The 288,358-nt window shown below is 38.5% G+C and overlaps 6 protein-coding genes and 1 pseudogene across 7 annotated transcripts; 4 read left to right on the top strand and 3 right to left on the bottom strand.

The window, feature by feature from the left end:
- Positions 1 to 20,712: 20,712 nt before the first annotated feature.
- Positions 20,713 to 21,942, bottom strand: LOC149145279 (uncharacterized). The gene has a single exon (XM_089452394.1). The coding sequence runs from the start codon at positions 21,940 to 21,942 to the stop codon at positions 20,713 to 20,715; it is 1,230 nt and encodes a 409-aa protein (XP_089308520.1).
- A 1,395-nt stretch (positions 21,943 to 23,337) lies between these two features.
- Positions 23,338 to 25,194, top strand: LOC149145278 (histone H2AX). Its single transcript, XM_089447207.1, has 2 exons — positions 23,338 to 23,682; positions 24,715 to 25,194. Exons 1-2 carry the CDS (start codon positions 23,488 to 23,490, stop codon positions 24,934 to 24,936), a joined length of 417 nt encoding a protein of 138 aa, XP_089303333.1. The 5' UTR covers positions 23,338 to 23,487; the 3' UTR covers positions 24,937 to 25,194.
- A 46,090-nt stretch (positions 25,195 to 71,284) lies between these two features.
- Positions 71,285 to 72,076, bottom strand: LOC149145277 (ubiquitin-conjugating enzyme E2 35-like; annotated as a pseudogene). The gene is made up of 2 exons (XR_016264058.1): positions 71,576 to 72,076; positions 71,285 to 71,349 (listed from the first exon to the last, which is right to left on the bottom strand). The product of XR_016264058.1 is annotated as a ubiquitin-conjugating enzyme E2 35-like (transcript).
- A 424-nt stretch (positions 72,077 to 72,500) lies between these two features.
- LOC149145276 (histone H2B.1-like) lies at positions 72,501 to 72,848 on the top strand. The gene has a single exon (XM_089452393.1). It carries the CDS (start codon positions 72,501 to 72,503, stop codon positions 72,846 to 72,848), a length of 348 nt encoding a protein of 115 aa, XP_089308519.1.
- A 158-nt stretch (positions 72,849 to 73,006) lies between these two features.
- On the bottom strand, positions 73,007 to 93,577 carry LOC149145275 (uncharacterized). Its single transcript, XM_089452392.1, has 2 exons — positions 93,160 to 93,577; positions 73,007 to 74,244 (listed from the first exon to the last, which is right to left on the bottom strand). The coding sequence occupies exons 1-2, from the start codon at positions 93,575 to 93,577 to the stop codon at positions 73,007 to 73,009; spliced, it is 1,656 nt and encodes a 551-aa protein (XP_089308518.1).
- A 6,328-nt stretch (positions 93,578 to 99,905) lies between these two features.
- Positions 99,906 to 278,612, top strand: LOC149145273 (kinesin-like protein KIN-7N). Its single transcript, XM_089447508.1, has 20 exons — positions 99,906 to 100,406; positions 100,509 to 100,598; positions 134,157 to 134,275; positions 134,442 to 134,555; positions 134,660 to 134,741; positions 134,880 to 134,947; positions 135,070 to 135,147; positions 135,289 to 135,434; positions 135,557 to 135,659; positions 135,746 to 135,826; positions 166,209 to 166,277; positions 166,362 to 166,421; positions 166,521 to 166,673; positions 166,837 to 166,893; positions 167,356 to 167,649; positions 189,113 to 189,202; positions 224,439 to 224,597; positions 276,394 to 276,690; positions 276,813 to 277,481; positions 277,657 to 278,612. The coding sequence occupies exons 1-20, from the start codon at positions 100,262 to 100,264 to the stop codon at positions 278,089 to 278,091; spliced, it is 3,309 nt and encodes a 1,102-aa protein (XP_089303634.1). The 5' UTR covers positions 99,906 to 100,261; the 3' UTR covers positions 278,092 to 278,612.
- Positions 116,671 to 117,315, top strand: LOC149145274 (2-alkenal reductase (NADP(+)-dependent)-like). Its single transcript, XM_089448650.1, has one exon. The coding sequence runs from the start codon at positions 116,671 to 116,673 to the stop codon at positions 117,313 to 117,315; it is 645 nt and encodes a 214-aa protein (XP_089304776.1).
- Positions 278,613 to 288,358: the final 9,746 nt, after the last annotated feature.

Here is a 288,358-nt window from a genome sequence, read left to right as displayed (position 1 = left end):
AGGCATTCAGGTTGGTAAGAAAAATGGAAAGCAAAATTATGGCAACCAGGAAGCCTACCACTCACAACTATAAAGATGGAAGTGTTGTTGCCCCTAGCCTTCCACAACCTACAAGGTTTACACCACAACAATTGGAAGAATAAAGAGCAAAAGGGATTTGTTATAGTTGTGATAGCAAATACAGTAAAGGTCATAAGTGTGTTGAGAAGAAATTATTTTACGTAGATTGTGAAGAGGAGGAAGAAAAGAAACAAGAAATGTCAAAAGAAGAGGATATACACCATGAACAAACCCTAGAGAAATAATAAATGAATTCGCCCATATCTTGTAATGCATTGGTTGGAATTACCAATGTTTTCCATTCCAATGGGTGGTGTTGATGTTGTACTAGGAGTCTAATGGCTACAATCCTTGGGTACAATAGCTTTTAATTTTCAAGAACTTTTCATGAAATTTTGTTCGGAAGGAAAAGAAGTTGAATTAAGGGGTATCACAAGGAAACTGGGAAAGATAATTAGCTCTAATGGAATGATAAAGCTTCTAAAGAGAGAAAAACGAGGCATAATTGCACAATTATGTTTGCTAGACATTCCCACATCAAAATCATCTATTTCTCTAGATCTCCAAAAAGTCTTGGACAATCATTACAATGTATTTGACACTCCCAAAGACCTCCCACCTATTTGTGATCATGATCATGCTATTCATTTGGTTCCAGGAAGTGTTCCTCCAAACATCATGCCTTACAGATATCCCTATGCCCAAAGGAGTGAAATTGAACGTATGGTTGCATAAATGCCAGAGGCTGGTATAATTCAACCTAGTTAAAGTTCTTTCTCTGCTCCAGTAGTATTGGTGCACAAGAAGGATGGATCATGGCGCATGTGTTCGGATTATAGGGAGTTCAACAAGCTCACTTTTAAAGATAAATTTCCCATTCCTATCATTGATGAATTATTGGATGAATTGCATGGATCAATTTACTTCACCAAGTTGGATCTTCGTTCAGGATATCATCAAATCAGAATGAAGACTAAATACATTCCGAAAACAACATTTAGAACTCGTGAGGGTCATTATGAATTTTTGGTCATGCCTTTTGGCCTTACCAATGCACCTTCTACATTTCAAGGTTTGATGAATTCCATTTTCAAACCCTTCCTTAGAAAATTCGTGTTAGTTTTTTTTGATGATATACTAATCTACAACAAGTCTTGGAAGGATCATGTTCAACATGTTGACAAGGTGTTCAAACTATTGGAGGAGAAACAGTTATATGCAAAAAGCTCCAAATGTTTCTTTGGAGTACAAGAGGTGGAATATCTGGGTCATATTGTATCTCATGAAGGTGTTAAGGTAGACCCTAACAAAATTAAAACCATTAAGGAATGGAAAACCTTCACATCCATAAATAATCTGCCAGGGTTTCTCAGGTTGACAGGGTGTTATCGCAAGTTTGTTAAGAATTACGGGAGAATAGCAGCACCTCTAACAACATTATTGAATAAAGATGCATTTTTATGGACTCCAGAAGCAACAAAGGCCTTTGAACATATTAAAGAGGCAATGTGCCAAGCACCGGTCTTAGCTACGCCGAACTTCACAAAAACCTTTATTGTGGAATGTGATACCTCAGGAAATGGAATTGGTGTTGTTTTAATGCAAGAAGAAAGACCCATTGCTTTCGAAAGTCGTCCAATCAAAGGAAAGTATTTACACAAAGCTGTTTATGAGAAGGAAATGTTGGCAATATTACATGCACTTAAAAAATGGCGACCCTACCAAATGGGAAGACACTTCAAGGTAAAAATGGATCATGATAGTCTTAAATACTTTTTAGAACAAAGATTGTCTTCAGAAGAGCAGTAGAAATGGGCCACAAAGATGTTGGGTTATGACTTTGAAATCATCTACAAAAAAGGGAAGCAAAATGTTGTGGCAGATGCACTCTCAAGAAAGGATGAGGATGTGGAAGCATTACTTTGCACCATTTCTATTATCCAACCAGATTGGATAAATGAGGCAAGGGATTAATGGAAGAATGACGGAGAAGTGTGGGCACTCATTCAAAAGTTACAACAAGATCCCAGTACATCTGATACATTTAGCTGGAAAAATTATTCATTATGGTACAAAGATCACTTATACCTATGTAAGAATTCCCAACTCAATCAAAAGATTCTTATGGAATTGCACACTTCTCCCTTAGGAGGGCACTCAAGATTTTTAAAAACTCACCATAGGGTTAAGAAGGAATTTTTTGGGATGGCCTTAAATCAAATATTCAAAAGTTTGTGGCGGAATGTTTGGTTTTCCAACAAAATAAAGTTGAAACAATTAAGACCCCATGTTTATTACAACCTTTATCCATTCCAAGCGAACGTTGGGAGGAGGTTTCAATGGATTTTATCACAGGTTTACTCAAGTCTGAAGGAAAGAATGTCATCATGGTGGTAGTTGACAGACTTACCAAGTATGCACACTTTTGTGCATTATCTCATCGATTTAAAGACAATACAATTTCTACTGCATTTATGGAAACAATTCAAAAGCTACACAGAAACCCAAAGATTATTGTAAGCGATAGAGATCCCATTTTCAGTGGAAATTTTTGGACAAAATTATTTTCTTGTCTCGGTACCCAGTTAGCTCATAGCTCATCTTATCATCCTCAATCTAATGGGAAAATTGAGATAATAAACAAATGTTTGGAAGCATATCTTCGTTGTTTTGTCTTTGATAAACAAACACAATGGGTCAAATGGTTGCCTCTGGCTGAATGGTGCTATAACACTCCCTTCCATATTGCAGCAAAAATGACCCCATTTATGGCACTTTATGGATATCATCCACCATCCATCACATCATATTTAAGAGAAAATTCTAAGGTTTAAGAAGTGGAAGATCATATCGAGCATCAACAATAAGTTCTCCAACTCTTAAAGGATAAACTCACTTTGGCACAAAATAGAATGAAACAATAGGCGGATCAACATCGCATCGAAAGAATTTTTGATGTAGGTGACTGGGTATTCCTATGGCTACAACCATATAAACAAATTTCCCTCAAGCAAGCTAGGAAGGATAATAAATTATCACCAAAATATTATGGTCCATACAAGGTGTTGCAAAAGATTGGTACTATGGCATACAAATTGGAGCTTCCTGCAACTTCCCGAGTGCACCCAGTTTTCCATGTTTCATGATTAAAGAAGGTTATAAGTGACAAGCTCCTAATTCAAACAATATTGGTAGAACTTAACGAGCAAGGAAAATTCATTTTGGAACCTGAAGCAGTCACAGAAACAAGAACTCAACAGCTATGAAATCGATCAATTTCGGAGTATCTTATCAAGTGGAAGAACTTACCCGCTGAAGATTCCACATGGGGGAATGAGAATTTTATACAGAAGCATCCATAACTACTCAAACGTTGAGGACAACACTTTTTTGAAGGAGAGGGGCATGTTAGGTCCCTATAATACTAGTGATTCCCCCATTAGTATTGTCATTGTAGCCCTTATTGTTATTATTGTGCCCCTATTGTCCCCGTATTGTTATTAGTGTGCCCCATAGAAGCCAACTATTATTATTGTTGTGCCCTTATATTATTATTTTTATGTCGGCTTTGATTATATTGTGACCCCTTAGACTCCTATATATAGAAAGGAGGTTTAGTCATTTGTATCATCCAAGAATTATTCATTTGTGTAATGTAAAGGAGGTTGCCCCCTCAAAGAGGTTGATTTTGAAGTCGTTGATATATCTTTTCTTCTATTATGTGAGTTGGTTACATAATAGTAAAATGCAGACAGAACATAAACAATGATAGTAAAAGATAGGCCAAGACAAAAGGACACAAAATATGGCACAAGTCAAGGACAAACCCCAATGTGGGGAAACTCTTGATCAATTCTTCTTATCATTCTTCAAAAGTTCAACGGAGAAAGAGAGTACAATATACAATTTCACTTGCCCAATCAAAGTGAAATCTTACTAGTCAAACAGGAGTAACAAAAAGCCCTAATTAGAAAGTCAATACTAGTCAAAAGGGAATATTTTGACCTCCAAAACAGCTTGGTCAAAACTCGGTCAACTCGGCCTCCAACAACTAGTAAAATCAACCCAAAAACAGTTTGAAAAAAAGTCCAATCAAATCTGGTCAACAAAGGTCAACGTTGCAACAAACCCTTCTACAGTCAACACTGGTTAAACAATGGTCAAAGAACCTTGGTATTTGTGCCCAGGAATGCAACCTACCCAAACATAGATCTCCCACACAAAACTGCAGTCAAAACAGGTCAACACAAGTCATAACAGCCCCGTGCAATTTTAGTTAATGACTGGAACATAAAACCCTTCTCTTCTTCGCACGTGTGGAGAGATGCCTCTAAAATTCATACCCAAATAATGAAAGAGAGAGAAATATGTGAGTGAGTGAAGTGTCTAAATGAGGAGGAGGCACCTTGTATTTATATGTAAACATTGAGGATGAATAGACGTGAATGTTGGGCTTCCGATGCTACATTAGTTTGCTGGCCGACCTTCACAATTTGTCCATAATCAAAATAAATTCATAATTCCAATTGTAGATGTTAGAATGGGATGATATTTAGATCAGTCCTACACCTCTTGGAGAGAGGAATTCAATAAAAATATTAGTTGCCTCATATGAGTTGTCCAATGTGAATTTTGGCCCTAGTTTCCAAATTTAACACATAAGAGCTATCATAGAATGGGCAACTCCTATGAATGTGGATTAGATGAGATCATTCATGGGGCTGGTCGACTACTACAGGAGGTTCATTAGGAAATTCTCATGGATTTTATATCCAATCACATCATTGCAGAGAAAAGGGAAGAAATTTTGTTAAACACACATGGGCAACAACATAATCTGAAGGATAAAACATGAGAATATATTTTTATTAACAAGTGATATACATTTATAGTACATGGTTTGACATTTGAGTTTCACATCCCAATGTCTCTTGAACTTCCTTGTGTCTTTTCGGCTTCCACACTAACCCTTTGAGGATTAGGTGTCCAACATTACCCCCCTTATTCTGAAGAGTTATGTATGAGTCCAAGAAGAGAGCTGTAATACAAAATGTGAAAAAATGCATGGCAGCACTAGGCTGAATGTGCTCTCTGAAATGTTGGTATAAATGGCGGTGGTTTAAGGATGACCACCAACACTGGAATGCTTAGTGCAATTCCCGGAACTCTTCCAAAACTGGCAAGAAGCTGAAGTCTTCTGCTAGAGGAAGTGCTCCTATTGTTTTGAAGAGGGAAACCTTCAACCAATAAAGGGAGATCTCACCCCACATAAAAGGGAGAACTTCAACCTGAAAAGGTAAGTCTCAACCTGTGATGGTTTAAGGATGACCAACAACTATGGAATGCTTAATGCAATTCGTGGAACTCTTCCAAACTGGCAAGAAGGTGAAGTCTTTTGCTAGAGGAAGTGTTCTCAACTCTATTCCTGGAATTCTTTCGAAACTGGCAAGAAGCTGAAGTCTTCTGCTAGAGGAAGTGTCCCAGATTACCAACTGAAGGCATGCTTAGGGGCATCTTTGTTTCTGGCTACAACTCTGAAACTGGTGTGGCAGGTTGTGGCTCAAGCTCGCTTGATGTGGCTTTGAAGCTTGTAGATGACCATCATTCCCCCCCCTATCAAATACAAGGTGAGATGATGGAGAAAACTCAACTGCAAGACTATTCAATACTCTAGAACAAGTTCTGACATGTGATTGGAATATATTCTTGGCTGTTGATGCCCATTGCCAAGAAGTGATCCATTCAAGATGAATCTTTGTTCTTGCAGGACGTTTGTTTCTAAAGCATCTGTGTGAAGAATCGGTGGCTTTATGACAATGCTTACATGGATGAAGATCAAAACAATGATCTTTCAAATGGCCAACTCGGTCACAGTGTTGACATTTCACAATCTGCTATGGTTGTTGTTGTTGTGGAAGAGGGGCAAAATCTAGAACAACTAGAGGTGAACTGTCATGAGGAGCAGGTGAACTGTCATGAATGAATCCAACACTTTGAAATTGGATTGGTTTGGAGTAGTCTGGAATATGAAAGGACAATTCCTTGTCATATCCAAGACCAGTTATGTGCTTGTTATGGGCAAGCTGTTCCCAAGGTTTGATGATGGGCTTGGGAAGTGCAGAATGAGTTTTTGCATCTGCATGTACAACTGCTGCTTTATTGGGCACTGGATCTGAATGAACTTCAACATTATTGTCTTGTTGTTTATGGGAGTCTGTTTCATTGTTCTGAACAGAAACAGGTTCAAATGATGACTCCTCTGTTTTAATTCTTCTTGTTGTAGCTGAGTTTCGCGCTGCAAAAATTCTATCTTCTCTTGTGCATTTTGCAGACAAATTCTAATGTCAGCCAGAGAGGATTTGTTGATTTTTATTGTGTCATTAGTAGTAGACTGTATCAGAATTTTCAAAAACTCTAATACTTCATAAGCTTTCCCCATTTTCTCTAGTTCAAGAGTGCCAAGAAAAATGCAGAATAATGACAACAATTTTAAGCACTTGAATTCTCTAGAAAGAAATATGTAGACACTTGCAGCAGGGTCGATATAAAACAATCTTGTCCCCTTTGAAATAATTCCCTTCCTCCTTAATTTAATGGCTTCATATTTCGAGTATTTGAAGGAAATTGAAAGCACTTCAAGTTAGCACATGCTGGAATTTATACATGTGTTTGTCCTTTACTATATTGCAATGCTGAAAACAACAAGCAAAATGCTCATAAATCTGAATTGTTGTTGCAAACAAATAGCAAACAATCTGGTGCATATAATGCTGATATCACCCCAACAATTAAAGCAACCTTCTCATTAGAATCTGTTGAGAAAAACAAATTTGTTTGTTGCACATAAATTTATGCCCAAACTGCACAACAGGAACAAGTAAATTGAACAAGCAGCAACTTTAAATTGAATTGGAGCAACTTCGTTAATATGCCAATAGCTCACTGTCCCAACTTCCCTCAAACAAATGAAGTCCTTGTTCTTTCAGATTATCTTCTGTGTCAGATCACCGAAGCATATCGCATGTCTCAAATTATTTGCACAATGGTCATGGGTTCAACGCATCAATAGTTCAATACAACACCATTCCAACACGCAGTGACTGAAATGAACTGCTTGAAGGAGACATCATACGGAGACTGAAATGAATTGCTAATACATTGGATGTTAAAAATAAGACTTGACAACGTTAAAGTATAGAATATATATGGCAGGCAGCGTAAATATATATACACAGTTACTCATAAGGCAATAGAATATATATGGCAGCCTAAATATACCAGCCTAAATATATTCTTGGAGCAGCTTAAATATATGTCAACATAAATACACAAAAACTGTACAGCGCTTTCAACAGAGGTATATATCAGAGGTATATAGCGTGAGACCATAGCGTTCACAATACTAGACCTCTGAGACCATAACGTTCCTCCATACAGAACCAGATCTCATGATTCACTCCATACAGATCCGAGGAAGGCATAGAAGGCTCCGAGGAAGGCACTAATGTCACCCTGCGTGAGAGGTTAAAGCATCATAAGGGTACCCAACTCCTGAAAGAAATCACCCGTGACTTCAAGAAGAGCAACGTTCGATTCCGACTCTCTGCGCTGGCGGCGCTACGAGAAGTGGTGGAGGCATCTATGGCATCCAACCAGTGTCATTGCATCATATGGTCGGTGCTCATTCAATGGGACTAAACTCAATACAGATGCCTGTTGCCAATGCATCTGCAATTATGGAAGCCTTTGGAGGTGTCCTACCACGAGGAGTAATGGGTAATAATGATAGATGCATTGTTCTGGTTGCCAACTTAAACCCCGAGAAAATAGATGAAGATAAGCTTTTCAATTTGTTCTCCATCTACGGAAATATATTACGCATTAAGTTACTCCGGAACAAGCCTGATCATGCCCTGATCTAGATGGCAGATGGTTTACAAGCAGAATTGGCTGTCAACCTTTTTTTTTTGAAGGGAGCTTTGCTATTCGGAAAACGATTGGAAGTTAACTTTTCAAAACATCCACAGATACACCCATCTTCAGACTCTATTGACTACTCAGGTTCTAAATTGAACCGTTTTAACCGATGCATAAACAAGGGCTTGAACGCACTGCAACTGGTCTTGAACTGAGTATATAAGTGTGATATAACTATGACAATATTCCTGCATGTAGGCACATGTATTCGGCTACGTTATTGGTGAAGTTGTAGCCCAAAAGATGAGAATATCTCTCTATCTCTTGGCCGTTACCATATTTGAGCACTAAGTCAATGCCTGTAATGTCAGGATTGCCTCTGAAGGCTCCATCGAAATGCAGTCCACAAATTTCACATTAAAACACACACACAACAACTATCGTTACTTTTTATCATCAGGAACAAACGTATGTGAGCATCGATAACGCAGGAATTGTGGAGGCCTTTTGGCCTGAGTGATTGTACTAACACCAAAAAAATAACGTATGCAGATTTTTTTTTGCAGAGAAATATTTCAGTTACTCCTAAAGGGACAGACACAGAGGTCAGATATGTCAGGCTGCAGAAATGCAGAATATGGGCAAAAAATCGCGACTACAATATAGCTGTCAGGATTCACTGTGAGGCAAATGTAACATTTCTGCAGGAAGGACAATGCAAAAGGCAAAGAGGACAACTAAAATAGTGCACAATGGCAGAGCACCCAGTTGAAGAAGACCACCCAACTAATGGTGGGAGAAGGCCACACATCATGGCCTTGATACCATGTTAAACACACATGGACAGCAACATAATCTGAAGGATAAAACATGAGAAAATATTTTTATTAACAAGTGATATACATTTATAGTACATGGTTTGACCGTTGGGTTTCACATCCCAAGGTCTCTTGGACTTCATTTTGTCTATTTGACTTCCACACTAACCCATTGAGGATTAGGTGTCCAACAAATTTGAATGGAAAGAGTAATGTGCAGCAAGTTTGAGAAATTGAAATAGTTGTTGACAAATGCTCCAATTCTAAAGATTGCAGATCTAGATAAATAGTTCGTGGTGTGTACATATGCTTGTAAAATAGGACTTGGTGGAGTCTTGATGTGAGAGGGATAAATGTTATGTTACGAATCAAAGAAATTGAATGAGCACGAGAAGAACTATGAGACACATGACCTTGAGTTGGCAATGATAATCCATGCTTTGAAGATGTGGAGACACTATCTTCTTGTCAAGTGGTTCATCTTGATGAGTGACCATAGTGGATTGAGATACTTATTTGATCAATCGAATTTGAATTCCAGGCAAGCTAGATGCTTGGCGACGATCAGTGAGTTTGGCTTTGATATCAGGTACATTAAGGGAAAGGAAAACAAGGTTGCAAATGCTCTTAGCAGAAGAGTGTAGGTGAATCATATAGCAGTTATGAGTTCATATGGGACAAATTTACAGGATTGAATCTTACAGGTAGGACAACAAGATGATAGATATAGGGAGCTTAGGCACAGGTTACAACAACAAGATATCGGTGATTAGAGTGTGGAATATTGTCTTACAACATATGGTTTGATCAGGTTTAAGAACATGATCTATGTGTTGGACAATAGTGAGCTCAAGAATATTATCTTGAGGGAATTTCATGTTAAATTGTATTCAAGTCATCCAGGATATCAGAAGACATTGACAATGGTGAAGAAGCTCTACTATTGGCCAAATCTGAAAAAAGAAGTGGCAGAGTTTGTGGCTAGATGTTTGGATTGTCAATAGGTAAAAGCAGAGTGTGAGAATCCAGGTGGTTTACTACAGCCGATTCTGATTCCAGAGTGGAAATGGGAGGTCATTTCCATGGATTTGATCATAGGTTTGTCAAGCACAACTAGAAAACATGATTCCATTATGGTTGTGGTTGACAGGTTGACAAAGGTAACACACTTCATTCTAGTGAAATCAACGAATTCAACTAGTGAGGCAACACATGTCTTCATTAGAGATATAGTGAGATTGCATAGTGTTCCAAAGAATATTGTGGCAGACAGGGATGCTAAATTCACTTCTAGGTTATGGAAAGAATTATTTGTAGGATTGGGTACAGGTTTGGCCTTTAGTAGAACTTACCATCCACAAACATATGGACAGACAGAGAGGGTCAATAGAATTTTAGAGGACATGTTGAGAATGTATGTTATGCATCAACAACAGAAGTGGGAAGAGTATCTTCCATTGGATGAGTTTGCTTACAACAACGGGTATCAGGAGTCACTGAGGATGAGTCCGTTGAGGCACTTTATGGATGAAGTTGCAATACTCACATCGGTTGGAGTGATCTAGTGAACATGGTACTTGTTACAGATCCATTTGGGCACATCACTCCCATCATCCAGATCAGTGTTTTAGGGCTCATCAAACCCTAATTTTAGTTGCTACATGCCCTAAACAAGTCACCCTTTTGAATGCCTCCTTCCCAGATAGTTTCATGACTTGAAGACATCCTGAAATGACCTCTAGAGGGACCAGCGCAGGTAGGCCCATGTAAGGGTGCACTGCAGAGCAGTTGAGTCCATGCCAGGGTGCTCTACAGAGCACTTAGGCCCTCTTTCACCTGCATTGGGCAAGATTGAGCAAAATTCACATAGGATTTGGGGAATATTCTTATCTCTTGGAGTCATCTAGAAGTTTCCCTCACTTATCAACTCCTATGAGCTCGAAAATGGATGAGGAATGAGTTAAGATGCATCCTATCCTCTCATCCCTTCCTCCATGGAACTAATTCTAAGTATGGAAGGCCATTCAATACCCCCATTTATGACATAACCTCCTTCATCCTCCTATAAATTGAACACTCATCTAAGTGATCAGGGGCTGGACTATGTTGAATTGTAAGGAGATAATGTTGATATGAGAATTGACTTTGAGACAAGTATTTTTACGCTACAAGTTTGTCATGCTTATGATGTGATGTGGATGGAACCAAAGCTGGAGGAGTGACTTCAAATCAGGCTTCATGGTTGTAATTCTTCCTTCTACTCAATAAAGTATTTTCACCTTTTTCCATAAGCTTATCTTGATATGTGATGCTCATATGTGCGAATGTATCTGATTCCATTTACTTGTATTCAATAGATCTTTTGCTTTGATTGGTTCTTTGTCTTCTGTTGATGTTTACAAGTAATTTTCAAGCGTGTTAAGTACGGGAAGGAGTGACAGGATTGATACAAAGGAGACAAGAGGAAAGCGGAACTACAAGTAGGTCTTATCATCTTCTTTGTCTTATATGTTGCTTATAGGAAAAGGCTAAAGTGCTTTAAATTGTTGTTATAGATATGGCTACTTATCTAGGGAATTAGTATTTATCCATAGATACCAAATTCTCCAAAAAAATACTTATAAGATTGGACATGTTGGTAGAGATGGAACATGAAATGCAGGTTATCAAGCAGAATCTAAAGGAAACACATGATAGACAAAAGAGCTATACAAATCAAGTCAAGGCATTTAAGGAGTTTCAAGTTGGGGAGCATGTGTACTTGCGAATCAAGCCCACGAAGAGCTCCTTGAGGATTGGGTCATGTGAAAAGTTGGAACCACGGTATTGTTGGCCTTTTGAGATCCTTGAGAGGATTGGACTAGTGACCTACGTACTTGCACTGCCTTTGACAATGAAATTCCATGATGTTTTCCATGTTTCATTACTTAAAAGATATGTAAAGGATGTTAATCATGTTATTGATTGGTTTATATTGCAGGTGGAGCTAGAAGGAGAATTCCAGTCGTAACTTCAATGAATTTTGCAGAGAAAGATGCTCATGCTCCGGAATCGAGCAATCGAGCAAGTTAAAGTGTAGTGGAAACACTTAGGGCCCATTAAAACTACATGGGAGATGGCTAATCAAATGCAGGCTATGTATCCTTCATTATTAGCTAGTTGAGGCAAAACAATTTTGGTATATATATATATATATATATATATATATATATATATATATATATATATATATATATATATATATATATATATATATATATATATATATATATATATATATATATATATATATATATATATATATATATATATAGATATATGTGTGTGTGTGTGTGTGTGTATGTTTGTCATGTTGGTATTTCTTTTCAACAGGTTGTTCATTGTAAATATTGCATCGAGCTAAGTTATAAAGCTCTATGAGCAGTATGTTTTGGTTTTCAGAGGTTTTGTTGGTTGTAGGTGTCATTTTTCACCGAGGACGGTGTTCCCCTAAGGGGGAGTAGTTTGTAATAGCTTTGAGTTAAAAATCCATGTAATAAAGTTAATAAAGGCAAAATGAGACCAAGGTCATGGGACACGTATTCCAAGCTTAATATTGGGCAAAACATCCTAATGGGTGTTCATTTGTTTTATTATGGCTAAGGGAAAATTGGCGAAGGCAATGACAAAGACTTTGGAAAGGCAAGAGGCATTAATTGGACTTTTATTTATGAAAATAATGGAAATTATGAGAAAAGGAATGTGAAAGGTCAAAGGTTGCATGTGAGGAGGAAAATGAAGGAAAAATAATGTAAATTGAAGAAAATAGTGGTCTCATTAATAAAAGGCTTATGAGGATCATTTCACAACCTTTTGTAAGTTTTAGCTTGGAGCTCTCTCTATTCTCTCTACTCTCTCATACTCTTGCACATTTAGAGAATTATTGGAGAGCTCTAACATTAGATAAAGGAAAGTAAAGGAAGGACATGAAGGCAAATGAAAGCAAAGATCAAGAAAGGAAGAGCTGGATCAAGCAGTTACAACGGGATTACTTGCAGGTATCAAGTTGCATGTATGATTTCCTTACTAGTTTTGGCATGCATGGGACATGTATGTGTGTATACATGCATGTGTGTATTTGATGTTACTGGCATGACTTTTTCTAGGTGTGACAGTGGTTTTAGCCTTGCCTTGGCATTTCCAGATAGCCATCGTGTGATGGGGTTCTCTTACTTGGTTGAGCTGGATTGTCGAATGGTTTCGAAACTGAGTGGGGTGGTCTCAGGAAAATCACAAGGTATAGGAATCCTTGGACCGGTAAAGGTGGGATTGCAGTAAAGGCTGGTTGTGTATACCCTCGTTGGGCCTAGGAATCCTTGACTGGTAAATGGCGGTACGGTAAAGCTTGGAGGGTGGATACAAATAAATTCATTGCGATTTAGGTGGAGAGCTCCAGAGGCATCCATGCTTGTATAGGCATAGTGATCCCTAGACCAGTATGTGGTGGGATTGAAATAAAGTTTGGTAGTGTATGTTTCTTGTTTGGACCTAGGAATCCCTGGGCGGGGTATATGGTAAAGCCTCGTTGCATAGATGAGGGTTTAGGCCTAGGAATCCTTAACCGATATATGGTGGAATTGTGGTAAAGCCTGAGGAAGCCTTGATCAGTTTGTTTTGAGCCCCACATTCATGCTTGGAATATGGCACAGGGGTGATTAGATGAAAGAAAAATTTGGTTAAGCCCAATCTATGGTCGGGTGGTACGTGGAAGTCCTTGACTTGGTTGACTTTTGCATATGTCAATAAGAGTTATTTTCCTCTTGTGTATTATGTGTAAGTTCATTTGTTATTATGTGGCTTTAATGGTTGTTCTATCATTGATATTTCTTTGGTTATATGCTAGATATAAGCATGGTTTATGACATGCTTGAGTTCTCGATCTCATCATGTTTTGATTAGTAGATGAATGGATAATGAATGAATTACCTAATAGATGATAATACAACTATTGTGAGAGGGCATCAGACCTGCTTGACGAATCTCAAATAAGTATGAGGTCCCTATGTTCAGATGTGTTTTTATGACTTATACATTACATGTTCACAATGTGTTTGACAAAATGCCTATCATGGTTAGGATGAGTCAGGTTAGGTCCTTATTCAAGTTTTACATTAGAGGCCTTTTCTTCTTGTTATTTATCATTTCTAAGAATTTCATCAAGTTTTAAGCAGAGGCCTGAGTCCTATCCCTGAGAAAGTGGCTCAGATTTCAGGGTCGCTGGCACATAATTGCCTTAAAAAGATTGCAGTCGCATGGAGGCCTTGTCATGGGAGCGACTAGAGGGTTTGAGTTGCATGGAGGGCTTGTCATGGGAGCGACTAGGGGTCTAGTTCAGTGAAAAAAGCAAGTTAACTCAAGGGTTGGGTACTTCGAGTGGTTGGTTAGCCCCTGGGGATCCTGTAGCTCTTTATGAAGGTCAACTTGATTTTTGGTGTGTTGATTCCACTTCCTTAACTGTACATGGGGAGTTGAATCATATCATAGTAATTGTTCATCACATGTTTATCCCGGTGGACCAGTTAGCTTGGGTAAATGTGGGAGAAGGGTGTTACAAACTTGAACTTGAAGGAGAGGACTAGGATGCAAGAGTTGTAGGAGAGTCATTACCACCTCCTTCTTTGTACGTTGACTCGGGTCTTCTCCATTCTTCTTTCATTGCTTATATAGTTATTACACCATGGTTTTCATCTCTAAAAAGGCTTGTTGAACATTGCTTCATATTTGAAGGGGTTTCTTCCCTTGGAGATTACATTGCTTGTCTTTGGAATCAAGTGAACCTTTTCCATGTTTGATATAGATTTGGTTGACATTTAACACCAACACTTATGCAAATTCACACCAACATATGAGGTAATCCTTGACCAAGAACTTTGATACCAAACTTGTTATGATTTAATGCTTCATTCCACTAATTTGGATTCTTGCAACAAAATTTTAAATTTCTTGCAATTTTCATTAAAATATGCTCAATTAATTAAGAAATATTATTTGAATATTGAAATTTAAAAACCATAATTGAAATAACATAAGTAATACTCGAGAAATTGATAATGGAGTTCACCTATATAAGCCACACCTCTGGTGCATTTTAAATGACGAATTGATCCATTCAAAAGGATGTAAAGTACATCGTTACACTTCTTTACATCAAACAATAACCTTTAATCTGCAAAAGAAAATAGTCTTTGAATTCCTATAGGAAGAAAACAACCTAGATTCCTAACATTCAATGGCTTCTTCTTGTAAATAAATGAACACAAGTTGCCCATTCTCCCAATAAAGGAGTTTTTGTTTTTTTTGTTTTTGATCTAATTCTATCTCCTAGTTCTATTGCCCCATGTTGTTTCCCAAGTGCGTGGTGCATGAATAAGATTCTATAGTTTTGTCACTAAGTCTAGGATTCCAATTCCACCCCAATCTCCCTGTTAATTGCAACCTCATGATCCCTCAAATGTTGATACTCCTTCTTAATCAATTTCTACGTCAAAGACATGATGATCAAATCCCTAGCTTGAAAGCCCATGGGATCAACATTCTCTATATTTTTTCCTTGAGGATGAGATAATACATGATGTCTATATTCATAATGATTGATTTTGTGTACAAATAGATCTCTTAAGTGGTTACTTAATGCAAACAAATTTTGATGCATGCAATATACCCCAACATTAATGCTATCCCACATTGTCTGGGATTTGGACGCTTCCAAAGACTAGAGAATGGGAAAACCCATTTGTTATGGATTTTTTTTGATTGGATTGGTTGTGGGGATCTTCCTGGATCATTAATGTCCCCCCTTGCTAATTATTAACAATTCAATTAAATGAAATCAAAATTGTAAAAGAGGAATTTTGTAGATATTGGATGGAAGGTAATAATTATAGGTGAGCATAAAAACTTAGTAGGATACGAAACCCTTTGGTTATTATTACTCATTGGATGCTTGTGAGCCAAGTGTTATGCTTGTAGGGTATTCCCATAAGACATTTAATAGATTGGACTATTTCTACCTATACTGAGGATAATTCAAAGTGAAGGATATCTCTAAGGCATTGTTGAGCAAATAAAGGGAAAATAATTATTGTGTTGTGTAAAGCAATGGAGAAAAGGTCCATCTTTGTTTGATAATTGGAAGAGATGTCTTGAGTGCTTTGTAATGAGCAAATTGGCCAAGGCTAACTTAGAAGCCTATAGCTTGGTTACTTTGCCTTGATGGCCTCGTAGTTTTATATTTACATTGGATGCCTATAATTAGGTAGAAGATTGCTCATATGCAACTAATGTCTTTTGAACATCTCTTATAAAAAGACAAATGCTCTATTTTTATTGCGCCGAGAGGCGCTCTACAACCCAGCATAGGGGAGATGTGCAGGTGTTAGGTATAATGTAAGAAATATAGCATCTCAACATTTTTTACATGGCGACACAATATGTTGAATTTATGTTTATTTACATGTTATCTCTATACATTTTTTATGTAAAGTCTTGGTTAAATTATGGTGGGATGTAACTAGTGTAAAATGTGTTATTTACATGAATATGAACTATTTTCAAGGATTTTATCTTTTGATTAAAAAATCACTACACAAATATCTAAAAATCATGCATGAATATTGGAACCATATCCATACATTATGGCATAAAATATGTGCTGCGGTTATTGATATGACATTATATTATGCAAAGGTTACAATAAGACCTTCAAGTTATGGTCCAATCAAATGTTTGAAAAATAGTTTTTTAAATGATATTGAAAAATAAATATTTATTTTTCAAAGTTAAACATTGTAAGTTGCATTGGTCAATGCTAAACTAATAATGGTCAATAGACAAATCTGCCTTGGCAAGGACTAATAATGACTTTGTAACAAGTTAATTAATAAGAACATAAAAACTTAATATAGACTTTGTTATAATACCATGGGTCAATGCCATGGCTTATACCACATTTCAAAGAACAATAACTCATTACACAATCAAAATATTTTATTTTAAATTTATTTTATAACATTTTTTTAGTTAACTCTAAAATGAAAAAATGTTATACTTTTGAGATATATCTAAACCCTCTAATGTCATTATTACTAAAAGTATTATGGGAATATTCCATAAAAATTAAACCAAAGTTTTAATAAAATGAAAAATGGGAATACTTTTATATATAGAGATGTGAAATACTTTTATACATAGAGATGTGAAATGTATATAATACTACCCTAGATCCATCTTACTCCACATCTACTAAGCGTCAAGAGGGATACAATCTCTTTTCACTCCAAAAGAAGTTTGCACCTCAAGAGATTTGATCTCTCTCGAAGCTTGATAGATCCAGAATTAAGACGGATCTATGTAATTTAATGTTATTATTATGGAAATATATATAAGGGTCAAAGAAATAAATATAAGATAACTGTGACTTATTTGGTTTTATCACGTAGTTCATAGCTATCTTGAAATCTAACTATAAGATTTGATTGCCACAAATTCCCATTATTTCATGTATGTATATTCTACTGCATATTATACATATATTCAATCATGTTATTTATGGATACTTTCTCAAATTATACCGAAATGGTTTCTTAAGAGACAAAAATTTAATCACTTTTTTAGTGATTACTTGTTCTATGACTAGGAAAACATTCCCAACTTGCAATTAGAGGATCAGTGCCCCTAGGCTTAATAGATTGCATCTGATACTAGTATGGGTGGTTAAGAGTATGGTTTGTTCTCCCCCGACATGCGTTCAATTCCCGCAAAGGGACATGTTGGCCCATTGTAATAAAGTTGGAAAGGTAAACAACCCCTCAGAGAGGTTCTCACCCTTAGCATGTTTTAGGATGCCTCGACACTTTTTTTTTCAGGAAGAAAAAAGCATGATTATATTATATTGATCTTGTATATACAGTACCAGCTAGTACATATCATGTAAATTACATATATCATGATCCAGGGGAGAAGCTTCTGTGCAGATACTACAAAAACTCAAATAAGAAAAATAAGACTTGTGCAAAGACATCTCTAGCATCCCGCTGGGAGCATGTAACAGAGATAGATACTACCATAAAAGACCACCATATTCATGAGAAAACAAAAGGGATACAAAAAGGAAAATACCATAGTCGAATCATATGAACACATTGAAAAGTGTCAGAAACCCGGAATACAGAAGTCCTGTATGATATAAGACTCCCCATTTGCTGAAACCTCCAGAGACCAGGTACCTGAGCCGAGGAGAAGACCTTGCTTAGACAGACAATCCCCAACCTGATTCCGAGCCCTGTAGATGTGCTGTATGGAGCTGCCAACCATGAGGTCCCAAAAAAACATAATTCTATCCAACCAGCCAGTAAGATGCGGGCATCTGATGAGGAATTTACCATTTACATGATCTACCATGGATTTGGAGTCCCCGGAGTTAGAGATGGAATGTATGTCAAAATAGATACAAAAGCGAGCAGACCCGCAAGGGCCATCGCCTCTGCCATGCTGTTTGTCCCATTACCAGCATTCCAAGCCAGTCTATAATGAAGATGCTCGCTTATGATTATGAAAACCCCACAGCCACAAGAATTTCGTTGGGCAGCGCCATCAAAAAAGGCCATCAGGGGCCTAAGGAGAGGATCAGGCAGCCCATTCCTGTTGGACTTTTTCATTTTTGGACTCTTTTTGGGGACAGAGTCGAGAAAGAGAGAAATGTTTTGTGTAATATCCATGAGAGGCACCTTTGCATTGTTAAAAATTTTATTGTTTTGCCAACTCCAGGCACACCATAAAGCAGTCACAAAGATCGGCCTCCATGATTCTCGCTGCCTACCCCACCAAATGAAAGCAGCTTGAGTAGAGGCATGTGAAACGAGAGGAAATCCATATAGAAAAGCCAGATCTTGCCATATTCGCAGAATGGAGTTGCATTGAAAGAACATATGAAAATTTGATTCCTCTGCCAATTCACACATTTGGCATCTGCTCGGCCCATGCCAATTTCTTTTCCGTAAGTTCTCCCAGGATAGGTTTTTATTATAAAAAACCAACCATGAGAAGTAAATGAATTTGGGAGCGCACCTTGATTTCCAAAAAGCTATAGGAAACAGTGGATAAGAGAGCGCGTACTTAGAAGCCATCATATCAGCATATATATCCTTGACACACACTTTTTTGTTTGCACCTGGCAAAAACCAGACTAAAAAATCCTATAGATTGGACCGGAGAAACCCACAGTTCCTCAGGGCATTCTTAAGCGGATTCCATAGATATAACAGAGACACCGACAGGCCAATATCAGCAGCCTATTTCCATATGGGGATGGGACCCTGCCAGTCTGCAATCAACTTGTCCCAAGTGAAGAATCCTTTGCCATGTAGAAAAGAAAGAATCCTATCAGGTATAGAAATGCCCAGGTGCCCACTCATAATGGGGTCGATTCCGATGAAGATTCTTTTACCTGTTTGGAGGCTCCATTTAAGATTGCTCAAGAAGAAAAGTTCAATTTTGCGGAAGCTAAGCCAGATAGCAGAGCCGCCCTTTACACCAATCCTTTTCAAACGGTACCAGTGTTCCATACCTTTTCCTCTCATGTATTTGATTTTTATGGTATTACTCCAAGGACCATTCCCATAGATACCTCTCCACAAGGACTTGCACAGAAGAGATTTTCCAAAGGTCCTCAAATCTAATAAGCCCCAACCACCAGAAGACTTCGGCCTAGAGATCTTCTCCAGAGAAGTGAGATGATATTTTCCTTGAACTGAATTGCCGCCCCAAATGAAATTTGCAGTGATCTTGTTCATTTTTTGAATGATGCTTGCAGGGAGGTAGAAAATGTGGGCCCAATACACAGCAAGTTGTAAAAGAACAGCACATGTTAGGACTATTCTTCTAGCCAGAGATAGGCACTTATATTCCCAAGAGAAAACCTTTTTGTAATATTTGTCTATGAGCCATTTCTAGTCCTCTTTTGAATATCCCTTTGCCTTTAGATGAAATCCCAAATATTTGACACCCTCCCTGATTGACCTTGTGTCGACACCAAACATATCAACAACCACTCCACCATCTCCATATTGGCATCGTTGTGATATAGGATGGATTTTGATTTATTTATTTGTAAACCTGTGGCCCTTTGAAACCTATATAGAATGTCATAGAGGCATCTCCATGTAACCCTGCATAGCATCGCAAAAATAAGAACATCATCAACAAATAAATTGTGGGATATATAGTTGTTCCTGCATATCTTCACGGGTTTACAAAGGTTTTCTTATATTGCCTTATTGATATGAAGACTGAGGGAGTTCATCGCCAGGATGAACATCAGCGGCGCTAAAGGGAAACCCTGGCGCAAACCCCTTTCTGCGGAGAAAAAAGGAGAAGGAAAGCCGTTTATGATGACATCATAATTAACGTTCTCAATACATGCCATAATCGAATTAATGACATTTGATTTTAGACCAGTCTTTGCTAATAAACATCTGATGAAACCCCAATCGAAACAGTCATAAGCTCTTTGCAAGTCAATCTTCAATATAGCCGCCTCAGATATGTTGGAGAGCATGGAGAACAAGCTTTCCTGAGTGATTGCGACAATGTCAATTATATTTCTGCCCTTTAAGAAGGCATGCTGATCTTTTGACAATGACTCGGCCAAAGATGCTTTGATCCGTTCTGCAATGATTTTAGAGATAATTTTGAAGGAAATATTGCATAAAGAGATCGGCTGGAAGTCTTTGAAGGAGTCTGCATCCAATTTCTTTGGTATCAGGGCTATCTGCGTAGAAGAGGTGATGTGATGGATGCTGCCCGAGATTCTTGTGGCTTCGACCATTCTCAGAAGATCTGTTTTCATAATGTCAAAAAAATGTATGAAGAATTCTATAGTCTAGCCGTCCGGCCCTGGGCACTTGTCCTTTTTAAAAGCCTTCATAACTCCTAAGAGTTCCTTCTCAGATATGGGACAAAACAGCGCATCATTTTTTGCATCGTCAAACATTTGGGGGACCAGGTCAATACCCCAAAGAATATCTTGAAAACTGCTGTTTTCTCTTCTTTTGTACCGATCTTTGAAATATCTCACTGTCTCATTTGAAATTTCGTGTTGAGAATAGAGAAAACCCCCCTGACCATCGCGTATTTTCCAGATAGTGTTCCTCTGTCTCCTAGCATTTGCAAACCTGTGAAAAAACTTGGTGTTCTTGTCACCTTCCATGAGCCATGTCGCCCTACTCTTCAGCCTCCATGAGGCCTCCTCCTCCTTTAGAATTTTCTGTTTTCTCCTTTCGAGTTCATTAATACGGCATTTCAAATTGAATGGGAGAGAATTGGCATTCAAATGAATAGAAATATGAGACAACTCCTTTTGAATTTCTTTGAGAGCCATTCTGTCCGCCTGACGTTTTTTGAGTTGCCATGCCTTAACCACTTTTCTCATAGAGGTCATTTTGTCCCTAAAATTCAAAAAAGGATGACCCAAATTGTTTGAGGATAGATCCCTCCACGCATTTGTTACTTCTATATTGAAAGCAGGGTCTTCTAAGAAAGTTCTGTTGAACTTGAAGGGGTACCCCTGCCTGAAGCCTTTTTCCCTCCAGCCGAGACAAATTGGCCTGTGGTCAGAGATGAAAGCATTTTCGATAGCCAAAAAAGGCATACCCATTTTATCTATAATGCTGGCATGAACAATAAAACGGTCAATTCTTTTAACAATGTAGGCTTCTTCAATTCGTCCGTTGTTCCACGTAGGCATCATATTGGATGGGACGACATCGACAAGGTTCTTATGAAGGAATTCATATTTGATTTTGTCCGAGAGCGGATCTCTCTTCCTACATCTCCCCCAGCATTCTTTCGAGCTTAGAGTAATATTAAGATCACCTGCAATCACTAATGAATCAATGTCAAAAATTCCTAAGTCAAAAAACTTTCCCCAGAAGAGAGACATGTTTTTATAAGGTGCATAGATATTCAAAATATTGATGGGGTTGGAAAATCCTCTGATATCTGCCGATATGAGAATTTCAGCGAAGCATTTATAGGCTTTTGCATTGATCCATGAAGGATCCCACATTACTGCCAAACCTCCTAAAAGACCCTCAGCTTCCGAGGCCGCCATGTGCCACAGAGGAAATTTTTTCCTGAAATAGGAGATGGCAGCTTGTTTACTGTGCATTGTTTCTTGAATAAGAATGATTTTCGGCCTTATAGAGAGAAAAAGATCTTTAAGCGCCAAAAATTTGAGATCTACACCTAGACCTCGGATATTCAGAGATAAGATGAAATTCTTTTTTTTTTGGGGGTGGGGGGGGGGGGGTCAACTGCGCTTGCTCTAAGAGGCTGATTCTCCGACACTTCAAGGATGGGAATGTCCACCAGGGATAGGGTCCTAATATCTCTGTCTACGTCATAAGTCCGTCCGCGGAAGTGTCTGCTTCCTCCATTATTCTTCTTCCTGACAGTAATATTTTTAGCGGAATTTGGACTTATAAAAGGGGAAGACGGATTCGGTGGCTTGTGAATGGTTAAGGGCTCCATTTCGAGGGATTTCTTGCTCAGGAAAAAGTCTAAATCACTATCATATAAGTTTGCAGGAGATGAGGATGGAGAATTTTGAGGCGTAGCAGAGACCATAGGTTCTTTACCCTTGACGGAGGGGAGGAGGCTTTTTTCAGGAGTAGGCAAAGATGAAGAGATAACAATGGTCTGTGTCCCCACCTTGAAATTTTTTGGTTTGGATATCGGGAGGGGGGAGGGGGGATTGCATTATCTTCGAGAGGAACCTGGGGAGGGGGACAATAAAGGATTGCAACTCTTTCCCGGCGCTAAAGTCTTCAAAAGATAAAGAATCCGACTTTAAAGGTCCCGACCTGGAATCAAGGCATAAAGAGCGGGCTTGAGAGAAGAGTTGGGGAGATGAAATAGATCCATATACTATTCTTACCATCCTGTGCAATCTCCAGATCCTCGACCCTTACTAAGTCATAAATTTCTTACTAAGTGTTGGCTTTTAAACTATAAACACTAACTTAAAATTTATAATAACAATTAATTAATTTTAGACTTAAACTCGTTGAAAAAATCCCAACAAATTACTAATTCCTTTAATTCTTAAAAAAAAAAAAAAAATACACTTTCATTATTTAAAATTTTGGCTTTTTCTATTAAAAATGTTTTGGAACATCAAGAGAAGCAATATATTAACAATATATTATTGAAAGGGATCACAATTAGCCCGAAGAAGTGTATCATAAATCCTTTTTAGATTTATTGGGTTGCACGGCCTAACTAAACCCCCGCTCCGGGTCACATGTCCCGCCGCGTGACCTAAGGCGACTCACGGGCCATTTACAAGGCTGTATAATAAAAACACACCAATCAGAGCACACTATTTCATAACTAAAATCAATCGATGGTCAAGCCACGTCAGCGATCCGCGGCAAGCCGTCCGAGCCAATCAGACAAGAGCGGGATCTCAAAAGGCCATTAAGTCTCTTTCCTTGCCCTCTAAATAGGCGGGCCGCGCCTGCAATTTTCATTCGTATTTTCAAGAGTCAGGAGGGTTTCAGGTGCAATCGAGGGTTTGAATTCTATCTGTTGCAATACGCTTGTGAGATCTCAGCATTTTGCGAGGTTTCGTTTCCGAGTCTAAATCTTTGCAAACATGAGTTCTTCTGGTGCAAAAGGAGGCCGTGGGAAGGCCAAGTCTACAAAGTCCGTGTCCAGGTCGCAGAAGGCTGGCTTGCAGTTCCCGGTAGGAAGAATCGCCAGGTTCCTTAAGGCTGGAAAGTATGCAGAACGTGTGGGGGCTGGAGCTCCGGTGTACCTTGCCGCTGTTCTTGAATATCTGGCTGCTGAGGTACTTTGATTTTCTATACACATGATGGCGCATTTAGGGCTCTTTGCAGAATAGATTATTGATTTTGGAGAGCTTATTACGTTTTAGTTGTGCCTATGTGATTTAGGGGTTTTCAATTTGTGTGCGCGCGCTTTTTTGGTTTAAATTTTTTCCCCTGTTTCTATTTGCATTCGGTTCGGAAGGCTTTGAAAGCCTCTCTCTTTGCATGCAGGCTGCAGGCTGTTCTGCTCGGATTTAGTACTGATTTTATAATGGTTTTTTTGTTTGAAATTGGCATATTGATATATGTTTGTCTACTACTTGCTAAATAGCTTTTGGAGGTTTCTGATACGCGATCGTATCGTTTATTCTATTTCCCCTTTTTATTTTATTTTATTTTTTTATTTTATTAAGTTTGTTTAAAGCTGCAAATGTATTGTTCTGTACTATAAAATGGTCGTTTGGTTTTTTCTTCTGTATTTCAAAAATGTTCTTTTGTACTTTCCTATGGTGTTTTTTCGTTTCGATTCATCTTTATTGTAGAAGGGTGTTTTATTGCTATATTTTTCTTGCTGGATTTCTTGCTATGATTTTCATAGGCTTTAAAAGCCATGTCGAGTTTTTAGGGCGTTCTTTACGTTTGCAGATTTGGAGATGCATTTTTGTTTTATTATTTTGTTTCTTTTGGCAAATCTGAGTGAAATTATGTTTTCCCCCCTTTTTTGTTTTATTTCTTTTGGTTTGATTGTTTGTTTCAGGATTGTAAAATCTATTCTTCTATTTGCGTGGCGTTTGCTTTTTCAGGTGCTGCTTCTATTTTTGTAAAGTCGCATATAAAATTGGGTAATCATAGGCTCTTCTTCCCTCTTGAATGTTTGGTTGCTTTATGAACTGCTGGAGTGGTATCGATTTTCTGGTTTCATTGCTGTTTATAGTGTCCATTTTCCCATTTTTCTTTACGGTTGTCGTGGGGCTTAGCTCTCGTTCATGGATTCATGCTTGTTTGATGATGACTTTTTAGATGATCAGTATTTCTTGGTTTGCTTTGATTAGGTTTTGGAACTTGCTGGTAATGCTGCCCGGGATAACAAGAAGAATCGTATAGTTCCAAGACATATTCAGCTTGCCGTCCGCAACGATGAGGAGCTGAGCAAGTTGCTGGGTGCTGTAACCATTGCCAATGGAGGAGTTCTGCCTAACATTCACCAGGTTCTTTTGCCTAAGAAATCTGGAAAAGACAAGGGGGAGATTGGATCTGCTTCGCAGGAGTTCTGATCCCGTGGCGTGTTGTTGAGCGATTTAGAATAGTATTTTTGATCTATTTGTAAATGATTGGTCGGTTGGTCCTTCCGAGTAAGCATTTGATGCTCCCCTTTTCCTAAAGCGGATGGATTTATTTGTTGAATGTGGACAGCATTGACAGTTTCTGTTGAACTTATATACAGGCTTCGTGCCATCTTGGCACCCTGGTCAAAATTTTGTTATACTTTTCTCGATGTCAATTATGATATGTAGCTTCGGTTTTTATTTGGATGGAAGGCTGTGCATTTGCCCTATTGATGAGATCTTACATTGTGAATGAAAGTCATGTGAAAGTTAACAGTGCATGTGATAGGCTAGGGCAATGACTACTTTGCATTGTATTGTGTAAACAATGGTTGTATTAAAGAAAAACGCAATATCTTAACGCCTTACCCAGGTCCATTAGCAGTGTTAATAACTTTTAAAATCAACTGGAATATTTTTCGGTTGATTCTCGCCTTCGAGGTTCCTATTTTTCCGTTGGAATTTTGTAATTCTACCAACATCAAAATTTCTTTTGGGGTGGGGCAAAAAAAGATTGGCCTGTTCCTATTTCAGAATCCTGGGAACAACTTAATGGTGATTTGTTCTGTGCTTGTTTCTAAAATAAAGGCTGCTCCTTGTTTTTGTTTACCGCTTCTTTTCTCTCAAGTGCTTCAGGTTTAATTTTAACCCTCGAGCGAGTTAATTTGGCCTTGATAACATAGTTTATGGAATTTTCATACTTGGCTTACATTACGAGTAAATATGATATAATACAAATCGGAGTTTGAATGTGATGAAAAGAGAGTCGCATGGTGTTTTGAACTTGTTTCTGGTTGGTTATCTAATGCGTGTCATGATGGGTTTCTGTTTCTTATAGAACACTCATGTTGTATTTCTGTTTTACCACGTTTCTGGTTGCTATTTCTTTCAAGACTGACGTTCTCTACCACTGGTTTTTCATGGTTTCTTGGAATTATGTTCTCATGATGAGTTTCTGTTTCTTGTAGAATACTTGCGTTGTATTTCTGTTTTACTACGTTTCTGATTGCTCTTCTTTGAAGATTGAGGTTCTCTAGCACTGGTTTTTCATGGTTTCTTGGAATAATTATTATTATTATTATTATCATTACTACTTTTTTTTGGTTGGGTTTTTAATAGTTCTTAAAGAACTTGTCCATCGCAATTCCCAATCTGCATTAAGGTCTGTAGAATCGAGGTACATAACTAACTTGTTTTTGATAGTCCATGACAATTCCCAATTAGCATTAAGGTCTGTATAATTCAAATCAAGGCACGGAACCAGCATTTTAATGCATATGCGAGAATTTTAATGGCTGGAGCTAGAATGTACCATGAATTTGTGTGCCTTGAGTTTTTGAGATTGTGTTAGTTCAGCCAAAGTTGCTCTTAAACAAGGACTGTGTTGCCTCGGGTTGAACAAAACATCGATTATATTGAAATGTACAAAAGAAGAGGAATTGTGAAAACGGTTGGTGGATTCATGTGCCTTGTTAACGAGATTATGTGCCCAACCAGTGTTGCTCTTAACACAAGGACTCGGTTGCGGCAGGTTGATCAAAACATCGATTATATTGAAATGCACCAAAGAAGAGGAATTGAGAAAACGGTTGGTGGATTTGTGCCTTGAATTGATGAGTTTGTGTTCGCTCAGCTAAATTTGCTCTTAAAGAACTGTGTTGCGTCAGGTTGAACAAAGTATCGCTTTTATTGACATGCACTAAAGAGAGGAATTGAGAAAACGGTTGGATACCAAACCTGTTGGGATCTCAAACCCAAAGCAAAACACATTCCATACGCAGTTTTTGTATTTCGGAAGAGAACAGAGGAAGCCCTACCTATTACTTGCAATATCCAATTTATTTAGCAATTCGCTAGAATGTATTGCCAATCTTGAACCCTCGAGTAATATCCAATTTATTTAGCAATTCGCTAGAATGTTTTGCGAATCTTGAACCCTCGGTTCTGCGAGATTGCCAACAATGCCCCTTTGCGAGACCAGGACCAGGTCATGTGAAATACGGAACTTGGTATCATCTAGAATGTATTGCCATTCTGAACCCTAGGTTATGCGAGATTGCGAACCATAGGCCTACGTGGGACCAGGAGTCAGAGCATGTGTAACAGGACCTTGGTATGCGATCTCATTTGATCTCATTATTAAGCGCACTGTATGGTATTATGGAAGGGTAAGTTTATAAGATCATCATTGAGATTACGGACTCTATTTGGGATGTTTTGTTTATGAAATCATTTATTGATATGGGTATGATGTAAGTTGATGGTAGTGGGGGTTTAGAGGATGTTTTGCTTGTGAAATCATTTATCGATACGAGTATGACGTAATTTGATGGTAGTGGATTTAGGGTTCATGATACGAGTATGATGTAATTTGATGGTAGCGCATTTAGGGTTCATGATGTTTTGTTTGAAATCATTTGCGAATATTGTTATTGGAATATTACCCAAATGATAATGAATTTTATTTATGGGGATGCCATTTTTTTTCTTTCCTATGATTAAAAGTGCAAGATTTGTATTTTTTTCGTTCTTTAATTATTATTTAATTTTCTATTTTCTTTTTATGTAGTTGGAATTTTTGTTGGAACTAGGTCTCGAGTTAAAATGCCCGAGACCTAGCATGTTTTGTTTTATGAAATCATTTTTTTAATACGAGTAAATATGATTTGATGGTTGTGGATTTAGAATTCATATTGTTATTGGAGTATTATGAGAATGATGGGAGTTATTTGAGAGGGTGGTATTTTATTATTATTATTTTTGTTTTTTTAAGTGCAACATTTGATTAAAAGTTTACACTAATGGGTAAATGTAATTTGATGGTATTGGATTTAGAATTCATGTTGTTGTTATTGGAGTGTTATGAGAATGATGAGAGTTATTTGAGGGGATGATATTAATTTTTTTGTAAGTGCAAAATTTGATTAAAAGTTTACAATGTGAGTTTTGGTTGGATAGGTTTAGTTTTAAAATAATGCTTTTAAGTTTTTTTTTTTGCAAGATTATCATTTTGATTGGATTTGTTGCCATATATTTTTTGTTCTGTTTTGTTTTGTTTATATATTAGTCTTTTGGTTTTTTTTTTTTTTTTTGTTTTTTTTTTTTGTTTTTTGTTTTTTATTTATTATCTTGTTTTGTCACATCTCTAAAGATTCATAGAAATTAACATAAACTAGTCAAAAGAGAAATTTTTTGATGAGATTATTAGAGCTAGATTTTTGGGCCTAATGTTTGGGGGAGTAGGGAGTTTAAATTTTCATTGAATATGTTTTTCCATATGGGTTATATGAACTTCTAGCTTATTGAGGTTATTCCTCATACTTATTTGATTTTTGCTGGAGGTCATTGAGGAATGCATTTCTCATTTATATCATGGAGGAATTTCATAAAGATTGATTATAGCTTGAGTGTTTGGTGAGGTCATTGCATGGTAAACATTAGTAGCCTCTTGACCAAAATTTTTAGTGTGAGATTTGGTTACTTGGACCCATCTCCAACACCATGTTGAAAGTGCATATTGATCCAATTGTTTTGTAGAAGTTAATAGTGCCCACAAATAAAAGCCACAACTTCCTAATGCCAATTTTGAACAACTTCCTTTGGCAAGGTGGTTTGATAAATCCAATAGATAAAACATATGAGAAGTCCTTGCACATATGGTCCATGGGGGTGGGGGTTTGGGGCATGCCACCCCCTTTCTTCATGATTTTAGGGTTGGTGGGGTGGTGGGTTCCCACTCAAGCTCCATAAACATTTACTTCTCCATTCCCATTGGGTTATAAATTTGAATATTTTATTAAAATTATTGTAAAAATATTTTATTATTAGGAAGATTTGTTGAAATTCACACTTTAGTCTTAGTGAACTTGTTTTCCACATTTTTTCCTTAGCTATTGTTTTTATTTTGCTTTGTTTTATTTTTATTTTCTAATTGTGTTAAATAATAAAAATATAGGTTGTTGATTTGTCTCAATGTTATGTCTATAAATGTTTTATTAAATGATAAAGAGTTGTGAAGTGTAAAGATTGAGTTGAATGTCATTAAGTATATATTTATGTTTAAATTTGGTTTGGAATTTGTAAATTAATTAACTCTATAAAATTTTGTTAATGTGTAAATTATTATTATTATTGTATTTTAAAATCTTTGAATGAAAAAGTCATGGCAAAAATTAAGGATGCTTATCCACATCCATCCATTAATGTTCATAACTTATTGATGTAGATTAGTGTACTTCACCCAAGGGGATTTGATTAGAAATTTGCTAACATTGAAGTAGTCGAATCCTTAACATTGATTATTGGTTGAGCTAACCCCTTAGCTAATATGGATTACATTCAAGTGTTGACTAGTGGAAGATTGTTTGAATCTTGGTTTGACATTTGCTTAGTCATTTGAATTGTTGCTTCAAACACATGCACTCTTTTTGTAGGGCACCCTTAAATTTGTAGTGTAGAAACAACTTGTTTAGATTGTCATTATACATCAAAATAGCCTCAATCAAGTTTATAGTGTCTTCTAAGGTTGTTGGAAGTTTTGTGCGCTGAAAATGCATTTTGTTGTTGAGTTTGAACATCCAAGTAGTACCATTACTATTGCTAGAGGGGAATTTGGAGGCAACAACTATTTATTTCATCACTTTGTTATCCAAAATAGCAAGGCCACATCACTCCATTGTGGTGGTGGTGGACATGTTGAACAATTATGTTCACTTTATTACAATTAAGTCAACCCACAAAGCAACATAGTGAAAATTTACATTGAATATCTAAGGCATTTGTTTGTGATAGAAATCCCAAGTTTATTTCAAAAATTTGGAATGGATTAGTCATAGTTTTCAACACAAATTTGAATTTCAAAGCATACCATCCATAGGTAATGGAAAAAATGAGTAAATCAAATAGGAAGATATGTTGCAAATGTATGTGATTTACAACTATGTAGGTGGTATGATTACTTATATTTATTGCAATGTGAATACAATAATGAATATGACACCTCACTAATTCCCATTTAAAAAAATAAGTCACATACATTATATGAAAGATGATAACAAGGGTTGTGTGGAAGTGGAGGAGCGAAGTTAGGGTTTATAGTAGGGAGCAACATGAGTGAGTTGGGAACAATGGAGGGGCAATGAGGGAGTTCCAGACTCCCTCCTATAGTAACGTAGTATCAAGCAGAAGCAAGGAGGTGAGTTTGAATGGATTCAAGAAACCCACAGAGGCGGAAAAAAAGGCAAACACAAAAATGCCAGAACATAGCAAATTTGATGAACAAGAAGACTCATGGGGCAGTCAGGAGGGACTAGAGACCAGGAGACAGTAGTCAGAGAAAGTACAAATCTGCAACGGGACCCTGTAAACCCAAGTCAACCATTAAACCTCGAGTGGTCTTGAATGATTTTGTACTACAAGTGCACATAAATCACATGGCGAATTATGTAGTGATATGCAAGTTTATGGGTATATGGCCTACAGAGAAGAATCTATACACATGGATAAGAAACAATTGGTAACCAAAGGGAGAGATAAATCTACATTTAGGGTTTAAGGGTTTCTTCACAGTGGTTTTCATTAGTCTAGAAGACAAAGACAGAGTGTTCGAAGGAGGACCTTATTTTTATGCTGTTGCACGCCTATACATGCGACCTTGGGTGATGAACTTTGTCCCAAAAAGAGAAACGTTCACATTGGTCTCTGTATGGATAAAACTATACTCGTTATCTTTAGATGATTGGTTGTCGAAATCCTTAAAAGCTATAGGTAATAAATTAGGTCATTTTCTAAAAATATCAAAGGCAATTTTGCGAGGTAAATATACCTCTTTTGCTCGCATATGTGTGAAATGGATCTATCGGGAGCACTTTTGGATGAAGTTCTAGAAGCATATGATGAGGAATGGGTATAGGCGGTGGCCTATGAACATGTCCCATTCAGATGCTGTAAATGTCATGAACATGGGCATCTTTTTAGAGATTCCCACAAAACAAAATGGAGGATAATCCCAAAACCAACACAGGCAAAGATCCTGAAGGATTCACCAAGATGGGAGGCAGAGGGAAAAGAGGGGGAAAAAGTACCAAAAGAAACCTAGTGAGAACAAGCTACCAAGTCGTAATAGTTTCGAGATTTTAGGAGGAGGGAACAATGGAAAGGACAATGCACTAGAGATCAATCCCACAGAGAAGGAAAAAGAGGACAACATGGAAATCATACACGATAACAACGAACAAAAGGAGAATCTACCAAACAATATGGAACTTGGTAGGGACCATGAGATGACCCCAAGTGAAGTTGGAATAGAGGACCACGAACTACACGAGATTCTTGAGAGGGAGAATCTTGATCTAGAAAAGTTCTTAGACCAGGGAACCAACAAGGGGATTGACTCTCTATCACAAGGGGAGTTTGACAGAGTACAACCAACTCTTCCTATGGAGATCTCAAACAAAGGGTATTGGAGTCAAAAGGAGCCATGATAGCCAAGGGAATAGAGGGGTCAAATCAATGGAGGAAGCATCAGGATAGTTTATCAAGAACCTAGACAAGAAAAGAGGAAGGAAGAGATAGAATGAGCTGTTGATAGAGTGTGGAAAACTCATGATCAACTCAGGCAAAATGAGAGATCTTACCAGTTACTCATTTACAAACCCATCATTATGAAGCTCACAACCTGGAATATTAGGGGTCTAGGAAGTTAAGGAAAACAAAGAAATCTCAGCAATAGAATAAAAGAAGAAAACCTAGATATGGTGTTTATACATGAAACAAAATGTTCAATAGACAAAATCGGGGAGATACATAGCAAATGGCTTATTAAATATAAGCACCTAGAAGTCAAAGCTAATAATACAGCGGGTGGGATTTTCACTCGTTGGAATCCTCAGAAATTTGGAATTCTGCATGCTGAAGCATCTAGGAACTACCTTTCAATGGTTATCCAACCCTTGGGTGACAAGGAAATCTATATGATCACAAATGTATATGGTCCTCAAAAACCTGAAGAAAAGTTTAGGCTTCTCACTTCACTGGAGGCACTGAGAGAAAGACACTCGGTAATGCCTTAGAATCTGGGAGGAGACTTCAACATAATCTGATCTCTCACAGAAAAAAAAGGAGGGACTAGAACACTAGGCAGAGACTCCATTGCATTCCAAAACTTCCTAATCAACATGGGGCTAGTGGACACGGAAATAATAAATGGTACCTTCACATGGAACAATAAGAGGGAAGGATCTTCCCAAGTTGCCTTAAAACTAGATAGATTCATCATCTCGGAGTACCTCTTTCTCTGCCTTAACTTGAATGTTTTCATCCTTCCTTTTGGAGGATCGGACCACTAACCTGTTCCGCTAAAAGCTTCATTTATTAGCACTCCAAGGAACAAACCTTTCAGGTTTGAGAATGTTTGGCTTACTCACCCTGACTTCATCACCAATATTGGTAAATGGTGGATGGAAGACTTGCCCATTCAAGGCACGAAAATGTTCCTTCTGCAACAGAGACTCAAACACATCAAGCTCAAACTTAAAGAATGGAACAAAAATGAGTTTGGCAATATTTTTAAAGCCAAAAGAGAAGTGGAACAAAAACTACGGAAAATTAGCCAAATTCTCATCAAGGAAGGCTTCATTGAGGATAGGAAAATGCACGCTGACTCTCTCCAACAGGAATGGGACAACAGAGGTTAGCGGGAAGAAATCTTCTGGAGACAGAAATCAAGAGTGCAATGGTTTAAAGGAGAAAGAAATACAAGGTTTTTTCACAAATCTACCATGGAACACATGGCCCATAATCATATTACAAAACTCATAGATCCTCAAGGGAAAGAGCTGAGCACACACAAAGATATGGAATCCATTATGGTACAACATTTTCAAAACATTGCAGAGGAGCCTATCTTAGACAGATCTCTATTTATTAAAAGCTTCACTCAGCACATTCCAAAACTGGTGACCAGGGAAGACAATTATAATCTCAACAGGCCAGTGACGGAAGAGGAGGTCAATGAAGTAATCAAAGAGATGCACAATGGGAAAGCTCCAGGCCCGGATGGTTTCAATGTAGACTTCTTCAAGGCAGGCTGGGAAATAGTCAAACATGACATCCTTGAGGTGGTGGAGGATTCGAGAAATTCAAAAACAATTCTAAAAGTGCTAAATGCCTCCTTCATAGCCCTAATTCCTAAGCAGGAAAAAGCTATGACACCAGATCGATTCAGGCCCATAGCTTTATGCAATGTAGTATACAAAATCATCTCTAAAGTAATTGCAAACAGACTCAAGCCCCTTCTTCTAACTCTCGTGTCTGAGGAGCAAACTGGATATGTGGAAGGAAGGCAAATTCTCAATAACATCATTCAAGCTCACGAAGTGGTGCACTTTTTCAAGAATAGTAAGCAAGCATGTATGATCATACAACATGACCTAGTGAAAGCTTATGATAAGCTACGCTGGTCATACATTATAGAAGCACTAAAAGCGTATGGCTTCGACCATAATTGGATAAGATGGGTTATGGCTTTGGTTACCTTTGCTAGCTTTTCAATCCTTCTCAATGGCTCTCCATCCAGATCCTTTTGGCCTTCGAGAGGTCTCAGGCAAGGAGATCCACTCTCCCCCTTTCTCTTTATTCTTATGATGGAAGGATTAGGCAAAGCGATCAATTTAGCCAAGGTGGAAGGAAGAATCCAGGGTCTCAAGCTAACCCAGGATGGAGACTCATTGACTCATCAACAATTTGTAGATGACACCATGTTGCAGGGCACACCCACGGTCAAAGAAGCCAAAGCTTTCAAACAAATTTTGCATGATTTTGCTATGGCTATTGGCACAAAGGTAAGCCTTACAAAATCAAAAGTTTTCTTTTTCAACACTAATATTACTATTCAAAGAAATCTCTCCAGAATTCTCGGCGTTCAGTGAGATCATCGTCCCTCCAAATATCTGGGAATACCTCTCATTGACAAACCTCTGAGCAAGGAAGTTTGGGAGCCAATGACTAATAAACTGAAGGACATAGTGAGTAAATGGACAAGTAGATCTTTGAATTTAGCAGGCATGATAGTTCTCACCAAGGCGGTCCTACAAACCATTCCAATCTACATGTTTCGGCTCTTCCTGTCCTAAAAGGAGTTTTACAACAAATCAAGAATATTCAAAGAGATTTTATTTGGGGCAAAGGGGAAGAAAAAAAGAAATGGGCTTTGGTAGCTTGGGACAAGCTATGCAAACTCAAAACTCATGGCTAAAGGAAATGAGAAACCCATGGGCCAAGCTCTGAAAATAGAAATATGCAAAGGATTGGCAAGAAAGGGACCATATTCGAATGACAGGACACATCAGGGGCTCCCATATTTGGAACAATGCTTGGGAGAACAGAGCCTTAGTTCAGAAACATAGTTTCTGGGAGATCAGAAATGGGAACCTAGCCTGGTTTTGGGAGGATAACTGGCAGCAGGAACCCAACCTATGCAGAGAAGGACTGGACATTCTCAAAGATGATACTGTCAACAAAGGGCTACAAAAGGTTAGTGACTATTGGGATCAGACAAGGAACAATGGTAAATGGAGAACATGGAAGGTACCAGTTTACAGTGAAGAGACCCCTTTGAAGGCCCAGGTTGAAGCTCTTGCAACGATCCTGGAAAAGAGAAAAATTTTGATCTCAACTTCCACAGACCAACTAAGATGGGGAAGAAACAGTGAGGGCAACTTCAACCTCAAAGAAGCCAAAGGAATTGCCACTGGACATAACCTTCCAAACCCTGATAAAATATGGAAGGACCTATGGCAAAACCCTCATTGGTTGAAAATCAAACTATTTGTGTGGATGGTATAACACCAAAAGATTCTGACTTGGGAAAATCTTAGAAAGAAAGGTTTTGCTGGACCATCTAGATGCCAGTTCTGTGGTCATCATGCAAAAACGATGAATCACCTTCTCAACCTCTGCACATTTACCTCAAGCTTATGGCACTGGGTTGCCTCAATCTTTAGGCAAACTAACAGGGATGAAAATGGCATCTTTAAAACTTTAAAGAATTGGAGGAAAAACCTATTTGAAAATGAGACATTTAGCATAGCCTGGACTCTGATTCCAGGCTTTTTGATCTGGAATGTCTGGAAAGAACGCAACAACAAAATTTTCAATGATAAATCTGGCTCAACCCAAAGCATCATAGCTCAGCTCTTAAGACAACTCAAAGAAACTGTAAATACCCTTTAGAAACAACCTCCCGAGAATCCTCCTTCTCACCAGGAGGCTCGCATTCTTTTTCTTTTAGGCCTCCAGAAGCTAGTCCCCCAGGTCACAAACATGATAGCAATACACTCGCAACCACCCCCCCTGGCTTTTTGAAATTCAATATAGATGGAGCCTCAAAAGGAAACCCGGGGGCTGCGGGTTACGGTGGAGCTATAAGAGATGACAAGGGAAATATAAAAGTCATCTTTCATAGTCATTTAGGGAATGCTACCAACAATATGGTGGAACTAATGGCCATACAACATTGCTTTGAGATACTGATGGATCTCAATATGCATAACACAATCATAGAGGTAGATTTTGAATTAACAATTAATTCTATTAAAAAAATAGTTAATGGCTCAACACCGGAAAAAGTCTCAAACCATTGGAGACTTTTGCAGGTCTATCATTGTATTCAATCACATCTTAGAATCTTGAGAACCCTAAGTTTTGTTCATGTATGCAGAAATGCCAATAGATTAGTGGATCGGTTGGCGAATGAGGGGGTGCTCTGTAAAAAAGATAACAATAAATGCAGGTGGGAGTTTGCACCCGCAGGGAAACTGCATGAGGACTGCCACATTCTGGCAAGCGCAGATAGGGAACATTATCACAGTATGAAGGAGAAGCAGCAATTTGGAAATTAAGTTGATGGAGGATAAGGGTTCAACAAGTAGAAGACCTCAGAATCGACATGATTGGGTCTTCCAGATGGACGGAAGGAAGCGGAGAAAGGGTGGTATGCTTTTTCGAGGAAAACAGAGTTTTAGCGGTTTAGTGGTTTTCGGGCGTCCCCAATCCCCTAAGCGGTATTTTAAGGTTTGCCCCTGATGCCACTCATCAATCAACATGTGGTGACGGGTGGAGAGAGAAAACCGCCTTTATCGGGCGGGTTTTCCTTGTGCTTCTTCTCCGCTCGATATTCTCCTCAACCATCAAATCCAGCTTGTGAAGATCTACGGCCACGGTTCATCGAGCTAGTTGGCGGTGTTATCCTCCGTGCTATTTGTGATCTTGGGTTTCGGGCAGTAAAATTGCTCGGGAGTTATATCCCTGGGCAGACCCGATTGGACTCTTGAGATGGTTTTGAAACCTTTTCAGGTCCGTTGTGTTTGTTAAAAGGTGTGCTAGTTGAGATCCTGATTTTGCCCCTCTACCGTGTGATCTTTAGATTCAGATCCTACGGTCGTCGGTGGTTGCATAGTTTTGTGGGCCCTAGGCCCAGTTTTCGAAGCTTGGAGGGGCCTGGTTGTTCCTGTAGGCCTCAGTGCCGTGGTTTGTAACATATATTTGTAACTTTTTAGTTAATGAATGAGAAGAAAACACTCTTGCTTTAGCAAAAAAAGAATATGATGCCTCACTAAAGCTAAATCCATTTAAATCTTTGTATGGTAGAAAATGCATGATATTGATTAAAAAAATTAACCTAATTGATAGAGTTTATCCATGAAGTGTAGACCAATTAGTTTGTGTGGGGTTTAGCCCCCACTAAGTCAAAAATTCAAATCTCATGGGGAGGAATTGAGAATGGGAACCACTTTTGGGGGAATTAAATTATTCCAAGGAATGATCAAGCTTGATTGATCTTTACACATTGGGACCGACTTCACCCTAGGTTCAACCTTGTTTAAAAAAACTATTTAATAGAGTGGTGCATAGGCTTAAATTGCTAAAAAAATTAGAATAACATGTAACTAACTTGGGTTGAAATTATATGGGGCAAAAGAGTGTGTAGATAAAGGCATAAGGCTAAAGGAATTTAAAGTTGGGGAGCATGTGTTCCTAAAATTAAACCAAATAAAAGTTATTTAAAGTCAAGTTGTTGTACAAAGTTGACAACTAGATATTGTAGACATTTGAAATCCTAAATAAGATAAGATATGTTGCACATATGCTTGCATTGTTTGCGAGCATAAAGGTTCATATTTCATGTATATTTTTTTAAATATGTACATGATCTTAACAATGTTATTGATTTGGCTTTGATTCAAGTGGAACTTCAAGGGGGTTTCTGGATACAATTAGTTTGCATATTATATAGGAAGGCTACTTTTCTTTGGACCAAGGCTATCAAGTTGGTGGAAGTCTAATTGATCCATCACAACTCTATCGAGGCAACATAAGAGCTAGAGGAAGCCACACATGAAGTGTAATTGCATTTGTTTTGAAGTTTTGGTATTGTACATAGTTGTAGGTTAAGGGGGATGAGTATTTAATACCCCAATTTTAACCCTTAAATTATGAATGCGTATATAATGTTGAAATTACTATAAGCCAAAAGCCAAACATATGTGGTACAAGTAAAGAATGACCATGCACTACATAAATTTGTAAATTGAAACATAATATAAACTTTGTAGAGTGTGCAAACATAGTACGAAAAATAAAAGTGGGTAGTTGATGAAGGGAAGAAATTGGGGTTAGGGGCCAAGGGGAAGAATGATATCATTTTATTTCTTATCCTAAGTCCTTTGACCTTAAATATAATTATTAAATTGTTAACCTAGATTGAGATGAGTTGGTTAAAAAAGAGATACATGGACTTCTCATGAAGGCATGTCATCTGTTTTTGCCATGCAGATATTATCCAAGGTTTTAAGCATGCAAGTGGGTTCTTTCTCATTATTCCTTTGGGTTTTCTTCTTTGTGTTGAAGGTTATCATATTTTTCTAACCATCAAACTTTGTGGAAAACATGACTAAGTTTATGTCTCTTTGTTGAGATAAAGAGAGAGAAGTAATAGTTGGAATTCCCTTGTTCCCAGTAATAGAGATTCCCTGACCAACTTGTGCTAGGGAACCAAAGACTATTTAGCCAAAAATGGGATGCTATTATTTGTATTATGTAGGCTAGTGGGGAGAGGCTACTTGAATGGGAAGGTTCTAGTGTGAAATCTTCTTAAGAAGGAATTGGGTTGAGTGAGATAAATTAGAGCTAGATCATATAATTTCACCCTTATGTATACATATCCCTGCCTTGAGGGTGGCCTTTATGACAAAGCGAATGTGTGAGAAAAAGCCTATTATTGGGTAGGCTATTCTTTGTTGATAACTAGTTGATGGTTTTTTCTTAAAATTTCTTAGCTATTATTGTTGTGATTTGTTCGTTATTTTATCATTATTTTCGCTTAAATGAGTTTTTAATTTATTTCATGTGAGATGAATTGCATCAAACAACTCACTCTTTGGATCACACTTTTATTCAAAAGAACAAAATTACATTTTGCAGATGCTAAAAAGCATTCGATGATCAAACCAACCCACTGGCATCCAAAAAAAAAAAAAAAAAAAGGAGAAAAAAGAAAAAACATTATTCATTTCTACCCTTCTTTTTCTCCACTTTTTGCCAACGACTAGAGTTGGGAGTGGAAGATGCAATAGCCATTTGATTTTCTGTTACATTTACAAAAGTTTCTTTGTTAGATTCTAAATTCTCTAATGCATGAATTCTTTTGGCACCACTTGCCTCTCTTTTAGATATAATATTTTTTTGCAATTTGCTATTGGTGAGTTGAATCCATTGTTACTTTTGATAATTGAACCATTGTACCTACTTGCTCAACCCCCTCTTCTCCATGATTTGTTGGGAATTTTGTTCAACAATATTTGTAGCATTCATTAGGGTTTCTTCGTCCTTTGCTTTGGCATCACGAGAATATGAGAAATGGCATCCCTTTGGCTTTTGGGTCTTTTTTTCTTTTTCTTTTGGGACATCAAACAATTCACTCAAATATGCATGTTCAAGATTTAATTATTTCCTTGTGATTATATTAACTATGCATTAACATGCATGTTGCAAATAGAGTGCTTTTGGATTACCTTGTCACCTTAATTAGTGTGCAGAGGCTCCATAAAATCATCACCAACCCTCTCGAGACCCCGTGACAACAATTATAAGGGTGGGGAAAAGCCCCCTTGTTAAGAATTGAGGTCCAAACATGACTATACATGCAAATAATATAACACATACCCAACATGTTGGAAATACTTAGGGGGAGGGTGAATCAATATTTTGTTACTATTTTTCAATTTTCAGTTATTAAAACATTTGATGCACATAAATCATGAAACACAAATATTTATATAAAAATCACTTTTACAATTTATTTTTGTAAATATTTAGTAAATTTTCTTGTACAAAGTAAGCACCAACTTATAACATTTCTAGGCATTAACTTTAAGGAGATTTTGGTTCCCTAATTGAGCACCAACTCAACAAATTTGCAGGCAACAACCTACATGAGACTGCAATCTCCCTATCTGAGCACCAACTCAACAATTTATAGGCATAAAAATCTTCAATTTGTTCCTTAGACTCGTCAACACCAATTCTTGTTTTCACCTTTTTTAATAGGGTTGTTTCCCTACCATGCCATCTTTAGGTTCATACCTTCAAGTACGACCAAAAATTCTCCTTCTTTATCCTACTTATTTGTCACCTTGTTGTTTTGCCTTAGTCACCTTGAATTCATCACCTCATCCACTTCTACCTTCTCAATATGTTTGCTCAACAACAATTTGTCTACACTATAACAAAACATGACATTGGTGTCAGAAATAGTGTTGAAAATCATGTATTGGAGCATGCGATTAAGGTTCAGTTAGTGACGCAAAACTTGGCACTACAATGCATTTTCACTTGAACGCTAGAAATAGAATCGAAAATAATGTAGAGTTTAGCGCTAAGAACTATTTTTTCCATCCTTGCTTCCATTGTTGCATCCATTTGTACTTCTAGTTTTGCTCCCAATTGTGTTTCTGCAATGGCATCAACTTTTTTTTTGGCTTTTTAATTTACGCCAAGTGATGCTTCCATTATAATGTCGTTTGTTACATCTAGCTTTGCTTCCATTATGACAGCGTCTTTAGCTTTTAATATGAATTCCATTATTACTTCTTGGTTTTTTACTTGAATGAATTATTTGTTTACTTCTTAGGGAACGTCAAGTTTGACTTCTAATATTGTTTCCATTATTACTTTTTTGTTTGCTACTTGAATTGCCTCTGTTTTTGCTTCTTAGGTAACACCAAGTTTCACTGTTAGTATTGCTTCCATTTTTACTTCTTTGTTTGCTATTTAAATTGCTTATTTTTTGCTTCTCAGGTAACACCAAATTTTGCTTCCAAGATTGCTTCTGGTGTGTTTCTAGTTTGACTTCCATTATTGCTTCCTTGTTAGCCTCATGGTTTGCTTCCTTTTAGTTACAAGGTTTGATTCATGTTTAATGCTCGGGTTTGCTTCTTTTTTAGGTCCAGGGTTTGCTTTCTTATAGTGTTGGGATTTGCTTTTCAATTAACTTCCAATTTTGCTTATTGTTAAGCAACCAATTTAGTTTCCTATTAGAGCTGGTGATAGCTCCAAGTATGACTTCCAATTTAATGTCGAATTTTACTTCCATTTTAGAGCTACCCCCGTGTCTATTTAATGACTTATGTTGCTTCCTTTATAATTTCCATTTATTAATTTAATATTTTTTATTCAATTAAATTAGTTAGGTATATCATGCCTCTTAAATAAATAATATGATTATAGAGTAAGTCATGTTGAATTTGAAATAATTTATAGCATACCATTTATAAAGAATTTTTAGGGAAATGGACATTCATACAAATTAAGAACATCAATATACTTATTAAATCTCCATCAATATAAAATCTACAACATCCATTTTTTGTTTGAAGTTCGTCATTGAATTATTAGAATAGAATATTACAAAAAGTAATAGGCTTTGATACCAATTTTCTATTGGGAAACCGACCCAATAACAAAGGTTTAATGTCTTGAGATTACTAAAGTTCTATCTACTAACTAAAAACTTCTAGCATAATAGACAATAGACAACAGTGGCCTAATGGTCAAAGTGTTGAAAATGGCAACAAGAAATGCTAAAAATAGCATTGATATAAATAGCAGTTCGGGTACCAGTGTTGGACATAGCAACAAAGAATGAAAAATGGAAGTGCTAAAAATAGCATTGCTATAAATAGCATTTCGGGTTACATTCTAATTTTAGTTAGTCCCTGAACTAAAATTGAGAATTAAAATTCGATTTTGATCTTAGCAGTTGTTTGAAAAAAATTAATTAATTCATCTTGAGTTAATTAGTTGTAGAAAATCAAACATGAAGTCTATGTGAGGACATGCAACAGTTTCTCCATTAATTGAGGAATTTATCCCTTAGTTAAAGAGACAAGGATGAGTTGTAATTAGTTAGCTCAGTTAACTGAGTTAAGTCTAGTTAGATTAGTTCCAACAGTTTGTGGAATTAATTGTGAGTTCAGTTAGTTAATGCTTGCATGCATGTAACTGCGGCACTTTAGATAATTGAATATTCTCTCATAAATAACTCATGCATGTCAGTTCAGACAGAGACCCAGTTGAGATCATATAATGGGACAATGTACTATCAATTGGAGTATTTTTCCTATATAGGAAACTCATCCATGCAGAAGGAATTATCTCTTTCAGGATTATGCAGTTACTACTGAGCCAGGTGAGCAGTTTGAGGTGGGAATTCACACGTGGAAGCACTAAACCCCAGGAAAAACTGCGCAAGGAAATAGGAGGCTTGGAGGGCAGAGAAGAAGGTTTGTGAGAAGCCTTTGACTGTTTATGAGCAGCAGAGGGATTGTACTGAGAGCTGGATATCTTGTGAGCTAAAGCTTTGTGTAATCCGGACATATTTCCACTTGTATGATAATACAGAGATTGAGGTTTTTAGCTGAGGATTTCTTGAGAGTATTTTTCTATGTTTCATGTGTATGATTTCTTCTTCTCTGTTATATGTGTTCTGATTGATTTTGTTCAAATTGATTAAGCTTCCGTAAAGTTTGATTGTAGAAGTAGATCTAATATTTTGCTTTAGTATATTGCATTATCAGGTGATCTACAGTGGGAATTTCTACATGGTATCAAAGCTAGCTGATCTATAGAGAAATTTCTACATGGTATCGGAGCTAGCTGATCTATAGAGAAATTTCTACATGGTATCGGAGCAAGGTGATCAAAGCGAAGAACAATATACAAAGAAGGGAGAAGTTCAAAGTTTGAAGTTCTTGATTATAGAAATCGAGTTCTTATCACATCTCAATTTCACCAATGGCGTTCAACGATTTAAGACTTGAGTATGCCCTTGATGGCAGCTCGAATTATATAGTCGGGAAGGATCGCATGGAAGCAATATTAGAGGATAACGGTCTAAAGGACTTCATTGATCCAGAAGTCCCCAAGCCGGCAGCGGCTACTGCTACAGAGTTGGCGGAATGGAAGAAATGTGTGGCTAGAGCAAGGAGAATCCTTCTGGAGGGAGTTCGAGACCACATAGTCTCGAGTTTCCATGGGAAGAAGACACCGTTTTTGATCTGGAAAACATTGAAATATCTATATCAGAACAACAACGATTAGAGGAAGCTGGCGCTGAAAGACAAGCTTTAGAAAATCAAGTGTGAAAAGGGCAACACGATCTCTACATATCTGAACAAGCTCACCACCTGCAGGGATGAGCTTGAAAGTGTAGGGATCACGACAGCCGATGATGACATGGTGAGTCTAGCTCTCCTCAGTCTTCCTAAGAACTGGCATAGCTACCACGACTCGGTAAACGAAAAAGAGAAATTGCCAAATTGAGAACGACTTTGGTGGGATTTGATGCTGGATGAGATACAGAGAAGCACCAGAGACGGATCTTCTTCATCCAAGGAGGATGAAAAAAATTACGCCTTAGCGAGTAAGACAAAGAAAGGGAAGGAGAAGGATTCTCATCCCAAATCCAATTCTTCCCATGGTGGGGAAGAAGTTTGACAAATCAAAAGTGCGATGCTTTCATTGTCATGAGGTGGGCCATTTTGCTACAAATTGTCCACTGAAAAAATCCAAGAACGGATCCTTGGAAGGATCAGAAGGTGAGGCATTGGCCTCACAGTTCGAGTTGGATTTCACACTCTTTTCATGCATGGTTTCATTCATGGTGGGATGTGGTTGGTTTTTTGACAATGGAGCTTCTTTCCACATGACTGGTGACAAGATTTTGTTCAATACCTTGGATGAGAAAGATCTCAAAATAATCATAGTGATGGGTAATGATGAAAAGTATAGTGCCTCAGGTGTAGGCATGGTTGTTTTTCAAGGGAGCATGGAGCTCGCATTACCTTGACCGATGTCAAGTATGTACTAACACTGAGGAAAAATTTGGTGTCGATCGCAATGCTGGAAGACAAACCCCTATGATGAAGTCTTCAGTAAGGGAAAACCTCAGTAAGGAAAAGGTTTTCCTTCGACACATTACCACTAGACAGGTGAAGCAGATCGGTTCACGAGTCAAGAACCTGTATGCTCTTGAGGTTAAAGATGCATGCAAAGCCTTGAGGAGCAAGGCAATTGATGGAGACTTGATGGTTGAGAGGGAGAGTACATTACCTCTCAACATGTAGCGCCAGAAGAAGTCTCAGACAATTGTGGAGGAGCCATAATTGGTGAAGCAGCTTCAGGAGGTTGTGGAGGAGCCACAACTGGAGAAGTTGAGAGGAGATTGAGTGGAGGAATCCACTTATGCAGAGACCTCCAGTGGAGGGAAATTTCTAGCCAAGTGGGCATAGGGATCACATGCATCCATACTTTCAGGTAGGAGGTGGGACAATGTGGAGTGACAGTCCCAAGATGGTTGGAATAGGGGCAGGATCACTGAGGTACACAACCTCTTTGATTAGACCTTGCTACGGGAGCCTTGATGAGGAGTAGTAGGACTGGCTGAGTGGGTAGAGACAGATGCGGATGGAGCAGCAGAGAGAGCTACAGTGCAGGAGTCCCAAGACTGTGCAGAGCTAACAAACTACAACAATGTGAGAGGCACAAGAGTGTTGCAGTAGCTTAGAGGTCAGAGAGGGAGCACTTGTCAGCGGCAGTTGGAGCTTCAGCATCAAAGGATGTTTCTAGTCCAACAAGGAGGTCAGTTGGAAGTTTTTTTGTTTTTAGAGTTGCTGGAGCAATAACACTTGGGAGAAGTGTTGCATGCAGAACATTCCAAAGGTTCAAGGTCGAGTTCGAGTTGAATGCCTTGGTGAGAGAGAGTGTTGAAAATGGAAACAAGAAATGATAAAAATAGAAATGTTAAAAATAGCATTACTATAAATAGCAGTTTGGGTACCAGTGTTGGACATAGCAACAAGGAATGAAAAATGGAAGTGTTAAAAATAGCGTTGCTATAAATAGCATTTTGGGATACATTTCAATTTTAGTTAGTCCCTGAACTAAAATTGAGAATTAAAATTCGATTTTGATCTTAGTAGTTGTTTGAAAAATAATTAATTAATTCATCTTGAGTTAATTAGTTGTAAAAAATCAAACATGAAGTTTGTGTGAGGACATGCAACAATTTCTCCATTAATTGAGGAATTTATCCCTTAGTTAAATAGATAAGGATGAATTGTAATTTGAGTTGTAATTAGTTAGTTTAGTTAACTGTGTTAAGTCCAATTAGATTAGTTCCAACAGTTTGTGGAATTAATTGTGAGTTTAGTTAGTTAATGCTTGTATGCATGTAACTGTTGCACTTCAGATAACTGAATATTCTCTCATAAATAACTCATGCATGTCAGTTCAGACAGAGACCCAGTTGAGATCAGATGATGGGACAATGTACCCTCAGTTGGAGGATTTTTCCTATATAGGAAACTCATCCATGCAGAAGGAATTATCTCCTTCAGGATTGTGCAGTTACTACTGAGCCAAGTGAGCAATGTGAGGTGGGAATTCACACATGTGGAAGCACAGGACCCCACGAAAAAATGTGCAAAGAAATAGGAGGCTTGGAGGGCAGAGGAGAAGGTTTGTGAGAATCCTTTGACTGTCTATGAGCAACAGAGGGATTGTACTGAGCGCTGGATAGCTTGTGAGCTAAAGCTTTGTAGGAATTTACAGGGTAAGTTCTTCAGACAGAACACCAAAGGACACCGCTCACAAACAGATCACAGATCAATACACTAGTATTTTTGACATGGTTAAAACCCTCAAAGAGGGAAACAGTCCACGACCTGAGCCAACGCGGCCACTTCAGGCAATTTATTAATAAAAGAATGAAAATTTACATAAGCTTCTCTCATGGACGGTTACCCTACAAATTACCCTCCATGCTCTTTAAATAGAGATCATGGACCCATTGAGTGTTAAGACGCGGATCAAGTGTCGGTAATACCGAGGAGAGAATGAATCGTCAGATCACTACATATCGTGACCGTCGGATTGTAAGTTACAAAATGTACATAGTAAAGAAACACACTTAACCTAACTCTATACTAGACCAAGTTATACTTAACTATTTCCTATGTGTCGGAATATCTTAACATCCCCCCTTAAGAACAACTTGGGATAGGATTGAAGGATTTACAAATATGACACAATAGGAGAAGGAAGGAGGCACTAGAGCCTATTTCCCCTTAGTGACAACTTCCTGAACTCCAACCATAAATCGAAGTTTAGTAAACTTCGCCTCTGTGAGAGCCTTTGTAAAGATGTCTGCAACTTGATCATCTGTTGAACATAATTGCACTTCAAGAACATGGTCGTGAATGAGCTTTCTGATTAAGTGCATGTGCATTTCAATGTGTTTGCTGCGCTGATGTTGGACTGGATCTTTGCATAGTTGAATGGCACTTTGATTATCACACCAAAGTGTAGTCAGATGTTGTTGCTGAAAGCCAAACTCTGACAAGATCTGATGAAGCCACAAGGCTTCCTTACTAGCTTCTACGGCACCACGATACTCTGCTTCAGCTGAAGAAAGAGAAATGGCACCTTGTTTCTTGCAAGCCCATGTAATAGGTCCTGAACCAAAAGTGAACACATAACTTGCAGTAGACTTCCGATCATCAAGGTCACCAGCCCAATTGGAATCAGTGAAACCAACCAATAGAGGAGATGCTTCGGCACTGTAATGAATCCCAAACTGAACTGTACCTCGAACATAACGAAGTATTCTTTTAGTTGATTTCCAATGACTTTCATGTGGGTTTTGCATAAACCGAGCAACAAGGCCAACAACAAAGGAAAGGTCAGGACGAGTATAGGTTAGATACAAAAGTTTTCGTACAAGTTGACAGTATAAGGTAGCATCAACTTCAGGGGAAGTTCAAGTGACTGAAAGTTTGACTCCAGACTGAAAGGGAGAAGGGGCTAGCTTACAGTCTTCCATGTGAAAATGGCGTAGAAGATCACAGGCATACTTGAACTAGGAAAGGGAAATACCTTCCTTGGATTGCAAGACTTTAAGACCAAGAAAATAATGTAAGTGTCCTAAGTCTGTCATTTCAAACTTCTTTTTAAGGCTGGACTTCACATGGTTGGTAAGGTTGGTATCACTACCAGTGAGGATAAGATCATCAACATAAAAAACAAGAATAATAAGAGACTTGCCCACTTTCTTGGTGTAGACAGTATTGTCAGAATGACACCTAGAAAAGCCAGATTCTAAAGGAAAGCTATCCATTTTGGCATACCAAGCCCGAGGAGCTTGCTTGAGACCATAAAGGGATTTCTTAAGCTGACATACAAGGCTGGAGTCTATTTGTATAAAGCCAATAGGTTGTTCCATATAGATTTCTTCATGCAAGTCCCCATGCAAGAAGACATATTTAACATCCATCTGATGGACTTCCCATTTGAAAGAGGCAGCAAGGGAAAGAACAAGGCAGATAGAGTTCATTTTGGCAATAGGGGAGAAGGTTTCAGTGTAGTCAATGCCTTCAACTTGTGAAAAACCCTTAGCAACAAGACGAGCTTTATGTTTATCAACTTTCCCATCTGGTCCATACTTGGTTCTGTAAACCCATTTGCATCTAACAAGTTTTTGTCCCTTTGGTAGAGGAATAAGATCCCATGTATCATTTGCCAATAATGAATGATATTCTTCATTCATAGCTACTTCCCAATCTGGATGGCCTAAAGCTTCTTCATTGCTGCTTCCAAGGCTTCCATCTTCTTAAAGCATTTGGATGCTAAGTGGCCATCTCGATTACAAAAATTGCAATGTCTATTAGTCTTCTTCCCTTTGTTTTTATTTGTCTTATCATTTTGTTGAAATGATTTTTCATTTTGAGGCTGAAATTGCTTAGGACCCTTGTTTGGTTTAGGACCATTCCTTTTAGGATACAACTTCTCAGGATTCTTTGAATGTGGTTACTGCTGGGCAGCTAACGCTTTCTTAGAAAAGTTTCCAAGATTAAGAAGACCAAGGTATAAGAGTTTTTCTTGTTCTCTTATTAAAGAATCACAAAAGGAATCAAAGGAAGGGGACTTGTAGGCTTGTCCTTGAGAAATGAAGGCTTCTCTTGTAGAATGGAAGGTGGAAACAAACACAGAATAGGTTGGTCCCAACTTAGTAAGAATGGAATAGATAAGGTTACTATCTTCTTTCTTAACCTTAACACATTCCAAGAGAAGTATAAGGGTCTTGAACTTGGACAAAAAATCTTCAATGCAAGAAAAATTATTGGAGTCCAATGTAAGCAACTCATTTTCAAATTGATGGGCTTTAAGTTCATTTTTAATTCCAAAAAATTTAGTGATCTGTTTCATTGCTTCCTCAGGAGTATCAAGTTCTGCAATATGGAATCTAAGATCTGGATAAATAGACATCCCTATCAATCCACGTGCTTAATCTTGCATATTTTCCCATTTAGATGCATTATCTTCATCTTTCGGTTTGGTTTTTTGGCCTGAGGTTATTCTGTAGAGACCTTTACTTATAAGTAAATCCACAATGTAGGACCACCATTGGAAGTAGTTGGTGCTGTCAAGAATAACTTGGCATGGACTTTCCATTTTAACAAAAACTGAAGCTATAGATGCTGAAACTAAGTGTTCCAATGGAAAGATCTCAAAAAATTAGGCTGGTTCAAAAAAACGGCACTGAAAACGACTTCTAGATGAAGAAGTTATGGCTTTTTGAAGAAAATTTGATGAAGATGCCGACGAAGTGCGGGAATGTGCGGAAATGAATGATAATGTTAGAAAAAATCCACCCCCTTTCCAAACTTAATCTAATTAGCTCAAAAAAAAGAAGACTTGAACTCAAGACCTCTACTCTCATTAGTGATGAGAAGAATCCTACAAATCATCCCATTTATGCAGTGGACACTGATTTTGAAGCATGTATTCTCCAAATAGAAGAATCTTAAAAGGCCTCAATGCAGCTCGGGAAACCAACAGTTCAGGCTGAAGAAGAGCAAGGAAGTCAGGTTTGGGAGATATTCTTTGATGGAGCATGTTCCAGGGAGACTACAGGAGCAGGGGTGGTGCTAGTATCTCCTCAACAAGAAAGCATTCAGCTGTCTTTTACGCTGGTTTTCCAAGTCACAAACAACATAGCAGAATATGAAGATCTGCTATTAGGCTTAATGCAACAAAACACAGAGGAATCAAGAGTATAAAGGTATTTGGATATGCTGATCTAATTATCCAGCAAGTAAATAAAACATTTCAAGCAAAGCACCCAAGGCTGAAAGCATATAGAGATGAGGTATGAAGAATCAGAGATTCTTTTGATTATTTCTGTATTTCATATATTCCTAGAGCCCAAGATCAGCTTGCTGATTCCCTTGCTGTGTCTGCTAGTCTATTTATCCCTCCAATGCCTCCCAAACTAGTGTGTGAAGTCCAAGTGAAGTATAGACCATCCTTACCTGATAATGTCCAGCATTGGAAAGTTTTTGATGATGATGATGAGATAAATAGGTTCCTTCAGGTCATTGATGAGTTATTTGAAATGCAAATTGACCAAGAAAATGAGGCCTTGGAAGAAAGTCCCCAGTCCTAGCTTAGAAATAAAATTGGTAAAAACAGCATTGTTCAGCTTCCCAGCAACCATATTCCTAAGGGTCTAATTCCTCTTGAAAGATTGTTTGACCAAAATGATGTGCCTTGCAAGGCTGCCCAAAAAGAAGACCAATCTGCAGTCTGTAAGCATGATATAAGAAGTCCAGTCCAGCCTAGATATGTAAATTTGTCCACTCATTTGTCAGTTGATAAAAGTGTTGAATACTGCAATTTAATGAGGCAATTTGCTGATGTGTTTGCCTGCGAGTATAGTGACCTGAAAAAATATGATAAGAATATAATTCAGCATAAAATCCCTCTGGAGAAAGACACTATTATTTTCAAATAGACGCTGAGACCAATAAATCCTATGCTTCTTCCACTGATTGAAAAAGAAATTAAAAAGTTGTTGGCTGCCAAAATCATAGTTCCTCTCAGATATTCTAAATGGGTAGCCAATCTAGTGGTGGTGAGGAAGAAGAGCGGAGAAATCAGACTGTGTGTTGATTTCAGAAACTTGAACAAATGCTCGAAGAAAGACAACTATCCTCTACCATAGATGGAGCATTTGCTGCAAAAGGTCTCAAGAGCCAAAGTAATGTCTTTCTTGGATGGTCTTTCAGGGTTTAATCAGATTGCTATGCATCCAGATGATCAAGAAAAGATTGCATTCACCACTCCTTGGGGCACTTTTATGTATGTCAAAATGCCATTTGGATTGATGAATGTTGGAGCCACCTTTCAGAGAGCTATAGATATAGCATTTGTGGGAGAGAAGGCCAAATTTGTGCTTATCTACCTTGATGATATAATAGTTTACTCCAGTAGCCATCAAAATCGTTTGCAACATTTGAAAAAAGTGTTTCTGAAGTGCAGGAGGTTTGGAATTTCAGTCATTCCCAAAAAATATCAATTTGCTTTAAATGAAGGCAAGTTGTTAGGACATATTTTGTATGCTGCAGGTGTTCAGATTGACCCAGAAAGAGTCAAAGCAATACAGACTTTGTCTATCCCTAGATCAAAGAAGGATATCCAATCCTTTTTGGGCAAAATAAATTTTGTAAGGAGGTTTATTCCAAATTTTGCAGAATTAGTGAAACATATTACCTCCATGTTGAAGAAAAGAGCAGAGGTTAAATGGACTGATGCAGCAAGAAAATCATTTGAGTCTATTAAAAAGGCTATTATGGAAGCTCCCACATTAATAAGTCCAGATTACAGCAAGGAGTTCCATATATTTTCATTTGCCTCTGAAGATACCATTGCAACAATTTTATTGCAAGCAGATGAAGAAGTTCAGAACATCCAGTAGCATTTTTTAGCAAGACTTTGAGGGATGCTGAACTGAGGTATGATATTATTGAGAAACAGGCATATGCTCTCATCAAATCCTTGAAGGCTTTTAGAGTTTATATCTTGCATTCAAAGATAATTGCATATGTACCCTCTGCTGCAATAAAAGATGTCTTGACACAACCTGATGCTGATGGAAGAAGGGAAAAATGGATTGCAAAAATGATAGAATTTAATATAGAGTTGAAGCCCACCAAGCTGGTCAGAGGTCAGGGTCTTGCCAAGTTATTGGCTGAAGAAAATTGCAGTCTTTAGATATTGATTTCTTATGCACAATTGTAGAAAATGGTCATGCATAAAAAGAGGACGCAACTGAATCAGACAGAAAGCAGTCAGTGGCCGAGAATCTAGCTTCTGGTAATTGGTATTCTACAATAATTAATTTTTTGCTGAATCTAGAAATCCCTTCAAGCTTAAGCACAAGTCAAGCTAGAACTTTAAAACTTAGAACAACTAAATATTGCATTAATCAAAATTTGCTCTACTGGAGGGATCCATCTGGAGTGCTTTTAAGGTGTCTGGACAAAGAACAGTCAAAAGAAGTCATGTAGTAGTTTCATTCCAGCATGTGTGGAGGGCATCATTATTGGAAGACTACAGCGCATAAAATTATCAAAGTTGGGTACTATTGGCCCACTTTATTTTCTGATTTGTTTTCTTTTGTTAAATCTTGTGATAGGTGCCAAAGATTTGAAGGAAAGCAGCAGTTGAAGTCCCTGCCCTTAAAACCAATTCATGTAAAAGGACCTTTTCAGCAGTGGGGTTTGGATTTCATTGGAGAAATCAATCCACATTCCAGTGGCTAGCATAGATGGATATTAGTAGCCACTGACTATTTTACCAAGTGGATTGAGGCAGTCCCTACCAGGAAGGCTGATCATAATGTGGTCATGAAGTTTTTGACAGAGAATATCTTCAGCAGATTTGGTTGTCCACATAAATTAATAACAGATAATGCAGCAGCCTTCAGGGCAAAAGAATTGGTGGAAATGTGTGATTCTATGGGTATTAAACTTGTTCATTCCACCTCATATTATCCACAAGGAAATGGTCTGGCAGAATCCTCTAATAAAAGTCTAATCAGGATAATTAAAAAAATGTTAGAGGACAATAAAAAGAATTGGGATTCAAAGCTCAAGTATGCATTGTGGGCTGACAGAGTGACCATTAAAAAATCCACAAGGAATTCTCCTTTCAAGCTGGTATATGGCACTGAGGCTGTATTTCCAATTCAGCTAACTCTCCCTGTGGCAAAATTCCTTAAAGAAGAGCAGGATGAGGAAGAATATATGGCAAAGAGGATCACTGATTTAGCATAGTTACATCAGATTAGATAACAACTAGTTGAAAAAGTTGCAGCACATCAGAGAAAGGTCAAGGAAGCCTTTGACAAAAAGGCAAAAATAGATGATTTTCAGGTTGGAGACCTGGTTTTGAAGTGGGATGCATTGAAGGAAAAGAAAGGTAATAATGGAAAGTTTGATGCTTTCTGGACAGGCCCTTTCATCATTTTACATGTTCAAGGGAACAACACTTTCATACTGAAAAGTATGGAAGGAAAAGCAGTTTTTGATGGCCAAGTTAATGGGCGGTTTTTAAAAGTTTATGTGATTTAAGGTCTTTGGCCTTAAAGGTTGTAATTATTGTGCTTTTATCAGTTTTAGTATAAATGCAGTAGACTCCATGCCCAATGGAACACTAGGAATTTTGGCTAATTTGTTTTCAGCTGGAAAGGCATTGATCTGCAGGTTCTTGAGACCTCACAGGGAGGATCTCATCCCCAGAAGGAGCCAGTGTTAGCTCTGCTATGTTCTTCGACATTTGATGGATTAAAATAGGTGTTGAGCAGTGTTGGTTTGGTTGTATAAGGCTGGCAACAATTTTTCATGCTTTCTCCTTCATTTTCCCTTTTTTCTCCTTATAACTCCCGCTACCCTGTTTTACACCCACTTGGGGCATAAAACCCTTGTTTACTTAGCTCCTGGGCATTTTTGTTTATAAACCTTATAAACCCCGATAGCCCGTTTAAACCTCGTATAAACCCATTCTTCGTTTAATCCCCCGGCACTAACGTCTTAATCCATTATAGCCGCGCCCATACAAAGAAATTTAATATCGGCGGGCCCTCACCTGTCACATCACCCCCCGTTAACCCTTTACCTTTTTCTGCCGTCAGATCGTCCGTCGCCGCAATCCAACGCCATACGCTGCTCCCGCCCCGCGAACTTGCACATCCGTTAGTCAGCGGGGAAGGCGGTTTCCCGCCGGACCTATCTGCCACGCGACGCTCTATTACTGCATCGCGCCCCGCGGTACGAAAACCACCACAGCTCCCGAAGCGGTGCGGGGAAACCGCTTACCACCCTTCCCGTACGACCCCCCGCTCGTTAACCGTCGCACTGCTTCCGCTTCCGATAGCCATCCGATCATCCCCGCCCATGATCCGACGGTCCTCGTTCTTCCCGCGCATATGCCTCCCGATAACCCACATACGCCGATCTCTGTCGTTCAATTCGCCAGATCTAACGGCTAATATTCCATCGCGCTTCTGTTTCCTCCCGACGCTGCCCTCCAAGAGATCTAGGCCGTCCGTCTGAGCTATCCAACGGTTAATGTTCATGCCCAGTCCATCGTCCATTTTCAATGCATTTTTCAGTGTTTTTGGCCTGTCCCGTGCACGCGAAGAAGGAAGAGATGATCCGGTACTCAGCGCATTGAATCCTCAGCTACCTCATTCAAAGAGCAGCACGACCAAGGACGAGAAGGACGATCCTCGAACAGTTCAATGACTGCAGCAGTTATTGAAATTCATTCAAATAATACTTCACATGTTCAGGAAGGACATCAAAGTACCAAAAAGGCCGATTTTGTTCATTTAAACACTCAGCTTGCAGCAGAAACCCATATCTAATTGTAAATGTGGTTGGTGGTCAGTTATGACCCCTCCACGCATAGGTTAGCAGAGATTTTTGTATTCAACCTCCATATATACCCAGAAACAGAATGTAAGAGGGTTGATGAATGTTATTTTGGTGTAAACTTCAACTTCTGGAGACTGTAACTACTGTGACACCTGCAGCTTCTGGTCTTCATTTTCAGCTAATGCAATCTTATTTTGCTGTTAATTGCTCACTTTCCACTTCTTCTTCTTTGTTCCAGGCTATGCCTGTTATGCATTTATTCATATGTTGTTGATGTTTAGCATTAGAGGGGCTGTCATCCCACTTCTGTGTTAGAATTTCGCTGTATCATTGAATTTGTATGCAAGTTTTTGTTGTTTTAATGCCAGAGAGCCGTCATCATGTCTGTGCGTTAGGAAATAGATTTACAGACCTTTTAACTGGTTGTAGCTGGCCATCACAGGGTTCTGTGCATCTACTGGTGTGATCAATTTTTCCAGTCTCACATTTTCCTTAAACTGTGAGTAATTGGTGGTCTAAAGCCTTGTAGTCTGGGGGTGTTCACCCATGTCTGGTGTTAAGCATAGTAGAAGTGGTTATCTGGCTTGAATATGCAACATTTTTTTCATTCATCCACCATTTTCCAACATTTTTGTTGAGTTTGTAATATTCCCGAACATCTCTAATATATAACCTAAGAGAGTTTCTTGGAGTGATAACAGCTAATATAGTCCAAAATAATGCGAAATTCATATTAAGATTTAAGAGAAAACCACCTCACGACAAAAACCTTTAATTAAAAACCAAATGTAAATTATTAAACATTTCATAATAAAACTTTAAAGCTACCAAACATATTTTTTTAAGAGAATATTATTTTTAAACTTTTATTACATTATGACCCAACCAAACCATTTAACCAAATCCAATTTATTTAATAATAGAAAATAATTTCTAAAATGTAATTTTAAATAGTGAAGTCAAAATTGAATTAATAAACTTGCTTTATTTATAAAGCTTGTCAGGTTGGTCATCAGGCTCAAGTTTCACGAAAAAATATATATATATATACATATATTAATAAAAGCATTTCAAGAGCTTACACGCTTTCGTAAAATGTTGTTGAAAATGGGAATCTATAATGATTACTAAATTGAGTTTGGTGGTATAAGATGTCAAGGACTTTTGAGTTGAGTTGGATGGTACTACATCGCATGTTTTATATAAAGGTTGGGATAAACATTTTATATAAATAAGCTTGTTATGTTGGGCATCTATGTTGAGTTTTAAAAAAATAGAAGCTTTTTAAGAATTTGTAAATTTTTATAATGTTTTAGAAAGTATTTAGTGTTTTTTAGTTTAATTATTGAACTTCGATTACATTTGAACAAAGATTATATTGTAGATACTATTTCTTAGTGCAAGTATAGTTAAACTAGAGTAAAAAACAATGAAGATATACATGAACGGATGAACAAAGTGTTTTTCAGTAGCCATATAGTACTGCTAATGACCTCGTACTTATAGTAGAACTTTGACCACATTTGAACAAGGGCTACATTGTAAATACTATTGCTTAGTGTAAGTATAGTTAAATTAGAGTAAAAACCAATGAAGACATACATGAATGGATGAACAAAGTGTTTTTCAGTAGCCATATAGTTGTGCTAATGACCTCGTACTTATAGTATCTGAACGACCTAAAACTTATAGTATCTTCTTTGGACAAAAAATATATGAACGACCTAATACTTATAGTATCTTCTTTGGACAAAAAATATATGTTGTACGCAAGTGAAATGAACCCTCAAGAAGATATTTTTATCAAGCACAATAAACCAACAAATAAATTAAGAAAATGTTGACGCTGTAATGCTTTTTGTAATAAAGGCACAATTATATTATTAATTTTAGGTGATATAATTTTTAATAAAATTATGATTTTTTTATTTGAAGATGTTAATTTTTATTTGATTTTAGGCAAAATTGAATAGTACAATTTCACCATCACTTACATAACTAGATTCCAATGTATTGTAAAAAGAGATATAAAAAATTTACATTTCCATTAATTACCTTATGACCTTTCAAAATGAATAGAGTATTTGACAACACTGATATTAAAAATATCATTTAAACAATATAAAATAATAATTTAACTAACCATTATCTCACTAACTTTGAAAAAATATTGTTAAAATCTAGATTAAAAATTATGTAATCTAAGCAATGTAAAATAATAATTTCGCTAACTATTACATTATTTAATTATTTCCATATTTTTCAAAGTGGAACATTTCATTCACTAAGACAATTTAGTGAAATTATTTAAAATATAATTTAAATCATACTTCCATATATTTCAAAATGGAACATTGCATTTAATAGGAAAATTTGGGAATTTTTAAAAAAATGTAATTTAAATAATGTATAATAGTAATTTTGTGCACCATTACATCACAATATTGCATGACAATTAGGTATATTTAAAAGATTTGTTTTCCATATATAACTTTTGTTTTCCACAAGTATGTTGACTAAAATTGTCATTGTTTTAATTAGAGATAGCGTTGAGGTTGGTCTATGATCTCAAGCATTTAATAATAAAAATTCTCTCATGAAAAAGATAAATGAGTATAATTGAAAGTGACATTTTGCAATCAAAATTAAAATGTGATTAATAATAAATTAGTATAAATATATTAGGAAATGTGGTTAGTAAATGTAGTTAATATATATTAATTGATATTATTTTTTATATGATGTAATTTATTATTTTATATGATGTAATATGCTATGGTAATTTTATAATTGTATTACTTTAAAATTTGAAATTGAATATAAGTTTAAAAATGCAAAATAGTTAAATAAAAATTCAAAGATACAGAATAATTAAATATAACAAAATATAAAACATTTTAAATTTTTGAATTAAAAAATAATTTCCAAAACATTCATCATAAATTTGGCCCGACACTTAATCACTTTGCACCTGTACCTTCTTATTTTTACTTGTAGTTGAAAACATGTGGTTAACCATGGAAATAATTCACCATTTAAAGAGACCTGTATTGCTTGCTTGAAAAACTTTTGAAACTATTTGTGGCATCGCCAGTGCACACTTTTACTGATTTTAATGTGTTTTGGGTTTAGATTTAATTGGCTGAAATATGAAGCATTGTCCATAAAGGTACAACTAATTAGCTAAGATACAACTACTAAAACACGTTACAAAACATTTTAACGTTATTTCTCGATTACAAAACATTTTAACGTTATTTCTCGATCTGCTCAGATTAATGGTATTTATTAAAACGCTCGATCATAGTGGCATAGTAAGCACTGCAATTAAATTTTACTTCCCTACTTTCAATTAAAAAACCTATTAAATAAACATGGTATTCAATAATCGTGGTATTGTTCATAAATGTTGGAGTCTAAAACTTTTTTTATCGTACTTTCTGACATTCAATTGAGGTGATGGGTCATTTAATATTCTTTTTAATAGAAAATGGTTGTTGTTAGACCTTTCACCCAAACCATTATGATAATGATACGAGTAATATGATAAAGAAAAGGACTACATCTCTCCCAACAATGCAATTATGCATCATTTGAATGGATCAGGGATTAATATGACATAAGATAGCGGAGTCCAAGCATGCAAGCGTTATGAATGCTCAACATTACGTGGGCAGAGTATAAGCATATAATCATGGTTTAATAAGAAGAGCATTGAGATCACCAATCACAGTTTAATAAAATAAAATAGATTTAAAATTATTAAAAAAAAAATAATTATTTTTTAATTATAAAATTAACATTATACATGTTATTTTATTTTTTTTTGGGTTAAACTAAAAAATTATGGTCAACCTATTTATGAATGTGTTATATTTTGTAGTTGCAAGAATAATAAATGTGTTATATTTTGTAGTTGCAAGAATAATAAGAGAATATATCATGGTTATTAAATTGAGTTTAGTAGTATAAGTTGTTATTGTGTAGCGGCAAGAATAATAAGAGAATATATCATGGTTATTAAATTGAGTTTGGTAGTATAAGTTGTTATTGTGTTGCGAGGTGTTCTTAATTTAGTATGGAAGAGATGTTGTAATGTTTTATCTCATCTTGTCATGTAAACATTTTAACTTGATCAAATTATATAAAAGTAAAAAATAAAAATAATAAAACATTTATACTTGGCCAAAATAAAATAAAATTAATAAAATAAGATAGCGTTAAAATAAAAATAACTTCATGGTACTCATGTGGAATATAGTCTATTTAAAGGGGAAAATTAAACCACCGTAGATTCATGTTACCTCTCGATGGAGAGATTAAATCTCTTGAGATGCAAACCTCTTTTAAACTGAAAAGATATTTTATACCTCTCAAATGCAAACCTCTTTTAAACTGAAAAGATATTTGATCCCTCTCAAATGCAAACCTCTTAAGTGAAAATAGATTTGATCCCTCTCAACACTTGGTAGATCTGGAGTTCAGATGGATCTAGGCTGGTAAGTTTTGAGTTCAATTGGATGATATTGCATCTCAATTTTTTTTTATAAATGTTGGGACAAACATTTTGTTGACACCTAATCCTTGTGATTGGGTAAATATATGTAAATAAATAAATGAGAAATATGAACAGTGATCGGGAGATGAACTGAACAATCTCTCCCTCATGCATATAATAGACCTACCTGATGGAATAAAATACACGAATCAATTTTTTCTTTGTGGAGTTACTGCCTGGCCTGACATGGTATCAGAGCCAACTCCTTTTTTTTCTTATGTTCCTTGTAACTCCCTTGTCTGCTCTCTATATAGCTGAGCTGCTCCTCCATATAATTAGCTACTCTTGACCCTGTCTGCGCCCTCTGTCTGCCATATTCCTTTACCTGCGCTCTCTGTCCATAAACGTTTCATAAAAGTGCTGCCCTTTACTGTCGATCTGTTAGGAATCAGGATTCGGGTTGGAATGTGTCTCTGGAAGCAGCACAGGTGTTGACAGTTATGCCAATAAACTTTCCTATTTTGAGCACCACTCGTCATATGTGTCCATTAAATTGACACTCCCCCTGCCAACACTAGATAAAACGGGTTCAGTAACCCAGGGTCGGGTCCCCCTCCGACAATTTCCCTTTGGGACAAGAGGAAAAAGTGCAGATTTGGGAGTTTGCTGGGAAGAAAAATCACATTCTGCTTTGAGTACTTTTTCTCCACATCTCTCCCATGACTGTTCAAAACTGCGCACGAGGTCTTGTGTTCAAACCGTCGGCCTCCTAACGTGGTATCGTTGAAGAAGAACCTCGGCTCATTCATCTCGCCTGTTCATGTTCGATTCTCACCCCTACTCTTCTCTCCGATTTTTCTACCACAGATTCATTGCTTTGGTCCTGTTTTCATCATGGCAAAGTTGCTTCTATTTCAATCAATAAGAACGGCCTGAGAACGGCCTCCCTCCACGTTGGTACAACAATGCTCAGCCTTACCGTTGCAGCAAGTCTCGGAACTTAGGCGGCGTGAGATCAGCAGGCTTCTTCAACAACTAGCTGGAGATCTTTAGCCGGGGAGCGGGGTTAATGTAAGGAATTACTTTCTGTCTTGTCATCAAACAAAACCAGCAGTTCTCATTTGCTTCGCCCATTCTCACCATCAACTCGTCCATCCACTACCTTCCCTCGCTCACAATACGCATTTGTGTCGCCCCCATTTCATAGTTTTTGTCATTTTCACATAATTTTTTTGTGACATTCATTTGTAAATCATAGAACGGCCGCCGAGATTGCCACCGATGTCGCAAAGGATGTAGCAAAAGATATCGCATACAACGTTGTGCTTTATGTAGATTTATGTATTTGACATATAAATGAACAGGGCGAGTATGAGTTTTTGTGTATGCGTTATTTCCTCTATTCATATGATCCGTTCCTTCGTGGGTTGTCATCTTATTCCATCGATAAGCCTTTCTTGGTGCTCACTTTTCCAAATTCAATTATATTCTATCCAGATGAATGTAAATTGACATTTGAGTTTGCTGTCCAGTCACATCAGAAGTATATTTTTTTAAGAGTAAAATTTTGCAGCAAAAGTCTTTTGTTACAATATGCATTCAAGAGGAAGAGGAAGATATTTCAGAGGCGGGGGGCAGACATTCTCAAGGAGAAAAGGCAGATTTGCACTGCATTCGCTGCAAAAGAAATGGATCACATGATGCCTCTACATGCAAGCTACCATGGGACAAAATTGAGCAGAAAAGAAACCAACAGAAAGGTAAAACTGATGATACAGACAAAGGTAAAGCACCTGAATCCGCTCACTATGTTGTGACACAATGTAACATTGGAATAAATGAAGATTTATTTAATGCTTCACTTGCTTCTTGGAAAAATGATTGGTTGCTTGATTCAGGAGCAACCTGCCACATGACTCATAGCAAAGATTGTTTTGAAGATTTCACTGACAATGTTGATGGAGTAGTATACTTTGCAGATCAATCAAAAATCAAGCCATCGGGGCTTGGCATAATCAGGCTTAAACTGCCTGGTCTTCCAGACTTTCTTCTGGATCATGTTCTATATCTCCCACGGCTCAAGAGAAACTTGTTGTCCTTGGTCCACATCCGCTAGCAAGGTCACTCCATTCATATGTTTGATGGCAAGCTTGAGGTAAGAAAAGCATCTAACCACTCACTTGTCATGAGGGGAATAGAAGAAGAAAGGCTTCTCAATTGCAAGGAACCTCTGCTCATGCACAACATTTCTCATATAATTCTCATCATGAAGAAGGTACACTTCCATCAAGTTTATTATGGCATGCTAGATTTGGACATTTGAACTATGACAGTCTCCGCTTGTTGAAGAAAAATGGTGTTGCTGGTTTGCTTACAATTCCTAGGAAACTTAAGCAATGTGATGCTTGCATTCTAGGAAAGCATAGCAAACAGTCCTTTCATGATTCACATTCAAGAGCGCATAGAAAACTTGAACTCATTCATTCAGATTTATGTGGTCCAATGCCTGTTCCTTCTGCAAATGAAAATAAATATATCATGACATTTATTGATGACTACACCAGAATGTGTTGGGTTTATTTTTTGAATAACAAATCTGATGCTTTTCAAACATTCAAGAATTTTCATAAATGGATTGAAAATGATGCACAATCTCATATTGGGTCTATTCGCACTGATAATGGAAAAGAATACACATCAAATGAATTTGAAAACTATCTTCGCCAACATGGGATCAAACATCAAACAATTGTGCCTTATAATCCCCAACAGAATGGTGTAGCTGAAAGAATGAATAAGACAATCTTAAATATGGTACGATCCATGCTCTTTTTCAAGAATGTAAAGATAATGTTTTGGGCTGATGCTGCTCTATGTGCTGCATATATAAAGAATATATGTCCATCTAATGCTATAAGAAACAAGACTCCATATGAAATGTGATATGGACATGTTCCATCGGTAAAGCATCTCAAGGTCTTTGGTTCCACCTGTTATGCCTTGATACCAAAGGTACATAGAAACAAACTTGGTGCTAGAAGTCGTAAGTGTATCTTCCTGGGGTATTCAAACACCTCCAAAGCATACCGCCTCTATGATGAAGTAAATAAGAAATTTGTTGTATCTAGAGATGTAATTTTCCTTGAATCATCCAAAACTGACAATGATGTTGAGCGGCAACTTGATCACTTGGATAGATTCGCAAAAGCAAAATCATTTCAAGAATTTGATAATCAGATTCCACATCTTGAAGGGCGGATTCCTATACTATATCAACATGTGGAATCTTCCTATGAAGAACACTCTCCCTCGCATGAAAATCCAACAACGGATGATGCTTTAAGTGATGTATGTTGGGTTGTGTTATATTCTTTCCACGTAGTTAATAGGGGGTTTGAAGGGCACCCGTAACCCCACTTTATGGGGTCCGGGGCAGCGCCCCGGAAAATTTTGGTTTTGGACCATATGTTAGGTTGGGCGGACCCACCTATGGTTTTGTGCATGATTTTCGCACATGTTTTTTGGACGCGATGGTTTTCGGTCCATGGTATTGGATGCGATGGTTTTCGGTCCATGGTATTGGATGCTTCGGCATGTATAAATATGTGTTGTAACATTGAAAGGAAAATAATGAAAAATCAAGCTGGTAGTCCCAGTTTTGGGATCCAGGGAAAAATCTCTGTGCATATGTGTTTTATGGGTTATGCTCTCGCATTGTTTATTTTCTTTGTTTAAGAATTCGTATGCAGGTAATTTCTATACAGAGTTAAAACCTACATTTGGTATCAGAGTTGTTTTGGCTTCAAGGGGACGCCTTTGTTGCTGAGGGGTTTCGCTCGGGCCTGTGGTAGACCCTGTTCAGTGGGAGATCTGCGAGATCGATTCTGGTGGTGAAAGAAGATGGCGAGCAGTGGAAAGATAGAGATTGAGAAGTTCAATGGTCAGAATTTTGAGTTGTGGAAACTCAAGATGGAGGATCTGTTGGTGGATAAATATCAGTGGATCGCGGTAGATCCGGGTACTAAACCATCGAGAGTGACCGATGAAGAATGGAAGAAGTTGGATCGGAAGGCAAAGAGCACAATACGATTGTGTATCAGGGGAAGCTACGGCAAAGGCTTTGTGGGTCAAGTTAGGGACTTTGTACCAATCTAAGTCTCTAGTGAATAAATTGTTCCTGCGGAAAAAGCTGTATAACCTGAGGATGAAAGATGGAGACTCGGTGACAGAGCATCTGAATGCGTTTAATACTGTGGTAAGTCAGTTATTATCTGTTGATATTAAAATTTTAGATGAAGATAAGTGCATCAGTCTGTTGTGTTCTCTACCAGATTCGTGGGATAGTCTGGTTATTGCAATAGGTAGCAATGCAACTGCTTTGCAGTTTGATGAAATAGTCTCAGCCTTGCTGACGGAGGAGATGAGACGAAAAAATATGGACAACCAGAATGGTGATGCCTTGTCTGTACGAGGACAGTCCCAGAACAGAAACAAAAATAAGTCATCGAGTGGGAGATCTAAATATAGAGGGAGATCTAAATCTCCAGGAAAACCTACAAAGGTGGTGTGCTGGAAATGCGGAAAGGAAGGGCACTTCAGAAGGGATTGTAAATATAAAGCTCCTGATAAAGGAAAGGGATCTGATGATGCTCCTTCTGCAGAGGCAAAAACCACCTCAGATGAAGGTGGGGATGTGTACTTGGCTTCTTCAAGTACACATGTAGATCATGAGGCATGGTTGATTGACTCAGGTGCATCCTTTCACTTCACTCCCCATAGAGAGTGGTTCTGCGAGTATGAGAAATACGATGGTGGTGATGTCTTCTTAGGAGATGATAGGAAGGCTAGAATCATTGGTCGGGGAAAAGTAAAGTTGAAGTTGCAAGGTGGAAGGGTTAGAACACTTCCGGGTGTTCTACATATTCCTGCATTGGCCAAAAATCTGATTTTTGTAAGCAAGTTGGATGATGCAGGTGTAAAGACGGTGTTCGAGAAAGATACCTGCAAGATGGTTCGAGGAGCACTGATATTAATGTGGGGAGTTCGGATTGGAACTCTGTACAAGCTGCAAGGTAGCATTGTTGTTGATGGGTGCAATAGTTCTATGGTTCCTGAAAATGGAGTAGAGAATCTAGTGGTCTCTAGAGAGAAGACCATGTTGTGGCACCAAAGGCTTGGACATATTGGAGAGAAGGGCCTTCGAATACTTCATGGTAAAGGTATGGTAGAAGGTATGAATAATAGCTCTCTGGATTTTGATTTCTGTGAAAATTGTGTATATGGGAAGCAGAATCGGGTGAGTTTCCCCTCTGGTGGTAAGAGGACGAAACAAATATTAGAGCTTGTGCACAGTGATGTGTTTGGACCTGTGAAGGTTCCATCACTGGGTAAGTCTGTGTACTATGTATCATTCATAGATGACTTCGCAAGGAATACATGGATATATTTTCTTAAGAAGAAATCTGAAGTCTTTGACAGGTTTAAAGAATTTAAGGCTCTGGTGGAAAATCAGACAGAGAAGAAGATAAAGGTGCTGAGGACAGATAATGGTGGAGAATTTTGCAGCAAGGAATTTGAAGAATTTTGTAAGAAGTGTGGTATAGCACGACAGAAGACTACTCCATATACACCTCAGCAAAATGGAGTCGCAGAAAGAATGAACAAGACGTTGATGGAAAGGACAAGAAGCATGCTCAGTGGTGCCAGGTTAGGACAGGAATTCTGGGCAGAGGCGGTGGATACTGCATGTTACCTGATCAACAGATCACCTTCATCAACGTTGGAGGATAAGACTCCACAAGAAGTATGGACTGGTAAGAAGCCCTCTCTTTCACATCTAAGGGTATTTGGATGTGATGCATATGTACATGTTCCAAAGGAGAAACGAACCAAGTTGGATAGTAAATCTGAAAAGTGCATCTTTATTGGGTATAAGGATGGTTTAAAGGGTTATAAGCTTTGGAACCCAGTCACACGGAAGGTTGTGTACAGCCGAGATGTGTTGTTCAGAGAGGTAAAAGATGTTATTCAACATGAAGTCCAACCAAAGGAACCTGAGAAGATAGAGTTTGAGCCAAAGGAGGAAGAATCAGACTCTGCAGCAGAGGAGGAATTAGAAGATGAAGAGCCACAAACTCCGGCTGTGAGAAGATCAGTTCGAGAAAGAAGGCAGCCAGAAAGGTATAGTCCATCTGCTTTCAGTTCAAATTTTGCTTTGTCTGTTACTGATAATGATCCCAGAACTGTGAAGGAAGCAGTGGATTCAGAGGATGGAAAACTCTGGAAAGAAGCCATGGTCGATGAAATGGCGTCTTTGCACAAAAATGAGGCTTGGGATCTGGTGGAGTTTCCGGCTGGAAGGAAACCCATTGGCAGCAAATGGGTGTTCAAGAAGAAGACAAATGAAGAAGGAAAGGTGGAGAAATACAAAGCTCGGTTGGTAGCAAAAGGTTATTCCCAGGTGCCGGGAATTGATTTTGGTGATATTTTTTCTCCTGTTGCCAAGGTAACTTCTATTAGATTACTTTTATCTGTTGCTGTTGCTTTTGATTTTGAGGTAGAACAGATGGATGTGAAGACAACATTTCTTCACGGGGATTTGGAAGAGGAAATCTACATGAAGCAACCTGAAGGCTTTGCGGTGAAGGGTAAGAAAGAACTGGTATGCAAGTTAAAGAAGTCTCTGTATGGGTTAAAACAGTCCCCAAGGATGTGGTATCAGAAATTTGATACATTTATACGGGGACTTGGCTTCACCAGAAGCAAAGCAGATCATTGTGTGTATTTTAAATTAATTGGTGACCGTATTATTTATCTGGTCTTGTATGTGGATGATATGTTGTTGGTTGGAAATGACAAAGAAATTATCCAGTATTTGAAGACCCAATTGTCCTCCAAATTCGACATGAAAGATCTTGGTGCTGCAAACTATATTTTGGGCATGGAAATTAGAAGAGATCGGTCAAAGAGGAAGCTCTGGTTAAACCACAGGAAGTATGTCGAGACAATACTCCAGAGGTTTAATGTGAGGACCATACCCAGACTGTATACATTTTTTTTTTTAAAGAAACGCATTGAGATTCAAATTTATTTAGCACACACATTCCTACCACTCATTTCAGGAACATACCATAACATTTTCATACCTTTAACTAAGATCAATAGTAATGAAATACATATGTATCGTTCACCAGAAGGCGAGACTCCGCTTGCTCTGTTGTTGCTAGTATTCCCTTGTAGCTGGTCACCTCCGCGAGTGAATGATGACGCACTTGATCCGAATGCGAAGACTCACTGGTTAACCTCCCAGCCTACTCCTTGGGTACTCTTCTTCCCCGCGGACCCCCGAGCTGCAATGGGGTTGTACAATGGAGACAAGCACTAGCTAGTAGAGGAGAGCACACCTTGGCTCAAGAGTCCCCTCTCTGAATCCTCTACCTCACCAAACTCACTATAGCTTCGTAATCACTGCTCTCACAACATCTCATCCATCCAACAATAGGGTTCCCCCCAAAAGTCCCTTCTCCCATGGCTTGCCCCTTCTTTTATAGGAGTCCTCATAGGTGACACTTGTCATGTCATGCATAATTAATTATTTTTTTTATAATTCAATAGCTTGATTATTCACCCACCCATGTGTCATTCTCACATCAAGGTTCTCCCAAAACTATTTACTTAAATTTTTTATTTAAACTAATATTTTCCTCACCTCAACAAGATTCCTATTTCTTCTCCTAGTTGTCTCTTTATTCCCCTTTTATTCCTTAATTTGTGTTCATTACTTGAAGTCAATTAATGAGTCAAGATTTTATCCCCAATCTACTCCCTAATTTAACTCAGGTTATCTCCTAGATGGATATTCTTATGTTGGTTGTTGACACATGGAGCTTCTCTACATTTCTCTAAATTTAATTTATTATTCTCATTTTAATTCACCTTCCTCTTTTCTTAATTAGTTTAGGATTAACCATTATGTTTGTCTTTCCCCTTTTTCCTAATTAAACCACATAATCTTCCTAGTATTTTCCAAAATGGGAAGGGTAGAGTTTTTAAGGTACTCTATTTTAAATTCTTCCTATGATCCTCCTTATTCCAAGTTTTATTTTTGATTTAATTACATTGGTTTCTAATCATCATTTACCCTTGATGTAAATTTACCTAGTTTTCATTCCTTGCTTATATTTATTTCTTATTATTTATTTTTAATGATTCCAAGGATGCAAAGTTTGGTTGTGCCCTTCAAGAACTTCCCTAGAAGTTCCAAGGGTGCCACACCTAATAGCTTATTTGTGATGTCAAGGGTGCCAGTTTGGTTGTGCCCTTCAAGAACTTCCCTAGAAGCTCCAAGGGTGCCACACCTAATAGTTTATCTGTGATGTCAAGGGTGCCAGTTTGGTTGTGCCCTTCAAGAACTTCCCTAGAAGTTCCAAGGGTGCCACACCTAATAGTTTATTTGTGATGCCAAGGGTGCCAAGTTGGTCGTGCCCTTCAAGAAATTCCCTTGAAGTTCCAAGGGTGCCACACCACTTGCCCTTCAAGCATCCAGTGATTACAAGGGGAAAGTATAATGCAATGTCATAGACCACTATCATCTCTTATGTTGCCTGCTATAGTGAGACTAATGGTGTCGGGGATCAAGGAATCTGCCTTGATGCGCGCCCCCCAGTAAAGTCCTCATGAGTGACCCAACTTTGGGACCTGCCCTCATGGCATCGTGATCTTCAAGGCGAAGGTGTCTCAACCCTTCCAGCCCAAGTCACGGTGGGAGTGCTAGTGGGTGAGATCAGGGACTCTGTCCCACCCCTCCCATGTAGTTCCATCCACTTGTACAACCCATTACCCATATGTGAGTCATTCGGTCAAGCAACTAATCTGTGCCTGCAACCATTAATATATCATCAGAATATAGTTAAACATATATGGCAGATTCCAAGATCGACTTAGACTTTCAAAGATAAAGTAATATAAATTTTCATCAAACCAGGTGTCATATGTCATATGCGAGTGCCTCTGATGGTTTCCTGCCATACTCAATAATCATCAGTAACACGGTTTCTCAATGTTAGTCAATTATCATAATAGCATCGTTAACAATTCCTGGTCATTCACATCATTGTCCATTGTAAGTCTGAACTAAAGGAAGTGGGTAACATAGGGGACACATCCCTCATGGCTATTATCAATAATCATCAATGGAAACATACATATTCATTAAGCTATCACATCGTAACATCGTAGAAATATACCTATCTATAAAATTTATCCTCATTATGCTTTTAGTAGAGAGCATACATATTCTTTACTACCCTCATCATAATTTCAAATAGAGACCAACTTAACTATTAATATTGCAATCATCAGAATACTGATATATAAGATACATAACCATTCATGCTACCATAATATCAATGGAAAGCATTCATAAACATCACAACCATGAATATCTCAATCGCTAATAATAGTGTCATGGGTCCATATCCTCAATCTGAGGTCCTCGAAGAATAGAGTGTCTAAGATAATGTCGTATCCGGGTCAGGAAACTAGAGTGGGCACTACATACACCCCCTCTTAACAATGGACTTCGTCCCGAATTCCTTAGAACATAAAGGAGAAACGGTGACACATAATCTTAGGAACCCTTCCCGAAACTCTTGCCAACCTTCTGGTGGGCAGGTTAAAATTTTCCCAAGGTATCTATAACACGAATTCTGTTATAACTGAAGGACTATATCTGGGGAACATTGCGACCCACTTTTTGTATAAATGTACAAAAATACATTATAGATATTATTAAAATTAATAGTTAAAGGAAACGTCATACATAAACTTTTCCAACAAAATCATGATAATCAAAATCACAACTAATTAAAGCAACAATTAATAACACCCACCTCCTTCAATTTACAAATTGACTAATTTAGGAGAAATCTCTCTAGTTTTATTCATTCAATCATGCAATTAAGATAGCAATAATTGTGCATTAACTCAAATTCATAGGGGATGCCTATGCCTTTTTCATAGGAGGAACTACCCACCTTAAGCTTGGACTTCAATATTTGTAATGGTCAATAATAATTGTGTTAATTATTGCTTGATATTTCACCTATGACGTAATCCACCTTTGTTTACATGTTCTAAATCTTCAATTTTGTTGGGAACTACAAACAGTACTTTGAAAATAAACATATGCCACTGCTTGCTAGGGGGACCTAACAATGCCTACTACACCTTCTTAGAGACTTGATTTACCTTCATGATCCATGTTCTGAAAGTTCAATGTTGTACAACTACCATTTGCACTTTAAAATAAATGCATACCACTCCCTTCTAGTGGATACCTAATGGTACACACTATCTAGAGATAAAAATTATGTTAACTACATAGAACGTAATCATCACTTGCAATGAATGAGTAGTCCAAACCTTCATCCCTTCAAACCCAGTTACTCCACTTCCTTTCGCTAGGGTAAGCGAGTGAGGCTATCTGGGGCCTATCTTCATTTAATCCTACTGAATCTAATGATATGTAATACAAGGCTTGCCCCAATCATTTAAAAAAAAAATCAGAATTCATCCATAATTGAATCCTCAAAGATAAAAGAGATATCTAGACCAATGTGCATCTCAATAGAAGTTTAAATTTTGAGACAGCATGCCAGAAGAAGAGAGCAGACTAGAATAAAGTTGCATTCCTTACCCAATATATATAAGATATTTCTAATCAGAAATTGAATATATTAGGAATGTAACCTACTTAACAGAACTTCAGATAGAATGGGTGGTCAGAGAATTCAGTCAGATCAGTAAGTTTACCTGGCATAAATGCAGGGCTGTGTCATCAGGAGCTTCTATTGTTAAACGAAGATCCCTTGAACAACCAAATCTGCAGTATTTCCTTTTGTTCATGGTGTATTTATTCCACATTTGGAACCTTGAACCATAACCATGTATCACTTTATTTATCCTCATTCAATAAAGTTAAACATACTACTCAGTACATACCAACAAAATATTTCATAAACATAACTTTTGCGTAGCCTTTCCATGTAACATCACTTCTTGTGTTTGATTAGTCACTGAAAGCAGATCAAAAATATTGATCATCGTTTTTTGTTCACCTCTAAGTGGAATTTTTTTTTTTTTTTTTTTGCATGGGAGTCTTTGTAATTTTCCAAAAGCTAGTTCCAAGGCTCATTATCATCAGGAAAACTGATATATATTTATTATTACTTCAAAAACAGCACCCATCACACAAAAGAAAATATGTACTAGAAGATGAATATTATAGGGCAACAACTGCTCATAGAAGATTTAAAATCTGTCCAGCAAGTTTAAAATTCAATCTGCAACATTCCACCTGATTTACAGGGCCATTGCATCCGACATTCAGCCTAGATATAACTCAGGTATCACCACATATTAATGACTCTGTAAAATTTAAATACAAAGCTAAAAGCCATTAACGAAATTACCTCTAAACACTATTTAATGAGGCACCAATATTCCCGTTTGGGAGTATAACATCCCCTCTAAGACTCCCATTGATGTTCCATCCAAAATCTTCTCCAAACATTACTCAATATTTATCGAGAAGACTATTTTTAAATGGCAGCTAAAACATGTTCTGATTGATTAATCCAGGCTATCTGTCAATAGGTTCTCTATTTATCAATATCTAGCATTTTAATAAAATTTGGAAAGAGAAGATAGTTCTCACATACCAAAGCTAAAGAAACTACAAGAGTAATACCTTCAATCAAAAGAAACTTTACAGTTTATTGTATCATATTGGAGGGAAAGGCTAAAGAGAATACTTGGAGATTTTGTCAACACAGACCACAGACATCAACACTGAAATAAGAACAGAAGCAATACTTAGATAAAATCATCAATATACATCAAATATAAAAATGCCTTACAAACTCTGGTTCTCACAATTCCTGCAAAGGGATAAAAGCTAAAGAAAACACACAGACAATAATGAGGCCATCTAGCTTCCTCTTGCAGCAGAATATCTGAAATGAAATGACAAGTCTTGATCTCTACATACAGTCTTCCTAAAAGCAAAATGAAGTTTTAATCTCTACATACAGTCTTCCAAAAAGCAAGACAAGTGTTGTATCTCCTCCCCATATAATGTGAGAAAAATAAGTGTCAAAAACCTTGCACAAAAACGAGCTGTGATTTTCAGTAAAAGAGAGAAGATGAGATAATTGAAATTCTATTAGTGTTCACGAGAAACCAAAATAGTGCAATGAGAATAGTCTTTTAAAAAGCAAGACAAGTGCTATATCTTCTCCCCTTATAATGTGAGAAAAGTAAAAGTCAAAAAAAAGCTTGCACAAAAACTACCTCTGATTTTCAGTAAAAGAGAGAAGATGAGATAAAGTGACCAAAAGAGATCAATGGGACTAAAAAGTACAAACAATTCACAATCATAATGTAGCAGTACCAAGGCAACTCCTAAGTGCCAAAAATAAACAAATGCAAATGAAAATGAAGTAGAAAGTAGGAAGGTGTAAAGCAAGAGAATAAACCATAGCAAAGAGAAAAGAACCACTCAGCACTAGAGGTAGAAATAAGACGTAGAGATGGAAGAACAGCTATTGATGTCATCATCGATAGTTGTGAATGCCCCAATGCACAAAAGCTCTCCTCGCATCCGAGATCAAAGAGAAAGATGTAATATCGGAAGCTTGATCTGGACTAGAAAGCACTCTCACACTGGAATAAACTGGAATAAGTACTTCTCTGTGGCTTCATGTAAGTGGGTCATCTGCAAGATGGCCCACTCATTTAAGGCCTGTTAATTCGCACAAATGCCCTGAAGTGAGCAATGATTAAAATGGTTACTGTATAGCGTTGACAAGTATTTAACATATAAAATATGCCCATTAAGCAATAAGCTAATAAACTCTCATCAACGTGTCCCTTTCCCCATAAGAAAAGAATAACTTGAAAGTTGAAAGGTTTTAGCTTGGCCAATTCAGTTTTTGAAAGAAGGAAAAAAAAAATAGGTCCAGCAGTGTAAAAACTCGTGACATATTTTCATGGGACACAACATCGACAGAAAACAAGCATTCCAAGGAAAACAGGAAAAGGACAAGAGGGAAATACCACTGGAAACAAACATTTTAACTAACATGAGAAACAAAATCCAATCATCCAAAGTACTACCTCTTCTTCAAAATTGGAACAGTACCCATTGGTAAACTTATTCCAGATTTTGTATTTTAAATACCACTCTATAGCGATAACAGATATTCTGCTCTTGTATTCCCTTCCCTCATATCATGTTATAAATATTTGAGCTTCTGCAATGTCAACACTGTGGTTCGCTATGATTTTTTTAATGAAGTAAACAAGCATACAAAACAGCACGGAATTCAAAACCCTTACATGTCTATAGATTGAGCTTGCTAGGTTAGACAGAAAATTTGAATCACTTGTAACTTACACATTAGAACAGTACTATTGAATGAATCGATGTAGAATGTCAGGCCCCACTTGCATACAGCCTTGTCCATTCTTTTGCTGTAGAAGAAAAGGATTACTCAACGTGATTTAGAAATATTATTAATTAATCTATCAATTATTATACACATTAGTGAGAAAACTTTCCAGAGTATTAAAAGCCAATTTATGAACAAGCATAATCCTATTCAAGTATGCAGAAATTTGAGAGTAATGAGAACTTGATATCATAGACGAATTATTCATCGAAAATGTGTAATTTGTAACCAAAAGTGCACACTATCACCTGTTTCCACAGCCTCAATTTCATTTGTCTTCCAGTGTTTTGCAATGTTTTCAGAAAGAGGGTCATCTGGATTTGGTGCACTTAACAGTGCTTGTATACTCAGTAAAACTGTTCGAATTTGCAATGCTGGACTCCACTTGTCCTTGAGAATATCAAGGCATATGCGTCCAAGCTTATCAATATTTGGGTGGTAAATATTTGTCAAAAACGAACCTTTGGTGCTGCCATTGGATACTCCTCAGGCAGAAATAACTCCAACTTGAAAACACCCCCTTCATATGGAGACTGAGATGGACCAAGAATCATCACATTAAAATACCGTAAATTGTCCTCAGATGGAGAAGCACTTATACCAGGTGCTGGTTCAGTAAGCAAGCGTTGAGTTTCCTTTATGATTCTGCGAGGCAAATTACTGTTCGACATAGCTGCAGGGTAGAAGAAAGAAAGCCCTTCAAAAGAGAATCGATCTGAACCTTATCGTTTGTTTGAAGCTTGATGGACCAAACCTCAAGCTCTATTTATGAAGAAACCCTCATTCTGTCACAGCAAGAGTGAAACCCAACGATAATAATTAAATGCATAAAATAATGGTAAAATGGTCCAGGAATTCCATATATCTAGATGAAGTGCAGATCTCGGGTTCTCATGAAGTTTCGAACGACTGTCACAGGAAAGGATCTCGGATACCACAGTGATGAATTTTTGGAAGTCTGTCCATGGTGCAGTATGTGGATACCTCTGTAATTTAAGTGGATGATCACAATATTTCGGATCTTTGAGATCTTAGTGATCTAGGACATCAGAAGATCTCAGATCACCCATGTTTCGATAAAGACTACAATCAAAGGTTACAAGATCACAATTCCTTGGAGAAGGGAAATTGGATCCGTCTTGAATGTAGATAACTGATCAGTAAAGCATCTCTATGATTCAATGCGAGAAAAAGCTGCCTAAGGAAAGCGGAGACAAGAAGGGAAAGAAGAGGCATAAGAAGAACATTGAGACCTACAAGATCTATATTTTTAGGGTCTTGAAGCAGGTTCATCCTGATATCGGAATTTCCAGCAAGGCCATGGGAATCATGAACTCCTTCATTAATGATATTTTTGAGAAATTGTCGAGCGAGGTATCGAAGCTCGTCCGCTACAACAAGAAGCCTACTATTACCTCTCGGGAGATTCAGACCGCCGTAAGGCTTGCTCTTCCAGGGGAGCTCGCGAAGCACGCTGTTTCAAAGGGTACAAAGGCTGTTACCAAGTTTACCAGCGCTTAAATTTGGTATTTTTCTGTGAATTGAATTTATTGGTGTCTTTTGACGCCACCTATTGTATCGAATTTCAAACAAGCTATTGACTCTCAGAGTTTGATGGAGACATTTGGTGTTGCAGAAATCATATATGACAAGATTTGATAATTGTCTTTTTTCTAATGTCATTCACAGATCCAAGCACGGATTATCCTTAAACGACTGATGTAAACTGATTGAAAATTGATTATTGTAGGACTCACCAAAGCACAAGTAGTATTAGGCATAAATACAACCAGCCAAGGAAGAAACCCAAGTGATGTGTACCTGATAGAATTCCTGATACTTCGAGGTGGAGATGAGTCAGCCTTGCAAAAGTACCACTGTGAAATAGTACCACTAATAATGTACACCTGAGCTTCTATCATCGTTGTCAGAGACCATAACATTGTGATGATAGCTAATGCATAGTACGCCGGAACCCATCCGTCCTCTTTCCATAAGCAACACTCCACACCAGTGCTTCCTCCACACGCATACCCAGATTCTTCAACTTTGGGATTAGGTATGATCCTGCCATTTAGGCGTGCAAACACCAAAAAGACTATGATGGGTATATAGTAGACAAAGAGACCAACTATTAAGCTAGGCAAAACCAGCATCAGTCTCATGTTTCTCGCAAGGCCTTCCGAAGCTGTGCCTATGATTCTGATTGTGAGTTCTATACGGTGCCAGTTTATAATAATGATCCAGACAATTATCCCGCATAGTACAAAAATAAAAAGAAGAATGAAAATCCTCAGTGCCAGGCTTATTTCATCCCTGCAATCCTTACTCATAGTGCAAGCCACGAACCAGAAGACATTGATGAAAACAGGAATGAGAACAAAGAAGGGGAGACAGGAATACACTATCTGTTTTGTGTAATGCCTAAGGAGCCAGAGAAGACCAAATAAGAAGGGGATACTCAGAATCAGTGTTATTACAAGTGTCCAAACCATGTCCTTCAAAAGATGCTTGCTGCTCCCAGGCACTACAAGATTTGGGTAATATTCCAATTGTATTACACGAATTGGGTGATAACCCAAATGTTCATATGCTCCATCAAAACCTAATCCTTGATCCCTTATGTTAACACTGAGTGAAGATTTTGTACAAGTGCTGGAATTTGTATCATAGACATAAGAGGAAACATTTCTGTAATTTCTGTTGCGGTGGACAATTGAAAATATTCCAAACGCAAAGGTCGCCAATACCAAAATGACAAATACGATTAGAAAGGGTATGTTCCGGAAATACCTGCGGCCGCTGTTATATCTGATTGGATGGTAGTCTTCCTGCTGAGAAGAAGATATTTCCGTCTCTGTCAAGCCAGATTTATTCAGCAGAGGCTCTGAAGATTCAATATAAGAATCCAATGAACCTCATCCTTTGCATGTCTATGCGCTGTGCGTTTTTGTCTAAATGCCTGTATGTATATTTTGTGTATGCTGTTTTATGTGTTTTGAAAAGAAACCGCAAGAAGAAATTAAAGAGCAATCGTAGCTGCCGTGAAGCAACGCGCGAGGGCAATTTTAAAAATTTCAAAACAGGGTTGTTCGAAAGGGTCTTTTAAAGCGAAGCCGATACATGCATGGGTCCATAGGTCTCAAGGGTTCAACATGGCTCTGATACCAAGTGTGAGGACCATACCCAGACTGTATACATTTTTATTTTTTTTAAAGAAACGCATTGAGATCCAAATTTATTTAGCACACACATTCCTACCACTCATTTTAGGAACATACCATAACATTTTCATACCTTTAACTAAGATCAATAGTAATGAAATACATATGTACCGTTCACCAGAAGGCGAGACTCCGCTTGCTCTGTTGTTGCTGGTATTCCCTTGTAGCTGGTCACCTCCGCGAGTGAATGATGACGCACTTGATCCGAATGCGAAGACTCACCGGTTAACCTCCCAGCCTACTCCTTGGGTACTCTTCTTCCCCGCGGACCCCCGAGCTGCAATGGGGTTGTACAATGGAGACAAGCACTAGCTGGTAGAGGAGAGCACACCTTGGCTCAAGAGTCCCCTCTCTAAATCCTCTACCTCACCAAACTCACTATAGCTTCGTAATCACTGCTCTCACAACATCTCATCCATCCAACAATAGGGTTCCCCCCAAAAAGTCCCTTCTCCCATGGCTTGCCCCTTCTTTTATAGGAGTCCTCATAGGTGACACTTGTCATGTCATGCATAATTAATTATTTTTTTTATAATTCAATAGCTTGATTATTCACCCACCCATGTGTCATTCTCACATCAAGGTTCTCCCAAAATTATTTACTTAAATTTTTTATTTAAACTAATATTTTCCTCACCTCAACAAGATTCCTATTTCTTCTCCTAGTTGTCTCTTTATTCCCCCCTTTTATTCCTTAACTTGTGTTCATTACTTGAAGTCAATTAATGAGTCAAGATTTTATCCCCAATCTACTCCCTAATTTAACTCAGGTTATCTCCTAGATGGATATTCTTATGTTGGTTGTTGACACATGGAGCTTCTCTACATTTCTCTAAATTTAATTTATTATTCTCATTTTAATTCACCTTCCTCTTTTCTTAATTAGTTTAGGATTAACCATTATGTTTGTCTTTCCCCTTTTTCCTAATTAAACCACATAATCTTCCTAGTATTTTCCAAAATGGGAAGGGTAGAGTTTTTAAGGTACTCTATTTTAAATTCTTCCTATGATCCTCCTTATTCCAAGTTTTATTTTTGATTCAATTACATTGGTTTCTAATCATCATTTACCCTTGATGTAAATTTACCTAGTTTTCATTCCTTGCTTATATTTATTTCTTATTATTTATTTTTAATGATTCCAAGGATGCCAAGTTTGGTTGTGCCCTTCAAGAACTTCCCTAGAAGTTCCAAGGGTGCCACACCTAATAGCTTATTTGTGATGTCAAGGGTGCCAGTTTGGTTGTGCCCTTCAAGAACTTCCCTAGAAGCTCCAAGGGTGCCACACCTAATAGTTTATCTGTGATGTCAAGGGTGCCAGTTTGGTTGTGCCCTTCAAGAACTTCCCTAGAAGTTCCAAGGGTGCCACACCTAATAGTTTATTTGTGATGCCAAGGGTGCCAAGTTGGTCGTGCCCTTCAATAAATTCCCCTGAAGTTCCAAGGGTGCCACACCACTTGCCCTTCAAGCATCCAGTGATTACGAGGGGAAAGTATAATGCAACGTCATAGACCACTATCATCTCTTATGTTGCCTGCTATAGTGAGACTAATGATGTCGGGGATCAAGGAATCCGCCTTGATGCGCGCCCCCCGGTAAAGTCCTCATGAGCGACCCAACTTTGGGACCTGCCCTCATGGCATCGTGATCTTCAAGGCGAAGGTGTCTCAACCCTTCCAGCCCAAGTCACGACGGGAGTGCTAGTGGGTGAGATCAGGGACTCTGTCCCACCCCTCCCATGTAGTTCCATCCACTTGTACAACCCCATCACCCATATGTGAGTCATTCGGTCAAGCAACTAATCTGTGCCTGCAACCATTAATATATCATTAGAATATAGTTAAACATATATGGCAGATTCCAAGATCGACTTAGACTTTCAAAGATAAAGTAATATAAATTTTCATCAAACCAGGTGTCATCGACATGTCATATGCGAGTGCCTCTGATGGTTTCCTGCCATACTCAATAATCATCAGTAACATGGTTTCTTAATGTTAGTCAATTATCATAATAGCATCATTAACAATTCCTGGTCATTCACATCATTGTCCATTGTAAGTCTGAACTAAAGGAAGTGGGTAGCATAGGGGACACATCCCTCATGGCTATTATCAATAATCATCAATGGAAACATACATATTCATTAAGCTATCACATCGTAACATCGTAGAAATATACCTATCTATAAAATCTATCCTCATTATGCTTTAAGTAGAGCGCATACATATTCTTTATTACCCTCATCATAATTTCAAATAGAGACCAACTTAACTATTAATATTGCAATCATCAGAATACTGATATATAAGGTACATAACCATTCATGCTACCATAATATCAATGGAAAGCATTCATAAACATCACAACCATGAATATCTCAATCGCTAATAATAGTGTCATGGGTCCAGATCCTCAATCTGAGGTCCTCGAAGAATAGAGTTTCTAAGATAATGTCGTATCCGGGTCAGGAAACTAAAGTGGGCACTACATTTAATATGCAGGATAGTAAACCGGTGAAGGTTCCTATTCCTGTAGGTGTGAGGTTATCTGCTGAACAGTGTCCCAAGACACAAGAAGAGGAAGAGGACATGTCCCGTGTTCCATATGCAAGTGCAGTGGGTAGCCTGTTGTATGCAATGGTCTGTACTAGACCAGACATTGCACATGCAGTGGGATTATTGAGCAGGCTTATGTCAAAACCTGGGAAGGAGCACTGGACAGCAGTGAAGCGGGTTTTCAGGTATTTGCGTGGCACTAGTGATTATGGTTTGTGCTACCAAGGAAGACCAGGATTGGACAGAGTGTTGGATATTCATGGCTTTGTTGATGCAGACTGGGCTGGAGATCTGGATCAGAGAAGATCTACAAGTGGGTATGTGTTTAACCTATTTGGAGGTGCAGTCAGTTGGATGAGTAAGAAACAATCTGTAGTAGCACTATCAACTACAGAGGCAGAATACATGGCAGCCACTCATGCAAGCAAGGAAGCAGTTTGGTTGCAGAGATGGTGTTCAAGTATGGGGTTAGTACAGGGAGCTATAAGAATAGACTGTGACAGCCAAAGTGCAATTTTCTTGGCAAAGAACCCTGCTTATCATTCAAAGACAAAGCACATTGATGTTCAGTATCACTTTGTGAGGGATATGATAGAAGACAGAAAGGTGTTGCTGGTAAAGGTGGACACTTTGAAGAATACTGCAGATGCATTGACAAAATCTGTGAGCTCTAAGAAGTTCTCTTGGTGTAAAGAAGCAATGGGAATCTCAGGGTTGAAAAAATGACTAAGCTCTCCTGTGGCCCCCTGTGGAAAGAAAACAAGTGGGAGATTGTTGGGTTGTGTTATATTCTTTCCACGTAGTTAATAGGGGGTTTGAAGGGCACCCGTAACCCCACTTTAGGTTGGGCGGACCCACCTATGGTTTTGTGCGTGATTTTCGCACATGTTTTTTGGACGCGATGGTTTTCGGTCCATGGTATTGGATGCTTCGGCATGTATAAATATGTATTGTAACGTTGAAAGGAAAATAATGAAAAATCAAGCTGGTAGTCCCGGTTTTGGGATCCAGGGAAAAATCTCTGTGCATATGTGTTTTATGGGTTATGCTCTCGCATTGTTTATTTTCTTTGTTTAAGAATTTGTATGCAGGTAATTTATGTACAGGGTTAAAACCTACAATGTAATTGATAGAATTGGGAGACTCAATCTTGATTCAGTCCCAACTCAATCAACGGAGCAACCTGGACCATCTAAAAAAGGTCCCCCAAAGTGGGTGACAAAGACACTTGAAAGTGTTCATCCTGATGAAATTGGAAAGACAGGAACCAGAAAGTCAAACCGACAAAATGGAGGTGATGTAGATGACTCTAATTCACCTATTGATATGGATGTTTCTTATGATTGTGAATTAAAATTGTCTACATATTTTGAACCAACTTCCTTCAAAGAAGCTACTTCTCATGATGAATGGAAAGAAGCGATGCAAAAGGAGTATGATGCCCTCATAAAGAACGACACTTGGAAGCTGGTTGATCCTCCATTAGGAACCAAACCAATTGGCTGCAAGTGGGTCTACAAGAACAAGTATAAAGCTGATGGCTCACTTGACAAGCACAAAGCTAGGCTTGTGGCAAAAGGTTTTACACAGAAGGAAGGGGTCAATTATGAGGAGACTTTTGTCCCCACAACAAAATGGGCTACCATCCAGACACTCTTTGCACTAGCAGCTCAGAACGGTTGGAAAGTCCATCAAATGGATGTAAAAACTGCTTTCTTGAATGGAGATCTAAAAGAGAATGTTTTTATGTCCCAGCCTGAAGGATTTGTTGTGAAAGGACATGAACATAAAGTATGCAAACTTGTGAATTCCTTGTATGGCCTCAAACAAGCACCGCGAGCTTGGTATGAAAAACTGACTGAGCATCTTCTGAAACTCAATTTCAAACATTTTGATCTTGATGATGCAACTTTATTTGTCAAGAAAGTTGTCAAAATAGTTGTATATCTTGTGGTATATGTAGATGATCTTTTAATGACAGGGAACAATGAAAGCTACATTGCATCCATAAAGAAGGAATTGGGGAAAAGTTTTGAAATGACTGATTTAGGCTATGTTCATTACTATCTTGGCATTGAAGTAACCCAACATCCAAAGTCCATATTTCTTTCTCAAAAGAAATACATTGGAGATCTATTGAACAGGTTTGGCATGATAGAGTGCAATCCTCTTACTACTCCAATGGAACAAAACCTGAAGCTCACATCTATTGAAGGAAAAGAATTTGAGGATGCAACAAAGTATAGACAACTTGTAGGAAGTCTCAACTACCTAACTACTACCAGACCAAACATTTCATTTGTTGTTGGAATCTTCTTCGGGTTTATGCAAATGCCTTGTGAGTGACATTGGTCTGCTGCAAAAAGAGTTCTAAGGTACTTGAAGGGAACTCAAGACCTTGGAATCAAGTATACACAGGTGGACGACCTCAGCTTGATTGGATACTCTGATTCAGACTTCGATGGAGACAAAGAAAATGGGGTATCTGCTACATGATATGCTATGAGTCTTGGATCAGGAGTTGTCTCCTGGAGATCACGCAAACAATTAATTCCAGCAGATTCCACAACAGAAGCAGAATACGTGGCAGCAGTTGAAGCAACAAAAGAAATTGTGTGGCTCAGGAAAATTCTTGAAGATTTGCAGGTAAAGCAAGTACAATCAACTCCACTCATGATTAACAATACCTCTGCAATAAAGTTGGCCAAGAACCCAAAGTTCCATGATCGAACGAAGTACATCAATACTAAATATCATCTGATTCGACATCATGTTGAGGCCAAAACAATCCATCTCCGTCATTGTTCCACAAATGAGAAAATTGCAGACATCTTCACCAAAGCGCTTGGAAGAGAAAAGCTTGAACGATTCAGAATGATGCTTGGACTCACCAACATCCCTTCAGATTAAGGGGGGGAATGTTGACACCTAATCCTTGTGATTGGGTAAATATATGTAAATAAATAAATGAGAAATATGAACAGTCATCGGGAGATGAATTGAACAGTCTCTCCCTCATGTATATAATAGACCTACCTGATGGAATAAAATACACGAATCAATTTTTGCTTTGTGGAGTTACTGCCTGGCCTGACACATTTTATATAAATAATAGTTATATGGGGTAGTTTAATTAATAGATGAAATTATTTTTTGTATTTAATAATACAATTTGGAGCAAGATTATGATTTCTTATTATTTAAAATACATTCAAATTTCTTATGATTTAAAATGTACTTTTGAAGACATAAATGGATTCAAAACCCAAAAAAAAAACTCGAACTTTGTAAATTAAATAACCTAAACTTATGATTCTTAAAAATCTCTACTGGATTTTTTGTAAAATTGACATTTTTTTTAAACCGCCATTTCATTTATTAATTAGGCTATAAGTAATAATATTAATTATAAGTTTTGTAATAATAGGAAAAATAATTACATTATTATAATATATTATATTTTAAAATTAATTTTTAATATATAAAGGGGATAAAATTGGTTGTAATTTAGTTATTAATTGATAATAAATACATTTATTATTTAGTATTACATGTGAATGTGTAGTAATTTACCATTGTATTATTTTTCAAAGAAAAACATATTAAATGATTAATTGGTGGTTTTTAAAAGGGTGATTTTTTTTGTTAGCTTGGGAGGATCTTTCTATTCATTATCTTTAAAAAAAGGGCAAGTTACAACCAGAAACTAAATGGTTAGGTGGCCTCAACCTACCCAGAGGGAAACTAGGTTTGTTGACCACCTAACTGCATGTTAAGCCATCTAAAAGCAAAATATTATAAGTTTGTCAAGCCAAGCTAAAAAAGTCTGAGTGCCCTCGTGTTTTGTTGTTTCCTCGAAGGTTGGGTAGAGGTCGCATCTAAAGGGCCTAAGGATCCCTCGTCTCGCTAGTTTGTTGATTGTTAAGATATTCCCCTATGTTATTGTCCAACAAAAAAAAAGTTCATCTTTGGAGGAGCATTGTTGGCCTGATTTTTTTTCCAAATCACATCACTCATTGGAATGTTATGTTGCTCTAGTTATCAAACATAGTCTTCTTTAACATGCGCTCTTATTCCCCAATGTCTCTTGTTTGATTTATGAACTGCTTTAAGTGCACATCTTGAAAGAGTGGATTCAAGGATAGGTATTAAGGAGGCCATCTATATTGGGAAATGTCCTAAGTTCCACCCTTTCCATAAACCATCCATACCCAAAATAGAAATGTCTTTAAGAGTCTTTCTATCAATATTGTCCAACCATTACTTTAGAGGAGATGAGGAAAGATTCTCTGATAGTGGACAATGACCTTTAATGCTATCAACCCACAAATTAACATGTTTTCCATTTCCCATAATCCATGATAATTAGGCTTTAATGATGGGAAGGGCTATGTACAATGCTTTACAAATAGGCAATCCTACTTTACTTGCATAGGTGAATCAATACATATTTTCTTGGGTCCTATTAAATAAAAAAATCAAGAACTTTTTTGCACCATTATGATTTTTCAATGGTTAGTCTCCATGTGATTTTGACTCCCATTGATAAATTGTCTAGGTTGGATCCTTGATTCCCAATCCACCAGAGGAGAAGGGTACACTGATTCTATCCCAATTAACCAAATGGAATTTTTTAGAGGAAATTTTTCACCCTTCCTATAGAAATTTTCGAATTTGTCTTAGAAGTTGAAGGTTAACACTTGAAGGAGCTAAGTGGGAGAAAAATCGATATAAAGGAATGGTCGATAAGACAATTTTCAAAAGGATTACGTAGCCTACCAGGTTTAGCCCTTGAGACCCCCAAGCATTTATTTTTCTTTTAATTTTAGAGATCACTTTTTACTAGTGAATGGAATAGAGGGAGTGAATACTAATGGGATTCCCCAGACAAGTAAAAGAGTCCCATTCACCTAAAGATGGGAAAGATAGGATTTTTACTATAACATTTAGAGTTTGCTTGTTGATGTTCCATCCATAAACTCGAGATTTCTAATTGTTTATCTTCCCTCCTAAGACACTTAAAAAAGTTTCAAGGATAACTTTAAACATGGAGGTCATGATTACAAAAGCTCAACTAAGAAGGATGGTGTCCTTTGTAGATTGAGAGTGATTGGCTCCCTTGACTTAAGATAGTATCTTGATCCCTAGGATTTAGCCTAACATTCTTTCATTTTCCAATTTTCCCGCTTCAAGAGATTACCATTAAGTTACATAAAAGGGGAGAGAGGGAGAAATCTTGTCTTATGCCTCTTATAATTAAAAAGAAGGAAGACCTGTTGTTAATAAGAAGACAAATCTTCAAGGTTCCAATATAGGCAGAGATGGGGTTTATTAAGGATCGGATAAAACCAAACTTACCAATAAATTGGAAGAGGAAGGAGTGGTTTACTTGGTCAAACACATTGGCCATGTCTAATTTGATGGGCATGCTTCTATGGCCCCTCGTCTTGCTTGAATGAATAGTTTTGTTAACTATGATTATATTGTCTAAGACTTGTCTATGAGAAAGAAACCCCTCTTGATTCTTAAATATGAACTTTGGAAGCAAAGGTTTTAAATGATTAGTAATAATTTTGGTTAATGTCTTATATGAGGCATTGCATAAAGAGATGGGGCGAAAATGAGCAAAGGATGAAGGGCTTGATTCCTTTGATATTAGAGCTTAGAAGGCAACACTATTTGATCCTTCGATTTTTCAAGATTTCTAAAAGTACCTAATCATTCTCACCATATAGAACATAATTAGATGCCAACAAGATATGTAGAAGCTTATATTGAATCCATTTGGACTAGGGGATTTGACTAGGTTGAGAGACCAAATTGTAGCCTGAACTTCTTTCTCCTTGATTTCCACTATGAGAATGGTGTTGGGACGTGGAATTGACACCCTTTTGTATCTATTTTGCCTACCTTTTCACCATTTTGACCTTAGCCCTATGACCAATACACGTTTATTTTCTATGTCACCTTACTTTATTAGCTTTTCATGTATTTTAATGTGAGGTTGATTGTTTTAGGCAATTTTATTAACAAAAATGACAAGGGATTGTTTTAGGGGAAAGATTGGCTCGTTAAAGGTGTTGTTGCAAGGATGTTATGTTCCATTTTTTGTCCTACCAATTCCATAATCTAAGACATGCTAATATTATTGTTGTTGCACCGATACTTTGTCTCTCAAATCCTTTGTTTTTCCAACAATGATGGCAACAATCAACATGGATTGTCACTTGGTTAAGTCAACATCAACCAATGCACCAACAAAGCAATTTATTTATTGATAATATAACCAAAATTGGCCGAAACAATTTTGACTTACAATTGTTGGTCTTTTTGTATTTTGGAAAGGTTGTTACAATGTTTTATATTCATAGCAAATTGTTGTAATATGTTTCTTGATTTGGGTAATCAAAGAATTGAGATATTTTCATGATTGATTATGTTTTAAAGATAGATGTATTGTAATCTATAAAGGAGGAGATCCTCTGCTTCACTGGGGACGGCATCAACATTGTGATTTTCTAGAAAACTATGTAATTGTAATCATTCCTAATATCAATGCAACTCTTATGATTTATGGCATATTACTTCTTTATTGATTAGCTCGTGAGTTGTGTGTACCAACTCCCTACTAAGGAGGAAGGGCCCTCCTCTTTGGCAGGGATTGTTGAGTTAATAAGGTACTATAGATGTATGTTTAGTTTCTCTCAGTTTTGATGTGTAACTATTTCACTGTTACTGTTATTGATCTTCCAATGCATTGTATTTACTGACTGATTGGGTTGAAGAATAGTGGTTTCAATTAATTATGTAACAACTTAAGTTCCAGGCCGACCCACTTGTGATCATGTGTGCTCTATGTTAATTCATTGTTACAGTTTAGAGAATCTTATTGATGCATTGTTCTGAGACTACTACTCATTACTTTTCAATTTGACCATATGTGTTCTTTTATTAAATTAAGGTTTGAGTGGATGAGTGTTGTTTTTCTCCTATAAGGAGTCATTGAGTGATCGAGTGATTTGTGGGAGTGTGACAATGATGATTTCTGAGTGTTAAGAGTGATGATTGCAACAACATTTTAAGGATTGATGTCACTAGAGCTAGTTATACATTGTTCCTGCATATACTTTACACAATAGACTTGAAATAAAAAGGCTTACCCTCATTGACAATTTATGTGTGAGCATGGTTAATTGATACTTACTTAAAAGACAATTAATATGACCAACAAATGGCATTGTCGATGTTAAGACTAACAAGGGGGTGTGTTCCAACATGTGATCAACGTTGCCATCTAACTGCGCTAGAGGGGCTAAATATAAAGCCTCAAAATAATGAAATTCTTCCACTCTAATATATTCAAAGGTAGACAAAGTTTGACTATCCACAGATTTGATGGAGTTGATTGAATTTTTCCATTGTTTGATTCTTTTTTTCTTATGGAAGAAGGCAAATTTTTAATCTCTAGTTGATAGCCATATGCATCTTTATTTGATTCTCAACTCTGATTCTTGATTATGTATTTCTTTTTGGTATGCAAAGTGTGACTCTCTTTCTTGTTGGAGCATGTGGGGAGTGACTTGATTACTATCAAAATGTCTCTGAATAGATTTTAAGGATTCCTTGCACAACATAGCTCTTTCTCTAAAGGGGGATGGTAAATTTTTGCCCATAATTTAAGAGCATTTTTTGTTAGTTTAATTTTTTGCTTCCATACATAAGCGGGGGATCCTTTCATCCAGGTGGACCAAGCATAATTTATCACATGCAATACTTCTTCATTATGAAGCCAAAGTGGGTTAAAGTGGAAGGGGGTTGGCCCATGATTTGCTTATGTGAAATTTCCAAGATAATGGGTTGGTGGTTAGAATATGACTAGGGAATGATGCTAAAGGATATGAGAAGTGGATCGAGGAGGAAGAATTGATGGAGAAGAAAATGATTTATCTTGGCTATAGTATGTTCCAATCCAAGCCTTTTAATGGACCACACCTATTTCCCAACACAAGTCTTAATTTCAAGAAGGTCTTGGTTGGATATGAAGTCTTACATATGTTCTCTAAAGGGATATTGGATTCTATAGTCCCCTCTTTTTTCTGATTCATCTAATATCGCGTCGAAGTCACTTATGATTATTTTCCTCCCCAAAGGAGAGTGTTTGAAAGAGGAATTTACAGAATTACAACACATATGTTTTTCCTTAAAGATGTCTGACATATAAATGTTATAAATATTTAGAAACACGCCTAGTTGAAGATGCCTCAAAGATGTCATGACCTAGTGTCGCCTCTTAATTTCATTTTATAGTGAGAAAAGGGTTGAGTTCCATAAGGTGCATATATCTCGATGCACATCTAGAGGTGATTGATGTTCCTGAGATGCTTCTCCAAATCCTAGTGCTAAGGTCAAGAACATCCTAAACACTTAATTTTGCCTCATGAATGGGTAAGATCATGGGATTCTCCACTCATATGAGATTTTTTAAACATTTATTTTTAACTTTTGATCCTAGTCCCCTATAATTCCAAGAAATTATGTTCATTAATTCTTTCGGATGGATTGAGATTCGAGTTGAGAGGAGGTCCCAATACATTGAGTCTTTGGTCTGGTTCCATGTTCAAAGGTGTCTAAAGTGCTTTGTTCACTTAAACTTTTCTCCTTTTTTGTTGAATGTTCCCCGGTGACTTTGGATGAAGGATGACCTCTTCACTTAGATAAAGTAGGAGAATTAATCTCAAAATTAGAAGAAGAGTGTGAGATGTTAAGATTTGCTTCTTTATAGGAAAGGAAGAGATTGAGCTTTTAGGAGAGGGAGGGGGTTGAGAAGCAACTTCTACATAAGTTCCACGATCTTCATGTTTGGTCTCTAGATAGGGATGATTTGGGTGATGTGGGGGGTGTCTTGGAAGGAGGGGAGAGGAAGAATATCCTCCATATTTAACAAAACAATGAACCTATTGTTGGGTTGGGGAATGGAGAGCTCAGGAGGACCATTATTTCCTTTGGAGGCTCAGTTCCAACTAATTTGTGATCTCCATTATTTTATTGATTGTATAGGTTCAAGGAGGAGGGGTTTTTATCTTCCTGAGTTGTTTTAGCTGGGTTGGAGACAACAACATTTGACAAAGGTTTTTTCTCCTAAGATCTTGGACCTTGCATTGCACTCATGTGCTTGGTGTTTCCCCTTCTTAGCTTAACTACTTGTTTGATCTAGCTTTTGGGGAGGATCCTTCTCTTGGGGAATGAGATTACGACATGATTTGAAAAAATGTTTGTTTTCATGGCAGTGCTTGCATTCGAATGGAAGTTGTTCAAACTCGACCTTTTAAATCCACTTCCAATCCCCCGGGTTTAGTTGGATGGCTCATGGGAGGCGTTTCTCTAGAGCCACTTCTACACATATGCATGTGCATGAGAATGTATACTCTTTTGGGATAACATAGTGAATATATTTTCCTAGGGCATTCCCAAATGTTTTCAAGGTTTGCTCATTCTAATAATGGAGAGGAAGGTTGGGAAGAGAGATTAAAATTGAAACTATAAAAGGAAGGTCATTTTTAGGGTTAAAATTTAGGGTATAGTGATCTAGATACATACCTTGGGTGGCATGAAAACAATGTCCACTTTGAAATATCAAGTCTCCTCGTGAAGTTGAAATAGGAAGGAGAAATATCCACGACTACAAAACTAAAATGGGATTTTACCTTGGACGAGTGAGTCCTAGTTCTTTTGGAACCAAACGAACATGGCTTTTAATGAGGGCCATAGTTTGGTGAATTGTCTGATTAGGCCCTCCTTTACCAGAGTCATGGCCATTTCACATGATCTCAATGGTAAGGGAATGTCAGGAAGCTCATCAATCTTCTTGACGAAGTGGGTCAAGGTTTGTTCTGCAGTGTTGTCCAAACTAGCTATAGCCCAAAATGATGCTAGATTCATATAAGGGTTTAAGAGAGGACCACCTCCCTTTATAGAAGCATAAACCTTTACTTAAGAGCCAAATATAAATTATTAAACCTTTGGTAATAAAACTTTAAAACTACAAAACATTTTTTTTAAGAGTATTATATCTAAACTTTTATTATGTTATGAACAAACCAAACCATTTAACCAAATCTAATTTATTTAATTAAAAAAATAATTTATAAAAATCCATTTTATTTAATAAAAAAAATAATTTATAAAATGTAATTTTAAATAGTGAAGTCAAAATTGAATTAATAAACTTACTTTATTATACGTGCCGCATGGTATTAAAACGGTCTATTAGTTTGCCTTTGACCAAAAATTTATGTCGTTTATCCATAGTTTAACATTGAGAATTCAATTTTTATTGTTTTTTTTTATTATTTAAATTTATTTATCTGTATGGTGATTGGTTGAGGTCTTATTATGGGTTGTTTAGTAACTTCCATTTATATTAGTTACTATTTTTTTGTTTTATTTCCTTTTTATTTAATTTTCGATTTTTATTTTTATTTTCCTTTTTTCTATTATTTCCATTTTCATGACTTTTAGTTTTTTCAATATGTTTTCAATTTAAGATGATTTATTATTATATTAAAAACATATTTTAATAATTTTAACAATAAAAAATTATGCATATTAATAAAAAAATAAAACACACACATATATATTAAAGTGCATATATGTTAATATAAATAATATTAGTTAATCATATTTCTTAATTTTTGGGGATGGCTTTCAACCATACAATATTTTATTAGTTAGCTTTTTGTGATGAAATTTTATGTCTTTATTATTATTTTTTTATTTAATTAAACATTATTTAAGCTAGGCGACAAGTACTACCTACTATGTAGCCCTTGTTTATTTATAAAGCTTGTCAATTGGTCATCATGTTGAAGTTTCACGAGAAAAAAGAGGAAATTATAAGCATTTCACAAACTTACACGCTTTCGTAAAATGTTGTTGAATATGAGAATATATAATGATTACTAAATTGAGTTTGGTGGTATAAGATGTCAAGGTCTTTTGAGTTGAGTTGGATGGTATTACATCACATTTTTTATATAAAGGTTGGGATAAACATTTTTATATAAATAATAATTACATTAGTACAAATCTTGTTACGTTGGTCATCGATGTTGAGTTTAAAAAAATGGAAGCATTTTAAGAACTTGTACACTTTCATAAAATGTTTTTGAACATGGCCGCATAGTTGGCAATCCCTGCCGCTTAGTTTAAATATAGATAAATTAAAGTAAAAAACAATAAATATATAATGGGATAAAGTCGTTAACTATTGTATGCAAAATTGACTGATTTTACCCATAGAATCTGTCATGTAGTTGATTGTATCATTGAATTTATTGAGTATGAGTGGACAAGGTGAAATTGACCCATCTTGCCAAGTGAATGAAGAGAAGTTTGTCCTATGGAAAAACATGATTGGCATTCATACTTATTCTAAATAATTATGAAGTGGGAGAATCTTGTGAAAACATAGAATTGCTTTTAATATTGTAACATCAATTTCTATTTATAAAATGAAATGTATAAACAATTGCCAAGTCTAATCCTTGTTTTTAGGCACAAAAAACAGAAGTTACTAGTAACATGGTCTTGAATAGGCATTACTTAGGAAAAACCTATTAATACAAAAGCAATCAAATGTTGCATTTTTAGCACACATTTTTTGTTTCTCGGTAAATTATTAATTTCTTAAGAAACCTTTTTCTTTCTGTGAAATTTGAGTGTTTCTTAAAGAAACCATTTCATCACTAACTTCATTTTCAACAAAACCATTTAAGTTTGGTGTGAAGTTGTGGATGTTGAAGTAGTTGTGTGGACATAATAATTGGTTGAGAAAAACCAACTAAAATTGCATTGAGATTCATCTAAACATATAAGAAGGGCATACATATCACAATGTCTTTGAATCATGTAAATAACACGTGTGAATGGTTTTGAAAGTAGATTAAATAGAAAGGTATTTTTCTTTGGAGTATTCAAAAATATTTTCCTCTATTTTTTGTGGTGATCTATAGACATTGAACCAAATAGATACAAGGAATTTAAAAGCCTTAAAAGAAAAAAATGTGAAATAAGCACATAAACATCTCACTAAACAAACCTTTTGAATTATAAAATGCATACAATTTAGTTGCAAAACATTATAAATATGATATACTTTTATTATGAGTCCATTCATTCAAGTTGTCTTTTGATTTCAAATCTTGACTACTCTAGGAGTTTTGGCATTCCTATGTTGGCTCATGGATACATTGCTAGTCATTTGTTCATGGAGTTGGTTATGAACTCTTGCTTTCAACATTTTTTATTGGTTTCAAATCCAAACTACTTTCGACTCTAGAGTTCTTATGCTTTCATGATTTCATGTATACACAATATTTTTTGCTTTCAACATTTGTCTTGGTTTTAAATCCCAATTCTAAAGATAACAAAACCTATCATCGTAAAGTTTCAACCCATAGTAAAGACAACCAAACCGTAACTAATAACTAATTAATTTGATTAACCATTCTTAAAAAAAAAAAACACCATCTAAAATGACCCAATAGTAAAAAGTAGATTTTCACCTGATGTGAAACCATTCAACTTTACCATTTTTCCTTAAATTCAAAAAAGAAAAATCTCTATAAAATTAAGAAAAAGACCACATATATTAAGCAAAGAATTAATAGCTATGAGTGTCACTACTCCAAAGGATATCTCATTATGGTTAATATTTGTCTTATTCATAACCAAGGAGTAAAGCTTAAGGCACCTCTAAATTTATGCATCTAAGGTTAAGGCAATGCTATATATGGCAGCGTTCACATGCACATTTATAAATTGATTTGGTTGCAATTACAGTTCAAATTTCACATTGAACAATGAAACTCCATTACCATAAATCCTAGATTGGCATTAATGAATAACCTTTGGAAAAGGCAAAGGAGTCTGTAACTATTTCTATTGATTTTTTTCCTCCAGTTAAATGCTTCCAGGTTACCTATATGATAACTCCCAAACGTCAATTCCCAATTTTGGTATTGAATATTGCTCATTAATATCACACATTATATTAAAGTACAGACCCGAAAAAATACAAACTGGAAATGCAATATTGTTTCCCATTAAATGCACTAACAGCTAATGTGTTAACGACTGACTGCATAGTGCCAAATACAATAATGCATAGTCTAACGAGGCGAAGGAGTTGCCCGGAAAGTTATGGAAATTCCGGTCATATTTAGAGAAAATCCGGCTAGGATTTTTGTAAATCCAAATTATAGTTGTTAAACTTCAAAATTTTAGGTGTCCTAGACGTTTTTGATGGTGTTGAATCCATTTCCATCATCAAAAACACGATTCAAGCACTCCCTCTACCACATTTTTTGAAATTTTTTTACTCGGATTCTGGCCACTTTTAGCCGTCGGAGCAATTCCTCCCCTTCGTTAGACGACTCCAATACATTTGAATAAATATATAAATTAAATTAATAAAATTAACCATAAATAAAAATAAACTCAAATGTTATAATGTGAAATCACCTTTAATTTAATTGAAGGTCAACGCAAAAACAAATGCGTTATGCTACGGCAGGGTAATGAGAATGTAATCATATTTTACCCATTTGGAATGTGATGGAATTTGAAAATAACCAGTCGACATAATGAGCCAGTACACAAGGACAATGAGAAAATTTCAAAACCATAAGAAAAGATAAAGACCAAAATTTATAGTGGATATATATTAAAGTGAAAGAAAAACTTGAAAACTTGTTATAGTGTATGAATTTATGATGTACAACGATGAGGTGTCATATCCATTTCTTGGTGTTCAATAAAACATTATGGTTTGAATAGGGTTCAACAAAGGGTAGTCTAATTCGAAGTTCTAAGAAAATTAAAATTTAGTATGTTTACTCATTTAAAAAAATCAACGTACTTTTTATAAAAGTTTATTGAAGTACAACAGACCCAAAAAGTATAAACGACAAATACGATAACGTTTCCCATTAAATGCAGTGATAGGTGTTGATTGCCAAGGAAAATTTTAAGGATGGAAAATTTTCTTGAAGTTTAAAACTTTGGTGAATCTCACTAATCCCTAATATGCAAATTATAAATGTTTATTGATATATTTGTAAAATTAATCAAATTTATAATTAATATATATATATTCTCTATATAATGTTGGCGATTTTTAAGGTAAAATAATTTTATATTCTAAAATTTGGGCGAATCGTCTTTTATAAAATTGGAAATTGGCGAATCTTTTTTGTGGAAAAATCATGGAAAATTAGCCCACTGGGCGAACATTAGCCCCTAAAATTTTCCATGTTGATTGCTGACTGCATAGTGTCAAGTACAAAAAATTACACAATAACGTTATATTTAAATAAATAAATTAAATTAATAATAAATAAAAATAAAAATAAATTCTACGCCTTAGATATTTAAATTAAATTAATAATAAATAAAAATAAATGTGAATTTTGTGAAATTGCTTTTAATTTTTGGTCTGAAGAGCTAATTGAATGTTAAGTTAAAAAGTTTCAATGTAAAAATTACATAAGAGAATATATCATGGTTATTAAATTGATTTTGGTAGTATAAATTGTTGTTGTGGTCTGAAGAGTTAATTGAATGTTAAGTTAAAAAGTTTCAATGTAAAAATTACATAAGAGAATATATCATGGTTATTAAATTGATTTTGGTAGTATAAATTGTTGTTGTGTTCGGAAGTATTCTTAATTTAGTAGATGTTGTAATGTCTTATCTCATCTTGTCGTGTACACATTTTAATTTAGTCAAATTATATAAAAATAAAAATAAAATTACTAAAACATTTATACTTGGTCAAAATAAAATAAAATAGCCTTCAAATAAAATAATTTCGTGGTATTCACCTATAGAATTGATGTGGAATATAGCCTATTTAAAGGGGGAAATTAAACTACCCTAGATTCATGTTACTTCTCGATAGATAGATCAAATCTCTTGAGATGCAAACCTCTTTTAAATGAAAAGAGATTTGATCCCTCTCGATCTCTTGAAATGCAAACCTCTTAAGTGAAAATAGATTCGATCCCTCTCAACACTTGGTAGATATGGATTTCAGATGGATCTAGGCTAGTAGGTTTTCGAGTTCAATTGGATGATATTTCATCTCAATTTTATTTTATAAAAGTCAGGACAAACATTTTATATAAATAATAATTATATGGGGTAGTTTAATTAATAGATGAAATTATTATGTTTATTTAACAATACAATTTGGAGCAAGATTGTGATTTCTTATTATTTAAAATACATTCAAATTTCTTATGACTTAAAATGCACTTTTAAAGACATAAATGGATTCAACACCCTAAAAAAATCCGAACGTTAAAAATTAAATAACCTAAACTTATGATTCTTAAAAATCTCTACTCGATTTTTTTGTAAAATTAAAAATTTAAGAAGAAAAAAAAACACCATTTAATTTTTTAATTAAGCTATAAGTAATTATATTAATTATATGTTTTGTAATAATAGGAAAACTAATTACATTATTATAATATATTATATTTTAAAATTAATTTTTAATATATAAAGTGGATAAAATTTGTTGTAATTTAGTTATTAATTGATAATAAATACAATTATTATTTATTATTACATGTGAATGTGTAGTAATTTATCATTGTATTATGTTTAAAGAAAAACATATTAAATGATTTATTGGTGGTTTTTAAAAAGGTGATTTTTTTTGTAACCTTGGTAGGACTTTTCTATTCATTGTCTTTAAAAAAAAACAAGTTACAACCAGAAACTAAATGGTTAGGTGGCCCCAACCTGCTGAGGAACCAGGTTTGTTGGCCACCTAACGGCATGATAAGCCATCCAAAATCAAAATATTATGAGTCTGTCAAGCCAAGCTAAAAAAGTCTGAGTCCCATTATATTACGATATTCTAGATAACTATAAACCCATTGAAAAGTTTGTAACTTTTGCATACAAAAAAAGTCAAAACAAGGAGTAAAACATCAAACTACTCATCATCAATTGAATCAACAAGAGCAGGATCCTTCGCACTTGAGCCTGGAAGCTCAGTTTGCGGGATGCATGGGATATGCTGCTCAATACGACTGAGGCGACCATTTTGCATTTGGAGTTGAAATTGAATCTGTTGGAAATCCTTACTGTAATCTGGGAACCTCTGGGAAGATGAAGGCGAGCCAAAAGGGATATGCTCCAAAGATTTAACTAGGAGGTTCTTCATCATCCAATACAAATGGACAGTTTGTTTATACTGAGAGGATTGTCCCTGAGAGTGTCTGGGGTCAAGCAACAAAGTTTTCCAGTCATCCAGGTCAATATCCATTATACCAACTTTCTTGTTAACCTCGACTTCCCATTCTGCAATAAGTTGTCTGACCTGGGTAGAGATGCCCTCAAGATAAGCAATGGAAGCTTCATTAATTGTTTGAGAGGCTGATTTACGACCACACATTTTACCAACTTGAGCGTTGGGCTAACAAACCTCTGAATAATCATTTGGTTGCTTATCATGACCGCGAGAACCCCAGATGGAATTGCCCTTTCCAGAGGCAGCATGGGCCATGGTTCAAGAGTAACTAAGAGAACTGATAAAAAATTACTTGGACCCTATTAACCGACCCGAGGAGAGCCTATATCCAAGAGCAATATGCTTCCAAGGGCCGCACCGGACTAGGGGACCTGCCAAATTAACCACATATGAGGGCCACGACCTATACATAAACCATTGCTTTCCCTAGTTGCAGATTGCAAACCAAAAATAAAAATAATCCTAGAGCCAAGAAACATGAGTCCAACCCTGCCATGAATGGCTGAGGGCATAAGTTTGAACCAGGTCGTACACATACCAGAACCCTGAAGACTCAGGGCCTAAACCACAAACATTCAGAGGAGAACCAAATCCATTGCGTCAGGGGAAAAAACAAGAAGAAGACCAGAAACGACACATTGGCTTTGCCCAACAAATCACGAGGGCTTCACTAAATGAACCTCTCACATATCACGTGATTTCGTGGCATACTAAACAATACCCCTAATTTGACTACATATCAGAAAATACCTCTAAAATCACATTATTTAATCCCCTACCAATACGAACCGAATACACCTTTCCAATTTAAAAAACCCCTAATTTCACTAGATATTGTAGGTATTCATTTTTTCATTAACATTTTTTATACCTGCCAATATAAAAACCCTTTACCCCCTATTATATGCTCAATATATTATGCCATTTTTCCTCAATATATATCCCCCAATATGAATGCACGTGGTATGGTATTGCCCCCGGTGAAGGCCCCGTGCAACAAATGTCCATACGCGACAACAAAATTCCATAATACACAAACACAGGAGTACAAAAAATAAAGGAGCCCTCATACAATGCTGCAATTGTTGTATAAGATTCCCGATAGTGCTCCTTCCAAACCATCAAATTCAAGAAATAACCATTCTTCCCGGATACCAGGAGAAATAAATAACTAGCCATGGGAGCAGGGAAACAAGGTTTGAGATTGAAAACATACCTGCAAAAGGTGGCCTGAACTGACTGTAAGTAGACTGACGCCCGGTGAAGGACCACGAAGGACGCCTCCCCCAAGCCGGAGTGTTACTCAGACCAGATAGAATTCAAAGAAGTTTTGCAAGCAGGAAACTTACCAACCTTACTAGCAAAAAGGCAAAAAACCTTCACCCCTCTTATCATGTTGCCACCTTCTGGATTGACATTAATTGGAGATATGCACGAGGCCATCGCTCTATGTGCCTCGGGCATGTGGAGGGTGGTGGATTACCTTATCAAGACCTTCCTAACAAAAGACGAGAAATGGTGGGACCATATCTATCCAGTTGACACCCTGATCGGGGAAAAAAGGTGAACTTTCATTATGGTAAAACTTTTAAATTTTATTTTGTTTCTAAATGTATTTTTAAATTTATAATTATATATATGCCTTATTATTGGTGGCTGAACCTAATGGCAAGCATGTCTGATTGAATCTTATTCATTAGGGCAATACATCTTTTGTGTGTGTGTGGGCTGCAGGAGTGGAAGGGGTGATATACTGCCCTAATGAACAAGATGCAATCAGATACTCCTGGGATTAGGTTCAACCACCAATAATAAAGCAAAATTTACAGCACTGTGGAAAGGTTTGGATATTGCCCAAAATCATGGCATCAAGGAAATTATTGTTCTTGGGGATTCTATGCTAGTGATCACAATGTTCTCAAATTCCAATCATGTAACAAATCTCTTGAGCTCTGCAGTGGTGTAAAGGATTAATCTCCAATTAAAAAAATGAATTCTTTTCCCTATTTCATGCACTACGCTAACTAAACTACGAGGCTGACGAACTAGAAAACCGGGGAACATAATTAGGGGTAGGCAACCTTGAATTAAATAGAAGAGACAAGGGATTTGCTCCCATTCCATCGTAAAATGAATACAAATATGGAGATCTGGGCCATCAATGATGGCTTTGACAGCCAGGTGAGTAGAGGGATGTATTAAGCATCCACTTGGACAAAGACTGGGAACACATGTACCTTGACAAGATCTTCATCACCTCCCAAATTCCTTGCAGACAAACTTTAGACAATTGGGTAAATTCTATCCCCAGAATGACAACATTTCATTCACCAGTATTAATGATGAATAGATGGATGCAATTTTCAACTTGCGCCATAGCAAATTGGCTGAAAGGATTGTTAATGTGACACCCTAGGCAAGACAAATTCTCAATTGGCATGAGGAATGATGAATTGTAGGCATTAATGGTGGCAAAGGAGAGGAATCGACGGTGTTGGGAAGTTGATGACCTATTTTTGTCGGCTCCGCCACATATAGGGGCATCTCTATTCCTCCCTTCATAATGTTTTTCCTATAATTGTATCTTATTGAAAGGTCTGGTGATGGCGTCGACGAGATGGCGGTGATTGGAGGCTGAGCTAGAATGGTGGAAGAAGGCTACAAAATTTTTGTTCAAATTATTCATGGGGAGGATGTAACTCCTCACATGTAGAGTTGAGATGTTGGAGCGGGACAAGGCATCCAATGCGGAGCACATTGATGCCAGGTTAGAAAGTATGGAGGCAGGGGTAGATTGGTAGATAATTAAGTTGGAGGTTGACCTCCTCTCTAGTAATTCTAAGCTTGTTTGCGGCAACCTATTTGCAAAAGTCTACGAGATTATAGTTGGAATGTCATACCCTGATCCTAGTGAGAAACAAAGGACCTTTGCTGATGGCGCAACTGGTGCAAGGATGAGTAAAGGGAAAGAAGTCATCAGCGAGGAAGTTGGTCCATCAAAGCCTGATTAACTATGTTCTTTTATGTATTGCAAATATATATTTCTTTTGGGACAATTTTGTAGGTCATAAGGGAAATATCAAAGTGAAATTTTAGCTCACAGGGCCCGTCGAGGCAAGAAAGTCTCACTGTGGTTGTATTGGAATATAGAAGCGACTGATAATACTGAAGCAAGTTTTGCCAATTCTTATGTAAATGATTGTGGCACTGCAATTCGTGTTTTATAATCTAAAGTAACCATTTTTGTGTGTGTGTGTATATATATATTTTATTTATTTATTTTAATTTAAGATTTTCATCCATGTAAAAATATTACATTGTTGTCCATTGTTTTCTAAAATTTTAGTAGCCTTACTTTTACTAGATTTGTTGGCTAGTAAAAAATTTCAAAAAATGATAACACCATGTCAAATGGAGTTTGCAGTCCATAATCATAGGGGAACGCAAAACTAAAAACCCAGCAAAATCAAGACATAACAAAGAGCCATTAGGATTTTGATGAAGTTAACGTAGCAAGATTCTCCGAGCATGAACCAAGGGCGATAGAGGTTGGAATTCACAATGTACATGCTTTTCCATATGGGCCAATCAGCCATCTAAATGTTCTAGGATTTTTTGCATACACCATTAGTTCCGTTAAAGGTGAGCCAAGTTGTCGTACATATGCCACTGATTCCTTTGAAGGTCATTAATGAAAGAGATAATTGCATTTCAGTCATCATGCCTATCCTGGAGGAGCTACTCCATAAGCGTTTTGGGGTGTTTGTGCTGGCAACAAGTGTTCTCCAAGCCGCAGGTGTTCTCTTGAAGGCTAGGAGAATTTGTTAGGTGGAAGGCCACCGCCTCTACCTAGCCCAAAGCTTCCATGCGAGGTTGGATTGATTGTCCCCTCTCACTAACCCCCTAAAAAGCTCGAGCACATTAACATGGCATGGCATAGCAATTCAGGGACCAAGTAGACCAAAGCTTCAGGAGCGCACACATAGGCCACAAGGGGAAGAGCCTCCCGCGCCACCATAGAAGAAAACCTCTGCAGGAAAATATGGACACCTATATAACCTCTAGATTGCGACTTACTGTGGTCCCGGGGAAACAAAGAATGATGAAAACCCCTTATCCACAGTTACGATTGACACAATACAGACTATGTCGCTCCAACAAGGCTAAAGCCAGGTCATTGAAGGAGGAATAGATTAAATGGATAGAAAGAAACCTATGCCTTATCTTTTAGACCACACAAACATAACTGCGATCAATAAAGAGTACACAAAGCTAGATATAATAAACTAGACATACCATCAAAGCTATAACACAGAATAGAGCTAGTGAAGAGCCAAGACCCAAAATTAAGCCAAAAAAACTCTATAATAGGAATAGAAAACTAGGCTTGCCAAAGACTTCAAGTTACCTCATAGACTAGCTGAGTGAAAGGAGGTGGGTTCGATTATAGGTCCGCTGCATAGATATGAACCATCTACCACATTCCTTCTATGCTCAACTGTTGTCGGGAATTCATAATTTCCCAAATACTAGGGTCCCAAATTTCACTATCATATGCTTGCTAGCCACTAAGATGCCTAAGGGAACAAGCAAAGGTAAGAGCCTGCCTTCATAGCAATTGAGAACCATGTGTATAGGGCCACCTTGAAGCCTACCTAACCACCTCTTGAAACACCTGCATCAATGACCAATAACAAGGAAGAATCATGAACCTTCGCACACACATATGATGTGCGGGAGGGGGGGGGGGCATACCATACTACCCCCCTCTTTATGAGCTTTGGGAGTCGGTGGGGTGGTTGGTGCCCGCCCCCCCGCCCCTCCGACACCACCATTTCTCCATTCATCAACCCCGATCATTTTTTTTAATTTTTTCAATTTTGATTTAAAAATATATATATATTTAATTTAGGTAGAGATTTGTATTGCTTTTATTAGATTTATAAAATATTTACCTTATAATTATTGGTTTGTCATTAAAAAACCAAACACACATGTATGTTGCCTTAGGTCATATGAGTAATTTAAAATTAATAACACAATTATACAATATAAAAAGTTTGAGATTACCATTCATCCAAAAAGAAACAAAAGCTAGCATTCTAAATATTTAAATTGTGGGAGAGTCCACCTATATGGGGTTAGGACTAGCAATATCCTCCTAAAAATCAAAGAAGTTTAGATTAGCAAGTTTCTTTGCCATGAGAACAAAGTTAGTGTTCAATTTCTAAACTTGGAGTTGTAGTTCATTAATACGAGACAAAATTCTTACCAAGCTTCAACTCTTTCACCTAACACCTTACCCATGGTTGCTTTGATCCGCCATAACAAATATATCGTTTAGAAGTTTTTGGTTTCCCTGATAGGAGTGTTCCCTGTGTCGGGGACCTAATGCCCCACATCTTCTTCCACATTTGCATCATACATAAATTTGATGTTGCACCTAAACCTTTTACTTTACATTGTTAATTTCCTTGTGATCCTTGTGAGCGGATGTAGGATTGTTATCCCAATAAGCAGTGGCAAACATCTTGGCTCGCAATTAAGCTCTTGAACAACATTGTTTACTTTTATCATGATGGTCTTGGTGACCAAAGGAGGAGCCTAATCTCGACATGAACATAAATGGGGGAGAGACTAAGAGAAAAGAGGGAGGAGGAAAAGAAACAAGAACTGAAAGGGCGAGGGAGAATAAGTTTAGCCACTCATGGAGAAGAGGCAACACGTTTAGATGAAAGAGTCGATATAGAGAGCTTGTATAAAGGTAGAGAGAGAACCAAAGTGCTGAGAAGAGCCAAGATAACATACGAAAGAGACATAGAAAAAGGTCCTTCTCCAACTTCTCCTCTAGAGGAGCCCCACGTAAAGAAGGAAGGAGATAAAAAAAAAGAAAAAAAAAAGAAAAAGAAAAAGAAAAGAAAAGAAAAGAAAAGAAAAGAGTTGTGATTTATAACACTATCAAACTCAAAGCTGGTAGCTACCCACATTGTAGTGGCATTGCCCAAAAGGAACCAAAGTGCAAATATGCTTTGGAGTAGGAGGAAACAACCATAACTTAGGCATGGACCAACATTAGTGTGGAGAGAACTATGAGGATATGCATGTACTAGGACATCATCAAAATGCCGGGTGTGAAGACCACAACGAAGGGATGGAGGCCATATGTAATTAACAAGTTATCAAAATCCGGAGTGTGAAGACCACAACGAAGGGATGGAAGCCATATGTAATTAACAAGAACATGTAGATTGTGAGATAAAGACACCCATCATGAACTTATCCAAAAAAATATTGTCTTTTTCCTAATTTTAAGGTGATAATTAAACTAGACACCAAATCGCTATCAAACTTCACAAATGATTACATCCAAAATTTAAAATAAAAATAATAAAAATAAAGTGCAATAGGTGGGACTCATTTTCATTATTATAAAAAAAATCAATTAACGGTGGGACACGACACGCTGTTAAAGTTAGAGTTTGAATGCGGCGAACACAGAGTCTGATGTAAAGTTTGAATAGTGGGAGTGGAAATTGAGGCGGGCTTTTGTATGGTTGGCTTACGATTTCAAAATCGAAGCCATTCTCTTCATCTTCCTCCTTCTGCTACTGCCCCTTCCATGCTCGCTTACGACAGACATTAAGCCCTCGGTTAGGGTTACAGGACGTACAACGCAGCTCAGTTTTCTTACGGCATTTCATAACAAATAAATCGATCCCATCTGATCCGATCCTGTTCTGGAACTCTGCATTCATTTTGGTTCAAAAGTTCGATATTTCACTGATCTAGGTTATATTATAAAATCTGCTGAGATATATTCAGTGTGGAATGGAAAGGATTTACGTCGCGGTCCGGGTTCGACCGCTGATAAACCAGGAAGTTGTGAAAGGGAACTACTGGAGAGTAGAGGACAACCGCATTTCGCTTCACAATGCTCTTGGAACGCCCATCTCCGGATATTCTTATACCTTTGGTAAATATCATGGTTAAACCCCACTTGGAGGATATGTTGAATTTGTTTTAAGCTTATCTTGACACACAGTTTAAAGAATTTATGGGTTATGATGTTTTCCAGATCATGTTTTTGGATACAACTCAAAGAATGCGGACATTTACGAAGTCCATACCAAGGATGTTATCGAGGCAGCCGTTAACGGCTTTAATGGTTCGTTTACCTTTACTGTTTTTTACTTTTTTGAAAATTTAAAGCTTTCATGGAGCAATATTTGCGTCTTTAGGGGTTTAGATTTGCGGGGTTTGTGAAAATATGGCAGCAATCGGGCTAGTTTTGCTTTAAAACATAAGAACTTAGACTTGTCTTCCGGGGCATTGTAAATAAACACATTTTATTGAAGAAGGAAAGCCACTGGCACTTGAGTTACAAGCTAGTGTTCAAAGGGCCATTATGTCAGAATTGTAAAAAGCTATTGAATTGCCCTGCTACAGGGATCCTCGGAGCTGATTATGAAATCCACTACTGCACATTAGGACGAAATTTCGTAACTATTAAGGATAACGTGACGGGTGAAACCAATAAAATTGGATTATATTTTTGGTAAAAGCTTTATGGTATTTGTATTATGCTCTGTTATGCCAAAATTTTCCACATACTTCTGGAGACCTTTTGGCCTTTCCTTCGACACCATGACTTTCTCCAGCATTTCATCCTCCACCGATTCCGCAGTCACTGCCATTGCCTCTTTTTACTAGCTACCCACGTGAGGAGAGTGAAGCCAATTCAACACTTGTAGAAAAATAGAAAATGTCAGAGATGCGCGCACACACACACTTCCGCTTTTCTTGCGCCCAAGCAAAGGATTGATGAAATCCTTCTTCTCCTGTGGCTTCCAATTTCCAAAGTACAGTCTTCTATTCCTTCAAAACTGCAGAAAACACTGCTTTCCTTGCTGCTGTGCGCTCTCAAAGCTTGCTGTTGCAAACTCCAAATTAAAAAATGCGACGTGCTAAGGGTTGCGAGGCGTTTGCTATGAATTTTAGGAGAAAAAAGGAAAAGGGAGGGTTCATGGGCCCCTCATGTCCCCATTCTGTGCTAATTTTTCCTGGGAGTCATCCTAATTGGAGGCATTTACTTCGCTTGGAAACGTCTCCATATCAGTTGAGGAATTTTCCATCTGCTGAGAAACAAAACCATTAGTTGTTTTTCAGACCGGCTGTGTTTAAACTAAAAAGATATTAAAAGCATAGTTGCCATATACAGCCATATTTTCAGTTGAAATATGAATATACGACCTGTACATATACAACTCTATTTTGTCATATATACAAAATAATGGTCAACGTATATCGAACATATTTTGGCCATACCTCGGTCATATTTCAATCTTATCTTCGTTGTATTTAGGTCATATTTTAACCTTATCTCAGTTGTATTTCGGTCATACTTGTTGATTTTGGCTGTGTGGGTCCTATTTGGTAACATTTTAGATTTAAACTCTCATGTTTAGGTTGTACTTGGTTTTCTTAAATATGTAATTTTTTTATGTATCGTATTGTATTTGTATATGTATTTGAACATGCACAAGGTTAACTTGTTGAAAACACATTTGGTTTGAAAAATACCCATTCATGTAAGTTTTGGAGCTGGATCCTCACACCTCGACCGGAATTCTTGTCTTCAAGTGGAGGCCTCCATCCTAGTGAAGAAGAAGGCACTAGAAGTTGAGTCAATTTTGGATCTGTTTTAGGGCTATTTACTATCACACGTGTGAAGTTGAGAGACAAAATCTGCTGCAGGATAAGCTAAGAATATTGCAGTCATCTCAGGTAACTGAATTAGGGGAGAAGACAAGTCAAGAAGGAAACTGAGTTGAAGAAAATGGAGTCTACATCTAAAGCGAAGGAAACAAGGGCACAAACTAGGAAGTGACACTTCCCACGTGCTGCAACTAGGGCTTCTGAAAGAGGCCAAGAATTGCAGGAGGCTGAAATTTGAAGAGTGGCCAAGAAGGAAAGGAAAGTTAGTTGTTTGACCATCATTGATTCAAGGAAGGAAAGGTCAAGATAAGAAGCCTTGTGACTTAGTCTTTGAGAGGTGAATAGGTCAAGGGTCTTGTTCTTGGTACTCGTCAATTGAAGTCTCTATAAGAAGAAGAATTCGTTTGGGTTTTCTTCTCAAGTTGAGAGGTTTTGGCCTTGGTTGATCGCCTACATTCCGTGTCTCTTGTCTCTTTATTATTTATGCATTGGTAGCTGTTTGATGAAGAAGAACATAATAATAATCAAGTAAAGAGAAGATCCTAATCTAAAGAAGTAAAAAACATTCACAAACGATTAACATTATAGAGAAATCGCCTAATCTTGATGCCCTAGATTTCTCAACATGGTTTTAGAGCTAAGGTGACTAAGTCAAAGAAGGGCATCTCATCAAGAGACACACAAGCAATCAAGGATCAAATCTCGAAGGATATCAAAGTGAAGTCAGGAAGTGTCAAAGCCCTAGATCGAAGAAGAAGTCTACAATGAAAGGAGTCTTGGGATCCTCAAAAGACCACAAAGACCCTACTCAAGTTGAAGGGACTTATAAATCAAGTTTCTTGAAGACTATTCATCCTAGAGAAGCAAGATCAAGGATGTTGTCATCATCTTCAAAAGTTCTAAGGAAATTTCCTCTCGTTGAAGCAAGGTCCTTACCATTGAAGAAGATCATCCAAGAAGCGTCAAGACATCATCAAGAAGTCATTATTGATCATCATCAACAAGGACATCACCATCAAAGGATATAAAGTGATCTCCTTCTTTGTGGGGACAAGGATCATTCTTGAAGAGAACTATCTTCATCAAGGAGAAGCTCTCTATTAACTATATCATCATCAAAATTCAAGGAGGCATCAAGTGGAAGAAGCATCTTCTCAAGTAAGTATATTTATGTTTGAATCTGTCAAAATGTCTTTTTGCAAGGAAAGCAACAAATTGGTTGGGGCTTCAAACTATCTTGCATGGAAGAAGAGGACAAACTTGAATCTCATTGAAAATGAGGTTATGGATAATGTCAAAGGATCTATCACCATACCAATGAAAGAAGATGCACAAGCACTTGCAAAGTTTATGAAAGGGGAAGTGAGGGCTCAAAGGACTTTCATTGAATCCATCAAGCATCCCCTCATTCCATACGTATCTAAACTCGAAACCTCAAAAGAAATATATGTCAAATCGGCAAAGTTGTTTTCTGTAAGCACTGCAGGAGAAGTTATCTCTCTAAGGCAAGAACTCTACAAGCTAAGGATATCAAAAGAAGAAGGAATAGCCTCATACTTTATGAGGATATCTGAGATAAGGGATCAACTTCAAAATCTAGGAGAAATAATGTCTGACAAGGAGATGACCGTTGTAGTACTAAATGCGCTACCAGAGGAGTGGGGTAACTTTACTTCAAGTATTTATGGGAAGAAAGAAGCTACTCCATTCCCATGATCTATGGTCACTATGCAAGATTGAAGAAACCAGACTGAAGGCAAAAACTGATGTAGGATTCAGTGAGCAAAATCAAGCATATGCTACTATAACAAAGAGGAGGAAAGTCTAGAAAATTTAGTTCTCAGAAAAAGAAGAAGAACCTGGCTAAGGTTCAATGTTATGGATGTCAAGAATATGGGCATTACAAAAGAGATTGTCCTAAGCTCAAGAAGGACAATAACAAAAGAGGTAGAGAAGAAGCCCATATCACCGAAGAAGTGGAGGAAGTTGAAAAGATGTCCAAGAAAGAGGACGCAAGAGATCTCTACTATGATTGAGATAGTCTTTTCCTCACCTAGTTCTTTTCAAGTTCATGTTTTCGAGTTTTTTGTTGTAAGTATGGCTATCATGAATCACCAAGGAAAATGATAGGATGCATCATGGCATCATGGAAGCATTAAAAGCAAGAGCTCGTGATCATAGAGAAAAATAGCTGAAAAATAAGTCTATGGCAGTCACCTATGGAAGGATATAGCTCTTGGTAACCTCATTAGAAGCATAAGTGGCACTTATGGGAAAAAGGAGAAAAAGTCATCTAACACAAAGGTCATCATACATCAATATAAAAGGGAACATTTGCTGGATGAGGATACTCAAGATCCTCTATTGAAATCTTCATTGGAAGGTTCACCAATCAAAAGGAAGCAAGGGTTTCATCAAGAATTCCATCTGATGGGAATTCATGGGATGATGATATGATGACAAAAGAAGTGGATCAGATCAAGGGATTGAAGTTCTTTCAATCAAGGAAGTTGTTGAAGGAAGTCTAGATGACCTAAAGGAAAATGAGGTATGTATTCTTGTATTCGATATTGTAGAGTCATGTCATATGGTTGCAGGTAACATAGATAAATGCTCTATCTCGAGAGCATGATCAAAAGAAAGGATTTCCTCCCTTGAAAAGATGCAGGAAAGCATGGGTCACACATTGTTTAGATGAAATCAACATAATATGTCCTCATATGAAATATGAGGCGGTTGACAATAATTGGAGGAACTTTGTTTGAAAGTTCCTGGGAAGGAAATGTGTGAAGAAAGAAAGGAAGAGATCATGAAATATGCAGCTATGGAAAAAGACATCCTAGGACTAAGAGATTTGACTATGATATCTCCATGAAAGATATGAAGACTTTGATGAAGTTTGAAAAAGAAAGAGACCCTTGACAATATATATCTTTTGGAGATGTGTCAATGTGTATGCAGGATGTTGATGCAAACTAGAAGATGACATGATGAAAGACCATCGCAAAGGTAATTTTGATTTAATGTTCATTCCTTATTTTTGAATGATATATGGATGGGCTTATGCAGGGTTGCCAAGGGAAAAGCTATGGATATCTTCCACCATTGATGTCCATGTAGTAGGATGAAAGATCCTTAAGGAAACATGGCATGAAGGAAGGCCAAATAGGAACTGATGAATCACTTTTCGATGAAAGGAATAATGACATGACTGACTCATGGATAAAAGTGATGGATGGTCTGTGCCCTATGAAGAAGTCCCAAAACATGAAGACTCCTGAATAAAGAAAATAAGTACATGACATTGTGAGGAGGAGTTCTTCAAGTAGTTGGTTATCCCATCGTCTCCTCCTAAAGAGCTGCTGTAGGTCCCTACTTAAGAGGGAGCTTGGAAACAAGTTTCTAACTTGGTAGAAACTTGGAGGCAAATTCCTAAGCCAAGAGGGACCTTAGGTACATTCCTTCATTAGAATAGATATAGACTCCCTAATTAAGAGGGAGAGATAGACACATCATTCTTGTCTTCACTTGGGAAGACAGAATGGAGGATTGGGTAAACATCTGACATTTGATGCTCTTTGAGGATGAGTTAGGGCATCCAAGATAAGAGTAGTTGTAGAGGACCGATATTCTTTAAGGACTGAGAATCCAAGATAAGAATAGCCATGGTGGAACATACTCTTCTAGTCTCAAGAAGTTCAAATTCCCTTGTAGATCAACCATCGTTGTAAGCAGTGTTTTCTCACTCCAGGAGGTTGTGCGAATAGCCTAGCGGCAGCCGAGCAGAAGGGAAGATGAAATTTTCGACATTATCTGAGATGGTCATTGTCGGACTATGAGATCAGGGCAGGTTGGATAGTGCTTCCAACTATGTCATCTGGAAGGCAAGGATGTCCTTCCTTCTAGATGAATATGGCTTGACACCATTCATAGATTCAGTGGTAGCTATCCCCACGGATGCAGATAAGCTAAAAAAATATAGAAAGGAAATGGAGAGGGCGAAGAGATTGATCCTTGATGGTGTTTGGGATCATGTTGTATCACACATAGCGGCAAAGGGAACGACCAAAGAGATGTGGAATACACTTTCCATGTTGTACCAGGGCACTTCCGAGCAACAAAAGATGTACTTAGAAGAGGAGTTGAAATGCACCAGGATGCAGAAAGGGGAACCATAGATCCTTTCCTCACCAGGATTCTAGAGATCTGGGACTAGATGTCAACTTTTGGGGCAACACCTCAACCTATAGAGCTAGTGTGATTGGGAGTAAATAATATCTCAGAGGAGTGGCAGGAATTCATCCAAAGCATTTTGGGCAGAGAAACCTGGCCAAGGTGGGACATGATGTGGGCCGATTTGCAATAGGAGGAGTTTAGACAAGACCTAGTGAAGAACTCCATCAGTGGCAGCAGCAACAGATCGAAGCTGGCGAAGGAGGAGGAGAATGTGGCTCTTGCATCAAAGGGTCCCAGTCAGGGTCAGGGGGAGCAACGAAAGAAGAAGAAGGACCTGTCAAAGGTGAAGTGTTTCAGATGTGGCGAGCTTGGTCACTATAACACCTAATATCCTCTCAAGAAGAAGGAAAAGGAGGAGAAGCAGGACCAACATGCAACATCAACAAAGATCGATAGGCTGTCCTCCAGGTTGGAGGAAGACTTCCCTGTGTTCGCTGACATACCCCAAGGAGTCAAGTAGGGTGACTTGGTGTTGTAGCCCCAGAGCGCTACAGATGGACAAGATTCTTGAGGAGGTCCACCTCTTGGATCAGTACCTTCCTATAGCGGCCCACAAATTTCAGTAGCAGGATGGATCACTAATAGTAGATGCAGTCAGATGCCAAAGTGACAGATGCAGAAGTCTAGTTGCAGTTAGATGCTGAGGTGTGTAGTGTAGAGTTGGCAATATTGTGGAGTCAGCAGCAACGCAGATGCTTCAATGACAACGCAGATACTAGCAGAAGTTAGAGACTCGGGTGACAAATGCATTATATTGATCACAATTGATTCAGTGTTTAGGATGCTTCTTAGTTACAATTGTTGCAGTTGTAGTAACAACAGATGGAGAGGGAGTTGCAGTGCAGATGCATTGTTGGCAGCAATTTAGCGAGGGAAACAACAACACAGATGCAACAGATATCAAAGTTGCGCAGTAGTTTGCGGGTAGCAGTAGCCAAACATTAGTAGCGTAACATGAGATGATGCAGAGGCAACGCTAGACCACATTCCTCGCTAAGAGGGAGTGCTAGTTTTTGTAGCATTGGATGTGTTCTAGCCTTGAAATTTTGTGGAGAGGGTAGAATGCATAAGATCTCCAAAACCTAGAAATCGTTTCTAGAAATTCTGCCTAGGAATGACTTAAATAGATTATTAGTCAGTTTTTAAATATTTCCTAAGTCTAAACTTAAGGAATATGACTAATTGATCAGAATTAATTAAGTTATGAAGATAAATATCAAACAAAAACATTGTCACATAAGTATGAAGATAAAACTACTATATAAAATGTATAAGATGTCAAGTGATTCATCAAACATCGATATTGAAATATGATATTTTATCTAATTCTATCAAGTCACAAATCTTAATAAGATAAAATAAAATCACATCAAAACAAAAAGGTGTATCTCATGAGTTTATCATCATGAGGCATCTTGATATTATAAGCCTACAAGACTAATCATGATGCGCTAAAAGGTCATCAGTGTCATTCATCCTTCATGAGGCATCTTGATATTATCCCTCCATCGCTTTTACGGGCAAAGGTCATCAGTGTCATTCATCCTCTAGAAGCAGCAAGTGGATATGCTGATCCTGAGCTTGAAGTGGAAGCTGAAACTCTTGGGGGAAAATGTGGAAGATGAAGTGTGATATCTTTTGCCTCTTCCCGTAGTTGGCAGTCTATGTGGAGGTGGTCGTGGTAGCATTGGCTTTGGCATGCTCTTATTATCATCCCCATGCTCCAAATTTGTCTCTCCTGCAAGTGGAGCATCCTTCTCCTCCTCCTCCTCCTCATCCTCTTGCTCCAACCACTTAGGTGCCTCTTACATGATAGCCTTCTTGATCACCCTCAACAGACTCTTGGTGTAAAGTGCTTCCAATGAAATGGCATTTGTATTAGGTACTTTGTTTATTTGCTTGACCCATAGCCTGAGATTGTAGTAGACATATACCATGTCATTGAGGCGATGGACATCTAACCTGCATGAGGGGCATTTTGTTATTAATCATTAAAAGAATCAAGATGATGTCCCACGAGCATATGCCATAAATTAAATTAATGAACTTATAAACAAAACTTAAATTTAAATTTGAAAATTTCGAATTTCGTGCGCTTCTTGGAGTGTATCTTTTCAAAGACGCTCCAATTGCACTCACATCCTAAAGCGCTGCAAGTTTGACTTAGCACTTGAATGGAAAGTGTATGCAACTCTGGGACTCTTCTACCACAATTTTCCCACCAAACATCTAGAACAAATAAATGGAAAGGATTCAAATTTCCACGGAAAGACAATGACTTATATTTCAATTTTCCATTAAGTAACAAATATCAAAATTTCAAATACAATCATAGATAGTTATAGAAAGGAAATACATTGAAATCTGAAAGTTTAAAAATTGACATGAATTTTACTTTTGGCTTACCTAGCATCCTAGCGGTCCTGTCTTGGATAGGCATATCATACACAAATGTCGTAGAATTCAACTTATATACCTCAAGTCGTTTGGAAAACTTATTGCATTCAACGGAAGTCGACACTGTAAATCTGAAAACTAGAATCCTATTGCAACAACTAATATTATTTTTCCTAATTGTCAATTAATTAACAATTTATCTGCTACGACAAATATCAAAATAAATACACTACAACCTTCACAAATAAAATTTTGCGGAAAAATAAAACGTTGGAACCTAAGAAATGCTAGCGCACACACATAAAAATAACACCATTATTTTTGGACAGAAGTCCTTGGAAAAACTGGTGCAGTAGTTGAGGGTTTTATTATTATGCAGTTGTGAGAAATTTTGAGTCCAACTGGATGCCGTAATCTGGCAATCCTACATACAAAAATACTGGCAAAAATCTAGTAAGGAATTTTCCTCACTCCACAGGCAATCTCCCAGCACAACTTGTCTTCAGAAACTCGACCCTCTGACCCTCTACGCTAGCCTCTGCGCTGCTCTGCATAGCCTGCTAGATGTCTAGCCTCTGACTGTTCTATGATGAAGCCGTTTTGCCTTCTATTGAATGGAAAGATGCTTCTCCAACACTCTAAGACTCCTTCCCGACATATGGAACTAAAGACATCTCTTCCCCTAAGCAAATCGAACTTGCCTCTAGAAGCTGCTGCGCTGCCCCAACGTTAGCCTCTTTGTGGCTCTTCTGCCTCTTTGCAAATGAACTCGCTGGATCTGGAATGCCTCCTCCATTCTCACTGTCTCTGTCCCTCACTCACTGCTTTGATCTCTTGCTCTCTCCGACAACTGATTGCTGCTACTCTGGAAACCAATCTGCCAAGAAATCGAACTGCTCAAGTGTCTCCAGTGATTTCTCCATCACCACACTGACCTCCTTTTATAATCCTCTGTTGGAGCACCAACGACCAAGATTAAAACATAATCGATGGTTAGGATCATCTCCGGATCAATTTGTGTGAGTTTGTAGATGTTTCTCGCCTTGACTTAATTAATTAACCATATTCCCTAAGTTTAGACTTAGGGAATATTTAAAAACTGGTTAATAATCTAATTAAGTCATTTCTAGGTTTAATTTCCAGAAACAATGTCTGGGTTTTGGAGGTCTCATGTATTCTAGCCCCTTCACAAAATTTCGTGGCTAGAACACATCCGATGCTACAAAAACTAACAAACACCATCCACTGAATACATTTCTAAAATCCATCCATAACCTCTATATCAAACCTAAATCCACATGCATAAGAAAATGCAAGGTTGAGGTGGAGACTTGCTGCATGAATCAAACGATGGAGTCTTATTGCATTGCTCATCAATCACGCCCCATATGTCATCTCATCTAGTGAATCCCTCTTTCCCCATGGTGTCATAGTATTGATGGATAATTTCCTTGGCCCTTTTCATGGCCTCATATAAGTAGCCCATTGTTGGCTTCTCACCATCAACCAAGCCAAAAACCTTTGCTAAAGGTTCACAGGTAGCGCACAACTCCTCCACTTCCATCCAAAATCTCTCATTATGTCTCACAAGTTGGGCTATGTCTTGCCCATCCACTTTGGTGTTATAGACATAAGCGTTCCACTCATCTGAGAGAAACATCCTCTGCAACTCCAATATTGAATTGCAGAGAGATTGAAGATAAATGAAGCTAGTTGCAAAATGTATGATAATAGGACGGTTCAATTCCTTGCTCCTTGTGGACTGCCTTATGAGTGTTAGAACAAATGTATGCTTTGATACCTCTCCATGGGTAACTTGCAAGCAACAACACAATATCTCTTGGATGAAGTTATCCAATAACTCACATAATAACTGTGCATCTTTAACATATGCATATGCATCCATAGATTTCATAAACATTGTCCCCTTGTAACTATTAATCAATAAATTCAGCATCGACCCACCTTTCCCATCTGTCCAACAATCTAACATAATAGTACATCTCGTGATCTCCCATGATTCTTTAATTCAACCAATTTGCTTGTGCAATTAGCTTTTCCCCTTGAAGGAGATGCCCTCTCAAGCCATTATAAGAAGGGCCCTTGTGGTCAAGACGAACAATGGCAGGAACTTCAAACATGGAATGGTAGAATGGGTTGTTCTTGGCAATGTTGAATGATATGTCACTTCATAGAAAGCATTTTGCCACATTTTTGTCATCCTCTTCCTTCTCCTTCAATTACACCATTGATCAAATAGAAGGTTGCTCCCTTGGCATGGATGTTGGCACAAAGAAAGGTGAGGATGCTAATGGGCCAGGCATTGCAAAATGTGAGCCCAAGGATTGGATTTCCCTCCCTCCTAAGAAGATTGTGGATCTATATGCAAGCTCTAGCCTTGCTTCTTCCTTTTGATCTCTCTTCTTATGCATTTGAAAAATGGATAGGTTTGCGATATGGATAACATCTAGGGTGGATGCTCGGAAAAGGTCCACTTTATTCCTTGGTATTCTGGCAAGCTGGTATTCCAAACAATTGATTTCATCAAACATTCCATACACTTAACTTGCAATTCAACCTTATTCTATTATGACCCTCATAGGGTAGACCATACTCCCACGTTTGATCCAACGGCTTTGGCATTTTGATTCATGAAATGTGTAGATTCCAGAGTCTAGAGCACTGATTCAATTTGTAAACCTATGGGACCAAAAAGGAGGGGAACTTAGAAGTTTTGAAATAGAATACAAATCCACAAAATTGAAAAAATGTGAAAAATGCTCCAAAAAAATATTCTAGCTACATAAGTATTAAATTCTCCTTTCAAAGAGGGAAAAAAGAGGTATATATGAAAATTTCTGAATCTACACATGAGAAATCCTACCACAATCACTGGTTTATCATCTCCTACTTGTTCTTTACCTTCTACAAGTTATTTAATTACTTAAACATCGATGAAAACACTATTGCAGCCTACACATATATACAGATCATGAACTGAAATATATTGGGACAATCATACAAGGGACACCGTTATTTTTGGACAATCGTCCCCTGAAAAACCCAATTTGGGAAAACCGATGCAGCATATAGATGGTTTGTATTATTAAGCAAATTTCTGAATACAATTAGGGTGCCAAATTCGGCTCACCCAACAGAGAATAAACCTAGCAGAAGTACCTCTATCCAGAGACAATTGTTTTGACAATTCGAACAACTTTATGATCAAACCCCACAGATGACAATTGCTATTCCCAGTGCTGGACAATGATGGCTGCTCCAAGCTCTGCGCTAGAATTGCGTCACCCCCTCTAGGAGCTGCGTCACGCTCCCAGTGAGCCTTCCTTGCTCAGAAGTCGATATGCTGAACTGCTGCTCTCTCTGCCCCACAGAAACCCCAGCGTTGCCTCTAAATGACTGCGTCAGCCCCTCTGGCTTACACGTCACCCTCTCTGGAGCTACGCTGTCTCTCTGCTGCTGCTCTGCCTCTCTGCTATGTATCCTTGGCCTTGGACTCAGGTCCCTTTGCCGAACTGCCCCTGTCACTGCAACTCAGATCACGTAGCTCTTGCGCCAGAAAAATTGAACTCTTTGATCTCTTGGTGTATCTCCAACTGACCCTCAAGCCTCCTCTTATACTTTTCCTGTTGATGAATCAACGACCGAGATTAAGTCCCTAATCAACAACTAAGATTAAAATAGACTTGATCCTCATCACCTATAAGTTTCTCACCCATATTTTTATTAATATACATTAATATTTTTATTTTCCTAGGTTTAGACTTAGGAACCCATTAAAAATGTTAATTATTTTAATAACTCCTCAACCGTGTGGAATTTCTTCAAACGATTTCCAGGTTTTGGAGATCTCATGTATTCTATCCCCTCCACAAAATTTCGGAGCTAGAGCACATCCGATGCTACCCAAAATCAACAGTGTATCTAATGAACATTGGATATCTTATACCAGATCTTGAAAAACAAAGAAAATGAAGGTGATTTTTTTTACATACTTGGAAACATGGAAATGGTATATTGGAGTAGATATCCACTGTGAAATTTCTATGATTGCAATAACTATAATTTAATATTCTATCTACTAGAGATTATTTGTCTTTTGAATTTTTAATTTGGCAAATAACAATTAAATGAATATAGCAATTTAAAAAAATAAAAAATTGCTATGGAAGATAAATCACTGAAAGTGAGAAAATATGCACACACACAATTTTGACAAATGTCCCTTGAAAAACGCTGAAGGGAAAACCAATGCAGCAAATGTGGGTTTTATTATTATTCAACAATTTAAGAAATTAGAACTAGTTGGATTTCATTTGAAAACCTTTGACAACTGGTAATTTCCATTGACAAAAAATGACTCGAGACTCTCTGTCTCCCTCTACAATTGATCTGGCCTTTTCCAACCAATTCACACTCCTTCCAGACACTCGCACTCCTGCCCAGAAATGCACACCACTAGCTCTGGAAATTTGCTCAGCCACTGAGATCACTTCCCAACAAGTTGTATTGCCTCCCACTACCTCCCAAACCCACTTGCTCTGCCTTCGAGACATAGATCTGGCCACTGGCAACTGAAAAGTGGTCTCTTTGATAACTCGAACTGGGAAAAATTGGTTACTCGCAGTAGCTGATGTGACCTCCTTCTTTGTAGATAAATTGATCTTCTTCCTGCCTCTCGAAACTGGAAATTGTTGAAAAGTGTAACTAGGTTCGGTCTTCATAATGACATGTGTAATTGTGAATTTATGTAATTGATGTAAAGAAGAAAATAAAATTATTTTTGTAGTACTTGAACCATGGGTTTCATGATCAAGGAATTTTATTTTAGTTAAGGTTCCCATTGTGAACCTTTAGGTTTTGTCATCAAGTCATAAAAGTCAAAATGAGTCAATGTCATGTATGAAGGACCGTTCTTAGGCATGTGACATTTTTGTATGAGTAATTAAATGAATAAGAAAGCCCTCCAAGACCAAGCAAAAGTATCTCCTTCAAGTCGACTTCAAGAAGGACAATGAAATCTCTCCAATGGACATGTCAGCACAGATCCCTATCAAGTTGGCTTATATGCATGGGCAAATCACTCTTTATAGGCAACTCGACTCTCATTTGGAGACAAGCAATTTGGTCAAGAACAAGTCTTCAACAAGAAGTGCGAAGATCACTTGGGAAGGAGCCTCATCATCAGCGAAGAGGGAAAAAGAGAGAGTGAAGTCTCTAGCGTCATTTTCGGATCTGTTTTGGGTCACTTTGATATCACACGTGGAAAGAAGAGGAGGATCATTTATTGCAGAAGAAGCCAAGAAGAATTGTAGTCCTCTTGGGTAACCAAGCTTGGAGAAGGGCAAGTCAAAAGAGAAGCAGAGTTAAGTTAGAAGGAGACTCTATCCTCAATGAAGGAATCAAGGGCATTTTTTAGAAGGTGACACTTTCCAAGAACCTGCAACTAGGGTTTCTGAATTAGGGTTGAAGATTGCAGACCTAAATCAAATCAAGGGGCCACATTTCTGAAAGGTAGCCGAGAAGAAGGATGGAAATAAGAAGGTTGACTATTGTTGACTCGAAGGAACTTGTTAAGGAAGTTTTGTGTCTCGATCTTGGAGAGGCAATTAGGTCAAGCGTCTTGGTATTCGTCAATTGAAGTCTCTATAAGAAGAATAATTCATTTGGGTTTTCCTCCCAAGTGGGAAAGGTTTTGGCCTTGGCTGATAGCTCATATTGTGTCTCTTGCCTCTTTATTGTTTATGGTTTGGTAGCTGTTTGATGAAGAAGAACATGATAATAATTTAACTAAAAGAAGATCCTAATCTATTGAAGTGTAATGACCCTTCCAAACTTTATATTAAAAACTGATTTGATAAATTTCATATTAAACATAAATATGAATTAAACTTTGTTATAAATATAAAATTTAAAACTTATAAATATATATATAATATTAAACTTCATAAAATCAAAGTTTCTAATAAAAAAAAGATATAAAATATCAAACTTTATGTAAAAAGGTAACGCAAGGGCCAAACATGAAATATAAGTAAAGTACAGAAGATCAGAGAGAAAAGTATCTGAGAGTGAAATGCATGCGGAGGCGTGTCGGGAGGAGGAAGAGCGGTGGCCGTAGGCAGGATGGCAGCCACTGCCAAGCTTGCAATTATAAAAACCACTGATCTGAGCCGATCACGGGGGAGCAAGGCAGAGGAGAAAATCAGCAGAGAAGGGAGGACAAACCAGAGAAAGACAATTGACTAAGGGAAGAGCTTTAGGTATCTGAGGTTCGGGGCACGGGGGACAGTGAGCTTCTGCGAGAAGCTTACTGGATTGAGCAGCCAGGCTCTGCTCAGTCTAGGCTGGGTGGAATTGGTTTCCCGGTAATTGGTATCAGAAGCAACCACAACGCCATCAACTACACCAGAGCAGGCAGCAGTTCAGGTAGGTGTCCAAATTCTCTTATTGTATTTCAGTTCAGTTTTGGTTCTTACTGTATTTTAGTTCTGGTTATTACCGAATTTCAGTTTATGGTCTTTACATATGGTATCAGAGCGTTTGTTCAAACCCTTTCGACCTTACCGGCCCTACGCATTATGTAACTCTCTGCTGAATTTTATCTGTTAAATTTTCTGTTGGAATGTCGCCAGAGGCAAGAAATTATTTTTCCTTGACTCTGTGTACGTAAGATTATCCCCATATTTTAATTGTCTCTCAGCTTCTGCTATTAATTTACATTCATTTCGGTCATATCATAGAGGCAGAACTGAGTATTGAACTGCAACCCTCTGATCTGGAGTCAGATGCGCTACCATTGCGCCTCAGATCTCTGGCTTACCTGCTATTATTAAAACCTCTTCCTTGTCTTTGGAAGTTCAAATTTGCATAGAAGGGTTATGTTAGTCAGAGTAGAAGAAGAAATTACGGAGAAACCACGACCAGTGCAAGTGTTGTACTGTGCAGTCTGCAGTTGCCAACCAAATACTGTGAATTCGGCCCCCAAATTTTAAAAGAAAATGTAAACCTTGGATAAATCCAAAATGCCCTTATTCGTATCCGGATCTCGTTAAAGAGATAGCTGACAAGGCAACCGAGCCTGGACAGTATTTAAAAACTCTGTATCAATTGACGGCCATTATCGAAACGGAATTTGTCAGCAGGCCAGGTTGTGCGTGCAGTGTTCGATTCCAGTGCAAAATCCTTGGGGGAAATTAGATTGTAGGGTTCTGTGTATAAATTAAAGAATGACATAGGAACTCGGTACAGAATCAGAACCGCCTCGGCAGTAGCCACATCATTGAATCCTCCAGTCTTATTAGCTTTACAATACTTGCTGAAAATCGAATTACTCTCATCATTTATCATTGAGTCAAGCGTCTGGTCACAAAATGTTGATAGTCGACTGCTGCTGCCAACACGCTGCCTCTTTTAGAGAAGACTGGAGAGAAGTGTGGTCGTATTCTTGATAAAAGAAACCTAGTCACTGTATCGACTAAGCGGTGGAGATTTGTCTTTTTTTTTTGATACCTCACTGCCGTAGAGAAGCGGGATGTGAATTGCGTGTTCTGCGCAATTCGACCTAGCTCGGGTTTGGTCCTTGCCGTGAAAATTTGACTGTTCGTCCAGCAATACAGTCCATGGTCGGGAAATCTCGTGCGAGGAGTCTGGTTTTGGTTGCAGCGTGAAATATATAAAAAAAAATAATAAAAAAAATGCTTTTTATTTACCGAAACAGCATTCGAAATTAAGCCGCTTTTACCGTGCGTTGGATTTTCCTCTAATTTTGTGCGCGTTGGAGGATTTCGATTTCAATGGGGAGAAATTCGTGTAGTTTTCATGGAATATCTGTGGAATTAAGTGAATTTTATCCTCTGAAGGATTTCATCATGGAGCAGAGAGTTCCCAACAGAGAGCTAATATTAGTCGCATATACCAACGAAGGGCCCGTTACAGATTCACATTTGAATATCAGAGAAACCCAAGTGGATCTTGGAAGCGTGGGCAAAGATGGATCATCTGGAGATGTCGCTGTGCAGAATCTGTGGATATCTGTAGATCCATATCTTCGGCAGCTTATGAAGGAATCCGATGATGGTCTCTATTTACCAAGTTTTCCGTTGAATCAGGCAATCCGATCTATTTTAGTGGGGAAGGTAGTGGCATCTGCTAATCCGGCCTTCGAAGTGGGTGATATCGTTTCTGGTTTCTATCAAGTTGCCGAGTACGCTATTGTTCCAGGAGGCGACCTCAGAAAAATCGACACCAGTGTTGTTAAACCGTCTGATTATTTGGGATTTCTGGGGATGCTCGCCTTGACTGCATGGGCTGGATTCACAATCGTCGAAGAACCTAAACCCGGGGATGAAGTTTTTGTTTCGGCAGTAGCGGGCTCAGTGGGAATGCTGGTTGGGCAGCTCGCCAAAATCAAAGGCTGCCGCGTTGTTGGCAGCGCAGGTAGTGACCAGAAGGTGAAGCTGCTGAAAGAATTTGGTTTTGATGATGCCTTCAATTACAAATCTGAAATTCGGTAATAACCAGAACCAGTGTTGCGGGGGAGCGCCCCCCCCCCCCCCCCTTCGAACCCGCTCCCGAAGCGCGCTCCGGGCGGGAGCGGCTCGGGAGCGGGTCGGGAGCGATTTTCGGGAGCGCGCTCCCTTAAAAAAATTTACGCTCCCTGCTCTGATAGGGAGCGTTTCAGGGAGCGATCGCTCCCGAGCTCCCGGAGCGTTTTTTAATGCCCGGGAGCGATCGCTCCCCGATCGCTCCCTAATCGCTCCCGGGCATTAAAAAACGCTCCGGGAGCGATTTTTAACCGGCCGGGAGCGGTTCGGCGGAAAAAAATTCCGCCGGACCCGAAAAATTAAAAAAATTTAGCTAATTTTTTTTGTTTTATAAGCCCAATGGGCCAAAAACTTGTCATTACAACTTTGTTGAGCAAGTGATTGAGAGCTTGAGCAAGAGATTGAGAGCTGGAGCAAGAGCTGAGGAGCAAGGAGCCAGAGCTGAGGAGCGAGGAGCAAGTGCCAAGGAGCGAGGAGCAAGCTTGCAGAGGTATGTAACTTAATCATTTAGTTAGTTTAGCTGGTTAGGTAGTTAATTTGGTTAGTTTCATTTACCTGTTTGAGTTTAAAGATCATTAATTTAAATTAAATTAATAAATTAAATGAATTAATCCCAATAAACTAAATTAATTTGCAGATTCAAGACTCAAACCCTACAAACATCAAACACGATGGACCTGAGCATTTTTATTGGCATTTTCCTCTTCCTGGTCCCCTTTCTGGTTATTATGGTGGTGGAGAGTAGGAAACGGAGGGGGCCTGACCCTGAAGAGGTGGATGAAGAAGCCGGAGGAAGTCAAATAGATGAAAACCCCAGTGAGGAGGATGTGGAGGGTGAACATGAGGGTGAAAAAACTAAACAAGACCAAACTCCATTGTGGAAATATGTTCAGAGGCCTGAAACAGGGAGAGGGGGTGGAACCACTAAATTTCATTGCCCCCATTGCAACACTGATTTCACAGGCTCATACACCCGTTTGAGAAGACACCTTTGCGGGAAAAGGGCATGGGATGGAGAGAAACAAATAGGAATCAGAACTTGCAACGGGGTGTCAACAGTTGATAGAGCCAAATACATAAAGGAAGAGGAGGACGCCCAATACAAAACAAAAAGATCAAGGGGTTTCTTTGAACCAAGCTCACAAAGAACTCCTTCAGCATCCTCCCAAGGCAGTGGATATGGACATGGAGGCTCAGGGTCATCATCTTTACGCCGTAGAAGCATATCAGATTTCCTTGATGAGGGGTGTAGGAATGATGTGGATTCAAAAATTTACAGGTTCCTCTATGCAAATGGGATACCATTCAATGTTCTACGCTCACCTTATTGGCACGAAATGGTTTCTGCCATAAATGATGCCCCTAAAGGATACAAGAGCCCTGGGTATGACAAGGCAAGAACAGTTGGCCTTGATCATGAAAAAGCAAAAATATCACATTCTTTGAATAAAATGACAAGTTCTTGGACTGACAATGGGGTGTCCATTGTATCTGATGGATGGACAAATGTAAAAGGCAAGCCATTGATAAGTGTTCTTGCTGTGTCCCGAAGTGGTCCCATTTTTCTAGCTGCACATGATTACTCAGACAAGTTCAAGACCGCTATCAACATTGCAGAAGCATTGCTTGAAACAATTGAGCGTATTGGCCCATACAATGTCATCCAAGTCATCACTGATAATGCTCCTAATTGTAAGGCAGCAGGAGCAATTATTGAGGATAGATACCCGAACATATTTTGGTCTGGATGTTTGGTTCACACATTGAACCTTCTGTTGCATGATATTGTCAAAAACAAAAATGAACAATACCAATGGATTGGGGATTTGTACAAGAGAGGAAAAAAAATGATAAAATTTATTACAAATCATAGCAATACCCATGGCCTTTTCCGCAGTCACTCGAGATTGGAGTTGCTGAAGATTGCGAGGACTAGATTTGGTAGCTATTACCTCACCTTCAGGCGCCTTTTGAAGGTAAGAGAGGGTTTAGCTAGCATGGTATCAAGTCCAAATTGGCAGGTGTTAAAGGAAAGGGCTACAAATGTAGCTGACATTGCAGGTTTTGATACGGTGGAGGAGGCCGCTCTTGATGGGCAGTTTTGGACAGCTGTGAGACAGGTATTGGATTTCACCAAGCCAATTTATAACATGATTCGGTTTGCAGATACAGACAAACCGGTGATTGGCGAGGTGTATGAGCAAATGGATACCATGTTGGGGGAAATAAAAGACATTGTTAATAACAGAGATCCCGACTTGTACAATCTGATTCACGATTGTGTGTGTGAACGGTGGAAAAAGCTTAACCTTCCACTACATTGCTTGGCGTATATCCTTACGCCAAAATACTACTCAGATTCTTGGTTGGGCAAACCTGCAGCAGGGGGTGGTGTTAGGACCAAACCCCATTTAGATCGAGAGGTAACTAAAGGATATCTGGATGCATTAGAAAAGTTGGTGCCTGACAGGGAGGAATGTGCAGCTGTGCGCCTTGAAATAGGCAGATACTTCACTGGCAGTGGTTTGTATGGTAACTTCCATGCAATGGACGACAAAGATAAATTTGATTCTCTCACATGGTGGGAAACATATGGCGGCGACGGACTTTTGCGAAAATTGGCATTGAAAGTTCTTGCACAGGTTGTAAATTCTTCTTCTGCAGAGAGGTGTTGGAGCACCTACAGTTATATACATAATGTGAAAAGAAACAGGCTCAACGAAAACCGAGCAGAAAGCTTGGTTTATGTGCACTACAATTTGAGGTTGTTGAGCCATTACTGTGATCGGGCCAATGAAGATCCCACATATAAAATTTGGGACAGTCACCCTGAGGACGACAATTTAGAGGATGGCATTGTACATATGGAAGAACTAGAAGATGAGCTTGTACGGGATGAAGCTGAAGCAGCTGCAGCAGCTGCAGCAGCCATGCCACCTCCACCATCCAGTAGCAGTTCTCGGGGCCCGAGTCTTGTTCCATTGCTGTCGCCACCTCCATCGACACCCTCGCGTGGAGGCTCGAGTTCTGGTCGTCGGTCTGGGAGGGAGACTCCTAGAAGACCGCCAAGACCTACTTATACTCCTGGAGACTCTCGTGGCAAGGGCCACTTGTAGATTTACAGTTTACTTGTCTTTTTTAGTTTCTATTAGACTTGTCACTTTAGTTTTCATAACTGTTCAGTGTTGAGTTTTGAGTCCTTGACTCTTGACTCTTGACTCTTTCATATCATTATGACATTATGATATTTTTTGTAAACATTATATCACTGTGACAATGAAAATTTGAAGTTTGAAGTTGGGCCTTGGCAATTATAACTCATTGGTAATGATTGTGAATTATGAATATGATGCTTTGTGAAAGACTAAAGTTGTTTCATTTCATCTCATTATTCATGTTTCATTTTATAAATTTTTAACATTTCATATCATGTTAACAGTTAGAAGTTAGGACTTAGAAATATCTTCGATATTACTTCTTGTAATGGTTAAACTTGGCTTACAAGTACAACTTGTTACTTTGGTGATCAATGATGATAAATGTTATTGAATTGAATGTTATTTTAATTTATTATTTTACTAAGGTTGATGACGATTATAATTTCTAGATGATTGATGTGATATGGTTCAATGATCAATTTATGTTTTTTTATGTTTTTTATGTCTATTTCATCATTCTACATGTTTTTGTTGACATATATGTATCAAAAATTAAAAAATATAAAAAATATATATATTTTTAAAAAATCGCTCCGGGATTCGCTCCCAAACCGGGAGCTTCTGAAAATGGTCGCTCCCGCTCCCGCTTCCGCTCCCGCTCCCCGCTCCCGCTCCCGCTCCCAAGTAACACTGACCAGAACTAAAATACAGTAAGAACCAAAACTGAACTGAAATACAATAAGAGAATTTGGACACCTACCTGAAGTGCTGCCTGCTCTGGTGTAGTTGATGGCGTTGTGGTTGCTTCTGATACCAATTACGGGGAAACCAATTCCACCCAGCTTAGACTGAGCAGAGCCTGGCTGCTCAATCCAGTAAGCTTCTCGCAGAAGCTCACTGTCCCCCGTGCCCCGAACCTCAGATACCTAAAGCTCTTCCCTTAGTCAATTGTCTTTCTCTGGTTTGTCCTCCCTTCTCTGCTGATTTTCTCCTCTGCCTTGCTCCCCCGTGATCGGCTCAGATCAGTGGTTTTTATAATTGCAGGCTTGGCGGTGGCCGCCCTCCTGCCTACGGCCACCGCTCTTCCTCCTCCCGACACGCCTCCGCATGCATTTCACTCTCATATACTTTTCTCTCTGATCTTCTGTACTTTACTTGGGACAGGTTAGAAGATCGAGTGATAATAGGACCAGAATTAATCCATGAAATGGAAGCACAGGTAAGACAAATTAGACAATGATTAAAGGAAGCACAGGATAGACAAAAGAGTTATGCGGATGCTCACCGAATTGATAGGAGGTATGAAGTAGGGGATCAGGTCTTCATCCGCATCAAACCAAATAAAAGTACTTTTCGATTCGGAAAAGGGACAAAGTTGTCACCCTGATTTATTGGACCATTTAAAGTCATGGAAAGAGTTGGACCTGTTGCCTATCGTCTTGCCTTGCCACCTCACCTGCATAGAATTCATAATGTATTTCATGTTTCTGTATTAAGGCATTATATAGCTGATCTATCTCATAACCTTCAATGGAAGGAATTGCAGGTATCGGACGAGGGAGTCGTAACGGTTGAACCATTACGTATATTGGAACGTAGGGTTCGACAGCTGAGGAACCGCCTGGTGGACCAAGTTAAGGTCCAATGGGACAAGTATAGTCTTGGATCAGCAACTTGGGAAGATACAGAGGACATATGCCAAAGATACCCTAATCTATGTCAATTTTGAAGAACTTTAAACTATGTTTAGTATATATTTACTTCACTGCAATCAGAGACTCAGAAACATTTTTGAATGATTATAAATATACGTGAGATTTTGTGACATTATATATATGTTTAAATTCTGCTGGTACATGGATACCAAAACGATATATGCGGTTCATTTTTATAATTGTCAAGGTAAAGTTAAAGACCATAAATGATATTACTTCTGATAGAAATTAAGATATTATAAATTGTTTTATTTATGCATGTCAACATGAACAATGGAATAAAAGGCAGGAAGTGAATACATTCTAGATGAAGGTCAAATGACATGCATGGAATATGGCAAAATATGTTATACTGTAATGTCATATGTGAATAATACATGAAGTTATTTTGAATATGCTAATGCACATTTTACAAATGTATGGGTAAGTGTATGATTGCAGGTAATGAACAGTTACTGGGATAACCACATGATGACCGAACCTCAGAACCGTTAAAGCTCAAAGTGATTCTATGATAAAGTATTAGCCCTAATTCTATTGGTAGGGGTGGAGGTGTTACCCATCGTTTATCCTCCGAACCCTGGAGTCATGGGAGGACTGTGTGAATCACGCTCCCCTAGACGTGTGATGATGACTGCCGGATGCCTACTGGGAATCAGGTCGGTATAACCGACGCTGTCACCTTAGAGTTATGAATGGTTAGGTCAGTAAAACTGACGCCATGGCATACTCCAGTAGAGGACGGATAGGATGGGAGCGGAAGAGATTAGGAAGGATAGGATGATTTTAGAATAGCTTGGGAACCTGGGTAGGGTAAGAATTATCCATTTAAAATCATAAACCTAAAACTCTAATTTTATAGTCTCTTAACATTAAAACAAAAATTTTGAAATCTAACTTCGGGACGAAGTTTTTGAAGGGGGAGTGTATGTAATGACCCTTCCAAACTTTATATTAAAAACTGATTTGATAAATTTCATATTAAACATAAATATGAATTAAACTTTGTTATAAATATAAAATTTAAAACTTATCAATATATATATATATATATATATATATATATAATATTAAACTTCATAAAATTAAAGTTTATAATAAAAAAAGATATAAAATATCAAACTTTATGTAAAAAGGTAACGCAAGGGCCAAACATGAAATATAAGTAAAGTACAGAAGATCAGAGAGAAAAGTATCTGAGAGTGAAATGCATGTGGAGGCGTGTCGGGAGGAGGAAGAGCGGTGGCCGTAGGCAGGAGGGCGGCCACCGCCAAGCCTGCAATTATAAAACCACTGATCTGAGCCGATCACGGGGGAGCAAGGCAGAGGAGAAAATCAGCAGAGAAGGGAGGACAAACGAGAGAAAGACAATTGACTAAGGGAAGAGCTTTAGGTATCTGAGGTTCGGGGCACGGGGACAGTGAGCTTCTGCGAGAAGCTTACTGGATTGAGTAGCCAAGCTCTGCTCAGTCTAGGCTGGGTGGAATTGGTTTCCCGGTAATTGGTATCAGAAGCAACCACAATGCCATCAACTACACCAGACAGGCAGCAGTTCAGGTAGGTGTCCAAATTCTCTTATTGTATTTCAGTTTAGTTTTGGTTCTTACTGTATTTTAGTTCTGGTTATTACCGAATTTCAGTTTATGGTCTTTACATGAAGTAAAAAGAACTTGCAAGTAGTTATCATTAATCGAGAAATCACTTAATCTTGATTCCCTAGATTTCTCAATAGAAATCACTTTGGAAATTTTCTCTGGAAAATTTCCTCCCAAATCCCTGTTGAGTACCTCAATGTTGGTGTCTGCCTAGCTTCAATTGCGCCCTTGCTGAATCACTTCAACTGTGTAGTCGAACTACTCTTTGATTAAATGTGTCTTCTCTAACCCTATTTACCTAGCTCTTATAATCTTCTATTGGGAAACCAACGACCCTGATCACATCTCAATCGTTGACTATGATCATCTTGACTCTGTCAATTAACTTTTCTGGAAGTTTCTAGAGCAAAACCAACCTTCCTTAATTAATTTGATTTAATTAACCACATTTCCTAAGTTAGACTTGGGAAATATTTAATTCTAGGCTAATTAATCTAATTGAGGTGTTTCTAAGGTTTTTCACTCGAAAGTTTTTCTGGGTTTTGGAGATTGTGTTCCTTAGCTTGTTAGACACCATAGATACTAGAATACCTATCCTTTACTACCTCAAAAATTAACATCCACTCCACAAATACTCAACTAATGATAAATAAAACTATGGAATTCCCCTTGTTTGTGTTGAGAAATCTAGGGGTAGCTAGAGTATATGATTTTTCTTACTTTGTTAACTGCTTTTGATGTATTTTTACTTAATTTGATCAATGTTCTTCTTTATACCATGTTGATAAATCTAGGGGTAGCTAGAGTAAATGATTTCTCTTACTTTGCTAATTGCTTGTGATGTATTTTTACTGAACGTGATTAGCTTTCTTCTTTCACTTGATTATTATTAGTATTCCCTTCATCAAACAACTACCAAACTATGAATAACAATAAGACAAAGGACACAAGATATAGGTGATCAACCAGGGCCAAAACCTCTCCAACTGAGAGGAAAACCCAGAAGAATTCTTCTCTTCTTATAGAACTTCAATTGATGAATTCCATGTCCTATGACCCTTGACCAAGACCCTCCAAGACCAAGTCAAACTTTTCCTACTTTCCAACAACTTCTGCAATTTCAATCCCCAATCAATTCCTTAGCAACTTTGACCTGTGCAACAAATTTTGCTGCAGAAACCCTAGTTCCAGCACGAGAGGAGATTATGGTAGATTTTTCTTCCTTTCTTCTTCGCTCGAGATGATTCTCTCTCTTAGAGAACTTAGCTTGCAAAGTATACCTCTTTGGTGCCCTAACTTGACCTCTACAACTTGGTCTTTTCAGCTGCAATAGATGACCCAGTTCCTTCGCTTAGAAACAATCCAATGATCTCGTCCTTTTCTTCTACCTTCGTCCTTTTCCTCACACCTTTTTCTCTCTTGTGATCGAACTTGTATGAGTGAAGTGAGTGCTCAAAGTGAAGTCGAAGTCTCCCTTATATATAGGTCTTTCATTAGGTAAAATTTCTCTTTTAGGTCGACTTGTCCATGTGTGTAGGCCGACTTGTCCATGTTTGTACGCTGACTTGTCCATGTTTGTAGGCCGACTTGATCTTTGCATTATGACGAAGTCATGGAGGGCCTTTTGACTCAAATAAAATTTTCTTTACAATATGTAACATGCCCAAATGGGTCTTCAATACATCACAATGACTCAATTGACTTGTAGACTAAATAACAAGCCCTAGAAGCACTCAATGAGTGCTTGACCTAAAAATAAATTTTTCATGAGCATGAAATCCATGCCTCAAGAACAACAATAATAAATTTATTATTCTCATTACATTAAATACAGAAAATCAAAATTACATGTCATTATGAAGACCGAACCTAGTTACATATTTCAACACTCACTCTTAACTAGGGAGGTATTGATAATCCATACAAGGTACTTGGACATTCTCAATTTGAAGAATTCTCATAAGAAGAATTAGATTGGTAACCCATCTGTTTAGCATCATTTCAACCAACATTGTTACATAGCAAGGCCTTGGCTAACAACTCTATCTCTCCACAAGATTAGAGCACAATGTTGGCGAGACCAATGACTTATAAACACCATCATCATTGTCTCTCATGATACATACCCCACCCGAGTAGTCTCAGAGTATGTCCTTCTAGGACTATTCTTGTATTGGGTTCCCAGTCCTCAAAGAATATCAGTCCTCTTCGACTACTCTTATCTTGGATGCCCTACCTCATCCTCAAAGAGTATCAGATGCCAGATGCTTACCCAATCCTCCATTCTTTGTTCGCAAAGTTAAAATAGAATGATGTGTCTATCTCTCCTTCTCAACTAGGGAGGATATACCGATTCTTATGAAGGAATGTACCCAAGCTCCCTCTTATTCAGGTGCTTGTCCTAGCTCCCTCTTATTTAGGGACTTGTCCAAGCTCCCTCTTAATCAGGGACTTCCTTCCAATAAATTTTTGCCCTATGTGGAGATCACAGGACTATCAACTGCTTGTGGGGCTCCTCCTTTCGATGTCATGAAGTTCATCTTCAACATTATGGAGCCTTCGTCTTTTGTAGGGCATCAACAATCCGTCACTTTCCTTCACGAGCCACATCAGTCATGCCATCCTTCTTTTTGTTGGAAAGTGATCCTCTAGTCCACACCTAACTTTTCTTCATACTGCTACCTTTTCCAAGTATGATTTCTTTAGGATCTTTCATCCAACCACATGAGTGCTAGTTGTAGATGACATCTACAACCCTCTTTTGGTAGCCTTGTATCAACCCATCCAGATGTTGTTCAAAAATAAAAAATGAACATCAAATCAAAGTTACATTTTGTGATGGCCTTTCATCATGGCATCTTGCTTGCTTGCAACATCAACATCCTACATAAATATAAACACATCTCCGAGACTTCAATGCCAAGGGTCTTCTTTTCTTTTGAGACTTCATCAAGGCCTTCGTACCTTTTCCATGGAGATGTCACATCAGGTCCTTCTAGTCTTACGATGTTGATTCCTTATCTTAATCATAGTTGCAACTTTAAAGATTTTTTTTCTTTTCTTCCCACACATATTGCTTTCCCAAGAACTTTTATAGATAGTTCTTTTATCTTTGTCAACCACTTCATATTCCATATGAGGACATATTATGTTGATTTCATCTTGTCAATATGTGAACCATGTTTTCATGCGTTTTTCAAAGGAAGAGATATCCTTTCTTTTGATCATGCTCATTGGATAAAGCATTTTCTCATGCTACCTTCAACTATATGATGACATGACTTAATCTATTAAATATATACATACCTCTTTCCTTTTTCGGTCCTTTAGACTTGCTTCGACAACTTCCTTTCCTTGATTTAGAGTACTTCAATCAACTTGTCCAACTGCACTCCTTTGTCACCATACCATTATCCTTCTAAACAATGTATCCCACACAAGGTGGAATGATCAACGAGACACTTGCTTCTTCTAAGTAGAGATGAACCTTCTAATGAAGATTCCAGCAAAGGATCTAGATTATCCTCATCTGGCAGAACCTCCTTTCTCATGATGATGATGGATGATGAATTCCTTCTATCATGCTAGATGACTTTCTTTCAACTATATGCACTATACATGCTTTCAATGAGGTTACCACGAGCTACTTCCTTTATGTGATGATTGCTACATCCGTGTAGACTTCTACTTCAGCTATCCTTTTCAAGCTTCTATAATGAGCTCTTGCTTCAATCGTATGCTTCTCCCATGATACTATTTCCTAATATGATGCATCCTATCATACTTGTTGAAGTTTCTAAGTTTTCTTAGTTTAGAAACCCTTCATGCACTTTTTCTGATTTATTCCTACCTGCATGTTATTTTTCTTTAACAAATTATTTACAAAGTAAATACTGAAAATAAACACCAGTGCATGCTCAACATATTACAGATCAGTGACTAAAAGAAACAAGAACAAACACACCACATGACACCATTATTTTTGGACCAATGTCCTCGGAAAAACCCAATGCGGGAAAATCGATGCAATTATCTGAGGGTTTTCTTATTAAGCAATATCAGAGTACAATCTGGGTGTTGAAACTTGCCTACCCAACAGAGAATTTCCTTAGCAGCTATACCCATAGTTTTAAAAACCGGCCTAGCTAATCGGTTACTGGTCTAACCGGTCGGTTGGAATTGGAGCAAAAACCCGGTTTAGGAGGCTGGATGGCGATAAATGGGCCCTAACCGGTGCTAACGGCCGGTTTAGGACGAAACCGACCAGTTTAGGACGAAATCGGCCGGTTTAGGACAAAACCGGCCGGTTTGTGGTCAAATCGGCCGGTTTCGCCCTAAACCGGTTGGTTCCCTGCCATGCTCGCGGAGGACCCACACAACAACTTATCCAAGGTGGTTTAGGGTTTTTGGAGGGAAAGTAAGGGTCCTTTCCCTCCAAAAACACCCTCTCCAAGCCTTTAAGAGGCCCTTCTCCCTCTCATTTGTCTCACACATCTCATTTGGAGTGTTTGTGAGTTTGCTTGGGAGCTTGGAGAGTGTTGAGTTTTTGCTGGAGTAGTGGAACAATAGAGTTTAAGCTAAGTAGTAGTCATCATGCCTCCAAAAGCCAGAGATACTGCATGGGCTCATTGTGATATGATTGATGGCAAAATGATCTGCAAATATTGCCAAAAATCCATTGAAGGAGGGGGTATTAATAGGTTCAAGCAACACTTGGCTGGGATAGGAGGCCATGTAAAACCATGTGGAGCACCAAATGAAATAATAGGGCAGAATACCTTCAGAAGTTTGAGACTCAAGTCACTGAACCAATAGAGAAGTTTGTGACTGCAAAGTTTGGGAGTCGAGACTCAACCAACTGAGTTTGATCATGATGACTCATGAGAAGTTTCAAGTGATAATGTTGATCACTATTATCATATATGTAGACTTGAGTCTTGTAGTAGGCCACTGGCCCCATAGTTTGTAGGCTTTGTTTTTGCACTTTAGAGGCCATTTTGATCCTCATTGCTTATGTATTTTGTCAATGATATGTATTGCACTCGGTGCCATTTTGATATATTCACCTTTATATGGTATATAAATGAGTAATCTTTGCATATTTTGTCTCTATTGGCTTGGAATCATGGTTTTAAATCTTAAAAATAGTTTTTTCATTAAAAATTAATTATTTAATGTATTTTTCTAAAACCGGTTCGTTTAGACCTAACTAGTCTCGGTTCGACCGGTTCCGGTCGGTAACCTGGTTCATTAGGTGGACCGGTCTGGTCATCGGTTCCGGTTTTTAAAACATTGGCTATACCTCATAGTTTGAGAGAAGTATCCTGGTTGAAACTCCGGAAAACCCTTCCGGCAGTTCCTCAGCACAAAACTGCTCTGCAACCCCAGCGTCTGCCCAATCTGGATTGCGTCAGCCACTCCTAGCTTAGTGCTGGCCCTGCGTCAGCCACGCTGGCCCTTCTGGTGCTCTGAGCAACACTTGGCTGCCTCTGCGTGGCCCTTGCTAGCTCTGCATCACTCTCCTTGGCTGCTGCGCTTCTCTCCCGGCACAATCTCTGCCTTCTCTATTTCTCTATACTCAATGCCCCTCAGCTGCTCTCCCGATCACTGATTCTATCTCTCTTAGCAAACCCCGCTCTAGAGAATTAATGACTGATCACTCAGGTGTCTTCTCCAAGTGACCCTCAAGCCTCCTCTTATACTTTTCCTATTGACATATCAACGGCCAAGATTAAGTCCCTAATCAACCGCTAAGATTAGATTTGGATTTATCCATGTCTTTTGGACCATTCTAACACAGATTCATATTAATACACATTAATATTTTATTTTCCCTAAGTTTAGACTTAGGGCATCCATCAAAAATATTGATTATTTTAATATCTCCTGATCTGTTTAGAATCTGCCCAAACCCTTTCTGGGTATTGAAGATCTCATGTGCCACAACCTCTCCACCAAATTTCGTGGCTAGAGCACATCCGATGCCACCCCAAATCAACAATAGTTACAATGCTTCCTACCATGATAGCTATTATTTACAAAAGTGAAAAGAACTTAGTGAAGGAGATTATCTCAGTCATAGTAGAGATCTCTCACTAACTCCTTTGATTTCTTCTTTTCAAGTTCTTCCAATTCTTCTGCGATATGGGCTTCTTCCTTCCTCTTTTGTTTTTGTCCTTCTTGAGTTTAGGACAATTTCTCTTGTAGTGCCCATATTCATGACAGACATAGCATTGGATCTTCGACATATCCTTCTTATTGTTTTTCTGAGGACCAATCCTTCCAAACTTTCCTTTCTTCCTAGCCATGGCAAAAAATACTTGGATTTGTTCGTTTGATCCGACATCGCTTTTTGCCTTCAATTTTACACAATGACCAAAGTTCACTGAATGGGGTGGCTTCCTTTTTTCCAAAGATGCTAGATATGAAGTTGCCCCATTCCTCTGGAAGTGAACTGAGCATTATGGTGGTCATTTCTTTATCGGACATTATTTCTCCCAACTCTTGTAATTGGTCTCTTATTTTTGATACCTTGATAAAATATGGGGCTATTCCATCTTCCTTTGAGATCTTCATTTTGTACAACTCGTTCCTCGAAGATATCACTTCTCCTGCAGTACTTATGGAGAACAATTCTATTGACTTGTCATATATTTCTTTTTGATGTCTCCAACTGATACATAAGGTATGAGGGGATCCTTGATGGATTCAATGAAAATCCTTTGAGCCCTTACTTCCCCTTTCATATACTTTGCTAGAGCTTGAACTTCTTCCTTTGGAGGCTTAGTGATTGATCCCTTAACATGTTCAACGACTTCATTTTCTATGAGGATCAAATCTGTCCTCTTCTTCCATGCAAGAAAGTTTGATGACCCAACCAATTTGTTGCTTTCCTTGCAAAATGAAGTCATTTTGATAGCAGATTTAGTCATAAATATAAAGGTACTTACTTGTCAAGTGAAGATGCTTCTTGATGATAATATCTTCAACTTGATGCCTTCTTGATTTTGATGATGATGTTGATAATAGAAGATGTGTCCCTTCAAAAGTGGTCCCTCTTGATGATGATGTGAACAACTCTTCTTGCTTCCCTTGGATGTAGAGACTTCAAGATACTTCAATGAGTAGTCCTTCTTTAAGTGGAGGTAGGGTCCTATAGATCTTTTCTTTGTGATGATGATGTGAGCTTCTCAAGAATTCTTGAAGTGTATAACCCTTCTTTGGATGAGTTAGGGTTTTGAGGTCTTCTTTCTTTGAGATGTGATGATCCTTGAGATGAATGGTCCTTCTTGATGATTGATACTCTTGATGATATTCTTGTGCTTCGGCCCTTGAGTGTCCTTCTTTAAGCTGCCTTTCCTTGTCTTGTCACCTTAGCTTTGATACCATCTTGAGAAATCTAGGGGCAACTAGAGTAGATGATTTCTCTTACTTTAATAACTGTTTGTGATGTATTTTTACTTAACTTGATTAGTTTTCTTCTTTATACCATGTTGAGAAATATACGGGCAACTAGAGTAGATGATTTTTCTTACTTTGATAACTGCTTGTGATGTATTTTTACTTAAACATAATTAACTTTCTTCTTTCACTTGATTATTATTAGTATTCTCTTAATCAAACAACTACCAAATCATAAAGAACAATAAGACAAATGACACTAGATATAGATGATCAACCAAGGCCAAAACCTCTCCAACTAAGAGGAAAACCCACAAGAATTCTTCTCTTCTTATAGAACTTCAATTGACAAATTCTAGGACCTATGACCCTTGACGAAGACCTTCCAAGACCAAGTCAAACTTTTCATGCTTTTCGACATCTTTTGCAATTTCGATCCCTAGTTAATTCTTCAACAACTTCGACTTGCCAACCAAATTCTTCTGCAACTTCGAGCTGCCCAACAAATTCTTTTGTAGAAACCCTAGATCATGAACGAGAGGAGATTATGGTAGATTTTTCATGCTTTCTTCTTTGCTTGAGATGATTCTCTCTCCTAGAGAACTCGGCCTGTAAAGTATACCTCTTTGGTTCCCTAACTCGACCTCTGCAACTTGGTCTTTTTTGCTACAATAGATGACCCAGTTCCTTTGCATGCGTGGAGAGAATTGGCCCATAAACAATCCAAATATCTTGTCCTTTTCTTCTCCCTTCGTCCTTCTTTTCCTTGCACCATTTTCTCTCTTGTGATCGAACTTGTGTGAGTGAAGTGAGTGCTCCCGTCGAAGTCTCCCTTATATATAGGTCTTTCAGTTACATTTATATATAGTTCTTTCATTGGATCGAATTGCTCCTTTTAGGCTGACTTGTCCATGTTTGTAGGCCGACTTAATCTTTGCATTATGACGAGATCTTGGAAGGCCTTTTGACTCAAATAATTTTTTCTTTACAATATGTAACATGCCTAAATGGGTCTTCAATACATGAAAACAACTCAATTGACTTGTAGAATAAATAACAAGCCCTAGAAGCACTCAATGGGTCCTTGACCTAAAAACAAATTTCTCATGAGCATGAAACCCATGCCTAAAGAAAAACAATAATAAATTTATTTTTCTCATTACATTAGATACATAAAATCATGATTACATGTCTTTATGAAGACCGAACCTAGTTACATATTTCAACAATTTGTTGGTTGAAAAATAGTCACAAGGTGGATTTTCCCCTCAGAGCTCAATCTCAACAACATAAAAACTCAAAATGACCAAAAATAACCCGACTTGGATGCTTTAAATCGCAAAAACAAGCAGTAGGGAGATAATTGTGATTGACTTGTGATAATTTCAAACAGTGAAAAGATTGTGATAAATTCCGGTGATAATATTGGCAAGGGGCAATTTGGCGATTATATTGCATTAATTCTGATATTAACGTGATATGAGCAACACTGCTATTGACTTTTTAACCACTTTGCATTGGGAAGTGTGAATTGCCTTGGGAAAGTGTATAAATGTCATTGACTATGAAACTGCCATATCTGAGTAAAATCTGAGGGATACAACATCAAAGTGAGGGCCATGTATAGACTTGTTAGACTCAGGAAAGACATAGGTGAACTTGACATGGGTTGGACTAGCTTCTACACTAGCGATCACCTTCACAAAAGGAAGGCATCCTGAGTCCAGATATAAGCTCACGTAAGGACCTCCAATCCTATCCATGATGAAAGTAACCTGAAATGAAAAGGGGACTGGCCATGGTTTGACCATAACAAGACTAACTCAATATGATTTTGGCTTAGACGATTACAAAGGCCAAGTACTTATATGAACAGAACAAAGGCAAGGAGAATTTTCAGAAATCTTGGAGGGATAAGGAGGAAAATTCAGATTATAGAAAGAAGGGTTTCAAACCACCTTTCAAGAGAACTAGTCTGGAAAGATATGAAAAAAATCGTCATGCTCACATTAAAAAATAATATTTAGTCAGTGGTTGTCCTCATGTCAATTTGTTGCGGTTATTCAGCTTGTTCACATGCACACGTGCTACCATTTACTGGTCCATTAATTCACTTGGTGAATATGTTGAAGAGGTGGTTGAGCTTGAACATCCTTGTTTTTACCTTGATGAAGGTATTTGACTTCGAACTTGAGCATCCTTGCTATTTTGGGGAGAATCTCCACATATTATTACATTTGCATGCTGTAGGGATCACATGGCTACTGTAATTTTAATCCATAGATTTGGTCTCTTACTAATTTGAGAGTGGCACACTCTCCTTGTTAGATCATCCACAATTTGTAGATGGATTATGTCTGACAGGGTTATTACTTCTCCTGGAGGGCAGATTTTCTGAGCTCAAGGATTGTTATTTTTGGGAGGCAGTTGCAAGAACTTAGCACCACTCCCTAGGGCACACTTCTCTCTCTCATTTTATTTAATTATTTGATGGATATCTCTCCTAGGCATGCACCCTATGGTTTTTAACTCTGTCTAGGGTTCGAGATTAAAACTGTCGCGATGATAATTAGGCTATTTGAAGGAGAGATTGCTGTCAATATCGGAAATTTTTGTTGGAATGAAATTGATAAGGAAGCAAGATCCAAAATTTGCAATTATTCTGATGAAGACTGTACACTTTCTGAATTTGACACTATATGTTGCAGTGAAGCTCCTACTTTATTGCATTTACATAAGAATGTTTTAGACTAATAGCCCTAAAATGCTATGACTGTAATGAGGTCCCAGTGATCTGTTGGTTCTCATAGGCAATGATAGAATCAGCTTTTTATTTATTTTATTTAGTTTTTCTTTAGGTTTGGTGGATACTTGCTTTAAGCTTTTTTATTTAACAGCACCATTACTACGTTTTCATTTTGACATGGAATGGGTTGAAATAGGTACTGTATTTGCATATGGGCAAACCAGCAGTGGAAAGACATACACCATGCAGGGTTCGCAGGAAGACCTTGGTATCATTCGTTTGTCTGTCTACAATGTTTTTAAAAATATCCAGTCGGTAAGAGAATCTGTTACTGATATTCAGTTGATCACTATTATTTTAATTTGTTGGTCTGAGGCAAGTGCCAAGTGATTGATACCTGATTTCTTCAAATATATCTTTATCAATTTTAAACAGATATCTAGATGATAATTTTTGGATAACTTTTATTCATTATTAACAGATATCTGATCGAGAATTCTTAATTCGAGTTTCCTATCTGGAAATTTATAATGAAGAGATCAATGACCTCCTTGCTCCAGAGAACAAGAAACTCCAAGTCCATGAAAACTTAGAGGTAGGATTTATAGTAAATTGGCATTACCTTTTTGAGAAAGGTAGCTTTAATATAATTTAAAAGTTGTTTTTCAGAGTACAATGCTTACAATGGGGTGCCTCCAGCGTGGCATATTTGTTGCAGGTCTAAGAGAGGAAATTGTGAACACCCCAGATCAAGTTTTTGATCTCATTGGCCTAGGAGAAGGTAAGCTCAAATGATGTTTACCGGTCTTTGGAGGTGATAATTGTTTATATCCTTTTTTTCTCCTTCAGTTATATGTATGTATTGAAGAGTTTAATGCTTCCTTCAAATTTACTAAATGTGACTACTGTTTTTTCTTAGCACACCGACATGTTGGAGAGACAAACATGAATGTACGTAGTAGCAGGTCTCATACGATTTTTCGGATGGTGAGTTTGATTTGTTAACAATCAATGCCCTTTCTGTCTAATCTAGTGTTTCCTTGTTACTTTCTATGGTTTTATTTCATGTGTAATAGAATATTCCTGTAATTAGTATGAATGAACTTCAGGTTATTGAAAGCAGAGACAAGGATGCAGAGTTAGATGGAAGTTCATATAACAAGGATACTGTGAGAGTTTCTGTTCTGGTGAGGACACCAGTTGATTGTTTCCCATCTTAATTTCCATGAAATTGCCATGCATGTTTATAGTGAATGCTGATCTCTGTCATTGTATCTGGATTCTTTCCAAGTCTTTTTGTTTTTAAAATAGTGCTTGGTCTATTTTAGAATTTGGTTGATTTAGCTGGTTCTGAGCGAGTTGCAAAGACTGGAGCTGGTGGCGTCCGTCTTAAGGAAGGAACACACATTAACAAGAGTTTGATGAGTCTTGGTACTGTAATCAATAAACTGAGTGATGGTGGTGGAAAACAGAGGTACGATGATCAGTCATTAGTGATGGCTGTTCATTCTTCTCATTATTTAGCACATGAGTGCTTTGTATTTTGTTGTATGTTTAAGTTGATATACTCAAGCAAATGCTTTTTTGTTGGAGTAGAGGACATATTCCTTATCGTGATAGTAAGCTGACCCGCATCCTACAACCAGCTCTAGGTGGCAATGCCAAGACTGCTATCATCTGTACTATTGCACCTGAAGAGGTAAAAGTATCTTTGAACATGTTATAGGTATGAATTGCCATTATGACTGTATTCGCATCTCATACTTATGCTAATGTCTTATGTAGGTTCATGCAGATGAAACACGCGGGACCCTTCAATTTGCAAGCAGAGCTAAACGAGTCACAAATTGTGCTCAAGTGAATGAAGTAAAATTCCAATCCATATTGTTGTAAATTTAGAGGTGATCGCTTTGTATTAAAATAATTATTATATGATTTGATCTATAGTACTGGAAGTTACAAAAATTTGAAAAAAAAGTAGCTCTCTTTATGTTATGAAAGATATTACTATCCTGGCCGATTCATAACTATCACATGAGTCCTACATATGTGCAGCATCTACATTGTTAGAGGTTTTCTTTTCCACACCTAAAACAAATAACAAACAATAGGAAAATTCCTATTTAATCGACTACAGGGAATGTGATTATAAATGTAAAAAATTATTTCGATGACAGATTTTTTCACTATGGGTAAAGTTCTACAACTAGCTCACAAATCTTCACATGTGAATATTGTGCTTTTGTAACTGTCTAGTAGACATTGAAAGATAGTTCTCATGATTCCAAACATCACTATATAACTTCTGATACAATATGTCTCTCCTTACTGTCTCAAAAGCTATATTCTTTTTATAGGAACATCTGGGCTTAGTGCATGCGATGCAATTGGGCTTAGTACATGCAAATAGAGATGTTTCATGGATCATAATGACTTGAATTTATGTGAGGATTGAAGCCTCTTCACATTTGGGCTTATCACACATGTAATGTCCCCTATGTATTGATTGCTTATGGTGTTAGATTTTGTAGCTTAGACAGGTGTTCTAGTCTCAGGAGGTGTAATTGAGGCTAAGAACACAAGAGGATAACATATCTCTAAGCCCAACATATTTTTGTAAAGGAAAATGGCTTAATTAGATTATCAACCAGTTTTTAATTATTTTCCAAATTCTAACTTAGGAAAACAGGTTAATTAATCAGTATTAATTGAGACTAGTGGATTTCTATCTAGTGACTTTTAGAAAAGGTGATTGACAGAGTCAAAATGATCTTAGCCATTGATCGGGATTAGATCATGGCTGTTGAATTCTTAATGAGATATTATAAGAGGGAGTCGATGGGCATCTTGGAGACACATAATGATTGAGCAAGGGCGCAGTGATAGCATGGGAGTTGATACTAGCAAGGGTTTCAACAGTAATTGATCGAGAACAAATTTTCCGGAGCATATTCTTCATCTGAGAGTCTTCCAGCTTGTGAGATTCAAAGTGAGATTCTGCAATGGCGGAATTAATTTCCAGAGGGTCAATTTTTTTTAACTGTGTGAATTACCAGAGGAAGGATGATTTGCGAGAGAGGGGATGAATTTTCTAGAGAGGTTGATTTGCAGGAAGGCCTAATTTGTAAGAGGAGGCCGATTTTCCAGGAAGAAGACTGAGATTTTCCAGTTGTGTGAGTTTCCAGTGGAGGCCAAGTTTCTTTAGGCCACAAGTATGGGCCGAGTTAGTGCTGTACATGAGGGCCGAATTTATTCTAGAGGGTCGAATTGCTTCCCGAGGGCTGAATTGATTCTAGAGGGCTGAATTGCTTCCAGAGGGCTGATTTGATCTGCAGAAGTGAAGATTGATTTTTCCAGAGCTTTGCCATTTTACAACAAGCAATTTGTGTAATATTTCAATTATATATTTGCTGAAGAATAATCAAATACTCATCTGATGAACTGGCATTCTCAGTTCCTGTAAATTTTAATTGGTGAACATTGCAGTAGTGTTTTTATTCAGTATTTGCAGTAAATAATTCGTTGAGAGAAATAATCGTTAAAAGACAGGAGAATAATTACCAGTTATCTGCAATAAGTCTAGATCAGAGTTAGATCTGTAAATTTCACATGGTATTAGAGCATATATAAGGCACAAAAGCTTATTTGAGAAGCTCAGCGCAAGGTACAGGAGATAAATTGAGGGTTTATAAATCCTAGATCGAGTTGTTCTAAATGTACTTTGGGTTTGCTTAATTTTCAGATAAATGGCTTTGGTTGGTTTACGAGATTAGGATAGATTAGCGGGAGCATCTAAATTTGTCATATGGAAATCTAGAATCCTAGTAGTCTTGGAGCAAAATGGTCCAAAGGAATATGTGATCAGTATTGTAGCCAACTGACAGATGCAACATAGCTCCTCACTTACAAGAAGGAAGATTGCAAAAACAGCTGCATTATTTTGGATGGTGTCAAGGACCACATCGCGTGTCATATAATAGAAGAAGATAGAAGGAAGATGATGTGGCATGCATTTTGTAATCTCTATCAAGATTCTAGCGTGAACATGAAGTATATCTTGAGGGAGAAACTTCGAAGCACAAAACAAAGCAAGGGTGAGATTGTTGTATCTTACCTTACTAGTGTGAAATGTATCAAGGAAGAATTAGCAGGTGTTGGTGAGAAGATTGAGGATGATGAGTTCGCCAGCACAATCCTCAATGGGTTTTCTAAGCAATGGGATGTCTTTGTACAAGTTATTACAGGAAGACAAGATATCCCATCTTGGGAATGACTGTGGTTAGATTTTATCCAAGAAGAGCTTAGGAGTCTCGTTAGTGGCACCAGCAGCAGTAGCCAGAATGTTGAGGGAGAACAGGAAAACATAGCACCAGCAGCAGTAGCCAGAAGGTTGAGGGAGAACACGAAAACATAGCTCTTGTAGGGAAGAACAAAGCAAAGAAGGGATCCAACAAAGGGTCCAACTCTAAGGGGGGTAAGAAGAAGGACCTTTCAAAGGTCAAGTGTTATGGTTGTCACGAATTTGGCCACTATGTCAACAATTGCCCGCAAAGGAAGAAAGGTGACAAGAAGGGAAAGAAGTAGGCAACAGCTTCAACCAATGCATACGAGATTTCCAGCGAGATGGAACAAGAGTTTGCACTCATAGCTTGCTTGACTAGCTCAGCCTCACAGAGTGTGTGGTACATAGATAATGGGGCATCATTCCATATGACAGGAGTTATAGAGTACTTCTCCAACTACAAGGAGGAGAAAAGAAGATTCCAGATTGAGATGGGTAATATGTCCTAATGTTCTTCACTTGGGAGGGGTACAATTTGTTGAGAAATCTAGGGCATCAAGTATTAGGTGACTTCTCTTCAATTAATAACTGCTTGTGAGTGATTTTTATTTTTTTTTAGATTAAGATCTTCTTTGCTTGGGTTATTAGTGTTCTTCTTCATCAAACAACTACCAATGCATGGACATAAATATACAAGAGACAGAAAATGTAGGCTATCATCCAGGGCCAAAACCTCTCACTCTTTGAGAGGAAAACCCGCACAAATTCTTCTTATAGAGATTCCAATTGACGAATACCAAGACCAAGACCCTTGACCTATTTACCACTCCAAGACCAAGACACTAGTTCTCTTGACTGTCAACCTTATGCTCTTTTCCTCGTCTTCTCTTCCACTTCGACTTTCTTAGCACCGAGACATAGTTACAGTGGTAGCATCAAAACAAACTGTGGTTACACTGAGATTATCTCCTATCCGAGCACACTGAGATGGTCACTAAAACTGTGATAGCAACGAATTGTGGTTACACTGAGATGGCACCAAAACTGTAGTTACTGTAGTCATTATAACAACATTCGAATTATTCATTGTAATAGCATCTCACTACAATCTAAACTGTTTACTGAATATAACCTGTTTTATATATATATATATATCTGAATTGTTTGCTGTTATATATCCGAACTGTTCACTGTGATATATCCGAACTGTTCACTGTAATTAACCCGAGTTCCTGTACCCTTATCTGAGTTCCTTCACTGAATCTTGTCTCTGCAATTAGCCACCGAAATTTCAGAGATGATCCAAACTTTTTTTTTCTGTGGAATAGGCCGAGCTGCCTATTTATATTAGTCTGTCCATGTATATTAGCCGACATGACCATGTGAAGAGTTTTGTCTCCAATTTATGTGAGCCGACATGAGTTTTATATTTCATTTTCAAGTCAACTTGAAGAAGGATAACTTGTGCTTGTCTTGGTGGGCTACTTGACAATCCTATTGACTTATATATATTTGTAACATGCCCAAGAAGGGTTCTTCATACATGACATTGACTCTCTTTGACTTTTATGACTAGATGACAAATCTTAAAGGCTCATGATGGGAGCCATCTAAAAATAAAATTCCTTGCTCATGAAACCCATGAGACAAGCATTACAATAATAATTTTATTTTTCATCATTTACATAAAAACACAATTACACATGATTATGAAGACCGAACCTAGTTACTTTCCAACACTCCCTCTTAACTAGGGAGGTATTCATAATGGTACTTGGTCATTCTCAATCTAAAGAATTTCTCATAAGAAGAATCAAATTGGTAACCCATCTGTATAACATCATATCAACGAACATTGTCACATAGCAAGGCCTTGACTAACAACTCTATCTCTCCACGAGATCTGAGCACAATGCTGGTGAGACCAATGATTTATAGACACCCTCATCATTGTCTCTCCTAGAACATACCCCACTCGGGTTCTCAGGGTGTGTTCTACTAGGATTATTCTTATCTTGGATTCCTAGTCCTCAAAGAATTTTGGTCCTTAACGACTACTCTTATGTTGGATGCCCTAATACATCCTCAAAGAGCATTGGATGCCAGATGCTTACCCAATCTTCCATTTTGTCTTCCCAAGTGAAGACAAGATTGATGTGCCTATTTCTCCCTTTTAATTAGGGAGGACATATCTATTCCAATAAAGGAATGTACTCATTCCTACAGAAGGAATGTACCTAAGCTCCCTCTTGGCCTAGGATTTTTCCAAGTTTCTTCCAAGTAAGAAACTTGTTTTCAAGCTCCTTCCTAATTAGGGACCTATAGTAGCTCCTCAGGTGGAGATAATGTTAGAATTTCTAAGTCTGACTGTTAGAAACCCGTCATGTACTTTACTGATTTATTCCTACCTACTTGTTTTGTTAATTAACAAGTTATTTACCATGTAAATACTGGAAATAAATACAAGTACATGCTCAACACATTACAAATCATCAACTGAAGGAAACAAAACAAGCACACAAGTGACACCGTTGTTTTTGGACCAATGTCCCCGGAAAAACCCAATGCTGGAAAACCGGTGTAGCTATTTGAGGGTTTTATTATTATGCAGTTTCTGAATACAATCTGGGTGCCAAAACCGGCTCACCCAACAGAGAATAATCTCGGCAGTAGTACCTCTTAGTCGGAGACAAATGTTCCAGCTGAAACCCTGGATAATCACTTCGGTAGCTTCACAACTCCAATCTGCCCCACGAAACCCCAACGTCAGCCTCTAGGGACAACGTCAACCCTTTCTAGCCCAACGTCACTCTGGCTTGGCCTGCGTCAGCCTCTGGAGGCATTGCGTGAGCCCTCTGGCCCTCTACGTCACCCACGCTGGCCCTCTGAGGCACTACGCAACTCCTGGCTGTCTCTGCGTGAGCCCTGGCTGGCTCTGCGTGAACCCCTGGCTGGTTCTGTGTCCCTCACTCTCGGCTACTGCGCTGATCCTCTTGGTGCTATCTCTACCTCTCTAGTTCTGTATCCACTGCCCCTTAGCTGCAACTCTGATCACTCTCTCGACTTCTTCACCAAACCCAGCCCCAGAAAGTCGAAATATTGATCCATTCGGTGTGTTCTCCAAGTGATACTCAACCCTCCTCTTATACTTTTCTTGTTCACAAATCAACGGTTGAGATTAAGTCCCTATTCAACGGTTAAGATTATATCTGGCTTGATCCAAGACTTTTGGACCATTTTAACATAGTTTTATATTAATTCACATTAATATTTTATTTTCGCTCAGTTTAGACTTAGGGACTCCATTAAAATTATTAATTATTTTAATATCTCCCAAACTGTTTAGAATCTGCCCAAACCCTTTCTGGGTATTGGAGATCTCATGTGCCTTAGCCTCTCCACCAATTTTCGTGGCTAGAGCACATCCGATGCTACCCCAATTCAACAGATAATTGGACAACCAACTGCTTGAAGAACTCCTCCTCACGATGTCATGATATTCTTTTAGTTATTTAGGAGTCTTCATGTTTGGGACTTCTACATAGGACACTGATCATCCATCACTTTCATCCATGACTCAACCATGTTATCATCATAAAGTGATCCATGAGTCCATATCTGGCCTTCCTAAATGATATGCTGCTTTCTTCATGCCATGTTTACTTAAGGATCTTTCATCCTACTACATGAGCATTGGTGGTCGAAGACACCCATAGATCTTCCCTTGGTAGCCTTGCATAAACCCATCCAAATATTTGTTCAAAAATCAAGGGATGAACATTAAAAATACCATGACCTTTGTGATGGTCTTTCATCATGACATCTTCTAGTTTGCATCAGCATCGACACATCTCCCAAAGATGTATTTTGTCAAGGGTCTCTTTCCTTTTCGGACTCCATTAGAGTCTTCATATCTTCCATGGAGATATCCTAGTCAAATTTGCTTAGTATTTTGGATGTTGATTGTCTTTATCATGGTTGCATATTCCATGATCTCTTCCTTCCTTTCTTCACACACTTCATTCCCAGGAGCTTTCAGAGTTACTCAATTGTAGTCAACCACCTCATACTTCACACGAAAACATATTATGTTGATTTCATCTAGTGAATGTGTGACCCATGCATTCCTGCATCCCTCTGAGGGAGGAGATCCTTCCTTTTGATCATGCTCTTAAGATAAAGCATTGGCTCATGATATTTGCAACCATAGGACATGATTTCCACAATATCAAATGTAAGCATACATACCTCATTTTTCCTTTGGGTCATCCAAACTTCTTGCAGTAGCTTCCTTGATTGAAAGAGCTTCAATTCCTTGCTCTGCTTCACTTTTATGTCATCATACCATCATTCCATGAATTCCACAAGTTTTGAATTCTTGATGAAACACTTGCTTCCCCTCATGATTGGCGAACCTTTCAATGAAGATTCCATCAGAGAATCTTGAGGATCTAAAGTATCCACATTAGATGTATGATGAACCTTGTACTAGACGACCTTGCCACTTATGTTCCCAAAGAGTTTCCGAAGAGCTATATCCTTGACTTCCATAGATTCTAACCATCTTTCATGCTCTTCTATGATGATGTCTCGAGCTCTTTCTTTCAATGCTTCTATGATGCCTTGATGCATCCCTTTTAGTGAAATATGATGGCCATATCTTACAACAGAAGACTTAGGAGCTTGAAAAGAACTTGCGTGAGGAAGACTATCTCAATAGTGGAGATCTATTACTTCCTCCTTCTTGAATTTCTTCTTTTCAACTTCCTCCACTTCCTTAGTAATGTGAGCTTCTTCTCTTCTTCTTTTTGTTATTGTCCTTCTTGTTCTTAGGACAATCTCCTTTTTAGTGTCCATATTCTTGACACCCATAACATTGGATTTTAACCATGTTCTTTTTCTTTTCCTGAGGACCAAAATTTCCAAATTACCCTTTCTTCTTGTCATTGCAGCATAAGCTTGATTTTGCTCGCTTGCTCCCACATCAGATTTGGCCTTTAGTCTAGATTCTTCAATCTTGCAGAGTGACGATAGATCTTGGAATGGAATAGCTTCTTTCTTCCCATAGACACTTTAAGTGAAGTTACCCCACTCCTTTGGTAGTGCATTTAATACAACTATAGTCATCTCACTATCAGGCATGAATTCTTCGAGACCTTGTAGTTGATCCCGGACATTAGATATCCTCATAAAGTATGAGGCTATTCTATTTTCCCTAGACATCTTCAGCTTGTAGAGTTCTTGCCTTAATGAGATGACTTCAATAACAGTGCTTATGGAATACAACTCTACTAGTTTGTTATAGATTTCTTTTGAAGTTTCGAGTTTAGATACATATTGGATGAGGGGATCCTTGATGGATTCTATGAGAATCTTTTGAGCCCTAACTTCGCCTTTCATATACTTGGCAAGACCTTGAGCATCTCCCTCTCCTGGTTTTGTGATAGATCCTTTGATATGATCCATGACCTCATTCTCAATGAGATTTAGATATGTCCTTTTCTTCCATGCAAGATAGTTTGAAGCCCCAACCAATTTGTTGCTTCCTTGAAAAAAGACATTTTGACAGATTAAGATAAGGTCATTTACTTACTTGATAGGATGCTCCTTTCTCCTTGCTACTTCTTTGATGTTGATGATGATATAGAGGATAGAAAACTTCTCCTTGATGAAGGTAGTTTTCTTCAAGAATGATCCTTGATCCCACAAGGAGTGAGATGACACCGCCTTTTGATCTAGCTTCTCTAGGAAGGAACTTGATGTATAAGTTCTTCAACTTGAGTAGGGTCTTTGTGGTCTCTTGAGATGTCTTGAGGGTTCCACCAACTTCTTTGTAGGCTTCTTCTTTGGTTATGATGCTTCCTTTGTAGATCTTGACTTCACGATGATCTTTGCTTTGATGCCTTCCTTGAAACTTGATCCTTATGTGTCTCTTGATTAGATGTCCTTTCTTGACTTTGTTACCTTAGCTCTGATACCGTGTTGAGAAATCTACGACATCAAGTATTAGGTGATTTCTCTTCAATTAGTAACTGCTTGTGAGTGATTTTTACTTCTTTAGATTAATATCTTCTTTACTTAGGTTATTAGTGTTCTTCTTCATCAAACATCTACCAATGCATGAACATAAATAAACAAGAGACACAAAATGTAGGATATCATCCACGGCAAAAATCTCTCACTCTTTGAGAGGAAACTTCATACAAATTCTTCTTATAGATATTTCAATTGACAAATACCAAGACCAAGACCCTTGACTTATTTGCCACTCCACTCCAAGACCAAGACACTAGTTCTCTTGACTGTCAACCTTTTGCTCTTTTCCTCTTCTTGACTTCTCTTACACTTTGACCTTCTTAGCACTGAGACATATTTGCAGTGGTAGCATCAAAACGAATTGTGGTTACAGTGAGATTATCTCCTATCCCAGCACACTGAGATGGTCACCAAAACTATGATAGCAACAAATTGTGGTTACACTGAGATGGCATCGAAATTGCGATTACTGTAGTCAGTATCACAACATTCGAATTATTCACTGTAATAGCATCTCCTTGCAATTCGAACTGTTTACTGAATATAACGTGTTTTATATATATATATATATATCTAAATTGTTCACTTTAATTAACCCGAGTTCCTGTAACCTTATCCAAGTTTCTTCACCGAATCTTGTTTGTGCAATTAGCCACCGAAATTTCAGAGATGATTCGATTTTTTGTTGTTGTTGTTGTGTGGAATAGGCTGAGCTGCCTATTTATAGTAGTCTGTCCATGTATATTAGCCGACATGACCATGTGAAGAGTTTTGTCTCCAATTTAGGTGAGCCGACACGAGTTTTATATTTCATCTTGAAGCGGACTTGAAGAAGGATAACTTGTGCTTGTCTTGGAGGGCTACTTGACAATCCTATTGACTTATATACATTTGTAACATGCCCAAGAAGGGTTCTTCATACATGACATTGACTCTCTTTGACTTTTATGATTAGATGACAAATCCCAAAGGCTCACAATGGGAGCCATCTAAAAGTAAAATTCCTTGCTCATGAAACCCATGAGACAAGCATTACAATAATACTTTTATTTTCATCATTTACATAAAATCACAATTACACATGTCATTATGAAGATAGAAACTAGTTACTTTCCAATACAATCTTATTTCAGAGGGACTCTGACAAGCCTAATCCAATCCATGATGTGTTGCATGTGCCAGGAATGGGAATGAACATGATTTTCGTTTCTATACTTAAGGATCAATAATGTGCAGTGTTCAGAGATAGAAAGGTAGTGCATTGATCGTGTTGTATAGTGGTCAGTTGGAACAACGATGTGTAGTGATCAATTAGAGCAGTATTGTGCAAGATACTCATATTCAACAATACAACATTACCTTCTATCCAACATTCTTATATTCATTTAGAGCATAGGGGGGTGCAGTCTGAAAAATTGTGAAACGTGGTCCACCTGTTGATTAGGGTGGCAGGGTGGTGCAAGGCAGGTGGTTGGAGTCACCTTCAGGTTGTGGCCTGAAAACACTTCTTGGTGACAAGATGGTGCTAGCGCAGGTCGTAGCCTGCACAGGACGTTGTGGTGTCCTTTTAGTTGGATCTCATAAATTATAGGGCAATGAAGCATCCTTTCGACAACATTTGGTAAATAGGGTGTTGGGGCACTAGTTAGGTTGTGGCATGACTTACAGGGTGTTGGGGCATCCTTTTGGTTGCAGTAAGTTATTGGGTGTATGAGTATCTTATAGGTTGTAGCGTGTGAATTAGGGGGTTGACGCCTCTCTCAGTTGTAGCTGGAAATCTTGATGTAATCACTTTTCTTTAAAAGGAGAAGAAGACAATTACTAAGAAGCGTTTAATGGTTTTTGACCTGGAGGGGGTTTTCCACCTAAAATTTTTTGTTTCCACTGTTTTATCTTCTACATTGTTGTATGGTCTTGTATACTATTGTTATATGTTTATGATTATCTGAAAATAATAACTGAAGATTAACTAACGCTCTGAAAAAGCTTAAAAGTGGTAATTGCTAAGAAATAATGATTCACCCCCCCTCAATATTTCCAACGTCCAAACCATTTATACACATCAACAAAAGTTCTCATTTATATAGCATGTAAGGGTGCACATAACCAAAATAACATTGTGTCCAATCCATCCCTGAACCGAAAATACATCAACAAATCGGCTCTAGATGCACTCCATGTTAATTTTAGGTAACATGTTCTTTACTTAGGACAATTACTTACAATAATCCATATTAGCCCATTCATTAATCCATTAGCAATCACAATAATCATTATCATATTCATAGTAACTGATGAAAGAACATATACAACAAATGCAGGGGACAAGCCAAGACAAGAGGACACAATAAGATGGCTCAAGCCAGGGAAAAACCCCAATATGGGGAAAACCCTTGATTAATTCTTCTTATTATTAGTATCAAATGTTCAATAGAGGGAGAGTACAATACTTGCCAACGAGGAGATCCAATGTCATTTCCCTAGGCAAGTAGATGGCCTAATCAAAGGCTGTAATTATGGCATTTTGCCATAATGATCAGATAGTACCTTGCAAAAGCGAGGTCTCGTTAGGGCTTCTTGTAAATCACCACTGTCCCACTCAATTGTTCCAAAAGCCCTCATCTCAATTGCAACTTTTCTTCGCAAACGTGATGGTGCTCTTTGTTGGTTGGACAAAACCCTTGATAGGTTTCTTGGCCTCTTAATTTGTGATGGTGAATGCCCGCGACCCTTTCTAAAGCAACAGATATGTAGTGCAACCTTACTAGGAGGGAGTTTTTGCCTCTCATTGTCCACAAGCCAACCCACAAATTCGGCCTACATTTCTGCTCTTGAAATGAGACCTGCAATAATGAATTTTCCCATACAAAGAGACCAGAATTCTCGTCAAGACCAACGACTGACCTATTTGAAGCATCTTGGCCTAGTTGCAGACGTAGTACCCGAAAACAAGATCCCTTCGTCCTCCTAGAGCACGACTACCTTAGACATGCATTGGAACCCTTGGATATGTCAAAATGAGGTGGTAGGACACCTCTATATATACAAATTGGTGAGGGTCAAGGGAGATGACATTTAGGCATTATGAGCCTACATGGAGGTGAAGCCAACCTTGATAGTTTAGATATGAGTGGGCATAAATTCAAAAACCCATATGTCCTTATCCAAATTTGATGATCTTTAGGTCGATTTTGGTCCTCTCGAAAAGAGGAATTCAATGCCATAATTATCTTCTTCAAAAGACCTTCCTAAAGTGGAATTTGGCCCTAGTTGCCAATTTTAACACTCCAACATCCAAAAAAGATCATGCTACAACAAATACCTATATATCATCAAAATCATTGCCTATATTGGGATCTTCGTCATCAATATAACCCTCTAAATATTAAAATATGATAGAAAAACATAGCACGTCGAGTCAAGATTTTGTTTGAGTGATGAGTACATTTTTCGTAGAGTCATGATAGAGGAGTTCAACAACCAATGCCACTAACACCAAAGTACATAGAGAGATTGGTGCTCTTTATTAAATACTAGTTCCTTACCCTCGTACATGACAAAATCCAATGGAAATTTTGCAATCTCGACAATACTGAAATCCAGAAAAAATTTGAAGTGCTAGATTTTGAATGAAATCTCAAATTCTACTTTCTTTGTATGAAATCCAACGAGGTTGGAACCTCTCTAAAATATTTTGAGTCATTCCTTGGTATTGTTAAAAATTTAAGTAAAGGGTTGGAAATGAAGAATTAAGGAGAATGTCACTTTTCCTTTAGGAATCTAACATTACCTTGAATTGCATAGCAATAATATTACCATAGGCTTGAATATTAGGCTGGCCTAGGGGAGAATTAGAAGTGGGCCAACCATTTGAAGTTTTATTTATTTTATTATTATTATTATTCTTTTACGTTGACACAGGAAGGTAGAAACTGCACGAAATTGGTTTCGAACCAGACGGTTCGCTGGTTTTGAGGCCTTGTTCGGACCAATTTTTGGCAAAAAATGGCCAGACCGACCAATTCCACTGGTTATGGGCCGATTTAATAACATTGGCAAAGGCATGCATTACTGCGGTGTGTATTCAAAACAGGGTCCCACATAAGGTGTTGGGAAAAATGGCACCAAAGGAAGCGTTTACAGGGAAGAAGCCATATGTTAGCCACCTCAAAATATTTGGCTGCATGGATTATTGTCACATTCCGAGGGAAAGCCATTCCAAGGTGGATACAACTGCAGAGAAGGGTTACCTTGTTGGGTACTGTGAGACTTCAAATGCATACCAGATATTTATTCCAGGCACCAGGAGGATATTATGAAGAGAAATATTCCGTTCATGGAGGACAAGGCATATCAGAGGTCTATACGTTTGCTAACATCAGTTTATCATAATGAGCAACAGACAAAAGCTCCAAGGGTAAAAGAACATAATCAGGGACATGATGGTATGAGTACTATTACTAGTACGAGCACAGGCTCAAGTACAAGTGTTCTAGAGATTTCGTAGAACATGGAGTAGCAGATTCAACAGATTCGAGAGACGCATCAGGAGCATGCGGAAGTTCAAATTCCACATTGTACAGTTGGCAGGAGGAAGCGAGAGGTTCAACAGACACTCAGGTATGCTTAGGAAAATGTGTGGCCTCCTCAGACGGGCATAAGAGAGCGGAGACAACCATACAGGTACACTGGCTACATGTTAATTTTAGGTATGTTCTATGCTGAGATTTCTAGCCAAGAAATTCGATTTTCCTAGTTGTAGAGTAGTAGTAGGAACTAGTAGATCTGCACATTCCAGGAGGGAGTGCATGTTAATTTTAGGTATGTTCTATGCTTATAGCAATTTATTTCAATTTTCACAGTTAGCTCAATATCTTTTCCAGATTAGCAATCACATCAGCATTAAAATAAACTGCAGATAGAACATAAACATAAATCGTAGAAAACAAGCCAAGACAAGAGGACACAAGATGTGGCACTAGCCAGGAACAAACCCCAATGTGGGTAAACCCTTGATCAATTCTTCTTATGTTTTTTAACAGTTCAACAGAGAGAGAGATAGTACATATACATCAAAAGTCAACTTTTTGACTTATCAAAATAAGAGCAAAGATCTTCTCTATGAAGATAACAGATGAGGTGGCTGATCTGAACTCAGGTGAAGGCATACTGGATTCTCCAAAGTGATTCCATCACCATGCTGCACCTATCACTGTGTTGCACCTCATCATCATGTTGTACCCGACACTGTGCTGCACCCAATCACTATGTTGCATCCTTCATGTTGCACTGTCGTGCCCTTCGTTGCACTATGCATACTGCAATACATCATCATCATGCTGTTGCAATATATTCTCGCTGCTGCACTGCTCACATCATGTTGCTGCACCCATCATCTTCAAGCTGTTGCAATGCATCATGCTGCATCCATTTTGCTGCACCATACTGCACCATGCTGCCCTCATCATGCTGTCACCTATCACATCATGTCCATCATCACTACACTGCAATACTATGTCCAGTTACTAGCCTTAGCTGTTTGCTATGGCTTGTAGCCTAGCAAAGCGGCTAGGCTATAGTTACACTCTTCATGACACAATGTTACTTAAGGACAGCGTTCAAGGTGCTCTCCTATGACAACGTTTAGGCAGCGTAGAGTTCCTTTATGACAATGTGAAAGGCTATTACAAGCAGCACGTAAGAACTCCTTGGTGTTGCGTCCTTGACTATTTCTAAATAGCCAATTATAACACCTTTGATGACTGCGTTTGGGGCAGCATAGAGTCCTTCTCTTGTTGTGGAATAAGGCCAACCTTTAGGATGCATCTGGAGAGAGACTAGGGCACACACAAAACTGTGGCTAGGTCTCTTTAGAACAGTGTATAGACCTGTCCCTAGGACAACGGATTGAGGACCCTTTGAGCAGCGTATGAGAGCCAACATTATGATTGCGGTTAGGGCTTGAACTGATTGTAGTTAGGGCACATAAAATTGCGGCTGTGTCTCTTCAAAGATTGCGGATAGAAAACTGTGTTTAGGGCCAGGACTGTGGCCAAAACTAGAAGTCTTTACTAAGACTCACTTCCTTGTTGTGATTTCACCTTCCCTGACTGCGTTAGGGCTTCCTGCCTTCATGAGTGCGTGTTAGTTAGGGCATCATTAGGCCAGCGGTTAGGGCTTCTCCATACTAGCGTTAAGCTTCTGTATAGCGTAGAGCATCCTCTATGGCAGCGTTTAAGCTTCTCCATGACAACGTAGAGCTAGGGCATCTTCTTCTTAGGGCAATGTATACTCTTAGGATCTCTCCTCCCACCAAAACCCAAAGACAAGTGGAGAGGAAGAGATCACAAGAGGTGTGTCTAAAATGACTTGGAAGGCACCTCTATTTATACTAAAACGTGGAGGACAAGTGGGGGTAATTTGGTTGCTGGCCGACCTTGACGAATTGTCACATAACACAAATAAATTCATATCTCCATGAATACTTGCCGGAATCAGATGATTTTTAGATCAATCCTACACCTCTTGACGAGAGGAATCCAAGAAAAATATCAACTGCCATGAATAAGAAGACCCACATGGAGTTTGGCCCTACTTGCCAATTTTAACACTACACGACATTAATTAATCAGTTAGTGGATAGGGGGCCTTCCAGGTATTAAGAGGATGTACAACAATAGGTGTGGTAGGATGCAATGGTTGAGTTTACCTCGATCATGCAAACGATGTTTGGGAGGTGGTGCGTAGACCAAAAGACATGACAGTGGTTGGATCACACTAGATCTATAAGGTCAAGCACAATGTAGATGGTAACATTGGGAAATACACGGCAAAGTTTGTGGCCAAGGGGTTCTCTCAGAAGGAGGGAATATATTGTGAGGAGATATTTGCAACAATGGCGAGTTATAATTCTATTAGGGCTGTGATCTTACTAGCAACACAGATGGGATGGAAGATCCATCAGATAGATGTTAAGACGACATTCCTCAGTGGCGAGTTGAAGGAGGAAGTTTACATTGAACAACCAGAATGCTTTGTAGCACATAATAGTGAGAGCCATGTGTGCAGACTGAAGAGAGTTTTGTATGGCTCAAGCAGGCTCCTAGGGGGTGGTATGGGTGCATAGACAGGTACCTGCAGGGGATGGGCAATGTGAAGAGTGAGACAGATGTGAACCTCTACTATTTGATGGTTGGGGGTGAGGTACTCATTCTCGTCCTATATGTGGATGACTTTTTCTTAATGGGATAATTGGGGCTCATAGAAGAATGCAAGAGGGACCTTTTAGTGGAGCTCAAGATTAAAGACTCGAGATTAATGCACTACTTTTTAGGCATGGAGGTATGGCAAATAGATGGGGAAATTTTCCTTGGACAAGGGAAATATTGCATCGAGATCTTGAGGAGATTCGGGATGGAAGATTGCAGAGACATTTCTACACCCATAATAACCAATTAGAGGAAGTTAGATACATCTAAGGAGTTGAATGCAGGCCCCATATTATACAAATGGTTGGCTTTCTTATGTATTGTAATGTCCCCAAATTTTGGATTACTAGGCGAGGTGGTTAGGAGTGTTTTCCAGAGCTTGTGTCAGCCTAGTCATAGGAGCAGGATTACTCCATTTGTGGGCCCACAAGGTTTTAGAGGAGTTTTATGGGTCCGACTAGGATCGCTTACCATATTCCATCATCGAGATCAATTTTGCACGGTGTGCTCTTGGTTACGATGTGTTCTAATGATTTCCGTAAAATGGCGGTAATAACCGACATATTTTAATTATTTATGCTTAAGGTGTTGTTTCAGGTTGATTACTTGGAGAAACACCTTAGTGTAACAACTCGTTGGAATCAGGGTGAAAAGATCTACATGGCAGAATGATAAAAAAAAAAGGCCTTGTGTGGCCAGTGTGACCACATAGGCGAATTAAACATTTTCCAGCATTAAAGGCGACTTTAATTAGTTTATAAAAGTCACTTTATTAAATAAAGAAAGGAAAAGTGCTTTTAAATATTTAATTGGAGGGAGAAAGTAAGAGAGTTATAAAGAAAAACAAAAAGAAAAAAGAAAAAAGAAAAAAGGGGAAAGTGAAGGTGAAAAGAAAACCCTAAACTCATTAAATAAGGAAAATGAGGAGACTCTTCTCATTTGTGCATTGTGTGTGAGTTTGGAGAAAGAGCTCTTGGAGAAGGAGAAGCTGAGGGTTTAGAACCCTAGCCGCCATAGTAGACTTCGGTGTTGCAACGAGAGAGCCTAGTTTGGATTTGAGAGTGAAATCACTTAGATTTCACCGTTGAGCTAGAATGGAGTGCAAGATTTGCTAAAGATTATGAGCTGGAGGAGGTATTATCCGTTGCATCTACTCATTTTATTTCATTTACCTTTCAGGTTGAAGACAGTCGAGAGTCGATTTTTCCAGTCATATCAAAAGCCAAGGCACTGGCAATAAAAATAGGAACGATTCTCCCTCGCTCTGCTGGTCGAAATCTCAAGCAGAAGTTGGGTTGAAGAAGCAAACGCTGTAATGAATACAAACCACCATTAGTACGTGTTACATGGAGAATAGAAGAGAGGAGTTTCTTATTGTCACTGGACGAGTTCTGCTTTACAGTGGGGTCGAGCTACTACAGTAGGAGGTCAAAACACTCGTTAATAAATTGCTGGCAGCTTGTAATGGTCAATGTATTCTTCCAATTGCGAAGAGGCAAGCATTTACACCATTCCAAAACCATGGTCATTGCCTTTTATAGCTGAATGAGCCACTAATATAATCTGGGCCGAGTTGCTGTAGTTAACTGTGCGTTGGGGGTGCCTGTCATCACAAAGAGTCTCGATTTGAAGTCTATTGTTAATAGCATAAAGTTTGGAGTTGTTGCTGGTAATGTTGGAAGAGCTATGAACCTTATTTGAGTTCCCTTCAGCTGATTGCGCCCTCTATTAATTGCCGCTTGAACGAGCTCTTACAATCTGGAAGTCTGGACTCAGATTTTGTGCTTGGGAAGTATGCTTCTCAAGCTGATATTCCTCTTAGTGGGATGTAAAGAATGCATACGTAACTCTTGTTGGCTGCCATCTAATTAGCAGGTTCATTCTTCCATTATCTATTCTCTGTGTATACATTTTAAAGAGAGTGTTTTTTATGGGTGTTATATTCTTATATCCACAATGTGATGGTTTTTCTGAGTTGTTTATATACTTTAAAATCTACCTAAATAGATCGCTGGTGCACTTGAATTTTTGAATAAAAAATAAAAAATATGATAAGTCACCTACAAAAATATACAGTTGAACTGTTTGACAAAAGGTTTGAGTGAAAAATTTAATCTAAACACACAGATTTGTTAAGAAATCTCAAGGGATCGCTGGAAGGAAATAATAATCCAATCATATAGGCATTGGTAGAGATGAAATCTAACTACCTACACCTCCTTTCAGACAGAGATCACCTACTCATGCTTGTTGAGATATATCATGACGTGTTAGTAGGAAAAGAAGAGCAAGTTGACATGCTTACTTATGAGCTTGAGATTTCCCAGGAGTCCTTGAAAAGCACTCAAATGGCCCCTCAAGAATCAGAGTTGCAGGTCGAGCAGCCTTGTATGGAGTCACATTGTGTACATTCTTCTAGGGCAACCATCACCAAAGAGGATGTTTGGGCCACTCATGATTTGATGGAGGAGCCTTCCGTGATAGTGGAGCACACAGAGCACCTAGATGAACAGGCACTTGTAGAGAGGTATGTTCTTGAGGTTCCTAATTATCACCTTTATCGAGGTTTTCCTAGAATGGACATCAATAAAGGTGACGAAATATTCGGCACTGCTGAGAGCTCTAGTGGATACTGGGCCGCAAATAGCTGAATGTATGAGTCCTAACACACCATCAGCTCTGCTATCACTTCTTGGAAATGCTGCCTTAGCATACTTCGCAAGTACACATTCTCTGCACACATCATGTTCCGTGCCAAGTTCTGGAATTCTTATTACCATTTCTGTGAGCATCTTGAGTGCTCCATGGTGTAGATGTCCCATTCTCCTATGCCATAACTCATTTAGCTCCTTCCCATTGCTACTATCGCTGCCTATTAGTGCCATTGGAAAATTAATTTGTAACCAGTACAATCTGTTACTTCGAACTCCAATTTGTGTTACCTTTTTCCAGCTTGGATGTTTGACATACACTTTCTTCTCCGTTACGCACCATTTTCTGGGTAATATCCCTATGAGAATTTCTTCTCCAAGATTGTGCTCAACTGACAAACAACAACTCCTTGTAGCCTTCATCTAGCTTATTGTGCCATTTTCCCTGGTACATGAGACAACTGTTTGGTCCCTCGCCCATCTCCCATGATCGTGTGTTTGAAGGTGGGCCTCCCGAGTCTAAAGGTATGCCTTGTCATTTGGAAATTGAGTATTGTAGTTTGCTTATCATGGACACTTCTGGGCATGGATTAATGGGGGGATCCGACGGAAAGAATGGGCTAGGTCTGTGCTTTTGTCTGGTAGATCCCTTTTAGGAATTAACCTTGGATTCGAGTCCCGTGGGATCTCTTTAGTGACCATTTGGTTCCAGGGATGGTATTTGATGGGAAACTCCGATTTTGGTTGCGTGTTCCTGCTCCCTTATCTGCTTATATTACCCTTTTTCCATTCATTATCACCCCATTCATCATTTTCCTGCTTGGGTTCACATTCCTCCATTGGGTCCACATAGGGTTAGCTCGCCCCTTCCCCTTGCCCACACATTGTGTCATGGCTTGGAGTGAAGCTCAGAGGCTGATGCAGTTGAAAAGAAAGTTAAAAGCATATATGGCCACATTCAACAGGAAAATGTACCACAAAATGCAAAAGATGGCTAGGACAAAAACATTTAGCATGTGGAGAAAAGCCAATACATGAGCTCTACCCGTTCATCATGGCCAACACCCTAGTTCCTACAGGTTTTATGAGCCTTCTTCATCATATATGAACCGATGATTGTCCCAACCCCTGGTGGGCGATGAACCTCCCCACCTTAAAAGGGGGATTTCACTGCGATATCTTATACATCATGCTCTAACCTCTTGAGCCCCGAGCAGTCAATCAAAGAAAATGTTTATTTCTGGTAGCATCGGATGTGCTCTAGCCACGAAATTTGGTGGAGAGGTTGGGGAACATGAGATCTCCAATACCCATAAAGGGTTTGGGCAGATTTTAAACAGATCAGGAGATTAAAATAATTAATATTTTTAATAGAGTCGCTAAGTCTAAACTTATGGAAAATAAAATATTAATGTGTATTAATATGAATCTGTGTTAGAGTGGTTCAAAAGACATGGATCAAGTCAGATTTAATCTTAGCCGTTGATTAGGGACTTAATCTCGATTGTTGAGATGTCAACATGAAAAGTATAAAAGGAGGCTTGCGGGTCACTGAGTTGCAATGCAACAGTGGGCAGCACGATGCAACTTGATGAGAGGAGGTGCAATGCGGATGCAATGCTGGGAGAAAGGACCAGCAACAACACAGATGCAGAGGGTGCCGTCATACAGATGCGACAATGGCAGTGGTAGAACCATGGGCAACAGTATAGGAGGTAGCGATGTAGAGGATGTTGGGCAGGAAGGCGTAGCATCAACACAGGTATTGATGCCGGATGATCAGAGTTATACTCAGTGAGGAGTATTTGTTAGAGTACAGTCCTCGCTAAGAGGGAGTGTTGATTTGGGGTATCATCGGATGTGCTCTAGCCACGAAATTTGGTGGAAAGGTTGGGGCACATGAGATTTCCAATACCCATAAAGGGTTTGGGCAGATTCTAAACAGATCAAGAGATATTAAAATAAATAATATTTTTAATGGAGTCCCTAAGTCTAAACTTAGGAAAAATAAAATATTAATGTGTATTATTATGAATCTGTGTTAGAGTGGTCCAAAAGACATGGATCAAGCCAGATCTAATCTTAGTCGTTGATTAGAGACTTAATCTCGGCCTTTGAGATGTCAACAAAAAAAGTATAAGAGGAGGCTTGAGGGTCACTTGGAGAACACACCAGATGATCAGTCATTCTATTCCCTAGAGCGGGGTTTGCTAAGAGTGGTAGAATCAGTGATCGGGAGAGCAGTTGAGGGGCATTAAGTACAGAGAAACAGAGAAGGCAGAGAGTGTGCCGGGAGAGCAGTGCAACAGCCAAGGGGATTGACGCATAGCCAACAAGGGCTCATGCAAAGGCAGCCAAGTGTTGCGCAGAGCACTAGAGGGGCCAGCGCAACGGTCGTAGAGGGCTCCCAGAGTTGACGCAAGGCCTCTTAGGGCAGACGCAGGCCTCGAAAGGCTGACGCAGGGCCAGTGTGGGACAGAGAGGGGCTGACGCAGTCCAGATTGGGCAGACGCTGGTATTGCAGGAGCAGTTTTGTGTTGCGGAGGTACCGAAAGGATTTTTCGGGGTTTCAGCCAGGAGATTTCTCTCGAACTGTGAGGTATAGCTGCTAATGAAATTCTCTGTTGGGTAGGCCGGTTTCAGCACCTAGATTATATTATGATATTGCTTAATAAGAAAACCCTCAGATAGCTACACCGGTTTTCCCGCATTGGGTTGTTCCAGGGACATTGGTCCAAAAATAATGGTGTCATGTAATGTGTTTGTTCTTGTTTCTTTTAATTGCTGATCTGTAATATGTTGAGCATGCACTGGTGTTTATTTACAGTATTTACTTTGTAAACAACTTGTTAAAGGAAAATTAACAAGTAGGTAGGAATAAAACAAAAAAAGTGCATAAGGGTTCCTAACAAAGTAAATTTAGAAACTTCAACAGAAAATCATAAAAAGGCAAAGGGCATAAAAGAAGGGTGGAAAAATCAAGGTTGACGCACCTTATGTACCAGGATTGCTCCCTCCTATACATTATAAACCCGACTGTGGGCTTCCCACTTATTAGCTACCCTTGCACCCAAGCTTGTGACCAGAGGCTCGCCCTTCTCGTCCGCTACTTCATTCACCATATCTGTCACATGCCACCACCATTTGAAGGTTGTACCTTGAATATTATCCCCTTTAGAAGTACAAACCACCTAATATCGTACTTGGTTAACCCCATTTGTATTTTAGGAGACGTTGGCACATCTTGAAGCCCATTATGGAAGTTCATGCCATTATGAATTCGCCACCTGTGGTCCATGATTAGGTAAGCTCATTTACTCGATTTCTCTAACGACTTGTTGTATTGGAAGGTAAGGGGACGCATTGGATCTTATGCAGGATTGCAGATGGTTTCCGTTCAGGGTTTGGTCTCCCTATACGGGGTCGTAATCCTTTAGAGGGCTACATTGGCACATGTAGGGTGAGCGTTGGGAGCCATTGGACTTCATCGCAGCAGATTGCACTCCATTGATCCCCCCAGCCATTCAGAGATTGCTCATGGTTCACTTGTTGACGAGGAGGATGCACTTGATCCATCATGCCCGACCGGCCCCAGATCTACAACATACAATTGACAGATGATCTAGGACTTGCATGATGATGTGGCATCTCCTACACCATCATCCTAGCCCTTGCAGGCGATGTATGTGCATCTTCGATTTGTTTAGAGACCCATGAGGACACTTGTGTGACCCCACATGTCATTTAGAGCACCACAGATTATTATAGGGGGTCAACCCCTTGTCCACTGCTTTTGAGGGTCCTATGATTCATTGTGGCACCTATGGACCTCATTAGGCCTCTTAGAGGGCCCTACGACATGCATAGCTTATTATTTGATCTCTTGAGAGGGGTACTTTTTCATTTATGAGTTAGTTTGGTGGGCTTGTCACCAAAAGTTGTATTATTAAAACATTATTTTATTTTTGGTGTTTGTGTAGGCCAAGGAGACTGATTCAAACTCCTAAGTTGTGTATAAATACAAGTGAGATGAGCTCATTTGCTCGTTATCACTTTGGTTCAAATATCTTATCTCTCTTGATATTTTCACACTTTTTCTAGAGGATGAATTGGAGCTTTATGGATGTGTTATGATGTGTGGATATTGGTCTATCTTCTCTTGGAGCTTCTATATTGTCAATTGTGAATGGTTGGATATACTCTATTACATGTAAGTACGTGTTTTTTGATGTTATTCTTGTTTACTTTTTTCATATATGTTGGACTGGGATTTTCGTTGTTCTAGGGCTAATTGTTGCATGCATTTATTGCTTAAATTCGTGGAATTTGTTTCTATTATAACATCTCTCAATGTATTGGCCATGTGATATGAGCGAGATCTCCTAGGGGTAATTCTATCAAGGAATTTGATATTGATAAGACATTCCTTTTGCACATCAAAGTATAAGAGCTACAAGGTTGCTTCCTCTTGACCTAGGAGGCTAGAGAGGTGATCTTGAGGTCTCTTTGACTGGGAAGCAAGAAATCCTATTCATACTCAACATAGACTCCATTCTCCCAAAGATTAAGGCACTGATCTACTGAGGGTGGTCACTAAAAACCATATTCTCTCACCTCCTCCCAGGTCTAAGCACATTGCGGTAACTAGGTCATCATTTTCCCGACAAGCTAGCCATAAAAAATATTCGATCTTCTAGGGTCTCCTGCGCTAGCCTTTGCTCTAGCTCTCAAATTTTTAAGGCATTTCGACGGTGGAGTTAGAAGAAAAGCCAAGCCTTAGCCCCGGGATCAAAACTTGCCTTGCAATACTCAAGGCTAGTACCTCATCGGGTTGAAACAACACCTTCAAGTGAAATTATTCTTTGATCCTTTCCCTCACCTTGTCTAGGGTAAGAATATCATTGGTTGCTACATACTTTTCCTCATACCTTAGATCGGGTTCACTTGGCCCTTTGTGCAGCCACTCCTTTGAAGGATCACTCTTCAAGAACCGTCTAAGATACCAATTCTAACAAGGATTTTAGGGATTGGGGAACTCCTTCGCAAGTCCTACCCCATAAACCTATCCCTCAAAATCCTCTCTTCCTTTCCCTAGAATACATAGTACCTTGCTTAGAAAGCAAACAAGCTCCATCCTTCAAAATTTTTTGGGAAAGGGTTTGTTTGGATCACATATATCCATTGACTTATCATTCATTAGTGACTCTATACATATTGGTTCTCCTCCCATCGGTGAAAGTCTGTGAATAGAAGGGAGCATTAGTTGAGGTGACTCGTGAGCTAAGTCTCCATTTGTTGTTCTTGGCCCAACATTTGCCCTTTTGGGATCCTCCTTTGGTCCCCTGCTAGTTTAAGCGGTAACATTCCCTACGAAGTGAATATCATACCCCTTATCATATCACTGGGATACTCAAATCAGGTTCAAACCCAATCCTGGCACATGCAATACATCTATAGCACTGGTGCTTGCTCTTGACTCCCTCTGAAAATCTATGGTACCTCTCCCTACTGGAGTACATTTCGTTCTGTTTCCCATAGTAATTTGGAAGTCCATATGCTCCTCTTTGTAGCTAGAGAAATATTCTCTAACCCTTGTCATGTGAGTTGATGCTCCACTGCCTATATACCAGACTCCCTGTGAAGCTGATTCTCTTAAGCAAGCAAATTTATCCTCCAATTTGGAAGACAAATCTGAAGTCTCCTGAATGTTACTTTTGGCCATGGTTATGCGAAGAATTTATAGTGTGCTATTGCTTTTTTCCAACCCGACACTAGCTCTGTCTAGGAAACTGTTGCAAAACCCTCTACGTCCAGCTAGAGATATGCCCAACGAAGTTATGGCGCTGCTCCCTCTAACTCTGGAATCATTCGATTTGGAAGGATCAAATTTTTCTGCCCCCTCTCAGAAAAATTGGTCTTTCTTGAAGCAACTCGGCCCCTTGGCAAAATACTGCACAGTCTTTGGGAATTTTGGCTTGCTGCCCTTCCTAGGCAGTGAAATTCCTTTTTCTTCGTTTTCCTGAGCTCTCTGGCTCATCAACTTTGCTTTGATACCATGTGATTTTTTTATCTATTGCAACAACTAGAAATTACTCTTTTAACTGAAAATTTAATTATGCAGTTTATTTACTACGACCAACAACGAATAAAATTACAACTGCAATTTTCACCATAAAAATACTGCGGTAAACAAAACACTGAAAACTGAGAAATTCTAGCACATTGAATAATTTTGACAGATATTTTTGGACAATTGTCTCAAAAAAACCCAATGTGAGAAAACCAGTGTTCCACGGGGACGCGTCCCCTAGGGTGGGGTGCGCGGACCCCTCGCACCCCACGCACCCGGGACGGGGAGACTCTCGGGGGTGCGTTTCCCCACGTCCCCCTTTTGGGGAGACGCAAGGGGGTCCGTTTCCCCAATGTGGGAGACTCGACTCCCCGAAAGGGGTACTTCTGGGCGTCCCCCTGAAAATGGGGTTCTTCTGGGCGTCCCCTGAAAATGGGGTTCTTTTGGGCGTCCCCCCTTCATTTTTGTCTAATTACCCTTTATAAACCAAAAAAAAAAATTAAAAAAAATGAAAATTAATTTATTAAAAAAACATAAAAAATAAAAATAAACTAAATTAACAATTACAAATAAAAAATTACATGAACAAGTTAGGGTTAACTCCACTTTTCAAGTTTTCATTCTGCCGCCATTCATTATGCTCTTACCTCAACGCATTTTTTTCTTCAATCTGCTCTTACTGCGCCCACGAGAGCTTCAGCGCATTCTCACTCTTCTCCACGCAGCGACTTGCTGTTAGCACTTAGCAGTCGTTCCAAACTTGCAGTGGCATCCTCCCTCTTGCTCCACGCAGGCGGCAGGCGGCAGCATATCAACGATTCAGCGTAATCTTGAATATATTGAAGCTGGGCCTCTTCATTTGACTACCGAATAAGTTAGCAGTCGTTGCAAACTTGCAGTGGCATCCTTCCTCTTGCTCCACGCAGGCGGCAGGCGGCAGCATATCAACGATTTAGCGTAATCTTGAATATATTGAAGCTGGGCCTCTTCATTTGAATACCGAATTCAAACAAGAAAAACTCGTTTCTGAGGTGATTTTGTGAAGTAATTTCGTGGATTTTTTGCTATCTCTGAGGTGTTTTCGTTGGGCTTCTCTGGTCACAAGTCTTGCGCTTTTCTGGTCATAATTTTTGGTTTGTTTTTTGGAGCAGTATTTTCACTTTGGAACTGCTGTCATACTCTTATCGGACCTCAGTCTCAGCGCTGGGAAAAGGTCTGCTACAACCTACAGACCTCAGTTCATCCCTGAGGCAAGGAACAGATCTCTGCAACTTCGGTCCTGAGGCAAGAAGTAGACCACTGTTATCCTCAGCCATGTGAAGACTTAGTGTTCAATTTAGAATCTAGAAGACTAGAATGATGAATGATGAATTCAGAATTTTCAATTTTCAATTTAATTTTTAAATCAATGATTCAATGTAAATTATAGAATGATGATTGATGAATGATGAATGATATGGATCAATGTACATTGTATTTGAATATTTGAGTTTCATATTGAATTTTATTATTGAATCTTATGGTATTGAATCTTGATGAATTAGCATTATTGAACAATGAATATGAACATGAAAATTTCAAAATTATATACATATATATATAAATTTATAATATATATAATTAAAAATTATATTATATATACCTCGACGTCTCCCCGTCTCCCCTAAATTTCCCTAAAATTTCAGGGTTCTCCCACACGTCCCCTTTGTGTGTCTCCCCGCACCCGCGTCTCCCCGTCCAGGAGACTTTGTGAAACATTGGAGAAAACCGGTGCAACAAATGAGAGTTTTTATTCTTATTTTTCAGCAACAATTTTGAGTACAATGATTGAGATGGCAAATTGGCAATCTAATTTGAGGAAAATATTTGCAAAATTATCGTGAGAATTTTCTCTCACCCCACAACTATTTTCTACCTCCAAAAGTGCCTCCCTAGTTCCGTGCGTCACTGTGTTCGCTGACCTCCCTACGTCACCCCTTGTGTAAAGCTTATGTTGGTCCTTTGAGAATTTCGACCTTCCTTCCTTTGCCTCTTCCGGGGACTGGAAACCTTCCTCATGGAATGCTGTTGCCCTCCTCTTTCATCGTTACTCACCCTTTGGCTCTATTTTCTTTGCTGAGTTGTTGCTACTGAGAAAATAGAACTGCCTAGGCAATTGAGTATCTCCTCTAGTGTTTTTTCCATCACCACGTCGATCTCCTCTTATATTCCACTATTGGAGCACCACGACCAAGATTAAAACTTAGTCAATGGCTAGGATCATCCTTGGATCGGTCTGAGTGTGTTTGTAGAAGATTCTCACATTATTTCAATTAATATTGATTAATTAACCATATTCCCTAAGTTTGAATCTAGGAAATATTTAAAAATCGGTTAATAATCTAATTGAGATACTTCTAGGCGGAATTTCTAGAAACAATTTATGTGTTTTGGAGATCTCATGTATTATAATCTCTCCACCAAATTTCGTGGCTAAAAGACATCTGATGCTACAAAAACTAACAAAGGGCATGAGTAAACTCTCATCTTTGCTGAGTCATCATTAAGCTCTTAAATAAAAAATTACAACAATGAAGCACACGATTTTTGAGAGAATAGTTTAAATTTGTAATAACTCGACTTGCACACAAGCTATGGCTAGCAATCCTGCAAGAAGATTTGTAAGATTAGACTATGAGGCTAAATCAAATAGGAGTTCCTCTAAGAGCACATCAAGAGTGGGTTAGTCTCTCCAAAGTCTTCCCCTCACGCTTGGTCATTGATCCACCAAAATAATTTCCTTGTACAAAACTCAACCAAGGATTAGCTCCATATATAGATTTAAAAAAAAGTATGCAATGAAAAATGAGGCCTAGAGATTTATTTGAAATCACCTATAACTATCTAAATCTAGAGCAAGTTTTTTTTGTTTTTGTTTTTTTTTGTTTTTTTTTTTGTTTTGTTTTTTTTTATACCTATACATCTCTAAAGCATATGGAAACATGAAATGGATAGTACATGTAAAAGGAAATAAACACATTAATCAACAAAAATCCATACCATGCTCAAGGAGGACGAACATTCAATTTGTGAACCCCAAAGTCTTTATTGCATTGATATTGAAATTACACAAAGGAGCAAAGCTTCTGCAAGGACAATAGGTTGTCTCAAAAATACATAATGAGAGCCCGCTCAAATTATAGAAAATCTAGGGAAGATCTCAATGTAAACCCCAATGCCAAGCAGAGAAGGAGAAAATCTCAAGGCAAATTCGAATTTGCCAAGTATCGCTTCAATTCCAAGTGTAAAAATTGATTTATGGCAAGTGGACAACATTTTCTTGTTCCCTTATGTGCCAAATTCTTTTTTCCCTGCTTGCTGTGCCAAGTGTGGATGTATGTGAGTAAAGAGGGGAGCAATACTCGCAAATTTCTCAACCAAATAATGGTGGATAGACACCTCTACAAGTTGAAACTCAAACTAGCCTGCGTTAGCTGCTTGTAGCTGTGCGTTTTTCTCCTGAACTAAAGTGCATAGACGCTGCTTCCATGTGTTGCGTACATGTGTGATGTGGGTGTAATTTTTCTGGAAACATTTCACATAAGTTCCTCAAAGTATAATCTTCCCAAATCTCTAAAGTTCAACACTGATTTTACTTGGATTATTTGAGCTGCCCAATGGGTAGTCATACCTCATGGTGGCCCACAAAATGGTTTCACCATGTGCTTTAATACGTGCCATGTGGGTGCCCACCCAACGTCCAACTTTTCACTTTAATTTGACTTGATTTTCCACTTAATTTCCTTGTCATTTGGCATGTGGAAGATTTTCTGTTTCTGTTCACTTTTTTATTTTATGGGTAATTTATTACCACATTTTCCCCTAGACATAGGAAAAGTGGGTTTTCAGGGTCTATAATTTATTTTTGACCCCTCAAAGTGTGTCTTAGTAGAAAATTGAAGAGGAGATGTGTAAATCTGAGCACACATACCCCACACAACTTTTCTAGACATCACTTATTACAATTTACATACACAATTTATTAAAATTTTTGTGCTTGGGGAAATTTAAAAAATGACCCCTAGACCTAATCAAATTCCATGAAATTTTATGAGTGATTTAGCATGGTAATATACAATGACTCTATACACTAGGACTCACCCAAGGCCTTGCCATCAAACCACACTCTAGCTTTGAAGTTATATATGGGAGAAAAAACTCAATTAATTATTAAGTGTTAAAAAATACCAATAATAAACGAAGTAAAAAAAACTATCAAGAGTGAACTCACTTGATGACAATGTCCCAAGTTACCTAGGCCTGTTATATGACTCTAATCATCGTACTAGCATCACTTTACAACATCCCCGTAGGGCTTGTGGAATCTGAGTACAATATAGAAGAAAATTGGGAAGAATAAGAAGGAGCTTAAAAGCTCTGATGATAGCTGAACTCGGATAATACATGAATTCTCTGACATATCCTTAGGCATGGAGTCTTCAATTCTTCAAGTATGTTTCAGTGGTCAACAACTACCATATTTTCCAATACTAGGCATTGTGTTTCTCTATGATGTACCAATTTTTGCTTGGTGGATTCTCCCACTTGTGCATGTCTATAATTGGGCAAAATTAGACATTTCAATCAGACATGGATTAAAATTTCATCTAAGAAGACAAATAGCACCAATTGAAATCATTACATGGCTGACAGAACTATTGTCTGTCTAACTTCTCAACCATTGTATGTTGGTATAAAGAGGATGTAAGAAATGCATATGTTGGTTATTCTTCAGGAGTCTTGCCATAGCTATTTTGTTTCCTTGTTGTGTCCAAAAAGAGATAATACTTTGTAAATATTTTTTACTTCAGAATAATGCATGCTTTATTTTAGCTGTTATTTATTATTGGGTCTATAAGTGTCAGTGTGACCACTTTTGCATGTCTATAATTGGGCAAAATTAGACATTTCAATCCGACATGGATTAAAATTTCATCTAAGAAGACAAATAGCATCAATTGAAATCATTACATAGCTGACAGAACTATTGTCTGTCTAACTTCTCAACCATTGTATGTCGGTATAAAGAGGATGTAAGAAATGCATATGTTGGTTATTCTTCAGGAGTCTTGCCATAGCTATTTTGTTTCCTTGTTGTGTCCAAAAAGAGATAATACTTTGTAAATATTTTTTACTTCAGAATAATGCATGCTTTATTTTAGCTGCTATTTATTATTGGGTCTATAAGTGTCAGTGTGACCATGTTTAGAATTGTGTCATTCTGAAGAACCTGGGAGATTAAGAGTATACAGAAAAACGTAACACTATATCAAAATAGGCATGCATGTTTCAAATGCTTTGACACCTGTCATGCACAAGCCTCTTGGACAAAGTAATCATAAATGAAGAAGGGAGTCAGACATGAAAGGATACAGTTTATTATATTTATGTTTGAGAATTGCACAATTAAAATTATGAGGATCTGAGATACGTGTATGTCATTCATGGTGGCATTTGATGAATAATCTTTCAGAGTGCATCTGATATCTAGTCTTGGATTATTGTACATTGAACATGCAACTCTCAAGTTTGCTATCTAGAGAACATTTGCTAAACGTAATGAGCATGGAACTAAATAAATTACTATTATCAAGATTGCTGTTGTTAACGCATTTTGTCTGCTCTGCCAGCTCTCTTACAGTGCTGGAGAGTACATACATGCATTGCTTTGCCATAGTTTTGTCATTTTGTTTGAATTTTATTTTGCTTGTAATAAGTGCAGCAAACAACTTCCTCCATTTTGTTTATTTTCACTTTTGTTAAAAAATATGCAATTTTTCAGCATAGCTGATATAGTAATATTCAAGCACGGATATAGTTATTACTTATTTTATAGTAGATTAGGGTATTAAAAAAATTAGTTATTAAAATGTTATGGGTATCATCTTACATGTGTTTACTACCCTATTTGTGATTTGTGGGGTTTATTTACTTAATTTGTTTAGTTGCCAACATCTTACAGATAATGACAGATGCTGCACTGCTAAAGCGTCAAAAGAGGGAGATTGAAGAGCTGCGTAAAAAGCTTCAGGTTACAGCCATCCAGTTATTCAAATTCTTCTAATAGATATTATTGCTTGTCCAAGGTGGATATGTTAAATTATGTTGATTGCAGGGATCTCACTCAGAGGATCTGGAACTGGAAATTTTGAAGCTAAGAAACGAGATGTTGAAGGTTTGTTTGTGATATCTGCGACATTTATGGTATTTTTTGTTTTCCCTTTCGTTTTATCTCTTGTTTTTAGAGTTTTTTTATGACTCTTGTGATTTGCAGTTTGAACTTGAAAGGGAAAAGTTAGCTGCTGAACTTGAGGAGGAGAGAAAATCTCAACTGGAGCGTGATCGCCGTATCATGGAGCAGCAGCTTAAAATAGATAACCTTAGCACGCTGGTTATAAATTCAGATCAAGACAGGAACTCTTTTAAGGTGCATCCCTATAAAGTGTGCTGAATTTTCCGATTAGTTAATTATATCGTGTCCTGGGGCGTACACCTCTTAATACTATTTATTTGGTGATATGATTGCCAAAAGACTCTTGTTCTGAATATTCCTGATGTTTTTCCATATGTGGAATGCTGTTTACATAAAGCTAAACAGCTGTGAGCGAACTTATCCCCGTCGATTAAGCTTGGAGTTTTTGGGTCAGGTGAGATCTAAAGCTTTGTTAATTATTGGAATTTGGCACACAATTGTGATTATTGTTTGTGGGAGAAAGACTTTTGTCCATAGTGTGGGTGTTTTCTTGTACTGTTTGTGTCACATCTTTGCTGAAAAGAAATTGATTGTCAGCTAATGCAAACACAAGGAAAAGTAGCATACTACAAAAAGGGAGCAAAAGCATAAATAATTCTTGCAATCTGAGTAGTCTAAACTAGCGATTTTCATTTCAGCAATTTTTTTTTTCTGTTTTTTATAAATATTGTGTTTGGTGAAAAGTCCTAATATCATTGTATGAATGAAAGAATAGCTTGTGACTTTTCTTCTCTTTTCCCTGTATTCTATTATCAGGCCAGCGAAGTTGCTATTGTTGTTAAATGTCTCAATATGTGCAGCATTGTCTTAAAGTATATACATGCAATTTGATAGCTGCTTCTGATGTTGTGCTTAGGAAAGGAGATCAACAGGCAATGGATGCAGAGAAGGTTCATTGGACAGTCGTATTACTTTAAGAAAAGAGAAATTTCGGAGTCCTTCCTTTGGAACAGGATTGGATGGATCTGCTGAAAAGTTACGGAGTATTCCAAGATATCCAGATGCAAGTCCTCCTCCATCCAATTTTGGGAATATCGCGGATGAAGACATGTGGATGACTATGAATAAAGGGCATATAAATACTGATCTGGATTACTTACAGTGCACTCCTAATGGAAATTGTTCCTCTGTGCCCAGTGAAATTTCTTCGGTAAGTTTTGCAATAAACATTAAATACCTTATGGTTCTCAACACAATTATAATATTTCTCCCTTTTGTTTTAACTTGTCATGATGCAATCCATGATAATGTGGTTTTGAAGCATCGTTTTCAATCATTTCTTTAGAAGCTGTTATGTAACTAGAGTGCTTCTAAAGGGCATTACTATAATATATCTTATTTATATGTTTTGTAGTTTTTGTGAGTGCTTTTAGCATTACCAACCACTTGATACTGTTGAGGTTATGTGGTTGATCTTCACTTGAGGTTATGTGCAGACCAAGTTTATTGATGTATCGATGGCTTTATAGAGTGCACACATCGATAACCAACCCATTTATTTATTTATTTTATTAGGCCATTTTTGCTAATGTCGACCTATTCAACCTCATGAGGGTAGTGACATAAAGTATGTGTGTAAATGTTAGTACACACCTCTCATTTGTATCTACATGCTCAAGTTGATTATTGGATAAAGGCCTAAGGGCATCTAGTCTAGACAGTGCCTATCATTGAGTTTTTGTGTTTGGTTATGGTGTGATCTAACAAGCAGACATTTTGGAATGTATACTTGTTATGAATAAACTATAGATATAAATAATGTAAATATAAATAATAATAACACATCATAAATAATGATTAATTAGTTAATGAAGGGGTATGTCCCTAAGGACATGACCGTTTAAAAATGTAAAACTGCCTAGGGTATATAAGCAGGCTCTCACTCTCATTTGTATCATATTCTCATTAATATATTTTAATGTAAATTCTTGTGTCTTCAATGGAGATCTACACATTCCAAGTTTTTTGGAGTGTTTAACTTGCTATAAAGAACCTTGTTCGTTACATTAGTATCATCGTCGTTCGATCTTTTGGCCGTTCAACTGCTGCATAGAGCCAGTCTAATCTGTCCTTTGGCCATCAAAGTTTTGTCAACATTGTTGCCATCGAGATTGAAGTGTTTCGCTAGACAAGTTGGAGTTTCTCCATTTTTCGCCAATAGGCCTTGGCCATACAAGGAAAAAAAGAAGAAGAGATAAAACAAAATAAAAACTAAATTTTAGAAGAAAAAAAGAAAAGAAAGCAACTATTAATTAAAAAAAGTTGAAAACAAAAATATTTTAAAAAAATTCAATACAAAAAGAAAATTAAAATTATAAAGAAAAAAGGAATTTTATCAAAAAAATAGTCTGCAACCCAAACCTACCATGTCAGTCGATGCAAGGCGCATACCGCAAAGCTGTCTCCATTCACCGACCTTCATTCTACCCAATGTTCCTCCACCATCCATGACTGTATGCCTCTTCCGCAGATAGCCGCAGTGAGCACACTATCGTCGTTGTTCCACAACAAGTAACCGACAACCTCTCTGCCATCAAGACAGTCATTGGATTGCAACCAACAACATCCTTGGAACGCAATCAAGACACTGCTGCCATCTCAACCTGGTACTCACCATCCCCACATGCCGTACAAATTCCACTATCGTTGCTGCCATCCAGTGCTGCTGCAAGCCTGCAACACAGTTCTTAAAAAAATTAATTGTTGAGCGGTTGTTCCATGCCAGGCCATCGATAATCAGCTGTCAAGATCGATCCAATTTTTATATTTTGCCAACTGTTGCCTTTGCAAGTGTACTCCCACTACTAAATTCCACCAATTAATTCCAGCGACCGTAAATTAAAATCCATCATCTTATCACAAGGGAATTACTTCTTGATCGATACAATCAAACTTAGAAAAAATCAATCGTCCTACCTACTTGTACCGACACATTCATGCGCAACAATTTAGTACTTAACAAAATCTTTTTCGTATAATTAGATTTAGCTTCAAGGTAAAGTGACCATTAGACTAATTGCAAAGTAAGTGATTAAGTTATGCAATTATAAAGTATGTGAAGTTTAGAGTAAAAGAAAAAAGGATTAGAAAAGAATTGTCAACGTTTTATAATAAGAGGTAAAATAAAAATGAACAAGAGTAATGAAAAGGAATTTGAAATTTTATTTCAAGTGCGGTAGTAGAAAAAGAAAAAAGGTCACAAGGGATATTTTTGAAAGTATAAAAAAAGAGAATATTTCTAATTCATATTAAAATATTTATTAAAAATAGGGGGTTATTTTTAAAACCCTAAGTCTCATCCCGAAAAAGAAAAATGGACACTAGTAATGAAAGATTTCCTAAAACCTTTATTAAATGTGTGAGTACACTATTTAAAATCAAAGGATCACTTGCAAGAAGAGATATTATAATCGCTATCAGTCCTACCAAAGATAATAATTATGTTAGTTCTAAATGTGCTAGCCAATTAGTTGTTGTTTTTTGTAGCATTGAATATGTTCTTGCCACGAAATTTTGTGGATAGACTAGAATATATCTATTCTCCAAAACAAAAATCGTTTATGGAAATTCCACCTAGAGACGACTTAATTAAAATAATGAACCTTTTTTAATGGTTCCTAAGTCTAAACTTAGAAAATCTGGTTAAGTAAAGGGTATTAATTAAGTCACGGTGAGAATCTTCTAGGAGAGGACATGGATCAATTTCTAGTTCTCAACCATTGATTATGTTTTAATCTTGGCTATTGGTACTCCAACAGAAGATTATAAGAAGTCGTCGTTGGGTTGATGGAGAACACACAAGGGCAGATACTTAGTTGCTCAAGCAGATCGATTTTCTTCGTGGCTGAAGGTCGGCAAGAGAAAATCGAGTCAAAGGGTGAGTTGCTGGGGGGGGAGAGAGGGCATCCGCATAGTCTAAGAGTGCAATACAAATATGGAAGAGGTAGCGCAGAGGAGGGACGCAGTTCATCAACGTAGAGGAGTGACGCAGGGACTACGCAGGGGATGACGCAAAAAGGCTAGCGAAAGGGCAGGAGGTCCTTTTCGGGGTCAAAAAAACACTGTGGACTGTGAGGAATTCATCAGTAAATTTCTCTTAGTGATTCTTTTCTATTTTGGCTGTTTGTATCTTGTACAGAAATTATCGCTGAAGATTAAAAAAAAACCCTCATCTGGTGCAATGGTTTTCTCACATTGGGTTTTTCCGGGGACAATTTGCCAAAAAGAACTCTGTCATTGTGGTTATATATGTGCTAGTATTTTCCTTGTATTTACTTTCTGTAGAATTTATTTGTGAAGGCTGCAGTGTATGTATTTCGATATTTTTCGTAGAAAACTGCAAATAATTTGTTTAAGTAATTTAACAAATAGGAGAAATATTATCACTTGCTGCAGTAGGATTCATGGTCATTGAATTTTCACATGGTATCAGAGCACTAGTAAAGCAAGAAGAGCTCGTTTGCAGATGGAGGAAGGATTTTGAAAACACTGTGTAGGCAACAATTCGAAACCCTAGAGAAGTTGCACAGTCCATTGGTTAGGTAAGCAAATTTTCGTGGAAAATTAATTCTTTGAGTGAGTCGACAAAGAATAAAAATTTATGGATCGAGATTTGTCAGAGGCAGAGGGAGCAACACAACAGTTTCTACGCAAAGCAGGATGTGTATTTTTGCAGTTGCAAATTCAGTGTTGGAAAGGAAAAATAGCACAGTAAATTGTGGATAGTCAAGAAGCCTCAAAATTATCTTCCAGATTGGAAGTTGATTTTGTGTGTTTGTCAAGATTGACATCAGCTGGTGTTTGGTATATTGATAGTGAAGCTTCAACTCACATGATTGGAGTAAGTGAATATTTTTCGAGCTATCAAGAGGAGCAAATGGACTTCCAGATCAATATGGGCAACAAAACTAAGTGTACTCCAGTAGGGAGAGGCACCATAGATATTCAGACGAAAGCATGAACCAGCACTAGCGAATTGGGTATGAACCTAATTTCAGTGTCGTAGTTGCAGGACAAGGGGTACGATGTATACTTTGTGGGAAGAAAAGTATATGGTGATCATGCCACTTGGAAGAAGGTGAGACAAATGGGAGCTCGAAGTAATAAGCTATATAGATTGCAGAGCGATTCTCCAATGGCACTGATAGGCAGTGATAGCAACAGTAGGAAGGAGCTGAGCAAACTATGGCACAAGAGTATGGGACACTTGCACCATGGAGCACTTAGGATGCTCAGAGAGACTGTAATAGGAGTTTCAGCTCTCAGCATTGAGCACGATGATCTATGTCGAGGATGTGTACTTGGGAAGTACGTAGAAGCAACGTTTCCTAGAAGTGACAACAGAGCCAATGGCGTGTTGGGATTGATACACTCAAACATTTGCGGCCTTGTGTCCACCAGTGCTCTTATCGGTGGCGAGTATTTCGTCACCGTTATTAATGACCATTCCAGAAAAACCTGGATCTACTTCTTAAAGACCAAGGATGAGGTCTTTGATTGGTTTCGAGAGTTCAAGGCTCTCGTAGAAAACATGACAGGGAAAATGATCAAGGTACTACGTTCAGATAATGGTGGAGAATACACGGATAAAGACTTCACAGATTTCTGCGCAAAGGAAGGTATAATAAGAGAGTGGACAACTCCCTACAATCCATTTAAGAAAGGTATAATAAGAAAGGAAGGTATAATAAGAAAGTTTCGAGTGAAATGCTAAGGGAATAGAAGGAAATCTCTACTCTAAACCAACCAAGAAAAGCCAAGTTTAATCAACTTTTCTTGGTTGATTTGCTACTGTTAGAACAACAACAAAATGAGCCTTCGAAATGCTGGATTTAACAATGAAATTCCACAAAATTCAACCAAGAGATTTGAGAGGAATTTTTTAGAGTTTATGTGTGAGAAGAGAACGAGAGAATAGTCTTTAAAGCAATTGTAGACACTTAGTGCTTGGTGGGATTTTGCTTCTTATGTATTGAAGAATGATGAATGCTTCAACCAAGGAGAATCCAACCTTCAAATTTGAGGCCCCTGCAACTTGTTAAGATCTTGAATAGATATTAGTTAAGATAGGTGAAGCTTTGCAAATGGAAATTGAATAAACATTGCAATCAAACTAGAAGCATATGCAAATTTCAATTACAAAGCACAACACTATCAATAAGGAAAACAAACGACCAAGATCGTTTGTCTTTTCCTATGGGCAACATTTCCCTTATAAGGTCTACAATAACAAATTCAATGAAAATGCAATATAAACAAATATAGCTTACATTTAGAGCCAAGTCACCACATAAAGATCAACACACCATGTAGCCTCCAAAGCTTTTTTTAGTAGAAAAAATAGAGTAATACAATAGTAACAGAGCTTCCCCAAGAGTTCCCACCCTTCAACACTAATAACACTTGCTTGCACAAGAGGCAAGAGATTTGTTTATAGATAATGAGGGAGGAGATCCCAATTATAAAGTCGTGGATCGCAAGGAGGTGAAGATCCCAAGGAAAGTATGAGTCGACAAGGAGAGCATGCATAGGCCAAGTGGGAGAATGAGTATCCTCTGTTTATATAAATCACTTGAAGAGGGAGTGATGCCCGCTTAATTCGTGGCCCAACTCGTACTCACTTGGAGTCCAACTCACGATCAACTCGTGAGCATTAATGAGAGCCAACTTCTCCCTCAATTCATGGGCGTAGTAGGAGCCAACTTGACCATCCCAACTCAACCTCTTAATTCATCACTTGAATTGTAGCGTAACTCATTCTTGAGTGCTTACACACTCCTCTTTTGTGATTGAGAGCCTTAGTTGCCTAGAAACATGTTTTAGACATGTTCCCAGTTATTATCTTAATTTCTATGTCTTTTTCGTCACCATTTTTGAGTAAAAGTGTTTTTCCATGAGGAAAAATTAATGTTTCCTACCTAAAAGTGGGTATAAGGTATGTTGATACTATGAGCATGAGAAAAAAGTAACTGCGTGCCATACAAAACTTCCTAGTACCACTTTTTTATCAATTACACAAAAAATTATTAAAAATTCTCATCCTGCGAGAAATTTTCAATTATTAAAAAAATCTTATAAAAACCTAATGCAATTTTGCAAGATTCAAGATAATGCCTAGCATGGTAATATGCATTGAATTTAGACCTAGAAAACACATTCAAGGTCTAGTTATTAAGACATACTCCAGCTTTGGGGGATGTGAGTGAAAATCCTCAATTAATTATTTATCCCTAAAAAGAAAAAATAATTAATTAAGTGAAAAAATTTGGAGCGAATTCCTTAGTAACCAACTCCCAAGGGGCTAAGTCTTTGACGTAAGTTAATCATGTTAATGACATTTTTACAACTCTACATGGAGTAAAGAATTTGCATAGAGAAAGAAGAGAAGAAGATGGGGCAGAATTGCCATGCATGACTTTTGGACTTGAAGATTTGACACGTGCCTTGTGCAACTTTGATGTTCTTTCTCTTTTATTTGCTAGGTACATTTAGCACTGTTGACCATGTACATGTCAACAGTTTCGAGAAGCAAAGTACAAAATTGTGGATTAAAATTTCTGTCCTTATCATCATTGTAATCCCAAATTTTGCTTTGTATTGTAACAATGATTCTAGTATGACTATTAATCCATGTAGGAAAACCCAGGTAAGCCTATGATTCTTCTGAAAGGGTTTCACTCTAGGGAGTCTTTTAACCTAATTAAATTATTTGTGTTTGTAAATACACATAATTGGCCGAGTTTTTTTCCGAGATATACTCGAAAGATAGGGTGGAACTCATTTGCTTGATTTGTGGCCTATGTGGAGTCCACATCACTTTAACATGTGGATATTTATTTTTCTCCATTTATTTCACTGTCGGGCTAATTTATAGCCACATTTTCCACAAAACATAGGGAAAATGGGTTTGGAGGATCTAAAACTTATTTTTTACTCCTCAAAGTGTGTTCTAGTAGAAAGTTGAAGGTGAGAGGTGTAATTTGAAGCACACATACCCCATACAACTTCTCTACACATCACTTATTAAATTTTACAACCAGAATTTATTAAATTTCTACCCTGCGAGATATTTTAAAAATTAAAAAAACTGATCCCTAGACCTAATCAAATTCTGCGAAATTTTATGAGTGATGTAGTATGGTAATATAGAATGACTCTACACACTAGGACTCACCCAAGGCCTTGCCATCAAGGCGCACTCCGACTTTGGGGTTATGTGTGGATGAAAAACTCAATTAATTATTAAGTGCCGGAAAGTACTTAATAATTAACCAAGTAAAAAACACCTCCCAGAGTAAACTCACTTCATGACAGTGTGCCAAGTTTCCTAGGCCTGTTACATGACTCAATTCATCACACTAGCATCAACGTACATCATCCCTGTAGGGGTTGCGGAATATAAGTGCAACAAAGAAAAAGATGAGAAGTTAGAGTTAAAAATTTTTGACGATACATGAACCTTGGTGGTACATGAAGCCTTTGAAATATCCTCACGCATGGAGTCTTCAAATATTTTAGGTGCTACTTCAGTGGTCAACAGGGGGATTCAACAGAACGAATGGGCTTGGTCTGTATTCTTGTTCCCTTGTCCAATTTGGTGGTTAGTCTTGTATTCTTGTCCTGTGGGAGCTCCTTTATTGGCTAGTAGCTTTAGGAGTGACACTACATGGGAAACATTGATTTTCGTTGTGTGGTCTCGCTTCTCGACACCACATGCGACGCTCCCCTCCGCTCATAATAACCCCTTTACACATATTTCCCATCCGAGTCCACATTTGTCCATTAGGTGCACAAGGAGTCAGCCTCCCGCTCCCCTTGCCCACACTTTGGGTTGGGATTGGAACGATGTCCCAGAGGTTGATGTAGCTTAAAGAAAATTTAAAAGCATAATTTGGTCACTCTCTACAGAAAATATACCATAAAATGCAAAAGATGGCCAAGACATAAAAATTTAGTACGTGGGCAAAAGCTAAACATGGGCTCCACCGCTATCATTATGGCCATCACCTTGGTTCTTAGGGCCCCTTAGGCGGGCCCCCTTGCAATATTAAGGAACCCATGAATGTCCCGACCGCTGGTCGGTGATGAACTGCCCAACCTTAAAGGAGTGTTCAGTCGGTGATGAACTGCCCAACCTTAAAGGAGTGTTCACTGATATATCATATGCATCATGCTTTGATCTCTTCGAGTTCCGAGCAATTATCAAAGAAAAATCAATGAAAGGCATATGAAGAAAGGTGGAAAACAAAGGCTAGGCTAACTCATGTAGCATGATTACCCCCTCATATACCTATTCACCCAAGTGTGGGCCTCCCTCATTATAGCTACCCTTGTACCATGTCATGTGGCGTGGAGCCTTCCTTGTTGCCCCACTCCGTTTCATCATTATTTCATATGATACCTGCAATCTAACAAACGTACCATGGACCTGTCGCTCCCTTAGAGGTTGAATCCACCTAATAGGGTCCTTGATTAACCTCCTTCTTGAGCCTGGAGACCTCTGTACATTCTAAAGCCCATTATGGAATGACATGCCACTATGAAGCAGTGTTCTAAAAGCCGGCCGGCTTGGAACCGTCTCGGTCGTCAAACTGATTCAGTCGGTCGAGTCCGTATCAACTCAGCCGGGTCACTTCGTGTGGCCAGTAATCCCCAAAAACACAATTTTTTAATTTTTTTTTTATGTTTTTTCGGAGTGTGGGGGACAGCCGGTCTGTATCAACTTGGCCGGGTCACTTCATGTGGCCTATAAACCCCAAAAACACATTTTTTTTTTGTTTTTTAATGTTTTTCTGGAGTGTGGGGGACTCCAAATGGTTTTATTAATTGGTTTTTTGCTCTTTGGGGTCCATTCCCCTCTTCTAGTATTGATATGCCATTCAAGTTTCATGGTAATGTTAAATTCTTAAAGTAAAAGTGACATTCTCCTTAATCTTCATTTTCATCATTTTACTTAAATTTTTAACATTGCCATGAAATGACTCAGGATGTTTGAGAGTGGTTCCGACCTCATTGGATTTCATATGGAGAAAGTAGAATTTTAGATTTCATTCAAAATCTAGCAGACTTACCAGTTTTTCAGGATTGCCATATTTCCATTGAATTTTGTCATGAATTAGGGTATGCAACTCGCATTTAATCAAGAGCACCAATCCCTCTATGTACCTTGATGTTAGTCACATTGGTTGTTGAACTCCTCTGGGATTCGCTCCCAAACCGGGAGCTTCTGAAAATGTTGCTCCCGCTCTCGTTTTTGCTCTCGCTCCCCGCTTTCGCTCCCACTCCCAAGTAACACTGAGCCAGATGATGTTGGCAACTCTAGCTGTAGCCAGTGGTACTAGTCACAAACTTTTGTTGTAGAGGCCATTTATAGCCTCCTTGGTTATGTGTTTTTGTTTTGATCTCTATATCATCATCGTGTATGTATTGGACAGTGCACTGGGTGCCATTTTGATATAATGGATATATTCATGAGCCTACTTTGATCATATGTTGTCTTCGATCTATATTCTAATGCTGTGTGTTTGGAAACATGAATGAAAATCTTTAAAATTATGTGTTTTTATAAAAAAAAATATTTAATGTATTTTTTACAACGACCGAGTCATTGAAATCGAGCCGGTCGAGTCGATACCGAGTCGGAGTCGGAGTCGACCCTCAGCCGAGTCGGAGTCGGAGTCGACCCTCGGCCGAGTCGGAGTTTTAAAACATTGCTATGAAGTGCCCACTTGGTTCCATGATTTGTAAGCTCATTTGCTCAATTGCACTAATGAATTTTTGTACTGGAAGACCAAGCCCTCGAGAGTATCATGATGGCACTTGTAGGGTGAGCGTTGAGAGCCATGGGCCTCCACCATAGTAGGGAGTAGATAGCCACACCACTTGATTCTTCAACACCACTGATCGCTTGCACATGTCCCAAATATTCGATGATGATGATGCACTTGGAACACATTTCCCAACTGGCTACACACGCACCACACACTTGATAGTATATCTAGGACCTAGATTGGGGTTTTGTCTCACCTAGGGAGACAAGAGAGGGCTTTCATGATCATTCCGACCCTTATAAATGAAGCACAAGCTTGCTTGATTTGGTTAGAGACCCATGAGGCCATTCTTTGTGTTGCCACAACCACATGGGAGCACCACAGTTTATTTGCTTGGTGATTAAGTGGCCAACTCCTTTGTCATTGTTATTGGAGCCCTCTTATTCATCATGGCACACGAGGGACTTGATTTGGCCTTCCAACGATCCTATTAGCTATTGTTCTATCATTTCGACCGTTTTGAGGCGCTTATTATTCATATTTTCGAACTTTTTGGTGGGCTTGTCACCAAAGTATTGTTATTTTGTGTGAGAATTTCTGAATCTACACATCAGAGATCCTACTGCAATCACTGGTTTATCATCTCCTACTTGTTATTACATTCAACAAGTTATTTAATTTATAAATAGTGATGAAAAACACTACTGCAGACTACACTGACGTACAAATCAGAAACTGAAACAATGTATGAGACAAAAACACAAGGGACGCCGTTATTTTTGGACAACACCTCCCCGGAAAAACCCAACTTGGGAAAATCGGTGCAACAGATAGAGGGTTTGTATTATTAAGCAAGCATAATCTGAGTACAACAGGTTGCCTCTCACATCGGCTAACCTTACAGAGAAATATCAACAACAACAAATACATACGAGTGTTCAGTCGGTGATGAACTGCCCAACCTTAAAGGAGTGTTCACTGATATATCATATGCATCATGCTTTGATCTCTTCGAGTTCCGAGCAATTATCAAAGAAAAATCAATGAAAGGCATATGAAGAAAGGTGGAAAACAAAGGCTAGGCTAACTCATGTAGCATGATTACCCCCTCATATACCTATTCACCCAAGTGTGGGCCTCCCTCATTATAGCTACCCTTGTACCATGTCATGTGGCGTGGAGCCTTCCTTGTTGCCCCACTTCGTTTCATCATTATTTCATATGATACCTGCAATCTAACAAACGTACCATGGACCTGTCGCTCCCTTAGAGGTTGAATCCACCTAATAGGGTCCTTGATTAACCTCCTTCTTGAGCCTGGAGACCTCTGTACATTCTAAAGCCCATTATGGAATGACATGCCACTATGAAGCAGTGTTCTAAAAGCCGGCCGGCTTGGAACCGTCTCGGTCGTCGAACTGATTCAGTCGGTCGAGTCCGTATCAACTCAGCCGGGTCACTTCGTGTGGCCAGTAATCCCCAAAAACACAATTTTTTAATTTTTTTTTTATGTTTTTTCGGAGTGTGGGGGACAGCCGAGTCCGTATCAACTTGGCCGGGTCACTTCATGTGGCCTATAAACCCCAAAAACACATTTTTTTTTTGTTTTTTAATGTTTTTCTGGAGTGTGGGGGACTCCAAATGGTTTTATTAATTGGTTTTTTGCTCTTTGGGGTCCATTCCCCTCTTCTAGTATTGATATGCTATTCAAGTTTCATGGTAATGTTAAATTCTTAAAGTAAAAGTGACATTCTCCTTAATCTTCATTTTCATCATTTTACTTAAATTTTTAACATTGCCATGAAATGACTCAGGATGTTTGAGAGTGGTTCCGACCTCATTGGATTTCATATGGAGAAAGTAGAATTTTAGATTTCATTCAAAATCTAGCAGACTTACCAGTTTTTCAGGATTGCCATATTTCCATTGAATTTTGTCATGAATTAGGGTATGCAACTCGCATTTAATCAAGAGCACCAATCCCTCTATGTACCTCGATGTTAGTCACATTGGTTGTTGAACTCCTCCGGGATTCGCTCCCAAACCGGGAGCTTCTGAAAATGTTGCTCCCGCTCTCGTTTTTGCTCTCGCTCCCCGCTTTCGCTCCCACTCCCAAGTAACACTGAGCCAGATGATGTTGGCAACTCTAACTGTAGCCAGTGGTACTAGTCACAAACTTTTGTTGTAGAGGCCATTTATAGCCTCCTTGGTTATGTGTTTTTGTTTTGATCTCTATATCATCATCGTGTATGTATTGGACAGTGCACTGGGTGCCATTTTGATATAATGGATATATTCATGAGCCTACTTTGATCATATGTTGTCTTCGATCTATATTCTAATGCTGTGTGTTTGGAAACATGAATGAAAATCTTTAAAATTATGTGTTTTTATAAAAAAAAATATTTAATGTATTTTTTACAACGACCGAGTCATTGAAATCGAGCCGGTCGAGTCGATACCGAGTCGGAGTCGGAGTCGACCCTCAGCTGAGTCGGAGTCGGAGTCGACCCCCGGCCAAGTCGGAGTTTTAAAACATTGCTATGAAGTGCCCACTTGGTTCCATGATTTGTAAGCTCATTTGCTCAATTGCACTAATGAATTTTTGTACTGGAAGACCAAGCCCTCGAGAGTATCATGATGGCACTTGTAGGGTGAGCGTTGAGAGCCATGGGCCTCCACCATAGTAGGGAGTAGATAGCCACACCACTTGATTCTTCAACACCACTGATCGCTTGCACATGTCCCAAATATTCGATGATGATGATGCACTTGGAACACATTTCCCAACTGGCTACACACGCACCACACACTTGATAGTATATCTAGGACCTAGATTGGGGTTTTGTCTCACCTAGGGAGACAAGAGAGGGCTTTCATGATCATTCCGACCCTTATAAATGAAGCACAAGCTTGCTTGATTTGGTTAGAGACCCATGAGGCCATTCTTTGTGTTGCCACAACCACATGGGAGCACCACAGTTTATTTGCTTGGTGATTAAGTGGCCAACTCCTTTGTCATTGTTATTGGAGCCCTCTTATTCATCATGGCACACGAGGGACTTGATTTGGCCTTCCAACGATCCTATTAGCTATTGTTCTATCATTTCGACCGTTTTGAGGCGCTTATTATTCATATTTTCGAACTTTTTGGTGGGCTTGTCACCAAAGTATTGTTATTTTGTGTGAGAATTTCTGAATCTACACATCAGAGATCCTACTGCAATCACTGGTTTATCATCTCCTACTTGTTATTACATTCAACAAGTTATTTAATTTATAAATAGTGATGAAAAACACTACTGCAGACTACACTGATGTACAAATCAGAAACTGAAACAATGTATGAGACAAAAACACAAGGGACGCCGTTATTTTTGGACAACACCTCCCCGGAAAAACCCAACTTGGGAAAATCGGTGCAACAGATAGAGGGTTTGTATTACTAAGCAAGCATAATCTGAGTACAACAGGTTGCCTCTCACATCGGCTAACCTTACAGAGAAATATCAGCAACAACAAATACATACGAGGGTTTAGCTCATTCTCCAAGTCACAACTGATCCACTGCGTGACTTGACTCCAGCAAGCACTGCGAAATCCCAGCGCAATCCCTGCTTGGGCCAGCGTCCTGCTTCGAGGAGACTGCGTCACCCCTTCTGCTGCATCGATTTACAGGAGGAAGACTGTTGGTCAGCCCTCTTGGTTTAGAACCTCGCTTCTACAACAAAATCTCGGACTTCTGACGAATATCCTGCTCTGCCACTACAAGGGACTCTCTTGGCCTGCGTCAGCACTGCGTGAGCCTATTCCTGCGCTGTGTAGGCCTCTGCGCTGCTTCTCTGATGCTACTGCTCCCTCTTTGCCTAGTACTCTTTGGCTCAGAACAACTTTCAGATACAAATCTATGCTACTGCCTCTCTCATTGCAACTCAGATCACCTATTCAATTTTCTCAGCAAATCGCGCCCTAGAAAATTCGAACTGACTCATCACTTGGCGTATCTCCAACTGACCCTCAAGCCTCCTCTTATACTTTTCCTGTTGATGAATCAACGACTGAGATTAAGTCCCTCATCAACGACTAAGATTAAAACAGACTTGATCCTCGTCTCTTAGAAGCTTCTCATCCATATTTTTATTAATACCCATTAATATTTTTATTTTCCTAAGTTTAGACTTAGGAACCCAATAAAAAATATTAATTATTTTAATAAATCACAATATGGGTGGAATTTCTCCAAACGATTTCTGGGTCTTGGAGATCTTATGTATTCTAGCCGCTCCACAAAATTTCAGATCTAGAGCACATCCGATGCTACCCAAAATCAACATTTTGAACATTATTTATTCTTGGGGCATTATTAGGCTAATATAGGACTTTCAAATATCCTAAAGACTCATATAAATACATTAGAGCCTCATTGTATCATCATGACTTGGCTTGGTTTAGCTCTCTCTAGAAGAGAGTTTCACACTTTTTCTTGGTTTGTCTATTTGAGATCTCTTGATGCATTTCGATATCTTTGGAGCTGAAATTTTCATTCTCCTGGAGGCATTTTCTAGATTTTGGATTGTTAAAATTGGCAACTAGGGCCAAACTCCATGTGGGTCATCTTATTTATGGCAGCTGATATTTTTTCTGGATCCCTCTCATTGAGAGGTGTAGGATTTATCTAAAGGTCCTCTGATTCCGATAAGTATTCATGAAGTTATGAATTTATTTGTGTTATAAGACAATTCGTCAAGGTCGGCCAGCGACCAAATAAACCCCACATGTGCTCAACGTTTTAGTATAAAAGGAGATGACTTGAGAGTCATTTCTCACACACACTTCTTGTGTTCTCTTCCTCTCCACTTTTCTTTGGGTTTTTGGTGGGAGGAAGAGATCCTAAGAATCTACGCAGCCCTAAGGAGAGGATGCCCTAGCTCAACGTTGTCGTAGAGATGGCATGCCCTAGATCTAGATGAAGGCAATGAAGAGAAGGCTCTACATCCTGATGTGGTAGCTTACATGGAGGGCAACTCTTATGGTGGACACAAGGCTATATGCTGTCCAGATCAAAGCTGCCCTAAACGCTGTTCAACCACCCTAAACATTCTCTGTTTTAGCCGCAGCTAAGGCAACATTCCAGCGAAGGTTTGAAGGGCTGTCTTAGGCCATCTCAGGTGACCGAATTATTGCAAGGAAGGGCAGCCGCATCAACTGTTTAGAGGACGGGCAAACCCTTAACCAGTTTGCTGCAAATCTATGGAAGCTTGCTGTGAGGGCAGGCCATGGACCTTGTAAAGGCTAGAACCGCCCAGGATTATTGTGAAGGGTCTCATCCCCACAAGGAAGGGCAGCCGCATCACCTTGGAGCAAATCTGGGCGGAAAAGAAGGCTGGCAAAGACACTGTGATATGCCCTAACCAGACCTAAGTTGCAGCAAACAAATCAGACCTCAAAACAGTGAGCTAAGGTATGTTGTCTATGACATTTCTTGTAGGTGTTGAGGATCAGTTTGGACCAGATTGTTGGGCAGTCTGTGGGAGCCAAATTGGTGGCTGTACATAATAGTATGGTGCATGGGACAACAAGACATAATGCTGCCAAGATGCATGGGACAGCAAGACATAACGCTGCCAATATGCATGGGACAGCAAGGTGACATAATGCTGCCAAGATGCATGGGACAGCAAGATATAATGTTGCCAATATGCATGGGACAACAAGACATATTGCTGCCAATATGCATGGGAAAACAAGGAGACATAATGCTGCGAAGATGCATGGGACAGCAAGGTGACATAATGCTTCCAAGATGCATGGGACAGCAAGACATAATGCTGCCAAGATCAATGGGAAAGCAAGGTGACATAATGCTGCCAAGATGCATGGGACGGCAAGGTGACAGTGCTGCCAAGACGCATGGCACAGCAGTTTGGTACTTGGTGCAGCAAGTACACAAAGCAACAATGGCGCAAAAAGCACATGGGTGACAACATGGTGCATCAATGGCACAAGGTACAACAATGCTAAACACTGGGACAACAATGCAGCATAAGGTGCAATAGTATGATGTGTACAACATGGTCATAAGGTCCAGCATTGTGATGATGGGTGCAACATGTAGCACAATGATAGGTGAAGGAGTCACCTTGGAGAATCAGTTGAAGTAGCATGTATTGAACTGATCTCATATATCATCTTCTTAAAGATGATCTATGCTCTTATCTAGATAATTCAAAGTTTTGAGTTCTGTTGTAAATGTACTATCTCTCTCTCTCTCTCTGCTGAATTATTGAAGAACATATAAGAAGAATTGATCAAGGGTTCCCCACATTGGGGTTTGTCCCTGGCTAGTGCCACATCTTGTGTCCTCTTGTCTTGGCTTGTCTTCTGCGATTTATGTTTATGTTCTATTTGCAATTTACTTTAATGCTGATGTGATCTAATTATGAAAATTGAAATAAATTGCTCTAAGCATAGAACATACTTAAACTTAACATGGATTTGGATATATCTCTTTTTGTCTTGTATGTATTCTTTCTAAATATATTTGCATAATAATGTCTAACGTGTGGAAATCATGCAACTAGCTATTGTTCTTCCGTGCTATAATTGTTGAATATCATTGTAATAGAATGTTAGATTGCAAATTTGTGCATGTTACTCATTGATAACAAGTACATGAATGTTCCTAGTGGAGTAAGACTTGTTTTCTTTCCCTAAAAGTCCATAAATCTTGGGTGGGTAAACGTTAGAGAGTGGTTGCTAGGGCATCATTTTCTAGCCTCCTTGAAGACAATTTTGGCTGGATTTCGAATGACATAGACTCCATAGCCCAAGAACAAGGCACTAATCTGAGCAAATTTGGTGATCAACCCCCTTTCCCTCTTCTTTGTCTCCTCCAAAATATTTCGATCTCTCACCTAGACGTCCTTGCTAGGACATCATAGGAATTTCTCTAGAGGGATGCTGTTACACTTCCACTTAATGAAACTTTTGCACTGTTGTCTCGTCTAGATTTTCACCAAGTTTGACGGGTTTTCAACGGTTCATTTGTGAGAAAAGCTAAGCCCTAGCTTGGATTTTGGAAGTTAACCTTTAATGTTATAGGGAGGGACTTGTTGATGGTTACATTCAATCAAGGCTTGATCATTTTAACACTTTCTTTGTCCTAACTTGATCTAGTGTGCACTTAGGAGGCTTTTCTCCCATGATAAAAACCTAAAAAGCTAGGTCTCGTGTGGACCCATCCTAGGTGTCTCAGGTCTAGTAACACCTACCTTGGAGGCCATTGCTCACTTCAAAGTGCTTATTGAGAGGTCCTATTTCATCTTGGAAATCTTGATTTTGGGACAACTTATCTTCTTGTATCATCACAAATACCTAGACCTTGATTCCCATCTTTAAGCCTTTCTTAGAGAGACTTTATCTTGCTTTCGAAGCGAGCAGGCCATTATCTTAGCCTCTCCTTTGAATGGGCTTTGGAAATCACATTGTACCTTATTATCGATCCTATCCTCCTAATGATTTCCTCCATACCGAGACTCCTCTGATAGGTGAAAGTTCGTAAAGGGAAGGGGGCATCGATTGTGGTGATAGTGGGTCCTTGTCCTGGTGTTTCCATTTGGTCTAGTAGTTGTCCTTTAGGCACCCCTCCTAGGGCCCCTACTAGATTGTGTCGTAACGCGACCTCACTTTGCAGAAATAATTCAGCCTCGTTACTTCACTCGAAAACTAGAATCCCTGAGGAATTTCTATGAAAATTCTCTTCGCAATTTATGTTGCTGAAACCTAGTTGTTGGTGTCTCCCATACTATGTTACCGGATCCATCAAGCTTGATGGCTGGATCCGCAGATCCCCAGATCAGAGACAAATTCGTATCCGGATCCGTAGAGATCCGCCCATCTTCTCTCCGTGTGTAAATACGGTATGTAAGCAAAAATTTCTCTCCGTGGGTAAAAAATTGTAATTCAGCACAAAATTTCTAAACAAAAATATCAACGGAAGTCAATTTCGAATGTTAAGAAATGGATTAAAAATCGCTCCGCGAAAATAAACTAAGGAGTTGCTCAAAGTCATAAAATTTATTATTTTAACATTGAAATGTATTATTTTTAATACAATATATTATAAACTTTAATTCAAGTGAATGAAGCTAATGATGAGAATGAGCAGATATGAAGTCCGAGAGGGAGTTGGCGGGCCACAATTTATTATTTCTATGTTGACGGTATTATAAACTTTAATACAAAGATATATTATAAACTTTATATTATTTAATACAAATACATATTATAAACTTTATATTATTTAATACAAATACATATTATAAACTTTAATACAAAGATATATTATAAACTTTATCTTATTTAATACAAATACATATTATAGACTTTAATACATGTGACGTCAAGATTATAATCTACTCGTATTTATTTAGAAGATATTTTATTTAAAGTTTAAAAAGTAAGTTTATATTTTAATAAATTTTCAAGTTTAAAAATAGGTTTTCTAAAATAAGTTTAATAATTTGCTTAATATATATAATTATAACTAATAATTAATGTTTAAATATTTATAAATGATGCATTAATTATATTATGATAAATTTAATAATTATTTCTAAAGTATTATATTGAATTTATATATTTAAAAATTTCCGTATGTTTTTTTATTTTTATATAAATTTAATTAATATTTATAAATGATACCTTAGGAATTACTTATATAATAATTATTTATTGTATATAAAAATTACATATTGAAAAATTATGTTTTTAAGTTTATGTTTATTTAAATTTAAATTTTAAAAATTATAAAATATTTTATATTTGCTTGTACTTGCCGTTTCCGGATCCAGGCTTTTCAAAAAACTGGCGGATCCGTATCCAGATCCGTATCCTGGTAACTTAGCTCCCATGCTATCACTGTGCCCTTGCTATCAATTCAAAATCGTTATATCTCCAAAAGCCCCATTGATCTCCTCTTATAATCTCTCGTTGAGCAATCAATGACCACAATTTATTCGCAATTGATGACTAAGTTGATCTTGACTTCATTCAATCACTTTTCTAGAAGTCACCAGAGAAAAATTGATTTCTCTCAATTAATCCCCAATTAAGTAGCCACTTTGCCTAAGTGGCTAATGAAATCTAATTAAGATAATATTCTTTAGAAACTTTTTTTGGGTATTGGAGATAATTATTCCATTTGTGTCTCTAGCCTCATAGATACCACCTGAGACTAAAACAGCTATGCGAGCTACATAAACCAACAGGATCGACTAGTTTGACCCCCAAACTTGTGCTGTTAGAGGCTTGGAATTGGGAAAGATTGCTTAGGTACTGATCTGACCTGTCTTCACTGAACCAAATTTTTCTCACCAAACTTTTTGATTTTGTACCAAATAGACCAGTTCTGTACAATGAGATTAAGGACATTCCATATGCAAATTAAAAAAAAAGTGATAATTTTTGAGTGGGGTAGCTTATTATTCAAGCCTAAGGTGCTATTTCTGCTATGCTATGTTAATGTAAAATTCTTAAAGTAAAAGGATGGAAATGAAGTATAAAGGAGTTTTATCTTTCATTTTCGTGCTTTTACTTATATTTTTAACATTGCGATTAATGGTTTCAGAATGTTTGAGAGTGGTTCTAACCATATTGGATTTTATGCAGAGAAAGTAGAATTTTAGATCCCACACAAAATTTAGTAGCCATAACAGTTTCACGATTTCAAGATTGGGGTGAGTGCAATATTTCCATTGGATTTTGTCATGTACGAGGGTATGGAACTAGGATTCAATCAAGAGCACCTAGCCTTCTATGTGCCTTAATGTTGGTGGCATTGGTTAAACTCCTTTGTCATAACCCTTGTAAAAATGTACCCATTACTCAAAGAAAATATTAACTTGACATGTTAAGCTTTTGCAATCTTATTTTAATGCTTAGAGGGTGATATTAATGACAAAGATCCCAATATAGGCAATGGTTTTGATGATATGTAGGTATTTACTTTTGCATGTTTTTTTGGGATGCTAGAGGCGAGGTTTGGAGATGTATTTTTGCTGCAAAGATGGATTGCACTCAGTGATATTTTGGGATTTTGCACCATTACATGCTATATAGATGAGAATTTTTCCCGATTTGTATATAAATGGTTTGGATTCATGTGGATGAAATTGAATATATATATTTTTTCTTTGAAATTTGACTATTCGTTGTATTTTTTGGTCAACTGTTCTTCTATTTAACCAATTCCAGTTTCGTGCTGATCGGTTCCCCGTTTTTTTTTTGTGGGGGGAGGGTGATCTACTGGATGGGTCAACGGTTAGATTCTGATAACATTGCTTTGGATAAATGCTTCAAACATTGTGTCTGCAAATATATCATTGTGGGGTCTGGAAAGAGACTTATTGTCAACATTGAAGAAAATATAGGAAAATATCAGAAATATCGAGAAACTGAAAAAAATAAAGTTGTTCAATTTTTAAATTTGTTTTAAGCATGTAAGATTGTCGATCCCTCTAGTCCCTTTATCGGCAAACATAACAGTGAATAACCCTATTGTTGTCAATCCCCAACTTTCCCTTTTCAAATTGACGAAAAATCCCAAAAAACCCTAAAATTCTGTTTACTCTGTTGATATTTTCTGGTTTATCTGTCATATTTTGCTGATAGATTGTGATATTTTCAAAATATTATGACGCATTCAAAATTTGAAAAAATCATGTGTTTTTCAGGTGATATTATCACTAAGTTGAGGGAATTGTGATATAGCACGGATATTTTAAAGACTGCTTCAGATGCAACCACTTATAGGATTTAAGTTTTATATAGTAAAGCCTTGGATCTGTTCCCACTTTAGATGGTTTTAACTTTGATTCTGTTTTTGAATTTGCATGTCTAATAAAAAATTTCAATGGTATTCAATGAATATAATGGGCCTTTATAAGATCATTAAAGGAAAGATGTTGGACCTCAGGACTTTGCTTTCAGTTAGAGAGATGATGTTGTATAAACAGCATTTCATCATCTATTCTTTAACCTTAACCTATATAATATTTGTGCTTTTGCTAGGATTTTTGTGTTTCAGTAGAGTATGGAGATATTGCCCAATTTTTTGTAGTTGTATATTGAGTTCTGTACCGTGTTTTGACTCATTGTTTAGTGGACTATAAATTTTGGATCTGTTGAGTAGATTTTGAGTTCAAGTCATAGTATTGGTCAGAGCCTGTGTGTCGTACATGCTTGGGAGCACCAAAGTGTGTTGCTGTGTTGTTAAAACAAAAGATGCTTCTGGCTGTTAAGTTGGAGTTCTTAAAATAAATGCCAAAATAATTTTTTCAAAGCGTTTTTTGATGTTGTTCTTATATTTGTAACTTAGTGCTACACTACATCTTTTTCATATTTGGCTTTGAAAATTAACTCAAAGGCATTCCTTTGTTACCTGGTTTTTTTTTCTCTGAAGATTGACTTTTATTATTGCCCGACATCTTTACAGTTCTTGTTATAAAATTGTTATTTCAAAATTAAGAATAGTTCCTGCGCTGCTTGCATTACGGTTTGGGAGAGATACTGCCATAGTATTTAACAAACATGATTACTATTTAAAAAATAATGTTGTCTGCTCTAGAAATGTCCTGTCTTCAAATTTACCAGGAGTAAGCATGTGACACTCGTTTTGGTTGAGAAGATGAGGGATTGATACAATGATTTTTTAGAGAGATGAAACAAGTGATATTTATAGACAGCTATTTCATATTTTGTTAATAACGGCGGCATTTTTCATTATGATGTGGATCTTGGTGAGGTATGGATGATGAGGAATTGCTGCATCTCTTGGTTGAATAGGTTCATGGTGCAGTTGAAGGATGCCGAGAAGAAATTGAATGTCTGAGACAACAATTGGAGAAGGCTCTTCAAGACAAACAAGAAATTGAGGTGAGCAATATGTCTAAAGTTTTATGGATGTTGAGAAAAAAAATCAAGTATAGGTGATGTAGATTACTATGAATGAAAAATGAAACTTTACTTCACAACATAGCTTTAGTGGTTCTCTCTTTCCGGTGTCTATTCAAATTGTATTGTAGATTGTAATCGGCTATCTCTGAATGTTTCTATGTTCTATTTCTTGCAATAGTGGTAACATATTGCATGTATAAAAACTATGCTATTGTTTAGTTTTTTAGTGTGTTTGTTTTGTTAGTGTTGATAATCAGACCAACTGAAGAATTCAATTGGAAATATCTGTGTCATTTTGGAATGTCTTTGTTCGTGATTTTTCAATTTTCTGCATTTGTCCACATCTCTATTTCGTCTGATGCAGGAAGAATTCTCTAGTATTATGTGATGTAATGTGGGTTTGCCTAAACATATCTTGTGGTCTGCGTTAAAAGTCACTCAACTATTTTTACCCAAAAATTTGAAAGAAGTATTTGAAAAATTGTTCAAAAAATTATTTGGGCTATTCAACCATTCAATGTTTTTTCAGAATTTACAAAACGAAATCCAGAGAGTTGTGAAAAAATAAGTCACTGCTAGCATACCCCCAGGATAGCAATGTATTGAAATTTTGTCATTATTAAGATTTGGGAGAAGCTTCACATTTGCATCATATAAATATTTTCCTCCAGTCAGGCATCAATTTTGAAGTGTTAAACTTATTGTTGGCTTAACCCTTCTATGTAAATGGGCGTAAATAAAGAATGCTCTTCATTCAGAGAGAAAGAAAAGGGAAATTTGTTCACGAAAACAAAATTTATGCATGCCTTAATATTGATGATTATCTTTATATTGAGAATAATGCTAAGCTCGGTAAAACTTAGATCCCTATAATGCCAAAAAGAGTTGAAGGTAGAAAGTATACTGAAATATATGCACACTGCTTAATTTTGGAATACTATTATAAGACAAGTTGAATGTATGTGTAGTGGTTTGAAGAAAGTCAAGCATTTTTTTGGTGCAGGGGTGAATAGAAGAGGAAGTTGATGAGAGTAGCCCAGGTAGGTACTTTTGCGTAGGTCTAAGTGTCTAGACATGTAGAAGTTGGCTAGTTGACCTTTAAACCTGGCAATTATTTTAATTATTAAATTAATTTCTTTTTATGAGGAAAAGTGAGTTTATTCTAATGAAATGCAAACATTATTTGCTATTAGTGAATTAGATGAATCTCAATCGTTGATCTCAAGTGATATTGAGATTTAATCTCAACCGTCAGTCACTTTGAATATTAGGGTTGTGGATGCGGTTAATTATTCGAACTCATAAAAGGAAGGCTAAGTAAGCGAGAGGAAAAATTTAGTGATTACCAACGTGAGATTGTGGCATCCCCAACTAAATAAATTTTTCTAAGTATGACACATGTGGACCCTAGGGTGGGGCTTGGAACGATGCCTCGAAGGTTGGTGCAACTAAAAAGAAAAGAAAGGCATAATTTGGCCACTCTCAACACGAAATGTACCACAAAATGCAAAAGATGGTGGGGACATTGTTATGAGTATAATTCATAACAAATAAAATAAATAACAATAATTGTAAATAATAAATAATCAATAATAAATAACCAAATAATGGTTATCTTAAATAGTCATTAGTTAAGTGGAAAGGCATGTCTAAAAGACGTGGCCAATCATGAAAGGACACCTGCCTAGGTATATAAGTAGGCCCTCATTGTAACAATTATCATCTCTTGTACATTTGATATATTAACAAAATATTATTTACAAATACCTATGTATTTTACATTTTAAGTCAACAAGCTACAGTTTTGTTGCTTCAGTGGTATCAGAGCCATGCAAGCCTTTGGACGTTACCCGCTGCACAATATGTCATTATGTTTATGTCTTGAAATCATTGAGCAATTTAGTAAAATTTATGAAGCATTTCAGCAATTAGAAAAATCGTGTGCAGAAGTTACACGATGTCTAAAGAATAGTTATTCAGAAATGCATAATAAGGAAGATGATAGTGATGGTGAAGAAACGAAACAATGAGAAGAAGATTTTGATCAGAATGATGATAGGGAAAATGAAGAGGTAATAGATAATGATGAATATGAAAATGATACTATTGAAAGAGAGGAATCAAAAAGGGGAGAGATTGAAATTGGATGCCAAAAACAAATAAACATAGAGTCTTCGTTGCAAGCATGATATATGGAATTCGCACCGCCATTAGGTCTTGTCGCATATCTCTAGGCAGGATGTGTGCATTCCCACTTCCACCCTAGGCATAAGAGCCAATTTTGGTTTGAGAACCATCCCTAACTTTCCAGGCTAGTCCTTTCTTTATAATGCCAAAGGAGTGGGAAATGGCTTTCCAAATGCTCGAAGCCCCCTGGATGTTGTGGCTGAGGCTACAAATCCAGTCAGATATTGATATGGGATGGATGTACTTGTTGTATATGACCTCCTTCCACAAGCTGTTTGTGGTTATGATTTGCCATCCCATCTTTGCTCCGAGGGCTTTTGCGAAGTCCAGGGGTTCCTTCAGCCCCCATCCACCCCATTTTTTGGGCTTTGCAATCCTTTCCCATTTAACCCAAGCAAAGGTTTTTCTGGCATTTTGACCCCGCCAAAGAAATCTGCAGCAAATCTGCTAGATTCTACAAAGAATGCCTTTAGGTATCCATGCCAGGGACATCCAATAAACTGGGATTGCCTCTAGAACTGATTTTATTAGGGTGAGCCTACCAGCATGAGAGAGCCATTTCTGCTGCCATATATTTATTCGGTTTTCAATTTTTGCTAGCAACCACGACAGTCTGCAATACGGTACCCGTTTGGCTTTAGCCTGAAACCCAAATATTTCAGTCTTGAATCCAGATCCTGCTTGACGAAACCGAAATGCTGGGAGGGAAAACTTTGTTAATTTTGAAGACAGGAGTTAAAAATGATAGTTGATTTTTCATAGTTCGGCTCCATACCTGTGGCTTTACAAAACAGAGATAGAATTGACTTGAAACAAGAGGTATCACGATAAGAGCCATTTAAGAAAATAAGAACATCATCTACAAATAAAAGATGTGAGATAACAATCCTGTCATTGATTTCAACCCCTCCCAGGGTTCCATTGGATCTTGCTGTTTTTTAATAATCTGCTGAGTCCTTCCATAATCAGAAGGAATAACAACGGGGAGAGGGGGCATCCCTGTTTGAGACCTCTCTCAGCATGGAAGAAAGCTGAAGCCGCCCCATTAATTAGGACACTGAAGGAAATAGAAGTGAAACAACATACTATCCAATTGATGAATTGTTGAGGGAAACCGATGTGGGTAAGCATGAGTTGTAGATAGTTCCAGCTCACTCTATCAAAAGCCTTGGAAAGGTCGATCTTAAGGATGACAACTTTCTTGGAAAGAGTTTTAATCGAGTGAATCGTTTCTTGGGCAGTGCCCATAGATTCATGTATTTGACGGTGGCTGAGGAAAGCAAATTGTTCTTTTGAGTTCATCCTAGAGAGGATTGGCTTAATATGAAGGGCGATGATCTTGGAGGTAATGTTGTAAACACAATTGCAAAGAGAAATGCGCCTAAAGTCATTAAAGGTGTGGGGCTTGTCCACCTTAGGGATGAGGGAAAGGAAGGTAGAATTGAAAGCCTCTGACATCCATCCTGATGTCCAAGAGTCATCAATGGCTAGTAGCGGGTCTTGCCCAATGAGTTCAAAAAAGGTGGTGTAGAATTCTATTGGCCAACCATCAGGCCCTGGGCTTTTGTCTTTGTTCAAGCCTTTTATTGCTGCTTCCATTTCCGCCAAGGTGACCGGTTGATTTAGAGCCTCTCTTTCCTCATCCTCAACAAACCGAGGCGCAACTTACGCAACCTGAAGGATTTCAACTATATTTGTTCCCCTTGGGTTCTTATAGATGTTTGAGAAGTGCCTAAATCCCATGTCTCCACGCTGGGCGAAAGAGCTGGTCTCTCTGCCTATGTGGTCCTTTAGTTCCCAGATTGTATTAATTGATTTTCTACCCCTGGCAAACTGTTGAATTTTTTTTTTTTTTTTTTTTTTTTATATTTTCATCTCCCGACTTCAACCATAAAGCTCTGCTCTTTAAGCACCAGGTCTCCTCAGTCCTTTTCATCAGCTTGATCTTTTCTTTCTCTAGGTTTATGAGATGATCCTTTGATTGAAGGGAGGCATAACTGGACAGTCCCAATGATTCAAGAAGTTTTAGCTCTTTTTCAATCTTGTTTAGCTCCTCACCTTCCCTTTTTTGCTTGGCCTTAACCCAGATGATAGTTTTTTCCTTCAGACGGGCTAGGTTGTTTGATATGACCATCGCTGGGCCGGGGGGGGGGGGGGGGTAGATTCCCAATTACAGTGAGTCCAGCAATCCTTAACAATAACATGAAAATCATCCTCGTTGAGCCATGCAACATTAAATTTAAATGGGGATCCAGGTTTGAGGTTTGCATCCTCGATTTCCAGGAAAATCGGGGAATGGTCCGAGCATCCCCCCGAACCAACCCATTGACGAATATGTGCGAGGCGATTTAATAAAGGGAATTTGATTAGGAAACGATCAAGCCTTCAAGCCAGGGCATCCTCCCCCATTCTGCGGTTCCTCCAGGTTGGCATGATACAAGCCAAATCAATGCTTATAAGGTCATGGCCATCCAGCAGGTTTTCAAAAAACCCCGTTAAAACATCTGACTGGGCCCTGTGGCCCCATGACTCAGCAAGCCCAAGTGAGAAATTAAGGTCACCCCCAATGATCAGGTTCTCAGCTTGCATAAAGTCTGCCTGAAGCAGATTCTCCCAGAAGACCTCTCTATTCTGACATGGCCCATAAATGTTTATAATCCTCAGGGGGATATTGAGCGAGGTGGAAATGAAATCAGCTCCCAAAACACGTTTTCCACCCCAGGCATTTAAGATATTGATTGATTTTTTATTGAAACCAAGGGTACAACCCCCTGAACGCCCTCTCACATCCAAGAAAAAGAAATCCCAGTTTGGCAGGAAGGATTTTAAGGTTTTATGTACGAGGGGTCCGTCCCTAGGGTTTCTTGCAATAATAGGAAATCCAGATTTTTAGACAAACAAAATCGTTTCAATGCCAATTTTTTATCCAGGCTGGCCAAACCCCTGCAGTTGAAAGAGGTGCATTTCATGGGTCAACCTTTGCAGGGTTCCCCTTTGCTCTAAGGACCTGGCCTATGGGAGTCTGTATACCTGAAGCCACCTCAAGGCTGGCCCTTTTGATAGCTTTTGAGAGACCAGATTGTTTGCCCTGAGGGGCCTTGTGTCGAGGGGGGCGGTGCGGGTCCTCATCCAGTCCAAAGGCATGGAGGGATGGGGGATTGTATTGCAAATTGTATTGGTGGGAGGTACCTGAGGCCGAATCCCCAGAGGGGTCTTGAGAGAGTTCATGATGGACTGTAGAGCAGGGGGTACTGAGGATGGGCGCAGGGGCAGAGGCCACGGGGCAGATAACGGGGCTCAACTTACCAGTATTAGAAGCAATATTCGAAATACAAATTTGAAGATGTAGAAACAGATGGCATACAATCATTTATAAATTGAGGATGGAGGGGAGAAGAGGTACCCGAAAAGCCATTGTTCTCCCTGGCGCGCGCTCTGGTAATCGAGGCTTCCATGGTCCAAACGTTCGACTCAAACCTCACAGAAGTCGGCCTCTCTTGACCTTGTCTCAAGCTGCCCTGAAGCGCGTTGAGATCCTCCATCCCAAGCTCTTTTTGGGTACAAGCTGTTGAAAAACATTTTGGGGGACTTGGCCTTTGCCCAATGGCCAGGGGACAAGATTTGTAAAGGTGGCCAACCTCATGGCATCTCCGGCACTTGAAGGGGATGCCTCATAATCCAGCTCCTGCCAGCGCATAATGTCGCCCATCTAAAAGCGATAACTTTCCACTAGGCCCTCTCTTGTGTCAAGGTGAACCAAGGTTCTAGCCCTATGTTGCGGGGGAGTGCCCCCTTGCCCTTCGAATCCGCTCCCAATCCGCGCTCTGGGCAAGAGCGGCTCGGGAGTGCGCTCTAGAAAAAAAAAATTCGCTCCCTGGCAATTTAGGAAGCGCTGTCAGAAGCATCGCTCCCATTGCTCTCGGAGTGAAAATTACAGCCCGGGAGCGATCAGGGAGCGATCGCTCTCGATCACTCCTGAACTATAATTTTTCGCTCCTGGAGCGAATCGAGCGGCACTGGGAGCGATCCGGTGGAAAAAAATCCGCGGACATGAAAAAAAATCATTTTTTTTTTAATATAATTTAATTAATTAATTTATTTTTTATTTTTTTGAAGCCCAATGGGGCTAAAAATATTTCATTATCACTTGAATGAGTTGAGTTAGAGCTGGAGAGCAAGAGCAAAGGAGCGAGGAGCAAGGAGCAAGCCTGCAAAGAGGTAAGTAACTTAGTTATTTAGTTAGTTTAATTTAGTTAGGTAGTAATTTAGTTAGTTTAATCTAGTTTATTTAGTTTATTAATTTTATTTAGTTTAAAAATCATGAATCTAAATTAAATTAATTAGTCTAAATAAATTAAATTAATTTGCAGATTCAAAAGCCTACAAATATCAAACACCATGGACCTGGCTATATTTCTTGGCATTTTCCTCTTCTTGGTCCCTTTTATGGTTATTACGGTGCTGGAGAGTAGGAAACAAAGGGGCCAAAATGAAGAGGGGGATGGAGAAGCTGGAGAAAGTCGAATTGATGAAAACCCCGGTGAGGAGGAGCTGGAGGAGGGTGAACATGACTCTTAAAAAACTAAACAAGACCAAACCCCATTGTGGAAATATGTTAACAAGGCTGAAAACAGGGAGAGGGGTTGGAACCACTAAATTTCATTGCCCCCATTGCAACAATGATTACACAGGTTTATACACCAATGCCAGAAAACACCTCTGCGGGAAAAGGCCATGGGATGGAGACAAAGAAATAGGAATCAAAACTTGTCCAGCGGTGTCAGCAGCGGATAGAGCCAAATACATAAGGGAAGAGGAGGAAGCCCAATACAAATAAAAAAAATCAAGGGGTTTCTTTGAACCAAGCTCACAACCACAAGCACAAAGAACTGCTTCAGCATCCTCCCAAGGCAGTGGATATGGAGGCACAGGGTCATCATCTTTAAGGCGTAGAACCATATCAGATTTCCTTGATGAGGGGTGTAGGAATAATGTGGATTCAAAGGTTTACAGGTTTCTCTAAGCATGTGGGATACCATTCAATGTTCTTCGCTCACCTTATTGGCACGAAATGGTTTCTGCCATAAATGATGCGCCTAAAGGATACAACAACCCTGGGTATGACAAGGCAAGAACCGTTGGACTTGATCATGAAAAAGCAAAAATATCACATTCTTTGAATAGAATGACAAGTTCTTGGACTGACCATGGGGTGTCCATTGTATCTGATGGATGGACAAATGTAAAAGGCAAGCCATTGATAAATGTTCTTGCTGTGTCTGTTAGTGGTGCCATCTTTCTAACTGCACATGATTACTCAGACAAGTTCAGGACCGCCATCAACATTGCAGAAGCATTACTTGAAACAATTGACCGTATTGGGCCATACAATGTCATCCAAGTCATCACTGATAATGCTGCTAATTGTAAGGCAGCGGGAGCAATTATTAAGGATAAATACCCCAACATATTTTGGTCTGGATGTTTGGTTCACACATTGAACCTTCTGATGCATGATGTTGTCAAGAACGAAAATGCACAATACCAATGGATTGGTGATTTGTACAAGAAAGGCAAACAAATGATAAAATTTATTACAAATCGTAGCAATACCCATGGCCTTTTCCGTAATCACTCGAGATTGGAGTTGTTGAAGATTGCGAAGACCAGATTTGGTAGCTATTACCTCACCTTCAGGCGCCTTTTGAAGGTAAGAGAGTCATTGGCTAGCATGGTATCAAGTCCACATTGGCAGGTATTAAAGGAAAGGGCTACAAATGTAGCTGACAAGTGTGAGGCAAGTATTGGATTTCACCAAGCCCATTTATCACACGATTCGGTTTGCAGATACAGAAAAACCAATGATTGGCGAGGTGTATGAGCAAATGGATACTATGTTGGGGCAAATAAAAGATATTGTTCATAGATCCCAACTTGTACAAACTAATTCATGATTGTGTGTGTAAACGGTGGAATAGACTTAATCTTCCACTACATTGCTTGGCATATATCCTTACGCCAAAATACTACTCGACATCTTGGTTGGGCCAACCTGCACCAGGGGGTGGGATTAGGACCAAACCCCATTTAGATCCAGAGGTAACTAGTGGATATTTCCAAGCATTAGAAAAGTTGATACCTGACAGGGAGGAATGTGCAACTGTGTGCCTTGAAATAGGCAAATACTTCAGTGGCACTGGTTTGTATGGTAACTTCCATGCAATGGACGACAGAGATAGATTTGATTCTCTCACATGGTGGGAAACATATGGCGGCCAGGGAATTTTTCCAAAATTGGCAAAAAAAAGTTCTTTCACAGGTTGTAAATACTTCTTCTGCAGAGAGGTGTTGGAGCACCTACAGCTATATGCATAATCTGAAAAGAAACAGACTCCATGAAAACCGAGCAGAAAGCTTGGTTTATGTGCACTACAACTTGAGGTTGTTGAGTCATTACTGTGATCGGGCTTATGAGGATCCCACATATAAAATTTGGGACAATCACCCAGAGGATGACCATTTGGAGGATGGCATTGTACATCCTGAAGAACTGGAAGAGGAACTTATAAGGGATGAAGATGAAGCAGCTGCAGCAGCCATGCCACCTCCACCATCCAGTAGCAGTGCTCGAGGTCCGAGTCTTGTTCCTTTGCTGTCGCCACCTCCATCTACAGCCTCACGTGGAGGGCATGTGCCTTCTAGTTCTGGTCGTTGGTCTGTGCGGGAGACTCCTAGAAGACCACCACGACCTGCTTATACTCTTGGAGACTCTCGTGGCAAGGGCCACATGTAGATTTATAGTTTACTTGTCTTTTCTAATTTCTATTAGACTTTAGTTTTCATAACTGTTGAGTTTTGAGTCCTTGACTCTTTCATATCATAATGATATTTTTTGTAAACAATATATCACTGTGACAATGAAAATTTGAAGTTTGAAGTTGGCAATTATAAGTCATTGGTAATGATTGTGAATTATGAATATGATGCTTCGTGAAAGACTAAAGTTGTTTCATTTCATTTCATTATTCATGTTTCATCTTATAACATTTCAGTTCATGTTAACAGTTAGAAGTTAGGACTTAGAAATATCTAAGCTATTATTTCTTGTAATGGTTAAACTTAGCTTGCAAGTACAACTTTGGTGATCAATGATAATAAATGTTATATATTGAATTTTCAATTTTGAAAGCTTGAAGTTGAAACTTTAAGATTGAATTTGATGAATCATGATTCACGAGACTCAATATGTTGCAGTTGTAATATGTATTTTACTAACTTGTCGACATGGTTGATGAAGGTTATAATTTCTAGATGATTGATCATTGATGTGATATGGTTCAATGATCAATGATCAATATATGTTTTTTTATGTTTTTTATGTCTAATTCATCATTCTACATGTTTTTGTTGACATATATGTATCAAAAATTAAAAAAATTAAAATATATAAATATTTTTAAAAAATCGCTCCGGGATTCGCTCCCAAACCGGGAGCTTTTGAAAATGGTCGCTCCCGCTCCCATTTCCGCTCCCGCTCCTCGCTTCCGCTTCCGCTCCCAAGTAACATAGTTCTAGCCATTGCCAAAACCCCCGAGTCCATATACGATCTGTCATGATCAAGGTATGTGCCCAAATCGTTGCCTATCACCCGAAAAATGTCTTCGGACTAGAATTGCAGTGGGAGTCCCAGTAGACGAACCCATATCGGCCTTGCACCTAGGCTTTCCTTCTTTGGGTTGAAAAGAGGTGTCCAACATTTGAGGAAGATGGGGATCATTTTCAGATGCCAATAGCGAGTCAGTACCTAGTTCACTTGATCCGGCTCTAAGAAGATAAGGGCAAACAAACCCTTGGACATTGATAAGACTGCGGGAAGTTGTTCCGGTACATTTCCCCATACTTCCATTGTCCATCTCTTTAGTCGACTCGAAGAGTAATTTCTACCTCGGACTCTGCCCAGTAGGACAATAATTTCTCTCAACGTCGCTTTATCCATGCCAACTCCTTCCCCAAAAACTAGCAGTCGACCCCTTTCTCTTGCTTTGGAGAGCTTTGATTTCTTGCCAGACTTCTCCTTTGGGCCTACGCCGGAGGGTTGCTGTCGATCGACCTCCACGGTGTTATCATTTGAGTTCGAGCCACAGGTCTCATCCCCCTCAGCTTCCTTGATCGCTATGCCATCGAAAAACTCGGAGGGCAGAGTTTTGCTTCTAGGTGAAATATTTGGGAAAACTTCCGAGTAGGGTTCGGGTCCGCTAACAGGGATGTTCGCTGTTACATGAGGATCAACCAGAACATTTGTGCCAAGACCCAGTCCTTCTTACCTTGCTACCAAGAAACCCTCGTTGTTCTGAAAACCATCCGCATGTTGGTTTTGCTCACTATATGTTAACAATTCCGAAGGCAACAATATTGAGAGAAAAGGGGAGCTTGTGCCTTCAACTAGGTTTATAAACCCCTCCGAAACCGCCACGGTCGGTTGAGTGAGGTCCAGATCTTGTGGTGACTCTTCCATGTCAATTTATTGGGCTTAAATCGCTGCATTAAATTATCAACCAGGGAAATTCGTAAGCTTGTGATGATGCCAGCACAATATATGCAGGAGTAGGCAACTAACCTATGTCTAACTAAATTATTTATGATTCAATATAATATGCAAGGGAAGAGGCTCCTAACTAAGGAGGTCCTGGTTGTCCTTCCCTACAGTATCATAGAGAAATCATTCCTAAAACCAGAAACTTGAAATAAAGACAAGAGAATGAACTTAGTTATTGTTTAGATTCAAGTAGAGAGAGAGACTAACTTAGTCTCTTGATTGTCCTCTCATGTACTAATCCAAACTAAACTAAGATTCATTCATAAGCATAAGAAATGAAATGACTTGAAATTTAAAAACAAAAGAATGAATTTCAATTACCATATAAATCATTGGAGAGAGAGCCTAACTTAGACTCTTGGTATCTCCTCATATGATACTTGAAACATAAAAGCAAAAGAATGAATTTTAATTATCATGCAAATCAAATGGAGAGAGAGCCTAACTTAGACTCTTGATTATCCTCTCATAAGTTGATAAGATTCTAATTTAAAACTCATTCATCAATCATAAACAAATCAAATCCTCAAACATATAAGAAATTAAATGAAATAATATCTAATATGAAATAACATGTTTCTCTCATCCTTTTAGAGTGAGCTCAATTCTCCTAAGAACAAGACAAATTATTCCATATACTACATTAAGAAAACTTATATCTAAAACTACATAAATTCATATCCTACATTCACACAATTTATATCTAAAACTACATAATAGAAATATATGAAAAATGAAGCTTTATTCTATGCCATCATAAGTTGGATACAATGCTCTAAGAGTCCTCTCCTTTGGAATGGAGGAGGTACTCCTATATATACAATGAGAGGAGATAACAAACTCATAATGATGATCCATTAATCTCTCTTTTAGTTCCATACATTTCTCAACCATCTAGACACATAACCCTATCCTCCATGATTTCCTCCATGAGGTCCATGATCTTCTCCATGATCTTTTCCATGAGGTTTATCTTATCAAATTCGAATTTTATCATTCAAGGCCACATAAAGGTGTCTTGGAAGCTTCCTTGGAACCTACACATGTCACCAAAACAACCCACTTTCCATATATAAAGTAAAATATATTATTTTCTAATATTTAATCAAGAATTTCTCTCAAAAATGCTTAAAAATAAACAATATTTGGAAAATATAAATGAGACCCATTAACGGTGAATAGTAGGGAAAATGGAGTGACAAGGTGATGAATAGTGAGCGAAATAATGGAAGCATAGGTGAAAAATGTATGGTAATGAGTGCCATTTTTGGAGCCCAATAGCCCAGTAGGACAATAATTTCTCTCAACGTCGCTTTATCCATGCCAACTCCTTCCCCAAAAACTAGCAGTCGACCCCTTTCTCTTGCTTTGGAGAGCTTTGATTTCTTGCCAGACTTCTCCTTTGGGCCTACGCCGGAGGGTTGCTGTCGATCGACCTCCACGGTGTTATCATCTGAGTTCGAGCCATAGGTCTCATCCCCCTCAGCTTCCTTGATCGCTATGCCATTGAAAAACTTGGAGGGCAGAGTTTTGCTTCTAGGTGAAATATTTGGGAAAACTTCCGAGTAGGGTTCGGGTCCGCTAACAGGGATGTTCGCTGTTACATGAGGATCAACCAGAACATTTGTGCCAAGACCCAGTCCTTCTTACCTTGCTACCAAGAAACCCTCGTTGTTCTGAAAACCATCCGCATGTTGGTTTTGCTCTCTATATGTTAACAATTCTGAAGGCAACAATATTGAGAGAAAAGGGGAGCTTGTGCCTTCAACTAGGTTTATAAACCCCTCCGAAACCGCCACGGTCGGTTGAGTGAGGTCCAGACCCTGTAGTGACTCTTCCATGTCAGCCATATCTGACCCTCGCTCGCTTACCTGATCTTCCGGTGGAGGGGGTGAAGCCGGTCTAAGGCCAACTTGAGACAACGGGTGCGACTCTACCCAGATGTCCGAGTGTGTAAGACTGTCCGAGGAATAATCAACTAATTCTTCCTCAAAATCCTCCTCCATTCAGGTAAACCACACTAAACACGGCTTGAAAGAGGTAATGGACCGCTTTGTCTTGGGACAACACGAGAAATCCGGGTCAAACCCCGTGAAAACTGCCTTGGAACTGCCTTGTAACTGTAGCAGGTAGCTCTAGAAGCCTCTGCCTTGCAACTGCCACGGGTATCATTAGAGCCTTCTGACCACAGAGGAGCGGCGACAAGAAGTTGTTAAGGTAAGTGGGAGAACTATTGAAAACAGAAACCCTCTGATCGGAGCAGTCTTAAGCCCCCTTAAACAATGGCTGTTGGCACCTTATAGGAACCTCATGACAAGCTTTTCCAACTAACTTCAAACCCCACAAAGAGCGCATAGCGTCCTTAGTCCCATACCCCATGGGAGACCTTTAACCAGAACTCGGGTACGTAAGGATTTCTTTCGGGACGAATCTAGGTTCCAGGTCGAAATCCCTCGCCTTAGTTATGATTATTATTATTTACATAATTTTTATATAAATTTTATTCAAAACAAAGAGAGAATTTCAGTTTCTTCTTTCTTGACAAGTGTCTCCTTCTTCATTATGGTTTTCTTCTTCTTCTTCAGGTATTTTGATGTTCTTTTTTTCTCTAGCAACTGCAGATCCAACTTGTTGTGTGTGTCCTCCAAATGAGTCGGGTAGGCGCATATTTATAGTGATTTCTAGCTCCCTTTTGAGGCTGACTTGTAGAAATTGAGGCCTATTTAGTGGAGGAGGGTTATTTCACTTAGTTTACGTAAAATTATTTTATTTCTTGATATACAAAGCCCAAGAAGGGTCTATTAAATGATGACAAGGACCAGGACCCTAGAAATTGACCTAAAAATAAAATAGTAAAGCACGAAAGCCATGCTAATAAGTAATTTCTTTGGTAATAAAATTTATTTTTCTTTCTTTTGAGAAATACATTACATCATGACTCAATTAGAATTATGAAGGCTGAAACTAGTTGCATTCTTCAACAGTATTATGGAAGATGACAGATCGAAGAATTCCAAACGATACGAATAGATTACAAAGATAAAGAGCAGATGGTACACATTGTCAACAATAAGCTTTGAACACAAAACTTTCTGAAGAGGAAGGCAATGTTATGAATAGAATATATACAAAAATAATACAAAGAATATAAATATTAATAATAATAGTCATAAATAGTGATAAATTAACAAGTAATTAGTATTGTAGATGCATGTCTCTAAGGACATGACCACTTGTGAAGGGATACCTGTCTAAGTATATAAGCAGGTCTTCGCACTCATTTTTAATATCACATATCTTTACTGAATTCAATATTTATATATATTTATTATCCTATGTTGGATAGTTTTCTATACCAGATATTCTGAATATTCCGCTGCATATACAAACATTGTTTGTTCCACCCCTCCTGTAATATAACAAAGATGTTGCAATGTTGTCACAAAGTTATGAGGGTACTTTTAAGGGTCTCAACCCTCCCTTTCTCCACATAGAATTTGAGTGAACATTCACAAAACATAGGGACAAAAACTTTGGTGATAGAGAGCTTGGATTTAGGCCCTAACTAGGACAAGAATAATGCCCTTCAACCAACGCTGTCTTCTACACATACTCAACCCCTTTGCCTTCGCAAAGAGACCATATACCCTTGCTCCGACAACTTCTTGAGACCATTTGCACTTCAGATGAATATATGACATAATTGATGCGTCTTGAATGAGCTTCAAGGCTTCTATATTTATGCTAAAGGATGGAGGAGCCAAGGGGCGCCTTATATGACGAGCTGACTTGATGAAGTCCCATTAATGATTTAATTTTGTTGCGTAGAAGAGAGGTTGACTTGATGAACATGAGTATTTGCCCAACATTGATTTGAGTCACATTATTTAGTAAAAGTAATACTAGGTCGATTTGAACACATCAATAATAATAATTTTCCTTTGTCCAATTTAGATTCTGTCTTGGGGCAAGGTTGTCTCACCTTCAGGTACTTGGGGTTATGCTTGGTGTAGTCGAGCTTCTCCTTTGGGTAATTGGAAGCTGCCCCAAATTTCAATAGGGTTACCCATTTTGGTGGGTAACATGGCCCGTTGGCGCTATATTGAGGGCCTAATAAGCATTCATTATTAGTTTTAGTGTTATACTGGGAGGATGGCTATAACTTTTCCTGGTCATATTATTATAATTGTACCCTTATTCTATGTTATATATACTAAGCAGATGTAGTCTTAGGATCATCAAATCTTGTCTTCTACATTGTACTCATTATAAAGAGAAGTTTCAACCTTGAAGTGGATTGTAACTATTGGTTTCTTATCATTTTTAAGACACAAGGTTCCTAACATTCAATTCTATGAATTGTTTTGAATAGAGGGTCATTTTCTATTGACATGCGCAATGGTTTTGTTCAAGTCACTTTGTGACCTGCTTAGAAATTTATTCTTGGGTAGTATTGTTCATGTCTTTTCTAATAGATAAGAGATGATTAGGTGCATTAATGGAATATATTGATAGAGGGAGGCTGTGCATTGAAATATGCATAGATTCTAAAAGATCCGAGATCCACATAAGGCAACAATGTGCTTGCCAAAGGGTGCCAACCATAACAGTGGAATCTAATGACCAAATTTCTAGATATGAATATCAATCTTGCCCTACCCAGAGTCAAAAAAATTCTAAACATGATGAAGGGGCGAGACTAGGTTGAACATGATGTCAAGGTCAAGGGGTGGGCACCAAATTCTGTAAGAATGATGTGCCAAAAGACTACCTATTTTCATTTGATAATGCATACAAGGAGAAGGGTCTAAAGCCTCTTTGTAGTTGCCTAGTCTGATTCTATCAGTGAATCTGTTGGCTAAATTGTTGATGGCAAGGTGTCCCAACTCCTTGTGCCATGTGATTCTCCTCATTAAGCTAAAAACAAATGCATGGTTATATATCTATTTTGTGATGTTTTTGGAAAAATCAATCGCCTCTTTGATAAAGTATATTTTACCCACATTTTCAAGCATCAAATTGATGCAATGAGAGTCCCATGGAGTTAGGAACAATTTAGTGTGGCTCTACATTAGCATCTTGTTGATGACCTCATAATTAGCTACATTGTTTGTTATTGCTGCACACTTGCCCCTTGGAAAACTCATCCAACAATTCACACATGGATGTCTCACCTCTCAATGCCCGTTGTCCCTATACACTTATGGTTACTTAGGATCTAGTTAATCCTTTTGATGGCAATTTCAATTTGGAAAACACCTTTATCTCCCTTCTTCTTATCCTTTTGTTAAATAGCTTGATGGCCATCTTACATAATTTCCAAGCTTTAACTAAGATAAATGTGAACTTCTTGCCCTAGGATTCTAGCATTGTGATATTTCGAGCCAATTACCTCTTTTGTCATAGATTTTCCACATAGCTTGCTAGAAAATCTAAAGCGACAACTATTATATCGTGTTTTCGTTAACCTTGATAGTGCTTGTGAATCTTCAGTTATTTTCTTTATCTTCTTTAGTTAGATCTTTCATTAAACAATATTAAGAACAATAATGGTAAGAAAAGAGGACACAAATATAGGCTCTTAGCTAGGGCAAAACCCCTCCAAGGGGAAAGCCCATAAACTTTTCTCTTCTTAAAATCTGCTTCAAATGAGATACAAAGACCCAATACGTAGAACAAGTCCTTCTCCCAGTACCAAGTCGGCCCTTTCTCAAGTCCTTTCTTTATTCAACACCAAACTGCTGCACCTTGCAACTTCTCCCTGCTAGCTACAACACTCCTACTCGACCTGCAACTTCGACCCTGCAATTTCAATCTTGAAGCTTCCAAGGAAACCCTAGATCAACTTCCTCTTGAGACCTTCTTGGAGCAACATAGACCCTCTTAAGGTCAACGAGCTGTAGATTAAGTATCCTTCCTTGTAGCTACAAGATGCAACACTTTGTCCTCCTACAACTCAGACCTACAACTTCACCGTCTTCCTGCAAACCGAAAACCCTAGAATTTTTGCATGTGTGAGAGAGATAGAGCCCAGAAACAATAGATTTCGTCCTTCCAACTTTTTCTTGACTTGTGCTCTTCTATTCTTTCTTCCCTACTACAGATCGAACTCTTTCTTGATAGATCGAACTTGTGAGTGGTTGTTTCTCAAATTGGGTCGAATTGCTCCTTTATATAGCTTTTTCAAGGGTTGAATTCTCTCCTTTAGTCCAACTTGATAATCCCATGGTTGAGTTGTACTCTTGGAGATTCCACAACTTTCTATACTAAAAATAATTCTTTTTACAATTACAAATTGCTCGTAAGGGTCTTATAAACATGATGTTGACTCCATTGACTGATGACAATAAATCCTAAGACCCAACAAACCCTAAAAGCATAAAGAACACGCTTTTACCTAGAATACCATCAATAATGAGCATGAAGCCCATGCTTTAATAATAATAATTTTCTTTCTTCTTTTCTTGTTTGTTACATAGGATACATATTGAAATGAGTAAAACAATTAGGAAGACTGAAGCTAGTTACATTTCTCGGCACTCTGTCTTAACTGGGGAGGTATTCATAATTGTACAACTAGTACAACATCATATGTGAAACTGAAGAATTCTCAAGAAGAGTCGGATTGATAAGCCATACTGTAAGCATCATCATCATGACCAACACTGTCCATGAGGCTTAGCTAGACAAGCTCTACTTTAGTCAGGAGCATTATGCTGTGAGACTTTACATGTGATACCACACTACCTCTACAAGGTACATTCCTTGTTCGGATGTCTACAAGGTATGTCCCTTTAGGACTATTCTTATCTTGGATCTCCATGTTGAAAAATCTAGGGCATCAAGATTAGGTGATTTCTCTTCTTTTGATAACTGCTTGTGAATTCTTTTTACTTCTTTAAATTAGGATCTTCTCTTTACTTAGGTTATTATTGTGTTCTTCTTCATCAAAGAGCTAACAATGCATAAACAAGAAAGAGACAAGAGACACAAAATGAAGGAAATCATCCAAGGCCAAAACCTCTCCAACTTGAGAGGAAAATCCAAACAAATTCTTCTTATAGAGATTTCAAATGACGAATATCAAGACCAAGACTCTTGACCTATTTTCCACTCTAAGACCAAGACACAAAGCTTCCTCCTCTTCCTTGAGTCAACAATAGTCAAACTGCTAGTTGCATGCTCTTTCTTGGATATCCTTTTGATTTTAGTCCCTTGGTTCAACACTACAATTCTCGGCCCTGGTTTAGAAACCGTAGCTGAGGTATATGAGAGAGAGAAACACTTTGATTCCCTTAGCTCTAGATGGAGAACTTCTGTCCTTCAACTCGGCTTGAGAATCACCTTGTTTTTCTCCCAAACCTCCCCTCTCACTATGACTGTGGTATCTCGGTCCTTCCTATAGTAGACAACTTGTAATCTCGCACATGTGGAAGAGTTTAGCCCTAAAACAGATCCAAATGAACTTGGTTATCTTGCTCCTTCTTTGCTTGATGATAAGAGTTCTCCTTTTGTGATCTTAGCACCTTTTCTCACTCTGATTGCCTTGACCGAAAAATGTGTTCTCCAAATGAAAGGCGAGTTGCCATATTTATAGTGATCTTCCCATCAATTAAGCCAACATCTCCTAGAGCCAAGGCTGACATGCCTTTCTAGAGATATCTTTAGGCCGGCTTGAAGAAGGTGCTTGAGCTTGGTCTTGGAGGGTGTCTTAATGACTCATTTACATATCTAACATGGCCAATAGGGGTCTTCCGTACATGACATTGACTCAATAGACTTTTATGACACAATGATTCATCCTAAATGCTCACAATGGGAGCCCTAACTAGAAATAAAATTCTTGATCATGAAACCCATGATTCAAGCATTACAAAAATAATTTTATTTTTCTTCTTTACATCAATTTACATAAAATCATAATTACACATTTCTTCATGAAAACCGAACCTAGTTACACTTTTCAACACTCCAATCCTGATTCCTCAAAGAATATCGATCCTCTTCGACCACTCTTCTCTTGGATACCTGTCATATCTTCGAAGAGTGTCAGTATGTTTCCTTTCCTGGATGTTTTATCCTCAAGGAAACCACATATGCTTATCCAATCCTCCACGATTCTCTATTCATGACCTTCACATAGACTTATGACTGTTAGTCCTAGTCAAGTGCATGACACATGAATACGAGAATGCTCATGTGATGTTCAAGATCACTCCCTCTCAACTAGAGAGGACACCTTTTTTCTTCCTTTAATCTTGAGAATAGAACCTTGCTCCTATACAAGGAGACTCTTTTACTCCCTCTCAATATTAGAGGAGATCTTAGACTTCCTTTCTATTTGGGAAGTCACTATCACAAGCCTTATAGCTTGTCTTCATAAGAGTATCAACTACCAGTTCTCCATATATTCCCGACTCCCACTTTTCTCCGGATGATCGAGCTTTCTTTCTTTCAAGGTATGATGGAGCAACTTTCTCTTTTTGATTTTGTGACAAGTTTCAGGCCAATCTTCTTGCTCATCACTTTCTTATTTGATATGAAGGCATTACATTGAGCCTTCCTAATCTTCAAGCTGATCATAGCTTCTTCTTGAAAGTGATCTTCCTTTGAGTTGTTACCCACCACTTGTGGGTGACACCGATATGAGAAATTTTTTTTTAGATTGTCTTCAGTTGGCAACCGACAACCTGTTGCTGCCACCAGATAGCTTGATGTGCCATCACCTCCGCCCCCTGAGCCAACCATTATGCACCGTCGCCCATTTGTCATGATCGTATGTTTGAAGGTGGTCCTTCCAACCCCTAAGCTATGGATTTCATTACGTAATTGAGTATTTTGGCTTACATATCATGGCCACTTTTGGCCATGGATTGGTGGGGGGATTGGGCTTGGTTTCTACTCTTGACTCCTTGTCCAATTTGGTGGTTAACCTTGTATCCTAGTCTTGTGTGATCTCCTTTATTGGCTACAAGCTTTAGGACAGACACTAAATGGGAAATCCCGATTTTGGTTGCGTGGCCCTGCTTCTTGACGCCACATACATCATTCCCTTCCGCTCATTACAACCTCTTTTAACACATTTCCCATTTGGGTTCACAATGAGTTAGCCTCCCCTTCCCCTTGTCCACACCTTGGGTCAAGCCTGGAATGATGCCTTGAAGTTTGTGTTGAAAAATGTGTAACTAGGTTCAGTCTTCATAAGTATGAAATGTACTTTTGTAAATTATAATATGAAAAGCAATTATTATTATTAATGGAGCATGGGTTTCATGCTCCACTTCTTTTATTTTATAGATCAAGCACCCATTGAGTGCTTCTAGGGTTTGACCTAGGTCTAAGAGTCATTGTCATATGTTGAGGACCCTAATGGGCACATTGTATCTTGCAAAGAAAAAATATTTTTGTCTTTAAATTGTCGAAATACCCTCCAGGATCAAGTTGGCCTAATTGAAGAGCCACGTCTACCCCTTGAAGAGGACTATATAAAGAGAGGAACTCGTCCTCCAAAGAAGCACTCACTCATCTCTTATTCTATGCAAAGAAGAGGATGAAGAAGAGTTCGAAGAAGAAGGACGAAGAAAGACAAAGTGTTTGGGCTAGTTCTCTCTGCCACGTGCTAGACAAAGCTAGGGTTTTTGCGCAAGGGTTATATCTAGTTCAATCTTGGAAGGAAGAGAGAAAAGAAGGCACACAAAGGTCACTAAGGGTATCTCTCTAGTCCTAAGTCAGAATGAAAGGCAAGCAAAGTGAAGATGAAGTCTTTAAGAAGAAGATGGAAGTTTTCAAGTGTGGCATCAACAACTGCTAGGTAGACAAAATTTGGATCTGTAGTAGGAGATCAAAGTTCTTACAGTAGGAGGCCGAGTTGGTGGTTGATCTTGATCTTGGAGGGTATTGGTTTGAGTCACAAGGTCTTGGTATTCTTCAATTGAAGGATATATAAGAAGAGAAGAGATTTAGGGGTTTTCCCCTCAAGAGGAGGGGTTTTGGCCCTCACTTGCGGCATATATACTGTGTCACTATTCTTATTGTTTTGGTAGTTGTTTGATGTACCTCACATTATAATAACAAGGAACAAAGCTAATAAGGAAAAATGTAACACACATTTATCAAGTTAAAGAGAATTAACATATTCATTGTTCTTTTGAATTCTCAACAGGTTGATGCAGCTAAAAGAAGGTAAAAAGCACAATTTGGCCACTCTCAATAGGAAATGTACCATAAAATGCAAAATATGGCCGGGTTATACAAATTTAGCACGTGGGCCAAAGAACACATGATTGTCCCAACCTCTCGTGGGACAAACCCCAATGTGGGGAAACCCTTGATCAATTCTTCTTATATGTTCTTCAATAGTTCAGTAGAGAGAGAGATAATACGTTTACAACAGAAGTCAACACTTTGACTTATCTAGATAAGAGTATAGACCATATCTAAGAAGATGATACATGAGATCAGTTGAAGAAATGCTGCTTCAATTGATTCTCCAAGGTGACTGCTTCACCTATCGTTGTGCTGCATTTCGTCATCATGCTGCACCTCACCGTGTTGCACCATGCTACACCCATTATCACTATGCTGCATGTCATCATGCTTCATTAATCATGACTGTACCCATCACTTCCTTCTTGAATTTGGATACACTTGTACACTCTAAAGTCCATTATGGAAGGGCATGCCACTATGAAATGCCCACTTGGTTCCATGACCCTTAAGCTTATTTGCTCAATTACACTAATGATTTGTTGTATTGGAAGGTGAGGAGACACATTGGATCTTATGAGAGATTGCAGGTGGTCCTTCATCTTAGTGTTTGGTCTCCATACACGGGGTCCAGGCCCTCCAGAGGGTCATATTGGTATTTATAGGGTATGCGTTGAGGGCCATAGGCCTCCATTATAGCAGAGAGCATATAGCCATGCCATGGGATCCGTCAACACCATGCATTAGTCACTCTTGTTCCATTTATTTGGTGATGATGATGCAACTAGACAACCATGCCCAATCGACTACACACTTGCACCACACACTTGGTATTTGATCGAGGGCCTTGATAGGGTTGTGTCTCACCATGGGAGACAAAGGGAGGGCTTGCATCATTGTTCTAGCCCTTGCAAATGGGATACATACTTGTTTGATTCAGGTCGAGACCCATGAGGATGTTTTGTGCCCCCATAGCCACTTGGGAGGACCATAGGTCATTTACCTGGAGATCGAGGGGGCATCCCCTTCATCACTGTTTTTGGAGCCCTTCCACTTATCTTGGCACATGAGGGACTTCACTAGGGATTTCAATGGCCCTCCTTGCTATCATATCTATCTTTTTGGCCCCGTTGAGGGGCTCATTTTTCATCCTATGGATCTATTTAGTGGGCTTGTTACTAAAAGGTTGTTATTGGTACATTATTTTGTTATTAGGGGCATTATTAGGCCTAATTAGACAGTTCAAAATCCTTGTAAATTGTTGCGAGGTTCATTTCATTCACCATCATCACTTGGATATATATCTCTTTGGAGAAAAGATTTCGGACCTGCTATTGTTGGATGTATTGGAGATCAATTGATGCAATTTTGATGTTTGAATATTTTTTATTTGTGTTGGAGCTTCATTTTTGCAAGTAGAATGGATGAATATAATATTCATGTCATGTAAGTGCTTTCCTTTTATGTGAAATTTTAAATGCTTATTGTCTAATGTATGGAAGGCTATTGCTATGGTTATTTTGTGCCCTAATTGTGATGCTAAGTTCATAATCACTTAGTAATCTTGGCAAGAAGATCGAACTTTTCCAAGGGGTGGGTTAATTCATTGCACCCTGAAAACTCCATTACTTGGCATGTTGAAATATAAGTCTTTCTTGCGACCTTGTAGTTGCTTCACTAGGGCATAGGAAGTTGCAAGAAGGCTCCTTGATGAAGCAAAAATCTTAAATTAATTTCACTTCAACTCCATTATCCACAATTGGTTAGGCATTAGTCTCGAGCCTTAGTGATCGCCCTTAAATTTTTCCTTTTTTACATTTTTTCTCCTCTAACCACATACGACCTAGCTAGGGCATCCAACAAATTCCATTCCAGCGGTCATTTCGCTGAACAAGTTGGTAAGGAATTGCATTGGGGTGGCCTCCGCTAGCCCTCCAAATTTGAAGCAAATCCCACGGTCGGTTTGTGGGATACATGAAGCTCTAGGTCCAAAATCACTTAGATTGAGGTCTTTCTAGGTTAGTGTCTTTCTAAGGGATCTCTTATGCTTGAAAACTCAAAGGGAGTTGATTTATCACTGATCCCTTCTTCCCCCTTGCTTGACCTAGTCTCTTTGTTTGAAGATTCACTTGAAGCCCTAGGTCTTGTTTGGATGCCCTTGGGTTTTTTTATGGTCCCACATTTCTACCACTCCTTATTTCACAAGGCCACTTAGAATCCTAGTTTATTGAAGAGTCTAGGTGTGGGATATCCTATATTTGAAGAATACCTCTTAAAGTGCCCTTCACCTTTCTTCTAAAGCAAGTAAGCCCTATTATTTGAGTCTCTCTAGTGAATGGGCTCTAGAAATCACTTCTTATCCAATCATTAACTCATCATTTGTAGCGATTTCCCTCATACCGGGACTCCTCCCATCTGTGAAAGTCTGTAAAGAGCAGGGGATCGACTAAGGTTACAGTGGGTCCTGATCCCATTGTTGCCAGTTGATCTAGTAGTAGTCCCATAGGAACCCTTCGTAGGACCCTTACTAAATTGAGTGGTAACATGACCTTCATGTTATCTTCTCGCACTGCTACCGTTCAATCTCAATATGTCAATATCTTGACTTCAGAGTTGCTAGGTACTAGGTAATGAGCTTCCCTCAATATCCTTCATCCACATAGTTGAGCTTGCTTCAATTGCCATCCTATATCCCTGCAACACTTTACCATGTATCAAAATAATATGTTAATTAGATAACCAATAAAAATGAAAATGAGACTTACCTCATCATGATGACCTTCTCGTTCCATCAACATGCTTGTGGTCCATCTCCACTCGAATCTTCCTTCATGCATCAAAGTGCCGAGGATTGAACTTGATTGCCAAGTTACAACTTTTTCTTGGATGTTAATCATATATATATATGTTCTAAAGAGAGTTTTAAGTCTTTATACATCCTTATGTAAGTCAATTCTTATTCTTCTCAAGCGTCATATATCCAAATACCTAAGCATATTTTATACCAACCTTTTCTCCACAAGACCATATATATGAATCTTGTCCAAAGTTTTATGTCCAACATGATTTCCTACGCTTTCATTCGATCATCTAGCTATTCAAATATCTCACAAAGTGCTTGTTTCATGACCCATTGCGCTGCTTCATCCCTTTACCAGTATCGTCTCCACATAACATGGAATGCATACTAACACTTTAATAGTGCTTTCCCAAGAACCTCCATAATGATGGTTCTTCTGGGATCATGATGATCCACCTAAGTGTTGAAAAAAGTGTAACTAGGTTCGGTCTTCATAATGACATGATCTTTGTAAATGATTTAATAAAGATAATAAAATTATCTTTTGTATATCTTGCTACATGGGTTTCATGTGCAAGAAGTGTCATTAGGTCAAAGACTTCTTCTTGATGTCTTTAGGATTTTATTATTATGTCAAAGAGTCATGTCATAGAGAAGCTCTCTAAGAGCCTATGTAAAAATTATTTATGTCAAAGCAACCCTCCAAGACCAAGAACAATCCTCCATTGGCATGCTCAAGAAGTCTGCAAGCAAATCGATACAAAACTCATCAAGTCGGCTTCAATATCGAATTAAATAAATAAATATCAACGATGTCAGCTTGGTCAAATGACATGTCGGTTCATGGATTCACGTCGGCTCAATATAGGTGGTTCAACACTATACATACTCGTCTAGAGTCAGCGAAAATAGAACAAGGAGTTCTCGCATTCCTCTAAAATTTCGCATGGAGGAGATCTACATTAGGGTTTGAATGCACCTGGGTTGGGTATTAGGTGCAGTCATGACCTCAGATGCATGGAGCAGGAATGAGTTCAGATGAGGACGCAACATGGATTTGAGTTCTGGGCTACATACATTCTCGGCACAAACATAATTTGTGTGATGACAATCTCGACATTACAGTGAAATAGATCTCGGATGGATTGATCTCTCATGACAAAGAGCAGTCTTGGTATATAGATACATATATATATCTCGGTGGTATCCCTATAGCAACCTCGACATAATGAGCAGCAGTAGCTAGATCTGCACTCTCGGCATACTGTCTCGGCATTACCATAAAATGAATCTCGGTGATGACAATGATCCTCAACATACCTATGATCTAAAGGTGTAGATCTCGAATGGATGGAGCAGAGATCTCATTCTCGGCATACCTAGTAAATCTTGGATTGATGAAGCAGAGAGGACTGCGAATGAGGACACAGTATTGGCATGAAGTATGGGCTAATAGTCTCGACATGTTTATAAGTGTATATGTGCTCTTACTACCTTGCATACCCTCAGCAAATCCCAGTGCAATGTTATACTTGGTTACAGTATCAATGAAATCAAAGACGTAGTCCTAATCATAGTAGTCTTGGTGCACAATATCCGTTATAGTCTCGGCATCAATAAAAGGGTAAGGATCTAGAACATTATCACAGTCTTGATGGATGTATTTATATGATGATAAAAGACTCACTGTCTCGACATAAGGAGGATCACAGTGATCTCTCAGTTATGGGTATAGTCTCGACATATTCTCTTGGCATACTGATCTTAAGGTACAATGATGATCCTAGTGCGTATGGAAACATGATGAAGTAGTCATCATAATGATTGTCATAGTGAAGCCCTCAGTGCATCAATGAAAGCATAGAATAAAGATCACAGTGAATATCTCAATAGATCTCATTGATATGAGAAATATGCAGCAGTGATGACTTCAATGGTGCAGTAGTCATGATAATCTCAGCGGTGTTCGAGCAAGAGGATTGATGTCTTGGTCTTGGAGAGGCAGGATGTGTCAAGGGTCATGTCTTGGTATTCGTCAATCGGAATATTGCGTGGGTTTTCCTCTCCAAGAAGGAGAGGTTTTGGACCTGGCAGAAAGCCAAATACTTTGTGTTCTTGTCTCTTTGTTTTTATAATAATTTGATGAAGCTAACATACACACACTAATAATGACAAGAAGGTCAAGCTAAGATAAAATTGTAAAACTCCTCACAAATTGTTATCATGATAAGAAAAATCTCCATAATTTTGAATGCCCTAAATTCTTGAACACTAAGCAAGATGAGTACCTCTACCATAATGTTAGATAATACATGGATGAACATTATGCAAAAATGGTCTATTTATCGATCTATCTAGTATCATATGCTTCTTTCTATGATGCTATGCAAAACATGCCATCCTAAAAGAAAGATTAATCTTCTCAGAGAACTTGACAGTCAGTGAACATTATTTAGTTGTAAAAATTGCTCACTCTTCGTTTGCCTTCTTCTTAGTTTCTCCCACGACTTTGGCTACATGAGCTTCACTCCTTTCCTTTCTCTTATTGTTTTGCTTGTTTGGACAGTCCCTCTTAATGTGTCCAAATTCACTGCATCCAAAACATTGTACTTTGGACATGTATTTCTTCTTGGACTTAGCAAACTTTCCTTTCTTCAACTTCTTGGCTTAGGCTATAAATGCTTGAGATTGTTCATCAGATCCGATATCATTGTTGACCTTGATCCTTGATTCTTCCAATATGCACTGCGCCCACAACTCATCAAAGGTAGTTGAATCCTTGGAGTAGATGCTTGTTGCAAAACTGCTCCATTCTGGTGGCAATGCATTCAAGTACACATATGGTTTCTTCAAAATCAGTGGTTGGCTCCCCAAGTCCTTGCAGATGGTCTCTTAGTTGAGAGACTCTCGTGAGGAAGGATGCCACATCCTCATCCTTTGACTTCTTCATTCTGTAAAACTTGTTCCTTAATGACATCTTTTGACTTGTACTTACCAAATACAAATTTACTAACTTGAGATACATGAACTTGGAATTCGTCAAATTTGCCACAAATGGAACAAGAGAATCCTTAATTGATTCAACTACAATCCTTTGAGCTCTTACTACCCCTTTCTTGTACTTTACTAGTTCTTGTGTCTTATCTTTCTTAGGTTCAGTGATTTCTCTAGTAACAAATCCCATTCGTTCTTGTTCGATGAGTATCATGTCAATTCTTTTCTTTCATGCTAGATAGTTCGAATCCCCAACGGGCTTATTGCTCTCTTTGTAGAAAGAACCCATATTACATGAAGCTTTAGACATAGTGTAATAAGATGTTACTTACTTTTGATCACGGTTTTCCTTGACGATGTCTCCAATCTTCTGGATTCTTTCAAGACCTTTGGAGAGTTATTTATGATGTCTTTAGAAGATGTTCCCTAGGATTCCTCCACCAACACCTTCCAAGATTGATGCCTTACAAATAGACTTCCTTTTTGCGAGATTTGGGAAAATTCCTAGACTTGAAGGATCCCCTACTGCAACAAATCTGAATCTACTTCACCTACTTGATTTTTAAATATACATTCATCAAGTTATTCTTATGAATACTGAAGCAAATTACTTCTGTAGCTTACACTAATTAAATATTTGATCTCATGAAACAGAAAACAGAGCGAAGAACAAGATACATAGGACACACTTATTTTTGGACACAATAGTCCCGGGAAAAACCCAATGCGGGAAAGCTGGTGTAGTAACTCTGAGGGTTTTACTATTATGTAGGAGAAATATTTGAATACAAATATAAGATGCTCATCTAGCAATCCTTTAGAGAGAAAATACTGGCGGAAAATTTGAGTGGGTTTTACCTCACTTCACTCGACAGGATTCCAGTTGATCTCGCACAAGACTGGATAACCCCAACGATTTCTGTGCTGGCTTTGCGTCAACTTGATGTCACCTTCTTTGCCCTCTGTGTCAGCTCTCCCGACTGTTTCGGTAGTTCCCGATAGTTCCTGCAATTCTGACAGTTCTGGATTTTGCGTAATAGGCAAATTTTCCGCGTCAGCTCTCCCGGCTACCGCACTGCCTCTGTGTCAGCTCTCCCGACTGTTTCGGCAGTTCTCAGTAGTTTCGACAGTGCCCGACGGTTTTGGCAGTTCTAGATTTTGTGTGACAGGGAACTTTTCTGTGTCAGCTCTCCCTACAACTGCGCTACCTCAATGCAAACTCTCGCTTCCTCTCTGTTCTGTATTTTCCAGAAAGTCCTCCCGGATTCTCTCTTCCCCTCAGCTGCAAGATTTCCCCAATTGATTTTCCTCCTAAGAATTTCTCACCTCATAAAATCAATTTCCTCAATCTCTCTGTTTGTGTTTCCAATGAACCCCAAGCATCGATTTTATACTTTTCCTGTTGAGTCTTCAATGACCGCGGTTAAGTCTCTAATCAATGGCTAATATTAAAACATGACTTGATCTGCCTTTTAGATCATTCTCACCCATATTTTGATTAATACCCATTAATATTTTAATTTCCCTAATTTTAGACTTAGGAACTACATTAAAAATATTAATTATTTTAATTAAATACAATCCGGGTGAAATTTCACCAAATGGTTTCTGGGTTCTCTAGAACTCATGTGCCTTAGCCTCTCCCCCAATTTTCAAGGCTAGAGCACTTCCGTAGCTACCAAAAACTAACACTTCCTCTTAGCAAGGAAAGTGCTCTAGCAACAATGTCCAACTGTATGCTTCTCTGTTTCTGAAGCACCTCCTTTCTGTACTATTGCTACCACCAACATTGTGCTGTTGCTGCTACTATACTGCTGCGCATGACACTGCCATTGCCACTGTTGCATTTGTACTACAACTCCCTCTCAAATGCTGCATCTGCTATGTTGCTAGCACTGCCACTGCTAACATCGCATGCGTATTGCAATTCAGTTGCTGTGAGAAGCAACTGAAAAACATCCAAAATTAATTGAACTTAACTTTGTTTAACATAATACAATGAATGTTGGAATCTAAATGATGCTGATCCTGACCCTCTGAATCTTCTGCATTGGTGCTGACTCCTGCACTACTACCAACCTTGCTCTGCGCTGATCAGTCTCTAGTCCCCAAGTACTGCATCTTTCCTCCAAACACTTCACTGCATCATCTGACACTAAGTCCATCTCGCTACTGCTGAATCTTGGGTTCTTGTAGCAAGGAATTGATCTAAAAGGTAGACTCCTCAAGGATCTTGCCCACATGTAGTCCTCCCGACGACAACTCAATATCGCCCCATCTCCCTCCTAGAGATGCGTGGGCTCTCATGGCATACTCATCCTCGTGAATCTTTGCTGAAGCAGCCTTAGGATCATATTTCTCATCTTTGTCCTTTTTCCTCAAAGGACACTGGGATGCATAGTGGCCCATCTCGCCACAACTGAAACATTTCACGTTTGAAATGTCCTTCTTTCCCTTTGGGTTCTGCTGTCCCTTCGATGCTTGAGTTGCTTTCTCCTCCTCCTCCTTCGTCTTTGTGCCCCTCCCACTGCTGCCACTGAGGTTGACCTTCACTATGTCCCTCCTTAACTCCTCTTGTTGAAGAGCCGCCCACATCTCCTCCCATGAAGGTAGTTTTTCTCTACCCAATATGCTTTGGACGAAAACTTGCCAATCATCTGAGACTCCATTTAGGGCTATCGTCACCATCGCGGTTGGATGAAGAGTGGACCCCACTGCAACAAGCTGGTCTCTAGTGTCGTGAAGATGTTGGAGATAGAGGTTCACCCCTTCTCCCTTTTGCATCAAAGTCCGCAAATTCTGCTCCAAATACATCTTCCACTGATCGGAAGAGCCTTCATACAGAGATGACATGGCTTCCCACATCTCCCGGGCTATATCCTTGCACTGCAAGTGTGAGACCACATGATCTCGAACTCCATTGAGAATCAACCTCTTTGCCTTCCCCTGCTCGACCTTGTATTTCTAATTCTGATCGTTGTCAATAGGAACACCTACAACACTTTTGACGAAGGCCTCGAGATCATATTCTTGTAGAACAACTAAGATTTTGGTCTTCCATATGACATAGTTGGAGGCTCCGTCGAACTTGTCCTGATCTCTGAGCCCATGCGATGCCATCTCACCCTCCTGTCGAACTGAATCCTCTAGTCACTGCTTAGCACAACTGCCCAACAAGTGAGAAATTCAAACTTTCCGGCAAAAAGTTCTCTGAGGATAAAATTCCCCTACTAGGTGTCTTCGTTCTTTTCCAACGAATTTCTGCGCCAGCATAAACTGTGCCCTTCTAGCACTGCAATGGCTCTGCGTCACTCCCTCTGCCTCTGCACTGGAAATCGTACCTCTCTATTGTCTCACTTAGAGAGATATTTCCTCAGATCTACTTCCCGGCAAGGACTGCGCATTCCCTTCAAGGGGATTCAAATTGTTGCCAAGGACAACTTTCGGCCTCACTGCTTAGCACTTGATCTACTCTTCCTGTTTTAAAATCAATGCTCTAATACCATGTGAAAATTGCTAGACTCGAAGGAACCTCTATTGCAGCAAATCTGAATCTACTTCACCTACTTGATTTTTAAATATACATTCATGACGTTATTCTTCTGATTACTGATGCAAATTACATATAAGGCCTACACTAATTAAATATTTGATCTCATCAAGCAGAAAATAGAGCAAAGAACAATATACATAAGACACTTATTTTTGGACACAATAGTCCCTGGAAAAACCGGGAAATCCGGTGTAGCTGTTGGCATTATGACACAGGTTTGGCGCTATGACACGGGTGTTGTCCTTGATGGCAACTCACTCAGATGACAGATCACAGTTCAGGCTCTCAAAATGAAAGAAAAAGAGATATACACAGGTTCCCCTTGACCAAGGTGCGTATACACGCTGTTTCGCAGACCAAAAGGCGCGTATGCGTATACACGCACTTTCACACATTGAAAAGCGCATACATGTTGGAAAACTTGGTTTTGTCCGTGGTATTTTGACCGATGGTATTGGTCCAAGGTATCTTGTCCGAAGTGTTGACCCTAAGTATTTGTTCCAAGGTATTGAGTCTAATTGGTTTTGGACCATGGTATTGAGTAAGGCCTAAGACTATAAAAGGAGGAGGAGATCATTAGGCAAAGGTACTAAGCATTGAATATCTAATGAAGAGTAAGATCTAGAATACTGGTCATTGGGTTATGGTGCATAGCTGGATTTGAATCAAGGAGGAACCTGAGCGCTTGAAGAAGGATAAGTTCTATTGATGGGTCAAAATCTTAAGGCTTGAAGAGAAGTATTTTTGTGTGGTTTTGATCTTTTATAATTGGCTCATGTCTTAATCTATAAATCTGATGATCTGGGTATAATTGATGTCTGAATAGTTGTAAAGGGTAAATCATCTTTTACAGATCTATACGCAGGTTCAGTATAGCAAAGGCGCATATTCACGTTGGTTCGACATTTCAAAACAACGTATACGCAGGTTTGCCTTGAGAAAGGTGCGTATGAACGCAGGTTCGACACATTGAAGTAGCGTACGTCTCATACAATATGTTTTAGCTACTTTTGTTTACTGTTGCAGTGTTCTGGGTTTTGGTTTGGGTTCTGGTACTGTTATTGTATTCTGGTCACAGCATTCAGAGAAGTGATTGTTTGATTCATTTTTTGTTATTGCAAGGGAGATTGATTGATGTAGATATATTTTGATGGTTGATTGATGCTATTGATGGATCCAGTCTGAAAATTTATGAAACATGGTCCCTGGAAGAAAAGAGAAGGTTGTAGCCTTCTGTAGGTCAGCAACTACATACTAGTACATCAGCTAGTACAAGAGCTAAGGGGGTTGTAGCTCCCTACCAAGAGAAGCTGGAGAACAAGAGAAGGTTGTAGCCTTCTACAGGTAGAAGCCTGCGTACTGGTATAAGACCGCACCAGTACAGAAATATTGTAAAAAGAAGTTTCTTATTAAAAGAAGATAGGGACGAATTGCAGCAGGTGGTTTTCACTCACATTGGGTTTCCACCTTATATCTTGTGTCCTTGTGTGTGATTGTATGCTCTGTTTTTTTACTATACCTGTTACTGCTTATATGGTTCCGATACACATATTAAAGATCAACTGACTAAATTATAAGTTTACATGGTATACGCTGGTTGGTAAATTATAAGTTTACAAAAGTAGCGTACATAAATCTGTTTATGAAATGAAATATTGTTAATTTGCTAACTAATTCACCCCCCTCTCAGTATTATTTCCAACAGTAGCAGCTCTGAGGGTTTTATTATTATGCAAGAAAAATATTTGAATAGAAATCTAGAATGCTCGTCTCGCAATCCTTTACAGTGAAAATATTGGCGGAAAATCTGAGTGAGTTTTACCTCACTTTACCCACAGAATTCTAGCCGATCCATCATAATACTGGCTAACCTCGATTATTTCTGTGTTGGCTTTGCGTCAGCCCTACGCACGTTCTCTTCTCTCTGCGTCAACTCTCTTGGTTGTTTCGGTAGTTCCGATAGTTCCAACGGTTCTGGATTCTATGTGACAAGCATCTTTTCTACGTCGGTTCTCCTGGTTACTGCGTTGCCTCTGTGCCAGCCTCTTTGCTGTTTCGACAATTCCCGATAGTTCTTGCTGTTCCCGACAGTTTCGGTTGTTCCGACAGTTCTGGATTTTGCGTGACAGGCAACTTTTCCATGTCAACTCTCCCGGCTACTGCACTGCTTCTCTGTAAGCTCTCTCTGCCTCTCTGTCTTGTATTTCCGGAAAGTCCTTTCCCTGGATTCTCTCTGCCCCTCAGCTGCAAGATCTCTCTAATCGATTTTGCTCTTGAGAACTTGTCACCTCAGAAAATCGATTTCCTCAATCTCTCTATGTGTGTTTCCAAATGAACCCTAAGCCTCCATTTTATACTTTTCCTGTTGAGTCTTCAACGACCGAGATTAAGTCTCTAATCAAAGACTAAGATTAAAACATGACTTGACCTGCCTTCTAGATAATATTTGATTATTACTGATTAATATTTTAATTTCCCTAATTATAGAGTTTGGAACTCCATTAAAAATATTAATTATTTGAATAAAATACAATCTAGGTGGAATTTCACCAAACGGCTTTTGGGTTCTTTAGAACTCACGTGCCTTAACCTCCACCAATTTTCAAGGCTAGAGTACTTCCAATGCTACCAAAAACTAACAATATCAACACCCTCCTTCGAGATTGATGTAGTATTGATTTTCTTCAATGTAGAAACCCTAGATTAGAAGAGTCTTTTACCAACGAACCTTTAACCAGATCCCTTCAATAGACAATTTTGTAGTCTTCTTCTTTCAGTCTTCAAGAGCTTCCTATCTTTTTATCCTCAATCCTTTCTAGTGTCCTTTCCAATTTCCTTCCTTGTTCACCTAAGCTCTGACACCGTGTTAGAAAATGTAAAGTGAATTTTTAACCTTGATAGTGCTTGTGAATCTTTAGTTATCATCTTTAGTTAGATCTTCTATCAAACAATTTTAAGAACAATAACAGTGAAAAAGAGGACACAAATATAGGCTCTCAGCGAGGGCAAAACCCCTCCAAGGGGAAAACCCAAAAACTCTTCTCTTCTTAGAATTTGCGTCAAATGAGATACACAGACGTAATCCTTACACGAAGTCCTTCTCCTAGTAGCATGTCGACCTTTTCTCAAGTCCTCCTAGTAGCATGTCGACCCTTTCTCAAGTCCTTCCTTTTCTTGTCCCACACTGCCTCACCCTGCAACTTCGACCTACCAGCTACAACACTGCTACTCGACTTGCAATTTTGGTCTTGCAGCTTCCACGGAAACTTTAGATCAACCTCCTCTTGAGACCTTCCTGGAGCAAGATAGCTCCTCTTAAGGTCAACGAGATATAGATAAATTATCCTTCCTTCTAGCTACAAGATGCAGCACTTCGTCCTCTTGGAACTTGAACCTACAACTTTGGCATCTTCTTGCAGCCTTGAAACCCTAAAATTTTGCACATGTGAGGGAGATAGAGCCAAAAAATAGTAGATTTCGGCCTTCCTACTTCTCCTCGACTTTGACTCTTCTTTTTCTTGCCTGCCAACTACAAATCAAACTCTTTCCTGATAGATTGAACTTGTGAGTGAGTGTGTCTCAAATGAGGTCGAATTGCTCCTTTATATAGCCTTTTCAAGGGGTCAAATTCCCTCCTTCAGGCCGAGTTGATGATCCCATAGCAGACTTGTACTCTTGGAGATTCTAGGACATTATAGTCTCAAAAATAATTCCTTTTACAATTACAAATTGCTCGGAAGGGTCTTTTAAACATGATGTTGACTCCACTGGCTCGTGACAATAAATCCTAAGACTTAACAAACCCTAAAAGAACAAAGAACATTCTTTTACCTAGAAAACCATCAATAATGAGCATGAAGCCCATGCTTTAATAATAATAATTTTCTTTCTTCTTTTATTGTTTGTTACATAGGATACATATTGAAATGAGCACAACAATTATGAAGACTGAAACTTGTTACATTTCTCGACATAGCTTACATTCAATTTTTTTTGGTTTGTCCGATTGTTTGGTTCACCATATTGCCATAATAACTCGAAAGCCTTCAGCACATTGGCAAGGCTAAGTTCAACAGAAAATTCAATACATAGTAAAAAAATCAAGATATATAGACATGAAAGAAAGCTGGTAATTATCGGGTCTACAAAATTGTTTTATGACCATGAAAAATCAATATATAGGATGCGAGCGGCATGCACTTTTCAAGGCTTTGCATAAATCACTATATAATAACTAATTACATAGTGGAATTTTTGACAAATATTTTGAAGTATGAAAGCAATAGATGGAAATCAATCCCCTTTCCATAGAAATTAGAAATCTATTTGATGGCGATTAAATCATTGTTTAGCCTCCGAAGATGGATGATGGTTGATGAGAAACTCCCTCATTCTCCTTTCCCGAAAGGTGCAGAGAAAAATAAGAAAAAACAGATTTCTGGCTTATAAATGCGTTTTCCTTGACTGCAATGATTTTTTCCCACCGTGGTGTGATGTTTTCAAAATATTGTGATGTTTGCTACAAATCGTAGGCTAATGATATTTTGAAAATTTCACTATATTTTCGCTGATGTTTGTAACATTGATAACAACATCTCCGTTTTACCAACCAAGGCCCTATTGACATGTTTGAGGCCTATTTTGAGAAAATATATTTGTATGCTACAATTAAATTAGCTCTTAACATTTTAATCAGTGAAATTCAATCCTGACAACAAACATTATGCAGTTGTTTACCCGAAATATTCTTAAGATTACCAGTTGATCGCACTATTCTATGCTAGGCCATGTATTTATTTTATGTTTCTTTGCAGAGAGATTAATTCAGATTCTTGCTTTTTTAGCATCTAACTTAATGTGTTTTTCATTTGGATTGTAGAAATGTCTTGATGATCAAACTATATTGAATGGAGAGTTGAAGATGATAGTCTCCCAACTTGAAAGTGAAACCTCATTGATTATGAACATTTCACAGAGACTGGGCAGAGCTATTCTAGATTTCAAAGACGATCAAAGGGGCCTTTCATCATATTTACAGGTAAACACTCAAATAATTAAAGTTGTATGCGCTCCTTAATTTATTGCACATTTTATGAAGGAGAACGATGGAATTAACATCTAAAATGAAACCCATCCTATGGTGACTCCCTTGTTAGATTTTGCTATATTTTAAATCTGTTGTATAAAGTAACTTCAAAACATATGCTAAATATTGTTTATGTATCACAATGTCATCTTGCCTAATTGTAACCGTACAAGATGTATGAATCAACAAACCCTTATATATTGTGTTTTGAATATTCTATGTATTTCTTAATTCTTCTGAATTGACAATTCAAAGGTCTTTCCATGTTTGATCTGAGTATGATAACTATGGTTGAAATGCACCAAAATATCACTACCCTACTTCAATGTTCTTCTCCAGTGGTGGGAACTCACTGCGACATTTTTAGTATCATCTCCACAGCTCTCTAAAGGTACTTTAGGCCAACAATCTACAGCCCTATATTTCATTTCTTCTCACAGTGTTTTGCCCCATTAGCCTGGAGCCAATGCTTACCGTATTCTTTTGACTTCAAGTTGTGTCCCCAGTTTAACTGCAATCTTTTAGGAAATTGAGTTTAGTGTGTTTGTATGAGTTAGACCGAGTGGCTAGTGATTTTCACAATTTGGTTGTCAAGGGAATAAAAGACAAAGGATTTTGAATTTATCCTCTTATACTTGACAGGTGGAAATTGGTTTTTAGTGTGTATAAACCAATATTTCAAAGGTCAGAATTGGCAGAGGGTGAGACTGAAATCGGATTGGAATCTGCTGGTGACTCAGTTTACTAAAAATTACATAAAATATGAAGGGATTCATCAGAAAATTTTTTGATGCAGATCACTGTAAATTCAAACCTTTAGAGACCAAGCTTCCAGGAAGGGGGGATGTGGTAACAGAGAGATGCATAGGGGGGACGTGTGGGACCAATCGTAAATTTTATGGAAATTTAGGGGGGACAGAGGGATCTTGGGTATATATAAACATGATTCAAATTCAAATTCAATAAGGAAATACATTGATTCATACATTATAAATGATTCAATGAAATAGAAATAGTAAAATGTTGTATAAATTGATTTAAATTCATCATTCATTATTCTAGAATCTGATTTGTACAAAGAAAAATAGGAGATAATAAATTTTGAAGACTGAAATAATAAATTAAAATTACTCAAACTCAAAAATAGTAAAAAGTGACGCATCAAAGACTTGGTCTAAGGACATTAGTAGCCAAAGTCAAGACTCAAAAGTTAAAACTAAAACTGAACAATGGGCAAAGAACCAATGTTATCAGAACTGGATAGGTGATCTACCCAATCGAGCAAAAAATATGTAAATATTCAAATATTGAGAAAAAATATGAAAATATTCGTGTGGATCCATATGAATCCAAACCATTATACACAAATATGCAAAGTTGATCTACCCAATCGAGCAAAAAATATGTAAATATTCAAATATTGAGAAAAAATATGAAAATATTCGTGTGGATCCATATGAATCCAAACCATTATACACAAATATGCAAAGTTTTTCATATATATAGCAAGGGTGAATATAACCAAAGTAGCACCAAGTGCAATCCATATTTGAACAAAAAATTCATCAACAAAGAGGTTCTAGTTGGCCTCTATAGTCCAAACAAATTCATGCTAGAACAAATACTATATATCATCAAAATCATTGCGTATATGGGGTTGCTCATCATCTATATCACTCTCTAAGGTCTAAGCATTAAAACAAAATAGAAAAGGCTTAACGTGTCTAGGTGAGAATTTGTTTTAGTGATAGGTACAATTTTACTAGGGTCATGATAGTGGAATTCAATAATCAATGCCACCAACATTGAGATACATAGACGGCTTGGTGCTCTTGATTAAATGCTAGTTCCATACCCTCGTACATGATAAATTCCAATGGAAACCAATGTTATAAGAATTGAACTGGTGATCAAACCGAAAAACCTTGTGGACCGAGAATCGGTCGGAGTCGGTAAAAAAGAAAAAAAACACTCGTTTACCAAAAAACATAAATTATTCATATTTTAAAGAAAACATATATATTCATGTGCATCCATATGAATCCAAATCATTTATACACAAATGTAGTCTCCCAAATGCATAAAAGTTGGAACAAGCACTTCACATAAAACTAATCATGTATTTAACAGAAGATTGCCATGTAAAATTAAGCAAAGAAAGCACTGCAATCCATAAGACCATTGACAAAAAAAATACTCAGCTTTATTATATTAGATAAACCAGGGTTTTACATGCACATACAACTCGTATAGTTGAGATAGCTTGCCTCAAACATATCTACAACAATGCCACAAATCGGCTTCCAAACAACTAAAAAGCCATACATTGCAACCTGTGAACCTTGAATGGATTCACCAAGGGAAGAGATGGGTGCTTGCCCACTCTCATTGAATCACCCTAGAGTTTCCGTCCTGGGGCTACTGCTGGAGTAGAGAACTGGGTTCTCAACCTCATATACAAGAAACAATATCAAAACCAAGGTGTCCTCCAATGACCTCCTCCTCCTCTTTTATAGATTTGATGGGCCCCTCTAAAACCTCCTATTTTATTATTGTTTTAATCATGGAGCACTTTTCCCACTTTTATTTTGATTAAAATATTCTTTTTAATGTGGGAAAAGGGTAAATTAGCCACCCTGTCTCCTTCGGTCACTGAAACTCACATCTAACCATCCCACCATGTAGATATTCTCGTCCTAGTTCCAACGAGCTATTACACTAAGGTGTTCTGTCGAGTATTCCTCCCGGAATGTCACTTTAAGCGTAATTAATTGAGTCAGGCCCAATAATAATTCTGTTTTCTGAAAGTTGTTGGAATGCGTCAGAACGAAAGACAAACTGTGCGGATGATGGAGTATACAAAGCGAATGCGATCAGACCTCATAGGAACTCCTCAAAATCCCTCCAAAAGCCCCTGGGCCCACTGATGACATCAACTTGCCCTTGGGACCGGTGTGCCCCTAGCTCTGAAAGTCCATCCTAACCATGTCATAAGGAACATCATAAAGAGGAGCATTACAACAAATATGCAAAAGTTCTCATTTATATAGCAAGCAATAGTGCATATAACCAAAATAGCACTTAGTGCAAAACATTGTTGAAACACAAAACATCAAGAAGCAGGCTCTGAAATGCCTTTATAGTCCAAAATAACATGATAGTATGATATTACAGTGTACAATTGTTATGAATAAAATATTCATAACTATATAGTAATTAAATAAAAAATGTTAAATTTATTAATATATTAATAATTAATAAATTAGTTAAATTTAATTGCCCATTAATTATGAAAAGGCACATATGTCAAAGACATGTTCTTTAGTCCTTGTGGCTAGTCACTATAAAAGTGAACCGTCCATGGACTTGTAAACCATCATTTTAAACATTTGAATAATAATAATAATACATATTGTTTATACACATAAATGTGTTTGCGATTGAAAATTACCAGTGAACAAAGGTTTACTTGTTCCAGTGGTATTAGAGCCAACTTCGTTCCTTTGAGCTGTTCGGTTGCCACTATCATCTCTTGCTTGCTGTTCCGTTGTTCTTTTGTTTCCACCACTCACACTTCCGCCAACGCACAATCTCGCTCGCTATGTTTTCTTTCCCCTCACCAAAACACTGCATCTTCTCCTTCGTCGTTGTTCCGCTGGTTAAACCTGTGATCATTCCACCATATCTATAAACTCGACCTGCCGCCATCGATCCCGTGCCCTGCCAGCACCTCTGTCCCGACCACGACTGTTAGTCGTGCCCCCACCTCCTTCCTTCGGCTCTCAACGCCGCCTTTCTCTGCTAGCCAACTGTCGCTGTCCACAGTTCTTCTAACCACGCCCAGCACGACAGTTCTGACACCATCCTTCCCCGTCCCGTCCTCCGATTGGTTCATATCGTATGATTTGGTCCAATTGTAAAAGTCAGCTCGCCACATCGTTTCAAATTGGGATTTTAGCATATAGGCTTAATTTCATTGTAAAGTTTAATTAATGTATATAGTTATAATATATAACTATATAATAATAATAATAATAATAATAATAATATATAAAATAATATTGTTATTTAATTAAAAAAATTGGGTCTACTAAGAAAAAAAACAAGATGGGAAGTAATAATGACGATAACAATTCCCAGAAATTTCCTAGAGGAACTTGACAAGATTGTAGGCATCTCGATAATGTCAAAAAGCAGCAAGAAGAACTCGGAAAAGGCCAAGACAGAATAATTACTACACAAGATCAAATGACAAACAATATTCAAAAAATAAAGAACGTTGAGAAAATGCTGAGACAACTGATGGGAGTCAATCCATCTTTTAATCCCTTAATCACTCAAGAATTGCCACGAAGTCCCAAGGCTCCAAAAGGTGAACTTTTTCCTAGTCATGAATTTCCGTCGATGCACAGAGTCCCACAACTATCACATATACAGTTACAAGGAAGTCAGTACTATACAAAGTTTCCCGAAAGAGACTACTAAAAAATTAAAAGGGAATTACGTAAGTACGATGGTAAGGACCATATGGGTGCCATTGTGTGGGTGAATAAAATGGAGGCCATTTTCAGATTAAACCCGCCAATAGGTGAGCAAGAGAAGATCATGACCGCATCCAATAAACTGGAAGTTGAAGCATACGATTGGTTCCTATGGTTGTTCAACAGATGTGAAGCTTGTTCATTCAATTGGAAAAATTTTGTGGATGCCCTGCTCAAAAGATTCCATGACGAAGAAGAAGATGATGTTTACGAAAAATTCGTTCACCTCAAACAAAAAAGATCTGTAAGAGAATACACCAACGAGTGGGAAGTATTAACTATAAGGCAAAAGGGGTTCTTCGACGAAGCACTGCTAAAAATGTATAGATGTGGGCTTAAAGTGTATATTTGAGAAGAATTAAAACTATATAAACCCAAAACCATTGAAGAAGCTAGACATGCAACAATAATTATTGAGCGAAAATATAAGTTTCGTAAAACACCATATGCCAGTCATGAAAAATCGAACAACTACTCAAAAGGAAAGTCAAAAGTAAGTCTTCTTTGGAAAACGCTGGTAAGTACATTCCACCATCGATGGGCAAAGGAGTAAAACAACAGTCAATTTTCAAAAGATAAAACGGTGGTAAATGTTGGAGATGTGGAGATAAATATTCTCGACGACACAGATGCACTACCCAAAAACTTTACAATTGCAGAGCAAAACAAGAAGAGGAATCTTCATATAATAACTCCGACGAAGAAACCAACGAAGGAAACGAGACTCCTAATCCAGATCTAGAAGAAGAAAATATGCCAAGGATTTCTCTAGCACTTATGATAGGGATAACTTAACCACAAACATTAAAGCTTAAAGGATATCTTAAGAAGTAGAACATTATTGTGTGAATAGATTCATGAAGTACACACAATTTTATAGATGTCAATGTCGCAATCAGGATAAACATTTTTGCCTATCCTGTAGCAGATTTAAAAGTTATGGTGGCAGATGGGAAAATAATAGATGGAGTAGGGAAGTGTCATAAAGTAAAAATGCAACTAAACAAATACGAAATAGAATCTAGTTTTTATACAGTTCCCTTAGGAGGTGTAGATGTTGTCTTAGGAGTACAATGGTTACAAACGTTAGGAACGTACTCGACAAATCACCAAAAACAATTCATTAATTTCAAAATGGATGGAAGAAAGTATAAGTTGTTCGCATTCCAAGACTCTCCTATCCAAATCATTTCTGCTCAATAAATGAAGAAGCTTATTCACGAAGGAGCACCTGTATTTGTTGCACAATGTCAACAGTTAGAATTGTTATTTATGGAAGGAACTCACCAACAATCTGAAGTTACATCCTTAATCCAGAAATATGACAATATTTCAGGAATTGCTGATGAAATCACCTTCTGAAAGAAAAATTGAACACATCATTGAAGTTAAACTAGATTTGACACCTGTAAATATCAAGCCATATCATTATCCCCATGATCATAAAACAAAGATAGAAAGGCTAATACAAGATTTGCTAAAATGTGGAGTCATTACAAAAAGTAGAAGTCCATACGCAACTAGTAGTGTTAGTCAAGAAGAAAGATCGATCTTTCAGGTTATGTATAGATTATTGAGGATTAAACAAGATTACTATTAAACACAAATTTCCCATTCCATTTATTGATGAGATGCTAGACGAACTCCATGGTGCAAAATATTTTTCAAAATTAGATTTGAGGTCAAGCTACTATCAAATTCGAGTAAGATTAGAAGACATCGAGAAGACTGCGTTCAAAACTCATGAAGGGCACTATGAGTTTAAGGTAATGCCATTTGGTTTAACAAATGCACCAGCCACCTTCTAGGCAACCATGAACGAACTCTTCCACCCATACTTGCGAAAATTCATATTGGTCTTCTTTGATGATATCCTTGTCTACAACAAAACGTGGAAGGAGCACCTCAAGCATCTAGAAGAAGTACTTTTCGTATTGGAGAAGAATCAATTTTATGCAAAGTTATCAAAATGTACCTTTGGGCAGAAGGAAGTTGAATACCTGGGACACGTCATATCCAAAGGAGTCAAAGTGGATCCCAACAAAATTAAAGCGATTAAAGAATGGCCAAAACCCAAGAACATATCAAAACTAAGAGGATTTCTAGGTTTAATTGGATATTACAGAAGGTTCATAAAGAACTATGCACATTTGACTGCGCCACTGACAAACTTGTTAAAAAAGAACGCTTTCCAATGGACTAAACAAGCAAATGAATGCTTTGAGAATCTAAAAAGGGTAATGTCAACCACACTGGTACTGGCAACTCCAAATTTCTCCAAACCATTCATAGTCGAATGTGATGCTTCAGGATTTGGAATTGGAGCAGTATTAATGCAAGACAACCATCCTATAACATTCGAAAGTAGGAAGCTTAACAAATGGGAAAGCTTGAAGTCGACTTACCAAAAGGAGATGCTTGCCATCATACATGCATTAACTAAATGGTGCAGTACCTGCTCGGAAGTGAGTTCTCAATTCAAACCGACCACAATAGTCTTCAATTCCTACTTCAACAAAAAACATTATCAACAGAACAACAAAAATGGATGGAGAAACTTTCGTCATTCGACCTTGATATACTGCACAAAAAGGGGAAGGAAAATGTCGTCGCTGATGCACTCTCACAGAAAGATGATGACAACGCAACATGCAATGCCTTGATAGTTTTCTTGCTGGTTAGACGAAATACGAGCTGAGTATGCCAAAGATTTGGACTGTGGTTCTATCATTGAAAATATCAGTCAATATGCCAACTTTGAATGGAAAAATGACATATTGTGGTACAAAGGTAGAATTTATCTAGCTCCATCATCAAAACCTACTATAACATTTGACAATCGTTCTACTAGAAAGGTATGAGTAAGCAAATCCAAAATTATGTCGCTGAATGTCAGATTTGTTAGAGAAATAAAAGTGAAAAATATTCCAACTCGGGCTACTACGTTCATTACATATTTCAAATAAAAAATGGGAAGAAATTTCGATGAATTTCATTGAAGGAATAACTATGTCTGACATCAAGGACAAGATATTCGTCGTAGTAGATAAACTCACCAAATATGCCGACTTCATGGCAATCAGGAAAACTGACATAACGAAGCAAGTTGTGGAGGTTTTCTGTAAAAACATTTACAAATTACATGGCTTTCCGAAGGTTATTGTTAGTGATAGAGACACAAAATTTAGAGGCAATTTTTGGAAAGATTTCTGCCACCAAGTTGGAATATCTCTCCACATCAGTTTGGCTTATCATCGCCAGACAGATGGTCAAACTGAAGTTGTAAATAAATGTTTGGAAACATATCTCCATTGTTTTGTCACCAACAAACAAAACAAATGGTTCCAATGGCTACATCTAGAAGAATGGTGGTACAATGTTATGAACTTAAATTCATAACCATTAATTAAAATATTAAATATTATTTAAATAAGTGAATTATTAATTATAATAAATTAATTAACAAATAATTAGCTAAATGAAGAGACATTAGTCCGCAAGGCACATGTCTCCCTAATTAGGTATGGCCAGTTAACTCCTATTTAAGGAGCACCGCCTCAACGTTGTAATCATCATTCAAATTTTATCAATTAATAATATATATTATGTTCAGAATTTATCTGGTGTGTTTATCAATAAAACAACAATTTAGAATTTATTTCTAACAGTGGTATCAGAGCCATAAATCGTCTGGTGACACCCAGTACGTCCTGTTGGCCGTCAGGCCCTACGGGACTCACATCACCAACTTGTTTGTTGTTTCACTGTTGCAGGTAGATAGGCAGCATCCGTTGGGTTCCTGGTTCCGTGGGTGAAAAGGCTCTGGATGTGGATGCTGTGGTTACGTTAGCGCTGTAAACTGTTGGCGCAGGTCCATGCAACAACAAACTGTCAAATCGAAGCAGAGCCACATGGTGAAGGGAAGAACCACAGTGACGTCTCCGGAGCCATTGTCTCGAAGGAACAAGCGGACGGGAGGAGCAACCACTGTCAGAGCGTGTAACGTCTACAAAGAAGGGATGTTTGTAAGGCCAATGTGGAGCAATCGACCACCACAAAGACCCTTACACTTGCTGTTTTAGGCAGGTAGGCATCGTTGGAGCCACGGGCCACGTCTGGGACGTAGCAGGAGCTGCGGAGAGCACAATATTAACGCCAGGAAGATATGCAGAGTCACAATCAAGGTCAACGGATATGACCCCACCCTAGCAGACCCGTGACGTCCGTTCATTTTAAAAAAAATCGATTCATACGGTCATTTAAAAACTATATAATATAAGAACTTAATTTTAATAAAAAAATTTTAAAAAAAATTGGGTCTTCAAGAAAAAATCGAAAAAAAATGGTGGGCAACAACAATGACGATATGAAAAAAATTCAAGAGTACATCAACATGTTGAATAAACGCTTAGATAATGTCGAAAAATCAGTTAGCAAGCAGGACCAGATGACCAACAATATATCTTACTTAAAAAACTTGATGAGCTGGCACTTTGGAGAGACCGATCCACCTTCAGCTACACAGAGTCCCAGGACTCCGGAAGGTGAGAGTTCCCCAAAGCATGAGTTCCTGACACATGAGAAGCAACAGATACCACAAATTCACTTCGAAGGAAGCCAATATTATACTAAATCTTTCGAAAGGAACCATCTTAAAATAAAAAATGAATTATCTAAGTATGATGGTAAGAACTTTAAAGGCGCCGTCGTATGGGTAAATAAGATGGATGCCATTTTTTTAGCAAACCCTCCACTTGGTGAGCAAGAAAGAGTCATGACTGCGTCCAACTACTTAGAAACAAAAGCGTACAATTGGTTTTGTGGTGGTCGTATAAATGTACGGGTTGTTCATTCAATTGACAAAACTTTAAAAACACCATGCTAAAAAGGTTTCATGAGGAGGAGGAGGATGATGTCTACGGGAGGTTTGTTCACCTGAAGCAAAAAGGATCAGTGAGTGAATACACTCACTGATGAAGAGAGAGGGTTCTCAGATGATGCGCTGTTAAAAATGTATCGTTGTGGTCTGAAAGATTACATTTGCGAAGAATTAAAATTGCATAAACCCAAAACCATTGAGGAGGCCAGACACACAACCATAATTATCAAGCGGAAATATAAACTTAACAAAGCACCATATGCTTGTAACGACAGAACTAACAACTATTCCAAGGAGAATGCAGGTAAATCCTCGTCAGAGAATACTAGCAAGTACGTTCCACCACCATTGTGAAATGAAGGAAAACAACAATCTAATGTCGAAACGAAAAAGGATGGCAAATGCTGGAAGTGCGGAGACAAGTATTCCGCAGGACACAAGTGCACAACACAAAAATTGTACAATTGTGAAGCTGAACAAGAAGAGGAATCTTTAGAAGACAACTCTCACAACTCTGACAAAGAGGACAATGAAGAAAATGCAAACCCTAGTCCAAAATTAGAAGAAGATATGCCACAAATTTCCTTAGCAGCCATCACAAGGGTAGCTCAGCTGCAGACACTGAAGCTTAAAGGTCACATCAAGAAGCAAAGCGTTATCGTTTTAGTAGACTCAGGAAGTACGCACAACTTTGTAGATGTCATTGTTGCGAAAAGACTAAACATCTTTGCTTACTCGGTAGCAAATTTAAAAGTTATGGTAGCAGATGGAAAACGTATAGATGGAGTAGGAAAGGGCCATAATGTTAAGTTACAATTAAGCAACTATGCAATGGAGTCCAGTTTTTATACAGTTTTCCTAGGAGGAGTAGATGTTGTTTTGGGTGTACAATGGTTAAGCACACTAGACACATATTCAACAAATCACATAAGGCAGTTCATTAAATGCAAATGGGATGGAAGGAAATATAAGTTGTTTGGGTTTCAGGCACCACCAACTCAAGTCATTGGTGCTCAACAGATGAAGAAACTTATTCGCAATGGGGCACCAACGTTTGTCGCACAATGTCAGCAGTTGGAGTTATTATCAACAGAAGGGACTCATCAACTGTTAGAAATTTCATCCTTGATTCAGAAATACGAAAAGGTTTTCCAAGATCTACCAATGAAGTTACCCCCAGAGAGGCAGATTGAACACATTATCGAAGTCAAACCAGACTCAACACCAAGAAATGTTAAGCTATATCGTTATCCCCATCACCACAAGACGGAAATAGAACACTTACTACAAGACCTGCTGAAGCATGGAATCATAAGTCCATACACTGCACCCGTAGTATTGGTCAGGAAGAAGGATGGATCCTTTCGATTATGTATAGATTACAAAGGGTTAAACAAAATCACTATTAAACATAAGTTTCTGATTTTGTTCATTGATGAAATGCTAGATGAACTACACGGTGTAGAATATTTTTCCTAGTTATATCTAAGATCAGGCTAGTACCAAATACTAGTAAGGCTGGAAGACGTCGAAAAGACAACATTCAGGACTCATGAAGGGCATTATGAGTTCAAGGCCATGCCATTTGGATTAACAAATGTGCCAACCATCTTCCAAGAAACCATGAACGAACTCTTTCACCCTTGTCTACGGAAGTTTGTGTTAGCTTTCTTCGATGATATTCTAGTCTACAGTAAGACGCGGAAAGAACATCTCAAACATTTGGAAGAAGTATTGTCTGTTTTGGAAAGAAACCAATTTTACGCCAAGCTATAAAATGTACGTTTGGGCAAAAGGAAGTTGAATACCTAGGATATATTATATCGAGGGAAGGAGTCCGGTAGATCCCAACAAAATCAAGGCAATCAAAGAATGGCACAAACGCAAGAACATATCCAAGTTGAGGGGATTTTTAGGTTTAATAGGGTATTACAGAAGATATATAAAAAAGTATGCACATTTGATAGCATCCCTGACCAATATGTTAAAGAAGAATGATTTTTAGTGGAATGACCAAGCAGACAAGTGTTTTGAGAAATTAAAGGCAGTGATGTCAACCACAACAGTACTAGCAACTCCTGACTTCTCAAAACCGTTCGTAGTCGAATGTGATGCTTCTGGGTTCGGAATTGGAGCCGTGTTAATGCAGGAAAACCACCCTATAGCATTTGAGAGCAGGAAACCTAATAAACTAGAAGGCTTAAAATCAACATACCAAAAGGAGATGCTCGCCATCATACATTCTATAACGAAGTGGCGCCAATATTTGCTTGGGAGTAAATTTTCAATCCGAACTTACCATAACAGTCTTTAGTTCTTACTTCAGCAAAAGACATTATCAGCAGAACAACAGAAGTAGGGGGAGAAGTTGTCAGCCTTCGACTTAGAAATATTACACAAGAAGGGAAAGGAGAATGTTGTAGCTGATGCACTCTCACGTACAGATGGCGACCACACAAGATGTACCGCCATGATAGTTGTTCCGAAATGGTTGGACAAAATACGAGCCGAATATGCCAAGGATAAGGATTGTGACTCCATGATTAACAATATTAGTCAGTATGCCAACTTCGAGTGGAAAAATGACATCTTATGGTACAAGGGTAGAATTTAACTAACACCCGCATCCAAATTTAAGGTGAAAATACTAAAAGAGTCTCACAATTCGGTAACAACCAGACATGTCAGATTCTATAAGACTTACTACAACATCTGACAGTCATTTTATTGGAAGGGTATGAGCAAAGAAATTCAGAAATATGTTGCAGAATGTGATATTTGTCAAAGAAACAAGAGCGAAAATGTTCCAACTCCAGGATTGCTACATCCACTACACATTCCAAATCAGAAGTGGGAGGAGATTTCGGTGGATTTTATTGAAAGACTATCTGCATGTGACGTAAAGGATAAAATATTTGTAGTAGTCGATAGACTCACTAAATATGCCCACTTTATGGCTATTAAAAAGATTGACACAACTAAACAAATCGTTGATGTGTTTTGTAAAAATATTTACAAACTACATGGGTTTCCTAAGGTGATCGTCACCAATAGAGATGTAAGGTTTAAAGGAAAAATTTGGAAGGAATTTTTCCATCAAGTAGGAATATCCCTCAACATGAGTTCGGCCTATCACCACCAAACAGATGGGCAAACCGAAATCGTTAACAAATGCTTGGAAACATATCTTTGTTGTTTCGTTACAAACAAACAAAACAGATGGACACAGTGGCTACTCCTGGCAAAATGGTGGTATAACGCCGCGTGCCACACGTCAGCTAAGATGACACCCTTCCAAGCTTTATATAGTTATGAGCCAGCCAGGTGGAAGGACTTTGCACTCCTTGATTCTAGGGTACCAACAGTTAAAGACCACCTAGGAGAAAGTCAAAGGATTATCAACTTACTAAAATAAAATCTAACCATGGCTCGTAATGGAATGAAACAACAAGCTGACCAACACCGACTTTATCAGTCAAGCATTCAGTTGGGGTGTTTATTAGTCAAACAACAATTTAGAATTTATGTCTAACATACAATACCACCTATCATACTTCAACCAAAATGATTCCCTTCCAAGCCCTATATGGTTATGAACGACCCAAGTGGAAGGATTTTTGCGCTACACAATTCTAAGGTTCAAGCAGTAAAGAACCACTTAGAAGAGAATCAAAGAATTATTAACTTGTTAAAAGAAAATTTAACAATGGCACACAATAGAGAGAAGCAACAAGTCGACCAACACTGCACAGAAAGAGAATTCGAAGAAGGAGATTGAGTTTTCGTCAGACTTCAACCCTATAAGTAGTTATCATTAAAACAACATGGGAAAAAAGTTATTTGCTAAGTACTATGGACCATACCAAATAATCAAAAAAGTAAGTAGCGTGGCTTATGGATTGAAGCTACCAGACAATTGTCAAATCCACAACACATTTGATGTATCAAGTCTCAAAAAAGTACCAGGTCAAAATCAAACAACTCAAACAGAGATACCTGACGCTGGTGATGAAGGAAGGATCATATTAGAACCTGAAGGCATACTCGCTACCAAAGAGAAAGTACTACAATTGAAGACTATTAAAGAATACCTTATCAAATGGAAGAGACTACCAGAAGAAGATTCATCATAGGAGAAATAACGTTTTTGTCAACAACACCCAACATTGCCTATGCTTTGAGGACAAAGCATCCTAAGGGAGAGGCAATTTTATGAATAAAATTCATAACTATATAGTTATTAAATAAAAATATTAAATTCATAAATATATTAATAATTAATAAATTAGTTAAATTAAATTGCCCATAAATTATAAAATGGCACATATGCCAAAAGACATGTTCTTAAGTCCTTGTGGTCAGTGAACACCTATAGAGGTGAACTGCCCAAGGACTTGTAAACCATCATCTGAACATTTGAATAATAATAATAATACATATTGTTTATACACATAAATGTGTCTGCGATTGAAAATTACCGGTGAGCAAAGGTTTACCTGTTGCAACAATACTACCCTACAAGTGCTAATTGTCAATGTCATCTTCAGAATCATCATCCTGATCCTCCTCCTCCTCCTCATTTGAAGAATGTGTAGCATCCAAGTCTGTGATCATTGCCTATATTGGGATCTTTGTCATCAATATAACCCTCTAAGCATTAAAATAAGATGGAAAAAGTTTAGCGTGTCAAGTCAAGATTTTGTTTGAGTGACATGTATATTTTTAGTAGGGTCATGATAGAGGAGTTCGAAAACCATTGCCATTGGTGGTGGTCTCACTCTGTTTCGTGCTCTGGATTGCGAGAACATAGTCTTCCAAGTTGGATTGTTGCCGGAAGTTGCTGGCTGCTGCAAGTCACTGCATAGTCAAAGTTGCTGTGAAGAGGTCAATCTTCTGGAGGCTGACTTGGTGTGGAGGGAAGGTATGGTCAAGGTATATGGAGAATAGTTTGAAAGAATACTATTGAAAGGGAGAATTACTTTGACTGGGTTTTCCCCTCGAGTGGGGTTTTGCCCTGGTATGTGCCTACATCTTGTGTTCGTTGTTTTATATGCTACTGCTTTTAGTAATTGCTTGATGAACTAAAGAAAAAGGATATAAAGAATTATAGTAATAAGAAACATCACAAGTAATTATCAAGATCGAGAAAATCTTTACTGCCTTTCTGATTTCCAACAAAAGGCCCTACTATGCATGAGTTAAGGGGATCTCTTTCGCAAAAAGAGGTTTTGTCCATTGATGAATATTTGAAAGATTTCAGAAGGTCATAGGAAAAAAACACGATGTACCGTCATGTCAAAAGGAACAGTACCATCATAAACTTTCTCGTCTTTTGCCCACAGGGAACCATGTTTCTAAAATTAGTTGATGCATTTGATAGGGTGAAGGATGCACACTTGTTTGAACTTTTGGGTGAGGTTGTTGAAGAGGTGGGGGTGGCTAATGTTGTTCAAATCATCATAGATAATGCTTCTAAATATGTTCTTGTTGGTAAAATTTTAGAGGCAAAATACTGTAGAGCATGCCAAAAGCATAACAAAATATATTTGCAATCACTCATGGATTTTGAACTTGATGAGGAAACGCACAGGGGGCAAGGATATTGTTAGGCCTGCCATTACTAGATTTGCAACTCATCTTTTGACATTGCAATCTATGCTTTCGCAACATAGAAACTTGCAAATGGTGTTTTCCAGTGATGAATGGAATGCATGTCAATGGTCTCACAAACAGAATGGCAAAGATGTGAGAAAGAAAGTTAATGAAGAAATATTTTAGAAAAAGGCAGCAACTGGGTATTTTCAGAACCCAAGGTATCATTATAAAGCTTTGGAGGCAAAAGCTTTGGCTGGGGAGGTTAGAGATGAATTGAGTGACTGAATTGACCACATGGTCCCTAAGGACAATGACCAGCTGGAGATACATCGACAAATCACTTGTTTCAGCAGAACCCAAGGTACCTTTGGCAAAAACCTAGCAATGATTGCAAGGGAAGCAGATGAGCCAGGTAAACAAACAATTTCAATTTTGAAATTCTTATTTTGTTAAATTGTTTATAGTTTGAAAGTTGGATATAATTTGTTGAGCTAACTCATTACACTAGTATGTTTTTTGTAGCACAATGGTGGGAGACATTTGGTAGCCATTGTCCTCAATTGCAGCACTTTGAAATTTGTATTTTGAGTCAAACTTGCAGTGCTGTTACGTAAAATCTAATTAGTCTATAATTATTAGTTAACTAGGCAAATGGCATGATCAAAGATCTTGACCATTCACCTAGCGGCACCTGAGGCAGTATTTAAGCCAGAGGCCTCCCACAATTGTATTCATCAATCAATAATTAATAATATATATTCTTATTTTGTCAAACAATGAACTATGTGCTTCATTTGGTATTAGAGCTATGTTCGACATTCAAGGAATTTGGTTCCACTGCTGCTCGCCCTGTGCTCTGCCATCATGTTGAATTTTCTAAGTCTATCCCTTAGAAAATTAATTTGTATTCTGCTGGTTTATTTCTTCTACTTGTAAATTCTGAACAAGTTATTTAAAGCATTTAAATACCGAAATAAGCACAATACAGTCACAACATCTACAGATCATCAACTGAAAGAACAGGCACACAAGTGACACCGTTATTTTTGGACAAATGTCCCTGGAAAAACCAAGTTCGGGAAAACCGGTGCAGCAATTCAGGGGGTTATATTGTTATGTAGTCTTTTTGAGTACAACTGGGTGCCTAACCGACTCACCCGACAGAGAAAAATACACGACAACAATACCTCTAAATCCGGAAGAAGGTATTTAGAAAACCTGTCCCACGAAACCGTCTCCAGCACAACTGAAGCTCAACACTAGCCCTTTTGGCCTTTGCGTCACCCTCTTGCTGACCTGCCTCAACCCTCTGACCCTCTACGTTAGCCCTCTGAGGCACTACGCAACCTTTGGGCCCCTCTGCATCACTCTAGCAACTTCTAGTGGCTGATGCAGTCCCTTTGGCCTCTGTGCTGTCTTTGCTGGGCTCTGCGTAGCCTAGACGGGCTGTTGCTCTCGCTCTCTTTGCTTCTATGCTGGTCCCTTAGTATTGTCTCAGCCTGTCTGCATCACACTCATTGCCCCTCGCTGCTGATCACTGATTCAACTTTGCTCAGCAACCCCGCTCTAGCAAAATGAATGACTGATCACTCTGGTGTATTCTCCAACTGAACCTCAAGCCTCTTCTTATACTTTTCTTATTGGTCCTTCAACCACTAAGATTAAATCTCTAATCAACGGTTAAGATTAGATTTGGCTTGATCCATGACTTTTGGAACCTTCTAACCCAATTTAATATTAATACCGATTAATATTTTATTTTTCCTAGGTTTAGACTTAGGAACTCCATTAAAAATATTAATTATTTTAATATCTCGCAAACCAAGTACAATTTTTGCAAACCCTTTTTGGGTCTTGGAGATCTCATGTGCTTTAGCCTCTCCACCATTTTTCATGTCTAAAGCACATCCGATGCTACCCCAAATCAACACTCCCTCTTAGCAAGGACTGTGCTCTAGTAATACTCCTAAATGAGCATCGCACTGATTGTCCGGCATTGGCACCTATGCTAATGCTAGGCCTCCCCACCCAACATCCTCTGCACTGCTGCATTGTGTACTGCTGTCCATGGCCTTGCCATTGCCACTGCTGCATTCGTACGACAACTCCTTCTTTATCTGTGTTGTTGCTGGTCCATCCTCCCAACACTGCATCCCCTCTCATCATTTTGCATCGTGCTACTGCACCACAACTCAGTTACTGAGAAGTAAATAATTGATCCATTAAACCTCTGACATCCTTGTCAGGCTAAATACGCTCTCGAGGTTGAAGTTCCCTTTGCCGCTCACAAGTGCTCCCTCTACTGACCTCTGCGTTGTTGCAATAACTCCCTGCATCTCGCATTGTTGCACACGTCTCTGTGCCATCCTGCACTGCTACAACACTCCTGTGCCTCTCGCACTGTTGCAGCCTGCTAGCCTTGTGTTGCCTGGGGACTCTTGCATTGTAGCACTCTCCGCTGCTTTATCTGCATCCGTTTCCACCGACATCTGCCAGTCCTGCTACTCTTGTTCGGGGCTCCCGTAGCAAGGTATAATCCAAGAGGTTGGGTACCTCAAGGATCTTGCCCCTTTTCACCTGTAGTCCTCCTGACTACAACTCGATGTCTCCCCACTTCTTCTCAAGTGGCACAAGAGCACTCATGGCACAATCGTCGTCCTCCTTGACTTCTTTCTCCACCCTCGCTGGCGCTGCCTTTGAGTCAGAAGCCTCTCCCTTACTCTTCTTCCTCGGACATTGGTTCGAATAGTGACCCAGCTGCCCACAATGGAAGCACTTGACCTTGCAAAGGTCCTTCTTCTTCCTCTTCTCCTGCTTTCCCGTAGATCCCAGAGCCGCATCCTCTTCCTCTTCCTTCTTGATCCTGACTCCTTGTGGCTACTTGCCGCCTTGGTCAACCATCTGATCTCTTCTTGACGAAGAGCCGTCCACAGTTCTTCCCAATCCGGAAGACTTGTCCTGCCCAGTATGCTCTGGACAAATGTCTCCCAATCCTTGGAGACTGCGTTAAGTGCCTTCCTTACCATCAACTCCTGATCCGGCGTGGCCCCTGTGGAAGTTAGTTGGTCACGGATCTCCTTTAATCGAAGGAGGAAGACATCTGTCTTTTCTCCCTTTTGCATCTGGTATGATCTTAGTCGATTCTCTAGGAGCATCTTCCTTTGCGCGGAAGTATTTTGGTACAATGTGTTCAAAGTGTCCCACATCTCCTTTGCCGTTTCCTTCTAGGAAATATGTGGGACCACATGATCCTTTACCCCATCAAGGATAATACACTTTGCCTTAGTCATTCTCCTCGTACCTTTCATTAGCTACCATGTCAACTGGGAAAGCTATCACTCTCAAGGCAAATCCCTTGATACAATGTCTTTCTAGTATGGACAAGATCCTGGCATTCCAGACCACAAAGTTGGATGCTCCGTCCAGCCTGTCCTGATCTCTCAGCCCATTCACGAACATCTCGCTGCTCTTCTGTCGACTTCTCGGAGTCTCTCTACTTCTCGCCTAGAAGTTCTCAGTTTGATTCTTGCTGAGTCTCTCTACTTGCCGTCTGGAAGTTCTCTTCTGGACTCCCTCTGAATCCTGATTTCCCTCCTGGAGATCCTTCTGCGAATTGTCAAGTTGCTCCTCTTCGATCGTCAATGCAACTGCAACATTGATCCTCATTCCTTGGCTAGAAATCCGCCTTGGTAGTAACTCCCTCTACCTTGGTCTTGCCCTGTTACGTATTGTTCCAACCAGAGTACTCCACCCGCTTCGCTCCTGCAAACTGCCCACAACTTCCTTTGCCCTAGCCACTGAAGGATTGAGCCTCTTGGCTCTGCGCAATCCCGACACTGGCAAAACAACTCCCTCAGTGAACTGCGTCAGCCCTCCTGGCCTTTGCGTGGGTCTACGTGAGCCTCTCTTTGCTCTCCTCAGCCTTTGCGCTAGCCTCTGTCTAGCCCAGACTGATGACACAACGCCTCTGCGGCAACCCTTCCTCTCTCGCTTCTGCGAGGATTAGTTACTGTCACTCGGGACAACTGATTTTGTTGCAAATGCTCTGCTCAGCTGATGCGTTTAGTTTTCCTGTGATTTGCAACCATGCTCTGATACCATGTTGAATTTTTTAAGTCTATCGGTTAGAAAATTAATCTGTATTCTGCTGGTTTATTGTTAATTTTAGGTATGTTAAATGCTTAGAGCAAATTATTTCAATTTTCATATTCAGCTCAATATCTTTTCCAGATTAGCAATGACATTAGCGTTAAAGTAAACTGCAGATAGAACATAAACATAAAGCATAGAAGGCAAGCCAAGACAAGAGGACACAAGATGTGGCGCTAGTGAGGGACAAACCCCAATGTGGGGAAACCCTTGATCAATTATTTTTTTATGTTCTTCAAAGTTCAGTAGAGAAAGAGAGAGAGAGATAGTACATTTACAATAGAAGTCAACACTTTGACTTATCTAGATCTGAGCATAGATCATCTCCTATAACGATGAGATTAGTTGAAGACATTCTGCTTCAACTGATTCTCCAAGGTGACGACTTTTCCAGCAGGTCCGGCTTTTCCGACAGTTTCGGCATTTCCGACATTTCTGGCAGTTCCGACAATTCCGACATTTCCGGCTTTTTTGGCGTTTTTGGCAGTTTCGGCTTTTCTGGCTTTTACGGCAGTTTCGGCTTTTCCGACAGTTTCGGCTTTTCCGACATTTCCGGCTATTCCGGCTTTTCTGACTATTTTGGCTTTTCCGGCTATTCCGACTTTTCCGGCTATTCCAGATTTTCCGACTATTTAGGCTATTCCGGCTTTTCCAACAGTTCTGGCTTTTCTGGCTTTTCCTTAGGATCTCTCCTCCTACTAAAACCCAAAGACAAGTAGAGAGAGGAAGAGATCCAAGTGTGTGTAGAAATGACTTGATGTCCTCTTCTATTTATACTAAAATGTAGAGGTTGAATAGACATGACTGTTGGGCTTCTGAGCCTAAATAAGTCGCTGGCCGACTTAACAATCTGTCCATAACATAAAAAAATTCATAACTTGATAAATACGTATCGAAATCGAATGATCTTTAGATCAATCCTACACCTCTCAATGAGAGGTATCCAATAAAAATATCAATGGCCATAAATAATATGACCCACATGGAGTTTGGCCCTAGTTGCCAATTTTAACATTTATTTCTTCTACTTGTAAATTCTGAACAAGTTATTTAAAACATTTAAATACCAAAATAAACACAATACAATCAAAATATCTATAGATCATCAACTGAAAGAAAACAAGCACACAAGTGACACCGTTATTTTTGGACAACTATCCCCGATAAAACCCAATGTGTGAAAACCGGTGCAGGTATTCATTGGGTTATATTATTATGCAATCTTTCTGAGTACAACTGGGTGGCTAACCGACTCACTCGACAGAGAAAAATACATGGCAGCAATACCTCTATATCCGGAAACAGGTATTCAGAAAACATGTCCCACAAAACCCTCTCCAACACAAATGAAGCTCAGCGCTGGCCCTTCTGGCCTCTTCGTCAGCTTCTTGTTGAGCTACATCAACCCTCTGACCGTCTGCATCAGCCCTTTAAGGCACTGCACAACCTCTGGGACCCTTTGTGTCACTCCAGCAGCCTCTGCGTGGATGACGCCTCTGTGTAGCTTGGATTGGCTGACTCTCACTCTCTCTGCTTCTCCGCTGGTATCTCAATATGTCTCTGCCTCTCTGCCTCGTACTCACTGCCCCTCGCTGCTGATCACTGATTCAACTTTTCTTAGCAACCTTGCTCTAGCAAAATGAATGACTGATCACTCTGGGGTATTCTCCAACTGACCCTCAACCCTCTTCTTATACTTTTCTCTTTGGTCCTTCAACGACCGAGATTAAATCTCTAATCGACAACTAAGATTAGATTTGGCTTGATCCAAGACTTTTGGAACCTTGTAACCCAATTTTATATTAAAACCCATTAATGTTTTATTTTTCCATATTTAGACTAGGGAACTCCATTAAAAACTTTAATTATTTTAATATCTCCCAAACCAGGTACAATCTGTCTAAACCATTTCTGGGTCTTGGAGATCTGATGTTCTTTAGCCTCTCCACCAATTTTTATGGCTAGAGCACATCCGATGCTAACCCAAATCAACACATCATTTCTCTGCCGTGTTCCGATGTATCGATCACCCATCCATTCCTCAGTCGTCTTCCAGACCACCTGCCACTGTTTCACTGTAACACGCTATACCCTCCGTTGTTTTCCAATTGTCGTTTAAACTGTTTGTTCTCCGCGTGCTCCACTATTCCGTTGTTATCCTTGTTGTTGACCCCGACCATTCTTTGCACCGTTGTCCCATGTCTGACTACCTTGCCCCGCGCTTGTTGACGCTCGACAATCAACACCTCTATCGTGGTTCACGTGCTCTTTCGTATCCCTTGGCACAATTTGTTCGATATCATATTCAATTTAAATTGTCTTCCATTAACGACCGCTGTCACACTGTATTATTCAAACATCCACATCTTCGACTTGTGTTTCATTTATTCTTCGATCGAGATATAAATATTGTTATATTTATTGTTATATAGGTGTAATATTATTTGTTATATGATTTATAATTATATAACTAATTAATATTTAATCACTATATAATATAATTAATATTTAAATATAAATATATATCTATATATATATATTATTTAATTAATTAAATAAAATTAGGGTCAAGTTGAGAAAAGTAAAGCATGATAAGTCACCTCATACCTGCTCGATGTCTTCATCGATGCCGATGGCTGATTTCAATAAAAGATTGTTAGAACTTGAAGCTAAGGTGACCGGACAGGGCGAAAGAATCAAGGGACTGTAGGAAATGACAAAGAGATAGAGAATCAACTTGAGCAGAACCAGAACAAATTTAAAAGGGATCAGGTAGTCCGTTCAGATAAGGTGGATCAAGCAATGGTATTGTTGACTTGTATTTGTGACAAGATGAAGGTTACACTCGATCAAATACCCCAGAATAATGAAGCTACTCAATATCTCAATTCTCTAGATTTGTCAATAAGACCCACATGAGAAATCCTAGTCTCCAAAGACATCTTCCATGCCTAATCAAGAAAATAGTAACACAAATTTTCAAAATACGCAGCTCTGGAAACCGTACACAAATATATCGTTTTCAAATCAATACCCCTTCTTCGCTCTGTCGATAGCTACATATCAATGAAGAGCAAAACTTGAACTATCGATATTTGACAGTATCGAAAAATGAAGCGTTGCCTAGTTCAATAAAGCAGAAGAATATTTCGAGATTTACGGTATTGACAATGATGGCGAAAAGATCAGGCATGCTTCAATGCAAATGGAAGGTGAAGCATATAATTGGTATATGTGGTGGAAAAAGGCGACGCTATTAGTTGGAGGAAATTCAAGAATGCATTCTTTAAAAGGTTCCATGGTGTCAAGGAAGAAGAGTTCTTCTCAGCAGTCACCAAATTGCAACGAAAAGGAGATGTGGACGAATACAATGGAGAATGGGAAACTTTAGCTACGCGATATCTAGATTGTCAGAAACTCGTCTCATTCAATCTTATACAATGGGACTTAAACTGCATCTCTGGGCTGAGCTCGAGCTTCATGACATCACTTCTATAGAGGTAGCCATACATAAGGCAAAATACGCTGAAAAGAAACACGAAAAAATGCAGTGGCTAAAAGTTGAAAGAGTATATTCAAGACAAAGATTTTCCCAAGGTGCGAACACATATAATACAAAATATGTTCAACCACATCTTCATGAAGGAGACAAAACTAAATTGGAAATGCAAAGAATGAAAGAAGGTAAATGTAGACGCTGTGGTGAAAAATGGGACCCTAGACACATATGTGTGAAAGGGAAAGAAACCAGGAACCTGTATACATGTGAAGCAACCAATGATTCAGACAATGAAGAATCAGATATAGAAGAAATTGAAGATTCGCCACAATTTTCTCCAGAACCAGATGATGAGAGTATTCCACAAGTATCATTATCGACCATGACAGGTATATCACAGCCCCAAACATTAAAATTAAAAGGACATATCAAGAAGAACAATGTAATGGTTCTGATCGATACTCGTAGCACCCACAATTTTTTGGACTCAACCATGGCGAAAAGACTCAACATTTTCACATTTCACATGACCAACATGAAGGTTATGGTCGTTGACAGTAAGAAAATTGAAAAGGTAGGGAAATGCCATAAAGTCAAATTGCAGATTCAAGACTATAATCTAGAATCTCCATTCTACACTGTACCATTAGGAGGAGTGGATGTGGTCTTAGGTATCCAATGGCTACAAACCCTAGGCACTTACTCTACGAACCATCAAAAGCAATTTATAAAATTTAAATGGGAATGACAGATGTACAAGTTGTATGGATTCCAACCACCCGAGAATCAAATTGTATCATCATCCCAGATGATGAAAATGATTCGGAGGGAGCACCAACTTATGTAGTACAATGTCATCAGTTAGAAATGCTAACTTCAAGTTTGGTCAGCAAAGAAGCACCAAAAGTCTAGGAGCTAATTCAAAAGCACAAAAAAGTATTCCAAGACTTTCTAATGAAGATGCCTCCTAAAAGAGAAATCGAGCATACAATAGAAGCCAAAACAGGATCAAATCCCATCAAGCATCAAATTGTATTGATATCCACAACATAAAAAAACTGAAATTGAGAGATTATTCCAAGATCTTTTTAAGTGTGGCATCATCACAAAAAGTAATGGTCCATATGTTGCTCGAGTTGTATTAGTTCGGAAGAAAGGTGGATCATTCAGATTATGCGTCGATTATCGAGGACTAAACAAAATAAAAATTAAAAGCAAGTTTACAATTTTGGATGAACTACATGGAGTTGAATACTTCTCAAAATTGGACTTAACGTCAAGGTATTATCAAATTTGAATAAGGTTGGAAGACAGAAAAAACTGCGTTCCGAACACATGAAGGTCATTACGAGTAAAAGGAATGCCTTTTGGTTTAACCAACAACATTCCAAGCCACTATGAATGAGTTGTTTCGGCCATATCTAAGGAAGTTTGTGTTAGTGTTATTTTATGACATTTTAATTAATATTAAAACATGGAAGGAGCGTGTACAACATTTGGAACAAGTTCTTACGATATTATAAGAACATCAGTTCTAGGCCAAGAAGTCCAAATGCACTTTTGGGAAAGTGTATGTCGGACATATAATATCCAAGGAAGGAGTAAAAGTAGATCCTAATAAGATCAAAGCTATAAAGGAATGGCACAATCTAGTTAACATCTCCTAGCTAAGGGGATTCTTAGGATTGATTCGGTATTATCGAAGATTTATTAAAAAACTATGCCCATTTAACTACACCACTAACAAACCTTCTAAAGAAGAATTTGTTTTGATGGAATGATGACGCAGAAAAATGTTTTGAAGACTTGAAGGAAGTTATGTCTAATGCCCCTGTATTGGCAAGTCCAGACTTCTCAAAACCATTTGTAATTGAGTGTGATGCTTCAGGTTTTGGTATAGGAGCAATATTAATGCAAGATGGTCATCCAGTAGCTTTTGAAAGCAGGAAAGTCATTAAACGAGAACATCTTAAATCTACATACAACAAATAAATGCTCGCTATTATGCACGCACTAGCCAAGTGGAGGCAATATCTTTTGGGATGTACGTTCTCCACGTGTATAGATCACGACAGTCTCCAGTACCTCCTCGAACAAAAACGTTCTCTAAAGAACATCAAAAGTGGATTGAAAAATCGCTGCTTTTGACATGGAGATATTACAGAAAAGGGGAAAGGACAATGTTGTGGTAGATGCTCTGTCCTGGAAAGACGAAGAACCATCATTACTTGTCGTTTCGGTTGTTGTTACAGAATGGATTAATGAGATTTGAAGTGAATATGCAAAAGATCCAAAAACAAGTGCCATAATCAATAGCCTTCCTTAGAGTTCAAAGTTTGAATGGAAGAACATTATTCTATGGTACAAGGGAAGAATTTATCTGAATTCAAATTCCAAATTTAAAGCCAAGATTCTCAAGGAGTCACATGATTCACTGTTAGCCGGACATGTTGCGTTCTTTAAAACCTACTATAATGCACGCTAATAATTCTTTTGGAAGGGAATGAGTAAAGATATTCATAAATATGTAGCAGAATGCGATAAATGTCAGAGAAATAAAAATAAAAATATTATGACACATGGACTACTTCATCCTTTAAAAATCTTGAATCAGAAATGGGAAGAAATATCAATGGACTTTATCAAAGGTTTACTAGTGTCTGATTGTAATGATAAAATTCTTGTAGTAGTCGATAGACTCACCAAATGTGGTCACTTTATTGGAATGAGGAAACCAGATTCAACGAAACAAATCACTGAGATATTTTGCAAAAATGTTTACAAATTACATGGAGTTCCCAAGGTCATTGTGGGCGATAGAGATGCCAAATTTAAGGGTAATTTTTGGAAGGAATTTTTCAATCATATAGGAACCTACCTGAACATGAGTTCAGTGTACCATCCTCAAACAGATGGCCAAACAAAGGTTGTCAATAAATGTTTATAAGCCTACTTATGTTGTTATGCCACAGACAGACAAAATAAGTGGGTTCAGTGGTTACATCTTGTTGAATGGTGGTACAATTCTACTTACCACACGTCAGCGAAAATGACTCAATTTCAAGCTTTTTACGAGTACAAAGCTTCGAAATGGAAGGACTTTGCTATCATCGAGACAAAACTACTAGCTGTTGAAAACCAGTTAGAAGAAACCCACAAAGTCGTCCAAACTCTAAGAGATGATCTAAATAATGCAAGAAACTGTATGAAGCAACAAGCTAACCGAAATAGAACCGAGAGAGAATTTGAAATTGGAGAATTGGTATTTGTCAAACTTCAGCCTTACAAGCAGTTGTCCTTAAAACAGAAAGGAAAAAACAAATTGACACCAAGGTTTTATGGACCATACCAGATCAACAAAGGGATCAACCAAATAACATACAATTTAAGCCTTCCCGATAAAAGTCGTGTTCAACGTTTTCCATGTATCCTGCGTTAAAAAGGCACTTGGTGAACATCGATCAGCACAAACAACACTTCCGACTTTAGATGACGAAGGAAGGGTGATTCTAGAACCATAAGGTATCATCTCCGTTCGGGAAAAGAAGTTACGATCACGAGTAATCAAAGAATACTTGATCAAGTGGAAAGACTTACCAAAAGAAGAAGCTTCTTGGGAGACAAAAGTGTTTTGTCAACAACACCCCTCGTTACATATGCTTTGAAGACAAAGCATTTTTTCAAGAGGACGACAATGTTATGTAAAATTTAATTAGTCTATAATTATTAGTTAACTAGGCAAAGGGCATGATCAGAGATGATGCCCATTCACCAAGAGGCACTTGAGGTAGTATTTAAGCCAGGGGCCTCCCACAATTGTATTCATCACTCAATAATTAATAATATATATGTGGAAATTTCTAAGCCTGACAAATCAGAAATCGCTACTGCATTATTTGGTTTATTATCTCCTACTTGTTCTTTCAATTAACAAGTTATTTATCAATATAAATACTGAAATAAACACAAATGCATCCTTCACACATATACAGATCAACAACTGAAATAATTGAGACAACACAAGGCACACCGTTATTTTTGGACAATCGTCCCCGAGAAAACCTAATGCGGGGAAACCGGTGCAACAGATATGAGGGTTTTATTATTATGCAGTTTTCTGAATACAACTAGGGTGCTAGAAATGGCTCACCCTTCAGAGATTTTCCTTGGCAGGAGTACCTTTCTTCGGAGACAAATATTCAAGCTAATCAACTATGAGATGAATAGCCTCACAGTGACTTCGACTGTTCGCTTAGCTGGACAACGAAAGCTTCTCCAAGCTACCTTCAGGAACTGCGTTAGCCTCCAGAGACTCCATCACCCTCTACGGCTCTGTGTCAGCTAAACAACTCTCAGTTTGCCCCATGAAAATTCCTTAGTGCTGCCTCTTCAGCTCGACTTCAGCTCTGTAGCCCTCTGCACTACCTGCGTAAGCCTCTGCTGCATCTGCGTCAACCTCTTGGCCGTCTATGATGGCCGCCTCAGCCTCTGCGTCAGCGTTCCAAGGCTCTGCGTTGTCTCTCCGACACTCTCTTTGCTTCTCTGCTATGTATTCCCGGCCTTCTGCCGAACAACCCCTCGCTGCAACAGAGCACTAACTCGATTTCTCAACAAATCTTGCCCTAGAAAATCAAATTGTTGATCAAATGGGTGTCTTTCCAACTGACCCTCAAGCCTCCTCTTATACTTTCCCTGTTGACGATTCAACGGCCGAGATTAAGTCCCTAATCAACGACTAAGATTAGATCTGAGTTGATTCTCTTTATTTAGAACTTTCTCACTCATTTTATATTAATAAACATTAATATTTTAATTTTCTTAACTTTAGACTTTGGAATTGTTGATTTGGGGTAGCATCGGATGTGCTCTAGCCATGAAAATTGGTGGAGAGGCTAAAACACATGAGATCTCCAAGACCCAGAAATGGTTTGGGCAGATTCTAACCGGTTTGGGAGATATTGAAATAATTAATATTTTTAATGGAGTTCTTAAGTCTAAACTTAGGAAAAATAAAATATTAATGGGTATTAATATAAAACTAGGTTAGGAGGTTCCAAAAGTCATGCATCAAGCCAAATTTGATCTTAGCCGTTGATTAGATATTTAATCTCGGTCGTTGAAGGACTAACAAGAAATGTATAAGAAGAGGCTTGAGGGTTAGTTGGAGGACACAGTGAGGGACAGTCAGTTCGATTTTTGGAGCCGGGTTAGTTGAGAAATTTGAACTGGTGGTCTGGGGAGCAGCAGGAGGCAGTGGACTGGGGAGCAGCAGGAGGCAGACGCAGAGGCAGTGGACTACGCTGTCACTGGAAGGCCTGCGTGGGTGACGTAGAGAGGTCCAGTGCTGACGCAGTAGCTCTAGGAGCTGAGTAGAGGCCAGTAAGCTTGAAACTGAGATTGGGAGAATTGCTGGAGAATTTGTTCTCTGTTGGGTAAGCCAATTTGGTACCCAGTTTTACTGAAGAATTGCTGAATAATAAAAATTCTCCTCTGCTGCACTGGTTTTCCCATATTGGGTTTTTTCGGGGACATTTGTCTAAAATATCTGTGTTGATGTGTTGATTCTTTTGCATGTGTTTGTTTCTGTATTATGGTGTGATATCTGCAACAAAATTTATTTTAATGCTTACTGAAGGGTTTTCGTAAATAACTTATTGACAAATAAGTAGGTAAAATAAATCAGTGGTTGCAGTGGTAGAATTTTCACATCATATCAGAGCAAGTAATCAGAGACAGGAAGGGAAAATCGATCATGAGTCGAGACCATGATGTAGAGGCATTTACGTCAGGAGACTTGCACAGATTTTCAAAAAATTGCCATAGAGATAGTAACTTTGAATTCTCTGTGTTGGCTTCCAGGCTGGAAGAAGAAGTGGCTTGTGTGACTAGGTCTGCATCATCAGAGGTATGGTATATAGACAGTGGAGCCTCTTGGCATATGACGAGAATCTGTGAATGTTTCTCAGATTATCAGGAGGAGAGGATGAACTTATAGATAATGTTTTAGGACTTCGATTCCGACTCGGCCGAGGGTGGACTCTGACTCTGACTTCGACTTGGTATTTACTCGACCGACTCGATTTCAATGACACGACCGTTGTAAAAAATACATTTTTTTTATAATAAAAAAACATAATTTGAAAGATTTTCATTTATGTTTCCAAACACACAACATTAGAATATAGATAGGAGACAACATATGATCAAAGTAGGCTCATGAATATATCCATTATATCAAAATGGCACCTAGTGCACTATCCAATACATACATGATGAGGATATAGAGATCAAAACAAAAACACATAACCAAGGAGGCTAGAAATGACCTCTACAACAAAAGTAAACTGTGACCAGTACTACTGGCTACTGCTAGAGGAGCCAAGATCATTTGGATCAACCTTTGGATCAGAGTCAGATAGGGGGACCCATGGTTCCTCCTCATCATCATCTCCAACTGCAACTGTAGAAGTGGTAGCACTAGAAGGCTGTGCAGCGGCTGCAAGCTGAGATAGACGAGATATGTGCTTCTGTCGTGGCTGAGCAGAGGAAGCGCCTGCAACTGGAGGACTTGCTGGCCATGAAGTTGAGGTTGGTACAAGTGGATCAGGGTCTGCATTGAACTGAAGTGATGTCTCCACCTGTAAATCTAAATCAAGATACTCATCAGAATCAAACTCTGCCGGATGACACTCCGCTACCCAATCTAATGTTGGATCAATATCTTCCAACACAATGGGATCTAAATCAGGTCTTTTGTTCAACAATTGGTTGCGTCTGCGCCAGAGGTTATATTGGACATAGACTAGATCATTTAACCATTTGATTTCTCTTCTTCGCGTGAATCCTCTCAAAGACAGATCAATTGCGCTCACACCCAGTAGCACTGCAAGTTTGACTCAAAATACGAATTGCAAACTTGTGCAATTCAGGACAATGGCTACCAAAAGCCTCCCACCATTGTGCTGCAAAAAACATAGGAGTGTAATGAGTTAGCTCAACAAAATTACAAATTATATCCAACTTTCAAATTATAAACAATTTGATAAAATAAGTATTAAGAATTTGAAAATTGAAATTTTTGTTTACCTGGCTCATCTGCTTCCCTTGCAATCTTTGCTAGGTTCTTCCCAAAGGTACCTAAGGCATTGCTGAAAGTTGTGGCCTGTTGGTGTATCTCTAGCTGATTACACTCCAATGGGATCATGCGATCAATGCAGTCAATCAATCCATCTCTAATCTCCCCCTTCAAAGCTCCTGTCTCCTTAGCTTTATAATGATACTGTGGGTTCAAAAAGTAACCATCTGTATGTATAAGGCGATGGAGTTGATTGTTTCATCTTTCATCAATGATTGCCCAAATGGGCCCATACTTAGCCACTTTATCCTTGTATGCCCTCTTTATTTTCTCCTTTGCTTGATCCATAGCCTAATAAATGAAGCCCATAGCCAATCTTTCCCCATCCACCAACCGCAACACCTTAACCAGTGGCTCCTTCACAATCTCTGCTTGCTTTCTCCAAAATATTTCTTCATTAACTTTCTTTTTCAATTCTTTGCCTTCTTGTTTGTGAGACCACTGGCTTTGATTCCTTTCTTCACTGGAAAAAATCTTTTGCAAGTTTCTATGTTATGAAAGCATAGATTGCAATATCAAAAAATGAGTAGCAAATCTAGTGATGGCAGGCCTAATAATATCCCTACCCCCTGTGTGTTTCCTCATCAGTCTCAAAATCCATGAATGGTTGTAGATAAATTTTGTTATGCTTTTGGCATGATCTACATTGTTTTTGACCCAATCTAATTTGCCAATATCTTCAAGCATGAGGTCTATGCAATGTGCAGCGCATGGGGTCCAAAAGATGGTTTTGTGTTTTTCCTCTAACAATTTACCAACAAGAACATAGTTAGAGGCATTATCTGTGATGACTTGAAGAACATTACCCATTGGTCAAACCTCTTCAACCAATGGAAGTAAAGAATTCTTTCTCGGATCAGGAAGAATCACAGGATGAGGAGGAGCTAACAGAAATACTTGCTGGCACAGGAAGAACGAGCAGGGAACTTCGTCAGGTTCTACGAGATGCAGAGGACTTCATTAGTGCGCCAAAGAACAATAAGAGGGAGTGAAAACAACTAAATAGTATTAGGCATTAGTAGCTCAGGCTGGGGAGCCTGCCTTGCCATTTTTCAGGGGGAAACTCAACATCAGGTTTGGCTGGATGCGATGGTAGAGGAGTACAAATCCATAATGGTGAACGATGTCTAAGAGGTAGTGCCAAGGCCTCAAGACAGATCGGTGGTAGATTCGAGATGTATCTACAAGATTAAATACGCTGCAGACGATAGTGTTGAGAAATACAAAGCCAGGTTTGTGGCTAAGGGTTACGCTCGGAAGAAAGGAATTGGCTACGAAGAGACCTTCACCCCAGTAGCCAGGTATACAGCTATTAGAATCGTGATAATCCTTGCAGCACAGATAGGGTGCGAGATTCATCAAATGGATGTCAAAACGATATTTCTGAACGGGGTGATAGAAGAATAGGTATACATTGAACAACCAGAGGGCTTTGAGACACATGAGAAGAAATCTCATGTATGTAGATTGAAGGAAGCCTTGTATGGGCTGAAACAGGCACGTAGAGCATGGTATGGTCGAACAGATGGCTACTTGTAGAACATGGGATTTGTCAAGAGTGACACAAATCCAAATCTCAACTATCTAGTTGTAGAGAATGAGCCTCCAATGTTAGTATTATATGTGGATGATCTCTTCCTCATAAGATCGATCAGGCTCATTGGGGACTGCAAGAAGAATCTAGCCACAGAATTTGACATGAAAGATTTGGGATGAATGCATTATTTCCTGGGGTTGGATGTTTGACAACAAAAGGGGGAGATCTTCTATTGGCAAGGGAGGTATGCTACAAGATTCCTGAAGAGATTCAGGATGGACTGTAGACCCATGGCTATTGATGCATCAGAAGACAAGTATGTTGATCTCACCTTATATAGGCAGCTCATAGGGTCCCTGATGTATCTGGCCAATACCAAGCCAGACATTTGCTACGATGTCAACACCCTCAGTTAGTTCATTGTGGAGCTGAAGAGGGTGCACTGGGCAGCAACCAAACATGTTCTCAGGTATTTACAGGGAACAGTCGATTTTGGACTATTGTACCTCAGTAGGAAGGATATCATCTTGAGTGGATTTCCTGATGCAGATTGGGCTGGAAGTTCAGTGGATCGGAAAAGTACCTCTGGGTACTATTTCAACATTGGATCAGGAATGACTTCCTGGTGCAATAGGAAACAAAAATCTGTGGCTCTAAGCTCAGCTGAGACATAATATATGGCTGCAAGCACAACTTCGTGTGAGGCGATATGGCTTAGAAAACTGCTTGTGAACCTATTCAAAAGAAAGATGGACGCGACCAGGATCATGTGCGAAATCAGAGTTGCATCAAGCTCTCTGAGAATCTTGTGTTTCACGATCGGTCAAAGCATATTGATATCCAATATCATTTTGTCAGAGACTGTGTCCAACGAGGAGTTGTACATTTGAGCTACACTCCTACAGGAGAACAGGTGGCAGACATCCTCACCAAGGCCTTTAGAAGAACAAAGTTTGATTATTTCAAAGAAAAGATGGGGATGATAAAGAATCTATTTAAGTAGCAGAAATGGGGGTGATGTTGCAGTGTAGTAGCAGTCAGCAGTAGCACAATGCAACATTGCGAGAAGAGATTCCAGTGCATATGTAGTGTTGGGAAGAAGGAGCAACAACAACACGGATGCAAAGGGAGTTGCAGTGTTGGGAGAAAGGACCAGCAACAACACGGATGTAGAGGGAGCTGCCGTATGGTTGCAGCAGTGGCAGAGGCAGAGCCATAGGCAATAGTGTAGAGGATGTTGGGTGAGGGGGCCTGGCATCAACACAGGTACCAGTGATGGATAATCAGAGAGATGCTCTGAGGAGTATTACTAGAGCACAGTCCTCGCTAAGAGGGCCTATTGATTTGGGGTAGCATCGGATGTGCTCTAGCGATGAAAATTGGTGGAGAGGCTAAAGCAGATGAGATTTCCAAGTCCCAAAAATGGTTTGGGCATATTCTAACCGGTTTGGGAGATATTAAAATAATTAATATTTTTAATGGAGTTCCTAAGTCTAAACTTAGGAAAAATAAAATATTAATGGGTATTAATATAAAATTGGGTTAGAAGGTTCCAAAAGTCATGGATCAAGCCAAATCTGATCTTAGCCGTTGATTAGAGTTTTAATATCTGCCATTGAAGGACCAACAAGAAAAGTATAAGAAGAGGCTTGGGGGTTAGTTGGAGGACACACTGAGGGAGACCAATCAGTTTGATTTTTGGAGCGGGGTTAGCTGAGAAATTCAAACTAGTGGTCTGGAGAGCAGCAGGAGGCAACGGGTATGGAGCAGAGAGTTGGGAACAACACCAGAAGACCAGTGCAGAGGTTGGAGAGGGAGACACAGAGCCTCTCAGGCAGACGTAGAGGCAACGGACTGCGCAATCACTGGAAGCCCTGCGTCGGTGACACAAAGAGGTCTAGTGCTAACGCAGAGAGGCAAGAGCTGACCTAATAGCTCTAGGAGCTGAGTAGAGGCCAATAACCCTGAACTTGAGATTGGGAGAAGTGCGAGAGAATTTTTTTCTCTGTTGGTTAAGCTAGTTTGGCACCCAGTTGTACTGAAGAATTGCTGAATAATAAAAATCCTCCTCTGCAGCATCGATTTTCCCGCATTGGGTTTTTTCGGGGACATTTGTCCAAAATATCTAAGTCCATGTATTGTTTCTTATGCATGTGTTTGTTTCTGTATTATGGTGTGATATTTGCAGCAGAATTTATTTTAATGTTTACTGAAGGGTTTTCGTAAATAACTTGTTGGAAAATAAGTAGGTAAAATAAATCAGTTGTTGTAGTGATAGAATTTTGACATGAAACCCATTAAAAATATTAATTATTTTAATATCTCTCCATCCGTGTGGAATTTCCCCAAACGATTTCTGGGTCTTGGATGTCTCACGTGCCCTAGCCTCTCCACCAATTTTCATGGCTAGAGTACATTCGATGCTACCAGAAATCAACACTCCCTCTTAGCGGGGAATGTGCTCTAGGAATGCTTCACTATAGAAACATCACACTGATCTTCCACATCGGTACTTGTGCTGATGCTCGGCCTGCTGCCTGACATCCCTGCGTTACTACTTGTACTGTTGCCCATGACACTACCACTACCATTGCTACATCTGTATTGCAACGCCCTCTCAACATGTTGCACATGCTGCCCTTAGCACTGCCACTGCTAACTATTGCACTGCATCGCAACTATCAAGAAGTAAGTAACTGTCTTCTCCCAAATAATAACATCCCGGTTAGTCTGGAATCCTCGTGATGCTGAAGCTGCCTCTGCTTCTATCCTGTGCTCCCTCTGCTGCCACTGCATTGCTGCATACACCTACATGCCTCTCGCATTGCTTCAACCTCGACTGCGTTGCCTCAGATTTTTTCACTCAAGCATTGCCTTGTTGCTCCACTACAGTTTGCTCCACTTGACACCTGTCATCATGCGACTGTCGTTAAGGGCTCCCGTAGCCGAATGTGATCCAAGGGTTTGGGCACCTCAAGGATCTTGCGCTTAGTATGTAGTCCTCCTGACTACAACTCGATGTCTCCTCACCTCTTCTCAAGAGGTGCATGAGCACCCATGGCACAATCATCATCAGTCTCGACCTCTTTCTCCGCCTTAGCTGGAGTTGCTTTTGAATCAGAAGCCTCTCCCTTGTTTTTCTTCCTGGGACACTAGGATACATAATGTCCCAGCTCCCCACAATGGAAGCACTTAACCTTGGAGATGTCCTTTTTCTTCCTCTTCCCTTGTTGTCCCACAGATTTAGAGACTCATCCTTCTCCTCCTCTTTCTTTATTCGACCTCTCTTGCCACTAGTCCCTGCCTTGGTCATCCTCCTGATCTCTTCTTGGAGAAGAGCTACCCACATCTCCTCCCAATTGGGAAGAGTAGCCCTACCCAAAATACTTTGGACAAATGTATCCCACTCCTCGGAGACTGCATTCAGGTCAGTCCTGACCATGAACTCTGGATGTGGTGCAGACCCCAAGGAAGTAAGCTAGTCGCGAATTTCTTGCGACTTGAGAAGGAATGGATCTATCTGCTTGCCCTTCTGCATCTGATATGACCATAGTTGATTCTCCAATAACATCTTCTGCTGCACGCAAGAGCCCTGGTATAAGGTGGTCAGGGTGTCCCCCATCTCCTTTGTTGTGTTCTACTCAACAATATGTGGTATGACATGATCTTTGACCACGTCTAGGATCATGCACTTCGTCCTCGCCATTGCATCCTCATACTTCTCATTCTCAGTTGGGTCAACTGGGATAGTCACTAGTTTCAAGGCAAAGTTCTTGATGTGATGTCGATCGAGGACTGCTAGGATCCTGGCCTTCCAAATGACAAAGTTGGAAGCCCTGTCCAACCTATCCTGATCCCTTAGTCCATTCACTGCCATTTCAGCTCCTCTTGTGGACTCCCTCTAAGTCCTAATTTCCCTCCTGGAAATCCTCTGGCCAACTGTCGAATCGCTCCTCTCCAACCCTCCTTGCAACTGCAACTCGGTTCTGGATTCCTTCGCTAGAAATCCGTTGAGGCAGTGGGTCCCTCTACCTTGGTTCTGTCGCCTTAGACACTGTTCTGTATCAACAGAAACAATGTCCCATCAGATCCTCAAATCACAATACGCCCACAGCTCCTCAAGCCCTGACAACTAAAGAAATTGAGCCTTTCAGGCTCTGCACAATCTCGACAAAGGCTGAATCTGCCCTCTGGCCAACTGCGTCAATCCTACCTGGCTGAGCAGGATGACGTGGCTCTTTGTGAGCCTCTTTTGCCTCTCTCTGCCTCTGGCTGGCCCTTTCCTTGGCTCAGAATGATGACACATGCTCTGCATCACTTCTCTTGTTGCTTTTGCTCAGGAACAATGCTGTCTCTCAGGATAGCTGGTTTTGTTGCAAATTTTTAGATTTTTGCTGATGTCTTCAGTCCTCCTGTGATCTACAACCCTCTGATACAATGTGGAAATTTCTAAGTCTGACACATCAAAAATCCCTACTGCATTATCTGGTTTATTATCTCCCACTTGTTCTTTTAATTAACAAGTTATTTATCAATATAAATACCGAAATAAACGCAAATGCAATCTTCACACATACAGATCAACAACTGAAATAACTGAGACAACACAAGGGACACCGTTATTTTTGAACAATCGTCCCTAGAAAAACCCAATGTGGGAAAACCGGTTCAACATATATGAGGGTTTTATTATTATGTAGTTTTCTGAATACAATTAGGGTGCCAGAAATGGCTCACCCGTCAGAGATTTTCCTTGGTAGAAGTACCTTTCTTTGGAGACAGATATTCCGGTTAATCAACAATCGGATGAATAGCTTCATAGTGACTTCGACTATTCCCTTAGCCGGACAGCGAAAGCTGCTCCAAGCTACCCTCAGGAACTGCATCACCCTCCAGAGACTGTGTCAGCTAACCAGCTCTCTGTTTGCTCCACGAAAATTCCTCAATGTTGCCTCTTGAATCCAGCGTCAACTCTGTAGCCCTCTGCTGCCTGCGTCAGCCTCTTGGCCCTCTGCGTCCTCTGTGCTAGCCTCCTCAACCTTTGCGTCAGTCTTGACTGCCTCTGTGTCAGCCTTCCAAGGCTCTACGCTGTCTCTCTGACACTCTCTCTGCCGCTTTGCTATGTATTCTTGGCCTTCTGCCGAACTACCCCTCGCTGCAATAGATCACTAGATTTTTCAGCAAACCATGCTCCAGAAAATCGAATTCTTGATCAACTTGGTGTCTCTCCAACTGACCCTCAAGCCTCCTCTTATACTTTTCCTGTTGATGATTCAACGGCCGAGATTAAGTCCCTAATCAACGACTAAGATTAGATTTGGCATGATCCTCGTTATTTAGGACTTTCTCACCCATTTTATATTAATACACATTAATATTTTAATTGTCCTAGGTTTAGACCTAGCAACTCCATTAAAAATATTAATTATTTTAATATCTCTCCATCTGGGTGGAATTTCCCCAAACGCTTTCTGTGTCTTGGAGACCTCATGTGCCTTAGCCTCTCCACCACTTTTCATGGCTAGAGCACATCTGATGCTACCAAAAATCAACAATATATTCTTATTCTGTCAATGAATGAATTGTGTGCTTCAAGTGCTACTGGGTGTGTGCGCAATTGGTTTGTCTTTGAGAGGATTCACACGAAGAAGAGAAACCGTTTGGAACAAAAATAGTTAAATGATCTAGTGTATGTCCAATACAACCTCTGGCTAAGACGCAACCAATTGATGAACAAAAGACCTAATACAGATGCTATTGCGTTGGAAGATATTGATCCAACATCAGATTGGGTAGTGGAGAGTCATCTAACAAAGTTTGATTTTGATGAGGATATTGGTCTTGATTTGGATTTATAGATGGAGGCATTAGTTGAGCATAATGTTCAGTTAAATGTCGATCCACTAGTACCAGGCCCAACTCCAAGTTCTCCAGTTGTAGGCACTTCCTCTACTTAGCCACGACGCAATTGCATAGTTCGTCTATCTTAGCGTACAGCTGTTGTGCCTGATAGTGCTACGACTTCTACAGTTGCAGTTGGAGATCGTGATGAGGAGGAGGAACCATGGGTTTCCTTGTCTGACTCTGATTAAGAGTCTGAGCCAGATGATGTTGGCTTCTGTAGCAGTAGCCAATAGTGACTAGTGACTAGTGATGTTTTACTTTTGTTGTAGAGGCCATTTAGAGCCTCCTTGGTTATGCGTTTTTGTTCTGATCTCTATATCATGTATGTATTGGATAGTGCACTGGGTGCTATTTTGATATAATGGATATATTCATGAGCCTACTTTGATAATATGTTTTCTCTCTATATTCTAATGGTTTGTGTTTGGACCAATGTTGCGAAAATCGCGATCGGGATTGAATTAGCGAGGGGAAAATATCAGAAAATATCGTAAAAATCAGGAAAAAATTGGTAAAAATCGGGAAGAATTCGGAAAATACAAAAATATTCATTTTTTTTTTCAATTTTTTTAATATCTAAAGCATCTACAACATAAACTAAATACATTGACACATAAATATGATAAAAGAACTAATAGATTAGATGTGTAATATCATTTCTAGTGCTACATCACACATAACAGTGAATCATGTCCTGAATAGTAAGTCTTGACTCCTGATTCCCAACTCAGCCTCAAAATATCAACAAAAAATATAGTAATGTATCTCATATCATGAGTCATAATGTCATATACAATAAAATGAACCAAATAACTAATACCACTGATTTCCTCTGCCCCTCTTGCAAGAAAATGCAATAGCTTTCCTTTTCCCTCTAGATGTAGATGCCAGTGGAGTTGGTAGTGGACTTTGCTATGCTCTAGAAGCTGAAGAACTAAGAGCTATAGGAGGTAGACCACGTCCTCTACTGGTGGCAGGGGTAGCCTGGGTAGGTGGTGTCACCTCCTCTTCCTGTTGCTCCTCCTCCTCCCCCTCTACGTCTTCCACTACCTCCTGCTCTAACCAATCATCGACAGACCCCATGATATGCCTCATGGCATCAACCCTCCATGCAGCAGTGGTGTCAATCCCATCCAATGAGATGGACTCCATATCAGGTATCCTCTCAAGTTGCCTCACCCACAATCGAAGATTGTAGTAGACGTAGACCATGTCATTAAGTCACTGGGACTCCAACCTGTACAAAGATCATAAAATAATAATTATAAAAAATATATTATTTAATGAATTCAAAAAATTAATTGGAAATTTGGAATATTTTAAGTTTTAAGTTTAACCTGTTGCGCTTCTTGTTGTGTATTTTTTCAAATACACTCCAGTTGCGCTCGCATCCTGAGGAGCTACATGTTTGGCTGAGGATTCGAATGGCAAGCTTTCATAGATGGGGTATTTTGGCACCATAGATTATTCACCATGCATCTATAACAAAATTACAAATAAGATAAACATAGGAAAAAAATGAAATTTGAAAGTTGAAGCAAAGTATGAAGTTATGAACTTGAAGGGACAATGAAATTTGAAACAAACTAAAAAATACCTGACATTTTAGTCTTCCTATCAACCAAAGCCATCTCAAAGCTAAATGTGCCTCTGCCATCTTGTATATTTCCATTTCTTTGGAAATTTCTGCACATTCCGTTGGAGATCGCACCATCCTCTGAACACAGGTGAAGAATCCATCCATGATCTCAGTATCAAATAAGAACCCACAGGGGTAAGAAAATGCGGGGTTCAGGTAGATTCCTGTAGCATGAATAGGATGATGGAGTGTGTTGTTCCATCGTTCATCAATCACTTCCCATAAGAGGAGTTGTTTTTGAAATCCCTCATCTCCCTTATCATCATAGTAGGCCCGAATGGATTCTTTGGCCCTGTCCATGGCCTCATATAAGTAGCCCATTGCGGGCTTGTCACCATCACCAAATTGAAGAACCTTTACCAAAGGTTGAGTAATGTTGCACACCTTCTGCACTCCCACCTAGAAGTTTTCTTGGTATGAAAGTAATCTGCATATGGCCTCTCCCTCTGTTTTGCGGCTAAATGTCAAAGCACACCACTCATCTGAAATAGACATTCTCTTCACATTCCAGATAGAATTCAAGAGGGATTGAAGAGATATGAAACTAGTGACAAACTGTGTAATGGCAGAGCGCACCAACTTTTTCTTGTTGTTGAATTTTCTCATCAAATGAAGCACAAATGCATGATTATATATAAATTTTGTAATGCTTTTTGATGAATCAACAATATCTTTGACAAAGGAAAATTTTCCTATGCCCTCCAACATCAAATTGATGCAATGTGCATGTTAATTTTAGGTATGTTCTATGCTTAGAGCAATTTATTTCAATTTTCACAGTTAGGTCAATATCTTTTCTAGATTAGCAATCACATCAACATTAAAGTAAATTGCAGATAGAACGTAAACATAAATCACAGAAGACAAGCCAAGACAAGAGGACACAAGATGTGGCGCTAGCTAGGGACAAACCCCAATGTGGGGAAACCTTTGATCAATTCTTCTTATTTTTTCTTCATTAGTTCAGCACAGAGAGAGAGAGAGAGAGAGAGAGAGAGAGAGTACATTTACAACAGAAGTCAATATTTTTGACTTATCTAGATAAGAGCATAGCTCATCTTTAAGAAGATGATACATGAGATTAGTTGAAGACATATTGCTTCAACTGATTCTTCAAGGTGACTCCTTCAACTATCATTGTGCTGCATCTCGTCATCACGTTGCACCTTACCGTGCTGCACCATGCTGCACCCATCTTCACAATGCTGGACCTCATGACCATGCTGTACACATCATACTACTGCATTGCTATCCCATGTGCCATTGTTGCACCATGCTAGCCACTGCTGTCCTATGTGTGTAAAGTTTTGTAGATGTTCTATGCTAAGAGCAATTTCACTTTTCTCACAGCAATCATACAAGTAGATAAGCAAAATGCAGATAGAACATATAAGCAGATCTTACAGAAGACAAATCAGAAACAAGAAAAATGTATGTGTTCGTTTCGGCGGTCAACAGGATGCTTCAACCAGCAAAGTCTCCTTTGGTCAGCCAGCCCAGCATGTGTCACAACAACCCTCCAAGTAGCTCGTACTTTTAGGATGAGAGAGGAAGATGTGAGTTGTGTTATATTCAAATTCTCTCCAACTTTTCCTGTATATATATCCATCAATGAGGGTGTGTGACACATCTGTTGGGCATGTGAGCCTACATTACAAAACTGGCTGACCTAGCACATATAATTTATTAAGAATAATAAATTCAAAATATAAGTTCTGCTCATCGGATTAAGACTATTTTTATATGGATTTTACACCTCTCAGAAAGAGGAATCCAACAAAAATATTAGCCTCTTAATCTGAGCATCAGAACATGGAGTTTGGACCTAGTTGTCCAATTTTAACACTCCCTCTCAACTAGGGAGAACTCCATCTATTAGTGCAATTAACATCGTGAGTCATCCCGCCGAAACTTGCTTTGTTGGCTTCTTTATTTCAGAACAGAAGTGGGTCAGTCACAAAGACATCATTCCCCGACTGACATAATCAATCCAGAGGTCCCAGACCTCACAAATCTTGATCCCAGATCAAGTGGTTGGACCATGCCATCCTAGATAGAGAGTACGGCAATCTCTGATGCGTCCATCAGTCTTTGCTAATAGTCTCTAGCTTTTCCACACCTCATTGGCCAAATGAGAGGTACTTCCCATGAGCCCTGAACTCAATGGGTAGGATGCATACGGGGCACAGATTAAATGAGTGGCGAACCAGCTCAATAATCACAAGGGTGGGGCAGAAGCATTATGAGTGCTTATAGCTCCGAGAAGCTATCCCCAAAGCCCCCCAGAGCTCCCAGAGCTCATCGTCCAACAGGACCCACATCATAGGGTCTTTCCATGACACCAAGACTCTCACGGAAGGTTAGGAACTTGACCTTCCCCAGGGGCTTAGTGAGAATATCCGCGACCTGCTCATCAGTTCCTATATGATCGAGCCTTACGGCGCCTCGCTGTACCATATCCCGGATAAAGTGGTACCTGATATCAATATGCTTGGATCGGTCGTGGAACACAGGATTCTCAGTCATACGAATCCCACTCTGATTATCACAGAGTATTACAGTGGTATCTAGCACATGTTGGAACAGCTCACTAAAGAGCTTCCTCAACCAAATTGCTTCACAACAGGCCATACTAGCAGCAATGTATTCGGCCTCCGCGGTGCTCAAAGCCACCGACTTCTGCTTCCTGCTCATCCATGAGATCGAAGCAGAACCAAGATTGAAACAGCATCCAGATGTGCTCTTACGATCCACCACACTGCCAGCCCAATCGGCATCAGTATATCCCCGGAGTATCACACTCCCGGCAGTGTATCTCAGCCCATGGTTTACCGTGCCCCGAAGATATCTCAAAAGATTCTTGGCACCAACCCAGTGAAAATGATGAGGCTCAACCATCTGTTGACTCAAAGTATTCACTGCAAAACATATGTCCGGACGGGTGTTCACTAAGAACATCAAAGCTCCTATGAGTTGACGATACTCAGTAGGATTGGCCAAGATAGGCCCTGCAGCGCTGCCACTCAACTTCTTAAAGTTGAGTTCCATTGGTGTCGACACGGACTTACAGTCCACCATCCCAAATCTTTCCAGAAGCTTCACAATATACTTTCCTTTTGAGAGAAGCCACGGGCAGCAAATCTTGCCTTAAACTTTTCAGCACTCCCATCAGATTCATGTTTAATCTTGTAGAGCCATTTAGCGGTGACAACAGATTTGTCCTTCGGTCTCGGGACCACATCCCAGACATCATTCTTCATAATAGCCTCATATTCTTCATGCATAACATCCTTCCAGACTTGATGCTTGATGGCTTCCTCAAAAGATCCAGGTTCAGATTGTATAATAGTACTCAAGGCAGCTAGATACCCTTGGTATCTACACGGCTTCTTGCTTTCTCGGAATGTTCCCCTTGGGGCAGCATGACCCTCAGCATCTTCGAGGGTGTCCCTGAGCCATGATGGCCTCTTTCCTAGAGAAGGGGAAGGATCAATAGGGTCCATTGGCCCTTCAACATCAGGCATAGTCTCATCCTGGGGTTCTTCCAGATTTCCAGGTCTTTCTTCATGGTTTTCTTCAGATCTAGGAAGATCTACTACTTTCTTCAGGGAAGCATCTTCGTCAAAAGTGACATCATGGCTTATCTCTACTTCCCTTTGACCAGGTACATAGACTCTATATGCCTTAGAAGTCTCACTGTAGCCCACAAACATTCCTTTCTTCCCAGTAGCATCCAGCTTACTTCTCTTTTCTTTCGGCACATGAAAATAGACAGGACATCCAAAAATTCTAAAATGTGAGACATCAGGTTTCTTACCAGAGAAAACCTCTTCGGGAGTTTTGGAGTCCAAAGCGGAATGAGGGCATCGGTTTTGAATGTACACAACAGTATTTGCAGCTTCTCCCCACAGAAACTTTGGAAGACCCTGGTCACATAGCATGGCACGGGCAGCTTCCACAATAGTCCTATTCTTGCGTTCAGCAACACCATTCTGCTCAGGAGTATATGCAGTGGTAGTCTCCCTCTTAATGCCAGCTTCTCTGCAAAAGTCTTTGAACTCATTTGACTCATATTCAGTACCATTGTCAGTCCTCAAAATCTTGTCTTCACAAGTATAGCGTATCTCCATGACTGTGCATAAGGTGTCAACATGACAGTGTATAGATATATCCATGAACTGCATATAAATGTTGCCATGGCCTGCATATAAAAGATTCGAAGTCCTGTATATAATTTCCATGACCTATATATAAATTCCATGGCTGCGTATATGTTTCCCAATGTCCTGTGCATAAGTCTACTCCTTTACAGTGTTAAGGGCATCACGTGGCTACAATTTAGGGTTACGTAATGATGTCATCTTCACACTGAGATTGGCAGTTACAGGTCTCTCATGACTGCGGCTTCCTTCTATGACTCTGTTGATCTGTCTCCCATGACAGCATGAAGATGCCACTGTCTTCTTTTGCCTGCGGATATTTAAGTCCTGCATAAGTGTCTCCATTGCATGCGAAGACTGCATCTATTCCTTCCTTACTGCGGCTTGATGGCATATATATTCCAGCGGTTATATATTCCTGCATATATATTCCTGCGTATATCATTGACTGCAGACAGCGTGGTGACTGCATACAACTATCCAGCATGAACATTGAGACTGCGTGGGTCATGAACAGGACTGTAAGTATATATGAACGAGTTCTTATATGAGTGCGTATACATGTGTGATTTCAGCAGACCTGCGCAGTTCCCTTCACTTGTTTGCTCCAAACGCACCAGCGTATGTAGTTAAACCTGCGAATCTATTACTGTCTGCGCGTCAGACCTTTAGTCTGTCCACGTGACATTCCTGCAACAATCCACCTGTACAGATATATCAACCGACAGCCCGTGGTTGATACAAATTCCTGTGCGGTTATCCGAGCACGCCAGCACCCATAAACCTGCACCAATTATATGCTACCGTCCACGTAGCAGTCCTCTGGCCTGTCCACGTGACAGCTCCACAGTAAATCACCGGTATAACGCTTCGACAGCCCGCTGCATATAAACCTCTGCGTGTTCATGAATTCCAGCTTCTGTCCTCAACCGAAGCTATAACCGAGGCTATGACCTGTCCGCACTTTTACAAAACAGTCTTTATAAAACTATAAAACAGTCTTTATAAAACTGTTCTTATAACTGTGTGCTTCCACGTCGCATTATCCACCTTTGTTCACAAGACTGTATTACGGCAAGACCGCGCAAACCCCTGCGCTATACCGTAAGTCTGCACTCATGAACAGACCTTTAATAACCTTCACTGCGCAACCGTGATCTCTACATAAAACCAAGCCCGAACATACGAAGCTACCTGGCTTTATGCGCATAAGACATGCGCATCTCCCCGCCTTATTCGCACGCCTTCTTGTCTTTAGTAACTGTGTATACGAGTCTTCATTGACTTCGTATGGAGACTTCGTGTAACTATCTTTATTAACTGTGTATAAGAGTCTTCATTGACTACGTATAGACCTCTTCAGCAGTTCTATATATGCTTGACTGTGGCTAACATATACGTGACCTTCATTGATGCAGTGGTTCTATATACCTGACTGTGGCTGACCCAGCGTATACGTGATCTTGACTGTGGCTTTGATTTGACTGCGGTTCTCTGCAGCGTCATACCTTGTTTGCGTCTTTGATACATAGACTACTTCGTTCTCATACAGCGTATACATAACTCCAGCGTATGACTGCCAGAACCTCCTCTGCATTATATATGTGTGTCCAGCATATACATAACTCCTTGCACAGCGTATACATAACTCCAGCTACACCTCAGGACTGTGGAATTTAGACTGCGGTTGGCTGTGTCCATTTATTACGGCGTCCACCATTTATCATACAGCGTGTAAGTTCCTTAAGAACAACGCATATAATCTTCTATATAAAGGCATCCATTAACTGCGTTTAGGGCTGCTTAGAAGAGCGTATAAGTTCATGACTGCGTTCTCTGTTAGGGCATCATACTAGGCCGGTGAAATCTAGTGTGAATCTCCTTCTCCAAAAACCCAAGACGTGGAGAGGAGATCACTTGAAGTGAGTTTGTCTTCACCTCAGCTCCGATACCATGTAAAGTTTTGTAGATGTTCTATGCTAAGAGCAATTTCACTTTTCTCACAGCAATCATACAAGTAGATAAGCAAAATGCAGATAGAACATATAAGCAGATCTTACAGAAGACAAATCAGAAACAAGAAAAATGTATGTGTTCGTTTCGGCGGTCAACAGGATGCTTCAACCAGCAAAGTCTCCTTTGGTCAGCCAGCCCAGCATGTGTCACAACAACCCTCCAAGTGGCTCGTACTTTTAGGATGAGAGAGGAAGATGTGAGTTGTGTTATATTCAAATTCTCTCCAACTTTTCCTGTATATATATCCATCAATGAGGGTGTGTGACACATCTGTTGGGCATGTGAGCCTACATTACAAAACTGGCTGACCTAGCACATATAATTTATTAAGAATAATAAATTCAAAATATAAGTTCTGCTCATCGGATTAAGACTATTTTTATATGGATTTTACACCTCTCAGAAAGAGGAATCCAACAAAAATATTAGCCTCTTAATCTGAGCATCAGAACATGGAGTTTGGACCTAGTTGTCCAATTTTAACAATGTGGCATACTGCTGTCCCACTATTAGTGACATAGCCATTCCATGTTAGCTTGTTGTTCCATTGTTTTTGTTGTTGTTCCATTGTTTTTGTTGTTGTTCCATCATAGTATGCTGTTGTCCCATCATAGTATGTTGCTGTCCCATCAATGTCATTTCTGTCCCATCATAATATGCTGCTGTCCCATCATAGTATGTCGTTGTCCCATCAATGTCATTGTTGTCTCATCATAGTATGCTGCTGTTCCATCATAGTACGCTGTTGTCCCATCAATGTCATTGCCGTCCCATCATAGTATGCTGCTGTTCCATCACTGTCATTGCTGTCCCATCATAGTATGCTGTTGTCCCATCACTGTCATTGTTGTCCCAATTGCTATTGCAGCACCATGTCTTGCTGTTGTCCCAATTGCTATTGCAACACCATGTCTTGCTGCTGTCCCAATTGCTATTTCAACACCATGTCTTGCTGATGTCCCAATTATTAGCATTGCCGTCCTGGGCATGTTTGAGTCCTCAAACTCTCATGCTATCCCTATTTTGAGGGTCACCTATAGCCCACCTTTTCAGCTGTATTAGGCCTGCATCTAGGGCACCGCAGGTTAGCGTTAGGGCTCCCTTTAGACTGCGTTAGGGCTGCCTTTAGACTGCGTTAGGGCTACCTTTAGACAACGTTTAGGGCTGCCTTTTAGACTGTGTTTAGGGCTTCTCTTAGATTGCTTCTAGGGCTACCTTTTGGACAACGTTTAGGGCCTCTCTTAGACTGTGTCTAGGGTTGTCTTTTGGACAACGTTAGGGCTTCTCTTAGTTATGATAAGATTCCTCCAAGACTGCGGCTAGGGCATGCTTCCTTGACAACATTTTTGGATTCTTCTTTGACAACGTCTAGGGCTAGGGCATCTCCTCTAGGGCAGCTCCCTTAGTCATGTTTCTTCCAACGTCTAGGGCTTCCACTCCTAGATTTCCCTTCCACTAAAATTCAAGACAAGTGGAGAGAAATCAAGATAGAAGTGTGTGTGAGAAATGACTCTCAAGTCATCTCTTTTTATGCTAAAACGTTGAGCACTTGTGGGGTTTATTTGGTTGCTGGCTGACCTTGACGAATTGTCTTATAACACAAATAACTTCATATTTCCATGAATACTTATCGGAATCAGATGATCTTTAGATCAAATCTTACACCTCTCGATGAGAGGTATCTAAGAAAAATTTCAGTTGCCATAAATAAGATGACCCACATGGAGTTTGTCTCTAGTTTCCAATTTAACAGTGCAGCACAAGGTGTCCAAAATAAAGTAGGATGCCTCTCCATAAGCATCTTGTCAGCAACAATATAATTTGCAGCATTGTCCGTTATGACTTGGACAACATGTTCTGCACCTACTTCCAAAATAAACACATTCAACAAATCACATAATAATTTTGCATCCTTGATATGTGCAGAAGCATCAACAGATTTCATAAACATTGCCCCCTTGGGACATTAACCAAGAAGTTTATAAGGCTTCTCCCCTTTTGGTTAGTCCAACCATTTGACATCACAGTGCATCCTGTTTGTGCCCATGATGCCCTAAACTCCAATCTTTTGGTGCAGTCAAACTTTTCATCTTGAAGAATGCAGCCTCTAAAGTCATCATAAGAAGAGATTTTGTACCTTGGGCCAACAATTACAATAGCATCAACAACAGGCTGGAAAAATGGATTATTCCTTGCAGCGCTGAAAGAAATATCACTTCAAAGGAGAAACTTGCCCAACAACTTGTCATCTTCTTCTTTTTAAGCATTGAAGAGACCAATGTTTTACAACTCGGACTCGGACTCGGACTCGGCCGAGGATCGACTCCGACTCGGACTCCGACTCGGTAATGACTTGGCCGACTCGATTTCAATGACTCGGTCGTTGTAAAAAATACATTAAATATTTATTTTTTTTATAAAAAAACATAATTTTAAATATTTTAAACATAATTTTAAAGATTTTCATTCAAGTTTCCAAACACACAACATTATAATATACATGGAAGACAACATATGATCAAAGTAGGCTCATGAACCAATCCATTATATCAAAATGGTACGGTGGTACCCAATGGCAATAGTAAATACATAGTCAACTGTAGTCTGTCATACATGATCAAAGACTCAAGAGTCAAAACAAAATACAAATAACCAAGGAGGCTAGTAGCTACTGCCAGAGGAGCCAAGATCATCTCGACCAATCTCTGGATCATCATCATCAGAGTCAGACAAGGGGCCCCATCAATGACCAGTACTGGCTACTGCTAGAGTTGCCAACATCATCTAGCTCAGTGTTACTTGGGAGCAGGAGCGGAAGTGGGGAGCGAGAGCGAAAACGGGAGCAGAAGCGACATTTTCAGAAGCTCCAGGTTTGAGAGCGAATCCCAGAGGAGTTCAACAACCAATGTCACTAACATCAAGGTACACAGAGGGATTGGTGCTCTTGATTAAATACGAGTTCCATACCCTAATACATGATAAAATTCAATGGAAACATTGCAATCCTCCAATCCTAAAACCCTGAAAAAATGATAAGTCTGCTGGATTTTGAATGAAATCTAAAATTCTACTTTCTCCATATGAAATCCAATGAGGCTGGAACCACTCTTAAACATCCTGAGTCATTTCATGGTAATGTTAAAAATTTAAGTAAAATGATGAAAATGAAGATTAAGGAGAATGTCACTTTTACTTTAAGAATTTAACATTACCATGAAATTTGAACATCATATCAATACTAGGAGAGGGGAATGGACCCCAAATAGCACTTAACCAATTTAGAAAACACCTTGGAGTCCCCAACAATCAGCCAAATGTTAAAAAGTTAAAAAAAAAATAGAAAAATCGTTGTTTCTTTGGGTGACTGGCTGAATTTAATGACTCGGCCGAGTAGATGTGCAAAACGGCCGGGTTGACCGAGTCATGACTGACTCGGCCGAGTCATGCAATAACTCGGCCGAGTCAGTCATGACTCGGCCTCCCGGACTGGTTTTTCTACCGGGTCACTCCTCAAGGCTTCAACTCGGTTCGACTCGGCCGTTTCGGTTTCGAAACGGCCGGTTTGTAAAACAATGGAAGAGACAGATGGTTGTGAACCAGCTATGGTTCTAAGAACAAAAATTGATGAGGTAGCTACAGGGTTGGCTGTAGATATTGATGCTGAAGTAGAACCAGTGCTATTTTCATATTCACCTCTTAACACTCTCCCTGCTAGTTGCTTCCTCAGTTCTGACTTGGATAGTTTGGCTTGCTCTAATTCTTCCAATGATCTGAGGACTCTTCAAATGATTTCCACATTTGTATTGGTGCAAGGACCCACCTCATGTCCAGGGATTTGTCCAAGGTGAGACGTCAATCTATAAACCCCCCTTTTCATATGATGCCCACACAACTTTCAAGACAAGTTTGATCCGTCAAACCCTCCATCAGGTTCACCAAATTCCCATAGAGTGTCCAATTTCCTTGGCATGTTTGTAACTTGGTTGAACTCTTGAGTTTTAATGTAAGATGAAGTTTGAAGTCGAAACTTGAAACTGAACTTATGGCACAAGAAGAATTGCAAGTTATTATTATTATATATATATATATATATATATATATATATATATATATACTTTTTTTTTTATACATGACACAACATGTTGAATTTTTGACAAAAAAAACCTCAACTCAATCCAACAATAACAGAAAAAATGCACATTCAAACCCAATAAAAAATGATGCAAAAGGATAGAGCACAAGAAAAAATTAAACTAATAAATCTAATGATCAAGTTTTTGCATTTTTGACCAAAATGAACCCTCTCCACTCTATGCAACAAAAATGAAGAAAAGAACACAATTAAATCCACTCAAAAATCATTTATAATCAATGGGTTATAGAAAGCCAAACAAAAACAAGAAAAAAACTAAAATAAATGGCCAAATTGGCTGCCCATACCTGGAAACCATGGTTTGCCGAAGAAAGTTGGTCCAAACACGAATTTCTTTTGCTTGGGATGCTAAAGTCTCCCGATTTTCTCCTCCTCTGCCTTAGTAGTCGCCTTCTCCTCCCCAGCTCTCGAACAAGTCTGCTGTCTGTTTAAAATGACAAATAAAACTCATGAACTCGCTTTTAAAACGTGCTGTCCCGGAGGGCCACAATTTTTTCCTCTCGAATTGCGAGTTTTTGGAAAAAATCGCAAATTTTCAGTGATTTTTTCGAAAAAAATTTCATAAAAATCCGGCGATGTTATCAGCAGACTTAAAAAAGCGCGATGTTCGCAACACTAGTTTGGACACATTAATGAAAATCTTTAAAATTATGTTTTTTCATAAAATAATAAATATTTAATGTATTTTTTACAATGACCGAGTCATCGAAATCAACTAGGCCGAGGCGATACCGAGTCGGAGTCAGAGTCAGAGTCGACCCTCGTTTGGTTCTGAACCTGAGTCGGAGTTTTAAAACATTGGTTGACCTATGGTCACTGCTGGTCAAACAGGTTCGTCCAAATCAGAATTCTGCCCAGAAATTTGGTCAACGACCAGTGAAAAGTTCAAGTCAAAGCAGCCCAGAAAATGCCAAGTCAACGAGTCAACCAGAGATAGAACAGGTCAAACTTCGCTGGTCAAAATGTCTTTTTCCTCCTTTGCATGTGTGAACAGAAATCTTCTTGTGATGATCCGAGCTGATGATGTGATACCAAATGCGGAGGATGAGTGGTCAATACGAGTCAAATCAAGGGTAATTTGATGAAGGGTCAAACTGCTTTAAGAGGTGGGCCGACTTGTACATCTTGGAGCATACATGAACAATAAAATAAAAATTTGTTTTCCCTTTGATTTGTTGACATAAATACTGACCACACGTACAAAATTTCAACAGCTAGTCCCTGCTATGTTTGGTGCTGCTAGTGGAGCATCATCCAAACCCATCCACCCCAAGTCATCAACATCAAAGCCTTTCTTTTTTGCTTTCAGAAAGAATTTGCATGGTCCTGTAGGTGTCTAGTGCAGGATGTACCAGATGAACTCGCTGGTTCATTATGGAGCTGGCCACTGAACCAGTTCGAAGGCTGGGTCATCTCCTAGAGGTACCTAACAGGTTGAATCAACCAACTTTAAGTCTGATTTGGCCGGTTTTTAAACAATGATGTCAAACTGATTGAAATGGTATCTGGTCATGCCACCAAATTGTGATTGCATATCTATAGTTTCATTACCTAGGGTGAAATTTCTGCAAACCATTTATTTTGGTTTGTCCATCTATTTAAAGCACTGTATATTGTGCATTTTATTGGTTTTCTTTAATGTACCACATTTCTGTAAAATATGCGTATCATTACATCCGGCTTTCTGACAGACCCAATATTCATAATTATCATTTCCAACATCCGGCTTTATGACAGACCCAGTATTCATAAATATAATTTCCAATGACCATAGTAACTTTTCGACAATACATTGACTGAAAATATGGGTAGCATTTGAATTGATTTACATTTTAACTGGTCTATCTGTATAAATACAAATGGATATTTGCAAGGACTACCAAAAATAATTTAAGATTTGTGATAGAAATTTGGTTGATTTACTTTGTCATCCCTTTTGATCTACTTAACAATTCTGCTAGAAATCAATGCCAAACAATTCAACACAATCACATATACATTTACCAATACTTGATATGTCAAGACTCAGAATTGACCAGATTTAGGACTTCTAAAAGAAAGTTATCTGGAAAATTGCATCCTTATCCACTAATTGTAACATTTCTGTGTGGAACCTCACATAAATTTTCTGGAAACCCAAAACACATTCGAGCTTGTTAAGACCCCTTGGAGCCAATTGATTTGGTTCCTGCACTCTTTACCTGTAAAACCTTTCGTGTGCGAGATTAGCCGAATCAAAAATTGTAAGGGGAAGAGCACATTCAATTATTACATAGGAATACACATACGTTGATTTGCTAGGTTTCATACTACACAGTCAAGAAAAACTAGTCACAAGTGATCTCACATCCCTAGTGAGTTTGTATCTAGGTGGAAAAGAGGTATATCTCAGAGAGGAAGGGAATGGATTTCTTTTGATCACCTAGGTACATTATTATTGACTTTTCAAATTCTTAACCTTTGTAATGATAAAAATGAATGCAGTTGGCAGTGACAAGTAAACGTAGTAGTGCTAACAATTTAATAATGTGTTCTCTCCAGGGAATCTTTCTAGAAGAAAAGTCAATGAATGATATGCAGTTACCACCGGAAGATGACTCTAGTAACTGCGGGATTGTAAATTTGAAGTCCAATTTTGTGAAGCTTGTAAATTTGCTTGAGCAATATAAACAGGAGAATACAGAGCTCCATCGGCAGAACCAGATGCTTAATAAACAACTAAAGCATGCTGTAGTTTCTTTAGTAATGCCCAGAGATGTGTGTTCTGAGAATGAAAGAAGAAAGTTGCAAAATTTTGATTTGGATAAACATATCAGTAGTACTTCTACTGTACTTCAGGTAACTAATGACTTAACAGGAGAGGAGTTGCATTTTACATTTTATTACATTGCTTTGTATTCAAATATAATTTTAATGAACACTTGTGCATTTTTATGGTTTTCTTTCCCGTCCTTTTGCAGGTTCCAGATTATTGTGACTTTGGCACATCCTTTTCTTTGTCGGCAGATACTAGTTCTAGAATAGTATCAGCACCATTGAATGAGAGTTTTAAACAAATATGCCATAAAATGTACAGACTGGAGAATGTGTTGGGTGTAAGTGCTGCCATAGATGTTGGTTCATTATGTGCAAATATTGGAGATGAATTGTCTAGTTTTTTGCCAGATGGTTCATCAGTTTCAAAGTCAATTCCTGATTTTATTGTGGAAATGCAATGCAAACAAGCTGATCAGCTAGAAGATGACAATTCAGATATTAGTTTTGGATGCCATGAAAGTAATATTTGGAATGAGGAATTATTTAAGAATGGCCCAAAAAGTGCCAGTGATAGTCATATTGATAAGAGGAAATCAGCAAAGATGAGTTCAGATTTAGCTAATGGTGTGTTCCTTGCCAAATGGCTTGTAGAAGAACTCAAGAATCTGGCACAGCATGGCCATGATTTTTTGTCTGGTTGTAAGGAAATGAGTCCTTGCATAGAGAAACTTTTTGAAGCATTGCGTGTCTGCCTTAATGAAATAGTTAAATTTGATTCTGGACTTGGCCAGTCATCATGTGAGGAGGATAATCTCTGCAGATGTGTGAAGTCAGACATGACGTCTCATTTGAATAATGACGAGTCGCAAAAGGTTTGTTGATGTGATGCTGGTTAAATATATCAGCTATAATAATAATATATCCCTCTGCAGTCATCTTTTATGTTTGAGTTGTGTTTATTTTGTTTGTATTCTGTATAGCTTAGAGTGTTGATATCATTTTGGGAGAATTAAAAACTTAGTGCTAACTTACATGCTTGTTACCCAGGGCCTCCCTGTTCCAGATGGGTCAGTTGACGTGGAATTAAATACAAATAAAGTTTTGATCGAGAAGGGTCAACATCCTGTTGATGGTATGAGTAATTTGATGAAGTGGAACGGAGAGCATAAATTACAGCAACAGGAGTATATGAATTTATGGGAAAGACTAAATATGTCTGCCGAACACATCTTGTCGCTTGATAACAAGATAGCTTTGCTGAATATTGAAAAGGATACAATTTCAAAAGCTTTGGATAATGAGCTTCAAAGGCAGGAGCAAAAACAGCTTGATACAAGGTTTTATGAGCTTGTTGCAGATGAGCTTAAACGGTTCAGCGCAGCAATGGCAGCAAGGGATGGTATTTATACATCAATCCGGTGTGCAATAAAAGAATTTGAGGAAGACTTTGAAAAGAAAAGGCCATCGAAGTCAGTAGCTTAACACATCTCTGCATCAATATTGCTTATTTATTCAAGCAAAAGCTTGATGGAACTCGTTAAGAACCTTGTGACGATTGTTGCTGTTGTGTAGTGTGTGCATAGGCATGGCATATTTTCATATAATTTGAAATCATTGTTGCTATAATGCAACAGACATGGAGATTTGTAATTCTATCAACTAACGTCCAATGAAGTGCTATTGTACTGCAAACAGGTCCAATACCTTTTGTACTCTATTGATAGGGCACCTTAACTGGCTTCTATGTACCATGCCAATAGGTACCGTAAGTGGATACCAGCATATGGTGACTTATTCAAATTTTTTCCTTTGAAAGTGGCTTTCTAATTGAAAGCATTTTCTGAATAAGTGGATCTGAAGGCATTTTAATTGGGCATTATTCTGTAACATTATGTTCAAATTCACACTTTGACAAGCATTTCACTTGCTAGATATTTTTATGTCGAATAATTTGTCAGATTAACGGTGTGGGTGATAATCATGCATATAATTAATTATTTCAACTTGATGTTATCTTTTCAGTGCATATAGTTTTGGTGTTATCGTTTAGGAAATATGGATCATTATCCTCTATTTGTTGCTTTCATCTATTGGGGATTGTATTCAATTTGTTGCTTTCATCTATTGGGGATTGTATTCAAAGTGGGCTTGCTTGGTTGAAAATTGGTCTTTGCTATGTCCTATAAAGGTTCAGTTCCCTCAGGTAACATGTTCGTGGGCTAGTGTGTCATTATGGGGGCTTTTTGATTAATAGAAATCGTCATGACTATTGGGTTGAGAAGTCATATGACATCAGAGGCATCAGAAACAGTTATGGCAACATGTTAGCATTGGTTCCTTAGCATTGTCTTTTCAGTGAGGAGACTGTTAGAAGGTTGGGTCAGCTCATCATCAATTTGAGTAAGGAAAAGATTGAATGGCAAAAGAAAAAAGACAGGGAGGCTGGTGGTCCTAAAAACTATTTTTAGTCTAGTGGATATTAAAATATCATTCATTATGATAGTAATTGTAAAATGTCTTACATCACTATGATTGGTAGATATTTGACAATCAAAATAAATATACTTTCCATACTTTTTTATTGGGGATTGTAAATAGATTACTATTAATTAAATTTAAATTTGGTGAAAATTTTAATCAAATAATTTTAAGTTGATTAACTTTTTTTCGTTAATGATTTAGTATAATTGAAGTGTGAATTTGGTTACATGAATGTTATTATTATTATTATTTGTACTTATTGCAACTACTGGAGAATATTTGTCATTGGTTACAATTTCTAACCTGCAACGCTTCATCATGAAACTTCCTTTATGGTGATGTTAGTACTACAATTACAATAATACGATATATGACAATAGGGTTTTGGAACAATATACATTCTCAATTAATATCTTGTCCAATTTTACCTCGTTGTGTGGGTTGAGATTTTTTTTTAATCGTTTTTACATCGTTAACTTTTGTGCAGAATTTTAAATAATGTTACTTCAAAGCTGATCTTTGATCTTTGATTGAAATTTAATAAATTAGATATCAAGATAATTCCCTTAAATCTGACAATTGGAAAGATGCTATCTATCAAATAGTATTTTACTGCATATCCGAAATTTGACTGAAATTTGAAAAGAAGTTTCGTTGAACGGGTACTTGATCCCTAACGGTCATATATGCCTAAAAATATTTGTTTTGTTTTTAAATGAGTTAGTTAGTAACATCTATATTGCATTCAAGTTTTTCGAGTTCGAATCAAGGTAGTATTTGCATTTATCCTATTTTTCTTTGCATCGTTGCAGTAAATGTTCAGATGTATGTGGGACACATGCATGTAGTTCCTATATCTCTTTACTTCCCATGCTAACTGATTTTTAATCTGCCTTTGTGGCTACATGCGTTTTTAGCATGTCATGTTGAATTGGAAGTCTTGTATCACTTGAGATGACTAATGTTTGAATCGTGAATTTGAACTCAAGATTCTACATGAATTTGAACTCGAAATTTTTGGGTCCGCTAGGATACCATGTGCCTTAAGTCAGGTCAATATATTCATCCTTGAAAACTATGATTTTTTAATTTGAATTGATAAAAGGAATCCATTAATTCAATTGATTTGGATTTGAAGCTAAATCTTGTGTGCTCTGTTTTTTGGTACATTAGCATGGATGAATTTTGACATGGCTATTAAGGGGTATGGAAGAGTGAAGAAACACATGTACGAGAAATCAGCCAGAGGCCAACCATAAGATCTGATTAAAATAATAGATCATCCTTGTGAAACTATGATTTTTTAATTTGAATTGATAAAAGGAATCCCTTAATTCAATTGAATTGGATTTGAAGCTAAATCTTGTGTGCTCTGTTTTTGGTACATTAGCATGGATGAATTTTGACATGGCTACTAAGGGGTATGGAAGATTGAAGAAACACATGTATGAGAAATCAGCCATTAGCATGGATGAATTTTGACATGGCTACTAAGGGGTATGGAAGATTGAAGGAGGCTAACCATAAGATCCGATTAAAATAATAGATCATCCTTACGAAATTATATTAGTAGTTACATAGAGAATGATGACAATGGAGTCATCAGATAGGAAGGATAACAAACATGGTATGGGCAAGTAATTGATAATGGAAAATCAAGCTCCTTGAGATGTTAAACTACCCATTTTTGTAGAGACCTCTAATATTAATAAAATTGATGGGTTCCACATAATAAATTGTTCCATTTGGTTAAATATGGAAAGGGGATACAAGATGATAACTTAAATGAAAGATGAGAAAAACATCAAATATTACATAATTTGAGGAAGTCTTTCACACATATCCCTAATGTTACTGTGAAGCCTTAACTTCGGAAAGTTAACAAAGTTTAACAAAATTGTTGCTCAAAATCTAGACAGTGAAAATTTTAAGCAGAATTTATCAATTAATAACACAGATATATACATGGCTTCCGTGGTTGAATTTGATATTGAGTTGTTGTAGGTCTTTTTAGTTGCATCAACCTCTAGGGCATTGTTTGGGACATAAAAATTTAGCAAGTGGGCAAAAGCCAAACATGAGCTCCACCCTTATCATTATGGCCATCACCCTGGTTCCTAAGGTCCCTTATGTGATCCCCCTGCATCATTAAGGAACCATGATTGTCCCAAACCCTGGTGGGTGATGAAATGCCCAATCTTAAGGGGATATTCACTGCTATATTATACACATCATGCTCTCATTCCTTGGAGCTCTGAGCAATTAAAAGAAAGGAAAATAAATAAAAGGCAAAAGGCATATGAAGAAGGGCGGAAAAACAAAGGTCGAGGTTAAATCATGTACCGCGATTGCCCCCTCCTACATCTATGCACCCATGTGTGGGCTTCCCTCCTTATAGCTACCCTTGTACCATGGCATGTGGCTTGGAGCCTTCCTTATTACCCCACTCCATTCCATCGTTATTTCACATGACGCCTTCCATTTGACAAATGTACCATGGACTTGCCACTCCCTTAGAGGTTGAAACCACCTAATAGGGTCCTTTATTAACCTCCCTCTTAAGCCTGGGACACCTGCACATTTTAAAGCTTATTATGGAAGGACATGTCACTATGAAGTGCCCACTTGGTTCCATGATTTGTGAGCTCATTTTCTTAATTGTACTAATGAATTGTTGTGTTGGAAGATGTGGAGACACATTGGATCTTATACAGGATTTCGGGTGGGTCTTCATGTTGGGGTTAGGCCTCCCTATACAGGATCCAAGCCCTCTAGAGGGTCATGATGGCACTTGTAGGGTAAGCATTGAGAGCCATGGGCCTCCATTACAAAAGAGAGAAGGTAGCCACACCATGAGATCCTTCAACAACACCTATTGCTTGCTCGTGTCCCAGTTATTCGATGATGATGATGCACTTGGACCACATTGCTCAACCGACTACACACTTGCACCACTCACTTGGCAGTTGGTCTAGGGCCTAGATGGGGTTGCGTCTCACCTAGGGAGAAAAGGGAGGTTTGCATCATTGTTGCAACTTTTATAGATGGAGAACAAGCTTGTTCAATTCAATTGGAGACCCATGACTCCGTTCTTTGTGCCCCCACAACCCCACAGGTTATTTGCTTGGAGATTAAGGGGAAACCCCCTTCATCATTGATGTTGGAGCCCTCCTATTCATTTTGACACATGAGGGACTTGATTTGGCCTCCCAACGACCATATTAACTATTGTTCTATCATTTAGGCCCTCTTAAGAGGCTTATTATTCATCTTTTGGAGCTATTTGGTGGGCTTCTCGCCAAAGTAGTATTATTGTGCACATTATTTTATTCTAGTTGCATTATTGGGTTAAATTGGGAAATTCGAATACCTAAAAGGATCATATAAATACATGAGAGCCTCATTGTAACAGTCATCATCACTTGGATTGTATTTCTTCTCTTAAAAAGAATTCAGACCTGCAATTGATGGACACATTGGAGTATTCTTAATGCATCTTGATGTTTGGGTTATTGGTATCTTATCTTGGAGCTTCATGTTTGCAATTATGATGGATCGATATATTCTTTTTGTCATGTAAGTGCTCTATTTATGCACATTTCTTGTTGACTCATGTCTAATGTATGGAATGTTATTTCATGATTTACTTGTGCCCTAAAATTAATGCTTGGAATCTTGACTCATTGCATATGTTATTCATCTTGGAAAAAATAATGAATGTTCCTAGGGGTGGGTTGTGCACCTTTTACCTTGAAACTCCATCAAATTTTGTAAATCGAAGTGTAAATTCCTCTTGTGACCTAACTAATGCCTCTCTAGGCTAGCGAAAGCTGCAAGGACTCCTTGGAAGAGCGAAAGTCTCGAAATCAAAATTATCTTGATTTCATTCATCCCAATTGGTTAGGCACTGATCTTTGTCCTTTGTGATCACCCTAAACTTTATCTTTACTTCCATCCAAAAATTTCAACCCTAACCGTAGACGTCCTAGCTATGGCATCAAGTAATTTCCATTTAATCCATCCTCTTGAAGAGCGAGTCAGTGAGGAACTATTCTAGGGTGTCTTCTACTAGCCCTCCAAATTTGAAGCCTTTCCCAGGGTCGGTTTGTGAGAAACACCGTGTCCTAACTCCAAAATTGATTGGTTTAGGTCCTCTTTGGTTAGCGGCAATTTTGAAGGTTTCTTCATTCAAAAAATCAACGCAAGTTTATTGTTCTTGTGACCTTCCCCTATCATCGCTTAACCTAGAGACTCTTTTGAGGATTATTCAAACCCTAGGACAATCTTGGATCTTCCAAGACCCCATGGTGGTCCCACATCTTCATCATTATTCATCTCACAAGGCCACTTGAGGAATCTTGTATCTTAGAGAGTCTTAGATCCATGATATCCATCGCAAGTGATTATCCCTATTCCCTAGGTGTAAGCCTCCGTTGAGCCTTTCTTGGAGAGCCCTTTACCTTGCCCCTTTGGCAAGCAAGCTATTATTTGAGTCTCTCCCTAGAGTTGGCTTTGGAAATTGTTGGAATTACTTGGGGGGGGGGAGGTGAATCAATATTCTTAGCAATTAACACTATTAATCCTCTTTTCAGAGTGCTAGTTAATCATCTGTTATTATTATTATTTAGTAAAAGCAGTAAACAACGATGCAAAAGATAAAGATAGTAGGCACAATATTTCTAGGTGGAAACCCCCCTAAGGGTCAAAAACCATTGAACGCTTTTCTAATAAATTCTTTAATCTTCAACCCCAACTGAAATGAAAGTTACAACCTCCTAGAATTATAGAAAATCATTCTTCTCCAGCTCCCACCGGAAGGACGCTCCAACACCCTAGTTTTATTAGCAATCAGCTGAAAGTATGCCCCAATACCCTAACGAACCCCAACTCGCCCTAGCACCACCCTACCACACTGAAGTTTTTATAGGCCCCAACCTGAAGATGACTTCATTCACTAGCCTAGAACCACCCTACCACCCTATAAAGACAAAATAAAATAAAAGTGTGGACTCCCGTACCAGGGAAAATGATCCACATTACAATGATATTTTTTAATGAATTTTCTTTGATTGACCAATAACTCTGGGACCTAGATCCTTGTCCTGATAAAACAAGAACCCTTGTCGAATAATAACACAATCCGAAAACAAATTTGCCTTCTTCAACTCCAGGAAATAAGACAAACTCCTTATAAATGTGGTCTCCCTTATAAGGGATAAAGACCTATTTACAACGATGTATAATGTTTGACAAATGACACTGAATCTTGGCCAAACTCCTTAAGAGATATTGATGTGGATTTGCTTGCTTCTCATTGATTTATTGCTTGACCACTATTTTATTGTTTGTGCCTTTATTGCTTCACTTGATGTCACTGATTAACCTTAAGTTCATGCCACTGATCCACTGCTCAAGGCTGTTGTACTGCTTGAATTATGTTTGAACCTGCAATTGAAAGTATGCCCAAGCAAAACACCAATTTCCAAACACAAAAAAATAACCCTGAACCCAAATATGAATCTTAAATGACAAATGAAGTGTATCAAGAGGTTGTTTAAATGATCAATTATCAAAACAAAATCTACATACCTGATGTGTGCTCACTTCTACCTGCAATAAGAACATATGCTATATTTGAAGCAAACAAAATAAAAACTACTGCAATACTTACCTGAATAGATGAATGCAACACGTCCAACCCTTCCACTGAAAGAATTCCTCACTGGTCCAAGTTTGACAGACTGAACAAAGCCTTTACTTTCTAGGGCTGACCTAACCTTTAGCCCCTTTTGACATTATATAAAACAGGACCTAAAGAGACCTACTCTGAACCCTTAATTTACCTAAAAACTAACCCTAACACAGTCCTAGAATACACCCTTATACAAACATAAATTCTTGGGACAGACCAGATTCAAACTTAAGACAAAAATGTTCTAAACAATCTTAAGTAATCAAAATTGATTTGAGACATTAAACATATATGAGTCTTTGACAATTTTAGGCATCTTGGTTCTGAAAACAAATAATCAAGTTTTGAAGATAATGTGTTGAATTTGCTGAATTTCGATCCTTAAAGGACTTAATTAACAAGTCTAAAATTGTTGATATATTACCTTGAAAAGAGACCTAGGAAGCATGGTTATGAACTCATTCTTACTTGTGAATACACACAGATTTGACTTCCACAGATTTACATCCAAAAGGTGATTATGAAGTGTTTGACTTCCTGAAACAAGTACTTCAAATTACATATCCATATCTTTTTTAACTTCACTCCTTATACAACTTGCTACTTCATAAGTCACAGGTCCGAGACTACTCCTATTTTGTTCCTTTTACAACCTTGTACCTTATGCAATGCTCAATGTAATCACCAGGTCCAAAGATGTTGATCTTGTACCATACAATCTTAAACAAAGGCCTAGATGATGCGAGTATAAACTTGCTCTTCCTTGGAGATGACCTATATTAGAACTATACCCAAACTTTAGAAAAGACCGAACCCCAATCACCTTAGATTCTTGCATTAATAATTCTTGAGGGTGGTTGAAGATTACATGAATAACTTGTTATTTTTTCTGTTTTTACAAGGTCTATCCTTAGGTGAAGAATTTATCTTTTTTTTTATAGGTTAGGGAGGGCTTTATGTTTTGATAGTTAGAGACCTCAAAATCCCTTAAAACAAATAGAATTTGAACAATAGATGCCTTTTAAATTAAGGAAGGACCGCTATAAGTAAATACAATTTTAACCTTAATAATGCCTAGACCTTTTGACCTTATAGAGGGTCTCAAATATAGAACGTTGTAGGATAGGAGCGCTTAATGAGCTAGCCGTTAGAGAGGATTACGATTAAAAATAGTTTTTTGAATGTTTATTTACTGAACTGATTTGTATATTATTTTCCCTAAGAAAAAAGGTCATTAGCCTATTTAAAAGATGAATGGTTATTTTAATAATTTACTAATATTACTTTATTAACATTGATTAAAAAATAGCTAATCCTTATTTAATATTGTATTAAGGATCTTTCTTAGAAATATTTTCAATTCCACTAGAAATTTGAAATCAATGATTGGCTTAGTGTATATGGTCCTTCCAAGGTTATTAAATCAATGATTGAGTTGCTACCTTTGGTTCTTTGAATATATGATATATATTGACAACTGTAGGTGAATAAATGATAAGGTGTCATGTCACTACCCCTTGGGGTTTTAGCCCACAAAACTAGGCCTTCAACTTAAAATGAAAATAACTTTCAAACTATAAAGAACTGTGTGGGGTACCACATATCATCAAAAATATATTTTCGAGGAGAATCTAACTAGATTGATTAGGAGACAATAAACCATGAATTTCCATGCCAAATTTGCCGACAAAGATCGGGGTAGCTCTTGGTGTTGCTTGGGTTGACATCAATGACAACCACCTATCAACAATCTCCCCCTTTGGCATTGGTGGCAACACAAGTACTCCCCCTGCAATCATAACTCCCCCTGACATTGTATCTCATCGTTGAATTGTCCCTTCTAGTGATTTCCTTTATACCAAGACTCCTCCCATTGGTGAAATTCAATAAAGAGTAGGGACATTGATTGAGGTGACAATGGGTTCTTGTCCCGTTGTTTCCATTTGGTCTAGTATATGTCCCTTAGACATCCCTCCTAGGACCTCTGCTGAATTGTGTGGTAACATTTTTTGCACTATTGCCGGGGAGGAAGCAGATCTACCTCCCTCGTGAATCATTGAGTAATTGATTCACTGATGTCATCATAAGTATTCCTATGGAAACTTCACCATATCCTCATTGAAATGGAGAACCCAAAAGTATTAACTTGTCAACGAAGAAGTGATGAGCCTCCTCATACTCCTTTCTTTGATGGAGTGGCTAATAAAAGTAGAAAAAGCAATAAAATTTCCAACCCTTTAACCTCTAGAATATCCTTGGAGCATTCTTCTATCCCATCCATGATTAACCTAGGTTACGAACATTTTTTGGGAAGGAAGACCCCCAAAATCATCTTACCCAATTTGAGTTTCGGGTATGTCATTCAACATACTATGAGTATGACCATATGGCCATGTTCTCCTTCACATTATGAGGTGATGCTCGAGTGTGGTATAAGACCTTAAGCCCTTTGTCTATCTCATCTTGGGATGACTTCACCAATACATTAAAAAATAAATGGTTTCATGAAGAAGATTTGGTGGAACTATATAAAGGTTTCCTCCCTACTAAAAGGGAAGAAGAGCAGCCCATTAAAGAATTTAGCCAAAGGTTCAAACCATGGTGTACTTATTCCATAAGATCTAAGACCCCCAAAAGAGGTGATCCTAGCTGCCTATTTCAATGCTTTTACTGAAAAATTGGATTTTGATGTGAGGAATAAGAAACCCACCAACCATTTCCAATCCCAAAATATCACCTTTGACCTTGATCAAGCTATGAGGGAAGAATCAATTAACATTGTGCAAACTAATGATCTTGACATTTTTATAGAGAAAAAGGAATCATCATCTGGTGAAGACATGATATTGCCAAAAATAAGGAAAGGAAGAATGAAGAGATAAAAAGAAGGATTTACCAAGGACATAGCTCGAAGTATTCCCATTAGAATCAATTTGGACATGAGTGGCCCATTTTATGTCTCATTGAACATTAATGATCGTATCTTGAGAAATTGTATCATGAATTCTGGAAGCCCATTCCACATTATGCCTTTGAGAATAATGCAAAATCTAGGACTTAACGTTTTTAATGAATTTCCCAATAAACTAACTATGAATTCTGAGGAGGTCAAAATCCATGGGGTTATAAAGGGGGAGGTCTCTTTCTATGTCTTTCCTGATAAGGAAATAACCATAGACATAATTGTGGTATAGACTCTTCCCTCATGGGTGTTGATTCTAGCTAAGAAACTAGTGGAAGATCTAAAGATTTATACCAATGAGGACAAATATCGTATATATCTACATAGTGAAAGTTCTTACACAGTTGTGCCTAGGGAAACATTCTGTGCCACTATGATTGCTTGTGTACAAGATTTTGATGAAGAACCAGATGAAGAAAATGTCGAGCTTGGTAAATGAACAAAGTTATTGATCAAAAGAGAACTATTACCTCAAAATGAGAACTCTAGCAAAAAAACATGAAAAAATAGGCTGGAAACAAAAAGTGTTGATGCTGGAATAACGTCTTTTTTTTCAGGGTAAATTTTCAACATTTTTTAATAATGACGTTAAAGATAAAATATCATGACTCCGA

The sequence above is a fragment of the Pinus tabuliformis genome, chromosome X, assembly GCF_031772625.1.
Source record: "Pinus tabuliformis cultivar Carrire ecotype Pingquan chromosome X, CPIR1, whole genome shotgun sequence".
Taxonomy (NCBI): domain Eukaryota; kingdom Viridiplantae; phylum Streptophyta; class Pinopsida; order Pinales; family Pinaceae; genus Pinus; species Pinus tabuliformis.
The sequence above is the reverse complement of the archived record's forward strand: the minus strand, read 5'-3'. Positions and strand labels throughout refer to the sequence as shown.

Excerpts from the sequence above, each read along its gene's own strand:
- LOC149145274 (XM_089448650.1), top strand. The coding sequence starts at position 116,671 with ATGGAGCAGAGAGTTCCCAACAGAGAGCTAATATTAGTCGCATATACC.
- LOC149145278 (XM_089447207.1), top strand. The coding sequence starts at position 23,488 with ATGAGTTCTTCTGGTGCAAAAGGAGGCCGTGGGAAGGCCAAGTCTACA. Across the intron at positions 23,683-24,714 it reads TTGAATATCTGGCTGCTGAG|GTTTTGGAACTTGCTGGTAA; the intron begins GTACTTTGATTT and ends TGCTTTGATTAG.
- LOC149145275 (XM_089452392.1), bottom strand. The coding sequence starts at position 93,577 with ATGTGTGGTCGTAAATCAGCCTCTCAAACAATTAATGAAGCTTCCATT. Across the intron at positions 74,245-93,159 it reads AACTGAGCTTCCAGGCTCAA|GTTCATTGGATTCTTATATT; the intron begins GTGCGAAGGATC and ends GCAAAGGATGAG.
- LOC149145279 (XM_089452394.1), bottom strand. The coding sequence starts at position 21,942 with ATGGCGGCCTCGGAAGCTGAGGGTCTTTTAGGAGGTTTGGCAGTAATG.
- LOC149145276 (XM_089452393.1), top strand. The coding sequence starts at position 72,501 with ATGATTCAATGCGAGAAAAAGCTGCCTAAGGAAAGCGGAGACAAGAAG.
- LOC149145273 (XM_089447508.1), top strand. The coding sequence starts at position 100,262 with ATGGAAAGGATTTACGTCGCGGTCCGGGTTCGACCGCTGATAAACCAG. Across the intron at positions 134,742-134,879 it reads TCTCATTGGCCTAGGAGAAG|CACACCGACATGTTGGAGAG; the intron begins GTAAGCTCAAAT and ends GTTTTTTCTTAG. Across the intron at positions 167,650-189,112 it reads TGCCCAGTGAAATTTCTTCG|GTTCATGGTGCAGTTGAAGG; the intron begins GTAAGTTTTGCA and ends TTGGTTGAATAG.